The sequence below is a fragment of the Notothenia rossii genome, assembly GCF_949606895.1.
Source record: "Notothenia rossii genome assembly, contig: scaffold_37, whole genome shotgun sequence".
NCBI lineage: Eukaryota > Metazoa > Chordata > Actinopteri > Perciformes > Nototheniidae > Notothenia > Notothenia rossii.
Genome location: NW_027639749.1, coordinates 87,166 through 374,112, shown reverse-complemented (window position 1 = coordinate 374,112; position 286,947 = coordinate 87,166).

Genomic DNA, 286,947 nt, shown 5'->3' with positions numbered 1-286,947 from the left:
ACGGTGGTAAAGCCAGGGAAATGTCCCGGAGATATACTGAGAAATCTTTGTAACAGCATTTTCCTGCGATCACAGCTGTTCACAGCTACGAGGCTGGGACCGCTTCTATTCGCTTCGTCTTGATCTGTAGATGTTATTTCATGTCTCATTTGTTCATTTTGATGGAGAAAAAGTTGTACATTTAGTGAATTCAGAGTGTCTAAGCTGCACAAGCAGGCATGTTAGAGTACTCAGGTCCAGTGGCTCACTGCGTTAACGCTCGCCCCTGGATGCGGTTGGTCGCGTGTTCGAATCCATGCTGTGGCATACTTTTTTTCATTTTCACCCTTTTTCTATGGATCTCCAAAAAGTGAACTTTTACATTTTCTGAGTCTGGAGGAATTCAAGGGGAGTTTTCAGGGGAGTGCGTTCTCTCTGCCATCTCCTCCCTGTGTGTGCGTTGCTGCATGCAGCAGCTGCGTGTGTGTGTAAACTGCCCCTCCCCCTCGCAAGCAGGCGGGGGAGAGAGAGATCTGTCGTCTCGATTTACACATGCTATGACTCCGGGGGTACTTCCATTCGCTTCGTCTTGATCTGTTGATGTTATTTCATGTCTCGTTTGTCCATTGTGACGGTGGTAAAGCCAGGGAAACGTCCCGGAGATATACTGAGAAATCTTTGTAACAGCATTTTCCTGCAATCACAGCTGTTCACAGCTACGAGGCTGGGACCGCTTCCATTCGCTTCGTCTTGATCTGTAGATTTTATTTCATGTCTCATTTGTTCATTTTGATTGAGAAAAAGTTGTACATTTAGTGAATTCAGAGTGTCTAAGATGCACAAGCAGGCATGTTTGAGTACTCAGGTCCAGTGGCTCACTGCGTTAACGCTCGCCCCTGGATGCGGTTGGTTGCGTGTTCAAATCCATGCTGTGGCATACTTTTTTTCATTTTCACCCTTTTTCTATGGATCTCCAAAAAGTGAACTTTTACATTTTCTGAGTCTGGAGGAATTCAAGGGGAGTTTTCAGGGGAGTGCGTTCTCTCTGCCATCTCCTCCCTGTGTGTGCGTTGCTGCATGCAGCAGCTGCGTGTGTGTGTAAACTGCCCCTCCCCCTCGCAAGCAGGCGGGGAGAGAGAGATCTTTCGTCTCGATTTACACATGCTATGACTCCGGGGGTACTTCCATTCGCTTCGTCTTGATCTGTTGATGTTATTTCATGTCTCGTTTGTCCATTGTGACGGTGGTAAAGCCAGGGAAATGTCCCGGAGATATACTGAGAAATCTTTGTAACAGCATTTTCCTGCGATCACAGCTGTTCACAGCTACGAGGCTGGGACCGCTTCTATTCGCTTCGTCTTGATCTGTAGATGTTATTTCATGTCTCATTTGTTCATTTTGATGGAGAAAAAGTTGTACATTTAGTGAATTCAGAGTGTCTAAGCTGCACAAGCAGGCATGTTAGAGTACTCAGGTCCAGTGGCTCACTGCGTTAACGCTCGCCCCTGGATGCGGTTGGTCGCGTGTTCGAATCCATGCTGTGGCAAAAAAAAAATCATTTTCACCCTTTTTCTATGGATCTCCAAAAAGTGAACTTTTACATTTTCTGAGTCTGGAGGAATTCAAGGGGAGTTTTCAGGGGAGTGCGTTCTCTCTGCCATCTCCTCCCTGTGTGTGCGTTGCTGCATGCAGCAGCTGCGTGTGTGTGTAAACTGCCCCTCCCCCTCGCAAGCAGGCGGGGGAGAGAGAGATCTTTCGTCTCGATTTACACATGCTATGACTCCGGGGGTACTTCCATTCGCTTCGTCTTGATCTGTTGATGTTATTTCATGTCTCGTTTGTCCATTGTGACGGTGGTAAAGTCAGGGAAATGTCCCGGAGATATAGGCTACTGAGAAATCTTTGAAACAGAATTTTCCTGCGATCACAGCTGTTCACAGCTACGAGGCTGTGACCACTTCCATTCGCTTCGTCTTGATCTGTAGATGTTATTTCATGTCTCATTTGTTCATTTTGATGGAGAAAAAGTTGTACATTTAGTGAATTCAGAGTGTCTAAGCTACACAAGTAGGCATGTTTGAGTACTCAGGTCCAGTGTCTCACTGCGTTAACGCTCTCCCCTGGATGCGGTTGGTCGCGTGTTCGAATCCATGCTGTGGCAAAACAAAATTCATTTTCACCCTTTTTCTATGGATCTCCAAAAAGTGAACTTTTACATTTTCTGAGTCTGGAGGAATTCAAGGGGAGTTTTCAGGGGAGTGCGTTCTCTCTGCCATCTCCTCCCTGTGTGTGCGTTGCTGCATGCAGCAGCTGCGTGTGTGTGTAAACTGCCCCCCCCCTCGCAAGCAGGCGGGGGAGAGAGAGATCTGTCGTCTCGATTTACACATGCTATGACTCCGGGGGTACTTCCATTCGCTTCGTCTTGATCTGTTGATGTTATTTCATGTCTCGTTTGTCCATTGTGACGGTGGTAAAGCCAGGGAAAAGTCCCGGAGATATACTGAGAAATCTTTGTAACAGCATTTTCCTGCAATCACAGCTGTTCACAGCTACGAGGCTGGGACCGCTTCCATTCGCTTCGTCTTGATCTGTAGATGTTATTTCATGTCTCATTTGTTCATTTTGATTGAGAAAAAGTTGTACATTTAGTGAATTCAGAGTGTCTAAGATGCACAAGCAGGCATGTTTGAGTACTCAGGTCCAGTGGCTCACTGCGTTAACGCTCGCCCCTGGATGCGGTTGGTCGCGTGTTCGAATCCATGCTGTGGCATACTTTTTTTCATTTTCACCCTTTTTCTATGGATCTCCAAAAAGTGAACTTTTACATTTTCTGAGTCTGGAGGAATTCAAGGGGAGTTTTCAGGGGAGTGCGTTCTCTCTGCCATCTCCTCCCTGTGTGTGCGTTGCTGCATGCAGCAGCTGCGTGTGTGTGTAAACTGCCCCTCCCCCTCGCAAGCAGGCGGGGGAGAGAGAGATCTGTCGTCTCGATTTACACATGCTATGACTCCGGGGGTACTTCCATTCGCTTCGTCTTGATCTGTTGATGTTATTTCATGTCTCGTTTGTCCATTGTGACGGTGGTAAAGCCAGGGAAACGTCCCGGAGATATACTGAGAAATCTTTGTAACAGCATTTTCCTGCAATCACAGCTGTTCACAGCTACGAGGCTGGGACCGCTTCCATTCGCTTCGTCTTGATCTGTAGATTTTATTTCATGTCTCATTTGTTCATTTTGATTGAGAAAAAGTTGTACATTTAGTGAATTCAGAGTGTCTAAGATGCACAAGCAGGCATGTTTGAGTACTCAGGTCCAGTGGCTCACTGCGTTAACGCTCGCCCCTGGATGCGGTTGGTTGCGTGTTCAAATCCATGCTGTGGCATACTTTTTTTCATTTTCACCCTTTTTCTATGGATCTCCAAAAAGTGAACTTTTACATTTTCTGAGTCTGGAGGAATTCAAGGGGAGTTTTCAGGGGAGTGCGTTCTCTCTGCCATCTCCTCCCTGTGTGTGCGTTGCTGCATGCAGCAGCTGCGTGTGTGTGTAAACTGCCCCTCCCCCTCGCAAGCAGGCGGGGAGAGAGAGATCTTTCGTCTCGATTTACACATGCTATGACTCCGGGGGTACTTCCATTCGCTTCGTCTTGATCTGTTGATGTTATTTCATGTCTCGTTTGTCCATTGTGACGGTGGTAAAGCCAGGGAAATGTCCCGGAGATATACTGAGAAATCTTTGTAACAGCATTTTCCTGCGATCACAGCTGTTCACAGCTACGAGGCTGGGACCGCTTCTATTCGCTTCGTCTTGATCTGTAGATGTTATTTCATGTCTCATTTGTTCATTTTGATGGAGAAAAAGTTGTACATTTAGTGAATTCAGAGTGTCTAAGCTGCACAAGCAGGCATGTTAGAGTACTCAGGTCCAGTGGCTCACTGCGTTAACGCTCGCCCCTGGATGCGGTTGGTCGCGTGTTCGAATCCATGCTGTGGCATACTTTTTTTCATTTTCACCCTTTTTCTATGGATCTCCAAAAAGTGAACTTTTACATTTTCTGAGTCTGGAGGAATTCAAGGGGAGTTTTCAGGGGAGTGCGTTCTCTCTGCCATCTCCTCCCTGTGTGTGCGTTGCTGCATGCAGCAGCTGCGTGTGTGTGTAAACTGCCCCTCCCCCTCGCAAGCAGGCGGGGGAGAGAGAGATCTGTCGTCTCGATTTACACATGCTATGACTCCGGGGGTACTTCCATTCGCTTCGTCTTGATCTGTTGATGTTATTTCATGTCTCGTTTGTCCATTGTGACGGTGGTAAAGCCAGGGAAACGTCCCGGAGATATACTGAGAAATCTTTGTAACAGCATTTTCCTGCAATCACAGCTGTTCACAGCTACGAGGCTGGGACCGCTTCCATTCGCTTCGTCTTGATCTGTAGATTTTATTTCATGTCTCATTTGTTCATTTTGATTGAGAAAAAGTTGTACATTTAGTGAATTCAGAGTGTCTAAGATGCACAAGCAGGCATGTTTGAGTACTCAGGTCCAGTGGCTCACTGCGTTAACGCTCGCCCCTGGATGCGGTTGGTTGCGTGTTCAAATCCATGCTGTGGCATACTTTTTTTCATTTTCACCCTTTTTCTATGGATCTCCAAAAAGTGAACTTTTACATTTTCTGAGTCTGGAGGAATTCAAGGGGAGTTTTCAGGGGAGTGCGTTCTCTCTGCCATCTCCTCCCTGTGTGTGCGTTGCTGCATGCAGCAGCTGCGTGTGTGTGTAAACTGCCCCTCCCCCTCGCAAGCAGGCGGGGAGAGAGAGATCTTTCGTCTCGATTTACACATGCTATGACTCCGGGGGTACTTCCATTCGCTTCGTCTTGATCTGTTGATGTTATTTCATGTCTCGTTTGTCCATTGTGACGGTGGTAAAGCCAGGGAAATGTCCCGGAGATATACTGAGAAATCTTTGTAACAGCATTTTCCTGCGATCACAGCTGTTCACAGCTACGAGGCTGGGACCGCTTCTATTCGCTTCGTCTTGATCTGTAGATGTTATTTCATGTCTCATTTGTTCATTTTGATGGAGAAAAAGTTGTACATTTAGTGAATTCAGAGTGTCTAAGCTGCACAAGCAGGCATGTTAGAGTACTCAGGTCCAGTGGCTCACTGCGTTAACGCTCGCCCCTGGATGCGGTTGGTCGCGTGTTCGAATCCATGCTGTGGCATACTTTTTTTCATTTTCACCCTTTTTCTATGGATCTCCAAAAAGTGAACTTTTACATTTTCTGAGTCTGGAGGAATTCAAGGGGAGTTTTCAGGGGAGTGCGTTCTCTCTGCCATCTCCTCCCTGTGTGTGCGTTGCTGCATGCAGCAGCTGCGTGTGTGTGTAAACTGCCCCTCCCCCTCGCAAGCAGGCGGGGGAGAGAGAGATCTTTCGTCTCGATTTACACATGCTATGACTCCGGGGGTACTTCCATTCGCTTCGTCTTGATCTGTTGATGTTATTTCATGTCTCGTTTGTCCATTTGGATGGTGGTAAAGCCAGGGAAATATCCCGGAGATATACTGATAAATCTTTATAACAGCATTTTCCTGCGATCACAGCTGTTCACAGCTACGAGGCTGGGACCGCTTCCATTCGCTTCGTCTTGATCTGTAGATGTTATTTCATGTCTCATTTGTTCATTTTGATGGAGAAAAAGTTGTACATTTAGTGAATTCAGAGTGTCTAAGCTGCACAAGCAGGCATGTTTGAGTACTCAGGTCCAGTGGCTCACTGCGTTAACGCTCGCCCCTGGATGCGGTTGGTCTCGTGTTCGAATCCATGCTGTGGCAAAAAAAAAATCATTTTCACCCTTTTTCTATGGATCTCCAAAAAGTGAACTTTTACATTTTCTGAGTCTGGAGGAATTCAAGGGGAGTTTTCAGGGGAGTGCGTTCTCTCTGCCATCTCCTCCCTGTGTGTGCGTTGCTGCATGCAGCAGCTGCGTGTGTGTGTAAACTGCCCCTCCCCCTCGCAAGCAGGCGGGGAGAGAGAGATCTTTCGTCTCGATTTACACATGCTATGACTCCGGGGGTACTTCCATTCGCTTCGTCTTGATCTGTTGATGTTATTTCATGTCTCGTTTGTCCATTGTGACGGTGGTAAAGCCAGGGAAATGTCCCGGAGATATACTGAGAAATCTTTGTAACAGCATTTTCCTGCGATCACAGCTGTTCACAGCTACGAGGCTGGGACCGCTTCTATTCGCTTCGTCTTGATCTGTAGATGTTATTTCATGTCTCATTTGTTCATTTTGATGGAGAAAAAGTTGTACATTTAGTGAATTCAGAGTGTCTAAGCTGCACAAGCAGGCATGTTAGAGTACTCAGGTCCAGTGGCTCACTGCGTTAACGCTCGCCCCTGGATGCGGTTGGTCGCGTGTTCGAATCCATGCTGTGGCATACTTTTTTTCATTTTCACCCTTTTTCTATGGATCTCCAAAAAGTGAACTTTTACATTTTCTGAGTCTGGAGGAATTCAAGGGGAGTTTTCAGGGGAGTGCGTTCTCTCTGCCATCTCCTCCCTGTGTGTGCGTTGCTGCATGCAGCAGCTGCGTGTGTGTGTAAACTGCCCCTCCCCCTCGCAAGCAGGCGGGGGAGAGAGAGATCTGTCGTCTCGATTTACACATGCTATGACTCCGGGGGTACTTCCATTCGCTTCGTCTTGATCTGTTGATGTTATTTCATGTCTCGTTTGTCCATTGTGACGGTGGTAAAGCCAGGGAAACGTCCCGGAGATATACTGAGAAATCTTTGTAACAGCATTTTCCTGCAATCACAGCTGTTCACAGCTACGAGGCTGGGACCGCTTCCATTCGCTTCGTCTTGATCTGTAGATTTTATTTCATGTCTCATTTGTTCATTTTGATTGAGAAAAAGTTGTACATTTAGTGAATTCAGAGTGTCTAAGATGCACAAGCAGGCATGTTTGAGTACTCAGGTCCAGTGGCTCACTGCGTTAACGCTCGCCCCTGGATGCGGTTGGTTGCGTGTTCAAATCCATGCTGTGGCATACTTTTTTTCATTTTCACCCTTTTTCTATGGATCTCCAAAAAGTGAACTTTTACATTTTCTGAGTCTGGAGGAATTCAAGGGGAGTTTTCAGGGGAGTGCGTTCTCTCTGCCATCTCCTCCCTGTGTGTGCGTTGCTGCATGCAGCAGCTGCGTGTGTGTGTAAACTGCCCCTCCCCCTCGCAAGCAGGCGGGGAGAGAGAGATCTTTCGTCTCGATTTACACATGCTATGACTCCGGGGGTACTTCCATTCGCTTCGTCTTGATCTGTTGATGTTATTTCATGTCTCGTTTGTCCATTGTGACGGTGGTAAAGCCAGGGAAATGTCCCGGAGATATACTGAGAAATCTTTGTAACAGCATTTTCCTGCGATCACAGCTGTTCACAGCTACGAGGCTGGGACCGCTTCTATTCGCTTCGTCTTGATCTGTAGATGTTATTTCATGTCTCATTTGTTCATTTTGATGGAGAAAAAGTTGTACATTTAGTGAATTCAGAGTGTCTAAGCTGCACAAGCAGGCATGTTAGAGTACTCAGGTCCAGTGGCTCACTGCGTTAACGCTCGCCCCTGGATGCGGTTGGTCGCGTGTTCGAATCCATGCTGTGGCATACTTTTTTTCATTTTCACCCTTTTTCTATGGATCTCCAAAAAGTGAACTTTTACATTTTCTGAGTCTGGAGGAATTCAAGGGGAGTTTTCAGGGGAGTGCGTTCTCTCTGCCATCTCCTCCCTGTGTGTGCGTTGCTGCATGCAGCAGCTGCGTGTGTGTGTAAACTGCCCCTCCCCCTCGCAAGCAGGCGGGGGAGAGAGAGATCTTTCGTCTCGATTTACACATGCTATGACTCCGGGGGTACTTCCATTCGCTTCGTCTTGATCTGTTGATGTTATTTCATGTCTCGTTTGTCCATTTGGATGGTGGTAAAGCCAGGGAAATATCCCGGAGATATACTGATAAATCTTTATAACAGCATTTTCCTGCGATCACAGCTGTTCACAGCTACGAGGCTGGGACCGCTTCCATTCGCTTCGTCTTGATCTGTAGATGTTATTTCATGTCTCATTTGTTCATTTTGATGGAGAAAAAGTTGTACATTTAGTGAATTCAGAGTGTCTAAGCTGCACAAGCAGGCATGTTTGAGTACTCAGGTCCAGTGGCTCACTGCGTTAACGCTCGCCCCTGGATGCGGTTGGTCTCGTGTTCGAATCCATGCTGTGGCAAAAAAAAAATCATTTTCACCCTTTTTCTATGGATCTCCAAAAAGTGAACTTTTACATTTTCTGAGTCTGGAGGAATTCAAGGGGAGTTTTCAGGGGAGTGCGTTCTCTCTGCCATCTCCTCCCTGTGTGTGCGTTGCTGCATGCAGCAGCTGCGTGTGTGTGTAAACTGCCCCTCCCCCTCTCAAGCAGGCGGGGGAGAGAGAGATCTGTCGTCTCGATTTACACATGCTATGACTCCGGGGGTACTTCCATTCGCTTCGTCTTGATCTGTTGATGTTATTTCATGTCTCGTTTGTCCATTGTGACGGTGGTAAAGCCAGTGAAAAGTCCCGGAGATATACTGAGAAATCTTTGTAACAGCATTTTCCCGCAATCACAGCTGTTCACAGCTACGAGGCTGGGACCGCTTCCATTCGCTTCGTCTTGATCTGTAGATGTTATTTCATGTCTCATTTGTTCATTTTGATTGAGAAAAAGTTGTACATTTAGTGAATTCAGAGTGTCTAAGCTGCACAAGCAGGCATGTTTGAGTACTCAGGTCCAGTGGCTCACTGCTTTAACGCTCGCCCCTGGATGCGGTTGGTCGCGTGTTTGAATCCATGCTGTGGCATACTTTTTTTCATTTTCACCCTTTTTCTATGGATCTCCAAAAAGTGAACTTTTACATTTTCTGAGTCTTGAGGAATTCAAGGGGAGTTTTCAGGGGAGTGCGTTCTCTCTGCCATCTCCTCCCTGTGTGTGCGTTGCTGCATGCAGCAGCTGCGTGTGTGTGTAAACTGCCCCTCCCCCTCGCAAGCAGGCGGGGGAGAGAGAGATCTTTCGTCTCGATTTACACATGCTATGACTCCGGGGGTACTTCCATTCGCTTCGTCTTGATCTGTTGATGTTATTTCATGTCTCGTTTGTCCATTGTGACGGTGGTAAAGTCAGGGAAAAGTCCCGGAGATAAACTGAGAAATCTTTGGAACAGCATTTTCCTGCGATCACAGCTGTTCACAGCTACGAGGCTGGGACCGCTTCCATTCGCTTTGTCTTGATCTGTAGATGTTATTTCATGTCTCATTTGTTCATTTTGATGGAGAAAAAGTTGTACATTTAGTGAATTCAGAGTGTCTAAGCTGCACAAGCAGGCATGTTTGAGTACTCAGGTCCAGTGGCTCACTGCGTTAACGCTCGCCCCTGGATGCGGTTGGTCGCGTGTTCGAATCCATGCTGTGGCAAAACAAAATTCATGTTCACCCTTTTTCTATGGATCTCCAAAAAGTGAACTTTTACATTTTCTGAGTCTGGAGGAATTCAAGGGGAGTTTTCAGGGGAGTGCGTTCTCTCTGCCATCTCCTCCCTGTGTGTGCGTTGCTGCATGCAGCAGCTGCTTGTGTGTGTAAACTGCCCCTCCCCCTCGCAAGCAGGCGGGGGAGAGAGAGATCTGTCGTCTCGATTTATACATGCTATGACTCCGGGGGTACTTCCATTCGCTTCGTCTTGATCTGTTGATGTTATTTCATGTCTCGTTTGTCCATTGTGACGGTGGTAAAGCCATGGAAAAGTCCCGGAGATATACTGAGAAATCTTTGGAACAGCATTTTCCTGCGATCACAGCTGTTCACAGCTACTAGACTGGGACCGCTTCCATTCGCTTCGTCTTGATCTGTAGATGTTATTTCATGTCTCATTTGTTCATTTTGATGGAGAAAAAGTTGTACATTTAGTGAATTCAGAGTGTCTAAGGAGCACAAGCAGGCATGTTTGAGTACTCAGGTCCAGTGGCTCACTGCGTTAACGCTCGCCCCTGGATGCGGTTGGTCGCGTGTTCGAATCCATGCTGTGGCATACTTTTTTTCATTTTCACCCTTTTTCTATGGATCTCCAAAAAGTGAACTTTTACATTTTCTGAGTCTGGAGGAATTCAAGGGGAGTTTTCAGGGGAGTGCGTTCTCTCTGCCATCTCCTCCCTGTGTGTGCGTTGCTGCATGCAACAGCTGCGTGTGTGTGTAAACTGCCCCTCCCCCTCGCAAGCAGGCGGGGGAGAGAGAGATCTTTCGTCTCGATTTACACATGCTATGACTCCGGGGGTACTTCCATTCGCTTCGTCTTGATCTGTTGATGTTATTTCATGTCTCGTTTGTCCATTGTGACGGTGGTAAAGCCAGGGAAAAGTCCCGGAGATATACTGAGAAATCTTTGGAACAGCATTTTCCTGCGATCACAGCTATTCAAAGCTACGAGGCTGGGACTGCTTCTATTCGCTTCGTCTTGATCTGTAGATGTTATTTCATGTCTCATTTGTTCATTTTGATGGAGAAAAAGTTGTACATTTAGTGAATTCAGAGTGTCTAAGCTGCACAAGCAGGCATGTTTGACTACTCAGGTCCAGTGGCTCACTGCGTTAACGCTCGCCCCTGGATGCGGTTGGTCGTGTGTTCGAATCCATGCTGTGGCAAAACAAAATTCATGTTCTCCCTTTTTCTATGGATCTCCAAAAAGTGAACTTTTACATTTTCTGAGTCTGGAGGAATTCAAGGGGAGTTTTCAGGGGAGTGCGTTCTCTCTGCCATCTCCTCCCTGTGTGTGCGTTGCTGCATGCAGCAGCTGCATGTGTGTGTAAACTGCCCCTCCCCCTCGCAAGCAGGCGGGGGAGAGAGAGATCTTTCGTCTCGATTTACACATGCTATGACTCCGGGGGTACTTCCATTCGCTTCGTCTTGATCTGTTGATGTTGTTTCATGTCTCGTTTGTCCATTGTGACGGTGGTAAAGCCAGGGAAAAGTCCCGGAGATATACTGAGAAATCTTTGTAACAGCATTTTCCTGCGATCACAGCTGTTCACAGCTACGAGGCTGGGACCGCTTCTATTCGCTTCGTCTTGATCTGTAGATGTTATTTCATGTCTCATTTGTTCATTTTGATGGAGAAAAAGTTGTACGTTTAGTGAATTCAGAGTGTCTAAGCTGCACAAGTAGGCATGTTCGAGGACTCAGGTCCAGTGGCTCACTGCGTTAACGCTCGCCCCTGGATGCCGTTGGTCGCGTGTTCGAATCCATGCTGTGGCATACTTTTTTTCATTTTCACCCTTTTTCTATGGATCTCCAAAAAGTGAACTTTTACATTTTCTGAGTCTGGAGGAATTCAAGGGGAGTTTTCAGGGGAGTGCGTTCTCTCTGCCATCTCCTCCCTGTGTGTGCGTTGCTGCATGCAGCAGCTGCGTGTGTGTGTAAACTGCCCCTCCCCCTCGCAAGCAGGCGGGGGAGAGAGAGATCTGTCGTCTCGATTTACACATGCTATGACTCCGGGGGTACTTCCATTCGCTTCGTCTTGATCTGTTGATGTTATTTCATGTCTCGTGTGTCCATTGTGACGGTGGTAAAGCCAGTGAAAAGTCCCGGAGATATACTGAGAAATCTTTGTAACAGCATTTTCCCGCAATCACAGCTGTTCACAGCTACGAGGCTGGGACTGCTTCCATTCGCTTCGTCTTGATCTGTAGATGTTATTTCATGTCTCATTTGTTCATTTTGATGGAGAAAAAGTTGTACGTTTAGTGAATTCAGAGTGTCTAAGCTGCACAAGTAGGCATGTTCGAGGACTCAGGTCCAGTGGCTCACTGCGTTAACGCTCGCCCCTGGATGCCGTTGGTCGCGTGTTCGAATCCATGCTGTGGCATACTTTTTTTCATTTTCACCCTTTTTCTATGGATCTCCAAAAAGTGAACTTTTACATTTTCTGAGTCTGGAGGAATTCAAGGGGAGTTTTCAGGGGAGTGCGTTCTCTCTGCCATCTCCTCCCTGTGTGTGCGTTGCTGCATGCAGCAGCTGCGTGTGTGTGTAAACTGCCCCTCCCCCTCGCAAGCAGGCGGGGGAGAGAGAGATCTGTCGTCTCGATTTACACATGCTATGACTCCGGGGGTACTTCCATTCGCTTCGTCTTGATCTGTTGATGTTATTTCATGTCTCGTGTGTCCATTGTGACGGTGGTAAAGCCAGTGAAAAGTCCCGGAGATATACTGAGAAATCTTTGTAACAGCATTTTCCCGCAATCACAGCTGTTCACAGCTACGAGGCTGGGACTGCTTCCATTCGCTTCGTCTTGATCTGTAGATGTTATTTCATGTCTCATTTGTTCATTTTGATTGAGAAAAAGTTGTACATTTAGTGAATTCAGAGTGTCTAAGCTGCACAAGCAGGCATGTTTGAGTACTCAGGTCCAGTGGCTCACTGCTTTAACGCTCGCCCCTGGATGCGGTTGGTCGCGTGTTTGAATCCATGCTGTGGCATACTTTTTTTCATTTTCACCCTTTTTCTATGGATCTCCAAAAAGTGAACTTTTACATTTTCTGAGTCTTGAGGAATTCAAGGGGAGTTTTCAGGGGAGTGCGTTCTCTCTGCCATCTCCTCCCTGTGTGTGCGTTGCTGCATGCAGCAGCTGCGTGTGTGTGTAAACTACCCCTCCCCCTCGCAAGCAGACGGGGGAGAGAGAGATCTTTCGTCTCGATTTACACATGCTATGACTCCGGGGGTACTTCCATTCGCTTCGTCTTGATCTGTTGATGTTATTTCATGTCTCGTTTGTCCATTGTGACGGTGGTAAAGCCATGGAAAAGTCCCGGAGATATACTGAGAAATCTTTGGAACAGCATTTTCCTGCGATCACAGCTGTTCACAGCTACGAGGCTGGGACCGCTTCCATTCGCTTTGTCTTGATCTGTGGATGTTATTTCATGTCTCATTTGTTCATTTTGATGGAGAAAAAGTTGTACATTTAGTGAATTCAGAGTGTCTAAGCTGCACAAGCAGGCATGTTTGAGTACTCAGGTCCAGTGGCTCACTGCGTTAACGCTCGCCCCTGGATGCGGTTGGTCGCGTGTTCGAATCCATGCTGTGGCATACTTTTTTTCATTTTCACCCTTTTTCTATGGATCTCCAAAAAGTGAACTTTTACATTTTCTGAGTCTTGAGGAATTCAAGGGGAGTTTTCAGGGGAGTGCGTTCTCTCTGCCATCTCCTCCCTGTGTGTGCGTTGCTGCATGCAGCAGCTGCGTGTGTGTGTAAACTGCCCCTCCCCCTCGCAAGCAGGCGGGGGAGAGAGAGATCTTTCGTCTCGATTTACACATGCTATGACTCCGGGGGTACTTCCATTCGCTTCGTCTTGATCTGTTGATGTTATTTCATGTCTCGTTTGTCCATTTGGACGGTGGTAAAGCCAGGGAAATATCCCGGAGATATACTGATAAATCTTTATAACAGCATTTTCCTGCGATCACAGCTGTTCACAGCTACGAGGCTGGGACCGCTTCTATTCGCTTCGTCTTGATCTGTAGATGTTATTTCATGTCTCATTTGTTCATTTTGATGGAGAAAAAGTTGTACATTTAGTGAATTCAGAGTGTCTAAGCTGCACAAGCAGGCATGTTAGAGTACTCAGGTCCAGTGGCTCACTGCGTTAACGCTCGCCCCTGGATGCGGTTGGTCGCGTGTTCGAATCCATGCTGTGGCAAAAAAAAAAAAAAATTCACCCTTTTTCTATGGATCTCCAAAAAGTGAACTTTTACATTTTCTGAGTCTGGAGGAATTCAAGGGGAGTTTTCAGGGGAGTGCGTTCTCTCTGCCATCTTCTCCCTGTGTGTGCGTTGCTGCATGCAGCAGCTGCGTGTGTGTGTAAACTGCCCCTCCCCCTCGCAAGCAGGCGGGGGAGAGAGAGATCTGTCGTCTCGATTTACACATGCTATGACTCCGGGGGTACTTCCATTCGCTTCGTCTTGATCTGTTGATGTTATTTCATGTCTCGTTTGTCCATTGTGACGGTGGTAAAGCCAGGGAAAAGTCCCGGAGATATACTGAGAAATCTTTGTAACAGCATTTTCCTGCAATCACAGCTGTTCACAGCTACGAGGCTGGGACCGCTTCCATTCGCTTCGTCTTGATCTGTAGATGTTATTTCATGTATAATTTGTTCATTTTGATGGAGAAAAAGTTGTACATTTAGTGAATTCAGAGTGTCTAAGATGCACAAGCAGGCATGTTTGAGTACTCAGGTCCAGTGGCTCACTGCGTTAACGCTCGCCCCTGGATGCGGTTGGTCTCGTGTTCGAATCCATGCTGTAGCATACTTTTTTTTATTTTCACCCTTTTTCTATGGATCTCCAAAAAGTGAACTTTTACATTTTCTGAGTCTGGAGGAATTCAAGGGGAGTTTTCAGGGGAGTGCGTTCTCTCTGCCATCTCCTCCCTGTGTGTGCGTTGCTGCATGCAGCAGCTGCGTGTGTGTGTAAACTGCCCCTCCCCCTCGCAAGCAGGCGGGGGAGAGAGAGATCTTTCGTCTCGATTTACACATGCTATGACTCCGGGGGTACTTCCATTCGCTTCGTCGTGATCTGTTGATGTTATTTCATGTCTCGTTTGTCCATTGTGACGGTAGTAAAGCCAGGGAAATGTCCCGGAGATATACTGAGAAATCTTTGGAACAGCATTTTCCTGCGATCACAGCTGTTCACAGCTACGAGGCTGGGACCACTTCTATTCGCTTCGTCTTGATCTGTAGATGTTATTTCATGTCTCATTTGTTCATTTTGATGGAGAAAATGTTGTACATTTAGTGAATTCAGAGTGTCTAAGCTGCACAAGTAGGCATGTTTGAGTACTCAGGTCCAGTGGCTCACTGCGTTAACGCTCGCCCCTGGATGCGGTTGGTCGCGTGTTCGAATCCATGCTGTGCCATGCTTTTTTTCATTTTTACCCTTTTTCTATGGATCTCCAAAAAGTGAACTTTTACATTTTCTGAGTCTGGAGAAATTCAAGGGGAGTTTTCAGGGGAGTGCGTTCTCTCTGCCATCTCCTCCCTGTGTGTGCGTTGCTGCATGCAGCAGCTGCGTGTGTGTGTAAACTGCCCCTCCCCCTCACAAGCAGGCGGGGGAGAGAGAGATCTTTTGTCTCGATTTACACATGCTATGACTCCGGGGGTACTTCCATTCGCTTCGTCTTGATCTGTTTATGTTATTTCATGTCTCGTTTGTCCATTGTGACGGTGGTAAAGCCAAGGAAATATCCCGGAGATATACTGATACATCTTTGTAACAGCATTTTCCTGCGATCACAGCTGTTCACAGCTACGAGGCTGGGACCGCTTCCATTCGCTTCGTCTTGATCTGTAGATGTTATTTCATGTCTCATTTGTTCATTTTGATGGAGAAAAAGTTGTACATTTAGTGAATTCAGAGTGTCTAAGCTGCACAAGCAGGCATGTTTGAGTACTCAGGTCCAGTGGCTCACTGCGTTAACGCTCGCCCCTGGATGCGGTTGGTCTCGTGTTCGAATCCATGCTGTGGCATACTTTTTTTCATTTTCACCCTTTTTCTATGGATCTCCAAAAAGTGAACTTTTACATTTTCTGAGTCTGGAGGAATTCAAGGGGAGTTTTCAGGGGAGTGCGTTCTCTCTGCCATCTCCTCCCTGTGTGTGCGTTGCTGCATGCAGCAGCTGCGTGTGTGTGTAAACTGCCCCTCCCCCTCGCAAGCAGGCGGGGGAGAGAGAGATCTTTCGTCTCGATTTACACATGCTATGACTCCGGGGGTATTTCCATTCGCTTCGTCTTGATCTGTTGATGTTATTTCATGTCTCGTTTGTCCATTTGGACGGTGGTAAAGCCAGGGAAATATCCCGGAGATATACTGATAAATCTTTATAACAGCATTTTCCTGCGTTCACAGCTGTTCACAGCTACGAGGCTGGGACCGCTTCCATTCGCTTCGTCTTGATCTGTAGATGTTATTTCATGTCTCATTTGTTCATTTTGATGGATAAAAAGTTGTACATTTAGTGAATTCAGAGTGTCTAAGCTGCACAAGCAGGCATGTTTGAGTACTCAGGTCCAGTGGCTCACTGCGTTAACGCTCGCCCCTGGATGCGGTTGGTCGCGTGTTCGAATCCATGCTGTGCCATGCTTTTTTTCATTTTTACCCTTTTTCTATGGATCTCCAAAAAGTGAACTTTTACATTTTCTGAGTCTGGAGAAATTCAAGGGGAGTTTTCAGGGGAGTGCGTTCTCTCTGCCATCTCCTCCCTGTGTGTGCGTTGCTGCATGCAGCAGCTGCGTGTGTGTGTAAACTGCCCCTCCCCTTCACAAGCAGGCGGGGGAGAGAGAGATCTTTCGTCTCGATTTACACATGCTATGACTCCGGGGGTACTTCCATTCGCTTGGTCTTGATCTGTTTATGTTATTTCATGTCTCGTTTGTCCATTGTGACGGTGGTAAAGCCAGGGAAATATCCCGGAGATATACTGATAAATCTTTGTAACAGCATTTTCCTGCGATCACAGCTGTTCACACCTACGAGGCTGGGACCGCTTCCATTCGCTTCGTCTTGATCTGTAGATGTTATTTCATGTCTCATTTGTTCATTTTGATGGAGAAAAAGTTGTACATTTAGTGAATTCAGAGTGTCTAAGCTGCACAAGCAGGCACGTTTGAGTACTCAGGTCCAGTGGCTCACTGCGTTAACGCTCGCCCCTGGATGCGGTTGGTCGCGTGTTCGAATCCATGCTGTGGCAAAAAAAAAATCATTTTCACCCTTTTTCTATGGATCTCCAAAAAGTGAACTTTTACATTTTCTGAGTCTGGAGGAATTCAAGGGGAGTTTTCAGGGGAGTGCGTTCTCTCTGCCATCTCCTCCCTGTGTGTGCGTTGCTGCATGCAGCAGCTGCGTGTGTGTGTAAACTGCCCCTCCCCCTCGCAAGCAGGCGGGGGAGAGAGAGATCTTTCGTCTCGATTTACACATGCTATGACTCCGGGGGTACTTCCATTCGCTTCGTCGTGATCTGTTGATGTTATTTCATGTCTCGTTTGTCCATTGTGACGGTAGTAAAGCCAGGGAAATGTCCCGGAGATATACTGAGAAATCTTTGGAACAGCATTTTCCTGCGATCACAGCTGTTCACAGCTACGAGGCTGGGACCACTTCTATTCGCTTCGTCTTGATCTGTAGATGTTATTTCATGTCTCATTTGTTCATTTTGATGGAGAAAATGTTGTACATTTAGTGAATTCAGAGTGTCTAAGCTGCACAAGTAGGCATGTTTGAGTACTCAGGTCCAGTGGCTCACTGCGTTAACGCTCGCCCCTGGATGCGGTTGGTCGCGTGTTCGAATCCATGCTGTGCCATGCTTTTTTTCATTTTTACCCTTTTTCTATGGATCTCCAAAAAGTGAACTTTTACATTTTCTGAGTCTGGAGAAATTCAAGGGGAGTTTTCAGGGGAGTGCGTTCTCTCTGCCATCTCCTCCCTGTGTGTGCGTTGCTGCATGCAGCAGCTGCGTGTGTGTGTAAACTGCCCCTCCCCCTCACAAGCAGGCGGGGGAGAGAGAGATCTTTTGTCTCGATTTACACATGCTATGACTCCGGGGGTACTTCCATTCGCTTCGTCTTGATCTGTTTATGTTATTTCATGTCTCGTTTGTCCATTGTGACGGTGGTAAAGCCAAGGAAATATCCCGGAGATATACTGATACATCTTTGTAACAGCATTTTCCTGCGATCACAGCTGTTCACAGCTACGAGGCTGGGACCGCTTCCATTCGCTTCGTCTTGATCTGTAGATGTTATTTCATGTCTCATTTGTTCATTTTGATGGAGAAAAAGTTGTACATTTAGTGAATTCAGAGTGTCTAAGCTGCACAAGCAGGCATGTTTGAGTACTCAGGTCCAGTGGCTCACTGCGTTAACGCTCGCCCCTGGATGCGGTTGGTCTCGTGTTCGAATCCATGCTGTGGCATACTTTTTTTCATTTTCACCCTTTTTCTATGGATCTCCAAAAAGTGAACTTTTACATTTTCTGAGTCTGGAGGAATTCAAGGGGAGTTTTCAGGGGAGTGCGTTCTCTCTGCCATCTCCTCCCTGTGTGTGCGTTGCTGCATGCAGCAGCTGCGTGTGTGTGTAAACTGCCCCTCCCCCTCGCAAGCAGGCGGGGGAGAGAGAGATCTTTCGTCTCGATTTACACATGCTATGACTCCGGGGGTATTTCCATTCGCTTCGTCTTGATCTGTTGATGTTATTTCATGTCTCGTTTGTCCATTTGGACGGTGGTAAAGCCAGGGAAATATCCCGGAGATATACTGATAAATCTTTATAACAGCATTTTCCTGCGTTCACAGCTGTTCACAGCTACGAGGCTGGGACCGCTTCCATTCGCTTCGTCTTGATCTGTAGATGTTATTTCATGTCTCATTTGTTCATTTTGATGGATAAAAAGTTGTACATTTAGTGAATTCAGAGTGTCTAAGCTGCACAAGCAGGCATGTTTGAGTACTCAGGTCCAGTGGCTCACTGCGTTAACGCTCGCCCCTGGATGCGGTTGGTCGCGTGTTCGAATCCATGCTGTGCCATGCTTTTTTTCATTTTTACCCTTTTTCTATGGATCTCCAAAAAGTGAACTTTTACATTTTCTGAGTCTGGAGAAATTCAAGGGGAGTTTTCAGGGGAGTGCGTTCTCTCTGCCATCTCCTCCCTGTGTGTGCGTTGCTGCATGCAGCAGCTGCGTGTGTGTGTAAACTGCCCCTCCCCTTCACAAGCAGGCGGGGGAGAGAGAGATCTTTCGTCTCGATTTACACATGCTATGACTCCGGGGGTACTTCCATTCGCTTCGTCTTGATCTGTTTATGTTATTTCATGTCTCGTTTGTCCATTGTGACGGTGGTAAAGCCAGGGAAATATCCCGGAGATATACTGATAAATCTTTGTAACAGCATTTTCCTGCGATCACAGCTGTTCACACCTACGAGGCTGGGACCGCTTCCATTCGCTTCGTCTTGATCTGTAGATGTTATTTCATGTCTCATTTGTTCATTTTGATGGAGAAAAAGTTGTACATTTAGTGAATTCAGAGTGTCTAAGCTGCACAAGCAGGCACGTTTGAGTACTCAGGTCCAGTGGCTCACTGCGTTAACGCTCGCCCCTGGATGCGGTTGGTCGCGTGTTCGAATCCATGCTGTGGCAAAAAAAAAATCATTTTCACCCTTTTTCTATGGATCTCCAAAAAGTGAACTTTTACATTTTCTGAGTCTGGAGGAATTCAAGGGGAGTTTTCAGGGGAGTGCGTTCTCTCTGCCATCTCCTCCCTGTGTGTGCGTTGCTGCATGCAGCAGCTGCGTGTGTGTGTAAACTGCCCCTCCCCCTCGCAAGCAGGCAGGGGAGAGAGAGATCTTTCGTCTCGATTTACATATGCTATGACTCCGGGGGTATTTCCATTCGCTTCGTCTTGATCTGTTGATGTTATTTCATGTCTCGTTTGTCCATTTGGACGGTGGTAAAGCCAGGGAAATATCCCGGAGATATACTGATAAATCTTTATAACAGCATTTTCCTGCGATCACAGCTGTTCACAGCTACGAGGCTGGGACCGCTTCCATTCGCTTCGTCTTGATCTGTAGATGTTATTTCATGTCTCATTTGTTCATTTTGATGGAGAAAAAGTTGTACATTTAGTGAATTCAGAGTGTCTAAGCTGCACAAGCAGGCATGTTTGAGTACTCAAGTCCAGTGGCTCACTGCGTTAACGCTCGCCCCTGGATGCGGTTGGTCGCGTGTTCGAATCCATGCTGTGGCATACTTTTTTTCATTTTTACCCTTTTTCTATGGATCTCCAAAAAGTGAACTTTTACATTTTCTGAGTCTGGAGGAATTCAAGGGGAGTTTTCAGGGGAGTGCGTTCTCTCTGCCATCTCCTCCCTGTGTGTGCGTTGCTGCATGCAGCAGCTGCGTGTGTGTGTAAACTGCCCCTCCCCCTCGCAAGCAGGCGGGGGAGAGAGAGATCTTTCGTCTCGATTTACACATGCTATGACTCCGGGGGTACTTCCATTCGCTTCGTCTTGATCTGTTTATGTTATTTCATGTCTCGTTTGTCCATTGTGACGGTGGTAAAGCCAGGGAAATATCCCGGAGATATACTGATAAATCTTTGTAACAGCATTTTCCTGCGATCACAGCTGTTCACAGCTACGAGGCTGGGACCACTTCCATTCGCTTCGTCTTGATCTGTAGATGTTATTTCATGTCTCATTTGTTCATTTTGATGGAGAAAAAGTTGTACATTTAGTGAATTCAGAGTGTCTAAGCTACACAAGTAGGCATGTTTGAGTACTCAGGTCCAGTGGCTCACTGCGTTAACGCTCTCCCCTGGATGCGGTTGGTCGCGTGTTCGAATCCATGCTGTGGCAAAACAAAATTCATTTTCACCCTTTTTCTATGGATCTCCAAAAAGTGAACTTTTACATTTTCTGAGTCTGGAGGAATTCAAGGGGAGTTTTCAGGGGAGTGCGTTCTCTCTGCCATCTCCTCCCTGTGTGTGCGTTGCTGCATGCAGCAGCTGCGTGTGTGTGTAAACCGCCCCTCCCCCTCGCAAGCAGGCGTGGGAGAGAGAGATCTGTCGTCTCGATGTACACATGCTATGACTCCGGGGGTACTTCCATTCGCTTCGTCTTGATCTGTTGATGTTATTTCATGTCTCGTTTGTCCATTGTGACGGTGGTAAAGCCAGGGAAATGTCCCGGAGATATACTGAGAAATCTTTGGAACAGCATTTTCCTGCGATCACAGCTGTTCACAGCTACGAGGCTGGGACCGCTTCTATTCGCTTCGTCTTGATCTGTAGATGTTATTTCATGTCTCATTTGTTCATTTTGAAGGAGAAAAAGTTGTACATTTAGTGAATTCAGAGTGTCTAAGCTGCACAAGCAGGCATGTTTGAGTACTCAGGTCCAGTGGCTCACTGCGTTAACGCTCGCCCCTGGATGCGGTTGGTCGCGTGTTCGAATCCATGCTGTGGCATACTTTTTTTCATTTTCACCCTTTTTCTATGGATCTCCAAAAAGTGAACTTTTACATTTTCTGAGTCTGGAGGAATTCAAGGGGAGTTTTCAGGGGAGTGCGTTCTCTCTGCCATCTCCTCCCTGTGTGTGCGTTGCTGCATGCAGCAGCTGCGTGTGTGTGTAAACTGCCCCTCCCCCTCGCAAGCAGGCGGGGGAGAGAGAGATATTTCGTCTCGATTTACACATGCTATGACTCCGGGGGTATTTCCATTCGCTTCGTCTTGATCTGTTGATGTTATTTCATGTCTCGTTTGTCCATTTGGACGGTGGTAAAGCCAGGGAAATATCCCGGAGATATACTGATAAATCTTTATAACAGCATTTTCCTGCGATCACAGCTGTTCACAGCTACGAGGCTGGGACCGCTTCCATTCGCTTCGTCTTGATCTGTAGATGTTATTTCATGTCTCATTTGTTCATTTTGATGGAGAAAAAGTTGTACATTTAGTGAATTCAGAGTGTCTAAGCTGCACAAGCAGGCATGTTTGAGTACTCAGGTCCAGTGGCTCACTGCGTTAACGCTCGCCCCTGGATGCGGTTGGTCTCGTGTTCGAATCCATGCTGTGGCATACTTTTTTTCATTTTCACCCTTTTTCTATGGATCTCCAAAAAGTGAACTTTTACATTTTCTGAGTCTGGAGGAATTCAAGGGGAGTTTTCAGGGGAGTGCATTCTCTCTGCCATCTCCTCCCTGTGTGTGCGTTGCTGCATGCAGCAGCTGTGTGTGTGTGTAAACTGCCCCTCCCCCTCGCAAGCAGGCGGGGGAGAGAGAGATCTTTCGTCTCGATTTACACATGCTATGACTCCGGGGGTATTTCCATTCGCTTCGTCTTGATCTGTTGATGTTATTTCATGTCTCGTTTGTCCATTTGGACGGTGGTAAAGCCAGGGAAATATCCCGGAGATATACTGATAAATCTTTATAACAGCATTTTCCTGCGATCACAGCTGTTCACAGCTACGAGGCTGGGACCGCTTCCATTCGCTTCGTCTTGATCTGTAGATGTTATTTCATGTCTCATTTGTTCATTTTGATGGAGAAAAAGTTGTACATTTAGTGAATTCAGAGTGTCTAAGCTGCACAAGCAGGCATGTTTGAGTACTCAGGTCCAGTGGCTCACTGCGTTAACGCTCGCCCCTGGATGCGGTTGGTCGCGTGTTCGAATCCATGCTGTGGCAAAAAAAAAATCATTTTCACCCTTTTTCTATGGATCTCCAAAAAGTGAACTTTTACATTTTCTGAGTCTGGAGGAATTCAAGGGGAGTTTTCAGGGGAGTGCGTTCTCTCTGCCATCTCCTCCCTGTGTGTGCGTTGCTGCATGCAGCAGCTGCGTGTGTGTGTAAACTGCCCCTCCCCCTCGCAAGCAGGCGGGGGAGAGAGAGATCTTTCGTCTCGATGTACACATGCTATGACTCCGGGGGTACTTCCATTCGCTTCGTCTTGATCTGTTGATGTTATTTCATGTCTCGTTTGTCCATTGTGACGGTGGTAAAGTCAGGGAAATGTCCCGGAGATATAGGCTACTGAGAAATCTTTGAAACAGAATTTTCCTGCGATCACAGCTGTTCACAGCTACGAGGCTGGGACCACTTCCATTCGCTTCGTCTTGATCTGTAGATGTTATTTCATGTCTCATTTGTTCATTTTGATGGAGAAAAAGTTGTACATTTAGTGAATTCAGAGTGTCTAAGCTACACAAGTAGGCATGTTTGAGTACTCAGGTCCAGTGGCTCACTGCGTTAACGCTCTCCCCTGGATGCTGTTGGTCGCGTGTTCGAATCCATGCTGTGGCAAAACAAAATTCATTTTCACCCTTTTTCTATGGATCTCCAAAAAGTGAACTTTTACATTTTCTGAGTCTGGAGGAATTCAAGGGGAGTTTTCAGGGGAGTGCGTTCTCTCTGCCATCTCCTCCCTGTGTGTGCGTTGCTGCATGCAGCAGCTGCGTGTGTGTGTAAACTGCCCCTCCCCCTCGCAAGCAGGCGGGGGAGAGAGAGATCTTTCGTCTCGATTTACACATGCTATGACTCCGGGGGTACTTCCATTCGCTTCGTCTTGATCTGTTGATGTTATTTCATGTCTCGTTTGTCCATTTGGACGGTGGTAAAGCCAGGGAAATATCCCGGAGATATACTGATAAATCTTTATAACAGCATTTTCCTGCGATCACAGCTGTTCACAGCTACGAGGCTGGGACCGCTTCCATTCGCTTCGTCTTGATCTGTAGATGTTATTTCATGTCTCATTTGTTCATTTTGATTGAGAAAAAGTTGTACATTTAGTGAATTCAGAGTGTCTAAGCTGCACAAGCAGGCATGTTTGAGTACTCAGGTCCAGTGGCTCACTGCGTTAACGCTCGCCCCTGGATGCGGTTGGTCGTGTGTTCGAATCCATGCTGTGGCAAAAAAAAAATCATTTTCACCCTTTTTCTATGGATCTCCAAAAAGTGAACTTTTACATTTTCTGAGTCTGGAGGAATTCAAGGGGAGTTTTCAGGGGAGTGGGTTCTCTCTGCCATCTCCTCCCTGTGTGTGCGTTGCTGCATGCAGCAGCTGCGTGTGTGTGTAAACTGCCCCTCCCCCTCGCAAGCAGGCGGGGGAGAGAGAGATATTTCGTCTCGATTTACACATGCTATGACTCCGGGGGTACTTCCATTCGCTTCGTCTTGATCTGTTGATGTTATTTCATGTCTCGTTTGTCCATTGTGACGGTGGTAAAGCCAGGGAAATGTCCCGGAGATATACTGAGAAATCTTTGTAACAGCATTTTCCTGCGATCACAGCTGTTCTTAGCTACGAGGCTGGGACCGCTTCCATTCGCTTCGTCTTGATCTGTAGATGTTATTTCATGTCTCATTTGTTCATTTTGATGGAGAAAAAGTTGTACATTTAGTGAATTCAGAGTGTCTAAGCTGCACAAGTAGGAATGTTTGAGTACTCAGGTCCAGTGGCTCACTGCGTTAACGCTCGCCCCTGGATGCGGTTGGTCGCGTGTTCGAATCCATGCTGTGGCAAAAAAATCATTTTCACCCTTTTTCTATGGATCTCCAAAAAGTGAACTTTTACATTTTCTGAGTCTGGAGGAATTCAAGGGGAGTTTTCAGGGGAGTGCGTTCTCTCTGCCATCTCCTCCCTGTGTGTGCGTTGCTGCATGCAGCAGCTGCGTGTGTGTGTAAACTGCCCCTCCCCCTCGCAAGCAGGCGGGGGAGAGAGAGATCTGTCGTCTCGATTTACACATGATATGACTCCGGGGGTACTTCCATTCGCTTCGTCTTGATCTGTTGATGTTATTTCATGTCTCGTTTGTCCATTGTGACGGTGGTAAAGCCAGGGAAAAGTCCCGGAGATATACTGAGAAATCTTTGTAACAGCATTTTCCTGCAATCACAGCTGTTCACAGCTACGAGGCTGGGACCGCTTCCATTCGCTTCGTCTTGATCGGTAGATGTTATTTCATGTCTCATTTGTTCATTTTGATTGAGAAAAAGTTGTACATTTAGTGAATTCAGAGTGTCTAAGATGCACAAGCAGGCATGTTTGAGTACTCAGGTCCAGTGGCTCACTGCGTTAACGCTCGCCCCTGGATGCGGTTGGTCGCGTGTTCGAATCCATGCTGTGGCATACTTTTTTTCATTTTCACCCTTTTTCTATGGATCTCCAAAAAGTGAACTTTTACATTTTCTGAGTCTGGAGGAATTCAAGGGGAGTTTTCAGGGGAGTGCGTTCTCTCTGCCATCTCCTCCCTGTGTGTGCGTTGCTGCATGCAGCAGCTGCGTGTGTGTGTAAACTGCCCCTCCCCCTCGCAAGCAGGCGGGGGAGAGAGAGATCTGTCGTCTCGATTTACACATGCTATGACTCCGGGGGTACTTCCATTCGCTTCGTCTTGATCTGTTGATGTTATTTCATGTCTCGTTTGTCCATTGTGACGGTGGTAAAGCCAGGGAAACGTCCCGGAGATATACTGAGAAATCTTTGTAACAGCATTTTCCTGCAATCACAGCTGTTCACAGCTACGAGGCTGGGACCGCTTCCATTCGCTTCGTCTTGATCTGTAGATTTTATTTCATGTCTCATTTGTTCATTTTGATTGAGAAAAAGTTGTACATTTAGTGAATTCAGAGTGTCTAAGATGCACAAGCAGGCATGTTTGAGTACTCAGGTCCAGTGGCTCACTGCGTTAACGCTCGCCCCTGGATGCGGTTGGTTGCGTGTTCAAATCCATGCTGTGGCATACTTTTTTTCATTTTCACCCTTTTTCTATGGATCTCCAAAAAGTGAACTTTTACATTTTCTGAGTCTGGAGGAATTCAAGGGGAGTTTTCAGGGGAGTGCGTTCTCTCTGCCATCTCCTCCCTGTGTGTGCGTTGCTGCATGCAGCAGCTGCGTGTGTGTGTAAACTGCCCCTCCCCCTCGCAAGCAGGCGGGGAGAGAGAGATCTTTCGTCTCGATTTACACATGCTATGACTCCGGGGGTACTTCCATTCGCTTCGTCTTGATCTGTTGATGTTATTTCATGTCTCGTTTGTCCATTGTGACGGTGGTAAAGCCAGGGAAATGTCCCGGAGATATACTGAGAAATCTTTGTAACAGCATTTTCCTGCGATCACAGCTGTTCACAGCTACGAGGCTGGGACCGCTTCTATTCGCTTCGTCTTGATCTGTAGATGTTATTTCATGTCTCATTTGTTCATTTTGATGGAGAAAAAGTTGTACATTTAGTGAATTCAGAGTGTCTAAGCTGCACAAGCAGGCATGTTAGAGTACTCAGGTCCAGTGGCTCACTGCGTTAACGCTCGCCCCTGGATGCGGTTGGTCGCGTGTTCGAATCCATGCTGTGGCATACTTTTTTTCATTTTCACCCTTTTTCTATGGATCTCCAAAAAGTGAACTTTTACATTTTCTGAGTCTGGAGGAATTCAAGGGGAGTTTTCAGGGGAGTGCGTTCTCTCTGCCATCTCCTCCCTGTGTGTGCGTTGCTGCATGCAGCAGCTGCGTGTGTGTGTAAACTGCCCCTCCCCCTCGCAAGCAGGCGGGGGAGAGAGAGATCTGTCGTCTCGATTTACACATGCTATGACTCCGGGGGTACTTCCATTCGCTTCGTCTTGATCTGTTGATGTTATTTCATGTCTCGTTTGTCCATTGTGACGGTGGTAAAGCCAGGGAAACGTCCCGGAGATATACTGAGAAATCTTTGTAACAGCATTTTCCTGCAATCACAGCTGTTCACAGCTACGAGGCTGGGACCGCTTCCATTCGCTTCGTCTTGATCTGTAGATTTTATTTCATGTCTCATTTGTTCATTTTGATTGAGAAAAAGTTGTACATTTAGTGAATTCAGAGTGTCTAAGATGCACAAGCAGGCATGTTTGAGTACTCAGGTCCAGTGGCTCACTGCGTTAACGCTCGCCCCTGGATGCGGTTGGTTGCGTGTTCAAATCCATGCTGTGGCATACTTTTTTTCATTTTCACCCTTTTTCTATGGATCTCCAAAAAGTGAACTTTTACATTTTCTGAGTCTGGAGGAATTCAAGGGGAGTTTTCAGGGGAGTGCGTTCTCTCTGCCATCTCCTCCCTGTGTGTGCGTTGCTGCATGCAGCAGCTGCGTGTGTGTGTAAACTGCCCCTCCCCCTCGCAAGCAGGCGGGGAGAGAGAGATCTTTCGTCTCGATTTACACATGCTATGACTCCGGGGGTACTTCCATTCGCTTCGTCTTGATCTGTTGATGTTATTTCATGTCTCGTTTGTCCATTGTGACGGTGGTAAAGCCAGGGAAATGTCCCGGAGATATACTGAGAAATCTTTGTAACAGCATTTTCCTGCGATCACAGCTGTTCACAGCTACGAGGCTGGGACCGCTTCTATTCGCTTCGTCTTGATCTGTAGATGTTATTTCATGTCTCATTTGTTCATTTTGATGGAGAAAAAGTTGTACATTTAGTGAATTCAGAGTGTCTAAGCTGCACAAGCAGGCATGTTAGAGTACTCAGGTCCAGTGGCTCACTGCGTTAACGCTCGCCCCTGGATGCGGTTGGTCGCGTGTTCGAATCCATGCTGTGGCATACTTTTTTTCATTTTCACCCTTTTTCTATGGATCTCCAAAAAGTGAACTTTTACATTTTCTGAGTCTGGAGGAATTCAAGGGGAGTTTTCAGGGGAGTGCGTTCTCTCTGCCATCTCCTCCCTGTGTGTGCGTTGCTGCATGCAGCAGCTGCGTGTGTGTGTAAACTGCCCCTCCCCCTCGCAAGCAGGCGGGGGAGAGAGAGATCTTTCGTCTCGATTTACACATGCTATGACTCCGGGGGTACTTCCATTCGCTTCGTCTTGATCTGTTGATGTTATTTCATGTCTCGTTTGTCCATTTGGATGGTGGTAAAGCCAGGGAAATATCCCGGAGATATACTGATAAATCTTTATAACAGCATTTTCCTGCGATCACAGCTGTTCACAGCTACGAGGCTGGGACCGCTTCTATTCGCTTCGTCTTGATCTGTAGATGTTATTTCATGTCTCATTTGTTCATTTTGATGGAGAAAAAGTTGTACATTTAGTGAATTCAGAGTGTCTAAGCTGCACAAGCAGGCATGTTAGAGTACTCAGGTCCAGTGGCTCACTGCGTTAACGCTCGCCCCTGGATGCGGTTGGTCGCGTGTTCGAATCCATGCTGTGGCATACTTTTTTTCATTTTCACCCTTTTTCTATGGATCTCCAAAAAGTGAACTTTTACATTTTCTGAGTCTGGAGGAATTCAAGGGGAGTTTTCAGGGGAGTGCGTTCTCTCTGCCATCTCCTCCCTGTGTGTGCGTTGCTGCATGCAGCAGCTGCGTGTGTGTGTAAACTGCCCCTCCCCCTCGCAAGCAGGCGGGGGAGAGAGAGATCTTTCGTCTCGATTTACACATGCTATGACTCCGGGGGTACTTCCATTCGCTTCGTCTTGATCTGTTGATGTTATTTCATGTCTCGTTTGTCCATTGTGACGGTGGTAAAGCCAGGGAAAAGTCCCGGAGATATACTGAGAAATCTTTGTAACAGCATTTTCCTGCAATCACAGCTGTTCACAGCTACGAGGCTGGGACTGCTTCTATTCGCTTCGTCTTGATCTGTAGATGTTATTTCATGTCTCATTTGTTCATTTTGATTGAGAAAAAGTTGTACATTTAGTGAATTCAGAGTGTCTAAGATGCACAAGCAGGCATGTTTGAGTACTCAGGTCCAGTGGCTCACTGCGTTAACGCTCGCCCCTGGATGCGGTTGGTCGCGTGTTCGAATCCATGCTGTGGCATACTTTTTTTCATTTTCACCCTTTTTCTATGGATCTCCAAAAAGTGAACTTTTACATTTTCTGAGTCTGGAGGAATTCAAGGGGAGTTTTCAGGGGAGTGCGTTCTCTCTGCCATCTCCTCCCTGTGTGTGCGTTGCTGCATGCAGCAGCTGCGTGTGTGTGTAAACTGCCCCTCCCCCTCGCAAGCAGGCGGGGGAGAGAGAGATCTGTCGTCTCGATTTACACATGCTATGACTCCGGGGGTACTTCCATTCGCTTCGTCTTGATCTGTTGATGTTATTTCATGTCTCGTTTGTCCATTGTGACGGTGGTAAAGCCAGGGAAAAGTCCCGGAGATATACTGAGAAATCTTTGGAACAGCATTTTCCTGCGATCACAGCTATTCAAAGCTACGAGGCTGGGACTGCTTCTATTCGCTTCGTCTTGATCTGTAGATGTTATTTCATGTCTCATTTGTTCATTTTGATGGAGAAAAAGTTGTACATTTAGTGAATTCAGAGTGTCTAAGCTGCACAAGCAGGCATGTTTGACTACTCAGGTCCAGTGGCTCACTGCGTTAACGCTCGCCCCTGGATGCGGTTGGTCGTGTGTTCGAATCCATGCTGTGGCAAAACAAAATTCATGTTCTCCCTTTTTCTATGGATCTCCAAAAAGTGAACTTTTACATTTTCTGAGTCTGGAGGAATTCAAGGGGAGTTTTCAGGGGAGTGCGTTCTCTCTGCCATCTCCTCCCTGTGTGTGCGTTGCTGCATGCAGCAGCTGCATGTGTGTGTAAACTGCCCCTCCCCCTCGCAAGCAGGCGGGGGAGAGAGAGATCTTTCGTCTCGATTTACACATGCTATGACTCCGGGGGTACTTCCATTCGCTTCGTCTTGATCTGTTGATGTTGTTTCATGTCTCGTTTGTCCATTGTGACGGTGGTAAAGCCAGGGAAAAGTCCCGGAGATATACTGAGAAATCTTTGTAACAGCATTTTCCTGCGATCACAGCTGTTCACAGCTACGAGGCTGGGACCGCTTCTATTCGCTTCGTCTTGATCTGTAGATGTTATTTCATGTCTCATTTGTTCATTTTGATGGAGAAAAAGTTGTACGTTTAGTGAATTCAGAGTGTCTAAGCTGCACAAGTAGGCATGTTCGAGGACTCAGGTCCAGTGGCTCACTGCGTTAACGCTCGCCCCTGGATGCCGTTGGTCGCGTGTTCGAATCCATGCTGTGGCATACTTTTTTTCATTTTCACCCTTTTTCTATGGATCTCCAAAAAGTGAACTTTTACATTTTCTGAGTCTGGAGGAATTCAAGGGGAGTTTTCAGGGGAGTGCGTTCTCTCTGCCATCTCCTCCCTGTGTGTGCGTTGCTGCATGCAGCAGCTGCGTGTGTGTGTAAACTGCCCCTCCCCCTCGCAAGCAGGCGGGGGAGAGAGAGATCTGTCGTCTCGATTTACACATGCTATGACTCCGGGGGTACTTCCATTCGCTTCGTCTTGATCTGTTGATGTTATTTCATGTCTCGTGTGTCCATTGTGACGGTGGTAAAGCCAGTGAAAAGTCCCGGAGATATACTGAGAAATCTTTGTAACAGCATTTTCCCGCAATCACAGCTGTTCACAGCTACGAGGCTGGGACTGCTTCCATTCGCTTCGTCTTGATCTGTAGATGTTATTTCATGTCTCATTTGTTCATTTTGATTGAGAAAAAGTTGTACATTTAGTGAATTCAGAGTGTCTAAGCTGCACAAGCAGGCATGTTTGAGTACTCAGGTCCAGTGGCTCACTGCTTTAACGCTCGCCCCTGGATGCGGTTGGTCGCGTGTTTGAATCCATGCTGTGGCATACTTTTTTTCATTTTCACCCTTTTTCTATGGATCTCCAAAAAGTGAACTTTTACATTTTCTGAGTCTTGAGGAATTCAAGGGGAGTTTTCAGGGGAGTGCGTTCTCTCTGCCATCTCCTCCCTGTGTGTGCGTTGCTGCATGCAGCAGCTGCGTGTGTGTGTAAACTGCCCCTCCCCCTCGCAAGCAGACGGGGGAGAGAGAGATCTTTCGTCTCGATTTACACATGCTATGACTCCGGGGGTACTTCCATTCGCTTCGTCTTGATCTGTTGATGTTATTTCATGTCTCGTTTGTCCATTGTGACGGTGGTAAAGCCATGGAAAAGTCCCGGAGATATACTGAGAAATCTTTGGAACAGCATTTTCCTGCGATCACAGCTGTTCACAGCTACGAGGCTGGGACCGCTTCCATTCGCTTTGTCTTGATCTGTGGATGTTATTTCATGTCTCATGTGTTCATTTTGATGGAGAAAAAGTTGTACATTTAGTGAATTCAGAGTGTCTAAGCTGCACAAGCAGGCATGTTTGAGTACTCAGGTCCAGTGGCTCACTGCGTTAACGCTCGCCCCTGGATGCGGTTGGTCGCGTGTTCGAATCCATGCTGTGGCATACTTTTTTTCATTTTCACCCTTTTTCTATGGATCTCCAAAAAGTGAACTTTTACATTTTCTGAGTCTGGAGGAATTCAAGGGGAGTTTTCAGGGGAGTGCGTTCTCTCTGCCATCTCCTCCCTGTGTGTGCGTTGCTGCATGCAGCAGCTGCGTGTGTGTGTAAACTGCCCCTCCCCCTCGCAAGCAGGCGGGGGAGAGAGAGATCTTTCGTCTCGATTTACACATGCTATGACTCCGGGGGTACTTCCATTCGCTTCGTCTTGATCTGTTGATGTTATTTCATGTCTCGTTTGTCCATTTGGATGGTGGTAAAGCCAGGGAAATATCCCGGAGATATACTGATAAATCTTTATAACAGCATTTTCCTGCGATCACAGCTGTTCACAGCTACGAGGCTGGGACCGCTTCTATTCGCTTCGTCTTGATCTGTAGATGTTATTTCATGTCTCATTTGTTCATTTTGATGGAGAAAAAGTTGTACATTTAGTGAATTCAGAGTGTCTAAGCTGCACAAGCAGGCATGTTAGAGTACTCAGGTCCAGTGGCTCACTGCGTTAACGCTCGCCCCTGGATGCGGTTGGTCGCGTGTTCGAATCCATGCTGTGGCATACTTTTTTTCATTTTCACCCTTTTTCTATGGATCTCCAAAAAGTGAACTTTTACATTTTCTGAGTCTGGAGGAATTCAAGGGGAGTTTTCAGGGGAGTGCGTTCTCTCTGCCATCTCCTCCCTGTGTGTGCGTTGCTGCATGCAGCAGCTGCGTGTGTGTGTAAACTGCCCCTCCCCCTCGCAAGCAGGCGGGGGAGAGAGAGATCTTTCGTCTCGATTTACACATGCTATGACTCCGGGGGTACTTCCATTCGCTTCGTCTTGATCTGTTGATGTTATTTCATGTCTCGTTTGTCCATTGTGACGGTGGTAAAGCCAGGGAAAAGTCCCGGAGATATACTGAGAAATCTTTGTAACAGCATTTTCCTGCAATCACAGCTGTTCACAGCTACGAGGCTGGGACTGCTTCTATTCGCTTCGTCTTGATCTGTAGATGTTATTTCATGTCTCATTTGTTCATTTTGATTGAGAAAAAGTTGTACATTTAGTGAATTCAGAGTGTCTAAGATGCACAAGCAGGCATGTTTGAGTACTCAGGTCCAGTGGCTCACTGCGTTAACGCTCGCCCCTGGATGCGGTTGGTCGCGTGTTCGAATCCATGCTGTGGCATACTTTTTTTCATTTTCACCCTTTTTCTATGGATCTCCAAAAAGTGAACTTTTACATTTTCTGAGTCTGGAGGAATTCAAGGGGAGTTTTCAGGGGAGTGCGTTCTCTCTGCCATCTCCTCCCTGTGTGTGCGTTGCTGCATGCAGCAGCTGCGTGTGTGTGTAAACTGCCCCTCCCCCTCGCAAGCAGGCGGGGGAGAGAGAGATCTGTCGTCTCGATTTACACATGCTATGACTCCGGGGGTACTTCCATTCGCTTCGTCTTGATCTGTTGATGTTATTTCATGTCTCGTTTGTCCATTGTGACGGTGGTAAAGCCAGGGAAAAGTCCCGGAGATATACTGAGAAATCTTTGGAACAGCATTTTCCTGCGATCACAGCTATTCAAAGCTACGAGGCTGGGACTGCTTCTATTCGCTTCGTCTTGATCTGTAGATGTTATTTCATGTCTCATTTGTTCATTTTGATGGAGAAAAAGTTGTACATTTAGTGAATTCAGAGTGTCTAAGCTGCACAAGCAGGCATGTTTGACTACTCAGGTCCAGTGGCTCACTGCGTTAACGCTCGCCCCTGGATGCGGTTGGTCGTGTGTTCGAATCCATGCTGTGGCAAAACAAAATTCATGTTCTCCCTTTTTCTATGGATCTCCAAAAAGTGAACTTTTACATTTTCTGAGTCTGGAGGAATTCAAGGGGAGTTTTCAGGGGAGTGCGTTCTCTCTGCCATCTCCTCCCTGTGTGTGCGTTGCTGCATGCAGCAGCTGCATGTGTGTGTAAACTGCCCCTCCCCCTCGCAAGCAGGCGGGGGAGAGAGAGATCTTTCGTCTCGATTTACACATGCTATGACTCCGGGGGTACTTCCATTCGCTTCGTCTTGATCTGTTGATGTTGTTTCATGTCTCGTTTGTCCATTGTGACGGTGGTAAAGCCAGGGAAAAGTCCCGGAGATATACTGAGAAATCTTTGTAACAGCATTTTCCTGCGATCACAGCTGTTCACAGCTACGAGGCTGGGACCGCTTCTATTCGCTTCGTCTTGATCTGTAGATGTTATTTCATGTCTCATTTGTTCATTTTGATGGAGAAAAAGTTGTACGTTTAGTGAATTCAGAGTGTCTAAGCTGCACAAGTAGGCATGTTCGAGGACTCAGGTCCAGTGGCTCACTGCGTTAACGCTCGCCCCTGGATGCCGTTGGTCGCGTGTTCGAATCCATGCTGTGGCATACTTTTTTTCATTTTCACCCTTTTTCTATGGATCTCCAAAAAGTGAACTTTTACATTTTCTGAGTCTGGAGGAATTCAAGGGGAGTTTTCAGGGGAGTGCGTTCTCTCTGCCATCTCCTCCCTGTGTGTGCGTTGCTGCATGCAGCAGCTGCGTGTGTGTGTAAACTGCCCCTCCCCCTCGCAAGCAGGCGGGGGAGAGAGAGATCTGTCGTCTCGATTTACACATGCTATGACTCCGGGGGTACTTCCATTCGCTTCGTCTTGATCTGTTGATGTTATTTCATGTCTCGTGTGTCCATTGTGACGGTGGTAAAGCCAGTGAAAAGTCCCGGAGATATACTGAGAAATCTTTGTAACAGCATTTTCCCGCAATCACAGCTGTTCACAGCTACGAGGCTGGGACTGCTTCCATTCGCTTCGTCTTGATCTGTAGATGTTATTTCATGTCTCATTTGTTCATTTTGATTGAGAAAAAGTTGTACATTTAGTGAATTCAGAGTGTCTAAGCTGCACAAGCAGGCATGTTTGAGTACTCAGGTCCAGTGGCTCACTGCTTTAACGCTCGCCCCTGGATGCGGTTGGTCGCGTGTTTGAATCCATGCTGTGGCATACTTTTTTTCATTTTCACCCTTTTTCTATGGATCTCCAAAAAGTGAACTTTTACATTTTCTGAGTCTTGAGGAATTCAAGGGGAGTTTTCAGGGGAGTGCGTTCTCTCTGCCATCTCCTCCCTGTGTGTGCGTTGCTGCATGCAGCAGCTGCGTGTGTGTGTAAACTGCCCCTCCCCCTCGCAAGCAGACGGGGGAGAGAGAGATCTTTCGTCTCGATTTACACATGCTATGACTCCGGGGGTACTTCCATTCGCTTCGTCTTGATCTGTTGATGTTATTTCATGTCTCGTTTGTCCATTGTGACGGTGGTAAAGCCATGGAAAAGTCCCGGAGATATACTGAGAAATCTTTGGAACAGCATTTTCCTGCGATCACAGCTGTTCACAGCTACGAGGCTGGGACCGCTTCCATTCGCTTTGTCTTGATCTGTGGATGTTATTTCATGTCTCATTTGTTCATTTTGATGGAGAAAAAGTTGTACATTTAGTGAATTCAGAGTGTCTAAGCTGCACAAGCAGGCATGTTTGAGTACTCAGGTCCAGTGGCTCACTGCGTTAACGCTCGCCCCTGGATGCGGTTGGTCGCGTGTTCGAATCCATGCTGTGGCATACTTTTTTTCATTTTCACCCTTTTTCTATGGATCTCCAAAAAGTGAACTTTTACATTTTCTGAGTCTTGAGGAATTCAAGGGGAGTTTTCAGGGGAGTGCGTTCTCTCTGCCATCTCCTCCCTGTGTGTGCGTTGCTGCATGCAGCAGCTGCGTGTGTGTGTAAACTGCCCCTCCCCCTCGCAAGCAGGCGGGGGAGAGAGAGATCTTTCGTCTCGATTTACACATGCTATGACTCCGGGGGTACTTCCATTCGCTTCGTCTTGATCTGTTGATGTTATTTCATGTCTCGTTTGTCCATTTGGACGGTGGTAAAGCCAGGGAAATATCCCGGAGATATACTGATAAATCTTTATAACAGCATTTTCCTGCGATCACAGCTGTTCACAGCTACGAGGCTGGGACCGCTTCTATTCGCTTCGTCTTGATCTGTAGATGTTATTTCATGTCTCATTTGTTCATTTTGATGGAGAAAAAGTTGTACATTTAGTGAATTCAGAGTGTCTAAGCTGCACAAGCAGGCATGTTAGAGTACTCAGGTCCAGTGGCTCACTGCGTTAACGCTCGCCCCTGGATGCGGTTGGTCGCGTGTTCGAATCCATGCTGTGGCATACTTTTTTTCATTTTCACCCTTTTTCTATGGATCTCCAAAAAGTGAACTTTTACATTTTCTGAGTCTGGAGGAATTCAAGGGGAGTTTTCAGGGGAGTGCGTTCTCTCTGCCATCTCCTCCCTGTGTGTGCGTTGCTGCATGCAGCAGCTGCGTGTGTGTGTAAACTGCCCCTCCCCCTCGCAAGCAGGCGGGGGAGAGAGAGATCTTTCGTCTCGATTTACACATGCTATGACTCCGGGGGTACTTCCATTCGCTTCGTCTTGATCTGTTGATGTTATTTCATGTCTCGTTTGTCCATTTGGATGGTGGTAAAGCCAGGGAAATATCCCGGGAGATATACTGATAAATCTTTATAACAGCATTTTCCTGCGATCACAGCTGTTCACAGCTACGAGGCTGGGACCGCTTCCATTCGCTTCGTCTTGATCTGTAGATGTTATTTCATGTCTCATTTGTTCATTTTGATGGAGAAAAAGTTGTACATTTAGTGAATTCAGAGTGTCTAAGCTGCACAAGCAGGCATGTTTGAGTACTCAGGTCCAGTGGCTCACTGCGTTAACGCTCGCCCCTGGATGCGGTTGGTCTCGTGTTCGAATCCATGCTGTGGCAAAAAAAAAATCATTTTCACCCTTTTTCTATGGATCTCCAAAAAGTGAACTTTTACATTTTCTGAGTCTGGAGGAATTCAAGGGGAGTTTTCAGGGGAGTGCGTTCTCTCTGCCATCTCCTCCCTGTGTGTGCGTTGCTGCATGCAGCAGCTGCGTGTGTGTGTAAACTGCCCCTCCCCCTCGCAAGCAGGCGGGGGAGAGAGAGATCTGTCGTCTCGATTTACACATGCTATGACTCCGGGGGTACTTCCATTCGCTTCGTCTTGATCTGTTGATGTTATTTCATGTCTCGTTTGTCCATTGTGACGGTGGTAAAGCCAGTGAAAAGTCCCGGAGATATACTGAGAAATCTTTGTAACAGCATTTTCCCGCAATCACAGCTGTTCACAGCTACGAGGCTGGGACCGCTTCCATTCGCTTCGTCTTGATCTGTAGATGTTATTTCATGTCTCATTTGTTCATTTTGATTGAGAAAAAGTTGTACATTTAGTGAATTCAGAGTGTCTAAGCTGCACAAGCAGGCATGTTTGAGTACTCAGGTCCAGTGGCACACTGCTTTAACGCTCGCCCCTGGATGCGGTTGGTCGCGTGTTTGAATCCATGCTGTGGCATACTTTTTTTCATTTTCACCCTTTTTCTATGGATCTCCAAAAAGTGAACTTTTACATTTTCTGAGTCTTGAGGAATTCAAGGGGAGTTTTCAGGGGAGTGCGTTCTCTCTGCCATCTCCTCCCTGTGTGTGCGTTGCTGCATGCAGCAGCTGCGTGTGTGTGTAAACTGCCCCTCCCCCTCGCAAGCAGGCGGGGGAGAGAGAGATCTTTCGTCTCGATTTACACATGCTATGACTCCGGGGGTACTTCCATTCGCTTCGTCTTGATCTGTTGATGTTATTTCATGTCTCGTTTGTCCATTGTGACGGTGGTAAAGTCAGGGAAAAGTCCCGGAGATAAACTGAGAAATCTTTGGAACAGCATTTTCCTGCGATCACAGCTGTTCACAGCTACGAGGCTGGGACCGCTTCCATTCGCTTTGTCTGGATCTGTAGATGTTATTTCATGTCTCATTTGTTCATTTTGATGGAGAAAAAGTTGTACATTTAGTGAATTCAGAGTGTCTAAGCTGCACAAGCAGGCATGTTTGAGTACTCAGGTCCAGTGGCTCACTGCGTTAACGCTCGCCCCTGGATGCGGTTGGTCGCGTGTTCGAATCCATGCTGTGGCAAAACAAAATTCATGTTCACCCTTTTTCTATGGATCTCCAAAAAGTGAACTTTTACATTTTCTGAGTCTGGAGGAATTCAAGGGGAGTTTTCAGGGGAGTGCGTTCTCTCTGCCATCTCCTCCCTGTGTGTGCGTTGCTGCATGCAGCAGCTGCGTGTGTGTGTAAACTGCCCCTCCCCCTCGCAAGCAGACGGGGGAGAGAGAGATCTTTCGTCTCGATTTACACATGCTATGACTCCGGGGGTACTTCCATTCGCTTCGTCTTGATCTGTTGATGTTATTTCATGTCTCGTTTGTCCATTGTGACGGTGGTAAAGCCAGGGAAATGTCCCGGAGATATACTGAGAAATCTTTGTAACAGCATTTTCCTGCGATCACAGCTGTTCACAGCTACGAGGCTGGGACTGCTTCTATTCGCTTCGTCTTGATCTGTAGATGTTATTTCATGTCTCATTTGTTCATTTTGATGGAGAAAAAGTTGTACATTTAGTGAATTCAGAGTGTCTAAGCTGCACAAGCAGGCATGTTTGAGTACTCAGGTCCAGTGGCTCACTGCGTTAACGCTCGCCCCTGGATGCGGTTGGTCGCGTGTTTGAATCCATGCTGTGGCATACTTTTTTTCATTTTCACCCTTTTTCTATGGATCTCCAACAAGTGAACTTTTACATTTTCTGAGTCTTGTGGAATTCAAGGGGAGTTTTCAGGGGAGTGCGTTCTCTCTGCCATCTCCTCCCTGTGTGTGCGTTGCTGCATGCAGCAGCTGCTTGTGTGTGTAAACTGCCCCTCCCCCTCGCAAGCAGGCGGGGGAGAGAGAGATCTGTCGTCTCGATTTATACATGCTATGACTCCGGGGGTACTTCCATTCGCTTCGTCTTGATCTGTTGATGTTATTTCATGTCTCGTTTGTCCATTGTGACGGTGGTAAAGCCATGGAAAAGTCCCGTAGATATACTGAGAAATCTTTGGAACAGCATTTTCCTGCGATCACAGCTGTTCACAGCTACTAGACTGGGACCGCTTCCATTCGCTTCGTCTTGATCTGTAGATGTTATTTCATGTCTCATTTGTTCATTTTGATGGAGAAAAAGTTGTACATTTAGTGAATTCAGAGTGTCTAAGCTGCACAAGCAGGCATGTTTGAGTACTCAGGTCCAGTGGCTCACTGCGTTAACGCTCGCCCCTGGATGCGGTTGGTCGCGTGTTCGAATCCATGCTGTGGCATACTTTTTTTCATTTTCACCCTTTTTCTATGGATCTCCAAAAAGTGAACTTTTACATTTTCTGAGTCTGGAGGAATTCAAGGGGAGTTTTCAGGGGAGTGCGTTCTCTCTGCCATCTCCTCCCTGTGTGTGCGTTGCTGCATGCAACAGCTGCGTGTGTGTGTAAACTGCCCCTCCCCCTCGCAAGCAGGCGGGGGAGAGAGAGATCTTTCGTCTCGATTTACACATGCTATGACTCCGGGGGTACTTCCATTCGCTTCGTCTTGATCTGTTGATGTTATTTCATGTCTCGTTTGTCCATTGTGACGGTGGTAAAGTCAGGGAAAAGTCCCGGAGATATACTGAGAAATCTTTGTAACAGCATTTTCCTGCAATCACAGCTGTTCACAGCTACGAGGCTGGGACTGCTTCTATTCGCTTCGTCTTGATCTGTAGATGTTATTTCATGTCTCATTTGTTCATTTTGATTGAGAAAAAGTTGTACATTTAGTGAATTCAGAGTGTCTAAGATGCACAAGCAGGCATGTTTGAGTACTCAGGTCCAGTGGCTCACTGCGTTAACGCTCGCCCCTGGATGCGGTTGGTCGCGTGTTCGAATCCATGCTGTGGCATACTTTTTTTCATTTTCACCCTTTTTCTATGGATCTCCAAAAAGTGAACTTTTACATTTTCTGAGTCTGGAGGAATTCAAGGGGAGTTTTCAGGGGAGTGCGTTCTCTCTGCCATCTCCTCCCTGTGTGTGCGTTGCTGCATGCAGCAGCTGCGTGTGTGTGTAAACTGCCCCTCCCCCTCGCAAGCAGGCGGGGGAGAGAGAGATCTGTCGTCTCGATTTACACATGCTATGACTCCGGGGGTACTTCCATTCGCTTCGTCTTGATCTGTTGATGTTATTTCATGTCTCGTTTGTCCATTGTGACGGTGGTAAAGCCAGGGAAAAGTCCCGGAGATATACTGAGAAATCTTTGGAACAGCATTTTCCTGCGATCACAGCTATTCAAAGCTACGAGGCTGGGACTGCTTCTATTCGCTTCGTCTTGATCTGTAGATGTTATTTCATGTCTCATTTGTTCATTTTGATGGAGAAAAAGTTGTACATTTAGTGAATTCAGAGTGTCTAAGCTGCACAAGCAGGCATGTTTGACTACTCAGGTCCAGTGGCTCACTGCGTTAACGCTCGCCCCTGGATGCGGTTGGTCGTGTGTTCGAATCTATGCTGTGGCAAAACAAAATTCATGTTCTCCCTTTTTCTATGGATCTCCAAAAAGTGAACTTTTACATTTTCTGAGTCTGGAGGAATTCAAGGGGAGTTTTCAGGGGAGTGCGTTCTCTCTGCCATCTCCTCCCTGTGTGTGCGTTGCTGCATGCAGCAGCTGCATGTGTGTGTAAACTGCCCCTCCCCCTCGCAAGCAGGCGGGAGAGAGAGAGATCTTTCGTCTCGATTTACACATGCTATGACTCCGGGGGTACTTCCATTCGCTTCGTCTTGATCTGTTGATGTTGTTTCATGTCTCGTTTGTCCATTGTGACGGTGGTAAAGCCAGGGAAAAGTCCCGGAGATATACTGAGAAATCTTTGTAACAGCATTTTCCTGCGATCACAGCTGTTCACAGCTACGAGGCTGGGACCGCTTCTATTCGCTTCGTCTTGATCTGTAGATGTTATTTCATGTCTCATTTGTTCATTTTGATGGAGAAAAAGTTGTACGTTTAGTGAATTCAGAGTGTCTAAGCTGCACAAGTAGGCATGTTCGAGGACTCAGGTCCAGTGGCTCACTGCGTTAACGCTCGCCCCTGGATGCCGTTGGTCGCGTGTTCGAATCCATGCTGTGGCATACTTTTTTTCATTTTCACCCTTTTTCTATGGATCTCCAAAAAGTGAACTTTTACATTTTCTGAGTCTGGAGGAATTCAAGGGGAGTTTTCAGGGGAGTGCGTTCTCTCTGCCATCTCCTCCCTGTGTGTGCGTTGCTGCATGCAGCAGCTGCGTGTGTGTGTAAACTGCCCCTCCCCCTCGCAAGCAGGCGGGGGAGAGAGAGATCTTTCGTCTCGATTTAAACATGCTATGACTCCGGGGGTACTTCCATTCGCTTCGTCTTGATCTGTTGATGTTATTTCATGTCTCGTTTGTCCATTGTGACGGTGGTAAAGCCAGGGAAAAGTCCCGGAGATATACTGAGAAATCTTTGTAACAGCATTTTCCTGCAATCACAGCTGTTCACAGCTACGAGGCTGGGACCGCTTCCATTCGCTTCGTCTTGATCTGTAAATGTTATTTCATGTCTCATTTGTTCATTTTGATGGAGAAAAAGTTGTACATTTAGTGAATTCAGAGTTTCTAAGCTGCACAAGTAGGCATGTTTGAGTACTCAGGTCCAGTGGCTCACTGCGTTAACGCTCTCCCCTGGATGCGGTTGGTCGCGTGTTCGAATCCATACTGTGGGGGAAAAAAAATCATTTTCACCCTTTTTCTATGGATCTCCAAAAAGTGAACTTTTACATTTTCTGAGTCTGGAGGAATTCAAGGGGAGTTTTCAGGGGAGTGCGTTCTCTCTGCCATCTCCTCCCTGTGTGTGCGTTGCTGCATGCAGCAGCTGCGTGTGTGTGTAAACTGCCCCTCCCCCTCGCAAGCAGGCGGGGGAGAGAGAGATCTGTCGTCTCGATTTACACATGCTATGACTCCGGGGGTACTTCCATTCGCTTCGTCTTGATCTGTTTATGTTATTTCATGTCTCGTTTGTCCATTGTGACGGTGGTAAAGCCAGGGAAAAGTCCCGGAGATATACTGAGAAATCTTTGGAACAGCATTTTCCTGCGATCACAGCTGTTCACAGCTACGAGGCTGGGACCGCTTCCATTCGCTTCGTCTTGATCTGTAGATGTTATTTCATGTCTCATTTGTTCATTTTGATGGAAAAAAAGTTGTACATTTAGTGAATTCAGAGTTTCTAAGCTGCACAAGTAGGCATGTTTGAGTACTCAGGTCCAGTGGCTCACTGCGTTAACGCTCGCCCCTTGATGCGGATGGTCGCGTGTTCGAATCCATGCTGTGGCAAAAAAAAAATCATTTTCACCCTTTTTCTATTGATCTCCAAAAAGTGAACTTTTACATTTTCTGAGTCTGGAGGAATTCAAGGGGAGTTTTCAGGGGAGTGCGTTCTCTCTGCCATCTCCTCCCTGTGTGTGCGTTGCTGCATGCAGCAGCTGCGTGTGTGTGTAAACTGCCCCTCCCCCTCGCAAGCAGGCGGGGGAGAGAGAGATCTTTCGTCTCGATTTACACATGCTATGACTCCGGGGGTACTTCCATTCGCTTCGTCTTGATCTGTTGATGTTATTTCATGTCTCGTTTGTCCATTGTGACGGTGGTAAAGCCAGGGAAAAGTCCCGGAGATATACTGAGAAATCTTTGTAACAGCATTTTCCTGCAATCACAGCTGTTCACAGCTACGCGGCTGGGACCGCTTCCATTCGCTTCGTCTGGATCTGTAGATGTTATTTCATGTCTCATTTGTTCATTTTGATTGAGAAAAAGTTGTACATTTAGTGAATTCAGAGTGTCTAAGATGCACAAGCAGGCATGTTTGAGTACTCAGGTCCAGTGGCTCACTGCGTTAACGCTCTCCCCTTGATGCGGATGGTCGCGTGTTCGAATCCATGCTGTGGCAAAAAAAAAATCATTTTCACCCTTTTTGTATTGATCTCCAAAAAGTGAACTTTTACATTTTCTGAGTCTGGAGGAATTCAAGGGGAGTTTTCAGGGGAGTAAGTTCTCTCTGCCATCTCCTCCCTGTGTGTGCGTTGCTGCATGCAGCAGCTGCGTGTGTGTGTAAACTGCCCCTCCCCGTCGCAAGCAGGCGGGGGAGAGAGAGATCTTTCGTCTCGATTTACACATGCTATGACTCCGGGGGTACTTCCATTCGCTTCGTCTTGATCTGTTTATGTTATTTCATGTCTCGTTTGTCCATTTGGACGGTGGTAAAGCCAGGGAAATATCCCGGAGATATACTGATAAATCTTTATAACAGCATTTTCCTGCGATCACAGCTGTTCACAGCTACGAGGCTGGGACCGCTTCCATTCGCTTCGTCTTGATCTGTAGATGTTATTTCATGTCTCATTTGTTCATTTTGATGGAGAAAAAGTTGTACATTTAGTGAATTCAGAGTGTCTAAGCTGTACAAGTAGGCATGTTTGAGTACTCAGGTCCAGTGGCTCACTGCGTTAACGCTCGCCCCTGGATGCGGTTGGTCGCGTGTTCAAATCCATGCTGTGGCATACTTTTTTTCATTTTCACCCTTTTTCTATGGATCTCCAAAAAGTGAACTTTTACATTTTCTGAGTCTGGAGGAATTCAAGGGGAGTTTTCAGGGGAGTGCGTTCTCTCTGCCATCTCCTCCCTGTGTGTGCGTTGCTGCATGCAGCAGCTGCGTGTGTGTGTAAACTGCCCCTCCCCCTCGCAAGCAGGCGGGGGAGAGAGAGATCTGTCGTCTCGATTTACACATGCTATGACTCCGGGGGTACTTCCATTCGCTTCGTCTTGATCTGTTGATGTTATTTCATGTCTCGTTTGTCCATTGTGACGGTGGTAAAGCCAGTGAAAAGTCCCGGAGATATACTGAGAAATCTTTGTAACAGCATTTTCCCGCAATCACAGCTGTTCACAGCTACGAGGCTGGGACCGCTTCCATTCGCTTCGTCTTGATCTGTAGATGTTATTTCATGTCTCATTTGTTCATTTTGATTGAGAAAAAGTTGTACATTTAGTGAATTCAGAGTGTCTAAGCTGCACAAGCAGGCATGTTTGAGTACTCAGGTCCAGTGGCACACTGCTTTAACGCTCGCCCCTGGATGCGGTTGGTCGCGTGTTTGAATCCATGCTGTGGCATACTTTTTTTCATTTTCACCCTTTTTCTATGGATCTCCAAAAAGTGAACTTTTACATTTTCTGAGTCTTGAGGAATTCAAGGGGAGTTTTCAGGGGAGTGCGTTCTCTCTGCCATCTCCTCCCTGTGTGTGCGTTGCTGCATGCAGCAGCTGCGTGTGTGTGTAAACTGCCCCTCCCCCTCGCAAGCAGGCGGGGGAGAGAGAGATCTTTCGTCTCGATTTACACATGCTATGACTCCGGGGGTACTTCCATTCGCTTCGTCTTGATCTGTTGATGTTATTTCATGTCTCGTTTGTCCATTGTGACGGTGGTAAAGTCAGGGAAAAGTCCCGGAGATAAACTGAGAAATCTTTGGAACAGCATTTTCCTGCGATCACAGCTGTTCACAGCTACGAGGCTGGGACCGCTTCCATTCGCTTTGTCTTGATCTGTAGATGTTATTTCATGTCTCATTTGTTCATTTTGATGGAGAAAAAGTTGTACATTTAGTGAATTCAGAGTGTCTAAGCTGCACAAGCAGGCATGTTTGAGTACTCAGGTCCAGTGGCTCACTGCGTTAACGCTCGCCCCTGGATGCGGTTGGTCGCGTGTTCGAATCCATGCTGTGGCAAAACAAAATTCATGTTCACCCTTTTTCTATGGATCTCCAAAAAGTGAACTTTTACATTTTCTGAGTCTGGAGGAATTCAAGGGGAGTTTTCAGGGGAGTGCGTTCTCTCTGCCATCTCCTCCCTGTGTGTGCGTTGCTGCATGCAGCAGCTGCGTGTGTGTGTAAACTGCCCCTCCCCCTCGCAAGCAGACGGGGGAGAGAGAGATCTTTCGTCTCGATTTACACATGCTATGACTCCGGGGGTACTTCCATTCGCTTCGTCTTGATCTGTTGATGTTATTTCATGTCTCGTTTGTCCATTGTGACGGTGGTAAAGCCAGGGAAATGTCCCGGAGATATACTGAGAAATCTTTGTAACAGCATTTTCCTGCGATCACAGCTGTTCACAGCTACGAGGCTGGGACTGCTTCTATTCGCTTCGTCTTGATCTGTAGATGTTATTTCATGTCTCATTTGTTCATTTTGATGGAGAAAAAGTTGTACATTTAGTGAATTCAGAGTGTCTAAGCTGCACAAGCAGGCATGTTTGAGTACTCAGGTCCAGTGGCTCACTGCGTTAACGCTCGCCCCTGGATGCGGTTGGTCTCGTGTTCGAATCCATGCTGTGGCATACTTTTTTTCATTTTCACCCTTTTTCTATGGATCTCCAAAAAGTGAACTTTTACATTTTCTGAGTCTGGAGGAATTCAAGGGGAGTTTTCAGGGGAGTGCGTTCTCTCCGCCATCTCCTCCCTGTGTGTGCGTTGCTGCATGCAGCAGCTGCGTGTGTGTGTAAACTGCCCCTCCCCCTCGCAAGCAGGCGGGGGAGAGAGAGATCTTTCGTCTCGATTTACACATGCTATGACTCCGGGGGTATTTCCATTCGCTTCGTCTTGATCTGTTGATGTTATTTCATGTCTCGTTTGTCCATTTGGACGGTGGTAAAGCCAGGGAAATATCCCGGAGATATACTGATAAATCTTTATAACAGCATTTTCCTGCGATCACAGCTGTTCACAGCTACGAGGCTGGGACCGCTTCCATTCGCTTCGTCTTGATCTGTAGATGTTATTTCATGTCTCATTTGTTCATTTTGATGGAGAAAAAGTTGTACATTTAGTGAATTCAGAGTGTCTAAGCTGCACAAGCAGGCATGTTTGAGTACTCAGGTCCAGTGGCTCACTGCGTTAATGCTCGCCCCTGGATGCGGTTGGTCGCGTGTTCGAATCCATGCTGTTGCATACTTTTTTTCATTTTTACCCTTTTTCTATGGATCTCCAAAAAGTGAACTTTTACATTTTCTGAGTCTGGAGGAATTCAAGGGGAGTTTTCAGGGGAGTGCGTTCTCTCTGCCATCTCCTCCCTGTGTGTGCGTTGCTGCATGCAGCAGCTGCGTGTGTGTGTAAACTGCCCCTACCCCTCGCAAGCAGGCGGGGGAGAGAGAGATCTTTCGTCTCGATTTACACATGCTATGACTCCGGGGGTACTTCCATTCGCTTCGTCTTGATCTGTTTATGTTATTTCATGTCTCGTTTGTCCATTGTGATGGTGGTAAAGCCAGGGAAATATCCCGGAGATATACTGATAAATCTTTGTAACAGCATTTTCCTGCGATCACAGCTGTTCACAGCTACGAGGCTGGGACCGCTTCCATTCGCTTCGTCTTGATCTGTAGATGTTATTTCATGTCTCATTTGTTCATTTTGATGGAGAAAAAGTTGTACATTTAGTGAATTCAGAGTGTCTAAGCTGCACAAGCAGGCATGTTTGAGTACTCAGGTCCAGTGGCTCACTGCGTTAACGCTCGCCCCTGGATGCGGTTGGTCGCGTGTTCGAATCCATGCTGTGGCAAAAAAAAAATCATTTTCACCCTTTTTCTATGGATCTCCAAAAAGTGAACTTTTACATTTTCTGAGTCTGGAGGAATTCAAGGGGAGTTTTCAGGGGAGTGCGTTCTCTCTGCCATCTCCTCCCTGTGTGTGCGTTGCTGCATGCAGCAGCTGCGTGTGTGTGTAAACTGCCCCTACCCCTCGCAAGCAGGCGGGGGAGAGAGAGATCTTTCGTCTCGATTTACACATGCTATGACTCCGGGGGTACTTCCATTCGCTTCGTCTTGATCTGTTGATGTTATTTCATGTCTCGTTTGTCCATTGTGACGGTGGTAAAGTCAGGGAAATGTCCCGGAGATATAGGCTACTGAGAAATCTTTGAAACAGAATTTTCCTGCGATCACAGCTGTTCACAGCTACGAGGCTGGGACCACTTCCATTCGCTTCGTCTTGATCTGTAGATGTTATTTCATGTCTCATTTGTTCATTTTGATGGAGAAAAAGTTGTACATTTAGTGAATTCAGAGTGTCTAAGCTACACAAGTAGGCATGTTTGAGTACTCAGGTCCAGTGGCTCACTGCGTTAACGCTCTCCCCTGGATGCAGTTGGTCGCGTGTTCGAATCCATGCTGTGGCAAAACAAAATTTATTTTCACCCTTTTTCTATGGATCTCCAAAAAGTGAACTTTTACATTTTCTGAGTCTGGAGGAATTCAAGGGGAGTTTTCAGGGGAGTGCGTTCTCTCTGCCATCTCCTCCCTGTGTGTGCGTTGCTGCATGCAGCAGCTGCGTGTGTGTGTAAACTGCCCCTCCCCCTCGCAAGCAGGCGGGGGAGAGAGAGATCTTTCGTCTCGATTTACACATGCTATGACTCCGGGGGTACTTCCATTCGCTTCGTCTTGATCTGTTGATGTTATTTCATGTCTCGTTTGTCCATTTGGACGGTGGTAAAGCCAGGGAAATATCCCGGAGATATACTGATAAATCTTTATAACAGCATTTTCCTGCGATCACAGCTGTTCACAGCTACGAGGCTGGGACCGCTTCCATTCGCTTCGTCTTGATCTGTAGATGTTATTTCATGTCTCATTTGTTCATTTTGATGGAGAAAAAGTTGTACATTTAGTGAATTCAGAGTGTCTAAGCTGCACAAGCAGGCATGTTTGAGTACTCAGGTCCAGTGGCTCACTGCGTTAACGCTCGCCCCTGGATGCGGTTGGTCGCGTGTTCGAATCCATGCTGTGGCAAAAAAAAAATCATTTTCACCCTTTTTCTATGGATCTCCAAAAAGTGAACTTTTACATTTTCTGAGTCTGGAGGAATTCAAGGGGAGTTTTCAGGGGAGTGCGTTCTCTCTGCCATCTCCTCCCTGTGTGTGCGTTGCTGCATGCAGCAGCTGCGTGTGTGTGTAAACTGCCCCTCCCCCTCGCAAGCAGGCGGGGGAGAGAGAGATCTTTCGTCTCGATTTACACATGCTATGACTCCGGGGGTACTTCCATTCGCCTTGCCTTGATCTGTTGATGTTATTTCATGTCTCGTTTGTCCATTGTGACGGTGGTAAAGTCAGGGAAATGTCCCGGAGATATAGGCTACTGAGAAATCTTTGAAACAGAATTTTCCTGCGATCACAGCTGTTCACAGCTACGAGGCTGGGACCACTTCCATTCGCTTCGTCTTGATCTGTAGATGTTATTTCATGTCTCATTTGTTCATTTTGATGGAGAAAAAGTTGTACATTTAGTGAATTCAGAGTGTCTAAGCTACACAAGTAGGCATGTTTGAGTACTCAGGTCCAGTGGCTCACTGCGTTAACGCTCTCCCCTGGATGCGGTTGGTCGCGTGTTCGAATCCATGCTGTGGCAAAAAAAAAATCATTTTCACCCTTTTTCTATGGATCTCCAAAAAGTGAACTTTTACATTTTCTGAGTCTGGAGGAATTCAAGGGGAGTTTTCAGGGGAGTGCGTTCTCTCTGCCATCTCCTCCCTGTGTGTGCGTTGCTGCATGCAGCAGCTGCGTGTGTGTGTAAACTGCCCCTCCCCCTCGCAAGCAGGCGGGGGAGAGAGAGATCTTTCGTCTCGATTTACACATGCTATGACTCCGGGGGTACTTCCATTCGCTTCGTCTTGATCTGTTGATGTTATTTCATGTCTCGTTTGTCCATTTGGACGGTGGTAAAGCCAGGGAAATATCCCGGAGATATACTGATAAATCTTTATAACAGCATTTTCCTGCGATCACAGCTGTTCACAGCTACGAGGCTGGGACCGCTTCCATTCGCTTCGTCTTGATCTGTAGATGTTATTTCATGTCTCATTTGTTCATTTTGATGGAGAAAAAGTTGTACATTTAGTGAATTCAGAGTGTCTAAGCTGCACAAGCAGACATGTTTGAGTACTCAGGTCCAGTGGCTCACTGCGTTAACGCTCGCCCCTGGATGCGGTTGGTCGCGTGTTCGAATCCATGCTGTGGCATACTTTTTTTCATTTTTACCCTTTTTCTATGGATCTCCAAAAAGTGAACTTTTACATTTTCTGAGTCTGGAGGAATTCAAGGGGAGTTTTCAGGGGAGTGCGTTCTCTCTGCCATCTCCTCCCTGTGTGTGCGTTGCTGCATGCAGCAGCTGCGTGTGTGTGTAAACTGCCGCTACCCCTCGCAAGCAGGCGGGGGAGAGAGAGATCTTTCGTCTCGATTTACACATGCTATGACTCCGGGGGTACTTCCATTCGCTTCGTCTTGATCTGTTTATGTTATTTCATGTCTCGTTTGTCCATTGTGACGGTGGTAAAGCCAGGGAAATATCCCGGAAATATACTGATAAATCTTTGTAACAGCATTTTCCTGCGATCACAGCTGTTCACAGCTACGAGGCTGGGACCGCTTCCATTCGCTTCGTCTTGATCTGTAGATGTTATTTCATGTCTCATTTGTTCATTTTGATGGAGAAAAAGTTGTACATTTAGTGAATTCAGAGTGTCTAAGCTGCACAAGCAGGCATGTTTGAGTACTCAGGTCCAGTGGCTCACTGCGTTAACGCTCGCCCCTGGATGCGGTTGGTCGCGTGTTCGAATCCATGCTGTGGCAAAAAAAAAAACATTTTCACCCTTTTTCTATGGATCTCCAAAAAGTGAACTTTTACATTTTCTGAGTCTGGAGGAATTCAAGGGGAGTTTTCAGGGGAGTGCGTTCTCTCTGCCATCTCCTCCCTGTGTGTGCGTTGCTGCATGCAGCAGCTGCGTGTGTGTGTAAACTGCCCCTCCCCCTCGCAAGCAGGCGGGGGAGAGAGAGATCTTTCGTCTCGATTTACACATGCTATGACTCCGGGGGTACTTCCATTCGCTTCGTCTTGATCTGTTTATGTTATTTCATGTCTCGTTTGTCCATTGTGACGGTGGTAAAGCCAGGGAAATATCCCGGAGATATACTGATAAATATTTGTCACAGCATTTTCCTGCGATCACAGCTGTTCACAGCTACGAGGCTGGGACCGCTTCCATTCGCTTCGTCTTGATCTGTAGATGTTATTTCATGTCTCATTTGTTCATTTTGATGGAGAAAAAGTTGTACATTTAGTGAATTCAGAGTGTCTAAGCTGCACAAGCAGGCATGTTTGAGTACTCAGGTCCAGTGGCTCACTGCGTTAACGCTCGCCCCTGGATGCGGTTGGTCGCGTGTTCGAATCCATGCTGTGGCAAAAAAAAAATCATTTTCACCCTTTTTCTATGGATCTCCAAAAAGTGAACTTTTACATTTTCTGAGTCTGGAGGAATTCAAGGGGAGTTTTCAGGGGAGTGCGTTCTCTCTGCCATCTCCTCCCTGTGTGTGCGTTGCTGCATGCAGCAGCTGCGTGTGTGTGTAAACTGCCCCTCCCCCTCGCAAGCAGGCGGGGGAGAGAGAGATCTTTCGTCTCGATTTACACATGCTATGACTCCGGGGGTACTTCCATTCGCTTCGTCTTGATCTGTTGATGTTATTTCATGTCTCGTTTGTCCATTGTGACGGTGGTAAAGTCAGGGAAATGTCCCGGAGATATAGGCTACTGAGAAATCTTTGAAACAGAATTTTCCTGCGATCACAGCTGTTCACAGCTACGAGGCTGGGACCACTTCCATTCGCTTCGTCTTGATCTGTAGATGTTATTTCATGTCTCATTTGTTCATTTTGATGGAGAAAAAGTTGTACATTTAGTGAATTCAGAGTGTCTAAGCTACACAAGTAGGCATGTTTGAGTACTCAGGTCCAGTGGCTCACTGCGTTAACGCTCTCCCCTGGATGCGGTTGGTCGCGTGTTCGAATCCATGCTGTGGCAAAACAAAATTCATTTTCACCCTTTTTCTATGGATCTCCAAAAAGTGAACTTTTACATTTTCTGAGTCTGGAGGAATTCAAGGGGAGTTTTCAGGGGAGTGCGTTCTCTCTGCCATCTCCTCCCTGTGTGTGCGTTGCTGCATGCAGCAGCTGCGTGTGTGTGTAAACGGCCCCTCCCCCTCGCAAGCAGGCGGGGGAGAGAGAGATCTGTCGTCTCGATTTACACATGCTATGACTCCGGGGGTACTTCCATTCGCTTTGTCTTGATCTGTTGATGTTATTTCATGTCTCGTTTGTCCATTGCGACGGTGGTAAAGCCAGGGAAAAGTCCCGGAGATATACTGAGAAATCTTTGAAACAGCATTTTCCTGCAATCACAGCTGTTCACAGCTACGAGGCTGGGACCGCTTCGTCTTGATCTGTAGATGTTATTTCATGTCTCATTTGTTCATTTTGATTGAGAAAAAGTTGTACATTTAGTGAATTCAGAGTGTCTAAGATGCACAAGCAGGCATGTTTGAGTACTCAGGTCCAGTGGCTCACTGCGTTAACGCTCGCCCCTGGATGCGGTTGGTCGCGTGTTCGAATCCATGCTGTGGCATACTTTTTTTCATTTTCACCCTTTTTCTATGGATCTCCAAAAAGTGAACTTTTACATTTTCTGAGTCTGGAGGAATTCAAGGGGAGTTTTCAGGGGAGTGCGTTCTCTCTGCCATCTCCTCCCTGTGTGTGCGTTGCTGCATGCAGCAGCTGCGTGTGTGTGTAAACTGCCCCTCCCCCTCGCAAGCAGGCGGGGGAGAGAGAGATCTTTCGTCTCGATTTACACATGCTATGACTCCGGGGGTACTTCCATTCGCTTCGTCTTGATCTGTTGATGTTATTTCATGTCTCGTTTGTCCATTGTGACGGTGGTAAAGCCAGGGAAATGTCCCGGAGATATACTGAGAAATCTTTGTAACAGCATTTTCCTGCGATCACAGCTGTTCTTAGCTACGAGGCTGGGACCAATTCCATTCGCTTCGTCTTGATCTGTAGATGTTATTTCATGTCTCATTTGTTCATTTTGATGGAGAAAAAGTTGTACATTTAGTGAATTCAGAGTGTCTAAGCTGCACAAGTAGGAATGTTTGAGTACTCAGGTCCAGTGGCTCACTGCGTTAACGCTCGCCCCTGGATGCGGTTGGTCCCGTGTTCGAATCCATGCTGTGGCAAAACAAAATTCATGTTCACCCTTTTTCTATGGATCTCCAAAAAGTGAACTTTTACATTTTCTGAGTCTGGAGGAATTCAAGGGGAGTTTTCAGGGGAGTGCGTTCTCTCTGCCATCTCCTCCCTGTGTGTGCGTTGCTGCATGCAGCAGCTGCGTGTGTGTGTAAACTGCCCCTCCCCTCGCAAACAGGCGGGGGAGAGAGAGATCTTTCGTCTCGATTTACACATGCTATGACTCCGGGGGTACTTCCATTCGCTTCGTCTTGATCTGTTGATGTTATTTCATGTCTCGTTTGTCCATTGTGACGGTGGTAAAGCCAGGGAAACGTCCCGGAGATATACTGAGAAATCTTTGTAACAGCATTTTCCTGCAATCACAGCTGTTCACAGCTACGAGGCTGGGACCGCTTCCATTCGCTTCGTCTTGATCTGTAGATGTTATTTCATGTCTCATTTGTTCATTTTGATTGAGAAAAAGTTGTACATTTAGTGAATTCAGAGTGTCTAAGATGCACAAGCAGGCATGTTTGAGTACTCAGGTCCAGTGGCTCACTGCGTTAACGCTCGCCCCTGGATGCGGTTGGTCGCGTGTTCAAATCCATGCTGTGGCATACTTTTTTTCATTTTCACCCTTTTTCTATGGATCTCCAAAAAGTGAACTTTTACATTTTCTGAGTCTGGAGGAATTCAAGGGGAGTTTTCAGGGGAGTGCGTTCTCTCTGCCATCTCCTCCCTGTGTGTGCGTTGCTGCATGCAGCAGCTGCGTGTGTGTGTAAACTGCCCCTCCCTCTCGCAAGCAGGCGGGGAGAGAGAGATCTTTCGTCTCGATTTACACATGCTATGACTCCGGGGGTACTTCCATTCGCTTCGTCTTGATCTGTTGATGTTATTTCATGTCTCGTTTGTCCATTGTGACGGTGGTAAAGCCCGGGAAATGTCCCGGAGATATACTGAGAAATCTTTGTAACAGCATTTTCCTGCGATCACAGCTGTTCACAGCTACGAGGCTGGGACCGCTTCTATTCGCTTCGTCTTGATCTGTAGATGTTATTTCATGTCTCATTTGTTCATTTTGATGGAGAAAAAGTTGTACATTTAGTGAATTCAGAGTGTCTAAGCTGCACAAGCAGGCATGTTAGAGTACTCAGGTCCAGTGGCTCACTGCGTTAACGCTCGCCCCTGGATGCGGTTGGTCTCGTGTTCGAATCCATGCTGTGGCAAAAAAAAAAATCATTTTCACCCTTTTTCTATGGATCTCCAAAAAGTGAACTTTTACATTTTCTGAGTCTGGAGGAATTCAAGGGGAGTTTTCAGGGGAGTGCGTTCTCTCTGCCATCTCCTCCCTGTGTGTGCGTTGCTGCATGCAGCAGCTGCGTGTGTGTGTAAACTGCCCCTCCCCCTCGCAAGCAGGCGGGGGAGAGAGAGATCTGTCGTCTCGATTTACACATGCTATGACTCCGGGGGTACTTCCATTCGCTTCGTCTTGATCTGTAGATGTTATTTCATGTCTCATTTGTTCATTTTGATTGAGAAAAAGTTGTACATTTAGTGAATTCAGAGTGTCTAAGATGCACAAGCAGGCATGTTTGAGTACTCAGGTCCAGTGGCTCACTGCGTTAACGCTCGCCCCTGTATGCGGTTCGTCGCGTGTTCAAATCCATGCTGTGGCATACTTTTTTTCATTTTCACCCTTTTTCTATGGATCTCCAAAAAGTGAACTTTTACATTTTCTGAGTCTGGAGGAATTCAAGGGGAGTTTTCAGGGGAGTGCGTTCTCTCTGCCATCTCCTCCCTGTGTGTGCGTTGCTGCATGCAGCAGCTGCGTGTGTGTGTAAACTGCCCCTCCCCCTCGCAAGCAGGCAGGGGAGAGAGAGATCTTTCGTCTCGATTTACACATGCTATGACTCCGGGGGTACTTCCATTCGCTTCGTCTTGATCTGTTGATGTTATTTCATGTCTCGTTTGTCCATTTGGACGGTGGTAAAGCCAGGGAAATATCCCGGAGATATACTGATAAATCTTTATAACAGCATTTTCCTGCGATCACAGCTGTTCACAGCTACGAGGCTGGGACCGCTTCTATTCGCTTCGTCTTGATCTGTAGATGTTATTTCATGTCTCATTTGTTCATTTTGATTGAGAAAAAGTTGTACATTTAGTGAATTCAGAGTGTCTAAGCTGCACAAGCAGGCATGTTAGAGTACTCAGGTCCAGTGGCTCACTGCGTTAACGCTCGCCCCTGGATGCGGTTGGTCGCGTGTTCGAATCCATGCTGTGGCATACTTTTTTTCATTTTCACCCTTTTTCTATGGATCTCCAAAAAGTGAACTTTTACATTTTCTGAGTCTGGAGGAATTCAAGGGGAGTTTTCAGGGGAGTGCGTTCTCCCTGCCATCTCCTCCCTGTGTGTGCGTTGCTGCATGCAGCAGCTGCGTGTGTGTGTAAACTGCCCCTCCCCCTCGCAAGCAGGCGGGGGAGAGAGAGATCTTTCGTCTCGATTTACACATGCTATGACTCCGGGGGTACTTCCATTCGCTTCGTCTTGATCTGTTGATGTTATTTCATGTCTCGTTTGTCCATTGTGACGGTGGTAAAGCCAGGGAAATATCCCGGAGATATACTGATAAATCTTTATAACAGCATTCTCCTGCGATCACAGCTGTTCACAGCTACGAGGCTGGGACCGCTTCCATTCGCTTCGTCTTGATCTGTAGATGTTATTTCATGTCTCATTTGTTCATTTTGATTGAGAAAAAGTTGTACATTTAGTGAATTCAGAGTGTCTAAGCTGCACAAGCAGGCATGTTTGAGTACTCAGGTCCAGTGGCTCACTGCGTTAACGCTCGCCCCTGGATGCGGTTGGTCGTGTGTTCGAATCCATGCTGTGGCAAAAAAAAAATCATTTTCACCCTTTTTCTATGGATCTCCAAAAAGTGAACTTTTACATTTTCTGAGTCTGGAGGAATTCAAGGGGAGTTTTCAGGGGAGTGGGTTCTCTCTGCCATCTCCTCCCTGTGTGTGCGTTGCTGCATGCAGCAGCTGCGTGTGTGTGTAAACTGCCCCTCCCCCTCGCAAGCAGGCGGGGGAGAGAGAGATATTTCGTCTCGATTTACACATGCTATGACTCCGGGGGTACTTCCATTCGCTTCGTCTTGATCTGTTGATGTTATTTCATGTCTCGTTTGTCCATTGTGACGGTGGTAAAGCCAGGGAAATGTCCCGGAGATATACTGAGAAATCTTTGTAACAGCATTTTCCTGCGATCACAGCTGTTCTTAGCTACGAGGCTGGGACCGCTTCCATTCGCTTCGTCTTGATCTGTAGATGTTATTTCATGTCTCATTTGTTCATTTTGATGGAGAAAAAGTTGTACATTTAGTGAATTCAGAGTGTCTAAGCTGCACAAGCAGGCATGTTTGAGTACTCAGGTCCAGTGGCTCACTGCGTTAACGCTCGCCCCTGGATGCGGTTGGTCTCGTGTTCGAATCCATGCTGTGGCAAAAAAAAAAATCATTTTCACCCTTTTTCTATGGATCTCCAAAAAGTGAACTTTTACATTTTCTGAGTCTGGAGGAATTCAAGGGGAGTTTTCAGGGGAGTGCGTTCTCTCTGCCATCTCCTCCCTGTGTGTGCGTTGCTGCATGCAGCAGCTGCGTGTGTGTGTAAACTGCCCCTCCCCCTCGCAAGCAGGCGGGGGAGAGAGAGATCTGTCGTCTCGATTTACACATGCTATGACTCCGGGGTTACTTCCATTCGCTTCGTCTTGATCTGTTGATGTTATTTCATGTCTCGTTTGTCCATTGTGACGGTGGTAAAGCCAGTGAAAAGTCCCGCAGATATACTGAGAAATCTTTGTAACAGCATTTTCCCGCAATCACAGCTGTTCACAGCTACGAGGCTGGGACCGCTTCCATTCACTTCGTCTTGATCTGTAGATGTTATTTCATGTCTCATTTGTTCATTTTGATTGAGAAAAAGTTGTACATTTAGTGAATTCAGAGTGTCTAAGATGCACAAGCAGGCATGTTTGAGTACTCAGGTCCAGTGGCTCACTGCGTTAACGCTCGCCCCTGGATGCGGTTGGTCTCGTGTTCGAATCCATGCTGAGGCATACTTTTTTTCATTTTCACCCTTTTTCTATGGATCTCCAAAAAGTGAACTTTTACATTTTCTGAGTCTGGAGGAATTCAAGGGGAGTTTTCAGGGGAGTGCGTTCTCTCTGCCATCTCCTCCCTGTGTGTGCGTTGCTGCATGCAGCAGCTGCGTGTGTGTGTAAACTGCCCCTCCCCCTCGCAAGCAGGCAGGGGAGAGAGAGATCTTTCGTCTCGATTTACACATGCTATGACTCCGGGGGTACTTCCATTCGCTTCGTCTTGATCTGTTGATGTTATTTCATGTCTCGTTTGTCCATTGTGACGGTGGTAAAGCCAGGGAAACGTCCCGGAGATATACTGAGAAATCTTTGTAACAGCATTTTCCTGCAATCACAGCTGTTCACAGCTACGAGGCTGGGACCGCTTCCATTCGCTTCGTCTTGATCTGTAGATGTTATTTCATGTCTCATTTGTTCATTTTGATTGAGAAAAAGTTGTACATTTAGTGAATTCAGAGTGTCTAAGATGCACAAGCAGGCATGTTTGAGTACTCAGGTCCAGTGGCTCACTGCGTTAACGCTCGCCCCTGGATGCGGTTGGTCTCGTGTTCGAATCCATGCTGTGGCAAAAAAAAAAATCATTTTCACCCTTTTTCTATGGATCTCCAAAAAGTGAACTTTTACATTTTCTGAGTCTGGAGGAATTCAAGGGGAGTTTTCAGGGGAGTGCGTTCTCTCTGCCATCTCCTCCCTGTGTGTGCGTTGCTGCATGCAGCAGCTGCGTGTGTGTGTAAACTGCCCCTCCCCCTCGCAAGCAGGCGGGGGAGAGAGAGATCTGTCGTCTCGATTTACACATGCTATGACTCCGGGGGTACTTCCATTCGCTTCGTCTTGATCTGTAGATGTTATTTCATGTCTCATTTGTTCATTTTGATTGAGAAAAAGTTGTACATTTAGTGAATTCAGAGTGTCTAAGATGCACAAGCAGGCATGTTTGAGTACTCAGGTCCAGTGGCTCACTGCGTTAACGCTCGCCCCTGTATGCGGTTCGTCGCGTGTTCAAATCCATGCTGTGGCATACTTTTTTTCATTTTCACCCTTTTTCTATGGATCTCCAAAAAGTGAACTTTTACATTTTCTGAGTCTGGAGGAATTCAAGGGGAGTTTTCAGGGGAGTGCGTTCTCTCTGCCATCTCCTCCCTGTGTGTGCGTTGCTGCATGCAGCAGCTGCGTGTGTGTGTAAACTGCCCCTCCCCCTCGCAAGCAGGCGGGGGAGAGAGAGATCTTTCGTCTCGATTTACACATGCTATGACTCCGGGGGTACTTCCATTCGCTTCGTCTTGATCTGTTGATGTTATTTCATGTCTCGTTTGTCCATTGTGACGGTGGTAAAGCCAGGGAAATGTCCCGGAGATATACTGAGAAATCTTTGTAACAGCATTTTCCTGCGATCACAGCTGTTCACAGCTACGAGGCTGGGACCGCTTCTATTCGCTTCGTCTTGATCTGTAGATGTTATTTCATGTCTCATTTGTTCATTTTGATGGAGAAAAAGTTGTACATTTAGTGAATTCAGAGTGTCTAAGCTGCACAAGCAGGCATGTTAGAGTACTCAGGTCCAGTGGCTCACTGCGTTAACGCTCACCCCTGGATGCGGTTGGTCGCGTGTTCGAATCCATGCTGTGGCATACTTTTTTTCATTTTCACCCTTTTTCTATGGATCTCCAAAAAGTGAACTTTTACATTTTCTGAGTCTGGAGGAATTCAAGGGGAGTTTTCAGGGGAGTGCGTTCTCTCTGCCATCTCCTCCCTGTGTGTGCGTTGCTGCATGCAGCAGCTGCGTGTGTGTGTAAACTGCCCCTCCCCCTCGCAAGCAGGCGGGGGAGAGAGAGATCTTTCGTCTCGATTTACACATGCTATGACTCCGGGGGTACTTCCATTCGCTTCGTCTTGATCTGTTGATGTTATTTCATGTCTCGTTTGTCCATTTGGACGGTGGTAAAGCCAGGGAAATATCCCGGAGATATACTGATAAATCTTTATAACAGCATTTTCCTGCGATCACAGCTGTTCACAGCTACGAGGCTGGGACCGCTTCCATTCGCTTCGTCTTGATCTGTAGATGTTATTTCATGTCTCATTTGTTCATTTTGATGGAGAAAAAGTTGTACATTTAGTGAATTCAGAGTGTCTAAGCTGCACAAGCAGGCATGTTTGAGTACTCAGGTCCAGTGGCTCACTGCGTTAACGCTCGCCCCTGGATGCGGTTGGTCGTGTGTTCGAATCCATGCTGTGGCAAAACAAAATTCATGTTCACCCTTTTTCTATGGATCTCCAAAAAGTGAACTTTTACATTTTCTGAGTCTGGAGGAATTCAAGGGGAGTCTTCAGGGGAGTGCGTTCTCTCTGCCATCTCCTCCCTGTGTGTGCGTTGCTGCATGCAGCAGCTGCGTGTGTGTGTAAACTGCCCCTCCCCCTCGCAAACAGGCGGGGGAGAGAGAGATCTGTCGTCTCGATTTACACATGCTATGACTCCGGGGGTACTTCCATTCGCTTCGTCTTGATCTGTTTATGTTATTTCATGTCTCGTTTGTCCATTGTGACGGTGGTAAAGCCAGGGAAATATCCCGGAGATATACTGAGAAATCTTTATAACAGCATTTTCCTGCGATCACAGCTGTTCACAGCTACGAGGCTGGGACCGCTTCCATTCGCTTCGTCTTGATCTGTAGATTTTATTTCATGTCTCATTTGTTCATTTTGATGGAGAAAAAGTTGTACATTTAGTGAATTCAGAGTGTCTAAGCTGCACAAGCAGGCATGTTTGAGTACTCAGGTCCAGTGGCTCACTGCGTTAACGCTCGCCCCTGGATGCGGTTGGTCTCGTGTTCGAATCCATGCTGAGGCATACTTTTTTTCATTTTCACCCTTTTTCTATGGATCTCCAAAAAGTGAACTTTTACATTTTCTGAGTCTGGAGGAATTCAAGGGGAGTTTTCAGGGGAGTGCGTTCTCTCTGCCATCTCCTCCCTGTGTGTGCGTTGCTGCATGCAGCAGCTGCGTGTGTGTGTAAACTGCCCCTCCCCCTCGCAAGCAGGCGGGGGAGAGAGAGATCTTTCGTCTCGATTTACACATGCTATGACTCCGGGGGTACTTCCATTCGCTTCGTCTTGATCTGTTGATGTTATTTCATGTCTCGTTTGTCCATTATGACGGTAGTAAAGCCAGGGAAATGTCCCGGAGATATACTGAGAAATCTTTGAAACAGCATTTTCCTGCGATCACAGCTGTTCACGGCTACGAGGCTGGGACCGCTTCCATTCGCTTCGTCTTGATCTGTAGATGTTATTTCATGTATAATTTGTTCATTTTGATGGAGAAAAAGTTGTACATTTAGTGAATTCAGAGTGTCTAAGCTGCACAAGCAGGCATGTTAGAGTACTCAGGTCCAGTGGCTCACTGCGTTAATGCTCGCCCCTGGATGCGGTTGGTCAAGTGTTCGAGTCCATGCTGTGGCATACTTCTTTTCATTTCCACCCTTTTTCTATGGATCTCCAAAAAGTGAACTTTTACATTTTCTGAGTCTGGAGGAATTCAAGGGGAGTTTTCAGGGGAGTGCGTTCTCTCTGCCATCTCCTCACTGTGTGTGCGTTGCTGCATGCAGCAGCTGCGTGTGTGTGTAAACTGCCCCTCCCCCTCGCAAGCAGGCGGGGGAGAGAGAGATCTGTCGTCTCGATTTACACATGCTATGACTCCGGGGGTACTTCCATTCGCTTCGTCTTGATCTGTTGATGTTATTTCATGTCTCGTTTGTCCATTGTGACGGTGGTAAAGCCAGGGAAAAGTCCCGGAGATATACTGAGAAATCTTTGGAACAGCATTTTCCTGCGATCACAGCTGTTCACAGCTACGAGGCTGGGACCGCTTCCATTCACTTCGTCTTGATCTGTAGATGTTATTTCATGTCTCATTTGTTCATTTTGATGGAGAGAAAGTTGTACATTTAGTGAATTCAGAGTGTCTAAGCTGCACAAGTAGGCATGTTTGAGTACTCAGGTCCAGTGGCTCACTGCGTTAACGCTCGCCCCTGGATGCCGTTGGTCGCGTGTTCGAATCCATGCTGTGGCATACTTTTTTTCATTTTCACCCTTTTTTCTATGGATCTCCAAAAAGTGAACTTTTACATTTTCTGAGTCTGGAGTAATTCAAGGGGAGTTTTCAGGGGAGTGCGTTCTCTCTGCCATCTCCTCCCTGTGTGTGCGTTGCTGCATGCAGCAGCTGTGTGTGTGTGTAAACTGCCCCTCCCCCTCGCAAGCAGGCGGGGGAGAGAGAGATCTTTCGTCTCGATTTACACATGCTATGACTCCGGGGGTACTTCCATTCGCTTCGTCTTGATCTGTTGATGTTATTTCATGTCTCGTTTGTCCATTGTGACGGTGGTAAAGCCAGGGAAAAGTCCCGGAGATATACTGAGAAATCTTTGTAACAGCATTTTCCTGCAATCACAGCTGTTCACAGCTACGAGGCTGGGACCGCTTCCATTCGCTTCGTCTTGATCTGTAGATGTTATTTCATGTCTCATTTGTTCATTTTGATTGAGAAAAAGTTGTACATTTAGTGAATTCAGAGTGTCTAAGATGCACAAGCAGGCATGTTTGAGTACTCAGGTCCAGTGGCTCACTGCGTTAACGCTCGCCCCTGGATGCGGTTGGTCGCGTGTTCGAATCCATGCTGTGGCATACTTTTTTTCATTTTCACCCTTTTTCTATGGATCTCCAAAAAGTGAACTTTTACATTTTCTGAGTCTGGAGGAATTCAAGGGGAGTTTTCAGGGGAGTGCGTTCTCTCTGCCATCTCCTCCCTGTGTGTGCGTTGCTGCATGCAGCAGCTGCGTGTGTGTGTAAACTGCCCCCCCCCTCGCAAGCAGGCGGGGGAGAGAGAGATCTGTCGTCTCGATTTACACATGCTATGACTCCGGGGGTACTTCCATTCGCTTCGTCTTGATCTGTTGATGTTATTTCATGTCTCGTTTGTCCATTATGACGGTAGTAAAGCCAGGGAAATGTCCCGGAGATATACTGAGAAATCTTTGAAACAGCATTTTCCTGCGATCACAGCTGTTCACGGCTACGAGGCTGGGACCGCTTCCATTCGCTTCGTCTTGATCTGTAGATGTTATTTCATGTATAATTTGTTCATTTTGATGGAGAAAAAGTTGTACATTTAGTGAATTCAGAGTGTCTAAGCTGCACAAGCAGGCATGTTAGAGTACTCAGGTCCAGTGGCTCACTGCGTTAATGCTCGCCCCTGGATGCGGTTGGTCAAGTGTTCGAGTCCATGCTGTGGCATACTTCTTTTCATTTCCACCCTTTTTCTATGGATCTCCAAAAAGTGAACTTTTACATTTTCTGAGTCTGGAGGAATTCAAGGGGAGTTTTCAGGGGAGTGCGTTCTCTCTGCCATCTCCTCACTGTGTGTGCGTTGCTGCATGCAGCAGCTGCGTGTGTGTGTAAACTGCCCCTCCCCCTCGCAAGCAGGCGGGGGAGAGAGAGATCTGTCGTCTCGATTTACACATGCTATGACTCCGGGGGTACTTCCATTCGCTTCGTCTTGATCTGTTGATGTTATTTCATGTCTCGTTTGTCCATTGTGACGGTGGTAAAGCCAGGGAAAAGTCCCGGAGATATACTGAGAAATCTTTGGAACAGCATTTTCCTGCGATCACAGCTGTTCACAGCTACGAGGCTGGGACCGCTTCCATTCACTTCGTCTTGATCTGTAGATGTTATTTCATGTCTCATTTGTTCATTTTGATGGAGAGAAAGTTGTACATTTAGTGAATTCAGAGTGTCTAAGCTGCACAAGTAGGCATGTTTGAGTACTCAGGTCCAGTGGCTCACTGCGTTAACGCTCGCCCCTGGATGCCGTTGGTCGCGTGTTCGAATCCATGCTGTGGCATACTTTTTTTCATTTTCACCCTTTTTTCTATGGATCTCCAAAAAGTGAACTTTTACATTTTCTGAGTCTGGAGTAATTCAAGGGGAGTTTTCAGGGGAGTGCGTTCTCTCTGCCATCTCCTCCCTGTGTGTGCGTTGCTGCATGCAGCAGCTGTGTGTGTGTGTAAACTGCCCCTCCCCCTCGCAAGCAGGCGGGGGAGAGAGAGATCTTTCGTCTCGATTTACACATGCTATGACTCCGGGGGTACTTCCATTCGCTTCGTCTTGATCTGTTGATGTTATTTCATGTCTCGTTTGTCCATTGTGACGGTGGTAAAGCCAGGGAAAAGTCCCGGAGATATACTGAGAAATCTTTGTAACAGCATTTTCCTGCAATCACAGCTGTTCACAGCTACGAGGCTGGGACCGCTTCCATTCGCTTCGTCTTGATCTGTAGATGTTATTTCATGTCTCATTTGTTCATTTTGATTGAGAAAAAGTTGTACATTTAGTGAATTCAGAGTGTCTAAGATGCACAAGCAGGCATGTTTGAGTACTCAGGTCCAGTGGCTCACTGCGTTAACGCTCGCCCCTGGATGCGGTTGGTCGCGTGTTCGAATCCATGCTGTGGCATACTTTTTTTCATTTTCACCCTTTTTCTATGGATCTCCAAAAAGTGAACTTTTACATTTTCTGAGTCTGGAGGAATTCAAGGGGAGTTTTCAGGGGAGTGCGTTCTCTCTGCCATCTCCTCCCTGTGTGTGCGTTGCTGCATGCAGCAGCTGCGTGTGTGTGTAAACTGCCCCCCCCCTCGCAAGCAGGCGGGGGAGAGAGAGATCTGTCGTCTCGATTTACACATGCTATGACTCCGGGGGTACTTCCATTCGCTTCGTCTTGATCTGTTGATGTTATTTCATGTCTCGTTTGTCCATTGTGACGGTGGTAAAGCCAGGGAAAAGTCCCGGAGATATACTGAGAAATCTTTGTAACAGCATTTTCCTGCAATCACAGCTGTTCACAGCTACGAGGCTGGGACCGCTTCCATTCGCTTCGTCTTGATCTGTAGATGTTATTTCATGTCTCATTTGTTCATTTTGATTGAGAAAAAGTTGTACATTTAGTGAATTCAGAGTGTCTAAGATGCACAAGCAGGCATGTTTGAGTACTCAGGTCCAGTGGCTCACTGCGTTAACGCTCGCCCCTGGATGCGGTTGGTCGCGTGTTCGAATCCATGCTGTGGCATACTTTTTTTCATTTTCACCCTTTTTCTATGGATCTCCAAAAAGTGAACTTTTACATTTTCTGAGTCTGGAGGAATTCAAGGGGAGTTTTCAGGGGAGTGCGTTCTCTCTGCCATCTCCTCCCTGTGTGTGCGTTGCTGCATGCAGCAGCTGCGTGTGTGTGTAAACTGCCCCTCCCCCTCGCAAGCAGGCGGGGGAGAGAGAGATCTTTCGTCTCGATTTACACATGCAATGACTCCGGGGGTACTTCCATTCGCTTCGTCTTGATCTGTTGATGTTATTTCATGTCTCGTTTGTCCATTTGGATGGTGGTAAAGCCAGGGAAATATCCCGGAGATATACTGATAAATCTTTATAACAGCATTTTCCTGCGATCACAGCTGTTCACAGCTACGAGGCTGGGACCGCTTCTATTCGCTTCGTCTTGATCTGTAGATGTTATTTCATGTCTCATTTGTTCATTTTGATGGAGAAAAAGTTGTACATTTAGTGAATTCAGAGTGTCTAAGCTGCACAAGCAGGCATGTTAGAGTACTCAGGTCCAGTGGCTCACTGCGTTAACGCTCGCCCCTGGATGCGGTTGGTCGCGTGTTCAAATCCATGCTGTGGCATACTTTTTTTCATTTTCACCCTTTTTCTATGGATCTCCAAAAAGTGAACTTTTACATTTTCTGAGTCTGGAGGAATTCAAGGGGAGTTTTCAGGGGAGTGCGTTCTCTCTGCCATCTCCTCCCTGTGTGTGCGTTGCTGCATGCAGCAGCTGCGTGTGTGTGTAAACTGCCCCTCCCCCTCGCAAGCAGGCGGGGGAGAGAGAGATCTTTCGTCTCGATTTACACATGCTATGACTCCGGGGGTACTTCCATTCGCTTCGTCTTGATCTGTTGATGTTATTTCATGTCTCGTTTGTCCATTTGGACGGTGGTAAAGCCAGGGAAATATCCCGGAGATATACTGATAAATCTTTATAACAGCATTTTCCTGCGATCACAGCTGTTCACAGCTACGAGGCTGGGACCGCTTCCATTCGCTTCGTCTTGATCTGTAGATGTTATTTCATGTCTCATTTGTTCATTTTGATTGAGAAAAAGTTGTACATTTAGTGAATTCAGAGTGTCTAAGATGCACAAGCAGGCATGTTTGAGTACTCAGGTCCAGTGGCTCACTGCGTTAACGCTCGCCCCTGGATGCGGTTGGTCGTGTGTTCGAATCCATGCTGTGGCAAAAAAAAAATCATTTTCACCCTTTTTCTATGGATCTCCAAAAAGTGAACTTTTACATTTTCTGAGTCTGGAGGAATTCAAGGGGAGTTTTCAGGGGAGTGGGTTCTCTCTGCCATCTCCTCCCTGTGTGTGCGTTGCTGCATGCAGCAGCTGCGTGTGTGTGTAAACTGCCCCTCCCCCTCGCAAGCAGGCGGGGGAGAGAGAGATATTTCGTCTCGATTTACACATGCTATGACTCCGGGGGTACTTCCATTCGCTTCGTCTTGATCTGTTGATGTTATTTCATGTCTCGTTTGTCCATTGTGACGGTGGTAAAGCCAGGGAAATGTCCCGGAGATATACTGAGAAATCTTTGTAACAGCATTTTCCTGCGATCACAGCTGTTCTTAGCTACGAGGCTGGGACCGCTTCCATTCGCTTCGTCTTGATCTGTAGATGTTATTTCATGTCTCATTTGTTCATTTTGATGGAGAAAAAGTTGTACATTTAGTGAATTCAGAGTGTCTAAGCTGCACAAGTAGGAATGTTTGAGTACTCAGGTCCAGTGGCTCACTGCGTTAACGCTCGCCCCTGGATGCGGTTGGTCGCGTGTTCGAATCCATGCTGTGGCAAAAAAATCATTTTCACCCTTTTTCTATGGATCTCCAAAAAGTGAACTTTTACATTTTCTGAGTCTGGAGGAATTCAAGGGGAGTTTTCAGGGGAGTGCGTTCTCTCTGCCATCTCCTCCCTGTGTGTGCGTTGCTGCATGCAGCAGCTGCGTGTGTGTGTAAACTGCCCCTCCCCCTCGCAAGCAGGCGGGGGAGAGAGAGATCTTTCGTCTCGATTTACACATGCAATGACTCCGGGGGTACTTCCAATCGCTTCGTCTTGATCTGTTGATGTTATTTCATGTCTCGTTTGTCCATTGTGACGGTGGTAAAGCCAGGGAAATGTCCCGGAGATATACTGAGAAATCTTTGAAACAGCATTTTCCTGCGATCACAGCTGTTCACAGCTACGAGGCTGGGACCGCTTCCATTCGCTTCGTCTTGATCTGTAGATGTTATTTCATGTATAATTTGTTCATTTTGATGGAGAAAAAGTTGTACATTTAGTGAATTCAGAGTGTCTAAGCTGCACAAGTAGGAATGTTTGAGTACTCAGGTCCAGTGGCCCACTGCGTTAACGCTCGCCCCTGGATGCGGTTGGTCTCGTGTTCGAATCCATGCTGTGGCATACTTTTTTTCATTTTCACCCTTTTTCTATGGATCTCCAAAAAGTGAACTTTTACATTTTCTGAGTCTGGAGGAATTCAAGGGGAGTTTTCAGGGGAGTGCGTTCTCTCTGCCATCTCCTCCCTGTGTGTGCGTTGCTGCATGCAGCAGCTGCGTGTGTGTGTAAACTGCCCCTCCCCCTCGCAAGCAGGCGGGGGAGAGAGAGATCTGTCGTCTCGATTTACACATGATATGACTCCGGGGGTACTTCCATTCGCTTCGTCTTGATCTGTTGATGTTATTTCATGTCTCGTTTGTCCATTGTGACGGTGGTAAAGCCAGGGAAAAGTCCCGGAGATATACTGAGAAATCTTTGTAACAGCATTTTCCTGCAATCACAGCTGTTCACAGCTACGAGGCTGGGACCGCTTCCATTCGCTTCGTCTTGATCTGTAGATGTTATTTCATGTCTCATTTGTTCATTTTGATTGAGAAAAAGTTGTACATTTAGTGAATTCAGAGTGTCTAAGATGCACAAGCAGGCATGTTTGAGTACTCAGGTCCAGTGGCTCACTGCGTTAACGCTCGCCCCTGGATGCGGTTGGTCGCGTGTTCGAATCCATGCTGTGGCATACTTTTTTTCATTTTCACCCTTTTTCTATGGATCTCCAAAAAGTGAACTTTTACATTTTCTGAGTCTGGAGGAATTCAAGGGGAGTTTTCAGGGGAGTGCGTTCTCTCTGCCATCTCCTCCCTGTGTGTGCGTTGCTGCATGCAGCAGCTGCGTGTGTGTGTAAACTGCCCCTCCCCCTCGCAAGCAGGCGGGGGAGAGAGAGATCTGTCGTCTCGATTTACACATGCTATGACTCCGGGGGTACTTCCATTCGCTTCGTCTTGATCTGTTGATGTTATTTCATGTCTCGTTTGTCCATTGTGACGGTGGTAAAGCCAGGGAAACGTCCCGGAGATATACTGAGAAATCTTTGTAACAGCATTTTCCTGCAATCACAGCTGTTCACAGCTACGAGGCTGGGACCGCTTCCATTCGCTTCGTCTTGATCTGTAGATTTTATTTCATGTCTCATTTGTTCATTTTGATTGAGAAAAAGTTGTACATTTAGTGAATTCAGAGTGTCTAAGATGCACAAGCAGGCATGTTTGAGTACTCAGGTCCAGTGGCTCACTGCGTTAACGCTCGCCCCTGGATGCGGTTGGTCGCGTGTTCGAATCCATGCTGTGGCATACTTTTTTTCATTTTCACCCTTTTTCTATGGATCTCCAAAAAGTGAACTTTTACATTTTCTGAGTCTTGAGGAATTCAAGGGGAGTTTTCAGGGGAGTGCGTTCTCTCTGCCATCTCCTCCCTGTGTGTGCGTTGCTGCATGCAGCAGCTGCGTGTGTGTGTAAACTGCCCCTCCCCCTCGCAAGCAGACGGGGGAGAGAGAGATCTTTCGTCTCGATTTACACATGCTATGACTCCGGGGGTACTTCCATTCGCTTCGTCTTGATCTGTTGATGTAATTTCATGTCTCGTTTGTCCGTTTGGATGGTGGTAAAGCCAGGGAAATATCCCGGAGATATACTGATAAATCTTTATAACAGCATTTTCCTGCGATCACAGCTGTTCACAGCTACGAGGCTGGGACCGCTTCTATTCGCTTCGTCTTGATCTGTAGATGTTATTTCATGTCTCATTTGTTCATTTTGATGGAGAAAAAGTTGTACATTTAGTGAATTCAGAGTGTCTAAGCTGCACAAGCAGGCATGTTAGAGTACTCAGGTCCAGTGGCTCACTGCGTTAACGCTCGCCCCTGGATGCGGTTGGTCGCGTGTTCGAATCCATGCTGTGGCATACTTTTTTTCATTTTCACCCTTTTTCTATGGATCTCCAAAAAGTGAACTTTTACATTTTCTGAGTCTGGAGGAATTCAAGGGGAGTTTTCAGGGGAGTGCGTTCTCTCTGCCATCTCCTCCCTGTGTGTGCGTTGCTGCATGCAGCAGCTGCGTGTGTGTGTAAACTGCCCCTCCCCCTCGCAAGCAGGCGGGGGAGAGAGAGATCTTTCGTCTCGATTTACACATGCTATGACTCCGGGGGTACTTCCATTCGCTTCGTCTTGATCTGTTGATGTTATTTCATGTCTCGTTTGTCCATTTGGATGGTGGTAAAGCCAGGGAAATATCCCGGAGATATACTGATAAATCTTTATAACAGCATTTTCCTGCGATCACAGCTGTTCACAGCTACGAGGCTGGGACCGCTTCTATTCGCTTCGTCTTGATCTGTAGATGTTATTTCATGTCTCATTTGTTCATTTTGATGGAGAAAAAGTTGTACATTTAGTGAATTCAGAGTGTCTAAGCTGCACAAGCAGGCATGTTAGAGTACTCAGGTCCAGTGGCTCACTGCGTTAACGCTCGCCCCTGGATGCGGTTGGTCGCGTGTTCGAATCCTTGCTGTGGCATACTTTTTTTCATTTTCACCCTTTTTCTATGGATCTCCAAAAAGTGAACTTTTACATTTTCTGAGTCTGGAGGAATTCAAGGGGAGTTTTCAGGGGAGTGCGTTCTCTCTGCCATCTCCTCCCTGTGTGTGCGTTGCTGCATGCAGCAGCTGCGTGTGTGTGTAAACTGCCCCTCCCCCTCGCAAGCAGGCGGGGGAGAGAGAGATCTGTCGTCTCGATTTACACATGCTATGACTCCGGGGGTACTTCCATTCGCTTCGTCTTGATCTGTTGATGTTATTTCATGTCTCGTTTGTCCATTGTGACGGTGGTAAAGCCAGGGAAACGTCCCGGAGATATACTGAGAAATCTTTGTAACAGCATTTTCCTGCAATCACAGCTGTTCACAGCTACGAGGCTGGGACCGCTTCCATTCGCTTCGTCTTGATCTGTAGATTTTATTTCATGTCTCATTTGTTCATTTTGATTGAGAAAAAGTTGTACATTTAGTGAATTCAGAGTGTCTAAGATGCACAAGCAGGCATGTTTGAGTACTCAGGTCCAGTGGCTCACTGCGTTAACGCTCGCCCCTGGATGCGGTTGGTCGCGTGTTCGAATCCATGCTGTGGCATACTTTTTTTCATTTTCACCCTTTTTCTATGGATCTCCAAAAAGTGAACTTTTACATTTTCTGAGTCTTGAGGAATTCAAGGGGAGTTTTCAGGGGAGTGCGTTCTCTCTGCCATCTCCTCCCTGTGTGTGCGTTGCTGCATGCAGCAGCTGCGTGTGTGTGTAAACTGCCCCTCCAACTCGCAAGCAGACGGGGGAGAGAGAGATCTTTCGTCTCGATTTACACATGCTATGACTCCGGGGGTACTTCCATTCGCTTCGTCTTGATCTGTTGATGTAATTTCATGTCTCGTTTGTCCGTTTGGATGGTGGTAAAGCCAGGGAAATATCCCGGAGATATACTGATAAATCTTTATAACAGCATTTTCCTGCGATCACAGCTGTTCACAGCTACGAGGCTGGGACCGCTTCTATTCGCTTCGTCTTGATCTGTAGATGTTATTTCATGTCTCATTTGTTCATTTTGATGGAGAAAAAGTTGTACATTTAGTGAATTCAGAGTGTCTAAGCTGCACAAGCAGGCATGTTAGAGTACTCAGGTCCAGTGGCTCACTGCGTTAACGCTCGCCCCTGGATGCGGTTGGTCGCGTGTTCGAATCCATGCTGTGGCATACTTTTTTTCATTTTCACCCTTTTTCTATGGATCTCCAAAAAGTGAACTTTTACATTTTCTGAGTCTGGAGGAATTCAAGGGGAGTTTTCAGGGGAGTGCGTTCTCTCTGCCATCTCCTCCCTGTGTGTGCGTTGCTGCATGCAGCAGCTGCGTGTGTGTGTAAACTGCCCCTCCCCCTCGCAAGCAGGCGGGGGAGAGAGAGATCTTTCGTCTCGATTTACACATGCTATGACTCCGGGGGTACTTCCATTCGCTTCGTCTTGATCTGTTGATGTTATTTCATGTCTCGTTTGTCCATTTGGATGGTGGTAAAGCCAGGGAAATATCCCGGAGATATACTGATAAATCTTTATAACAGCATTTTCCTGCGATCACAGCTGTTCACAGCTACGAGGCTGGGACCGCTTCTATTCGCTTCGTCTTGATCTGTAGATGTTATTTCATGTCTCATTTGTTCATTTTGATGGAGAAAAAGTTGTACATTTAGTGAATTCAGAGTGTCTAAGCTGCACAAGCAGGCATGTTAGAGTACTCAGGTCCAGTGGCTCACTGCGTTAACGCTCGCCCCTGGATGCGGTTGGTCGCGTGTTCGAATCCTTGCTGTGGCATACTTTTTTTCATTTTCACCCTTTTTCTATGGATCTCCAAAAAGTGAACTTTTACATTTTCTGAGTCTGGAGGAATTCAAGGGGAGTTTTCAGGGGAGTGCGTTCTCTCTGCCATCTCCTCCCTGTGTGTGCGTTGCTGCATGCAGCAGCTGCGTGTGTGTGTAAACTGCCCCTCCCCCTCGCAAGCAGGCGGGGGAGAGAGAGATCTTTCGTCTCGATTTACACATGCTATGACTCCGGGGGTACTTCCATTCGCTTCGTCTTGATCTGTTGATGTTATTTCATGTCTCGTTTGTCCATTTGGACGGTGGTAAAGCCAGGGAAATATCCCGGAGATATACTGATAAATCTTTATAACAGCATTTTCCTGCGATCACAGCTGTTCACAGCTACGAGGCTGGGACCGCTTCTATTCGCTTCGTCTTGATCTGTAGATGTTATTTCATGTCTCATTTGTTCATTTTGATGGAGAAAAAGTTGTACATTTAGTGAATTCAGAGTGTCTAAGCTGCACAAGCAGGCATGTTAGAGTACTCAGGTCCAGTGGCTCACTGCGTTAACGCTCGCCCCTGGATGCGGTTGGTCGCGTGTTCGAATCCATGCTGTGGCATACTTTTTTTCATTTTTACCCTTTTTCTATGGATCTCCAAAAAGTGAACTTTTACATTTTCTGAGTCTGGAGGAATTCAAGGGGAGTTTTCAGGGGAGTGCGTTCTCTCTGCCATCTCCTCCCTGTGTGTGCGTTGCTGCATGCAGCAGCTGCGTGTGTGTGTAAACTGCCCCTCCCCCTCGCAAGCAGGCGGGAGAGAGAGAGAGATCTTTCGTCTCGATTTACACATGCTATGACTCCGGGGGTACTTCCATTCGCTTCGTCTTGATCTGTTTATGTTATTTCATGTCTCGTTTGTCCATTGTGACGGTGGTAAAGCCAGGGAAATATCCCGGAGATATACTGATAAATCTTTGTAACAGCATTTTCCTGCGATCACAGCTGTTCACAGCTACGAGGCTGGGACCGCTTCCATTCGCTTCGTCTTGATCTGTAGATGTTATTTCATGTCTCATTTGTTCATTTTGATGGAGAAAAAGTTGTACATTTAGTGAATTCAGAGTGTCTAAGCTGCACAAGCAGGCATGTTTGAGTACTCAGGTCCAGTGGCTCACTGCGTTAACGCTCGCCCCTGGATGCGGTTGGTCGCGTGTTCGAATCCATGCTGTGGCAAAAAAAAAATCATTTTCACCCTTTTTCTATGGATCTCCAAAAAGTGAACTTTTACATTTTCTGAGTCTGGAGGAATTCAAGGGGAGTTTTCAGGGGAGTGCGTTCTCTCTGCCATCTCCTCCCTGTGTGTGCGTTGCTGCATGCAGCAGCTGCGTGTGTGTGTAAACTGCCCCTCCCCCTCGCAAGCAGGCGGGGGAGAGAGAGATCTTTCGTCTCGATTTACACATGCTATGACTCCGGGGGTACTTCCATTCGCTTCGTCTTGATCTGTTGATGTTATTTCATGTCTCGTTTGTCCATTGTGACGGTGGTAAAGTCAGGGAAATGTCCCGGAGATATAGGCTACTGAGAAATCTTTGAAACAGAATTTTCCTGCGATCACAGCTGTTCACAGCTACGAGGCTGGGACCACTTCCATTCGCTTCGTCTTGATCTGTAGATGTTATTTCGTGTCTCGTTTGTTCATTTTGATGGAGAAAAAGTTGTACATTTAGTGAATTCAGAGTGTCTAAGCTACACAAGTAGGCATGTTTGAGTACTCAGGTCCAGTGGCTCACTGCGTTAACGCTCTCCCCTGGATGCGGTTGGTCGCGTGTTCGAATCCATGCTGTGGCAAAACAAAATTCATTTTCACCCTTTTTCTATGGATCTCCAAAAAGTGAACTTTTACATTTTCTGAGTCTGGAGGAATTCAAGGGGAGTTTTCAGGGGAGTGCGTTCTCTCTGCCATCTCCTCCCTGTGTGTGCGTTGCTGCATGCAGCAGCTGCGTGTGTGTGTAAACTGCCCCTCCCCCTCGCAAGCAGGCGGGGGAGAGAGAGATCTTTCGTCTCGATTTACACATGCTATGACTCCGGGGGTACTTCCATTCGCTTCGTCTTGATCTGTTGATGTTATTTCATGTCTCGTTTGTCCATTGTGACGGTGGTTAAGCCAGGGAAATGTCCCGGAGATATACTGAGAAATCTTTGGAACAGCATTTTCCTGCGATCACAGCTGTTCACAGCTACGAGGCTGGGACCACTTCTATTCGCTTCGTCTTGATCTGTAGATGTTATTTCATGTCTCATTTGTTCATTTTGATGGAGAAAAAGTTGTACATTTAGTGAATTCAGAGTGTCTAAGCTGCACAAGTAGGCATGTTTGAGTACTCAGGTCCAGTGGCTCACTGCGTTAACGCTCTCCCCTTGGTGCGGATGGTCGCGTGTTCGAATCCATGCTGTGGCAAAAAAAAAAAAATGTTCACCCTTTTTCTATTGATCTCCAAAAAGTGAACTTTTACATTTTCTGAGTCTGGAGGAATTCAAGGGGAGTTTTCAGGGGAGTAAGTTCTCTCTGCCATCTCCTCCCTGTGTGTGCGTTGCTGCATGCAGCAGCTGCGTGTGTGTGTAAACTGCCCCTCCCCCTCGCAAGCAGGCGGGGGAGAGAGAGATCTTTCGGCTCAATTTACACATGCTATGACTCCGGGGGTACTTCCATTCGCTTCGTCTTGATCTGTTGATGTTATTTCATGTCTCGTTTGTCCATTGTAACGGTGGTAAATCCAGGGAAAAGTCCCGGAGATATACTGAGAAATCTTTGAAACAGCATTTTCCTGCAATCACAGCTGTTCACAGCTACGAGGCTGGGACCGCTTCCATTCGCTTCGTCTTGATCTGTAGATTTTATTTCATGTCTCATTTGTTCATTTTGATGGAGAAAAAGTTGTACATTTAGTGAATTCAGAGTGTCTAAGCTGCACAAGCAGGCATGTTTGAGTACTCAGGTCCAGTGGCTCACTGCGTTAACGCTCGCCCATGGATGCGGTTGGTCGCGTGTTCGAATCCATGCTGTGGCAAAAAAAAAATCATTTTCACACTTTTTCTATGGATCTCCAAAAAGTGAACTTTTACATTTGCTGAGTCTGGAGGAATTCAAGGGGAGTTTTCAGGGGAGTGCGTTCTCTCTGCCATCTCCTCCCTGTGTGTGCGTTGCTGCATGCAGCAGCTGCGTGTGTGTGTAAACTGCCCCTCCCCCTCGCAAGCAGGCGGGGAGAGAGAGATCTGTCGTCTCGATTTACACATGCTATGACTCCGGGGGTACTTCCATTCGCTTCGTCTTGATCTGTTGATGTTATGTCATGTCTCGTTTGTCCATTGTGAGGGTGGTAAAGCCAGGGAAAAGTCCCGGAGATATACTGAGAAATCTTTGTAACAGCATTTTCCTGCAATCACAGCTGTTCACAGCTACGAGGCTGGGACCGCTTCCATTCGCTTCGTCTTGATCTGTTGATGTTATTTCATGTCTCGTTTGTCCATTTGGACGGTGGTAAAGCCAGGGAAATATCCCGGAGATATACTGATAAATCTTTATAACAGCATTTTCCTGCAATCACAGCTGTTCACAGCTACGAGGCTGGGACCGCTTCCATTCGCTTCGTCTGGATCTGTAGATGTTATTTCATGTCTCATTTGTTCATTTTGATTGAGAAAAAGTTGTACATTTAGTGAATTCAGAGTGTCTAAGATGCACAAGCAGGCATGTTTGAGTACTCAGGTCCAGTGGCTCACTGCGTTAACGCTCGCCCCTGTATGCGGTTGGTCGTGTGTTCGAATCCATGCTGTGGCAAAACAAAATTAATGTTCACCCTTTTTCTATGGATCTCCAAAAAGTGAACTTTTACATTTTCTGAGTCTGGAGGAATTCAAGGGGAGTTTTCAGGGGAGTGCGTTCTCTCTGCCATCTCCTCCCTTAGTGTGCGTTGCTGCATGCAGCAGCTGCGTGTGTGTGTAAACTGCCCCTCCTCCTCGCAAGCAGGCGGGGGAGAGAGAGATCTTTCGTCTCGATTTACACATGCTATGACTCCGGGGGTACTTCCATTCGCTTCGTCTTGATCTGTTGATGTTATTTCATGTCTCGTTTGTCCATTGTAACGGTGGTAAAGCCAGGGAAAAGTCCCGGAGATATACTGAGAAATCTTTATAACAGCATTTTCCTGCGATCACAGCTGTTCACAGCTACGAGGCTGGGACCGCTTCCATTCGCTTCGTCTTGATCTGTAGATGTTATTTCATGTCTCATTTGTTCATTTTGATGGAGAAAAAGTTGTACATTTAGTGAATTCAGAGTGTCTAAGATGCACAAGCAGGCATGTTTGAGTACTCAGGTCCAGTGGCTCACTGCGCTAACGCTTGCCCCTGGATGCGGTTGGTCGCGTGTTCGAATCCATGCTGTGGCAAAAAAAAAATCATTTTCACCCTTTTTCTATGGATCTCCAAAATGTGAACTTTTACATTTTCTGAGTCTGGAGGAATTCAAGGGGAGTTTTCAGGGGAGTGCGTTCTCTCTGCCATCTCCTCCCTGTGTGTGCGTTGCTGCATGCAGCAGCTGCGTGTGTGTGTAAACTGCCCCCCCCCCCCCTCGCAAGCAGGCGGGGGAGAGAGAGATCTTTCGTCTCGATTTACACATGCTATGACTCCGGGGGTACTTCCATTCGCTTCGTCTTGATCTGTTGATGTTATTTCATGTCTCGTATGTCCATTGTGACGGTGGTAAAGCCAGGGAAAAGTCCCGGAGATATACTGAGAAATCTTTGTAACAGCATTTTCCTGCAATCACAGCTGTTCACAGCTACGAGGCTGGGACCGCTTCCATTCGCTTCGTCTGGATCTGTAGATGTTATTTCATGTCTCATTTTTTCATTTTGATTGAGAAAAAAAGTTGTACATTTAGTGAATTCAGAGTGTCTAAGATGCACAAGCAGGCATGTTTGAGTACTCAGGTCCAGTGGCTCACTGCGTTAACGCTCGCCCCTGTATGCGGTTGGTCGTGTGTTCGAATCCATGCTGTGGCAAAACAAAATTAATGTTCACCCTTTTTCTATGGATCTCCAAAAAGTGAACTTTTACATTTTCTGAGTCTGGAGGAATTCAAGGGGAGTTTTCAGGGGAGTGCGTTCTCTCTGCCATCTCCTCCCTGTGTGTGCGTTGCTGCATGGAGCAGCTGCGTGTGTGTGTAAACTGCCCCTCCCCCTCGCAAGCAGGCGGGGGAGAGAGAGATCTTTCGTCTCGATTTACACATGCTATGACTCCGGGGGTACTACCATTCGCTTCGTCTTGATCTGTTGATGTTATTTCATGTCTCGTTTGTCCATTGTGACGGTGGTAAAGCCAGGGAAAAGTCCCGGAGATATACTGAGAAATCTTTGTAACAGCATTTTCCTGCAATCACAGCTGTTCACAGCTACGAGGCTGGGACCGCTTCCATTCGCTTCGTCTGGATCTGTAGATGTTATTTCATGTCTCATTTGTTCATTTTGATGGAGAAAAAGTTGTACATTTAGTGAATTCAGAGTGTCTAAGCTGCACAAGCAGGCATGTTTGAGTACTCAGGTCCAGTGGCTCACTGCGTTAACGCTCGCCCCTGGATGCGGTTGGTCTCGTGTTCGAATCCATGCTGTGGCATACTTTTTTTCATTTTCACCCTTTTTCTATGGATCTCCAAAAAGTGAACTTTTACATTTTCTGAGTCTGGAGGAATTCAAGGGGAGTTTTCAGGGGAGTGCGTTCTCTCTGCCATCTCCTCCCTGTGTGTGCGTTGCTGCATGCAGCAGCTGCGTGTGTGTGTAAACTGCCCCTCCCCCTCGCAAGCAGGCGGGGGAGAGAGAGATCTTTCGTCTCGATTTACACATGCTATGACTCCGGGGGTACTTCCATTCGGTTCGTCTTGATCTGTTGATGTTATTTCATGTCTCGTTTGTCCATTTGGATGGTGGTAATGCCAGGGAAATATCCCGGAGATATACTGATAAATCTTTATAACAGCATTTTCCTGCGATCACAGCTGTTCACAGCTACGAGGCTGGGACCGCTTCCATTCGCTTCGTCTTGATCTGTAGATGTTATTTCATGTCTCATTTGTTCATTTTGATGGAGAAAAAGTTGTACATTTAGTGAATTCAGAGTGTCTAAGCTGTACAAGCAGGCATGTTTGAGTACTCAGGTCCAGTGGCTCACTGCGTTAACGCTCGCCCCTGGATGCGGTTGGTCGCGTGTTCGAATCCATGCTGTGGCATACTTTTTTTCATTTTCACCCTTTTTCTATGGATCTCCAAAAAGTGAACTTTTACATTTTCTGAGTCTGGAGGAATTCAAGGGGAGTTTTCAGGGGAGTGCGTTCTCTCTGCCATCTCCTCCCTGTGTGTGCGTTGCTGCATGCAACAGCTGCGTGTGTGTGTAAACTGCCCCTCCCCCTCGCAAGCAGGCGGGGGAGAGAGAGATCTTTCGTCTCGATTTACACATGCTATGACTCCGAGGGTACTTCCATTCGCTTCGTCTTGATCTGTTGATGTTATTTCGTGTCTCGTTTGTCCATTGTGACGGTGGTAAAGCCAGGGAAAAGTCCCGGAGATATACTGAGAAATCTTTGTAACAGCATTTTCCTGCAATCACAGCTGTTCACAGCTACGAGGCTGGGACTGCTTCTATTCGCTTCGTCTTGATCTGTAGATGTTATTTCATGTCTCATTTGTTCATTTTGATTGAGAAAAAGTTGTACATTTAGTGAATTCAGAGTGTCTAAGATGCAAAAGCAGGCATGTTTGAGTACTCAGGTCCAGTGGCTCACTGCGTTAACGCTCGCCCCTGGATGCGGTTGGTCGCGTGTTCGAATCCATGCTGTGGCATACTTTTTTTCATTTTCACCCTTTTTCTATGGATCTCCAAAAAGTGAACTTTTACATTTTCTGAGTCTGGAGGAATTCAAGGGGAGTTTTCAGGGGAGTGCGTTCTCTCTGCCATCTCCTCCCTGTGTGTGCGTTGCTGCATGCAGCAGCTGCGTGTGTGTGTAAACTGCCCCTCCCCCTCGCAAGCAGGCGGGGGAGAGAGAGATCTTTCGTCTCGATTTACACATGCTATGACTCCGGGGGTACTTCCATTTGCTTCGTCTTGATCTGTTGATGTTATTTCATGTCTCGTTTGTCCATTGTGACGGTGGTAAAGCCAGGGAAATGTCCCGGAGATATACTGAGAAATCTTTGTAACAGCATTTTCCTGCGATCACAGCTGTTCACAGCTACGAGGCTGGGACCGCTTCTATTCGCTTCGTCTTGATCTGTAGATGTTATTTCATGTCTCATTTGTTCATTTTGATGGAGAACAAGTTGTACATTTAGTGAATTCAGAGTGTCTAAACTGCACAAGCAGGCATTTTTGAGTACTCAGGTCCAGTGGCTCACTGCGTTAACGCTCGCCCCTGGATGCGGTTGGTCGCGTGTTCGAATCCATGCTGTGGCATACTTTTTTTCATTTTCACCCTTTTTCTATGGATCTCCAAAAAGTGAACTTTTACATTTTCTGAGTCTGGAGGAATTCAAGGGGAGTTTTCAGGGGAGTGCGTTCTCTCTGCCATCTCCTCCCTGTGTGTGCGTTGCTGCATGCAGCAGCTGCGTGTGTGTGTAAACTGCCCCTCCCCCTCGCAAGCAGGCGGGGGAGAGAGAGATCTTTCGTCTCGATTTACACATGCTATGACTCCGGGGGTACTTCCATTCGGTTCGTCTTGATCTGTTGATGTTATTTCATGTCTCGTTTGTCCATTTGGATGGTGGTAAAGCCAGGGAAATATCCCGGAGATATACTGATAAATCTTTATAACAGCATTTTCCTGCGATCACAGCTGTTCACAGCTACGAGGCTGGGACCGCTTCCATTCGCTTCGTCTTGATCTGTAGATGTTATTTCATGTCTCATTTGTTCATTTTGATGGAGAAAAAGTTGTACATTTAGTGAATTCAGAGTGTCTAAGCTGCACAATCAGGCATGTTTGAGTACTCAGGTCCAGTGGCTCACTGCGTTAACGCTCGCCCCTGGATGCGGTTTGTCGCGTGTTCGAATCCATGCTGTGGCATACTTTTTTTCATTTTTACCCTTTTTCTATGGATCTCCAAAAAGTGAACTTTTACATTTTCTGAGTCTGGAGGAATTCAAGGGGAGTTTTCAGGGGAGTGCGTTCTCTCTGCCATCTCCTCCCTGTGTGTGCGTTGCTGCATGCAGCAGCTGCGTGTGTGTGTAAACTGCCCCTCCCCCTCGCAAGCAGGCGGGGGAGAGAGAGATCTTTCGTCTCGATTTACACATGCTATGACTCCGGGGGTACTTCCATTCGCTTTGTCTTGATCTGTTGATGTTATTTCATGTCTCGTTTGTCCATTGTAACGGTGGTAAATCCAGGGAAAAGTCCCGGAGATATACTGAGAAATCTTTGTAACAGCATTTTCCTGCAATCACAGCTGTTCACAGCTACGAGGCTGGGACCGCTTCCATTCGCTTCGTCTTGATCTGTAGATTTTATTTCATGTCTCATTTGTTCATTTTGATTGAGAAAAAGTTGTACATTTAGTGAATTCAGAGTGTCTAAGATGCACAAGCAGGCATGTTTGAGTACTCAGGTCCAGTGGCTCACTGCGTTAACGCTCGCCCCTGGATGCGGTTGGTCGCGTGTTCGAATCCATGCTGTGGCATACTTTTTTTAATTTTTACCCTTTTTCTATGGATCTCCAAAAAGTGAACTTTTACATTTTCTGAGTCTGGAGGAATTCAAGGGGAGTTTTCAGGGGAGTGCGTTCTCTCTGCCATCTCCTCCCTTAGTGTGCGTTGCTGCATGCAGCAGCTGCGTGTGTGTGTAAACTGCCCCTCCTCCTCGCAAGCAGGCGGGGGAGAGAGAGATCTTTCGTCTCGATTTACACATGCTATGACTCCGGGGGTACTTCCATTCGCTTCGTCTTGATCTGTTGATGTTATTTCATGTCTCGTTTGTCCATTGTAACGGTGGTAAAGCCAGGGAAAAGTCCCGGAGATATACTGAGAAATCTTTATAACAGCATTTTCCTGCGATCACAGCTGTTCACAGCTACGAGGCTGGGACCGCTTCCATTCGCTTCGTCTTGATCTGTAGATGTTATTTCATGTCTCATTTGTTCATTTTGATGGAGAAAAAGTTGTACATTTAGTGAATTCAGAGTGTCTAAGATGCACAAGCAGGCATGTTTGAGTACTCAGGTCCAGTGGCTCACTGCGCTAACGCTCGCCCCTGGATGCGGTTGGTCGCGTGTTCGAATCCATGCTGTGGCAAAAAAAATATCATTTTCACCCTTTTTCTATGGATCTCCAAAATGTGAACTTTTACATTTTCTGAGTCTGGAGGAATTCAAGGGGAGTTTTCAGGGGAGTGCGTTCTCTCTGCCATCTCCTCCCTGTGTGTGCGTTGCTGCATGCAGCAGCTGCGTGTGTGTGTAAACTGCCCCCCCCCCCCCTCGCAAGCAGGCGGGGGAGAGAGAGATCTTTCGTCTCGATTTACACATGCTATGACTCCGGGGGTACTTCCATTCGCTTCGTCTTGATCTGTTGATGTTATTTCATGTCTCGTATGTCCATTGTGACGGTGGTAAAGCCAGGGAAAAGTCCCGGAGATATACTGAGAAATCTTTGTAACAGCATTTTCCTGCAATCACAGCTGTTCACAGCTACGAGGCTGGGACCGCTTCCATTCGCTTCGTCTGGATCTGTAGATGTTATTTCATGTCTCATTTGTTCATTTTGATTGAGAACAAAAGTTGTACATTTAGTGAATTCAGAGTGTCTAAGATGCACAAGCAGGCATGTTTGAGTACTCAGGTCCAGTGGCTCACTGCGTTAACGCTCGCCCCTGTATGCGGTTGGTCGTGTGTTCGAATCCATGCTGTGGCAAAACAAAATTAATGTTCACCCTTTTTCTATGGATCTCCAAAAAGTGAACTTTTACATTTTCTGAGTCTGGAGGAATTCAAGGGGAGTTTTCAGGGGAGTGCGTTCTCTCTGCCATCTCCTCCCTGTGTGTGCGTTGCTGCATGCAGCAGCTGCGTGTGTGTGTAAACTGCCCCTCCCCCTCGCAAGCAGGCGGGGGAGAGAGAGATCTGTCGTCTCGATTTACACATGCTATGACTCCGGGGGTACTTCTATTCGCTTCGTCTTGATCTGTTGATGTTATTTCATGTCTCGTTTGTCCATTTGGACGGTGGTAAAGCCAGGGAAATATCCCGGAGATATACTGATAAATCTTTAAAACAGCATTTTCCTGCGATCACAACTGTTCACAGCTACGAGGCTGGGACCGCTTCCATTCGCTTCGTCTTGATCTGTAGATGTTATTTCATGTCTCATTTGTTCATTTTGATGGAGAACAAGTTGTACATTTAGTGAATTCAGAGTGTCTAAGCTGCACAAGCAGGCATGTTTGAGTACTCAGGTCCAGTGGCTCACTGCGTTAACGCTCGCCCCTGGATGCGGTTGGTCGCGTGTTCGAATCCATGCTGTGGCATACTTTTTTTCATTTTCACCCTTTTTCTATGGATCTCCAAAAAGTGAACTTTTACATTTTCTGAGTCTGGAGGAATTCAATGGGAGTTTTCAGGGGAGTGCGTTCTCTCTGCCATCTCCTCCCTGTGTGTGCGTTGCTGCATGCAGCAGCTGCGTGTGTGTGTAAACTGCCCCTCCCACTCGCAAGCAGGCGGGGGAGAGAGAGATCTGTCGTCTCGATTTACACATGCTATGACTCCGGGGGTACTTCTATTCGCTTCGTCTTGATCTGTTGATGTTATTTCATGTCTCGTTTGTCCATTTGGACGGTGGTAAAGCCAGGGAAAAGTCCCGGAGATATACTGAGAAATCTTTGTAACAGCATTTTCCTGCAATCACAGCTGTTCACAGCTACGAGGCTGGGACCGCTTCCATTCGCTTCGTCTTGATCTGTAGATGTTATTTCATGTCTCATTTGTTCATTTTGATGGAGAAAAAGTTGTACATTTAGTGAATTCAGAGTGTCTAAGCTGCACAAGCAGGCATGTTTGAGTACTCAGGTCCAGTGGCTCACTGCGTTAACGCTCGCCCCTGGATGCGGTTGGTCGCGTGTTCGAATCCATGCTGTGGCATACTTTTTTTCATTTTCACCCTTTTTCTATGGATCTCCAAAAAGTGAACTTTTACATTTTCTGAGTCTGGAGGAATTCAAGGGGAGTTTTCAGGGGAGTGCGTTCTCTCTGCCATCTCCTCCCTGTGTGTGCGTTGCTGCATGCAGCAGCTGCGTGTGTGTGTAAACTGCCCCTCCCCCTCGCAAGCAGGCGGGGGAGAGAGAGATCTTTCGTCTCGATTTACACATGCTATGACTCCGGGGGTACTTCCATTCGCTTCGTCTTGATCTGTTGATGTTATTTCATGTCTCGTTTGTCCATTGTGACGGTGGTAAAGCCAGGGAAAAGTCCCGGAGATATACTGAGAAATCTTTGGAACAGCATTTTCCTGCGATCACAGCTGTTCACAGCTACGAGGCTGGGACCACTTCCATTCGCTTTGTCTTGATCTGTAGATGTTATTTCATGTCTCATTTGTTCATTTTGATGGAGAAAAAGTTGTACATTTAGTGAATTCAGAGTGTCTAAGCTGCACAAGTAGGCATGTTTGAGTACTCAGGTCCAGTGGCTCACTGCGTTAACGCTCTCCCCTGGATGCGGTTGGTCTCGTGTTCGAATCCATGCTGTGGCAAAAAAAAAATCATTTTCACCCTTTTTCTATGGATCTCCAAACAGTGAACTTTTACATTTTCTGAGTCTGGATGAATTCAAGGGGAGTTTTCAGGGGAGTGCGTTCTCTCTGCCATCTCCTCCCTGTGTGTGCGTTGCTGCATGCAGCAGCTGCGTGTGTGTGTAAACTGCCCCTCCCCCTCGCAAGCAGGCGGGGGAGAGAGAGATCTTTCGTCTCGATTTACACATGCTATGACTCCGGGGGTACTTCCATTCGCTTCGTCTTGATCTGTTGATGTTATTTCATGTCTCGTTTGTCCATTGTGACGGTGGTAAAGCCAGGGAAATGTCCCGGAGATATACTGAGAAATCTTTGAAACAGCATTTTCCTGCGATCACAGCTGTTCACAGCTACGAGGCTGGGACCGCTTCCATTCGCTTCGTCTTCATCTGTAGATGTTATTTCATGTATAATTTGTTCATTTTGATGGAGAAAAAGTTGTACATTTAGTGAATTCAGAGTGTCTAAGCTGCACAAGTAGGCATGTTTGAGTACTCAGGTCCAGTGGCTCACTGCGTTAACGCTCGCCCCTGGATGCGGTTGGTCGCGTGTTCAAATCCATGCTGTGGCATACTTTTTTTCATTTTCACCCTTTTTCTATGGATCTCCAAAAAGTGAACTTTTACATTTTCTGAGTCTGGAGGAATTCAAGGGGAGTTTTCAGGGGAGTGCGTTCTCTCTGCCATCTCCTCCCTGTGTGTGCGTTGCTGCATGCAGCAGCTGCGTGTGTGTGTAAACTGCCCCTCCCCCTCGCAAGCAGGCGGGGGAGAGAGAGATCTGTCGTCTCGATTTACACATGCTATGACTCCGGGGGTACTTCCATTCGCTTCGTCTTGATCTGTTGATGTTATTTCATGTCTCGTTTGTCCATTGTGACGGTGGTAAAGCCAGGGAAAAGTCCCGGAGATATACTGAGAAATCTTTGGAACAGCATTTTCCTGCGATCACAGCTGTTCACAGCTACGAGGCTGGGACCGCTTCCATTCGCTTTGTCTTGATCTGTAGATGTTATTTCATGTCTCATTTGTTCATTTTGATGGAGAAAAAGTTGTACATTTAGTGAATTCAGAGTGTCTAAGCTGCACAAGCAGGCATGTTTGAGTACTCAGGTCCAGTGGCTCACTGCGTTAACGCTCGCCCCTGGATGCGGTTGGTCGCGTGTTCGAATCCATGCTGTGGCAAAACAAAATTCATGTTCACCCTTTTTCTATGGATCTCCAAAAAGTGAACTTTTACATTTTCTGAGTCTGGAGGAATTCAAGGGGAGTTTTCAGGGGAGTGCGTTCTCTCTGCCATCTCCTCCCTGTGTGTGCGTTGCTGCATGCAGCAGCTGCGTGTGTGTGTAAACTGCCCCTCCCCCTCGCAAGCAGGCGGGGGAGAGAGAGATCTGTCGTCTCGATTTACACATGCTATGACTCCGGGGGTACTTCTATTCGCTTCGTCTTGATCTGTTGATGTTATTTCATGTCTCGTTTGTCCATTTGGACGGTGGTAAAGCCAGGGAAATATCCCGGAGATATACTGATAAATCTTTAAAACAGCATTTTCCTGCGATCACAGCTGTTCACAGCTACGAGGCTGGGACCGCTTCCATTCGCTTCGTCTTGATCTGTAGATGTTATTTCATGTCTCATTTGTTCATTTTGATGGAGAAAAAGTTGTACATTTAGTGAATTCAGAGTGTCTAAGCTGCACAAGTAGGCATGTTTGAGTACTCAGGTCCAGTGGCTCACTGCGTTAACGCTCGCCCCTGGATGCGGTTGGTCGCGTGTTCGAATCCATGCTGTGGCAAAAAAAAATTCATTTTCACCCTTTTTCTATGGATCTCCAAAAAGTGAACTTTTATATTTTCTGAGTCTGGAGGAATTCAAGGGGAGTTTTCAGGGGAGTGCGTTCTCTCTGCCATCTCCTCCCTGTGTGTGCGTTGCTGCATGCAGCAGCTGCGTGTGTGTGTAAACTGCCCCTCCCCCACGCAAGCAGGCGGGGGAGAGAGAGATCTTTCGTCTCGATTTACACATGCTATGACTCCGGGGGTACTTCCATTCGCTTCGTCTTGATCTGTTGATGTTATTTCATGTCTCATTTGTTCATTTTGATGGAGAAAAAGTTGTACATTTAGTGAATTCAGAGAGTCTAAGATGCACAAGCAGGCATGTTTGAGTACTCAGGTCCAGTGGCTCACTGCGTTAACGCTCGCCCCTGGATGCGGTTGGTCGCGTGTTCGAATCCATGCTGTGGCATACTTTTTTTCATTTTCACCCTTTTTCTATGGATCTCCAAAAAGTGAACTTTTACATTTTCTGAGTCTGGAGGAATTCAAGGGGAGTTTTCAGGGGAGTGCGTTCTCTCTGCCATCTCCTCCCTGTGTGTGCGTTGCTGCATGCAGCAGCTGCGTGTGTGTGTAAACTGCCCCTCCCCCTCGCAAGCAGGCGGGGGAGAGAGAGATCTTTCGTCTCGATTTACACATGCTATGACTCCGGGGGTACTTCCATTCGCTTCGTCTTGATCTGTTGATGTTATTTCATGTCTCGTTTGTCCATTGTGACGGTGGTAAAGCCAGGGAAAAGTCCCGGAGATATACTGAGAAATCTTTGTAACAGCATTTTCCTGCAATCACAGCTGTTCACAGCTACGAGGCTGGGACCGCTTCCATTCGCTTCGTCTGGATCTGTAGATGTTATTTCATGTCTCATTTGTTCATTTTGATGGAGAAAAAGTTGTACATTTAGTGAATTCAGAGTGTCTAAGCTGCACAAGCAGGCATGTTTGAGTACTCAGGTCCAGTGGCTCACTGCGTTAACGCTCGCCCCTGGATGCGGTTGGTCTCGTGTTCGAATCCATGCTGTGGCATACTTTTTTTCATTTTCACCCTTTTTCTATGGATCTCCAAAAAGTGAACTTTTACATTTTCTGAGTCTGGAGGAATTCAAGGGGAGTTTTCAGGGGAGTGCGTTCTCTCTGCCATCTCCTCCCTGTGTGTGCGTTGCTGCATGCAGCAGCTGCGTGTGTGTGTAAACTGCCCCTCCCCCTCGCAAGCAGGCGGGGGAGAGAGAGATCTTTCGTCTCGATTTACACATGCTATGACTCCGGGGGTATTTCCATTCGCTTCGTCTTGATCTGTTGATGTTATTTCATGTCTCGTTTGTCCATTTGGACGGTGGTAAAGCCAGGGAAATATCCCGGAGATATACTGATAAATCTTTATAACAGCATTTTCCTGCGATCACAGCTGTTCACAGCTACGAGGCTGGGACCGCTTCCATTCGCTTCGTCTTGATCTGTAGATGTTATTACATGTCTCATTTGTTCATTTTGATGGAGAAAAAGTTGTACATTTAGTGAATTCAGAGTGTCTAAGCTGCACAAGCAGGCATGTTTGAGTACTCAGGTCCAGTGGCTCACTGCGTTAACGCTCGCCCCTGGATGCGGTTGGTCTCGTGTTCGAATCCATGCTGTGGCATACTTTTTTTCATTTTCACCCTTTTTCTATGGATCTCCAAAAAGTGAACTTTTACATTTTCTGAGTCTGGAGGAATTCAAGGGGAGTTTTCAGGGGAGTGCGTTCTCTCTGCCATCTCCTCCCTGTGTGTGCGTTGCTGCATGCAGCAGCTGCGTGTGTGTGTAAACTGCCCCTCCCCCTCGCAAGCAGGTGGGGGAGAGAGAGATCTTTCGTCTCGATTTACACATGCTATGACTCCGGGGGTATTTCCATTCGCTTCGTCTTGATCTGTTGATGTTATTTCATGTCTCGTTTGTCCATTTGGACGGTGGTAAAGCCAGGGAAATATCCCGGAGATATACTGATAAATCTTTATAACAGCATTTTCCTGCAATCACAGCTGTTCACAGCTACGAGGCTGGGACCGCTTCGTCTTGATCTGTAGATGTTATTTCATGTCTCATTTGTTCATTTTGATGGAGAAAAAGTTGTACATTTAGTGAATTCAGAGTGTCTAAGCTGCACAAGCAGGCATGTTTGAGTACTCAGGTCCAGTGGCTCACTGCGTTAACGCTCGCCCCTGGATGCGGTTGGTCGCGTGTTCGAATCCATGCTGTGGCATACTTTTTTTCATTTTCACCCTTTTTCTATGGATCTCCAAAAAGTGAACTTTTACATTTTCTGAGTCTGGAGGAATTCAAGGGGAGTTTTCAGGGGAGTGCGTTCTCTCTGCCATCTCCTCCCTGTGTGTGCGTTGCTGCATGCAGCAGCTGCGTGTGTGTGTAAACTGCCCCTCCCCCTCGCAAGCAGGTGGGGGAGAGAGAGATCTTTCGTCTCGATTTACACATGCTATGACTCCGGGGGTATTTCCATTCGCTTCGTCTTGATCTGTTGATGTTATTTCATGTCTCGTTTGTCCATTTGGACGGTGGTAAAGCCAGGGAAATATCCCGGAGATATACTGATAAATCTTTATAACAGCATTTTCCTGCAATCACAGCTGTTCACAGCTACGAGGCTGGGACCGCTTCGTCTTGATCTGTAGATGTTATTTCATGTCTCATTTGTTCATTTTGATGGAGAAAAAGTTGTACATTTAGTGAATTCAGAGTGTCTAAGCTGTACAAGCAGGCATGTTTGAGTACTCAGGTCCAGTGGCTCACTGCGTTAACGCTCGCCCCTGGATGCGGTTGGTCGCGTGTTCGAATCCATGCTGTGGCAAAAAAAAATTCATTTTCACCCTTTTTCTATGGATCTCCAAAAAGTGAACTTTTACATTTTCTGAGTCTGGAGGAATTCAAGGGGAGTTTTGAGGGGAGTGCGTTCTCTCTGCCATCTCCTCCCTGTGTGTGCGTTGCTGCATGCAGCAGCTGCGTGTGTGTGTAAACGGCCCCTCCCCCTCTCAAGCAGGCGGGGGAGAGAGAGATCTGTCGTCTCGATTTACACATGCTATGACTCCGGGGGTACTTCCATTCGCTTTGTCTTGATCTGTTGATGTTATTTCATGTCTCGTTTGTCCATTGCGACGGTGGTAAAGCCAGGGAAAAGTCCCGGAGATATACTGAGAAATCTTTGTAAACGCATTTTCCTGCAATCACAGCTGTTCACAGCTACGAGGCTGGGACCGCTTCCATTCGCTTCGTCTTGATCTGTAGATGTTATTTCATGTCTCATTTGTTCATTTTGATTGAGAAAAAGTTGTACATTTAGTGAATTCAGAGTGTCTAAGATGCACAAGCAGGCATGTTTGAGTACTCAGGTCCAGTGGCTCACTGCGTTAACGCTCGCCCCTGGATGCGGTTGGTCGCGTGTTCGAATCCATGCTGTGGCATACTTTTTTTCATTTTCACCCTTTTTCTATGGATCTCCAAAAAGTGAACTTTTACATTTTCTGAGTCTGGAGGAATTCAAGGGGAGTTTTCAGGGGAGTGCGTTCTCTCTGCCATCTCCTCCCTGTGTGTGCGTTGCTGCATGCAGCAGCTGCGTGTGTGTGTAAACTGCCCCTCCCCCTCGCAAGCAGGCGGGGGAGAGAGAGATCTGTCGTCTCGATTTACACATGCTATGACTCCGGGGGTACTTCTATTCGCTTCGTCTTGATCTGTTGATGTTATTTCATGTCTCGTTTGTCCATTTGGACGGTGGTAAAGCCAGGGAAATATCCCGGAGATATACTGATAAATCTTTAAAACAGCATTTTCCTGCGATCACAGCTGTTCACAGCTACGAGGCTGGGACCGCTTCCATTCGCTTCGTCTTGATCTGTAGATGTTATTTCATGTCTCATTTGTTCATTTTGATGGAGAAAAAGTTGTACATTTAGTGAATTCAGAGTGTCTAAGCTGCACAAGTAGGCATGTTTGAGTACTCAGGTCCAGTGGCTCACTGCGTTAACGCTCGCCCCTGGATGCGGTTGGTCGCGTGTTCGAATCCATGCTGTGGCAAAAAAAAATTCATTTTCACCCTTTTTCTATGGATCTCCAAAAAGTGAACTTTTATATTTTCTGAGTCTGGAGGAATTCAAGGGGAGTTTTGAGGGGAATGCGTTCTCTCTGCCATCTCCTCCCTGTGTGTGCGTTGCTGCATGCAGCAGCTGCGTGTGTGTGTAAACGTCCCCTCCCCCTCGCAAGCAGGCGGGGGAGAGAGAGATCTGTCGTCTCGATTTACACATGCTATGACTCCGGGGGTACTTCCATTCGCTTTGTCTTGATCTGTTGATGTTATTTCATGTCTCGTTTGTCCATTGCGACGGTGGTAAAGCCAGGGAAAAGTCCCGGAGATATACTGAGAAATCTTTGTAACAGCATTTTCCTGCAATCACAGCTGTTCACAGCTACGAGGCTGGGACCGCTTCCATTCGCTTCGTCTTGATCTGTAGATGTTATTTCATGTCTCATTTGTTCATTTTGATGGAGAAAAAGTTGTACATTTAGTGAATTCAGAGTGTCTAAGCTGCACAAGCAGGCATGTTTGAGTACTCAGGTCCAGTGGCTCACTGCGTTAACGCTCGCCCCTGGATGCGGTTGGTCGCGTGTTCGAATCCATGCTGTGGCATACTTTTTTTCATTTTCACCCTTTTTCTATGGATCTCCAAAAAGTGAACTTTTACATTTTCTGAGTCTGGAGGAATTCAAGGGGAGTTTTCAGGGGAGTGCGTTCTCTCTGCCATCTCCTCCCTGTGTGTGCGTTGCTGCATGCAGCAGCTGCGTGTGTGTGTAAACTGCCCCTCCCCCTCGCAAGCAGGCGGGGGAGAGAGAGATCTTTCGTCTCGATTTACACATGCTATGACTCCGGGGGTACTTCCATTCGCTTCGTCTTGATCTGTTGATGTTATTTCATGTCTCGTTTGTCCATTGTGACGGTGGTAAAGCCAGGGAAAAGTCCCGGAGATATACTGAGAAATCTTTGGAACAGCATTTTCCTGCGATCACAGCTGTTCACAGCTACGAGGCTGGGACCGCTTCCATTCGCTTTGTCTTGATCTGTAGATGTTATTTCATGTCTCATTTGTTCATTTTGATGGAGAAAAAGTTGTACATTTAGTGAATTCAGAGTGTCTAAGCTGCACAAGCAGGCATGTTTGAGTACTCAGGTCCAGTGGCTCACTGCGTTAACGCTCGCCCCTGGATGCGGTTGGTCGCGTGTTCGAATCCATGCTGTGGCAAAACAAAATTCATGTTCACCCTTTTTCTATGGATCTCCAAAAAGTGAACTTTTACATTTTCTGAGTCTGGAGGAATTCAAGGGGAGTTTTCAGGGGAGTGCGTTCTCTCTGCCATCTCCTCCCTGTGTGTGCGTTGCTGCATGCAGCAGCTGCGTGTGTGTGTAAACTGCCCCTCCCCCTCGCAAGCAGGCGGGGGAGAGAGAGATCTTTCGTCTCGATTTACACATGCTATGACTCCGGGGGTACTTCCATTCGCTTCGTCTTGATCTGTTGATGTTATTTCATGTCTCGTTTGTCCATTGTGACGGTGGTAAAGCCAGGGAAATGTCCCGGAGATATACTGAGAAATCTTTGAAACAGCATTTTCCTGCGATCACAGCTGTTCACAGCTACGAGGCTGGGACCGCTTCCATTCGCTTCGTCTTCATCTGTAGATGTTATTTCATGTATAATTTGTTCATTTTGATGGAGAAAAAGTTGTACATTTAGTGAATTCAGAGTGTCTAAGCTGCACAAGTAGGCATCTTTGAGTACTCAGGTCCAGTGGCTCACTGCGTTAACGCTCGCCCCTGGATGCGGTTGCTCGCGTGTTCAAATCCATGCTGTGGCATACTTTTTTTCATTTTCACCCTTTTTCTATGGATCTCCAAAAAGTGAACTTTTACATTTTCTGAGTCTGGAGGAATTCAAGGGGAGTTTTCAGGGGAGTGCGTTCTCTCTGCCATCTCCTCCCTGTGTGTGCGTTGCTGCATGCAGCAGCTGCGTGTGTGTGTAAACTGCCCCTCCCCCTCGCAAGCAGGCGGGGGAGAGAGAGATCTGTCGTCTCGATTTACACATGCTATGACTCCGGGGGTACTTCCATTCGCTTCGTCTTGATCTGTTGATGTTATTTCATGTCTCGTTTGTCCATTGTGACGGTGGTAAAGCCAGGGAAAAGTCCCGGAGATATACTGAGAAATCTTTGGAACAGCATTTTCCTGCGATCACAGCTGTTCACAGCTACGAGGCTGGGACCGCTTCCATTCGCTTTGTCTTGATCTGTAGATGTTATTTCATGTCTCATTTGTTCATTTTGATGGAGAAAAAGTTGTACATTTAGTGAATTCAGAGTGTCTAAGCTGCACAAGCAGGCATGTTTGAGTACTCAGGTCCAGTGGCTCACTGCGTTAACGCTCGCCCCTGGATGCGGTTGGTCGCGTGTTCGAATCCATGCTGTGGCAAAACAAAATTCATGTTCACCCTTTTTCTATGGATCTCCAAAAAGTGAACTTTTACATTTTCTGAGTCTGGAGGAATTCAAGGGGAGTTTTCAGGGGAGTGCGTTATCTCTGCCATCTCCTCCCTGTGTGTGCGTTGCTGCATGCAGCAGCTGCGTGTGTGTGTAAACTGCCCCTCCCCCTCGCAAGCAGGCGGGGGAGAGAGAGATCTTTCGTCTCGATTTACACATGCTATGACTCCGGGGGTACTTCCATTCGCTTCGTCTTGATCTGTTGATGTTATTTCATGTCTCGTTTGTCCATTGTGACGGTGGTAAAGCCAGGGAAAAGTCCCGGAGATATACTGAGAAATCTTTGTAACAGCATTTTCCTGCGATCACAGCTGTTCACAGCTACGAGGCTGGGACCGCTTCTATTCGCTTCGTCTTGATCTGTAGATGTTATTTCATGTCTCATTTGTTCATTTTGATGGAGAAAAAGTTGTACATTTAGTGAATTCAGAGTGTCTAAGCTGCACAAGTAGGCATGTTTGAGTACTCAGGTCCAGTGGCTCACTGCGTTAACGCTCGCCCCTGGATGCCGTTGGTCGCGTGTTCGAATCCATGCTGTGGCATACTTTTTTTCATTTTCACCCTTTTTCTATGGATCTCCAAAAAGTGAACTTTTACATTTTCTGAGTCTGGAGGAATTCAAGGGGAGTTTTCAGGGGAGTGCGTTCTCTCTGCCATCTCCTCCCTGTGTGTGCGTTGCTGCATGCAGCAGCTGCGTGTGTGTGTAAACTGCCCCTCCCCCTCGCAAGCAGGCGGGGGAGAGAGAGATCTTTCGTCTCGATTTACACATGCTATGACTCCGGGGGTACTTCCATTCGCTTCGTCTTGATCTGTTGATGTTATTTCATGTCTCGTTTGTCCATTGTGACGGTGGTAAAGCCAGGGAAATATCCCGGAGATATACTGATAAATCTTTATAACAGCATTTTCCTGCGATCACAGCTGTTCACAGCTACGAGGCTGGGACCGCTTCCATTCGCTTCGTCTTGATCTGTAGATGTTATTTCATGTCTCATTTGTCCATTGTGACGGTGGCAAAGCCAGGGAAATGTCCCGGAGATATACTGAGAAATCTTTGAAACAGCATTTTCCTGCGATCACAGCTGTTCACAGCTACGGGGCTGGGACCGCTTCCATTCGCTTCGTCTTGATCTGTAGATGTTATTTCATGTATAATTTGTTCATTTTGATGGAGAAAAAGTTGTACATTTAGTGAATTCTGAGTGTCTAAGCTGCACAAGTAGGCATGTTTGAGTACTCAGGTCCAGTGGCTCACTGCGTTAACGCTCGCCCCTGGATTCCGTTGGTCGCGTGTTTGAATCCATGCTGTGGCATACTTTTTTTTCATTTTCACCCTTTTTCTATGGATCTCCAAAAAGTGAACTTTTACATTTTCTAAGTCTGGAGGAATTCAAGGGGAGTTTTCAGGGGAGTGCATTCTCTCTGCCATCTCCTCCCTGTGTGTGCGTTGCTGCATGCAGCAGCTGCGTGTGTGTGTAAACTGCCCCTCCCCCTCGCAAGCAGGCGGGGGAGAGAGAGATCTTTCGTCTCGATTTACACATGCTATGACTCCGGGGGTACTTCCATTCGCTTCGTCTTGATCTGTTGATGTTATTTCATGTCTCGTTTGTCCATTGTGACGGTGGTAAAGCCAGGGAAAAGTCCCGGAGATATACTGAGAAATCTTTGGAACAGCATTTTCCTGCGATCACAGCTGTTCACAGCTACGAGGCTGGGACCGCTTCCATTCGCTTCGTCTTGATCTGTAGATGTTATTTCATGTCTCATTTGTTCATTTTGATGGAGAAAAGTTGTACATTTAGTGAATTCAGAGTGTCTAAGCTGCACAAGTAGGCATGTTTGAGTACTCAGGTCCAGTGGCTCACTGCGTTAACGCTCGCCCCTGGATGCGGTTGGTCGCGTGTTCGAATCCATGCTGTGGCATACTTTTTTTCATTTTCACCCTTTTTCTATGGATCTCCAAAAAGTGAACTTTTACATTTTCTGAGTCTGGAGGAATTCAAGGGGAGTTTTCAGGGGAGTGCGTTCTCTCTGCCATCTCCTCCCTGTGTGTGCGTTGCTGCATGCAGCAGCTGCGTGTGTGTGTAAACTGCCCCTCCCCCTCGCAAGCAGGCGGGGGAGAGAGAGATCTTTCGTCTCGATTTACACATGCTATGACTCCGGGGGTACTTCCATTCGCTTCGTCTTGATCTGTTGATGTTATTTCATGTCTCGTTTGTCCATTGTGACGGTGGTAAAGCCAGGGAAAAGTCCCGGAGATATACTGAGAAATCTTTGTAACAGCATTTTCCTGCAATCACAGCTGTTCACAGCTACGAGGCTGGGACTGCTTCCATTCGCTTCGTCTTGATCTGTAGATGTTATTTCATGTCTCATTTGTTCATTTTGATTGAGAAAAAGTTGTACATTTAGTGAATTCAGAGTGTCTAAGATGCACAAGCAGGCATGTTTGAGTACTCAGGTCCAGTGGCTCACTGCGTTAACGCTCTCCCCTTGATGCGGATGGTCGTGTGTTCGAATCCATGCTGTGGCAAAAAAAAAATCATTTTCACCCTTTTTCTATTGATCTCCAAAAAGTGAAGTTTTACATTTTCTGAGTCTGGAGGAATTCAAGGGGAGTTTTCAGGGGAGTGCGTTCTCTCTGCCATCTCCTCCCTGTGTGTGCGTTGCTGCATGCAGCAGCTGCGTGTGTGTGTAAACTGCCCCTCCCCCTCGCAAGCAGGCGGGGGAGAGAGAGATCTTTCGTCTCGATTTACACATGCTATGACTCCGGGGGTACTTCCATTCGCTTCGTCTTGATCTGTTGATGTTATTTCATGTCTCGTTTGTCCATTGTGACGGTGGTAAAGCCAGGGAAATGTCCCGGAGATATACTGATAAATCTTTGTAATGCATTTTCCTGCGATCACAGCTGTTCACAGCTACGAGGCTGGGACCGCTTCTATTCGCTTCGTCTTGATCTGTAGATGTTATTTCATGTCTCATTTGTTCATTTTGATGGAGAAAAAGTTGTACATTTAGTGAATTCAGAGTGTCTAAGCTGCACAAGTAGGCATGTTTGAGTACTCAGGTCCAGTGGCTCACTGCGTTAACGCTCGCCCCTGGATGCCGTTGGTCTCGTGTTCGAATCCATGCTGTGGCATACTTTTTTTCATTTTCACCCTTTTTCTATGGATCTCCAAAAAGTGAACTTTTACATTTTCTGAGTCTGGAGGAATTCAAGGGGAGTTTTCAGGGGAGTGCGTTCTCTCTGCCATCTCCTCCCTGTGTGTGCGTTGCTGCATGCAGCAGCTGCGTGTGTGTGTAAACTGCCCCTCCCCCTCGCAAGCAGGCGGGGGAGTGAGAGATCTTTCGTCTCAATTTACACATGCTATGACTCCGGGGGTACTTCCATTCGCTTCGTCTTGATCTGTTTATGTTATTTCATGTCTCGTTTGTCCATTGTGACGGTGGTAAAGCCAGGGAAATGTCCCGGAGATATACTGAGAAATCTTTGAAACAGCATTTTCCTGCGATCACAGCTGTTCACAGCTACGAGGCTGGGACCGCTTCCATTCGCTTCGTCTTGATCTGTAGATGTTATTTCATGTCTCATTTGTTCAATTTGATGGAAAAAAAGTTGTACATTTAGTGAATTCAGAGTTTCTAAGCTGCACAAGTAGGCATGTTTGAGTACTCAGGTCCAGTGGCTCACTGCGTTAAAGCTCTCTCCATGATGTGGATGGTCGCGTGTTCGAATCCATGCTGTGGCAAAAAAAAAATCATTTTCACCCTTTTTCTATTTTTCTCCAAAAAGTGAACTTTTACATTTTCTGAGTCTGGAGGAATTCAAGGGGAGTTTTCAGGGGAGTGCGTTCTCTCTGCCATCTCCTCCCTGTGTGTGCGTTGCTGCATGCAGCAGCTGCGTGTGTGTGTAAACTGCCCCTCCCCCTCGCAAGCAGGCGGGGGAGAGAGAGATCTTTCGTCTCGATTTACACATGCTATGACTCCGGGGGTACTTCCATTCACTTCGTCTTGATCTGTTGATGTTATTTCATGTCTCGTTTGTCCATTTGGACGGTGGTAAAGCCAGGGAAATATCCCGGAGATATACTGAAAAATCTTTATAACAGCATTTTCCTGCGATCACAGCTGTTCACAGCTACGAGGCTGGGACCGCTTCCATTCGCTTCGTCTTGATCTGTAGATGTTATTTCATGTCTCATTTGTTCATTTTGATGGAGAAAAAGTTGTACATTTAGTGAATTCAGAGTGTCTAAGCTGCACAAGCAGGCATGTTTGAGTACTCAGGTCCAGTGGCTCACTGCGTTAACGCTCGCCCCTGGATGCGGTTGGTCGCGTGTTTGAATTCATGCTGTGGCAAAAAAAAATCATTTTCACCCTTTTTCTATGGATCTCCAAACAGTGAACTTTTACATTTTCTGAGTCTGGATGAATTCAAGGGGAGTTTTCAGGGGAGTGCGTTCTCTCTGCCATCTCCTCCCTGTGTGTGCGTTGCTGCATGCAGCAGCTGCGTGTGTGTGTAAACTGCCCCTCCCCCTCGCATGCAGGCGGGGGAGAGAGAGATCTTTCGTCTCGATTTACACATGCTATGACTCCGGGGGTACTTCCATTCGCTTCGTCTTGATCTGTTGATGTTATTTCATGTCTCGTTTGTCCATTGTGACGGTGGTAAAGCCAGGGAAATGTCCCGGAGATATACTGAGAAATCTTTGAAAAAGCATTTTCCTGCGATCACAGCTGTTCACAGCTACGAGGCTGGGACCGCTTCCATTCGCTTCGTCTTGATCTGTAGATGTTATTTCATGTCTCATTTGTTCATTTTGATGGAGAAAAAGTTGTACATTTAGTGAATTCAGAGTGTCTAAGCTGCACAAGCAGGCATGTTTGAGTACTCAGGTCCAGTGGCTCACTGCGTTAACGCTCGCCCCTGGATGCGGTTGGTCGCGTGTTCGAATCCATGCTGTGGCAAAACAAAATTCATGTTCACCCTTTTTCTATGGATCTCCAAAAAGTGAACTTTTACATTTTCTGAGTCTGGAGGAATTCAAGGGGAGTTTTCAGGGGAGTGCGTTCTCTCTGCCATCTCCTCCCTGTGTGTGCGTTGCTGCATGTAGCAGCTGCGTGTGTGTGTAAACTGCCCCTCCCCCTCGCATGCAGGCGGGGGAGAGAGAGATCTTTCGTCTCGATTTACACATGCTATGACTCCGGGGGTACTTCCATTCGCTTCGTCTTGATCTGTTGATGTTATTTCATGTCTCGTTTGTCCATTGTGACGGTGGTAAAGCCAGGGAAATGTCCCGGAGATATACTGAGAAATCTTTGAAAAAGCATTTTCCTGCGATCACAGCTGTTCACAGCTACGAGGCTGGGACCGCTTCCATTCGCTTCGTCTTGATCTGTAGATGTTATTTCATGTCTCATTTGTTCATTTTGATGGAGAAAAAGTTGTACATTTAGTGAATTCAGAGTGTCTAAGCTGCACAAGCAGGCATGTTTGAGTACTCAGGTCCAGTGGCTCACTGCGTTAACGCTCACCCCTGGATGCGGTTGGTCGCGTGTTCGAATCCATGCTGTGGCATACTTTTTTTCATTTTCACCCTTTTTCTATGGATCTCCAAAAAGTGAACTTTTACATTTTCTGAGTCTGGAGGAATTCAAGGGGAGTTTTCAGGGGAGTGCGTTCTCTCTGCCATCTCCTCCCTGTGTGTGCGTTGCTGCATGCAGCAGCTGCGTGTGTGTGTAAACTGCCCCTCCCCCTCGCAAGCAGGCGGGGGAGTGAGAGATCTTTCGTCTCGATTTACACATGCTATGACTCCGGGGGTACTTCCATTCGCTTCGTCTTGATCTGTTTATGTTATTTCATGTCTCGTTTGTCCATTGTGACGGTGGTAAAGCCAGGGAAATGTCCCGGAGATATACTGAGAAATCTTTGTAACAGCATTTTCCTGCGATCACAGCTGTTCACAGCTACGAGGCTGGGACCGCTTCCATTCGCTTCATCTTGATCTGTAGATGTTATTTCATGTCTCATTTGTTCAATTTGATGGAAAAAAAGTTGTACATTTAGTGAATTCAGAGTGTCTAAGCTGCACAAGTATGCATGTTTGAGTACTCAGGTCCAGTGGCTCACTGCGTTAAAGCTCTCCCCATGATGCGGATGGTCGCGTGTTCGAATCCATGCTGTGGCAAAAAAAAAATCATTTTCACCCTTTTTCTATTGATCTCCAAAAAGTGAACTTTTACATTTTCTGAGTCTGGAGGAATTCAAGGGGAGTTTTCAGGGGAGTGCGTTCTCTCTGCCATCTCCTCCCTGTGTGTGCGTTGCTGCATGCAGCAGCTGCGTGTGTGTGTAAACTGCCCCTCCCCCTCGCAAGCAGGCGGGGGAGAGAGAGATCTTTCGTCTCGATTTACACATGCTATGACTCCGGGGGTACTTCCATTCACTTCGTCTTGATCTGTTGATGTTATTTCATGTCTCGTTTGTCCATTTGGACGGTGGTAAAGCCAGGGAAATATCCCGGAGATATACTGAAAAATCTTTATAACAGCATTTTCCTGCGATCACAGCTGTTCACAGCTACGAGGCTGGGACCGCTTCCATTCGCTTCGTCTTGATCTGTAGATGTTATTTCATGTCTCATTTGTTCATTTTGATGGAGAAAAAGTTGTACATTTAGTGAATTCAGAGTGTCTAAGCTGCACAAGCAGGCATGTTTGAGTACTCAGGTCCAGTGGCTCACTGCACTAACGCTCGCCCCTGGATGCGGTTGGTCGCGTGTTTGAATCCATGCTGTGGCAAAAAAAAATCATTTTCACCCTTTTTCTATGGATCTCCAAACAGTGAACTTTTACATTTTCTGAGTCTGGATGAATTCAAGGGGAGTTTTCAGGGGAGTGCGTTCTCTCTGCCATCTCCTCCCTGTGTGTGCGTTGCTGCATGCAGCAGCTGCGTGTGTGTGTAAACTGCCCCTCCCCCTCGCAAGCAGGCGGGGGAGAGAGAGATCTTTCGTCTCGATTTACACATGCTATGACTCCGGGGGTACTTCCATTCGCTTCGTCTTGATCTGTTGATGTTATTTCATGTCTCGTTTGTCCATTGTGACGGTGGTAAAGCCAGGGAAATGTCCCGGAGATATAGGTACTGAGAAATCTTTGAAACAGCATTTTCCTGCGATCACAGCTGTTCACAGCTACGAGGCTGGGACCGCTTCCATTCGCTTCGTCTTGATCTGTAGATGTTATTTCATGTATAATTTGTTCATTTTGATGGAGAAAAAGTTGTACATTTAGTGAATTCAGAGTGTCTAAGCTGCACAAGTAGGCATGTTTGAGTACTCAGGTCCAGTGGCTCACTGCGTTAACCCACCCCCCCTGGATGCGGTTGGTCGCGTGTTCAAATCCATGCTGTGGCATACTTTTTTTCATTTTCACCATTTTTCTATGGATCTCCAAAAAGTGAACTTTTACATTTTCTGAGTCTGGAGGAATTCAAGGGGAGTTTTCAGGGGAGTGCGTTCTCTCTGCCATCTCCTCCCTGTGTGTGCGTTGCTGCATGCAGCAGCTGCGTGTGTGTGTAAACTGCCCCTCCCCCTCGCAAGCAGGCGGGGGAGAGAGAGATCTTTCGTCTCGATTTACACATGCTATGACTCCGGGGGTACTTCCATTCGCTTCGTCTTGATCTGTTGATGTTATTTCATGTCTCGTTTGTCCATTGTGACGGTGGTAAAGCCAGGGAAATGTCCCGGAGATATACTGAGAAATCTTTGAAACAGCATTTTCCTGCGATCACAGCTGTTCACAGCTACGAGGCTGGGACCGCTTCCATTCGCTTCGTCTTGATCTGTAGATGTTATTTCATGTCTCATTTGTTCAATTTGATGGAAAAAAAGTTGTACATTTAGTGAATTCAGAGTTTCTAAGCTGCACAAGTAGGCATGTTTGAGTACTCAGGTCCAGTGGCTCACTGCGTTAAAGCTCTCCCCATGATGCGGATGGTCGCGTGTTCGAATCCATGCTGTGGCAAAAAAAAAATCATTTTCACCCTTTTTCTATTTTTCTCCAAAAAGTGAACTTTTACATTTTCTGAGTCTGGAGGAATTCAAGGGGAGTTTTCAGGGGAGTGCGTTCTCTCTGCCATCTCCTCCCTGTGTGTGCGTTGCTGCATGCAGCAGCTGCGTGTGTGTGTAAACTGCCCCTCCCCCTCGCAAGCAGGCGGGGGAGAGAGAGATCTTTCGTCTCGATTTACACATGCTATGACTCCGGGGGTACTTCCATTCACTTCGTCTTGATCTGTTGATGTTATTTCATGTCTCGTTTGTCCATTTGGACGGTGGTAAAGCCAGGGAAATATCCCGGAGATATACTGAAAAATCTTTATAACAGCATTTTCCTGCGATCACAGCTGTTCACAGCTACGAGGCTGGGACCGCTTCCATTCGCTTCGTCTTGATCTGTAGATGTTATTTCATGTCTCATTTGTTCATTTTGATGGAGAAAAAGTTGTACATTTAGTGAATTCAGAGTGTCTAAGCTGCACAAGCAGGCATGTTTGAGTACTCAGGTCCAGTGGCTCACTGCGTTAACGCTCGCCCCTGGATGCGGTCGGTCGCGTGTTTGAATCCATGCTGTGGCAAAAAAAAATCATTTTCACCCTTTTTCTATGGATCTCCAAAAAGTGAACTTTTACATTTTCTGAGTCTGGAGGAATTCAAGGGGAGTTTTCAGGGGAGTGCGTTCTCTCTGCCATCTCCTCCCTGTGTGTGCGTTGCTGCATGCAGCAGCTGCGTGTGTGTGTAAACTGCCCCTCCCCCTCGCAAGCAGGCGGGGGAGTGAGAGATCTTTCGTCTCGATTTACACATGCTATGACTCCGGGGGTACTTCCATTCGCTTCGTCTTGATCTGTTGATGTTATTTCATGTCTCGTTTGTCCATTGTGACGGTGGTAAAGTTAGGGAAATGTCCCGGAGATATAGGGTACTGAGAAATCTTTGAAACAGAATTTTCCTGCGATCACAGCTGTTCACAGCTACGAGGCTGGGACCACTTCCATTCGCTTCGTCTTGATCTGTAGATGTTATTTCATGTCTCATTTGTTCATTTTGATGGAGAAAAAGTTGTACATTTAGTGAATTCAGAGTGTCTAAGCTACACAAGTAGGCATGTTTGAGTACTCAGGTCCAGTGGCTCACTGCGTTAACGCTCTCCCCTGGATGCGGTTGGTCGCGTGTTCGAATCCATGCTGTGGCAAAAAAAAAATCATTTTCACCCTTTTTCTATGGATCTCCAAAAAGTGAACTTTTACATTTTCTGAGTCTGGAGGAATTCAAGGGGAGTTTTCAGGGGAGTGCGTTCTCTCTGCCATCTCCTCCCTGTGTGTGCGTTGCTGCATGCAGCAGCTGCGTGTGTGTGTAAACTGCCCCTCCCCCTCGCAAGCAGGCGGGGGAGAGAGAGATCTTTCGTCTCGATTTACACATGCTATGACTCCGGGGGTACTTCCATTCGCCTTGTCTTGATCTGTTGATGTTATTTCATGTCTCGTTTGTCCATTGTGACGGTGGTAAAGTCAGGGAAATGTCCCGGAGATATAGGCTACTGAGAAATCTTTGAAACAGAATTTTCCTGCGATCACAGCTGTTCACAGCTACGAGGCTGGGACCACTTCCATTCGCTTCGTCTTGATCTGTAGATGTTATTTCATGTCTCATTTGTTCATTTTGATGGAGAAAAAGTTGTACATTTAGTGAATTCAGAGTGTCTAAGCTACACAAGTAGGCATGTTTGAGTACTCAGGTCCAGTGGCTCACTGCGTTAACGCTCTCCCCTGGATGCAGTTGGTCGCGTGTTCGAATCCATGCTGTGGCAAAACAAAATTTATTTTCACCCTTTTTCTATGGATCTCCAAAAAGTGAACTTTTACATTTTCTGAGTCTGGAGGAATTCAAGGGGAGTTTTCAGGGGAGTGCGTTCTCTCTGCCATCTCCTCCCTGTGTGTGCGTTGCTGCATGCAGCAGCTGCGTGTGTGTGTAAACTGCCCCTCCCCCTCGCAAGCAGGCGGGGGAGAGAGAGATCTTTCGTCTCGATTTACACATGCTATGACTCCGGGGGTACTTCCATTCGCTTCGTCTTGATCTGTTGATGTTATTTCATGTCTCGTTTGTCCATTTGGATGGTGGTAAAGCCAGGGAAATATCCCGGAGATATACTGATAAATCTTTATAACAGCATTTTCCTGCGATCACAGCTGTTCACAGCTACGAGGCTGGGACCGCTTCCATTCGCTTCGTCTTGATCTGTAGATGTTATTTCATGTCTCATTTGTTCATTTTGATGGAGAAAAAGTTGTACATTTAGTGAATTCAGAGTGTCTAAGCTGCACAAGCAGGCATGTTTGAGTACTCAGGTCCAGTGGCTCACTGCGTTAACGCTCGCCCCTGGATGCGGTTGGTCTCGTGTTCGAATCCATGCTGTGGCATACTTTTTTTCATTTTCACCCTTTTTCTATGGATCTCCAAAAAGTGAACTTTTACATTTTCTGAGTCTGGAGGAATTCAAGGGGAGTTTTCAGGGGAGTGCGTTCTCTCTGCCATCTCCTCCCTGTGTGTGCGTTGCTGCATGCAGCAGCTGCGTGTGTGTGTAAACTGCCCCTACCCCTCGCAAGCAGGCGGGGGAGAGAGAGATCTTTCGTCTCGATTTACACATGCTATGACTCCGGGGGTACTTCCATTCGCTTCGTCTTGATCTGTTTATGTTATTTCATGTCTCGTTTGTCCATTGTGATGGTGGTAAAGCCAGGGAAATATCCCGGAGATATACTGATAAATCTTTGTAACAGCATTTTCCTGCGATCACAGCTGTTCACAGCTACGAGGCTGGGACCGCTTCCATTCGCTTCGTCTTGATCTGTAGATGTTATTTCATGTCTCATTTGTTCATTTTGATGGAGAAAAAGTTGTACATTTAGTGAATTCAGAGTGTCTAAGCTGCACAAGCAGGCATGTTTGAGTACTCAGGTCCAGTGGCTCACTGCGTTAACGCTCGCCCCTGGATGCGGTTGGTCGCGTGTTCGAATCCATGCTGTGTCAAAAAAAAAATCATTTTCACCCTTTTTCTATGGATCTCCAAAAAGTGAACTTTTACATTTTCTGAGTCTGGAGGAATTCAAGGGGAGTTTTCAGGGGAGTGCGTTCTCTCTGCCATCTCCTCCCTGTGTGTGCGTTGCTGCATGCAGCAGCTGCGTGTGTGTGTAAACTGCCCCTCCCCCTCGCAAGCAGGCGGGGGAGAGAGAGATCTTTCGTCTCGATTTACACATGCTATGACTCCGGGGGTACTTCCATTCGCTTCGTCTTGATCTGTTGATGTTATTTCATGTCTCGTTTGTCCATTGTGACGGTGGTAAAGTCAGGGAAATGTCCCGGAGATATAGGCTACTGAGAAATCTTTGAAACAGAATTTTCCTGCGATCACAGCTGTTCACAGCTACGAGGCTGGGACCACTTCCATTCGCTTCGTCTTGATCTGTAGATGTTATTTCATGTCTCATTTGTTCATTTTGATGGAGAAAAAGTTGTACATTTAGTGAATTCAGAGTGTCTAAGCTACACAAGTAGGCATGTTTGAGTACTCAGGTCCAGTGGCTCACTGCGTTAACGCTCTCCCCTGGATGCGGTTGGTCGCGTGTTCGAATCCATGCTGTGGCAAAACAAAATTTATTTTCACCCTTTTTCTATGGATCTCCAAAAAGTGAACTTTTACATTTTCTGAGTCTGGAGGAATTCAAGGGGAGTTTTCAGGGGAGTGCGTTCTCTCTGCCATCTCCTCCCTGTGTGTGCGTTGCTGCATGCAGCAGCTGCGTGTGTGTGTAAACTGCCCCTCCCCCTCGCAAGCAGGCGGGGGAGAGAGAGATCTTTCGTCTCGATTTACACATGCTATGACTCCGGGGGTACTTCCATTCGCTTCGTCTTGATCTGTTGATGTTATTTCATGTCTCGTTTGTCCATTGTGACGGTGGTAAAGCCAGGGAAATATCCCGGAGATATACTGATAAATATTTGTCACAGCATTTTCCTGCGATCACAGCTGTTCACAGCTACGAGGCTGGGACCGCTTCCATTCGCTTCGTCTTGATCTGTAGATGTTATTTCATGTCTCATTTGTTCATTTTGATGGAGAAAAAGTTGTACATTTAGTGAATTCAGAGTGTCTAAGCTGCACAAGCAGGCATGTTTGAGTACTCAGGTCCAGTGGCTCACTGCGTTAACGCTCGCCCCTGGATGCGGTTGGTCGCGTGTTCGAATCCATGCTGTGGCAAAAAAAAAATCATTTTCACCCTTTTTCTATGGATCTCCAAAAAGTGAACTTTTACATTTTCTGAGTCTGGAGGAATTCAAGGGGAGTTTTCAGGGGAGTGCGTTCTCTCTGCCATCTCCTCCCTGTGTGTGCGTTGCTGCATGCAGCAGCTGCGTGTGTGTGTAAACTGCCCCTCCCCCTCGCAAGCAGGCGGGGGAGAGAGAGATCTTTCGTCTCGATTTACACATGCTATGACTCCGGGGGTACTTCCATTCGCTTCGTCTTGATCTGTTGATGTTATTTCATGTCTCGTTTGTCCATTGTGACGGTGGTAAAGTCAGGGAAATGTCCCGGAGATATAGGCTACTGAGAAATCTTTGAAACAGAATTTTCCTGCGATCACAGCTGTTCACAGCTACGAGGCTGGGACCGCTTCGTCTTGATCTGTAGATGTTATTTCATGTCTCATTTGTTCATTTTGATTGAGAAAAAGTTGTACATTTAGTGAATTCAGAGTGTCTAAGATGCACAAGCAGGCATGTTTGAGTACTCAGGTCCAGTGGCTCACTGCGTTAACGCTCGCCCCTGGATGCGGTTGGTCGCGTGTTCGAATCCATGCTGTGGCATACTTTTTTTCATTTTCACCCTTTTTCTATGGATCTCCAAAAAGTGAACTTTTACATTTTCTGAGTCTGGAGGAATTCAAGGGGAGTTTTCAGGGGAGTGCGTTCTCTCTGCCATCTCCTCCCTGTGTGTGCGTTGCTGCATGCAGCAGCTGCGTGTGTGTGTAAACTGCCCCTCCCCCTCGCAAGCAGGCGGGGGAGAGAGAGATCTTTCGTCTCGATTTACACATGCTATGACTCCGGGGGTACTTCCATTCGCTTCGTCTTGATCTGTTGATGTTATTTCATGTCTCGTTTGTCCATTGTGACGGTGGTAAAGCCAGGGAAATGTCCCGGAGATATACTGAGAAATCTTTGTAACAGCATTTTCCTGCGATCACAGCTGTTCTTAGCTACGAGGCTGGGACCAATTCCATTCGCTTCGTCTTGATCTGTAGATGTTATTTCATGTCTCATTTGTTCATTTTGATGGAGAAAAAGTTGTACATTTAGTGAATTCAGAGTGTCTAAGCTGCACAAGTAGGAATGTTTGAGTACTCAGGTCCAGTGGCTCACTGCGTTAACGCTCGCCCCTGGATGCGGTTGGTCCCGTGTTCGAATCCATGCTGTGGCAAAACAAAATTCATGTTCACCCTTTTTCTATGGATCTCCAAAAAGTGAACTTTTACATTTTCTGAGTCTGGAGGAATTCAAGGGGAGTTTTCAGGGGAGTGCGTTCTCTCTGCCATCTCCTCCCTGTGTGTGCGTTGCTGCATGCAGCAGCTGCGTGTGTGTGTAAACTGCCCCTCCCCTCGCAAACAGGCGGGGGAGAGAGAGATCTGTCGTCTCGATTTACACATGCTATGACTCCGGGGGTACTTCCATTCGCTTCGTCTTGATCTGTTTATGTTATTTCATGTCTCGTTTGTCCATTGTGACGTTGGTAAAGCCAGGGAAATATCCCGGAGATATACTGAGAAATCTTTATAACAGCATTTTCCTGCGATCACAGCTGTTCACAGCTACGAGGCTGGGACCACTTCCATTCGCTTCGTCTTGATCTGTAGATTTTATTTCATGTCTCATTTGTTCATTTTGATGGAGAAAAAGTTGTACATTTAGTGAATTCAGAGTGTCTAAGCTGCACAAGCAGGCATGTTTGAGTACTCAGGTCCAGTGGCTCACTGCGTTAACGCTCGCCCCTGGATGCGGTTGGTCGCGTGTTCGAATCCATGCTGTGGCAAAAAAATCATTTTCACCCTTTTTCTATGGATCTCCAAAAAGTGAACTTTTACATTTTCTGAGTCTGGAGGAATTCAAGGGGAGTTTTCAGGGGAGTGCGTTCTCTCTGCCATCTCCTCCCTGTGTGTGCGTTGCTGCATGCAGCAGCTGCATGTGTGTGTAAACTGCCCCTCCCCCTCGCAAGCAGGCGGGGGAGAGAGAGATCTTTCGTCTCGATTTACACATGCTATGACTCCGGGGGTACTTCCAATCGCTTCGTCTTGATCTGTTGATGTTATTTCATGTCTCGTTTGTCCATTGTGACGGTGGTAAAGCCACGGAAATGTCCCGGAGATATACTGAGAAATCTTTGAAACAGCATTTTCCTGCGATCACAGCTGTTCACAGCTACGAGGCTGGGACCGCTTCCATTCGCTTCGTCTTGATCTGTAGATGTTATTTCATGTATAATTTGTTCATTTTGATGGAGAAAAAGTTGTACATTTAGTGAATTCAGAGTGTCTAAGCTGCACAAGTAGGCATGTTTGAGTACTCAGGTCCAGTGGCTCACTGCGTTAACGCTCGCCCCTGGATGCGGTTGGTCTCGTGTTCGAATCCATGCTGTGGCATACTTTTTTTCATTTTCACCCTTTTTCTATGGATCTCCAAAAAGTGAACTTTTACATTTTCTGAGTCTGGAGGAATTCAAGGGGAGTTTTCAGGGGAGTGCGTTCTCTCTGCCATCTCCTCACTGTGTGTGCGTTGCTGCATGCAGCAGCTGCGTGTGTGTGTAAACTGCCCCTCCCCCTCGCAAGCAGGCGGGGGAGAGAGAGATCTGTCGTCTCGATTTACACATGCTATGACTCCGGGGGTACTTCCATTCGCTTCGTCTTGATCTGTTGATGTTATTTCATGTCTCGTTTGTCCATTTGGACGGTGGTAAAGCCAGGGAAATATCCCGGAGATACACTGATAAATCTTTATAACAGCATTTTCCTGCGATCACAGCTGTTCACAGCTACGAGGCTGGGACCGCTTCCATTCGCTTCGTCTTGATCTGTAGATGTTATTTCATGTCTCATTTGTTCATTTTGATGGAGAAAAAGTTGTACATTTAGTGAATTCAGAGTGTCTAAGATGCACAAGCAGGCATGTTTGAGTACTCAGGTCCAGTGGCTCACTGCGTTAACGCTCGCCCCTGGATGCGGTTGGTCTCGTGTTCGAATCCATGCTGAGGCATACTTTTTTTCATTTTCACCCTTTTTCTATGGATCTCCAAAAAGTGAACTTTTACATTTTCTGAGTCTGGAGGAATTCAAGGGGAGTTTTCAGGGGAGTGCGTTCTCTCTGCCATCTCCTCCCTGTGTGTGCGTTGCTGCATGCAGCAGCTGCGTGTGTGTGTAAACTGCCCCTCCCCCTCGCAAGCAGGCAGGGGAGAGAGAGATCTTTCGTCTCGATTTACACATGCTATGACTCCGGGGGTACTTCCATTCGCTTCGTCTTGATCTGTTGATGTTATTTCATGTCTCGTTTGTCCATTGTGACGGTGGTAAAGCCAGGGAAACGTCCCGGAGATATACTGATAAATCTTTGTAACAGCATTTTCCTGCAATCACAGCTGTTCACAGCTACGAGGCTGGGACCGCTTCCATTCGCTTCGTCTTGATCTGTAGATGTTATTTCATGTCTCATTTGTTCATTTTGATTGAGAAAAAGTTGTACATTTAGTGAATTCAGAGTGTCTAAGCTGCACAAGCAGGCATGTTTGAGTACTCAGGTCCAGTGGCTCACTGCGTTAACGCTCGCCCCTGGATGCGGTTGGTCGCGTGTTCAAATCCATGCTGTGGCATACTTTTTTTCATTTTCACCCTTTTTCTATGGATCTCCAAAAAGTGAACTTTTACATTTTCTGAGTCTGGAGGAATTCAAGGGGAGTTTTCAGGGGAGTGCGTTCTCTCTGCCATCTCCTCCCTGTGTGTGCGTTGCTGCATGCAGCAGCTGCGTGTGTGTGTAAACTGCCCCTCCCCCTCGCAAGCAGGCGGGGGAGAGAGAGATCTTTCGTCTCGATTTACACATGCTATGACTCCGGGGGTACTTCCATTCGCTTCGTCTTGATCTGTTGATGTTATTTCATGTCTCGTTTGTCCATTGTGACGGTGGTAAAGCCAGGGAAATGTCCCGGAGATATACTGAGAAATCTTTGTAACAGCATTTTCCTGCGATCACAGCTGTTCACAGCTACGAGGCTGGGACCGCTTCTATTCGCTTCGTCTTGATCTGTAGATGTTATTTCATGTCTCATTTGTTCATTTTGATGGAGAAAAAGTTGTACATTTAGTGAATTCAGAGTGTCTAAGCTGCACAAGCAGGCATGTTAGAGTACTCAGGTCCAGTGGCTCACTGCGTTAACGCTCGCCCCTGGATGCTGTTGGTCGCGTGTTCGAATCCATGCTGTGGCATACTTTTTTTCATTTTCACCCTTTTTCTATGGATCTCCAAAAAGTGAACTTTTACATTTTCTGAGTCTGGAGGAATTCAAGGGGAGTTTTCAGGGGAGTGCGTTCTCTCTGCCATCTCCTCCCTGTGTGTGCGTTGCTGCATGCAGCAGCTGCGTGTGTGTGTAAACTGCCCCTCCCCCTCGCAAGCAGGCGGGGGAGAGAGAGATCTTTCGTCTCGATTTACACATGCTATGACTCCGGGGGTACTTCCATTCGCTTCGTCTTGATCTGTTGATGTTATTTCATGTCTCGTTTGTCCATTTGGACGGTGGTAAAGCCAGGGAAATATCCCGGAGATATACTGATAAATCTTTATAACAGCATTTTCCTGCGATCACAGCTGTTCACAGCTACGAGGCTGGGACCGCTTCCATTTGCTTCGTCTTGATCTGTAGATGTTATTTCATGTCTCATTTGTTCATTTTGATGGAGAAAAAGTTGTACATTTAGTGAATTCAGAGTGTCTAAGCTGCACAAGCAGGCATGTTAGAGTACTCAGGTCCAGTGGCTCACTGCGTTAACGCTCGCCCCTGGATGCGGTTGGTCAAGTGTTCGAGTCCATGCTGTGGCATACTTCTTTTCATTTCCACCCTTTTTCTATGGATCTCCAAAAAGTGAACTTTTACATTTTCTGAGTCTGGAGGAATTCAAGGGGAGTTTTCAGGGGAGTGCGTTCTCTCTGCCATCTCCTCACTGTGTGTGCGTTGCTGCATGCAGCAGCTGCGTGTGTGTGTAAACTGCCCCTCCCCCTCGCAAGCAGGCGGGGGAGAGAGAGATCTGTCGTCTCGATTTACACATGCTATGACTCCGGGGGTACTTCCATTCGCTTCGTCTTGATCTGTTGATGTTATTTCATGTCTCGTTTGTCCATTTGGACGGTGGTAAAGCCAGGGAAATATCCCGGAGATATACTGATAAATCTTTATAACAGCATTTTCCTGCGATCACAGCTGTTCACAGCTACGAGGCTGGGACCGCTTCTATTCGCTTCGTCTTGATCTGTAGATGTTATTTCATGTCTCATTTGTTCATTTTGATGGAGAAAAAGTTGTACATTTAGTGAATTCAGAGTGTCTAAGCTGCACAAGCAGGCATGTTAGAGTACTCAGGTCCAGTGGCTCACTGCGTTAACGCTCGCCCCTGGATGCGGTTGGTCGCGTGTTCGAATCCATGCTGTGGCATACTTTTTTTCATTTTCACCCTTTTTCTATGGATCTCCAAAAAGTGAACTTTTACATTTTCTGAGTCTGGAGGAATTCAAGGGGAGTTTTCAGGGGAGTGCGTTCTCCCTGCCATCTCCTCCCTGTGTGTGCGTTGCTGCATGCAGCAGCTGCGTGTGTGTGTAAACTGCCCCTCCCCCTCGCAAGCAGGCGGGGGAGAGAGAGATCTTTCGTCTCGATTTACACATGCTATGACTCCGGGGGTACTTCCATTCGCTTCGTCTTGATCTGTTGATGTTATTTCATGTCTCGTTTGTCCATTTGGACGGTGGTAAAGCCAGGGAAATATCCCGGAGATATACTGATAAATCTTTATAACAGCATTCTCCTGCGATCACAGCTGTTCACAGCTACGAGGCTGGGACCGCTTCCATTCGCTTCGTCTTGATCTGTAGATGTTATTTCATGTCTCATTTGTTCATTTTGATTGAGAAAAAGTTGTACATTTAGTGAATTCAGAGTGTCTAAGCTGCACAAGCAGGCATGTTTGAGTACTCAGGTCCAGTGGCTCACTGCGTTAACGCTCGCCCCTGGATGCGGTTGGTCGTGTGTTCGAATCCATGCTGTGGCAAAAAAAAAAACATTTTCACCCTTTTTCTATGGATCTCCAAAAAGTGAACTTTTACATTTTCTGAGTCTGGAGGAATTCAAGGGGAGTTTTCAGGGGAGTGGGTTCTCTCTGCCATCTCCTCCCTGTGTGTAAGTTGCTGCATGCAGCAGCTGCGTGTGTGTGTAAACTGCCCCTCCCCCTCGCAAGCAGGCGGGGGAGAGAGAGATATTTCGTCTCGATTTACACATGCTATGACTCCGGGGGTACTTCCATTCGCTTCGTCTTGATCTGTTGATGTTATTTCATGTCTCGTTTGTCCATTGTGACGGTGGTAAAGCCAGGGAAATGTCCCGGAGATATACTGAGAAATCTTTGTAACAGCATTTTCCTGCGATCACAGCTGTTCTTAGCTACGAGGCTGGGACCGCTTCCATTCGCTTCGTCTTGATCTGTAGATGTTATTTCATGTCTCATTTGTTCATTTTGATGGAGAAAAAGTTGTACATTTAGTGAATTCAGAGTGTCTAAGCTGCACAAGCAGGCATGTTTGAGTACTCAGGTCCAGTGGCTCACTGCGTTAACGCTCGCCCCTGGATGCGGTTGGTCTCGTGTTCGAATCCATGCTGTGGCAAAAAAAAAATCATGTTCACCCTTTTTCTATGGATCTCCAAAAAGTGAACTTTTACATTTTCTGAGTCTGGAGGAATTCAAGGGGAGTTTTCAGGGGAGTGCGTTCTCTCTGCCATCTCCTCCCTGTGTGTGCGTTGCTGCATGCAGCAGCTGCGTGTGTGTGTAAACTGCCCCTCCCCTCGCAAACAGGCGGGGGAGAGAGAGATCTGTCGTCTCGATTTACACATGCTATGACTCCGGGGGTACTTCCATTCGCTTCGTCTTGATCTGTTTATGTTATTTCATGTCTCGTTTGTCCATTGTGACGTTGGTAAAGCCAGGGAAATATCCCGGAGATATACTGAGAAATCTTTATAACAGCATTTTCCTGCGATCACAGCTGTTCACAGCTACGAGGCTGGGACCACTTCCATTCGCTTCGTCTTGATCTGTAGATTTTATTTCATGTCTCATTTGTTCATTTTGATGGAGAAAAAGTTGTACATTTAGTGAATTCAGAGTGTCTAAGCTGCACAAGCAGGCATGTTTGAGTACTCAGGTCCAGTGGCTCACTGCGTTAACGCTCGCCCCTGGATGCGGTTGGTCGCGTGTTCGAATCCATGCTGTGGCAAAAAAATCATTTTCACCCTTTTTCTATGGATCTCCAAAAAGTGAACTTTTACATTTTCTGAGTCTGGAGGAATTCAAGGGGAGTTTTCAGGGGAGTGCGTTCTCTCTGCCATCTTCTCCCTGTGTGTGCGTTGCTGCATGCAGCAGCTGCATGTGTGTGTAAACTGCCCCTCCCCCTCGCAAGCAGGCGGGGGAGAGAGAGATCTTTCGTCTCGATTTACACATGCTATGACTCCGGGGGTACTTCCAATCGCTTCGTCTTGATCTGTTGATGTTATTTCATGTCTCGTTTGTCCATTGTGACGGTGGTAAAGCCACGGAAATGTCCCGGAGATATACTGAGAAATCTTTGAAACAGCATTTTCCTGCGATCACAGCTGTTCACAGCTACGAGGCTGGGACCGCTTCCATTCGCTTCGTCTTGATCTGTAGATGTTATTTCATGTATAATTTGTCCATTTTGATGGAGAAAAAGTTGTACATTTAGTGAATTCAGAGTGTCTAAGCTGCACAAGTAGGCATGTTTGAGTACTCAGGTCCAGTGGCTCACTGCGTTAACGCTCGCCCCTGGATGCGGTTGGTCTCGTGTTCGAATCCATGCTGTGGCATACTTTTTTTCATTTTCACCCTTTTTCTATGGATCTCCAAAAAGTGAACTTTTACATTTTCTGAGTCTGGAGGAATTCAAGGGGAGTTTTCAGGGGAGTGCGTTCTCTCTGCCATCTCCTCACTGTGTGTGCGTTGCTGCATGCAGCAGCTGCGTGTGTGTGTAAACTGCCCCTCCCCCTCGCAAGCAGGCGGGGGAGAGAGAGATCTGTCGTCTCGATTTACACATGCTATGACTCCGGGGGTACTTCCATTCGCTTCGTCTTGATCTGTTGATGTTATTTCATGTCTCGTTTGTCCATTTGGACGGTGGTAAAGCCAGGGAAATATCCCGGAGATACACTGATAAATCTTTATAACAGCATTTTCCTGCGATCACAGCTGTTCACAGCTACGAGGCTGGGACCGCTTCCATTCGCTTCGTCTTGATCTGTAGATGTTATTTCATGTCTCATTTGTTCATTTTGATGGAGAAAAAGTTGTACATTTAGTGAATTCAGAGTGTCTAAGATGCACAAGCAGGCATGTTTGAGTACTCAGGTCCAGTGGCTCACTGCGTTAACGCTCGCCCCTGGATGCGGTTGGTCTCGTGTTCGAATCCATGCTGAGGCATACTTTTTTTCATTTTCACCCTTTTTCTATGGATCTCCAAAAAGTGAACTTTTACATTTTCTGAGTCTGGAGGAATTCAAGGGGAGTTTTCAGGGGAGTGCGTTCTCTCTGCCATCTCCTCCCTGTGTGTGCGTTGCTGCATGCAGCAGCTGCGTGTGTGTGTAAACTGCCCCTCCCCCTCGCAAGCAGGCAGGGGAGAGAGAGATCTTTCGTCTCGATTTACACATGCTATGACTCCGGGGGTACTTCCATTCGCTTCGTCTTGATCTGTTGATGTTATTTCATGTCTCGTTTGTCCATTGTGACGGTGGTAAAGCCAGGGAAACGTCCCGGAGATATACTGATAAATCTTTGTAACAGCATTTTCCTGCAATCACAGCTGTTCACAGCTACGAGGCTGGGACCGCTTCCATTCGCTTCGTCTTGATCTGTAGATGTTATTTCATGTCTCATTTGTTCATTTTGATTGAGAAAAAGTTGTACATTTAGTGAATTCAGAGTGTCTAAGCTGCACAAGCAGGCATGTTTGAGTACTCAGGTCCAGTGGCTCACTGCGTTAACGCTCGCCCCTGGATGCGGTTGGTCGCGTGTTCAAATCCATGCTGTGGCATACTTTTTTTCATTTTCACCCTTTTTCTATGGATCTCCAAAAAGTGAACTTTTACATTTTCTGAGTCTGGAGGAATTCAAGGGGAGTTTTCAGGGGAGTGCGTTCTCTCTGCCATCTCCTCCCTGTGTGTGCGTTGCTGCATGCAGCAGCTGCGTGTGTGTGTAAACTGCCCCTCCCCCTCGCAAGCAGGCGGGGGAGAGAGAGATCTTTCGTCTCGATTTACACATGCTATGACTCCGGGGGTACTTCCATTCGCTTCGTCTTGATCTGTTGATGTTATTTCATGTCTCGTTTGTCCATTTGGACGGTGGTAAAGCCAGGGAAATATCCCGGAGATATACTGATAAATCTTTATAACAGCATTCTCCTGCGATCACGGCTGTTCACAGCTACGAGGCTGGGACCGCTTCCATTCGCTTCGTCTTGATCTGTAGATGTTATTTCATGTCTCATTTGTTCATTTTGATTGAGAAAAAGTTGTACATTTAGTGAATTCAGAGTGTCTAAGCTGCACAAGCAGGCATGTTTGAGTACTCAGGTCCAGTGGCTCACTGCGTTAACGCTCGCCCCTGGATGCGGTTGGTCGTGTGTTCGAATCCATGCTGTGGCAAAAAAAAAAACATTTTCACCCTTTTTCTATGGATCTCCAAAAAGTGAACTTTTACATTTTCTGAGTCTGGAGGAATTCAAGGGGAGTTTTCAGGGGAGTGGGTTCTCTCTGCCATCTCCTCCCTGTGTGTAAGTTGCTGCATGCAGCAGCTGCGTGTGTGTGTAAACTGCCCCTCCCCCTCGCAAGCAGGCGGGGGAGAGAGAGATATTTCGTCTCGATTTACACATGCTATGACTCCGGGGGTACTTCCATTCGCTTCGTCTTGATCTGTTGATGTTATTTCATGTCTCGTTTGTCCATTGTGACGGTGGTAAAGCCAGGGAAATGTCCCGGAGATATACTGAGAAATCTTTGTAACAGCATTTTCCTGCGATCACAGCTGTTCTTAGCTACGAGGCTGGGACCGCTTCCATTCGCTTCGTCTTGATCTGTAGATGTTATTTCATGTCTCATTTGTTCATTTTGATGGAGAAAAAGTTGTACATTTAGTGAATTCAGAGTGTCTAAGCTGCACAAGCAGGCATGTTTGAGTACTCAGGTCCAGTGGCTCACTGCGTTAACGCTCGCCCCTGGATGCGGTTGGTCTCGTGTTCGAATCCATGCTGTGGCAAAAAAAAAATCATTTTCACCCTTTTTCTATGGATCTCCAAAAAGTGAACTTTTACATTTTCTGAGTCTGGAGGAATTCAAGGGGAGTTTTCAGGGGAGTGCGTTCTCTCTGCCATCTCCTCCCTGTGTGTGCGTTGCTGCATGCAGCAGCTGCGTGTGTGTGTAAACTGCCCCTCCCCCTCGCAAGCAGGCAGGGGAGAGAGAGATCTTTCGTCTCGATTTACACATGCTATGACTCCGGGGGTACTTCCATTCGCTTCGTCTTGATCTGTTGATGTTATTTCATGTCTCGTTTGTCCATTGTGACGGTGGTAAAGCCAGTGAAAAGTCCCGCAGATATACTGAGAAATCTTTGTAACAGCATTTTCCCGCAATCACAGCTGTTCACAGCTACGAGGCTGGAACCGCTTCCATTCACTTCGTCTTGATCTGTAGATGTTATTTCATGTCTCATTTGTTCATTTTGATTGAGAAAAAGTTGTACATTTAGTGAATTCAGAGTGTCTAAGATGCACAAGCAGGCATGTTTGAGTACTCAGGTCCAGTGGCTCACTGCGTTAACGCTCGCCCCTGGATGCGGTTGGTCTCGTGTTCGAATCCATGCTGAGGCATACTTTTTTTCATTTTCACCCTTTTTCTATGGATCTCCAAAAAGTGAACTTTTACATTTTCTGAGTCTGGAGGAATTCAAGGGGAGTTTTCAGGGGAGTGCGTTCTCTCTGCCATCTCCTCCCTGTGTGTGCGTTGCTGCATGCAGCAGCTGCGTGTGTGTGTAAACTGCCCCTCCCCCTCGCAAGCAGGCAGGGGAGAGAGAGATCTTTCGTCTCGATTTACACATGCTATGACTCCGGGGGTACTTCCATTCGCTTCGTCTTGATCTGTTGATGTTATTTCATGTCTCGTTTGTCCATTTGGACGGTGGTAAAGCCAGGGAAATATCCCGGAGATATACTGATAAATCTTTATAACAGCATTTTCCTGCGATCACAGCTGTTCACAGCTACGAGGCTGGGACCGCTTCTATTCGCTTCGTCTTGATCTGTAGATGTTATTTCATGTCTCATTTGTTCATTTTGATTGAGAAAAAGTTGTACATTTAGTGAATTCAGAGTGTCTAAGATGCACAAGCAGGCATGTTTGAGTACTCAGGTCCAGTGGCTCACTGCGTTAACGCTCGCCCCTGGATGCGGTTGGTCTCGTGTTCGAATCCATGCTGAGGCATACTTTTTTTCATTTTCACCCTTTTTCTATGGATCTCCAAAAAGTGAACTTTTACATTTTCTGAGTCTGGAGGAATTCAAGGGGAGTTTTCAGGGGAGTGCGTTCTCTCTGCCATCTCCTCCCTGTGTGTGCGTTGCTGCATGCAGCAGCTGCGTGTGTGTGTAAACTGCCCCTCCCCCTCGCAAGCAGGCAGGGGAGAGAGAGATCTTTCGTCTCGATTTACACATGCTATGACTCCGGGGGTACTTCCATTCGCTTCGTCTTGATCTGTTGATGTTATTTCATGTCTCGTTTGTCCATTGTGACGGTGGTAAAGCCAGGGAAATGTCCCGGAGATATACTGAGAAATCTTTGTAACAGCATTTTCCTGCGATCACAGCTGTTCACAGCTACGAGGCTGGGACCGCTTCTATTCGCTTCGTCTTGATCTGTAGATGTTATTTCATGTCTCATTTGTTCATTTTGATGGAGAAAAAGTTGTACATTTAGTGAATTCAGAGTGTCTAAGCTGCACAAGCAGGCATGTTAGAGTACTCAGGTCCAGTGGCTCACTGCGTTAACGCTCGCCCCTGGATGCGGTTGGTCTCGTGTTCGAATCCATGCTGTGGCAAACAAAAAAATCATTTTCACCCTTTTTCTATGGATCTCCAAAAAGTGAACTTTTACATTTTCTGAGTCTGGAGGAATTCAAGGGGAGTTTTCAGGGGAGTGCGTTCTCTCTGCCATCTCCTCCCTGTGTGTGCGTTGCTGCATGCAGCAGCTGCGTGTGTGTGTAAACTGCCCCTCCCCCTCGCAAGCAGGCGGGGGAGAGAGAGATCTGTCGTCTCGATTTACACATGCTATGACTCCGGGGGTACTTCCATTCGCTTCGTCTTGATCTGTAGATGTTATTTCATGTCTCATTTGTTCATTTTGATTGAGAAAAAGTTGTACATTTAGTGAATTCAGAGTGTCTAAGATGCACAAGCAGGCATGTTTGAGTACTCAGGTCCAGTGGCTCACTGCGTTAACGCTCGCCCCTGTATGCGGTTCGTCGCGTGTTCAAATCCATGCTGTGGCATACTTTTTTTCATTTTCACCCTTTTTCTATGGATCTCCAAAAAGTGAACTTTTACATTTTCTGAGTCTGGAGGAATTCAAGGGGAGTTTTCAGGGGAGTGCGTTCTCTCTGCCATCTCCTCCCTGTGTGTGCGTTGCTGCATGCAGCAGCTGCGTGTGTGTGTAAACTGCCCCTCCCCCTCGCAAGCAGGCGGGGGAGAGAGAGATCTTTCGTCTCGATTTACACATGCTATGACTCCGGGGGTACTTCCATTCGCTTCGTCTTGATCTGTTGATGTTATTTCATGTCTCGTTTGTCCATTGTGACGGTGGTAAAGCCAGTGAAAAGTCCCGCAGATATACTGAGAAATCTTTGTAACAGCATTTTCCCGCAATCACAGCTGTTCACAGCTACGAGGCTGGGACCGCTTCCATTCACTTCGTCTTGATCTGTAGATGTTATTTCATGTCTCATTTGTTCATTTTGATTGAGAAAAAGTTGTACATTTAGTGAATTCAGAGTGTCTAAGATGCACAAGCAGGCATGTTTGAGTACTCAGGTCCAGTGGCTCACTGCGTTAACGCTCGCCCCTGGATGCGGTTGGTCTCGTGTTCGAATCCATGCTGAGGCATACTTTTTTTCATTTTCACCCTTTTTCTATGGATCTCCAAAAAGTGAACTTTTACATTTTCTGAGTCTGGAGGAATTCAAGGGGAGTTTTCAGGGGAGTGCGTTCTCTCTGCCATCTCCTCCCTGTGTGTGCGTTGCTGCATGCAGCAGCTGCGTGTGTGTGTAAACTGCCCCTCCCCCTCGCAAGCAGGCAGGGGAGAGAGAGATCTTTCGTCTCGATTTACACATGCTATGACTCCGGGGGTACTTCCATTCGCTTCGTCTTGATCTGTTGATGTTATTTCATGTCTCGTTTGTCCATTGTGACGGTGGTAAAGCCAGGGAAATGTCCCGGAGATATACTGAGAAATCTTTGTAACAGCATTTTCCTGCGATCACAGCTGTTCACAGCTACGAGGCTGGGACCGCTTCTATTCGCTTCGTCTTGATCTGTAGATGTTATTTCATGTCTCATTTGTTCATTTTGATGGAGAAAAAGTTGTACATTTAGTGAATTCAGAGTGTCTAAGCTGCACAAGCAGGCATGTTAGAGTACTCAGGTCCAGTGGCTCACTGCGTTAACGCTCGCCCCTGGATGCGGTTGGTCTCGTGTTCGAATCCATGCTGTGGCAAACAAAAAAATCATTTTCACCCTTTTTCTATGGATCTCCAAAAAGTGAACTTTTACATTTTCTGAGTCTGGAGGAATTCAAGGGGAGTTTTCAGGGGAGTGCGTTCTCTCTGCCATCTCCTCCCTGTGTGTGCGTTGCTGCATGCAGCAGCTGCGTGTGTGTGTAAACTGCCCCTCCCCCTCGCAAGCAGGCGGGGGAGAGAGAGATCTGTCGTCTCGATTTACACATGCTATGACTCCGGGGGTACTTCCATTCGCTTCGTCTTGATCTGTAGATGTTATTTCATGTCTCATTTGTTCATTTTGATTGAGAAAAAGTTGTACATTTAGTGAATTCAGAGTGTCTAAGATGCACAAGCAGGCATGTTTGAGTACTCAGGTCCAGTGGCTCACTGCGTTAACGCTCGCCCCTGTATGCGGTTCGTCGCGTGTTCAAATCCATGCTGTGGCATACTTTTTTTCATTTTCACCCTTTTTCTATGGATCTCCAAAAAGTGAACTTTTACATTTTCTGAGTCTGGAGGAATTCAAGGGGAGTTTTCAGGGGAGTGCGTTCTCTCTGCCATCTCCTCCCTGTGTGTGCGTTGCTGCATGCAGCAGCTGCGTGTGTGTGTAAACTGCCCCTCCCCCTCGCAAGCAGGCGGGGGAGAGAGAGATCTTTCGTCTCGATTTACACATGCTATGACTCCGGGGGTACTTCCATTCGCTTCGTCTTGATCTGTTGATGTTATTTCATGTCTCGTTTGTCCATTGTGACGGTGGTAAAGCCAGTGAAAAGTCCCGCAGATATACTGAGAAATCTTTGTAACAGCATTTTCCCGCAATCACAGCTGTTCACAGCTACGAGGCTGGGACCGCTTCCATTCACTTCGTCTTGATCTGTAGATGTTATTTCATGTCTCATTTGTTCATTTTGATTGAGAAAAAGTTGTACATTTAGTGAATTCAGAGTGTCTAAGATGCACAAGCAGGCATGTTTGAGTACTCAGGTCCAGTGGCTCACTGCGTTAACGCTCGCCCCTGGATGCGGTTGGTCTCGTGTTCGAATCCATGCTGAGGCATACTTTTTTTCATTTTCACCCTTTTTCCATGGATCTCCAAAAAGTGAACTTTTACATTTTCTGAGTCTGGAGGAATTCAAGGGGAGTTTTCAGGGGAGTGCGTTCTCTCTGCCATCTCCTCCCTGTGTGTGCGTTGCTGCATGCAGCAGCTGCGTGTGTGTGTAAACTGCCCCTCCCCCTCGCAAGCAGGCAGGGGAGAGAGAGATCTTTCGTCTCGATGTACACATGCTATGACTCCGGGGGTACTTCCATTCGCTTCGTCTTGATCTGTTGATGTTATTTCATGTCTCGTTTGTCCATTTGGACGGTGGTAAAGCCAGGGAAATATCCCGGAGATATACTGATAAATCTTTATAACAGCATTTTCCTGCGATCACAGCTGTTCACAGCTACGAGGCTGGGACCGCTTCTATTCGCTTCGTCTTGATCTGTAGATGTTATTTCATGTCTCATTTGTTCATTTTGATTGAGAAAAAGTTGTACATTTAGTGAATTCAGAGTGTCTAAGCTGCACAAGCAGGCATGTTAGAGTACTCAGGTCCAGTGGCTCACTGCGTTAACGCTCGCCCCTGGATGCGGTTGGTCTCGTGTTCGAATCCATGCTGAGGCATACTTTTTTTCATTTTCACCCTTTTTCTATGGATCTCCAAAAAGTGAACTTTTACATTTTCTGAGTCTGGAGGAATTCAAGGGGAGTTTTCAGGGGAGTGCGTTCTCTCTGCCATCTCCTCCCTGTGTGTGCGTTGCTGCATGCAGCAGCTGCGTGTGTGTGTAAACTGCCCCTCCCCCTCGCAAGCAGGCAGGGGAGAGAGAGATCTTTCGTCTCGATTTACACATGCTATGACTCCGGGGGTACTTCCATTCGCTTCGTCTTGATCTGTTGATGTTATTTCATGTCTCGTTTGTCCATTGTGACGGTGGTAAAGCCAGGGAAACGTCCCGGAGATATACTGAGAAATCTTTGTAACAGCATTTTCCTGCAATCACAGCTGTTCACAGCTACGAGGCTGGGACCGCTTCCATTCGCTTCGTCTTGATCTGTAGATGTTATTTCATGTCTCATTTGTTCATTTTGATTGAGAAAAAGTTGTACATTTAGTGAATTCAGAGTGTCTAAGATGCACAAGCAGGCATGTTTGAGTACTCAGGTCCAGTGGCTCACTGCGTTAACGCTCGCCCCTGGATGCGGTTGGTCGCGTGTTCAAATCCATGCTGTGGCATACTTTTTTTCATTTTCACCCTTTTTCTATGGATCTCCAAAAAGTGAACTTTTACATTTTCTGAGTCTGGAGGAATTCAAGGGGAGTTTTCAGGGGAGTGCGTTCTCTCTGCCATCTCCTCCCTGTGTGTGCGTTGCTGCATGCAGCAGCTGCGTGTGTGTGTAAACTGCCCCTCCCTCTCGCAAGCAGGCGGGGAGAGAGAGATCTTTCGTCTCGATTTACACATGCTATGACTCCGGGGGTACTTCCATTCGCTTCGTCTTGATCTGTTGATGTTATTTCATGTCTCGTTTGTCCATTGTGACGGTGGTAAAGCCAGGGAAAAGTCCCGGAGATATACTGAGAAATCTTTGTAACAGCATTTTCCTGCGATCACAGCTGTTCACAGCTACGAGGCTGGGACCGCTTCTATTCGCTTCGTCTTGATCTGTAGATGTTATTTCATGTCTCATTTGTTCATTTTGATGGAGAAAAAGTTGTACATTTAGTGAATTCAGAGTGTCTAAGCTGCACAAGCAGGCATGTTAGAGTACTCAGGTCCAGTGGCTCACTGCGTTAACGCTCGCCCCTGGATGCGGTTGGTCTCGTGTTCGAATCCATGCTGTGGCAAAAAAAAAAATCATTTTCACCCTTTTTCTATGGATCTCCAAAAAGTGAACTTTTACATTTTCTGAGTCTGGAGGAATTCAAGGGGAGTTTTCAGGGGAGTGCGTTCTCTCTGCCATCTCCTCCCTGTGTGTGCGTTGCTGCATGCAGCAGCTGCGTGTGTGTGTAAACTGCCCCTCCCCCTCGCAAGCAGGCGGGGGAGAGATAGATCTTTCGTCTCGATTTACACATGCTATGACTCCGGGGGTACTTCCATTCGCTTCGTCTTGATCTGTTGATGTTATTTCATGTCTCGTTTGTCCATTTGGACGGTGGTAAAGCCAGGGAAATATCCCGGAGATATACTGATAAATCTTTATAACAGCATTTTCCTGCGATCACAGCTGTTCACAGCTACGAGGCTGGGACCGCTTCCATTTGCTTCGTCTTGATCTGTAGATGTTATTTCATGTCTCATTTGTTCATTTTGATGGAGAAAAAGTTGTACATTTAGTGAATTCAGAGTGTCTAAGCTGCACAAGCAGGCATGTTAGAGTACTCAGGTCCAGTGGCTCACTGCGTTAACGCTCGCCCCTGGATGCGGTTGGTCAAGTGTTCGAGTCCATGCTGTGGCATACTTCTTTTCATTTCCACCCTTTTTCTATGGATCTCCAAAAAGTGAACTTTTACATTTTCTGAGTCTGGAGGAATTCAAGGGGAGTTTTCAGGGGAGTGCGTTCTCCCTGCCATCTCCTCCCTGTGTGTGCGTTGCTGCATGCAGCAGCTGCGTGTGTGTGTAAACTGCCCCTCCCCCTCGCAAACAGGCGGGGGAGAGAGAGATCTTTCGTCTCGATTTACACATGCTATGACTCCGGGGGTACTTCCATTCGCTTCGTCTTGATCTGTTGATGTTATTTCATGTCTCGTTTGTCCATTTGGACGGTGGTAAAGCCAGGGAAATATCCCGGAGATATACTGATAAATCTTTATAACAGCATTCTCCTGCGATCACAGCTGTTCACAGCTACGAGGCTGGGACCGCTTCCATTCGCTTCGTCTTGATCTGTAGATGTTATTTCATGTCTCATTTGTTCATTTTGATTGAGAAAAAGTTGTACATTTAGTGAATTCAGAGTGTCTAAGCTGCACAAGCAGGCATGTTTGAGTACTCAGGTCCAGTGGCTCACTGCGTTAACGCTCGCCCCTGGATGCGGTTGGTCGTGTGTTCGAATCCATGCTGTGGCAAAAAAAAAAACATTTTCACCCTTTTTCTATGGATCTCCAAAAAGTGAACTTTTACATTTTCTGAGTCTGGAGGAATTCAAGGGGAGTTTTCAGGGGAGTGGGTTCTCTCTGCCATCTCCTCCCTGTGTGTAAGTTGCTGCATGCAGCAGCTGCGTGTGTGTGTAAACTGCCCCTCCCCCTCGCAAGCAGGCGGGGGAGAGAGAGATATTTCGTCTCGATTTACACATGCTATGACTCCGGGGGTACTTCCATTCGCTTCGTCTTGATCTGTTGATGTTATTTCATGTCTCGTTTGTCCATTGTGACGGTGGTAAAGCCAGGGAAATGTCCCGGAGATATACTGAGAAATCTTTGTAACATCATTTTCCTGCGATCACAGCTGTTCTTAGCTACGAGGCTGGGACCGCTTCCATTCGCTTCGTCTTGATCTGTAGATGTTATTTCATGTCTCATTTGTTCATTTTGATGGAGAAAAAGTTGTACATTTAGTGAATTCAGAGTGTCTAAGCTGCACAAGCAGGCATGTTTGAGTACTCAGGTCCAGTGGCTCACTGCGTTAACGCTCGCCCCTGGATGCGGTTGGTCTCGTGTTCGAATCCATGCTGTGGCAAAAAAAAAATCATTTTCACCCTTTTTCTATGGATCTCCAAAAAGTGAACTTTTACATTTTCTGAGTCTGGAGGAATTCAAGGGGAGTTTTCAGGGGAGTGCGTTCTCTCTGCCATCTCCTCCCTGTGTGTGCGTTGCTGCATGCAGCAGCTGCGTGTGTGTGTAAACTGCCCCTCCCCCTCGCAAGCAGGCAGGGGAGAGAGAGATCTGTCGTCTCGATTTACACATGCTATGACTCCGGGGTTACTTCCATTCGCTTCGTCTTGATCTGTTGATGTTATTTCATGTCTCGTTTGTCCATTGTGACGGTGGTAAAGCCAGTGAAAAGTCCCGCAGATATACTGAGAAATCTTTGTAACAGCATTTTCCCGCAATCACAGCTGTTCACAGCTACGAGGCTGGAACTGCTTCCATTCACTTCGTCTTGATCTGTAGATGTTATTTCATGTCTCATTTGTTCATTTTGATTGAGAAAAAGTTGTACATTTAGTGAATTCAGAGTGTCTAAGATGCACAAGCAGGCATGTTTGAGTACTCAGGTCCAGTGGCTCACTGCGTTAACGCTCGCCCCTGGATGCGGTTGGTCTCGTGTTCGAATCCATGCTGAGGCATACTTTTTTTCATTTTCACCCTTTTTCTATGGATCTCCAAAAAGTGAACTTTTACATTTTCTGAGTCTGGAGGAATTCAAGGGGAGTTTTCAGGGGAGTGCGTTCTCTCTGCCATCTCCTCCCTGTGTGTGCGTTGCTGCATGCAGCAGCTGCGTGTGTGTGTAAACTGCCCCTCCCCCTCGCAAGCAGGCAGGGGAGAGAGAGATCTTTCGTCTCGATTTACACATGCTATGACTCCGGGGGTACTTCCATTCGCTTCGTCTTGATCTGTTGATGTTATTTCATGTCTCGTTTGTCCATTTGGACGGTGGTAAAGCCAGGGAAATATCCCGGAGATATACTGATAAATCTTTATAACAGCATTTTCCTGCGATCACAGCTGTTCACAGCTACGAGGCTGGGACCGCTTCTATTCGCTTCGTCTTGATCTGTAGATGTTATTTCATGTCTCATTTGTTCATTTTGATTGAGAAAAAGTTGTACATTTAGTGAATTCAGAGTGTCTAAGCTGCACAAGCAGGCATGTTAGAGTACTCAGGTCCAGTGGCTCACTGCGTTAACGCTCGCCCCTGGATGCGGTTGGTCGCGTGTTCGAATCCATGCTGTGGCATACTTTTTTTCATTTTCACCCTTTTTCTATGGATCTCCAAAAAGTGAACTTTTACATTTTCTGAGTCTGGAGGAATTCAAGGGGAGTTTTCAGGGGAGTGCGTTCTCCCTGCCATCTCCTCCCTGTGTGTGCGTTGCTGCATGCAGCAGCTGCGTGTGTGTGTAAACTGCCCCTCCCCCTCGCAAGCAGGCGGGGGAGAGAGAGATCTTTCGTCTCGATTTACACATGCTATGACTCCGGGGGTACTTCCATTCGCTTCGTCTTGATCTGTTGATGTTATTTCATGTCTCGTTTGTCCATTTGGACGGTGGTAAAGCCAGGGAAATATCCCGGAGATATACTGATAAATCTTTATAACAGCATTCTCCTGCGATCACAGCTGTTCACAGCTACGAGGCTGGGACCGCTTCTATTCGCTTCGTCTTGATCTGTAGATGTTATTTCATGTCTCATTTGTTCATTTTGATTGAGAAAAAGTTGTACATTTAGTGAATTCAGAGTGTCTAAGCTGCACAAGCAGGCATGTTAGAGTACTCAGGTCCAGTGGCTCACTGCGTTAACGCTCGCCCCTGGATGCGGTTGGTCTCGTGTTCGAATCCATGCTGAGGCATACTTTTTTTCATTTTCACCCTTTTTCTATGGATCTCCAAAAAGTGAACTTTTACATTTTCTGAGTCTGGAGGAATTCAAGGGGAGTTTTCAGGGGAGTGCGTTCTCTCTGCCATCTCCTCCCTGTGTGTGCGTTGCTGCATGCAGCAGCTGCGTGTGTGTGTAAACTGCCCCTCCCCCTCGCAAGCAGGCAGGGGAGAGAGAGATCTTTCGTCTCGATTTACACATGCTATGACTCCGGGGGTACTTCCATTCGCTTCGTCTTGATCTGTTGATGTTATTTCATGTCTCGTTTGTCCATTGTGACGGTGGTAAAGCCAGGGAAACGTCCCGGAGATATACTGAGAAATCTTTGTAACAGCATTTTCCTGCAATCACAGCTGTTCACAGCTACGAGGCTGGGACCGCTTCCATTCGCTTCGTCTTGATCTGTAGATGTTATTTCATGTCTCATTTGTTCATTTTGATTGAGAAAAAGTTGTACATTTAGTGAATTCAGAGTGTCTAAGATGCACAAGCAGGCATGTTTGAGTACTCAGGTCCAGTGGCTCACTGCGTTAACGCTCGCCCCTGGATGCGGTTGGTCGCGTGTTCAAATCCATGCTGTGGCATACTTTTTTTCATTTTCACCCTTTTTCTATGGATCTCCAAAAAGTGAACTTTTACATTTTCTGAGTCTGGAGGAATTCAAGGGGAGTTTTCAGGGGAGTGCGTTCTCTCTGCCATCTCCTCCCTGTGTGTGCGTTGCTGCATGCAGCAGCTGCGTGTGTGTGTAAACTGCCCCTCCCTCTCGCAAGCAGGCGGGGAGAGAGAGATCTTTCGTCTCGATTTACACATGCTATGACTCCGGGGGTACTTCCATTCGCTTCGTCTTGATCTGTTGATGTTATTTCATGTCTCGTTTGTCCATTGTGACGGTGGTAAAGCCAGGGAAAAGTCCCGGAGATATACTGAGAAATCTTTGTAACAGCATTTTCCTGCGATCACAGCTGTTCACAGCTACGAGGCTGGGACCGCTTCTATTCGCTTCGTCTTGATCTGTAGATGTTATTTCATGTCTCATTTGTTCATTTTGATGGAGAAAAAGTTGTACATTTAGTGAATTCAGAGTGTCTAAGCTGCACAAGCAGGCATGTTAGAGTACTCAGGTCCAGTGGCTCACTGCGTTAACGCTCGCCCCTGGATGCGGTTGGTCTCGTGTTCGAATCCATGCTGTGGCAAAAAAAAAAATCATTTTCACCCTTTTTCTATGGATCTCCAAAAAGTGAACTTTTACATTTTCTGAGTCTGGAGGAATTCAAGGGGAGTTTTCAGGGGAGTGCGTTCTCTCTGCCATCTCCTCCCTGTGTGTGCGTTGCTGCATGCAGCAGCTGCGTGTGTGTGTAAACTGCCCCTCCCCCTCGCAAGCAGGCGGGGGAGAGAGAGATCTGTCGTCTCGATTTACACATGCTATGACTCCGGGGGTACTTCCATTCGCTTCGTCTTGATCTGTAGATGTTATTTCATGTCTCATTTGTTCATTTTGATTGAGAAAAAGTTGTACATTTAGTGAATTCAGAGTGTCTAAGATGCACAAGCAGGCATGTTTGAGTACTCAGGTCCAGTGGCTCACTGCGTTAACGCTCGCCCCTGTATGCGGTTCGTCGCGTGTTCAAATCCATGCTGTGGCATACTTTTTTTCATTTTCACCCTTTTTCTATGGATCTCCAAAAAGTGAACTTTTACATTTTCTGAGTCTGGAGGAATTCAAGGGGAGTTTTCAGGGGAGTGCGTTCTCTCTGCCATCTCCTCCCTGTGTGTGCGTTGCTGCATGCAGCAGCTGCGTGTGTGTGTAAACTGCCCCTCCCCCTCGCAAGCAGGCGGGGGAGAGAGAGATCTTTCGTCTCGATTTACACATGCTATGACTCCGGGGGTACTTCCATTCGCTTCGTCTTGATCTGTTGATGTTATTTCATGTCTCGTTTGTCCATTGTGACGGTGGTAAAGCCAGGGAAATGTCCCGGAGATATACTGATAAATCTTTGTAACAGCATTTTCCTGCGATCACAGCTGTTCACAGCTACGAGGCTGGGACCGCTTCTATTCGCTTCGTCTTGATCTGTAGATGTTATTTCATGTCTCATTTGTTCATTTTGATGGAGAAAAAGTTGTACATTTAGTGAATTCAGAGTGTCTAAGCTGCACAAGCAGGCATGTTAGAGTACTCAGGTCCAGTGGCTCACTGCGTTAACGCTCACCCCTGGATGCGGTTGGTCGCGTGTTCGAATCCATGCTGTGGCATACTTTTTTTCATTTTCACCCTTTTTCTATGGATCTCCAAAAAGTGAACTTTTACATTTTCTGAGTCTGGAGGAATTCAAGGGGAGTTTTCAGGGGAGTGCGTTCTCTCTGCCATCTCCTCCCTGTGTGTGCGTTGCTGCATGCAGCAGCTGCGTGTGTGTGTAAACTGCCCCTCCCCCTCGCAAGCAGGCGGGGGAGAGAGAGATCTTTCGTCTCGATTTACACATGCTATGACTCCGGGGGTACTTCCATTCGCTTCGTCTTGATCTGTTGATGTTATTTCATGTCTCGTTTGTCCATTTGGACGGTGGTAAAGCCAGGGAAATATCCCGGAGATATACTGATAAATCTTTATAACAGCATTTTCCTGCGATCACAGCTGTTCACAGCTACGAGGCTGGGACCGCTTCCATTCGCTTCGTCTTGATCTGTAGATGTTATTTCATGTCTCATTTGTTCATTTTGATGGAGAAAAAGTTGTACATTTAGTGAATTCAGAGTGTCTAAGCTGCACAAGCAGGCATGTTTGAGTACTCAGGTCCAGTGGCTCACTGCGTTAACGCTCGCCCCTGGATGCGGTTGGTCGTGTGTTCGAATCCATGCTGTGGCAAAACAAAATTCATGTTCACCCTTTTTCTATGGATCTCCAAAAAGTGAACTTTTACATTTTCTGAGTCTGGAGGAATTCAAGGGGAGTCTTCAGGGGAGTGCGTTCTCTCTGCCATCTCCTCCCTGTGTGTGCGTTGCTGCATGCAGCAGCTGCGTGTGTGTGTAAACTGCCCCTCCCCCTCGCAAACAGGCGGGGGAGAGAGAGATCTGTCGTCTCGATTTACACATGCTATGACTCCGGGGGTACTTCCATTCGCTTCGTCTTGATCTGTTTATGTTATTTCATGTCTCGTTTGTCCATTGTGACGGTGGTAAAGCCAGGGAAATATCCCGGAGATATACTGAGAAATCTTTATAACAGCATTTTCCTGCGATCACAGCTGTTCACAGCTACGAGGCTGGGACCGCTTCCATTCGCTTCGTCTTGATCTGTAGATTTTATTTCATGTCTCATTTGTTCATTTTGATGGAGAAAAAGTTGTACATTTAGTGAATTCAGAGTGTCTAAGCTGCACAAGCAGGCATGTTTGAGTACTCAGGTCCAGTGGCTCACTGCGTTAACGCTCGCCCCTGGATGCGGTTGGTCGCGTGTTCGAATCCATGCTGTGGCATACTTTTTTTCATTTTCACCCTTTTTCTATGGATCTCCAAAAAGTGAACTTTTACATTTTCTGAGTCTGGAGGAATTCAAGGGGAGTTTTCAGGGGAGTGCGTTCTCTCTGCCATCTCCTCCCTGTGTGTGCGTTGCTGCATGCAGCAGCTGCGTGTGTGTGTAAACTGCCCCTCCCCCTCGCAAGCAGGCGGGGGAGAGAGAGATCTTTCGTCTCGATTTACACATGCTATGACTCCGGGGGTACTTCCATTCGCTTCGTCTTGATCTGTTGATGTTATTTCATGTCTCGTTTGTCCATTTGGACGGTGGTAAAGCCAGGGAAATATCCCGGAGATATACTGATAAATCTTTATAACAGCATTTTCCTGCGATCACAGCTGTTCACAGCTACGAGGCTGGGACCGCTTCCATTCGCTTCGTCTTGATCTGTAGATGTTATTTCATGTCTCATTTGTTCATTTTGATGGAGAAAAAGTTGTACATTTAGTGAATTCAGAGTGTCTAAGCTGCACAAGCAGGCATGTTTTGAGTACTCAGGTCCAGTGGCTCACTGCGTTAACGCTCGCCCCTGGATGCGGTTGGTCGTGTGTTCGAATCCATGCTGTGGCAAAAAAAAAATCATTTTCACCCTTTTTCTATGGATCTCCAAAAAGTGAACTTTTACATTTTCTGAGTCTGGAGGAATTCAAGGGGAGTTTTCAGGGGAGTGCGTTCTCTCTGCCATCTCCTCCCTGTGTGTGCGTTGCTGCATGCAGCAGCTGCGTGTGTGTGTAAACTGCCCCTCCCCCTCGCAAGCAGGCGGGGGAGAGAGAGATCTTTCGTCTCGATTTACACATGCTATGACTCCGGGGGTACTTCCATTCGCTTCGTCTTGATCTGTTGATGTTATTTCATGTCTCGTTTGTCCATTTGGACGGTGGTAAAGCCAGGGAAATATCCCGGAGATATACTGATAAATCTTTATAACAGCATTTTCCTGCGATCACAGCTGTTCACAGCTACGAGGCTGGCACCGCTTCCATTCGCTTCGTCTTGATCTGTAGATGTTATTTCATGTCTCATTTGTTCATTTTGATGGAGAAAAAGTTGTACATTTAGTGAATTCAGAGTGTCTAAGCTGCACAAGCAGGCATGTTTGAGTACTCAGGTCCAGTGGCTCACTGCGTTAACGCTCGCCCCTGGATGCGGTTGGTCGCGTGTTCGAATCCATGCTGTGGCAAAAAAAAAATCATTTTCACCCTTTTTCTATGGATCTCCAAAAAGTGAACTTTTACATTTTCTGAGTCTGGAGGAATTCAAGGGGAGTTTTCAGGGGAGTGCGTTCTCTCTGCCATCTCCTCCCTGTGTGTGCGTTGCTGCATGCAGCAGCTGCGTGTGTGTGTAAACTGCCCCTCCCCCTCGCAAGCAGGCGGGGGAGAGAGAGATCTTTCGTCTCGATTTACACATGCTATGACTCCGGGGGTACTTCCATTCGCTTCGTCTTGATCTGTTGATGTTATTTCATGTCGCGTTTGTCCATTGTGACGGTGGTAAAGTCAGGGAAATGTCCCGGAGATATAGGCTACTGAGAAATCTTTGAAACAGAATTTTCCTGCGATCACAGCTGTTCACAGCTACGAGGCTGGGACCACTTCCATTCGCTTCGTCTTGATCTGTAGATGTTATTTCATGTCTCATTTGTTCATTTTGATGGAGAAAAAGTTGTACATTTAGTGAATTCAGAGTGTCTAAGCTACACAAGTAGGCATGTTTGAGTACTCAGGTCCAGTGGCTCACTGCGTTAACGCTCTCCCCTGGATGCGGTTGGTCGCGTGTTCGAATCCATGCTGTGGCAAAACAAAATTCATTTTCACCCTTTTTCTATGGATCTCCAAAAAGTGAACTTTTACATTTTCTGAGTCTGGAGGAATTCAAGGGGAGTTTTCAGGGGAGTGCGTTCTCTCTGCCATCTCCTCCCTGTGTGTGCGTTGCTGCATGCAGCAGCTGCGTGTGTGTGTAAACTGCCCCTCCCCCTCGCAAGCAGGCGGGGGAGAGAGAGATCTTTCGTCTCGATTTACACATGCTATGACTCCGGGGGTACTTCCATTCGCTTCGTCTTGATCTGTTGATGTTATTTCATGTCTCGTTTGTCCATTTGGACGGTGGTAAAGCCAGGGAAATATCCCGGAGATATACTGATAAATCTTTATAACAGCATTTTCCTGCGATCACAGCTGTTCACAGCTACGAGGCTGGGACCGCTTCCATTCGCTTCGTCTTGATCTGTAGATGTTATTTCATGTCTCATTTGTTCATTTTGATGGAGAAAAAGTTGTACATTTAGTGAATTCAGAGTGTCTAAGCTGCACAAGCAGGCATGTTTGAGTACTCAGGTCCAGTGGCTCACTGCGTTAACGCTCGCCCCTGGATGCGGTTGGTCGCGTGTTCGAATCCATGCTGTGGCAAAAAAAAAATCATTTTCACCCTTTTTCTATGGATCTCCAAAAAGTGAACTTTTACATTTTCTGAGTCTGGAGGAATTCAAGGGGAGTTTTCAGGGGAGTGCGTTCTCTCTGCCATCTCCTCCCTGTGTGTGCGTTGCTGCATGCAGCAGCTGCGTGTGTGTAAACTGCCCCTCCCCCTCGCAAGCAGGCGGGGGAGAGAGAGATCTTTCGTCTCGATTTACACATGCTATGACTCCGGGGGTACTTCCATTCGCTTCGTCTTGATCTGTTGATGTTATTTCATGTCTCGTTTGTCCATTGTGACGGTGGTAAAGTCAGGGAAATGTCCCGGAGATATAGGCTACTGAGAAATCTTTGAAACAGAATTTTCCTGCGATCACAGCTGTTCACAGCTACGAGGCTGTGACCACTTCCATTCGCTTCGTCTTGATCTGTAGATGTTATTTCATGTCTCATTTGTTCATTTTGATGGAGAAAAAGTTGTACATTTAGTGAATTCAGAGTGTCTAAGCTACACAAGTAGGCATGTTTGAGTACTCAGGTCCAGTGTCTCACTGCGTTAACGCTCTCCCCTGGATGCGGTTGGTCGCGTGTTCGAATCCATGCTGTGGCAAAACAAAATTCATTTTCACCCTTTTTCTATGGATCTCCAAAAAGTGAACTTTTACATTTTCTGAGTCTGGAGGAATTCAAGGGGAGTTTTCAGGGGAGTGCGTTCTCTCTGCCATCTCCTCCCTGTGTGTGCGTTGCTGCATGCAGCAGCTGCGTGTGTGTGTAAACGGCCCCTCCCCCTCGCAAGCAGGCGGGGGAGAGAGAGATCTGTCGTCTCGATTTACACATGCTATGACTCCGGGGGTACTTCCATTCGCTTTGTCTTGATCTGTTGATGTTATTTCATGTCTCGTTTGTCCATTGCGACGGTGGTAAAGCCAGGGAAAAGTCCCGGAGATATACTGAGAAATCTTTGTAACAGCATTTTCCTGCAATCACAGCTGTTCACAGCTACGAGGCTGGGACCGCTTCGTCTTGATCTGTAGATGTTATTTCATGTCTCATTTGTTCATTTTGATGGAGAAAAAGTTGTACATTTAGTGAATTCAGAGTGTCTAAGCTGCACAAGTAGGCATGTTTGAGTACTCAGGTCCAGTGGCTCACTGCGTTAACGCTCGCCCCTGGATGCGGTTGGTCGCGTGTTCAAATCCATGCTGTGGCATACTTTTTTTCATTTTCACCCTTTTTCTATGGATCTCCAAAAAGTGAACTTTTACATTTTCTGAGTCTGGAGGAATTCAAGGGGAGTTTTCAGGGGAGTGCGTTCTCTCTGCCATCTCCTCCCTGTGTGTGCGTTGCTGCATGCAGCAGCTGCGTGTGTGTGTAAACTGCCCCTCCCCCTCGCAAGCAGGCGGGGGAGAGAGAGATCTTTCGTCTCGATTTACACATGCTATGACTCCGGGGGTACTTCCATTCGCTTCGTCTTGATCTGTTGATGTTATTTCATGTCTCGTTTGTCCATTGTGACGGTGGTAAAGCCAGGGAAATATCCCGGAGATATACTGATACATCTTTATAACAGCATTTTCCTGCGATCACAGCTGTTCACAGCTACGAGGCTGGGACCGCTTCCATTTGCTTCGTCTTGATCTGTAGATGTTATTTCATGTCTCATTTGTTCATTTTGATGGAGAAAAAGTTGTACATTTAGTGAATTCAGAGTGTCTAAGCTGCACAAGCAGGCATGTTTGAGTACTCAGGTCCAGTGGCTCACTGCGTTAACGCTCGCCCCTGGATGCGGTTGGTCGTGTGTTCGAATCCATGCTGTGGCAAACAAAAAATCATTTTCACCCTTTTTCTATGGATCTCCAAAAAGTGAACTTTTACATTTTCTGAGTCTGGAGGAATTCAAGGGGAGTTTTCAGGGGAGTGCGTTCTCTCTGCCATCTCCTCCCTGTGTGTGCGTTGCTGCATGCAGCAGCTGCGTGTGTGTGTAAACTGCCCCTCCCCCTCGCAAGCAGGCGGGGGAGAGAGAGATCTTTCGTCTCGATTTACACATGCTATGACTCCGGGGGTACTTCCATTCGCTTCGTCTTGATCTGTTGATGTTATTTCATGTCTCGTTTGTCCATTGTGACGGTGGTAAAGCCAGGGAAATGTCCCGGAGATATACTGAGAAATCTTTGAAACAGCATTTTCCTGCGATCACAGCTGTTCACAGCTACGAGGCTGGGACCGCTTCCATTCGCTTCGTCTTGATCTGTAGATGTTATTTCATGTATAATTTGTTCATTTTGATGGAGAAAAAGTTGTACATTTAGTGAATTCAGAGTGTCTAAGCTGCACAAGCAGGCATGTTAGAGTACTCAGGTCCAGTGGCTCACTGCGTTAATGCTCGCCCCTGGATGCGGTTGGTCAAGTGTTCGAGTCCATGCTGTGGCATACTTTTTTTCATTTTCACCCTTTTTTCTATGGATCTCCAAAAAGTGAACTTTTACATTTTCTGAGTCTGGAGGAATTCAAGGGGAGTTTTCAGGGGAGTGCGTTCTCTCTGCCATCTCCTCCCTGTGTGTGCGTTGCTGCATGCAGCAGCTGTGTGTGTGTGTAAACTGCCCCTCCCCCTCGCAAGCAGGCGGGGGAGAGAGAGATCTTTCGTCTCGATTTACACATGCTATGACTCCGGGGGTACTTCCATTCGCTTCGTCTTGATCTGTTGATGTTATTTCATGTCTCGTTTGTCCATTGTGACGGTGGTAAAGCCAGGGAAAAGTCCCGGAGATATACTGAGAAATCTTTGTAACAGCATTTTCCTGCAATCACAGCTGTTCACAGCTACGAGGCTGGGACCGCTTCCATTCGCTTCGTCTTGATCTGTAGATGTTATTTCATGTCTCATTTGTTCATTTTGATTGAGAAAAAGTTGTACATTTAGTGAATTCAGAGTGTCTAAGATGCACAAGCAGGCATGTTTGAGTACTCAGGTCCAGTGGCTCACTGCGTTAACGCTCGCCCCTGGATGCGGTTGGTCGCGTGTTCGAATCCATGCTGTGGCATACTTTTTTTCATTTTCACCCTTTTTCTATGGATCTCCAAAAAGTGAACTTTTACATTTTCTGAGTCTGGAGGAATTCAAGGGGAGTTTTCAGGGGAGTGCGTTCTCTCTGCCATCTCCTCCCTGTGTGTGCGTTGCTGCATGCAGCAGCTGCGTGTGTGTGTAAACTGCCCCCCCCCTCGCAAGCAGGCGGGGGAGAGAGAGATCTGTCGTCTCGATTTACACATGCTATGACTCCGGGGGTACTTCCATTCGCTTCGTCTTGATCTGTTGATGTTATTTCATGTCTCGTTTGTCCATTGTGACGGTGGTAAAGCCAGGGAAATGTCCCGGAGATATACTGAGAAATCTTTGTAACAGCATTTTCCTGCGATCACAGCTGTTCACAGCTACGAGGCTGGGACCGCTTCTATTCGCTTCGTCTTGATCTGTAGATGTTATTTCATGTCTCATTTGTTCATTTTGATGGAGAAAAAGTTGTACATTTAGTGAATTCAGAGTGTCTAAGCTGCACAAGCAGGCATGTTAGAGTACTCAGGTCCAGTGGCTCACTGCGTTAACGCTCGCCCCTGGATGCGGTTGGTCGCGTGTTCGAATCCATGCTGTGGCATACTTTTTTTCATTTTCACCCTTTTTGTATGGATCTCCAAAAAGTGAACTTTTACATTTTCTGAGTCTGGAGGAATTCAAGGGGAGTTTTCAGGGGAGTGCGTTCTCTCTGCCATCTCCTCCCTGTGTGTGCGTTGCTGCATGCAGCAGCTGCGTGTGTGTGTAAACTGCCCCTCCCCCTCGCAAGCAGGCGGGGGAGAGAGAGATCTTTCGTCTCGATTTACACATGCTATGACTCCGGGGGTACTTCCATTCGCTTCGTCTTGATCTGTTGATGTTATTTCATGTCTCGTTTGTCCATTTGGACGGCGGTAAAGCCAGGGAAATATCCCGGAGATATACTGATAAATCTTTATAACAGCATTTTCCTGCGATCACAGCTGTTCACAGCTACGAGGCTGGGACCGCTTCTATTCGCTTCGTCTTGATCTGTAGATGTTATTTCATGTATCATTTGTTCATTTTGATGGAGAAAAAGTTGTACATTTAGTGAATTCAGAGTGTCTAAGCTGCACAAGCAGGCATGTTAGAGTACTCAGGTCCAGTGGCTCACTGCGTTAACGCTCGCCCCTGGATGCGGTTGGTCGTGTGTTCGAATCCATGCTGTGGCAAAAAAAAAATCATTTTCACCCTTTTTCTATGGATCTCCAAAAAGTGAACTTTTACATTTTCTGAGTCTGGAGGAATTCAAGGGGAGTTTTCAGGGGAGTGGGTTCTCTCTGCCATCTCCTCCCTGTGTGTGCGTTGCTGCATGCAGCAGCTGCGTGTGTGTGTAAACTGCCCCTCCCCCTCGCAAGCAGGCGGGGGAGAGAGAGATATTTCGTCTCGATTTACACATGCTATGACTCCGGGGGTACTTCCATTCGCTTCGTCTTGATCTGTTGATGTTATTTCATGTCTCGTTTGTCCATTGTGACGGTGGTAAAGCCAGGGAAATGTCCCGGAGATATACTGAGAAATCTTTGTAACAGCATTTTCCTGCGATCACAGCTGTTCTTAGCTACGAGGCTGGGACCGCTTCCATTCGCTTCGTCTTGATCTGTAGATGTTATTTCATGTCTCATTTGTTCATTTTGATGGAGAAAAAGTTGTACATTTAGTGAATTCAGAGTGTCTAAGCTGCACAAGTAGGAATGTTTGAGTACTCAGGTCCAGTGGCTCACTGCGTTAACGCTCGCCCCTGGATGCGGTTGGTCGCGTGTTCGAATCCATGCTGTGGCAAAAAAATCATTTTCACCCTTTTTCTATGGATCTCCAAAAAGTGAACTTTTACATTTTCTGAGTCTGGAGGAATTCAAGGGGAGTTTTCAGGGGAGTGCGTTCTCTCTGCCATCTCCTCCCTGTGTGTGCGTTGCTGCATGCAGCAGCTGCGTGTGTGTGTAAACTGCCCCTCCCCCTCGCAAGCAGGCGGGGGAGAGAGAGATCTTTCGTCTCGATTTACACATGCAATGACTCCGGGGGTACTTCCAATCGCTTCGTCTTGATCTGTTGATGTTATTTCATGTCTCGTTTGTCCATTGTGACGGTGGTAAAGCCAGGGACATGTCCCGGAGATATACTGAGAAATCTTTGAAACAGCATTTTCCTGCGATCACAGCTGTTCACAGCTACGAGCCTGGGACCGCTTCCATTCGCTTCGTCTTGATCTGTAGATGTTATTTCATGTATAATTTGTTCATTTTGATGGAGAAAAAGTTGTACATTTAGTGAATTCAGAGTGTCTAAGCTGCACAAGTAGGAATGTTTGAGTACTCAGGTCCAGTGGCTCACTGCGTTAACGCTCGCCCCTGGATGCGGTTGGTCTCGTGTTCGAATCCCTGCTGTGGCATACTTTTTTTCATTTCCACCCTTTTTCTATGGATCTCCAAAAAGTGAACTTTTACATTTTCTGAGTCTGGAGGAATTCAAGGGGAGTTTTCAGGGGAGTGCGTTCTCTCTGCCATCTCCTCCCTGTGTGTGCGTTGCTGCATGCAGCAGCTGCGTGTGTGTGTAAACTGCCCCTCCCCCTCGCAAGCAGGCGGGGAGAGAGAGATCTTTCGTCTCGATTTACACATGCTATGACTCCGGGGGTACTTCCATTCGCTTCGTCTTGATCTGTTGATGTTATTTCATGTCTCGTTTGTCCATTGTGACGGTGGTAAAGCCAGGGAAATGTCCCGGAGATATACTGAGAAATCTTTGTAACAGCATTTTCCTGCGATCACAGCTGTTCACAGCTACGAGGCTGGGACCGCTTCTATTCGCTTCGTCTTGATCTGTAGATGTTATTTCATGTCTCATTTGTTCATTTTGATGGAGAAAAAGTTGTACATTTAGTGAATTCAGAGTGTCTAAGCTGCACAAGCAGGCATGTTAGAGTACTCAGGTCCAGTGGCTCACTGCGTTAACGCTCGCCCCTGGATGCGGTTGGTCGCGTGTTCGAATCCATGCTGTGGCATACTTTTTTTCATTTTCACCCTTTTTCTATGGATCTCCAAAAAGTGAACTTTTACATTTTCTGAGTCTGGAGGAATTCAAGGGGAGTTTTCAGGGGAGTGCGTTCTCTCTGCCATCTCCTCCCTGTGTGTGCGTTGCTGCATGCAGCAGCTGCGTGTGTGTGTAAACTGCCCCTCCCCCTCGCAAGCAGGCGGGGGAGAGAGAGATCTGTCGTCTCGATTTACACATGCTATGACTCCGGGGGTACTTCCATTCGCTTCGTCTTGATCTGTTGATGTTATTTCATGTCTCGTTTGTCCATTTGGATGGTGGTAAAGCCAGGGAAATATCCCGGAGATATACTGATAAATCTTTATAACAGCATTTTCCTGCGATCACAGCTGTTCACAGCTACGAGGCTGGGACCGCTTCTATTCGCTTCGTCTTGATCTGTAGATGTTATTTCATGTCTCATTTGTTCATTTTGATGGAGAAAAAGTTGTACATTTAGTGAATTCAGAGTGTCTAAGCTGCACAAGCAGGCATGTTAGAGTACTCAGGTCCAGTGGCTCACTGCGTTAACGCTCGCCCCTGGATGCGGTTGGTCGCGTGTTCGAATCCATGCTGTGGCATACTTTTTTTCATTTTCACCCTTTTTCTATGGATCTCCAAAAAGTGAACTTTTACATTTTCTGAGTCTGGAGGAATTCAAGGGGAGTTTTCAGGGGAGTGCGTTCTCTCTGCCATCTCCTCCCTGTGTGTGCGTTGCTGCATGCAGCAGCTGCGTGTGTGTGTAAACTGCCCCTCCCCCTCGCAAGCAGGCGGGGGAGAGAGAGATCTTTCGTCTCGATTTACACATGCTATGACTCCGGGGGTACTTCCATTCGCTTCGTCTTGATCTGTTGATGTTATTTCATGTCTCGTTTGTCCATTTGGACGGTGGTAAAGCCAGGGAAATATCCCGGAGATATACTGATAAATCTTTATAACAGCATTTTCCTGCGATCACAGCTGTTCACAGCTACGAGGCTGGGACCGCTTCTATTCGCTTCGTCTTGATCTGTAGATGTTATTTCATGTCTCATTTGTTCATTTTGATGGAGAAAAAGTTGTACATTTAGTGAATTCAGAGTGTCTAAGCTGCACAAGCAGGCATGTTAGAGTACTCAGGTCCAGTGGCTCACTGCGTTAACGCTCGCCCCTGGATGCGGTTGGTCGCGTGTTCGAATCCATGCTGTGGCATACTTTTTTTCATTTTCACCCTTTTTCTATGGATCTCCAAAAAGTGAACTTTTACATTTTCTGAGTCTGGAGGAATTCAAGGGGAGTTTTCAGGGGAGTGCGTTCTCTCTGCCATCTCCTCCCTGTGTGTGCGTTGCTGCATGCAGCAGCTGCGTGTGTGTGTAAACTGCCCCTCCCCCTCGCAAGCAGGCGGGGGAGAGAGAGATCTTTCGTCTCGATTTACACATGCTATGACTCCGGGGGTACTTCCATTCGCTTCGTCTTGATCTGTTGATGTTATTTCATGTCTCGTTTGTCCATTTGGATGGTGGTAAAGCCAGGGAAATATCCCGGAGATATACTGATAAATCTTTATAACAGCATTTTCCTGCGATCACAGCTGTTCACAGCTACGAGGCTGGGACCGCTTCCATTCGCTTCGTCTTGATCTGTAGATGTTATTTCATGTCTCATTTGTTCATTTTGATGGAGAAAAAGTTGTACATTTAGTGAATTCAGAGTGTCTAAGCTGCACAAGCAGGCATGTTTGAGTACTCAGGTCCAGTGGCTCACTGCGTTAACGCTCGCCCCTGGATGCGGTTGGTCTCGTGTTCGAATCCATGCTGTGGCAAAAAAAAAATCATTTTCACCCTTTTTCTATGGATCTCCAAAAAGTGAACTTTTACATTTTCTGAGTCTGGAGGAATTCAAGGGGAGTTTTCAGGGGAGTGCGTTCTCTCTGCCATCTCCTCCCTGTGTGTGCGTTGCTGCATGCAGCAGCTGCGTGTGTGTGTAAACTGCCCCTCCCCCTCTCAAGCAGGCGGGGGAGAGAGAGATCTGTCGTCTCGATTTACACATGCTATGACTCCGGGGGTACTTCCATTCGCTTCGTCTTGATCTGTTGATGTTATTTCATGTCTCGTTTGTCCATTGTGACGGTGGTAAAGCCAGTGAAAAGTCCCGGAGATATACTGAGAAATCTTTGTAACAGCATTTTCCCGCAATCACAGCTGTTCACAGCTACGAGGCTGGGACCGCTTCCATTCGCTTCGTCTTGATCTGTAGATGTTATTTCATGTCTCATTTGTTCATTTTGATGGAGAAAAAGTTGTACATTTAGTGAATTCAGAGTGTCTAAGCTGCACAAGCAGGCATGTTTGAGTACTCAGGTCCAGTGGCTCACTGCGTTAACGCTCGCCCCTGGATGCGGTTGGTCGCGTGTTTGAATCCATGCTGTGGCATACTTTTTTTCATTTTCACCCTTTTTCTATGGATCTCCAACAAGTGAACTTTTACATTTTCTGAGTCTTGTGGAATTCAAGGGGAGTTTTCAGGGGAGTGCGTTCTCTCTGCCATCTCCTCCCTGTGTGTGTGTTGCTGCATGCAGCAGCTGCTTGTGTGTGTAAACTGCCCCTCCCCCTCGCAAGCAGGCGGGGGAGAGAGAGATCTGTCGTCTCGATTTATACATGCTATGACTCCGGGGGTACTTCCATTCGCTTCGTCTTGATCTGTTGATGTTATTTCATGTCTCGTTTGTCCATTGTGACGGTGGTAAAGCCAGGGAAATGTCCCGGAGATATACTGAGAAATCTTTGTAACAGCATTTTCCTGCGATCACAGCTGTTCACAGCTACGAGGCTGGGACTGCTTCTATTCGCTTCGTCTTGATCTGTAGATGTTATTTCATGTCTCATTTGTTCATTTTGATGGAGAAAAAGTTGTACATTTAGTGAATTCAGAGTGTCTAAGCTGCACAAGCAGGCATGTTTGAGTACTCAGGTCCAGTGGCTCACTGCGTTAACGCTCGCCCCTGGATGCGGTTGGTCGCGTGTTTGAATCCATGCTGTGGCATACTTTTTTTCATTTTCACCCTTTTTCTATGGATCTCCAACAAGTGAACTTTTACATTTTCTGAGTCTTGTGGAATTCAAGGGGAGTTTTCAGGGGAGTGCGTTCTCTCTGCCATCTCCTCCCTGTGTGTGCGTTGCTGCATGCAGCAGCTGCTTGTGTGTGTAAACTGCCCCTCCCCCTCGCAAGCAGGCGGGGGAGAGAGAGATCTGTCGTCTCGATTTATACATGCTATGACTCCGGGGGTACTTCCATTCGCTTCGTCTTGATCTGTTGATGTTATTTCATGTCTCGTTTGTCCATTGTGACGGTGGTAAAGCCATGGAAAAGTCCCGGAGATATACTGAGAAATCTTTGGAACAGCATTTTCCTGCGATCACAGCTGTTCACAGCTACTAGACTGGGACCGCTTCCATTCGCTTCGTCTTGATCTGTAGATGTTATTTCATGTCTCATTTGTTCATTTTGATGGAGAAAAAGTTGTACATTTAGTGAATTCAGAGTGTCTAAGGAGCACAAGCAGGCATGTTTGAGTACTCAGGTCCAGTGGCTCACTGCGTTAACGCTCGCCCCTGGATGCGGTTGGTCGCGTGTTCGAATCCATGCTGTGGCATACTTTTTTTCATTTTCACCCTTTTTCTATGGATCTCCAAAAAGTGAACTTTTACATTTTCTGAGTCTGGAGGAATTCAAGGGGAGTTTTCAGGGGAGTGCGTTCTCTCTGCCATCTCCTCCCTGTGTGTGCGTTGCTGCATGCAACAGCTGCGTGTGTGTGTAAACTGCCCCTCCCCCTCGCAAGCAGGCGGGGGAGAGAGAGATCTTTCGTCTCGATTTACACATGCTATGACTCCGGGGGTACTTCCATTCGCTTCGTCTTGATCTGTTGATGTTATTTCATGTCTCGTTTGTCCATTGTGACGGTGGTAAAGCCAGGGAAAAGTCCCGGAGATATACTGAGAAATCTTTGTAACAGCATTTTCCTGCAATCACAGCTGTTCACAGCTACGAGGCTGGGACTGCTTCTATTCGCTTCGTCTTGATCTGTAGATGTTATTTCATGTCTCATTTGTTCATTTTGATTGAGAAAAAGTTGTACATTTAGTGAATTCAGAGTGTCTAAGATGCACAAGCAGGCATGTTTGAGTACTCAGGTCCAGTGGCTCACTGCGTTAACGCTCGCCCCTGGATGCGGTTGGTCGCGTGTTCGAATCCATGCTGTGGCATACTTTTTTTCATTTTCACCCTTTTTCTATGGATCTCCAAAAAGTGAACTTTTACATTTTCTGAGTCTGGAGGAATTCAAGGGGAGTTTTCAGGGGAGTGCGTTCTCTCTGCCATCTCCTCCCTGTGTGTGCGTTGCTGCATGCAGCAGCTGCGTGTGTGTGTAAACTGCCCCTCCCCCTCGCAAGCAGGCGGGGGAGAGAGAGATCTGTCGTCTCGATTTACACATGCTATGACTCCGGGGGTACTTCCATTCGCTTCGTCTTGATCTGTTGATGTTATTTCATGTCTCGTTTGTCCATTGTGACGGTGGTAAAGCCAGGGAAAAGTCCCGGAGATATACTGAGAAATCTTTGGAACAGCATTTTCCTGCGATCACAGCTATTCAAAGCTACGAGGCTGGGACTGCTTCTATTCGCTTCGTCTTGATCTGTAGATGTTATTTCATGTCTCATTTGTTCATTTTGATGGAGAAAAAGTTGTACATTTAGTGAATTCAGAGTGTCTAAGCTGCACAAGCAGGCATGTTTGACTACTCAGGTCCAGTGGCTCACTGCGTTAACGCTCGCCCCTGGATGCGGTTGGTCGTGTGTTCGAATCCATGCTGTGGCAAAACAAAATTCATGTTCTCCCTTTTTCTATGGATCTCCAAAAAGTGAACTTTTACATTTTCTGAGTCTGGAGGAATTCAAGGGGAGTTTTCAGGGGAGTGCGTTCTCTCTGCCATCTCCTCCCTGTGTGTGCGTTGCTGCATGCAGCAGCTGCATGTGTGTGTAAACTGCCCCTCCCCCTCGCAAGCAGGCGGGGGAGAGAGAGATCTTTCGTCTCGATTTACACATGCTATGACTCCGGGGGTACTTCCATTCGCTTCGTCTTGATCTGTTGATGTTGTTTCATATCTCGTTTGTCCATTGTGACGGTGGTAAAGCCAGGGAAAAGTCCCGGAGATATACTGAGAAATCTTTGTAACAGCATTTTCCTGCGATCACAGCTGTTCACAGCTACGAGGCTGGGACCGCTTCTATTCGCTTCGTCTTGATCTGTAGATGTTATTTCATGTCTCATTTGTTCATTTTGATTGAGAAAAAGTTGTACATTTAGTGAATTCAGAGTGTCTAAGCTGCACAAGCAGGCATGTTTGAGTACTCAGGTCCAGTGGCTCACTGCTTTAACGCTCGCCCCTGGATGCGGTTGGTCGCGTGTTTGAATCCATGCTGTGGCATACTTTTTTTCATTTTCACCCTTTTTCTATGGATCTCCAAAAAGTGAACTTTTACATTTTCTGAGTCTTGAGGAATTCAAGGGGAGTTTTCAGGGGAGTGCGTTCTCTCTGCCATCTCCTCCCTGTGTGTGCGTTGCTGCATGCAGCAGCTGCGTGTGTGTGTAAACTGCCCCTCCCCCTCGCAAGCAGACGGGGGAGAGAGAGATCTTTCGTCTCGATTTACACATGCTATGACTCCGGGGGTACTTCCATTCGCTTCGTCTTGATCTGTTGATGTAATTTCATGTCTCGTTTGTCCGTTTGGATGGTGGTAAAGCCAGGGAAATATCCCGGAGATATACTGATAAATCTTTATAACAGCATTTTCCTGCGATCACAGCTGTTCACAGCTACGAGGCTGGGACCGCTTCTATTCGCTTCGTCTTGATCTGTAGATGTTATTTCATGTCTCATTTGTTCATTTTGATGGAGAAAAAGTTGTACATTTAGTGAATTCAGAGTGTCTAAGCTGCACAAGCAGGCATGTTAGAGTACTCAGGTCCAGTGGCTCACTGCGTTAACGCTCGCCCCTGGATGCGGTTGGTCGCGTGTTCGAATCCATGCTGTGGCATACTTTTTTTCATTTTCACCCTTTTTCTATGGATCTCCAAAAAGTGAACTTTTACATTTTCTGAGTCTGGAGGAATTCAAGGGGAGTTTTCAGGGGAGTGCGTTCTCTCTGCCATCTCCTCCCTGTGTGTGCGTTGCTGCATGCAGCAGCTGCGTGTGTGTGTAAACTGCCCCTCCCCCTCGCAAGCAGGCGGGGGAGAGAGAGATCTTTCGTCTCGATTTACACATGCTATGACTCCGGGGGTACTTCCATTCGCTTCGTCTTGATCTGTTGATGTTATTTCATGTCTCGTTTGTCCATTTGGATGGTGGTAAAGCCAGGGAAATATCCCGGAGATATACTGATAAATCTTTATAACAGCATTTTCCTGCGATCACAGCTGTTCACAGCTACGAGGCTGGGACCGCTTCCATTCGCTTCGTCTTGATCTGTAGATGTTATTTCATGTCTCATTTGTTCATTTTGATGGAGAAAAAGTTGTACATTTAGTGAATTCAGAGTGTCTAAGCTGCACAAGCAGGCATGTTTGAGTACTCAGGTCCAGTGGCTCACTGCGTTAACGCTCGCCCCTGGATGCGGTTGGTCTCGTGTTCGAATCCATGCTGTGGCAAAAAAAAAATCATTTTCACCCTTTTTCTATGGATCTCCAAAAAGTGAACTTTTACATTTTCTGAGTCTGGAGGAATTCAAGGGGAGTTTTCAGGGGAGTGCGTTCTCTCTGCCATCTCCTCCCTGTGTGTGCGTTGCTGCATGCAGCAGCTGCGTGTGTGTGTAAACTGCCCCTCCCCCTCGCAAGCAGGCGGGGGAGAGAGAGATCTGTCGTCTCGATTTACACATGCTATGACTCCGGGGGTACTTCCATTCGCTTCGTCTTGATCTGTTGATGTTATTTCATGTCTCGTTTGTCCATTGTGACGGTGGTAAAGCCAGTGAAAAGTCCCGGAGATATACTGAGAAATCTTTGTAACAGCATTTTCCCGCAATCACAGCTGTTCACAGCTACGAGGCTGGGACCGCTTCCATTCGCTTCGTCTTGATCTGTAGATGTTATTTCATGTCTCATTTGTTCATTTTGATTGAGAAAAAGTTGTACATTTAGTGAATTCAGAGTGTCTAAGCTGCACAAGCAGGCATGTTTGAGTACTCAGGTCCAGTGGCACACTGCTTTAACGCTCGCCCCTGGATGCGGTTGGTCGCGTGTTTGAATCCATGCTGTGGCATACTTTTTTTCATTTTCACCCTTTTTCTATGGATCTCCAAAAAGTGAACTTTTACATTTTCTGAGTCTTGAGGAATTCAAGGGGAGTTTTCAGGGGAGTGCGTTCTCTCTGCCATCTCCTCCCTGTGTGTGCGTTGCTGCATGCAGCAGCTGCGTGTGTGTGTAAACTGCCCCTCCCCCTCGCAAGCAGGCGGGGGAGAGAGAGATCTTTCGTCTCGATTTACACATGCTATGACTCCGGGGGTACTTCCATTCGCTTCGTCTTGATCTGTTGATGTTATTTCATGTCTCGTTTGTCCATTGTGACGGTGGTAAAGTCAGGGAAAAGTCCCGGAGATAAACTGAGAAATCTTTGGAACAGCATTTTCCTGCGATCACAGCTGTTCACAGCTACGAGGCTGGGACCGCTTCCATTCGCTTTGTCTTGATCTGTAGATGTTATTTCATGTCTCATTTGTTCATTTTGATGGAGAAAAAGTTGTACATTTAGTGAATTCAGAGTGTCTAAGCTGCACAAGCAGGCATGTTTGAGTACTCAGGTCCAGTGGCTCACTGCGTTAACGCTCGCCCCTGGATGCGGTTGGTCGCGTGTTCGAATCCATGCTGTGGCAAAACAAAATTCATGTTCACCCTTTTTCTATGGATCTCCAAAAAGTGAACTTTTACATTTTCTGAGTCTGGAGGAATTCAAGGGGAGTTTTCAGGGGAGTGCGTTCTCTCTGCCATCTCCTCCCTGTGTGTGCGTTGCTGCATGCAGCAGCTGCGTGTGTGTGTAAACTGCCCCTCCCCCTCGCAAGCAGACGGGGGAGAGAGAGATCTTTCGTCTCGATTTACACATGCTATGACTCCGGGGGTACTTCCATTCGCTTCGTCTTGATCTGTTGATGTTATTTCATGTCTCGTTTGTCCATTGTGACGGTGGTAAAGCCAGGGAAATGTCCCGGAGATATACTGAGAAATCTTTGTAACAGCATTTTCCTGCGATCACAGCTGTTCACAGCTACGAGGCTGGGACTGCTTCTATTCGCTTCGTCTTGATCTGTAGATGTTATTTCATGTCTCATTTGTTCATTTTGATGGAGAAAAAGTTGTACATTTAGTGAATTCAGAGTGTCTAAGCTGCACAAGCAGGCATGTTTGAGTACTCAGGTCCAGTGGCTCACTGCGTTAACGCTCGCCCCTGGATGCGGTTGGTCGCGTGTTTGAATCCATGCTGTGGCATACTTTTTTTCATTTTCACCCTTTTTCTATGGATCTCCAACAAGTGAACTTTTACATTTTCTGAGTCTTGTGGAATTCAAGGGGAGTTTTCAGGGGAGTGCGTTCTCTCTGCCATCTCCTCCCTGTGTGTGCGTTGCTGCATGCAGCAGCTGCTTGTGTGTGTAAACTGCCCCTCCCCCTCGCAAGCAGGCGGGGGAGAGAGAGATCTGTCGTCTCGATTTATACATGCTATGACTCCGGGGGTACTTCCATTCGCTTCGTCTTGATCTGTTGATGTTATTTCATGTCTCGTTTGTCCATTGTGACGGTGGTAAAGCCATGGAAAAGTCCCGTAGATATACTGAGAAATCTTTGGAACAGCATTTTCCTGCGATCACAGCTGTTCACAGCTACTAGACTGGGACCGCTTCCATTCGCTTCGTCTTGATCTGTAGATGTTATTTCATGTCTCATTTGTTCATTTTGATGGAGAAAAAGTTGTACATTTAGTGAATTCAGAGTGTCTAAGCTGCACAAGCAGGCATGTTTGAGTACTCAGGTCCAGTGGCTCACTGCGTTAACGCTCGCCCCTGGATGCGGTTGGTCGCGTGTTCGAATCCATGCTGTGGCATACTTTTTTTCATTTTCACCCTTTTTCTATGGATCTCCAAAAAGTGAACTTTTACATTTTCTGAGTCTGGAGGAATTCAAGGGGAGTTTTCAGGGGAGTGCGTTCTCTCTGCCATCTCCTCCCTGTGTGTGCGTTGCTGCATGCAACAGCTGCGTGTGTGTGTAAACTGCCCCTCCCCCTCGCAAGCAGGCGGGGGAGAGAGAGATCTTTCGTCTCGATTTACACATGCTATGACTCCGGGGGTACTTCCATTCGCTTCGTCTTGATCTGTTGATGTTATTTCATGTCTCGTTTGTCCATTGTGACGGTGGTAAAGCCAGGGAAAAGTCCCGGAGATATACTGAGAAATCTTTGTAACAGCATTTTCCTGCAATCACAGCTGTTCACAGCTACGAGGCTGGGACTGCTTCTATTCGCTTCGTCTTGATCTGTAGATGTTATTTCATGTCTCATTTGTTCATTTTGATTGAGAAAAAGTTGTACATTTAGTGAATTCAGAGTGTCTAAGATGCACAAGCAGGCATGTTTGAGTACTCAGGTCCAGTGGCTCACTGCGTTAACGCTCGCCCCTGGATGCGGTTGGTCGCGTGTTCGAATCCATGCTGTGGCATACTTTTTTTCATTTTCACCCTTTTTCTATGGATCTCCAAAAAGTGAACTTTTACATTTTCTGAGTCTGGAGGAATTCAAGGGGAGTTTTCAGGGGAGTGCGTTCTCTCTGCCATCTCCTCCCTGTGTGTGCGTTGCTGCATGCAGCAGCTGCGTGTGTGTGTAAACTGCCCCTCCCCCTCGCAAGCAGGCGGGGGAGAGAGAGATCTGTCGTCTCGATTTACACATGCTATGACTCCGGGGGTACTTCCATTCGCTTCGTCTTGATCTGTTGATGTTATTTCATGTCTCGTTTGTCCATTGTGACGGTGGTAAAGCCAGGGAAAAGTCCCGGAGATATACTGAGAAATCTTTGGAACAGCATTTTCCTGCGATCACAGCTATTCAAAGCTACGAGGCTGGGACTGCTTCTATTCGCTTCGTCTTGATCTGTAGATGTTATTTCATGTCTCATTTGTTCATTTTGATGGAGAAAAAGTTGTACATTTAGTGAATTCAGAGTGTCTAAGCTGCACAAGCAGGCATGTTTGACTACTCAGGTCCAGTGGCTCACTGCGTTAACGCTCGCCCCTGGATGCGGTTGGTCGTGTGTTCGAATCCATGCTGTGGCAAAACAAAATTCATGTTCTCCCTTTTTCTATGGATCTCCAAAAAGTGAACTTTTACATTTTCTGAGTCTGGAGGAATTCAAGGGGAGTTTTCAGGGGAGTGCGTTCTCTCTGCCATCTCCTCCCTGTGTGTGCGTTGCTGCATGCAGCAGCTGCATGTGTGTGTAACCTGCCCCTCCCCCTCGCAAGCAGGCGGGGGAGAGAGAGATCTTTCGTCTCGATTTACACATGCTATGACTCCGGGGGTACTTCCATTCGCTTCGTCTTGATCTGTTGATGTTGTTTCATGTCTCGTTTGTCCATTGTGACGGTGGTAAAGCCAGGGAAAAGTCCCGGAGATATACTGAGAAATCTTTGTAACAGCATTTTCCTGCGATCACAGCTGTTCACAGCTACGAGGCTGGGACCGCTTCTATTCGCTTCGTCTTGATCTGTAGATGTTATTTCATGTCTCATTTGTTCATTTTGATGGAGAAAAAGTTGTACGTTTAGTGAATTCAGAGTGTCTAAGCTGCACAAGTAGGCATGTTCGAGGACTCAGGTCCAGTGGCTCACTGCGTTAACGCTCGCCCCTGGATGCCGTTGGTCGCGTGTTCGAATCCATGCTGTGGCATACTTTTTTTCATTTTCACCCTTTTTCTATGGATCTCCAAAAAGTGAACTTTTACATTTTCTGAGTCTGGAGGAATTCAAGGGGAGTTTTCAGGGGAGTGCGTTCTCTCTGCCATCTCCTCCCTGTGTGTGCGTTGCTGCATGCAGCAGCTGCGTGTGTGTGTAAACTGCCCCTCCCCCTCGCAAGCAGGCGGGGGAGAGAGAGATCTTTCGTCTCGATTTAAACATGCTATGACTCCGGGGGTACTTCCATTCGCTTCGTCTTGATCTGTTGATGTTATTTCATGTCTCGTTTGTCCATTGTGACGGTGGTAAAGCCAGGGAAAAGTCCCGGAGATATACTGAGAAATCTTTGTAACAGCATTTTCCTGCAATCACAGCTGTTCACAGCTACGAGGCTGGGACCGCTTCCATTCGCTTCGTCTTGATCTGTAAATGTTATTTCATGTCTCATTTGTTCATTTTGATGGAGAAAAAGTTGTACATTTAGTGAATTCAGAGTTTCTAAGCTGCACAAGTAGGCATGTTTGAGTACTCAGGTCCAGTGGCTCACTGCGTTAACGCTCTCCCCTGGATGCGGTTGGTCGCGTGTTCGAATCCATACTGTGGGGGAAAAAAAATCATTTTCACCCTTTTTCTATGGATCTCCAAAAAGTGAACTTTTACATTTTCTGAGTCTGGAGGAATTCAAGGGGAGTTTTTAGGGGAGTGCGTTCTCTCTGCCATCTCCTCCCTGTGTGTGCGTTGCTGCATGCAGCAGCTGCGTGTGTGTGTAAACTGCCCCTCCCCCTCGCAAGCAGGCGGGGGAGAGAGAGATCTGTCGTCTCGATTTACACATGCTATGACTCCGGGGGTACTTCCATTCGCTTCGTCTTGATCTGTTTATGTTATTTCATGTCTCGTTTGTCCATTGTGACGGTGGTAAAGCCAGGGAAAAGTCCCGGAGATATACTGAGAAATCTTTGGAACAGCATTTTCCTGCGATCACAGCTGTTCACAGCTACGAGGCTGGGACCGCTTCCATTCGCTTCGTCTTGATCTGTAGATGTTATTTCATGTCTCATTTGTTCATTTTGATGGAAAAAAAGTTGTACATTTAGTGAATTCAGAGTTTCTAAGCTGCACAAGTAGGCATGTTTGAGTACTCAGGTCCAGTGGCTCACTGCGTTAACGCTCGCCCCTGGATGCGGTTGGTCGCGTGTTCAAATCCATGCTGTGGCATACTTTTTTTCATTTTCACCCTTTTTCTATGGATCTCCAAAAAGTGAACTTTTACATTTTCTGAGTCTGGAGGAATTCAAGGGGAGTTTTCAGGGGAGTGCGTTCTCTGCCATCTCCTCCCTGTGTGTGCGTTGCTGCATGCAGCAGCTGCGTGTGTGTGTAAACTGCCCCTCCCCCTCGCAAGCAGGCGGGGGAGAGAGAGATCTTTCGTCTCGATTTACACATGCTATGACTCCGGGGGTACTTCCATTCGCTTCGTCTTGATCTGTTGATGTTATTTCATGTCTCGTTTGTCCATTGTGATGGTGGTAAAGCCAGGGAAAGGTCCCGGAGATATACTGAGAAATCTTTGAAACAGCATTTTTCTGCGATCACAGCTGTTCACAGCTACGAGGCTGGGACCGCTTCCATTCGCTTCGTCTTGATCTGTAGATGTTATTTCATGTATAATTTGTTCATTTTGATGGAGAAAAAGTTGTACATTTAGTGAATTCAGAGTGTCTAAGATGCACAAGCAGGCATGTTTGAGTACTCAGGTCCAGTGGCTCACTGCGTTAACGCTCGCCCCTGGATGCGGTTGGTCTCGTGTTCGAATCCATGCTGTGGCATACTTTTTTTCATTTTCACCCTTTTTCTATGGATCTCCAAAAAGTGAACTTTTACATTTTCTGAGTCTGGAGGAATTCAAGGGGAGTTTTCAGGGGAGTGCGTTCTCTCTGCCATCTCCTCCCTGTGTGTGCGTTGCTGCATGCAGCAGCTGCGTGTGTGTGTAAACTGCCCCTCCCCCTCGCAAGCAGGCGGGGGAGAGAGATATCTTTCGTCTCGATTTACACATGCTATGACTCCGGGGGTACTTCCATTCGCTTCGTCTTGATCTGTTGATGTTATTTCATGTCTCGTTTGTCCATTGTGACGGTGGTAAAGCCAGGGAAATGTCCCGGAGATATACTGAGAAATCTTTGAAACAGCATTTTTCTGCGATCACAGCTGTTCACAGCTACGAGGCTGGGACCGCTTCCATTCGCTTCGTCTTGATCTGTAGATGTTATTTCATGTATAATTTGTTCATTTTGATGGAGAAAAAGTTGTACATTTAGTGAATTCAGAGTGTCTAAGCTGCACAAGCAGGCATGTTTGAGTACTCAGGTCCAGTGGCTCACTGCGTTAATGCTCGCCCCTGGATGCGGTTGGTCGCGTGTTCGAATCCATGCTGTGGCAAAAAAAAAAAAAATTTCACCCTTTTTCTATGGATCTCCAAAAAGTGAACTTTTACATTTTCTGAGTCTGGAGGAATTCAAGGGGAGTTTTCAGGGGAGTGCGTTCTCTCTGCCATCTTCTCCCTGTGTGTGCGTTGCTGCATGCAGCAGCTGCGTGTGTGTGTAAACTGCCCCTCCCCCTCGCAAGCAGGCGGGGGAGAGAGAGATCTGTCGTCTCGATTTACACATGCTATGACTCCGGGGGTACTTCCATTCGCTTCGTCTTGATCTGTTGATGTTATTTCATGTCTCGTTTGTCCATTGTGACGGTGGTAAAGCCAGGGAAAAGTCCCGGAGATATACTGAGAAATCTTTGTAACAGCATTTTCCTGCAATCACAGCTGTTCACAGCTACGAGGCTGGGACCGCTTCCATTCGCTTCGTCTTGATCTGTAGATGTTATTTCATGTATAATTTGTTCATTTTGATGGAGAAAAAGTTGTACATTTAGTGAATTCAGAGTGTCTAAGATGCACAAGCAGGCATGTTTGAGTACTCAGGTCCAGTGGCTCACTGCGTTAACGCTCGCCCCTGGATGCGGTTGGTCTCGTGTTCGAATCCATGCTGTAGCATACTTTTTTTTATTTTCACCCTTTTTCTATGGATCTCCAAAAAGTGAACTTTTACATTTTCTGAGTCTGGAGGAATTCAAGGGGAGTTTTCAGGGGAGTGCGTTCTCTCTGCCATCTCCTCCCTGTGTGTGCGTTGCTGCATGCAGCAGCTGCGTGTGTGTGTAAACTGCCCCTCCCCCTCGCAAGCAGGCGGGGGAGAGAGAGATCTTTCGTCTCGATTTACACATGCTATGACTCCGGGGGTACTTCCATTCGCTTCGTCGTGATCTGTTGATGTTATTTCATGTCTCGTTTGTCCATTGTGACGGTAGTAAAGCCAGGGAAATGTCCCGGAGATATACTGAGAAATCTTTGGAACAGCATTTTCCTGCGATCACAGCTGTTCACAGCTACGAGGCTGGGACCACTTCTATTCGCTTCGTCTTGATCTGTAGATGTTATTTCATGTCTCATTTGTTCATTTTGATGGAGAAAATGTTGTACATTTAGTGAATTCAGAGTGTCTAAGCTGCACAAGTAGGCATGTTTGAGTACTCAGGTCCAGTGGCTCACTGCGTTAACGCTCGCCCCTGGATGCGGTTGGTCGCGTGTTCGAATCCATGCTGTGCCATGCTTTTTTTCATTTTTACCCTTTTTCTATGGATCTCCAAAAAGTGAACTTTTACATTTTCTGAGTCTGGAGAAATTCAAGGGGAGTTTTCAGGGGAGTGCGTTCTCTCTGCCATCTCCTCCCTGTGTGTGCGTTGCTGCATGCAGCAGCTGCGTGTGTGTGTAAACTGCCCCTCCCCCTCACAAGCAGGCGGGGGAGAGAGAGATCTTTTGTCTCGATTTACACATGCTATGACTCCGGGGGTACTTCCATTCGCTTCGTCTTGATCTGTTTATGTTATTTCATGTCTCGTTTGTCCATTGTGACGGTGGTAAAGCCAAGGAAATATCCCGGAGATATACTGATACATCTTTGTAACAGCATTTTCCTGCGATCACAGCTGTTCACAGCTACGAGGCTGGGACCGCTTCCATTCGCTTCGTCTTGATCTGTAGATGTTATTTCATGTCTCATTTGTTCATTTTGATGGAGAAAAAGTTGTACATTTAGTGAATTCAGAGTGTCTAAGCTGCACAAGCAGGCATGTTTGAGTACTCAGGTCCAGTGGCTCACTGCGTTAACGCTCGCCCCTGGATGCGGTTGGTCTCGTGTTCGAATCCATGCTGTGGCATACTTTTTTTCATTTTCACCCTTTTTCTATGGATCTCCAAAAAGTGAACTTTTACATTTTCTGAGTCTGGAGGAATTCAAGGGGAGTTTTCAGGGGAGTGCGTTCTCTCTGCCATCTCCTCCCTGTGTGTGCGTTGCTGCATGCAGCAGCTGCGTGTGTGTGTAAACTGCCCCTCCCCCTCGCAAGCAGGCGGGGGAGAGAGAGATCTTTCGTCTCGATTTACACATGCTATGACTCCGGGGGTATTTCCATTCGCTTCGTCTTGATCTGTTGATGTTATTTCATGTCTCGTTTGTCCATTTGGACGGTGGTAAAGCCAGGGAAATATCCCGGAGATATACTGATAAATCTTTATAACAGCATTTTCCTGCGATCACAGCTGTTCACAGCTACGAGGCTGGGACCGCTTCCATTCGCTTCGCCTTGATCTGTAGATGTTATTTCATGTCTCATTTGTTCATTTTGATGGAGAAAAAGTTGTACATTTAGTGAATTCAGAGTGTCTAAGCTGCACAAGCAGGCATGTTTGAGTACTCAGGTCCAGTGGCTCACTGCGTTAACGCTCGCCCCTGGATGCGGTTGGTCGCGTGTTCGAATCCATGCTGTGGCATACTTTTTTTCATTTTTACCCTTTTTCTATGGATCTCCAAAAAGTGAACTTTTACATTTTCTGAGTCTGGAGGAATTCAAGGGGAGTTTTCAGGGGAGTGCGTTCTCTCTGCCATCTCCTCCCTGTGTGTGCGTTGCTGCATGCAGCAGCTGCGTGTGTGTGTAAACTGCCCCTCCCCCTCGCAAGCAGGCGGGGGAGAGAGAGATATTTCGTCTCGATTTACACATGCTATGACTCCGGGGGTACTTCCATTCGCTTCGTCTTGATCTGTTGATGTTATTTCATGTCTCGTTTGTCCATTGTGACGGTGGTAAAGCCAGGGAAAAGTCCCGGAGATATACTGAGAAATCTTTGTAACAGCATTTTCCTGCAATCACAGCTGTTCACAGCTACGAGGCTGGGACCGCTTCCATTCGCTTCGTCTTGATCTGTAGATGTTATTTCATGTCTCATTTGTTCATTTTGATTGAGAAAAAGTTGTACATTTAGTGAATTCAGAGTGTCTAAGATGCACAAGCAGGCATGTTTGAGTACTCAGGTCCAGTGGCTCACTGCGTTAACGCTCGCCCCTGGATGCGGTTGGTCGCGTGTTCGAATCCATGCTGTGGCAAAAAAAAAATCATTTTCACCCTTTTTCTATGGATCTCCAAAAAGTGAACTTTTACATTTTCTGAGTCTGGAGGAATTCAAGGGGAGTCTTCAGGGGAGTGCGTTCTCTCTGCCATCTCCTCCCTGTGTGTGCGTTGCTGCATGCAGCAGCTGCGTGTGTGTGTAAACTGCCCCTCCCCCTCGCAAGCAGGCGGGGGAGAGAGAGATCTTTCGTCTCGATTTACACATGCTATGACTCCGGGGGGACTTCCATTCGCTTCGTCTTGATCTGTTGATGTTATTTCATGTCTCGTTTGTCCATTTGGACGGTGGTAAAGCCAGGGAAATATCCCGGAGATATACTGATAAATCTTTATAACAGCATTTTCCTGCGATCACAGCTGTTCACAGCTACGAGGCTGGGACCGCTTCCATTCGCTTCGTCTTGATCTGTAGATGTTATTTCATGTCTCATTTGTTCATTTTGATGGAGAAAAAGTTGTACATTTAGTGAATTCAGAGTGTCTAAGCTGCACAAGCAGGCATGTTTGAGTACTCAGGTCCAGTGGCTCACTGCGTTAACGCTCGCCCCTGGATGCGGTTGGTCTCGTGTTCGAATCCATGCTGTGGCATACTTTTTTTCATTTTCACCCTTTTTCTATGGATCTCCAAAAAGTGAACTTTTACATTTTCTGAGTCTGGAGAAATTCAAGGGGAGTTTTCAGGGGAGTGCGTTCTCTCTGCCATCTCCTCCCTGTGTGTGCGTTGCTGCATGCAGCAGCTGCGTGTGTGTGTAAACTGCCCCTCCCCTTCACAAGCAGGCGGGGGAGAGAGAGATCTTTCGTCTCGATTTACACATGCTATGACTCCGGGGGTACTTCCATTCGCTTCGTCTTGATCTGTTGATGTTATTTCATGTCTCGTTTGTCCATTGTGACGGTGATAAAGCCAGGGAAAAGTCCCGGAGATATACTGAGAAATCTTTGGAACAGCATTTTCCTGCGATCACAGCTGTTCACAGCTACGAGGCTGGGACCGCTTCCATTCGCTTCGTCTTGATCTGTAGATGTTATTTCATGTCTCATTTGTTCATTTTGATGGAGAAAAAGTTGTACATTTAGTGAATTCAGAGTGTCTAAGCTGCACAAGCAGGCATGTTTGAGTACTCAGGTCCAGTGGCTCACTGCGCTAACGCTCGCCCCTGGATGCGGTTGGTCGCGTGTTCGAATCCATGCTGTGGCAAAAAAAAAATCATTTTCACCCTTTTTCTATGGATCTCCAAAAAGTGAACTTTTACATTTTCTGAGTCTGGAGGAATTCAAGGGGAGTTTTCAGGGGAGTGCGTTCTCTCTGCCATCTCCTCCCTGTGTGTGCGTTGCTGCATGCAGCAGCTGCGTGTGTGTGTAAACTGCCCCTCCCCCTCGCAAGCAGGCAGGGGAGAGAGAGATCTTTCGTCTCGATTTACATATGCTATGACTCCGGGGGTATTTCCATTCGCTTCGTCTTGATCTGTTGATGTTATTTCATGTCTCGTTTGTCCATTTGGACGGTGGTAAAGCCAGGGAAATATCCCGGAGATATACTGATAAATCTTTATAACAGCATTTTCCTGCGATCACAGCTGTTCACAGCTACGAGGCTGGGACCGCTTCCATTCGCTTCGTCTTGATCTGTAGATGTTATTTCATGTCTCATTTGTTCATTTTGATGGAGAAAAAGTTGTACATTTAGTGAATTCAGAGTGTCTAAGCTGCACAAGCAGGCATGTTTGAGTACTCAAGTCCAGTGGCTCACTGCGTTAACGCTCGCCCCTGGATGCGGTTGGTCGCGTGTTCGAATCCATGCTGTGGCAAAAAAAAAATCATTTTCACCCTTTTTCTATGGATCTCCAAAAAGTGAACTTTTACATTTTCTGAGTCTGGAGGAATTCAAGGGGAGTTTTCAGGGGAGTGCGTTCTCTCTGCCATCTCCTCCCTGTGTGTGCGTTGCTGCATGCAGCAGCTGCGTGTGTGTGTAAACTGCCCCTCCCCCTCGCAAGCAGGCGGGGGAGAGAGAGATCTTTCGTCTCGATTTACACATGCTATGACTCCGGGGGTACTTCCATTCGCTTCGTCTTGATCTGTTGATGTTATTTCATGTCTCGTTTGTCCATTGTGACGGTGGTAAAGTTAGGGAAATGTCCCGGAGATATAGGGTACTGAGAAATCTTTGAAACAGAATTTTCCTGCGATCACAGCTGTTCACAGCTACGAGGCTGGGACCACTTCCATTCGCTTCGTCTTGATCTGTAGATGTTATTTCATGTCTCATTTGTTCATTTTGATGGAGAAAAAGTTGTACATTTAGTGAATTCAGAGTGTCTAAGCTACACAAGTAGGCATGTTTGAGTACTCAGGTCCAGTGGCTCACTGCGTTAACGCTCTCCCCTGGATGCGGTTGGTCGCGTGTTCGAATCCATGCTGTGGCAAAACAAAATTCATTTTCACCCTTTTTCTATGGATCTCCAAAAAGTGAACTTTTACATTTTCTGAGTCTGGAGGAATTCAAGGGGAGTTTTCAGGGGAGTGCGTTCTCTCTGCCATCTCCTCCCTGTGTGTGCGTTGCTGCATGCAGCAGCTGCGTGTGTGTGTAAACCGCCCCTCCCCCTCGCAAGCAGGCGTGGGAGAGAGAGATCTGTCTTCTCGATGTACACATGCTATGACTCCGGGGGTACTTCCATTCGCTTCGTCTTGATCTGTTGATGTTATTTCATGTCTCGTTTGTCCATTGTGACGGTGGTAAAGCCAGGGAAATGTCCCGGAGATATACTGAGAAATCTTTGGAACAGCATTTTCCTGCGATCACAGCTGTTCACAGCTACGAGGCTGGGACCGCTTCTATTCGCTTCGTCTTGATCTGTAGATGTTATTTCATGTCTCATTTGTTCATTTTGAAGGAGAAAAAGTTGTACATTTAGTGAATTCAGAGTGTCTAAGCTGCACAAGCAGGCATGTTTGAGTACTCAGGTCCAGTGGCTCACTGCGTTAACGCTCGCCCCTGGATGCGGTTGGTCGCGTGTTCGAATCCATGCTGTGGCATACTTTTTTTCATTTTCACCCTTTTTCTATGGATCTCCAAAAAGTGAACTTTTACATTTTCTGAGTCTGGAGGAATTCAAGGGGAGTTTTCAGGGGAGTGCGTTCTCTCTGCCATCTCCTCCCTGTGTGTGCGTTGCTGCATGCAGCAGCTGCGTGTGTGTGTAAACTGCCCCTCCCCCTCGCAAGCAGGCGGGGGAGAGAGAGATCTTTCGTCTCGATTTACACATGCTATGACTCCGGGGGTACTTCCATTCGCTTCGTCTTGATCTGTTTATGTTATTTCATGTCTCGTTTGTCCATTGTGACGGTGGTAAAGCCAGGGAAATATCCCGGAGATATACTGATAAATCTTTGTAACAGCATTTTCCTGCGATCACAGCTGTTCACAGCTACGAGGCTGGGACCGCTTCCATTCGCTTCGTCTTGATCTGTAGATGTTATTTCATGTCTCATTTGTTCATTTTGATGCAGAAAAAGTTGTACATTTAGTGAATTCAGAGTGTCTAAGCTGCACAAGCAGGCATGTTTGAGTACTCAGGTCCAGTGGCTCACTGCGTTAACGCTCGCCCCTGGATGCGGTTGGTCGCGTGTTCGAATCCATGCTGTGGCAAAACAAAATTTATTTTCACCCTTTTTCTATGGATCTCCAAAAAGTGAACTTTTACATTTTCTGAGTCTGGAGGAATTCAAGGGGAGTTTTCAGTGGAGTGCGTTCTCTCTGCCATCTCCTCCCTGTGTGTGCGTTGCTGCATGCAGCAGCTGCGTGTGTGTGTAAACTGCCCCTCCCCCTCGCAAGCAGGCGGGGGAGAGAGAGATCTTTCGTCTCGATTTACACATGCTATGACTCCGGGGGTACTTCCATTCGCTTCGTCTTGATCTGTTGATGTTATTTAATGTCTCGTTTGTCCATTTGGACGGTGGTAAAGCCAGGGAAATATCCCGGAGATATACTGATAAATCTTTATAACAGCATTTTCCTGCGATCACAGCTGTTCACAGCTACGAGGCTGGGACCGCTTCCATTCGCTTCGTCTTGATCTGTAGATGTTATTTCATGTCTCATTTGTTCATTTTGATGGAGAAAAAGTTGTACATTTAGTGAATTCAGAGTGTCTAAGCTGCACAAGCAGGCATGTTTGAGTACTCAGGTCCAGTGGCTCACTGCGTTAACGCTCGCCCCTGGATGCGGTTGGTCTCGTGTTCGAATCCATGCTGTGGCATACTTTTTTTCATTTTCACCCTTTTTCTATGGATCTCCAAAAAGTGAACTTTTACATTTTCTGAGTCTGGAGGAATTCAAGGGGAGTTTTCAGGGGAGTGCGTTCTCTCTGCCATCTCCTCCCTGTGTGTGCGTTGCTGCATGCAGCAGCTGTGTGTGTGTGTAAACTGCCCCTCCCCCTCGCAAGCAGGCGGGGGAGAGAGAGATCTTTCGTCTCGATTTACACATGCTATGACTCCGGGGGTATTTCCATTCGCTTCGTCTTGATCTGTTGATGTTATTTCATGTCTCGTTTGTCCATTTGGACGGTGGTAAAGCCAGGGAAATATCCCGGAGATATACTGATAAATCTTTATAACAGCATTTTCCTGCGATCACAGCTGTTCACAGCTACGAGGCTGGGACCGCTTCCATTCGCTTCGTCTTGATCTGTAGATGTTATTTCATGTCTCATTTGTTCATTTTGATGGAGAAAAAGTTGTACATTTAGTGAATTCAGAGTGTCTAAGCTGCACAAGCAGGCATGTTTGAGTACTCAGGTCCAGTGGCTCACTGCGTTAACGCTCGCCCCTGGATGCGGTTGGTCGCGTGTTCGAATCCATGCTGTGGCAAAAAAAAAATCATTTTCACCCTTTTTCTATGGATCTCCAAAAAGTGAACTTTTACATTTTCTGAGTCTGGAGGAATTCAAGGGGAGTTTTCAGGGGAGTGCGTTCTCTCTGCCATCTCCTCCCTGTGTGTGCGTTGCTGCATGCAGCAGCTGCGTGTGTGTGTAAACTGCCCCTCCCCCTCGCAAGCAGGCGGGGGAGAGAGAGATCTTTCGTCTCGATGTACACATGCTATGACTCCGGGGGTACTTCCATTCGCTTCGTCTTGATCTGTTGATGTTATTTCATGTCTCGTTTGTCCATTGTGACGGTGGTAAAGTCAGGGAAATGTCCCGGAGATATAGGCTACTGAGAAATCTTTGAAACAGAATTTTCCTGCGATCACAGCTGTTCACAGCTACGAGGCTGGGACCACTTCCATTCGCTTCGTCTTGATCTGTAGATGTTATTTCATGTCTCATTTGTTCATTTTGATGGAGAAAAAGTTGTACATTTAGTGAATTCAGAGTGTCTAAGCTGCACAAGCAGGCATGTTTGAGTACTCAGGTCCAGTGGCTCACTGCGTTAACGCTCGCCCCTGGATGCGGTTGGTCGCGTGTTCGAATCCATGCTGTGGCAAAAAAAAAATCATTTTCACCCTTTTTCTATGGATCTCCAAAAAGTGAACTTTTACATTTTCTGAGTCTGGAGGAATTCAAGGGGAGTTTTCAGGGGAGTGCGTTCTCTCTGCCATCTCCTCCCTGTGTGTGCGTTGCTGCATGCAGCAGCTGCGTGTGTGTGTAAACTGCCCCTCCCCCTCGCAAGCAGGCGGGGGAGAGAGAGATCTTTCGTCTCGATTTACACATGCTATGACTCCGGGGGTACTTCCATTCGCTTCGTCTTGATCTGTTGATGTTATTTCATGTCTCGTTTGTCCATTGTGACGGTGGTAAAGTCAGGGAAATGTCCCGGAGATATAGGCTACTGAGAAATCTTTGAAACAGAATTTTCCTGCGATCACAGCTGTTCACAGCTACGAGGCTGGGACCACTTCCATTCGCTTCGTCTTGATCTGTAGATGTTATTTCATGTCTCATTTGTTCATTTTGATGGAGAAAAAGTTGTACATTTAGTGAATTCAGAGTGTCTAAGCTACACAAGTAGGCATGTTTGAGTACTCAGGTCCAGTGGCTCACTGCGTTAACGCTCTCCCCTGGATGCGGTTGGTCGCGTGTTCGAATCCATGCTGTGGCAAAACAAAATTTATTTTCACCCTTTTTCTATGGATCTCCAAAAAGTGAACTTTTACATTTTCTGAGTCTGGAGGAATTCAAGGGGAGTTTTCAGGGGAGTGCGTTCTCTCTGCCATCTCCTCCCTGTGTGTGCGTTGCTGCATGCAGCAGCTGCGTGTGTGTGTAAACTGCCCCTCCCCCTCACAAGCAGGCGGGGGAGAGAGAGATCTTTTGTCTCGATTTACACATGCTATGACTCCGGGGGTACTTCCATTCGCTTCGTCTTGATCTGTTTATGTTATTTCATGTCTCGTTTGTCCATTGTGACGGTGGTAAAGCCAAGGAAATATCCCGGAGATATACTGATACATCTTTGTAACAGCATTTTCCTGCGATCACAGCTGTTCACAGCTACGAGGCTGGGACCGCTTCCATTCGCTTCGTCTTGATCTGTAGATGTTATTTCATGTCTCATTTGTTCATTTTGATGGAGAAAAAGTTGTACATTTAGTGAATTCAGAGTGTCTAAGCTGCACAAGCAGGCATGTTTGAGTACTCAGGTCCAGTGGCTCACTGCGTTAACGCTCGCCCCTGGATGCGGTTGGTCTCGTGTTCGAATCCATGCTGTGGCATACTTTTTTTCATTTTCACCCTTTTTCTATGGATCTCCAAAAAGTGAACTTTTACATTTTCTGAGTCTGGAGGAATTCAAGGGGAGTTTTCAGGGGAGTGCGTTCTCTCTGCCATCTCCTCCCTGTGTGTGCGTTGCTGCATGCAGCAGCTGCGTGTGTGTGTAAACTGCCCCTCCCCCTCGCAAGCAGGCGGGGGAGAGAGAGATATTTCGTCTCGATTTACACATGCTATGACTCCGGGGGTATTTCCATTCGCTTCGTCTTGATCTGTTGATGTTATTTCATGTCTCGTTTGTCCATTTGGACGGTGGTAAAGCCAGGGAAATATCCCGGAGATATACTGATAAATCTTTATAACAGCATTTTCCTGCGATCACAGCTGTTCACAGCTACGAGGCTGGGACCGCTTCCATTCGCTTCGTCTTGATCTGTAGATGTTATTTCATGTCTCATTTGTTCATTTTGATGGAGAAAAAGTTGTACATTTAGTGAATTCAGAGTGTCTAAGCTGCACAAGCAGGCATGTTTGAGTACTCAGGTCCAGTGGCTCACTGCGTTAACGCTCGCCCCTGGATGCGGTTGGTCGCGTGTTCGAATCCATGCTGTGGCATACTTTTTTTCATTTTTACCCTTTTTCTATGGATCTCCAAAAAGTGAACTTTTACATTTTCTGAGTCTGGAGGAATTCAAGGGGAGTTTTCAGGGGAGTGCGTTCTCTCTGCCATCTCCTCCCTGTGTGTGCGTTGCTGCATGCAGCAGCTGCGTGTGTGTGTAAACTGCCCCTCCCCCTCGCAAGCAGGCGGGGGAGAGAGAGATCTTTCGTCTCGATTTACACATGCTATGACTCCGGGGGTACTTCCATTCGCTTCGTCTTGATCTGTTTATGTTATTTCATGTCTCGTTTGTCCATTGTGACGGTGGTAAAGCCAGGGAAATATCCCGGAGATATACTGATAAATCTTTGTAACAGCATTTTCCTGCGATCACAGCTGTTCACAGCTACGAGGCTGGGACCGCTTCCATTCGCTTCGTCTTGATCTGTAGATGTTATTTCATGTCTCATTTGTTCATTTTGATGGAGAAAAAGTTGTACATTTAGTGAATTCAGAGTGTCTAAGCTGCACAAGCAGGCATGTTTGAGTACTCAGGTCCAGTGGCTCACTGCGTTAACGCTCGCCCCTGGATGCGGTTGGTCGCGTGTTCGAATCCATGCTGTGGCAAAACAAAATTTATTTTCACCCTTTTTCTATGGATCTCCAAAAAGTGAACTTTTACATTTTCTGAGTCTGGAGGAATTCAAGGGGAGTTTTCAGTGGAGTGCGTTCTCTCTGCCATCTCCTCCCTGTGTGTGCGTTGCTGCATGCAGCAGCTGCGTGTGTGTGTAAACTGCCCCTCCCCCTCGCAAGCAGGCGGGGGAGAGAGAGATCTTTCGTCTCGATTTACACATGCTATGACTCCGGGGGTACTTCCATTCGCTTCGTCTTGATCTGTTGATGTTATTTAATGTCTCGTTTGTCCATTTGGACGGTGGTAAAGCCAGGGAAATATCCCGGAGATATACTGATAAATCTTTATAACAGCATTTTCCTGCGATCACAGCTGTTCACAGCTACGAGGCTGGGACCGCTTCCATTCGCTTCGTCTTGATCTGTAGATGTTATTTCATGTCTCATTTGTTCATTTTGATGGAGAAAAAGTTGTACATTTAGTGAATTCAGAGTGTCTAAGCTGCACAAGCAGGCATGTTTGAGTACTCAGGTCCAGTGGCTCACTGCGTTAACGCTCGCCCCTGGATGCGGTTGGTCTCGTGTTCGAATCCATGCTGTGGCATACTTTTTTTCATTTTCACCCTTTTTCTATGGATCTCCAAAAAGTGAACTTTTACATTTTCTGAGTCTGGAGGAATTCAAGGGGAGTTTTCAGGGGAGTGCGTTCTCTCTGCCATCTCCTCCCTGTGTGTGCGTTGCTGCATGCAGCAGCTGTGTGTGTGTGTAAACTGCCCCTCCCCCTCGCAAGCAGGCGGGGGAGAGAGAGATCTTTCGTCTCGATTTACACATGCTATGACTCCGGGGGTATTTCCATTCGCTTCGTCTTGATCTGTTGATGTTATTTCATGTCTCGTTTGTCCATTTGGACGGTGGTAAAGCCAGGGAAATATCCCGGAGATATACTGATAAATCTTTATAACAGCATTTTCCTGCGATCACAGCTGTTCACAGCTACGAGGCTGGGACCGCTTCCATTCGCTTCGTCTTGATCTGTAGATGTTATTTCATGTCTCATTTGTTCATTTTGATGGAGAAAAAGTTGTACATTTAGTGAATTCAGAGTGTCTAAGCTGCACAAGCAGGCATGTTTGAGTACTCAGGTCCAGTGGCTCACTGCGTTAACGCTCGCCCCTGGATGCGGTTGGTCGCGTGTTCGAATCCATGCTGTGGCAAAAAAAAAATCATTTTCACCCTTTTTCTATGGATCTCCAAAAAGTGAACTTTTACATTTTCTGAGTCTGGAGGAATTCAAGGGGAGTTTTCAGGGGAGTGCGTTCTCTCTGCCATCTCCTCCCTGTGTGTGCGTTGCTGCATGCAGCAGCTGCGTGTGTGTGTAAACTGCCCCTCCCCCTCGCAAGCAGGCGGGGGAGAGAGAGATCTTTCGTCTCGATGTACACATGCTATGACTCCGGGGGTACTTCCATTCGCTTCGTCTTGATCTGTTGATGTTATTTCATGTCTCGTTTGTCCATTGTGACGGTGGTAAAGTCAGGGAAATGTCCCGGAGATATAGGCTACTGAGAAATCTTTGAAACAGAATTTTCCTGCGATCACAGCTGTTCACAGCTACGAGGCTGTGACCACTTCCATTCGCTTCGTCTTGATCTGTAGATGTTATTTCATGTCTCATTTGTTCATTTTGATGGAGAAAAAGTTGTACATTTAGTGAATTCAGAGTGTCTAAGCTACACAAGTAGGCATGTTTGAGTACTCAGGTCCAGTGGCTCACTGCGTTAACGCTCTCCCCTGGATGCTGTTGGTCGCGTGTTCGAATCCATGCTGTGGCAAAACAAAATTCATTTTCACCCTTTTTCTATGGATCTCCAAAAAGTGAACTTTTACATTTTCTGAGTCTGGAGGAATTCAAGGGGAGTTTTCAGGGGAGTGCGTTCTCTCTGCCATCTCCTCCCTGTGTGTGCGTTGCTGCATGCAGCAGCTGCGTGTGTGTGTAAACTGCCCCTCCCCCTCGCAAGCAGGCGGGGGAGAGAGAGATCTTTCGTCTCGATTTACACATGCTATGACTCCGGGGGTACTTCCATTCGCTTCGTATTGATCTGTTGATGTTATTTCATGTCTCGTTTGTCCATTGTGACGGTGGTAAAGTCAGGGAAATGTCCCGGAGATATAGGCTACTGAGAAATCTTTGAAACAGAATTTTCCTGCGATCACAGCTGTTCACAGCTACGAGGCTGGGACCACTTCCATTCGCTTCGTCTTGATCTGTAGATGTTATTTCATGTCTCATTTGTTCATTTTGATGGAGAAAAAGTTGTACATTTAGTGAATTCAGAGTGTCTAAGCTGCACAAGCAGGCATGTTTGAGTACTCAGGTCCAGTGGCTCACTGCGTTAACGCTCGCCCCTGGATGCGGTTGGTCGCGTGTTCGAATCCATGCTGTGGCAAAAAAAAAATCATTTTCACCCTTTTTCTATGGATCTCCAAAAAGTGAACTTTTACATTTTCTGAGTCTGGAGGAATTCAAGGGGAGTTTTCAGGGGAGTGCGTTCTCTCTGCCATCTCCTCCCTGTGTGTGCGTTGCTGCATGCAGCAGCTGCGTGTGTGTGTAAACTGCCCCTCCCCCTCGCAAGCAGGCGGGGGAGAGAGAGATCTTTCGTCTCGATTTACACATGCTATGACTCCGGGGGTACTTCCATTCGCTTCGTCTTGATCTGTTGATGTTATTTCATGTCTCGTTTGTCCATTGTGACGGTGGTAAAGTCAGGGAAATGTCCCGGAGATATAGGCTACTGAGAAATCTTTGAAACAGAATTTTCCTGCGATCACAGCTGTTCACAGCTACGAGGCTGGGACCACTTCCATTCGCTTCGTCTTGATCTGTAGATGTTATTTCATGTCTCATTTGTTCATTTTGATGGAGAAAAAGTTGTACATTTAGTGAATTCAGAGTGTCTAAGCTACACAAGTAGGCATGTTTGAGTACTCAGGTCCAGTGGCTCACTGCGTTAACGCTCTCCCCTGGATGCGGTTGGTCGCGTGTTCGAATCCATGCTGTGGCAAAACAAAATTTATTTTCACCCTTTTTCTATGGATCTCCAAAAAGTGAACTTTTACATTTTCTGAGTCTGGAGGAATTCAAGGGGAGTTTTCAGGGGAGTGCGTTCTCTCTGCCATCTCCTCCCTGTGTGTGCGTTGCTGCATGCAGCAGCTGCGTGTGTGTGTAAACTGCCCCTCCCCCTCACAAGCAGGCGGGGGAGAGAGAGATCTTTTGTCTCGATTTACACATGCTATGACTCCGGGGGTACTTCCATTCGCTTCGTCTTGATCTGTTTATGTTATTTCATGTCTCGTTTGTCCATTGTGACGGTGGTAAAGCCAAGGAAATATCCCGGAGATATACTGATACATCTTTGTAACAGCATTTTCCTGCGATCACAGCTGTTCACAGCTACGAGGCTGGGACCGCTTCCATTCGCTTCGTCTTGATCTGTAGATGTTATTTCATGTCTCATTTGTTCATTTTGATGGAGAAAAAGTTGTACATTTAGTGAATTCAGAGTGTCTAAGCTGCACAAGCAGGCATGTTTGAGTACTCAGGTCCAGTGGCTCACTGCGTTAACGCTCGCCCCTGGATGCGGTTGGTCTCGTGTTCGAATCCATGCTGTGGCATACTTTTTTTCATTTTCACCCTTTTTCTATGGATCTCCAAAAAGTGAACTTTTACATTTTCTGAGTCTGGAGGAATTCAAGGGGAGTTTTCAGGGGAGTGCGTTCTCTCTGCCATCTCCTCCCTGTGTGTGCGTTGCTGCATGCAGCAGCTGCGTGTGTGTGTAAACTGCCCCTCCCCCTCGCAAGCAGGCGGGGGAGAGAGAGATATTTCGTCTCGATTTACACATGCTATGACTCCGGGGGTATTTCCATTCGCTTCGTCTTGATCTGTTGATGTTATTTCATGTCTCGTTTGTCCATTTGGACGGTGGTAAAGCCAGGGAAATATCCCGGAGATATACTGATAAATCTTTATAACAGCATTTTCCTGCGATCACAGCTGTTCACAGCTACGAGGCTGGGACCGCTTCCATTCGCTTCGTCTTGATCTGTAGATTTTATTTCATGTCTCATTTGTTCATTTTGATGGAGAAAAAGTTGTACATTTAGTGAATTCAGAGTGTCTAAGCTGCACAAGCAGGCATGTTTGAGTACTCAGGTCCAGTGGCTCACTGCGTTAACGCTCGCCCCTGGATGCGGTTGGTCGCGTGTTCGAATCCATGCTGTGGCATACTTTTTTTCATTTTTACCCTTTTTCTATGGATCTCCAAAAAGTGAACTTTTACATTTTCTGAGTCTGGAGGAATTCAAGGGGAGTTTTCAGGGGAGTGCGTTCTCTCTGCCATCTCCTCCCTGTGTGTGCGTTGCTGCATGCAGCAGCTGCGTGTGTGTGTAAACTGCCCCTCCCCCTCGCAAGCAGGCGGGGGAGAGAGAGATCTTTCGTCTCGATGTACACATGCTATGACTCCGGGGGTACTTCCATTCGCTTCGTCTTGATCTGTTTATGTTATTTCATGTCTCATTTGTCCATTGTGACGGTGGTAAAGCCAGGGAAATATCCCGGAGATATACTGATAAATCTTTGTAACAGCATTTTCCTGCGATCACAGCTGTTCACAGCTACGAGGCTGGGACCGCTTCCATTCGCTTCGTCTTGATCTGTAGATGTTATTTCATGTCTCATTTGTTCATTTTGATGGAGAAAAAGTTGTACATTTAGTGAATTCAGAGTGTCTAAGCTGCACAAGCAGGCATGTTTGAGTACTCAGGTCCAGTGGCTCACTGCGTTAACGCTCGCCCCTGGATGCGGTTGGTCGCGTGTTCGAATCCATGTTGTGGCAAAACAAAATTTATTTTCACCCTTTTTCTATGGATCTCCAAAAAGTGAACTTTTACATTTTCTGAGTCTGGAGGAATTCAAGGGGAGTTTTCAGTGGAGTGCGTTCTCTCTGCCATCTCCTCCCTGTGTGTGCGTTGCTGCATGCAGCAGCTGCGTGTGTGTGTAAACTGCCCCTCCCCCTCGCAAGCAGGCGGGGGAGAGAGAGATCTTTCGTCTCGATTTACACATGCTATGACTCCGGGGGTACTTCCATTCGCTTCGTCTTGATCTGTTGATGTTATTTAATGTCTCGTTTGTCCATTTGGACGGTGGTAAAGCCAGGGAAATATCCCGGAGATATACTGATAAATCTTTATAACAGCATTTTCCTGCGATCACAGCTGTTCACAGCTACGAGGCTGGGACCGCTTCCATTCGCTTCGTCTTGATCTGTAGATGTTATTTCATGTCTCATTTGTTCATTTTGATGGAGAAAAAGTTGTACATTTAGTGAATTCAGAGTGTCTAAGCTGCACAAGCAGGCATGTTTGAGTACTCAGGTCCAGTGGCTCACTGCGTTAACGCTCGCCCCTGGATGCGGTTGGTCTCGTGTTCGAATCCATGCTGTGGCATACTTTTTTTCATTTTCACCCTTTTTCTATGGATCTCCAAAAAGTGAACTTTTACATTTTCTGAGTCTGGAGGAATTCAAGGGGAGTTTTCAGGGGAGTGCGTTCTCTCTGCCATCTCCTCCCTGTGTGTGCGTTGCTGCATGCAGCAGCTGTGTGTGTGTGTAAACTGCCCCTCCCCCTCGCAAGCAGGCGGGGGAGAGAGAGATCTTTCGTCTCGATTTACACATGCTATGACTCCGGGGGTATTTCCATTCGCTTCGTCTTGATCTGTTGATGTTATTTCATGTCTCGTTTGTCCATTTGGACGGTGGTAAAGCCAGGGAAATATCCCGGAGATATACTGATAAATCTTTATAACAGCATTTTCCTGCGATCACAGCTGTTCACAGCTACGAGGCTGGGACCGCTTCCATTCGCTTCGTCTTGATCTGTAGATGTTATTTCATGTCTCATTTGTTCATTTTGATGGAGAAAAAGTTGTACATTTAGTGAATTCAGAGTGTCTAAGCTGCACAAGCAGGCATGTTTGAGTACTCAGGTCCAGTGGCTCACTGCGTTAACGCTCGCCCCTGGATGCGGTTGGTCGCGTGTTCGAATCCATGCTGTGGCAAAAAAAAAATCATTTTCCCCCTTTTTCTATGGATCTCCAAAAAGTGAACTTTTACATTTTCTGAGTCTGGAGGAATTCAAGGGGAGTTTTCAGGGGAGTGCGTTCTCTCTGCCATCTCCTCCCTGTGTGTGCGTTGCTGCATGCAGCAGCTGCGTGTGTGTGTAAACTGCCCCTCCCCCTCGCAAGCAGGCGGGGGAGAGAGAGATCTTTCGTCTCGATGTACACATGCTATGACTCCGGGGGTACTTCCATTCGCTTCGTCTTGATCTGTTGATGTTATTTCATGTCTCGTTTGTCCATTGTGACGGTGGTAAAGTCAGGGAAATGTCCCGGAGATATAGGCTACTGAGAAATCTTTGAAACAGAATTTTCCTGCGATCACAGCTGTTCACAGCTACGAGGCTGGGACCACTTCTATTCGCTTCGTCTTGATCTGTAGATGTTATTTCATGTCTCATTTGTTCATTTTGATGGAGAAAAAGTTGTACATTTAGTGAATTCAGAGTGTCTAAGCTACACAAGTAGGCATGTTTGAGTACTCAGGTCCAGTGGCTCACTGCGTTAACGCTCTCCCCTGGATGCTGTTGGTCGCGTGTTCGAATCCATGCTGTGGCAAAACAAAATTCATTTTCACCCTTTTTCTATGGATCTCCAAAAAGTGAACTTTTACATTTTCTGAGTCTGGAGGAATTCAAGGGGAGTTTTCAGGGGAGTGCGTTCTCTCTGCCATCTCCTCCCTGTGTGTGCGTTGCTGCATGCAGCAGCTGCGTGTGTGTGTAAACTGCCCCTCCCCCTCGCAAGCAGGCGGGGGAGAGAGAGATCTTTCGTCTCGATTTACACATGCTATGACTCCGGGGGTACTTCCATTCGCTTCGTATTGATCTGTTGATGTTATTTCATGTCTCGTTTGTCCATTGTGACGGTGGTAAAGTCAGGGAAATGTCCCGGAGATATAGGCTACTGAGAAATCTTTGAAACAGAATTTTCCTGCGATCACAGCTGTTCACAGCTACGAGGCTGGGACCACTTCCATTCGCTTCGTCTTGATCTGTAGATGTTATTTCATGTCTCATTTGTTCATTTTGATGGAGAAAAAGTTGTACATTTAGTGAATTCAGAGTGTCTAAGCTACACAAGTAGGCATGTTTGAGTACTCAGGTCCAGTGGCTCACTGCGTTAACGCTCTCCCCTGGATGCGGTTGGTCGCGTGTTCGAATCCATGCTGTGGCAAAACAAAATTTATTTTCACCCTTTTTCTATGGATCTCCAAAAAGTGAACTTTTACATTTTCTGAGTCTGGAGGAATTCAAGGGGAGTTTTCAGGGGAGTGCGTTCTCTCTGCCATCTCCTCCCTGTGTGTGCGTTGCTGCATGCAGCAGCTGCGTGTGTGTGTAAACTGCCCCTCCCCCTCGCAAGCAGGCGGGGGAGAGAGAGATCTTTCGTCTCGATTTACACATGCTATGACTCCGGGGGTACTTCCATTCGCTTCGTCTTGATCTGTTGATGTTATTTCATGTCTCGTTTGTCCATTGTGACGGTGGTAAAGTCAGGGAAATGTCCCGGAGATATAGGCTACTGAGAAATCTTTGAAACAGAATTTTCCTGCGATCACAGCTGTTCACAGCTACGAGGCTGGGACCACTTCCATTCGCTTCGTCTTGATCTGTAGATGTTATTTCATGTCTCATTTGTTCATTTTGATGGAGAAAAAGTTGTACATTTAGTGAATTCAGAGTGTCTAAGCTACACAAGTAGGCATGTTTGAGTACTCAGGTCCAGTGGCTCACTGCGTTAACGCTCTCCCCTGGATGCGGTTGGTCGCGTGTTCGAATCCATGCTGTGGCAAAACAAAATTTATTTTCACCCTTTTTCTATGGATCTCCAAAAAGTGAACTTTTACATTTTCTGAGTCTGGAGGAATTCAAGGGGAGTTTTCAGGGGAGTGCGTTCTCTCTGCCATCTCCTCCCTGTGTGTGCGTTGCTGCATGCAGCAGCTGCGTGTGTGTGTAAACTGCCCCTCCCCCTCGCAAGCAGGCGGGGGAGAGAGAGATCTTTCGTCTCGATTTACACATGCTATGACTCCGGGGGTACTTCCATTTGCTTCGTCTTGATCTGTTGATGTTATTTCATGTCTCGTTTGTCCATTTGGACGGTGGTAAAGCCAGGGAAATATCCCGGAGATATACTGATAAATCTTTATAACAGCATTTTCCTGCGATCACAGCTGTTCACAGCTACGAGGCTGGGACCGCTTCCATTCGCTTCGTCTTGATCTGTAGATGTTATTTCATGTCTCATTTGTTCATTTTGATGGAGAAAAAGTTGTACATTTAGTGAATTCAGAGTGTCTAAGCTGCACAAGCAGGCATGTTTGAGTACTCAGGTCCAGTGGCTCACTGCGTTAACGCTCGCCCCTGGATGCGGTTGGTCGCGTGTTCGAATCCATGCTGTGGCAAAAAAAAAATCATTTTCACCCTTTTTCTATGGATCTCCAAAAAGTGAACTTTTACATTTTCTGAGTCTGGAGGAATTCAAGGGGAGTTTTCAGGGGAGTGCGTTCTCTCTGCCATCTCCTCCCTGTGTGTGCGTTGCTGCATGCAGCAGCTGCGTGTGTGTGTAAACTGCCCCTCCCCCTCGCAAGCAGGCGGGGGAGAGTGAGATCTTTCGTCTCGATTTACATATGCTATGACTCCGGGGGTATTTCCATTCGCTTCGTCTTGATCTGTTGATGTTATTTCATGTCTCGTTTGTCCATTTGGACGGTGGTAAAGCCAGGGAAATATCCCGGAGATATACTGATAAATCTTTATAACAGCATTTTCATGCGATCACAGCTGTTCACAGCTACGAGGCTGGGACCGCTTCCATTCGCTTCGTCTTGATCTGTAGATGTTATTTCATGTCTCATTTGTTCATTTTGATGGAGAAAAAGTTGTACATTTAGTGAATTCAGAGTGTCTAAGCTGCACAAGCAGGCATGTTTGAGTACTCAGGTCCAGTGGCTCACTGCGTTAACGCTCGCCCCTGGATGCGGTTGGTCTCGTGTTCGAATCCATGCTGTGGCATACTTTTTTTCATTTTCACCCTTTTTCTATGGATCTCCAAAAAGTGAACTTTTACATTTTCTGAGTCTGGAGGAATTCAAGGGGAGTTTTCAGGGGAGTGCGTTCTCTCTGCCATCTCCTCCCTGTGTGTGCGTTGCTGCATGCAGCAGCTGCGTGTGTGTGTAAACTGCCCCTCCCCCTCGCAAGCAGGCGGGGGAGAGAGAGATCTTTCGTCTCGATTTACACATGCTATGACTCCGGGGGTATTTCCATTCGCTTCGTCTTGATCTGTTGATGTTATTTCATGTCTCGTTTGTCCATTTGGACGGTGGTAAAGCCAGGGAAATATCCCGGATATATACTGATAAATCTTTATAACAGCATTTTCCTGCGATCACAGCTGTTCACAGCTACGAGGCTGGGACCGCTTCCATTCGCTTCGTCTTGATCTGTAGATGTTATTTCATGTCTCATTTGTTCATTTTGATGGAGAAAAAGTTGTACATTTAGTGAATTCAGAGTGTCTAAGCTGCACAAGCAGGCATGTTTGAGTACTCAGGTCCAGTGGCTCACTGCGTTAACGCTCGCCCCTGGATGCGGTTGGTCTCGTGTTCGAATCCATGCTGTGGCATACTTTTTTTCATTTTCACCCTTTTTCTATGGATCTCCAAAAAGTGAACTTTTACATTTTCTGAGTCTGGAGGAATTCAAGGGGAGTTTTCAGGGGAGTGCGTTCTCTCCGCCATCTCCTCCCTGTGTGTGCGTTGCTGCATGCAGCAGCTGCGTGTGTGTGTAAACTGCCCCTCCCCCTCGCAAGCAGGCGGGGGAGAGAGAGATCTTTCGTCTCGATTTACACATGCTATGACTCCGGGGGTATTTCCATTCGCTTCGTCTTGATCTGTTGATGTTATTTCATGTCTCGTTTGTCCATTTGGACGGTGGTAAAGCCAGGGAAATATCCCGGAGATATACTGATAAATCTTTATAACAGCATTTTCCTGCGATCACAGCTGTTCACAGCTACGAGGCTGGGACCGCTTCCATTCGCTTCGTCTTGATCTGTAGATGTTATTTCATGTCTCATTTGTTCATTTTGATGGAGAAAAAGTTGTACATTTAGTGAATTCAGAGTGTCTAAGCTGCACAAGCAGGCATGTTTGAGTACTCAGGTCCAGTGGCTCACTGCGTTAACGCTCGCCCCTGGATGCGGTTGGTCGCGTGTTCGAATCCATGCTGTGGCATACTTTTTTTCATTTTTACCCTTTTTCTATGGATCTCCAAAAAGTGAACTTTTACATTTTCTGAGTCTGGAGGAATTCAAGGGGAGTTTTCAGGGGAGTGCGTTCTCTCTGCCATCTCCTCCCTGTGTGTGCGTTGCTGCATGCAGCAGCTGCGTGTGTGTGTAAACTGCCCCTACCCCTCGCAAGCAGGCGGGGGAGAGAGAGATCTTTCGTCTCGATTTACACATGCTATGACTCCGGGGGTACTTCCATTCGCTTCGTCTTGATCTGTTTATGTTATTTCATGTCTCGTTTGTCCATTGTGATGGTGGTAAAGCCAGGGAAATATCCCGGAGATATACTGATAAATCTTTGTAACAGCATTTTCCTGCGATCACAGCTGTTCACAGCTACGAGGCTGGGACCGCTTCCATTCGCTTCGTCTTGATCTGTAGATGTTATTTCATGTCTCATTTGTTCATTTTGATGGAGAAAAAGTTGTACATTTAGTGAATTCAGAGTGTCTAAGCTGCACAAGCAGGCATGTTTGAGTACTCAGGTCCAGTGGCTCACTGCGTTAACGCTCGCCCCTGGATGCGGTTGGTCGCGTGTTCGAATCCATGCTGTGGCAAAAAAAAAATCATTTTCACCCTTTTTCTATGGATCTCCAAAAAGTGAACTTTTACATTTTCTGAGTCTGGAGGAATTCAAGGGGAGTTTTCAGGGGAGTGCGTTCTCTCTGCCATCTCCTCCCTGTGTGTGCGTTGCTGCATGCAGCAGCTGCGTGTGTGTGTAAACTGCCCCTCCCCCTCGCAAGCAGGCGGGGGAGAGAGAGATCTTTCGTCTCGATTTACACATGCTATGACTCCGGGGGTACTTCCATTCGCTTCGTCTTGATCTGTTGATGTTATTTCATGTCTCGTTTGTCCATTGTGACGGTGGTAAAGTCAGGGAAATGTCCCGGAGATATAGGCTACTGAGAAATCTTTGAAACAGAATTTTCCTGCGATCACAGCTGTTCACAGCTACGAGGCTGGGACCACTTCCATTCGCTTCGTCTTGATCTGTAGATGTTATTTCATGTCTCATTTGTTCATTTTGATGGAGAAAAAGTTGTACATTTAGTGAATTCAGAGTGTCTAAGCTACACAAGTAGGCATGTTTGAGTACTCAGGTCCAGTGGCTCACTGCGTTAACGCTCTCCCCTGGATGCTGTTGGTCGCGTGTTCGAATCCATGCTGTGGCAAAACAAAATTCATTTTCACCCTTTTTCTATGGATCTCCAAAAAGTGAACTTTTACATTTTCTGAGTCTGGAGGAATTCAAGGGGAGTTTTCAGGGGAGTGCGTTCTCTCTGCCATCTCCTCCCTGTGTGTGCGTTGCTGCATGCAGCAGCTGCGTGTGTGTGTAAACTGCCCCTACCCCTCGCAAGCAGGCGGGGGAGAGAGAGATCTTTCGTCTCGATTTACACATGCTATGACTCCGGGGGTACTTCCATTCGCTTCGTCTTGATCTGTTTATGTTATTTCATGTCTCGTTTGTCCATTTGGACGGTGGTAAAGCCAGGGAAATATCCTGGAGATATACTGATAAATCTTTATAACAGCATTTTCCTGCGATCACAGCTGTTCACAGCTACGAGGCTGGGACCGCTTCCATTCGCTTCGTCTTGATCTGTAGATGTTATTTCATGTCTCATTTGTTCATTTTGATGGAGAAAAAGTTGTACATTTAGTGAATTCAGAGTGTCTAAGCTGCACAAGCAGGCATGTTTGAGTACTCAGGTCCAGTGGCTCACTGCGTTAACGCTCGCCCCTGGATGCGGTTGGTCTCGTGTTCGAATCCATGCTGTGGCATACTTTTTTTCATTTTCACCCTTTTTCTATGGATCTCCAAAAAGTGAACTTTTACATTTTCTGAGTCTGGAGGAATTCAAGGGGAGTTTTCAGGGGAGTGCGTTCTCTCCGCCATCTCCTCCCTGTGTGTGCGTTGCTGCATGCAGCAGCTGCGTGTGTGTGTAAACTGCCCCTCCCCCTCGCAAGCAGGCGGGGGAGAGAGAGATCTTTCGTCTCGATTTACACATGCTATGACTCCGGGGGTATTTCCATTCGCTTCGTCTTGATCTGTTGATGTTATTTCATGTCTCGTTTGTCCATTTGGACGGTGGTAAAGCCAGGGAAATATCCCGGAGATATACTGATAAATCTTTATAACAGCATTTTCCTGCGATCACAGCTGTTCACAGCTACGAGGCTGGGACCGCTTCCATTCGCTTCGTCTTGATCTGTAGATGTTATTTCATGTCTCATTTGTTCATTTTGATGGAGAAAAAGTTGTACATTTAGTGAATTCAGAGTGTCTAAGCTGCACAAGCAGGCATGTTTGAGTACTCAGGTCCAGTGGCTCACTGCGTTAACGCTCGCCCCTGGATGCGGTTGGTCTCGTGTTCGAATCCATGCTGTGGCATACTTTTTTTCATTTTCACCCTTTTTCTATGGATCTCCAAAAAGTGAACTTTTACATTTTCTGAGTCTGGAGGAATTCAAGGGGAGTTTTCAGGGGAGTGCGTTCTCTCCGCCATCTCCTCCCTGTGTGTGCGTTGCTGCATGCAGCAGCTGCGTGTGTGTGTAAACTGCCCCTCCCCCTCGCAAGCAGGCGGGGGAGAGAGAGATCTTTCGTCTCGATTTACACATGCTATGACTCCGGGGGTATTTCCATTCGCTTCGTCTTGATCTGTTGATGTTATTTCATGTCTCGTTTGTCCATTTGGACGGTGGTAAAGCCAGGGAAATATCCCGGAGATATACTGATAAATCTTTATAACAGCATTTTCCTGCGATCACAGCTGTTCACAGCTACGAGGCTGGGACCGCTTCCATTCGCTTCGTCTTGATCTGTAGATGTTATTTCATGTCTCATTTGTTCATTTTGATGGAGAAAAAGTTGTACATTTAGTGAATTCAGAGTGTCTAAGCTGCACAAGCAGGCATGTTTGAGTACTCAGGTCCAGTGGCTCACTGCGTTAACGCTCGCCCCTGGATGCGGTTGGTCGCGTGTTCGAATCCATGCTGTGGCATACTTTTTTTCATTTTTACCCTTTTTCTATGGATCTCCAAAAAGTGAACTTTTACATTTTCTGAGTCTGGAGGAATTCAAGGGGAGTTTTCAGGGGAGTGCGTTCTCTCTGCCATCTCCTCCCTGTGTGTGCGTTGCTGCATGCAGCAGCTGCGTGTGTGTGTAAACTGCCCCTACCCCTCGCAAGCAGGCGGGGGAGAGAGAGATCTTTCGTCTCGATTTACACATGCTATGACTCCGGGGGTACTTCCATTCGCTTCGTCTTGATCTGTTTATGTTATTTCATGTCTCGTTTGTCCATTGTGATGGTGGTAAAGCCAGGGAAATATCCCGGAGATATACTGATAAATCTTTGTAACAGCATTTTCCTGCGATCACAGCTGTTCACAGCTACGAGGCTGGGACCGCTTCCATTCGCTTCGTCTTGATCTGTAGATGTTATTTCATGTCTCATTTGTTCATTTTGATGGAGAAAAAGTTGTACATTTAGTGAATTCAGAGTGTCTAAGCTGCACAAGCAGGCATGTTTGAGTACTCAGGTCCAGTGGCTCACTGCGTTAACGCTCGCCCCTGGATGCGGTTGGTCGCGTGTTCGAATCCATGCTGTGGCAAAAAAAAAATCATTTTCACCCTTTTTCTATGGATCTCCAAAAAGTGAACTTTTACATTTTCTGAGTCTGGAGGAATTCAAGGGGAGTTTTCAGGGGAGTGCGTTCTCTCTGCCATCTCCTCCCTGTGTGTGCGTTGCTGCATGCAGCAGCTGCGTGTGTGTGTAAACTGCCCCTCCCCCTCGCAAGCAGGCGGGGGAGAGAGAGATCTTTCGTCTCGATTTACACATGCTATGACTCCGGGGGTACTTCCATTCGCTTCGTCTTGATCTGTTGATGTTATTTCATGTCTCGTTTGTCCATTGTGACGGTGGTAAAGTCAGGGAAATGTCCCGGAGATATAGGCTACTGAGAAATCTTTGAAACAGAATTTTCCTGCGATCACAGCTGTTCACAGCTACGAGGCTGGGACCACTTCCATTCGCTTCGTCTTGATCTGTAGATGTTATTTCATGTCTCATTTGTTCATTTTGATGGAGAAAAAGTTGTACATTTAGTGAATTCAGAGTGTCTAAGCTACACAAGTAGGCATGTTTGAGTACTCAGGTCCAGTGGCTCACTGCGTTAACGCTCTCCCCTGGATGCTGTTGGTCGCGTGTTCGAATCCATGCTGTGGCAAAACAAAATTCATTTTCACCCTTTTTCTATGGATCTCCAAAAAGTGAACTTTTACATTTTCTGAGTCTGGAGGAATTCAAGGGGAGTTTTCAGGGGAGTGCGTTCTCTCTGCCATCTCCTCCCTGTGTGTGCGTTGCTGCATGCAGCAGCTGCGTGTGTGTGTAAACTGCCCCTACCCCTCGCAAGCAGGCGGGGGAGAGAGAGATCTTTCGTCTCGATTTACACATGCTATGACTCCGGGGGTACTTCCATTCGCTTCGTCTTGATCTGTTTATGTTATTTCATGTCTCGTTTGTCCATTGTGATGGTGGTAAAGCCAGGGAAATATCCCGGAGATATACTGATAAATCTTTGTAACAGCATTTTCCTGCGATCACAGCTGTTCACAGCTACGAGGCTGGGACCGCTTCCATTCGCTTCGTCTTGATCTGTAGATGTTATTTCATGTCTCATTTGTTCATTTTGATGGAGAAAAAGTTGTACATTTAGTGAATTCAGAGTGTCTAAGCTGCACAAGCAGGCATGTTTGAGTACTCAGGTCCAGTGGCTCACTGCGTTAACGCTCGCCCCTGGATGCGGTTGGTCGCGTGTTCGAATCCATGCTGTGGCAAAAAAAAAATCATTTTCACCCTTTTTCTATGGATCTCCAAAAAGTGAACTTTTACATTTTCTGAGTCTGGAGGAATTCAAGGGGAGTTTTCAGGGGAGTGCGTTCTCTCTGCCATCTCCTCCCTGTGTGTGCGTTGCTGCATGCAGCAGCTGCGTGTGTGTGTAAACTGCCCCTACCCCTCGCAAGCAGGCGGGGGAGAGAGAGATCTTTCGTCTCGATTTACACATGCTATGACTCCGGGGGTACTTCCATTCGCTTCGTCTTGATCTGTTGATGTTATTTCATGTCTCGTTTGTCCATTGTGACGGTGGTAAAGTCAGGGAAATGTCCCGGAGATATAGGCTACTGAGAAATCTTTGAAACAGAATTTTCCTGCGATCACAGCTGTTCACAGCTACGAGGCTGGGACCACTTCCATTCGCTTCGTCTTGATCTGTAGATGTTATTTCATGTCTCATTTGTTCATTTTGATGGAGAAAAAGTTGTACATTTAGTGAATTCAGAGTGTCTAAGCTACACAAGTAGGCATGTTTGAGTACTCAGGTCCAGTGGCTCACTGCGTTAACGCTCTCCCCTGGATGCAGTTGGTCGCGTGTTCGAATCCATGCTGTGGCAAAACAAAATTTATTTTCACCCTTTTTCTATGGATCTCCAAAAAGTGAACTTTTACATTTTCTGAGTCTGGAGGAATTCAAGGGGAGTTTTCAGGGGAGTGCGTTCTCTCTGCCATCTCCTCCCTGTGTGTGCGTTGCTGCATGCAGCAGCTGCGTGTGTGTGTAAACTGCCCCTCCCCCTCGCAAGCAGGCGGGGGAGAGAGAGATCTTTCGTCTCGATTTACACATGCTATGACTCCGGGGGTACTTCCATTCGCTTCGTCTTGATCTGTTGATGTTATTTCATGTCTCGTTTGTCCATTTGGACGGTGGTAAAGCCAGGGAAATATCCCGGAGATATACTGATAAATCTTTATAACAGCATTTTCCTGCGATCACAGCTGTTCACAGCTACGAGGCTGGGACCGCTTCCATTCGCTTCGTCTTGATCTGTAGATGTTATTTCATGTCTCATTTGTTCATTTTGATGGAGAAAAAGTTGTACATTTAGTGAATTCAGAGTGTCTAAGCTGCACAAGCAGGCATGTTTGAGTACTCAGGTCCAGTGGCTCACTGCGTTAACGCTCGCCCCTGGATGCGGTTGGTCGCGTGTTCGAATCCATGCTGTGGCAAAAAAAAAATCATTTTCACCCTTTTTCTATGGATCTCCAAAAAGTGAACTTTTACATTTTCTGAGTCTGGAGGAATTCAAGGGGAGTTTTCAGGGGAGTGCGTTCTCTCTGCCATCTCCTCCCTGTGTGTGCGTTGCTGCATGCAGCAGCTGCGTGTGTGTGTAAACTGCCCCTCCCCCTCGCAAGCAGGCGGGGGAGAGAGAGATCTTTCGTCTCGATTTACACATGCTATGACTCCGGGGGTACTTCCATTCGCCTTGCCTTGATCTGTTGATGTTATTTCATGTCTCGTTTGTCCATTGTGACGGTGGTAAAGTCAGGGAAATGTCCCGGAGATATAGGCTACTGAGAAATCTTTGAAACAGAATTTTCCTGCGATCACAGCTGTTCACAGCTACGAGGCTGGGACCACTTCCATTCGCTTCGTCTTGATCTGTAGATGTTATTTCATGTCTCATTTGTTCATTTTGATGGAGAAAAAGTTGTACATTTAGTGAATTCAGAGTGTCTAAGCTACACAAGTAGGCATGTTTGAGTACTCAGGTCCAGTGGCTCACTGCGTTAACGCTCTCCCCTGGATGCGGTTGGTCGCGTGTTCGAATCCATGCTGTGGCAAAACAAAATTTATTTTCACCCTTTTTCTATGGATCTCCAAAAAGTGAACTTTTACATTTTCTGAGTCTGGAGGAATTCAAGGGGAGTTTTCAGGGGAGTGCGTTCTCTCTGCCATCTCCTCCCTGTGTGTGCGTTGCTGCATGCAGCAGCTGCGTGTGTGTGTAAACTGCCCCTCCCCCTCGCAAGCAGGCGGGGGAGAGAGAGATCTTTCGTCTCGATTTACACATGCTATGACTCCGGTGGTACTTCCATTCGCTTCGTCTTGATCTGTTGATGTTATTTCATGTCTCGTTTGTCCATTGTGACGGTGGTAAAGCCAGGGAAATGTCCCGGAGATATACTGAGAAATCTTTGGAACAGCATTTTCCTGCGATCACAGCTGTTCACAGCTACGAGGCTGGGACCGCTTCTATTCGCTTCGTCTTGATCTGTAGATGTTATTTCATGTCTCATTTGTTCATTTTGATGGAGAAAAAGTTGTACATTTAGTGAATTCAGAGTGTCTAAGCTGCACAAGCAGGCATGTTTGAGTACTCAGGTCCAGTGGCTCACTGCGTTAACGCTCGCCCCTGGATGCGGTTGGTCGCGTGTTCGAATCCATGCTGTGGCATACTTTTTTTCATTTTCACCCTTTTTCTATGGATCTCCAAAAAGTGAACTTTTACATTTTCTGAGTCTGGAGGAATTCAAGGGGAGTTTTCAGGGGAGTGCGTTCTCTCTGCCATCTCCTCCCTGTGTGTGCGTTGCTGCATGCAGCAGCTGCGTGTGTGTGTAAACTGCCCCTCCCCCTCGCAAGCAGGCGGGGGAGAGAGAGATCTTTCGTCTCGATTTACACATGCTATGACTCCGGGGGTACTTCCATTCGCTTCGTCTTGATCTGTTGATGTTATTTCATGTCTCGTTTGTCCATTGTGACGGTGGTAAAGCCAGGGAAATGTCCCGGAGATATACTGAGAAATCTTTGGAACAGCATTTTCCTGCGATCACAGCTGTTCACAGCTACGAGGCTGGGACCACTTCTATTCGCTTCGTCTTGATCTGTAGATGTTATTTCATGTCTCATTTGTTCATTTTGATGGAGAAAAAGTTGTACATTTAGTGAATTCAGAGTGTCTAAGCTGCACAAGCAGGCATGTTTGAGTACTCAGGTCCAGTGGCTCACTGCGTTAACGCTCGCCCCTGGATGCGGTTGGTCTCGTGTTCGAATCCATGCTGTGGCATACTTTTTTTCATTTTCACCCTTTTTCTATGGATCTCCAAAAAGTGAACTTTTACATTTTCTGAGTCTGGAGGAATTCAAGGGGAGTTTTCAGGGGAGTGCGTTCTCTCTGCCATCTCCTCCCTGTGTGTGCGTTGCTGCATGCAGCAGCTGCGTGTGTGTGTAAACTGCCCCTCCCCCTCGCAAGCAGGCGGGGGAGAGAGAGATCTTTCGTCTCGATTTACACATGCTATGACTCCGGGGGTATTTCCATTCGCTTCGTCTTGATCTGTTGATGTTATTTCATGTCTCGTTTGTCCATTTGGACGGTGGTAAAGCCAGGGAAATATCCCGGATATATACTGATAAATCTTTATAACAGCATTTTCCTGCGATCACAGCTGTTCACAGCTACGAGGCTGGGACCGCTTCCATTCGCTTCGTCTTGATCTGTAGATGTTATTTCATGTCTCATTTGTTCATTTTGATGGAGAAAAAGTTGTACATTTAGTGAATTCAGAGTGTCTAAGATGCACAAGCAGGCATGTTTGAGTACTCAGGTCCAGTGGCTCACTGCGTTAACGCTCGCCCCTGGATGCGGTTGGTCGCGTGTTCGAATCCATGCTGTGGCATACTTTTTTTCATTTTTACCCTTTTTCTATGGATCTCCAAAAAGTGAACTTTTACATTTTCTGAGTCCGGAGGAATTCAAGGGGAGTTTTCAGGGGAGTGCGTTCTCTCTGCCATCTCCTCCCTGTGTGTGCGTTGCTGCATGCAGCAGCTGCGTGTGTGTGTAAACTGCCCCTCCCCCTCGCAAGCAGGCGGGGGAGAGAGAGATCTTTCGTCTCGATTTACACATGCTATGACTCCGGGGGTACTTCCATTCGCTTCGTCTTGATCTGTTGATGTTATTTCATGTCTCGTTTGTCCATTGTGACGGTGGTAAAGCCAGGGAAATGTCCCGGAGATATACTGAGAAATCTTTGGAACAGCATTTTCCTGCGATCACAGCTGTTCACAGCTACGAGGCTGGGACCGCTTCTATTCGCTTCGTCTTGATCTGTAGATGTTATTTCATGTCTCATTTGTTCATTTTGATGGAGAAAAAGTTGTACATTTAGTGAATTCAGAGTGTCTAAGCTGCACAAGCAGGCATGTTTGAGTACTCAGGTCCAGTGGCTCACTGCGTTAACGCTCGCCCCTGGATGCGGTTGGTCGCGTGTTCGAATCCATGCTGTGGCATACTTTTTTTCATTTTCACCCTTTTTCTATGGATCTCCAAAAAGTGAACTTTTACATTTTCTGAGTCTGGAGGAATTCAAGGGGAGTTTTCAGGGGAGTGCGTTCTCTCTGCCATGTCCTCCCTGTGTGTGCGTTGCTGCATGCAGCAGCTGCGTGTGTGTGTAAACTGCCCCTCCCCCTCGCAAGCAGGCGGGGGAGAGAGAGATCTTTCGTCTCGATTTACACATGCTATGACTCCGGGGGTACTTCCATTCGCTTCGTCTTGATCTGTTGATGTTATTTCATGTCTCGTTTGTCCATTGTGACGGTGGTAAAGCCAGGGAAATGTCCCGGAGATATACTGAGAAATCTTTGGAACAGCATTTTCCTGCGATCACAGCTGTTCACAGCTACGAGGCTGGGACCACTTCTATTCGCTTCGTCTTGATCTGTAGATGTTATTTCATGTCTCATTTGTTCATTTTGATGGAGAAAAAGTTGTACATTTAGTGAATTCAGAGTGTCTAAGCTGCACAAGCAGGCATGTTTGAGTACTCAGGTCCAGTGGCTCACTGCGTTAACGCTCGCCCCTGGATGCGGTTGGTCTCGTGTTCGAATCCATGCTGTGGCATACTTTTTTTCATTTTCACCCTTTTTCTATGGATCTCCAAAAAGTGAACTTTTACATTTTCTGAGTCTGGAGGAATTCAAGGGGAGTTTTCAGGGGAGTGCGTTCTCTCTGCCATCTCCTCCCTGTGTGTGCGTTGCTGCATGCAGCAGCTGCGTGTGTGTGTAAACTGCCCCTCCCCCTCGCAAGCAGGCGGGGGAGAGAGAGATCTTTCGTCTCGATTTACACATGCTATGACTCCGGGGGTATTTCCATTCGCTTCGTCTTGATCTGTTGATGTTATTTCATGTCTCGTTTGTCCATTTGGACGGTGGTAAAGCCAGGGAAATATCCCGGATATATACTGATAAATCTTTATAACAGCATTTTCCTGCGATCACAGCTGTTCACAGCTACGAGGCTGGGACCGCTTCCATTCGCTTCGTCTTGATCTGTAGATGTTATTTCATGTCTCATTTGTTCATTTTGATGGAGAAAAAGTTGTACATTTAGTGAATTCAGAGTGTCTAAGATGCACAAGCAGGCATGTTTGAGTACTCAGGTCCAGTGGCTCACTGCGTTAACGCTCGCCCCTGGATGCGGTTGGTCGCGTGTTCGAATCCATGCTGTGGCATACTTTTTTTCATTTTTACCCTTTTTCTATGGATCTCCAAAAAGTGAACTTTTACATTTTCTGAGTCCGGAGGAATTCAAGGGGAGTTTTCAGGGGAGTGCGTTCTCTCTGCCATCTCCTCCCTGTGTGTGCGTTGCTGCATGCAGCAGCTGCGTGTGTGTGTAAACTGCCCCTCCCCCTCGCAAGCAGGCGGGGGAGAGAGAGATCTTTCGTCTCGATTTACACATGCTATGACTCCGGGGGTACTTCCATTCGCTTCGTCTTGATCTGTTGATGTTATTTCATGTCTCGTTTGTCCATTGTGACGGTGGTAAAGTCAGGGAAATGTCCCGGAGATATAGGCTACTGAGAAATCTTTGAAACAGAATTTTCCTGCGATCACAGCTGTTCACAGCTACGAGGCTGGGACCACTTCCATTCGCTTCGTCTTGATCTGTAGATGTTATTTCATGTCTCATTTGTTCATTTTGATGGAGAAAAAGTTGTACATTTAGTGAATTCAGAGTGTCTAAGCTACACAAGTAGGCATGTTTGAGTACTCAGGTCCAGTGGCTCACTGCGTTAACGCTCTCCCCTGGATGCAGTTGGTCGCGTGTTCGAATCCATGCTGTGGCAAAACAAAATTTATTTTCACCCTTTTTCTATGGATCTCCAAAAAGTGAACTTTTACATTTTCTGAGTCTGGAGGAATTCAAGGGGAGTTTTCAGGGGAGTGCGTTCTCTCTGCCATCTCCTCCCTGTGTGTGCGTTGCTGCATGCAGCAGCTGCGTGTGTGTGTAAACTGCCCCTCCCCCTCGCAAGCAGGCGGGGGAGAGAGAGATCTTTCGTCTCGATTTACACATGCTATGACTCCGGGGGTACTTCCATTCGCTTCGTCTTGATCTGTTGATGTTATTTCATGTCTCGTTTGTCCATTTGGATGGTGGTAAAGCCAGGGAAATATCCCGGAGATATACTGATAAATCTTTATAACAGCATTTTCCTGCGATCACAGCTGTTCACAGCTACGAGGCTGGGACCGCTTCCATTCGCTTCGTCTTGATCTGTAGATGTTATTTCATGTCTCATTTGTTCATTTTGATGGAGAAAAAGTTGTACATTTAGTGAATTCAGAGTGTCTAAGCTGCACAAGCAGGCATGTTTGAGTACTCAGGTCCAGTGGCTCACTGCGTTAACGCTCGCCCCTGGATGCGGTTGGTCGCGTGTTCGAATCCATGCTGTGGCATACTTTTTTTCATTTTTACCCTTTTTCTATGGATCTCCAAAAAGTGAACTTTTAAATTTTCTGAGTCTGGAGGAATTCAAGGGGAGTTTTCAGGGGAGTGCGTTCTCTCTGCCATCTCCTCCCTGTGTGTGCGTTGCTGCATGCAGCAGCTGCGTGTGTGTGTAAACTGCCCCTACCCCTCGCAAGCAGGCGGGGGAGAGAGAGATCTTTCGTCTCGATTTACACATGCTATGACTCCGGGGGTACTTCCATTCGCTTCGTCTTGATCTGTTTATGTTATTTCATGTCTCGTTTGTCCATTGTGATGGTGGTAAAGCCAGGGAAATATCCCGGAGATATACTGATAAATCTTTGTAACAGCATTTTCCTGCGATCACAGCTGTTCACAGCTACGAGGCTGGGACCGCTTCCATTCGCTTCGTCTTGATCTGTAGATGTTATTTCATGTCTCATTTGTTCATTTTGATGGAGAAAAAGTTGTACATTTAGTGAATTTAGAGTGTCTAAGCTGCACAAGCAGGCATGTTTGAGTACTCAGGTCCAGTGGCTCACTGCGTTAACGCTCGCCCCTGGATGCGGTTGGTCGCGTGTTCGAATCCATGCTGTGGCAAAAAAAAAATCATTTTCACCCTTTTTCTATGGATCTCCAAAAAGTGAACTTTTACATTTTCTGAGTCTGGAGGAATTCAAGGGGAGTTTTCAGGGGAGTGCGTTCTCTCTGCCATCTCCTCCCTGTGTGTGCGTTGCTGCATGCAGCAGCTGCGTTTGTGTGTAAACTGCCCCTCCCCCTCGCAAGCAGGCGGGGGAGAGAGAGATCTTTCGTCTCGATTTACACATGCTATGACTCCGGGGGTACTTCCATTCGCTTCGTCTTGATCTGTTGATGTTATTTCATGTCTCGTTTGTCCATTGTGACGGTGGTAAAGTCAGGGAAATGTCCCGGAGATATAGGCTACTGAGAAATCTTTGAAACAGAATTTTCCTGCGATCACAGCTGTTCACAGCTACGAGGCTGGGACCACTTCCATTCGCTTCGTCTTGATCTGTAGATGTTATTTCATGTCTCATTTGTTCATTTTGATGGAGAAAAAGTTGTACATTTAGTGAATTCAGAGTGTCTAAGCTACACAAGTAGGCATGTTTGAGTACTCAGGTCCAGTGGCTCACTGCGTTAACGCTCTCCCCTGGATGCGGTTGGTCGCGTGTTCGAATCCATGCTGTGGCAAAACAAAATTTATTTTCACCCTTTTTCTATGGATCTCCAAAAAGTGAACTTTTACATTTTCTGAGTCTGGAGGAATTCAAGGGGAGTTTTCAGGGGAGTGCGTTCTCTCTGCCATCTCCTCCCTGTGTGTGCGTTGCTGCATGCAGCAGCTGCGTGTGTGTGTAAACTGCCCCTCCCCCTCGCAAGCAGGCGGGGGAGAGAGAGATCTTTCGTCTCGATTTACACATGCTATGACTCCGGGGGTACTTCCATTCGCTTCGTCTTGATCTGTTGATGTTATTTCATGTCTCGTTTGTCCATTTGGACGGTGGTAAAGCCAGGGAAATATCCCGGAGATATACTGATAAATCTTTATAACAGCATTTTCCTGCGATCACAGCTGTTCACAGCTACGAGGCTGGGACCGCTTCCATTCGCTTCGTCTTGATCTGTAGATGTTATTTCATGTCTCATTTGTTCATTTTGATGGAGAAAAAGTTGTACATTTAGTGAATTCAGAGTGTCTAAGCTGCACAAGCAGGCATGTTTGAGTACTCAGGTCCAGTGGCTCACTGCGTTAACGCTCGCCCCTGGATGCGGTTGGTCGCGTGTTCGAATCCATGCTGTGGCATACTTTTTTTCATTTTTACCCTTTTTCTATGGATCTCCAAAAAGTGAACTTTTACATTTTCTGAGTCTGGAGGAATTCAAGGGGAGTTTTCAGGGGAGTGCGTTCTCTCTGCCATCTCCTCCCTGTGTGTGCGTTGCTGCATGCAGCAGCTGCGTGTGTGTGTAAACTGCCGCTACCCCTCGCAAGCAGGCGGGGGAGAGAGAGATCTTTCGTCTCGATTTACACATGCTATGACTCCGGGGGTACTTCCATTCGCTTCGTCTTGATCTGTTTATGTTATTTCATGTCTCGTTTGTCCATTGTGACGGTGGTAAAGCCAGGGAAATATCCCGGAAATATACTGATAAATCTTTGTAACAGCATTTTCCTGCGATCACAGCTGTTCACAGCTACGAGGCTGGGACCGCTTCCATTCGCTTCGTCTTGATCTGTAGATGTTATTTCATGTCTCATTTGTTCATTTTGATGGAGAAAAAGTTGTACATTTAGTGAATTCAGAGTGTCTAAGCTGCACAAGCAGGCATGTTTGAGTACTCAGGTCCAGTGGCTCACTGCGTTAACGCTCGCCCCTGGATGCGGTTGGTCGCGTGTTCGAATCCATGCTGTGGCAAAAAAAAAAACATTTTCACCCTTTTTCTATGGATCTCCAAAAAGTGAACTTTTACATTTTCTGAGTCTGGAGGAATTCAAGGGGAGTTTTCAGGGGAGTGCGTTCTCTCTGCCATCTCCTCCCTGTGTGTGCGTTGCTGCATGCAGCAGCTGCGTGTGTGTGTAAACTGCCCCTCCCCCTCGCAAGCAGGCGGGGGAGAGAGAGATCTTTCGTCTCGATTTACACATGCTATGACTCCGGGGGTACTTCCATTCGCTTCGTCTTGATCTGTTTATGTTATTTCATGTCTCGTTTGTCCATTGTGACGGTGGTAAAGCCAGGGAAATATCCCGGAGATATACTGATAAATATTTGTCACAGCATTTTCCTGCGATCACAGCTGTTCACAGCTACGAGGCTGGGACCGCTTCCATTCGCTTCGTCTTGATCTGTAGATGTTATTTCATGTCTCATTTGTTCATTTTGATGGAGAAAAAGTTGTACATTTAGTGAATTCAGAGTGTCTAAGCTGCACAAGCAGGCATGTTTGAGTACTCAGGTCCAGTGGCTCACTGCGTTAACGCTCGCCCCTGGATGCGGTTGGTCGCGTGTTCGAATCCATGCTGTGGCAAAAAAAAAATCATTTTCACCCTTTTTCTATGGATCTCCAAAAAGTGAACTTTTACATTTTCTGAGTCTGGAGGAATTCAAGGGGAGTTTTCAGGGGAGTGCGTTCTCTCTGCCATCTCCTCCCTGTGTGTGCGTTGCTGCATGCAGCAGCTGCGTGTGTGTGTAAACTGCCCCTCCCCCTCGCAAGCAGGCGGGGGAGAGAGAGATCTTTCGTCTCGATTTACACATGCTATGACTCCGGGGGTACTTCCATTCGCTTCGTCTTGATCTGTTGATGTTATTTCATGTCTCGTTTGTCCATTGTGACGGTGGTAAAGTCAGGGAAATGTCCCGGAGATATAGGCTACTGAGAAATCTTTGAAACAGAATTTTCCTGCGATCACAGCTGTTCACAGCTACGAGGCTGGGACCACTTCCATTCGCTTCGTCTTGATCTGTAGATGTTATTTCATGTCTCATTTGTTCATTTTGATGGAGAAAAAGTTGTACATTTAGTGAATTCAGAGTGTCTAAGCTACACAAGTAGGCATGTTTGAGTACTCAGGTCCAGTGGCTCACTGCGTTAACGCTCTCCCCTGGATGCGGTTGGTCGCGTGTTCGAATCCATGCTGTGGCAAAACAAAATTCATTTTCACCCTTTTTCTATGGATCTCCAAAAAGTGAACTTTTACATTTTCTGAGTCTGGAGGAATTCAAGGGGAGTTTTCAGGGGAGTGCGTTCTCTCTGCCATCTCCTCCCTGTGTGTGCGTTGCTGCATGCAGCAGCTGCGTGTGTGTGTAAACGGCCCCTCCCCCTCGCAAGCAGGCGGGGGAGAGAGAGATCTGTCGTCTCGATTTACACATGCTATGACTCCGGGGGTACTTCCATTCGCTTTGTCTTGATCTGTTGATGTTATTTCATGTCTCGTTTGTCCATTGCGACGGTGGTAAAGCCAGGGAAAAGTCCCGGAGATATACTGAGAAATCTTTGAAACAGCATTTTCCTGCAATCACAGCTGTTCACAGCTACGAGGCTGGGACCGCTTCGTCTTGATCTGTAGATGTTATTTCATGTCTCATTTGTTCATTTTGATTGAGAAAAAGTTGTACATTTAGTGAATTCAGAGTGTCTAAGATGCACAAGCAGGCATGTTTGAGTACTCAGGTCCAGTGGCTCACTGCGTTAACGCTCGCCCCTGGATGCGGTTGGTCGCGTGTTCGAATCCATGCTGTGGCATACTTTTTTTCATTTTCACCCTTTTTCTATGGATCTCCAAAAAGTGAACTTTTACATTTTCTGAGTCTGGAGGAATTCAAGGGGAGTTTTCAGGGGAGTGCGTTCTCTCTGCCATCTCCTCCCTGTGTGTGCGTTGCTGCATGCAGCAGCTGCGTGTGTGTGTAAACTGCCCCTCCCCCTCGCAAGCAGGCGGGGGAGAGAGAGATCTTTCGTCTCGATTTACACATGCTATGACTCCGGGGGTACTTCCATTCGCTTCGTCTTGATCTGTTGATGTTATTTCATGTCTCGTTTGTCCATTGTGACGGTGGTAAAGCCAGGGAAATGTCCCGGAGATATACTGAGAAATCTTTGTAACAGCATTTTCCTGCGATCACAGCTGTTCTTAGCTACGAGGCTGGGACCAATTCCATTCGCTTCGTCTTGATCTGTAGATGTTATTTCATGTCTCATTTGTTCATTTTGATGGAGAAAAAGTTGTACATTTAGTGAATTCAGAGTGTCTAAGCTGCACAAGTAGGAATGTTTGAGTACTCAGGTCCAGTGGCTCACTGCGTTAACGCTCGCCCCTGGATGCGGTTGGTCCCGTGTTCGAATCCATGCTGTGGCAAAACAAAATTCATGTTCACCCTTTTTCTATGGATCTCCAAAAAGTGAACTTTTACATTTTCTGAGTCTGGAGGAATTCAAGGGGAGTTTTCAGGGGAGTGCGTTCTCTCTGCCATCTCCTCCCTGTGTGTGCGTTGCTGCATGCAGCAGCTGCGTGTGTGTGTAAACTGCCCCTCCCCTCGCAAACAGGCGGGGGAGAGAGAGATCTGTCGTCTCGATTTACACATGCTATGACTCCGGGGGTACTTCCATTCGCTTCGTCTTGATCTGTTTATGTTATTTCATGTCTCGTTTGTCCATTGTGACGGTGGTAAAGCCAGGGAAATATCCCGGAGATATACTGAGAAATCTTTATAACAGCATTTTCCTGCGATCACAGCTGTTCACAGCTACGAGGCTGGGACCACTTCCATTCGCTTCGTCTTGATCTGTAGATTTTATTTCATGTCTCATTTGTTCATTTTGATGGAGAAAAAGTTGTACATTTAGTGAATTCAGAGTGTCTAAGCTGCACAAGCAGGCATGTTTGAGTACTCAGGTCCAGTGGCTCACTGCGTTAACGCTCGCCCCTGGATGCGGTTGGTCGCGTGTTCGAATCCATGCTGTGGCAAAAAAATCATTTTCACCCTTTTTCTATGGATCTCCAAAAAGTGAACTTTTACATTTTCTGAGTCTGGAGGAATTCAAGGGGAGTTTTCAGGGGAGTGCGTTCTCTCTGCCATCTCCTCCCTGTGTGTGCGTTGCTGCATGCAGCAGCTGCGTGTGTGTGTAAACTGCCCCTCCCCCTCGCAAGCAGGCAGGGGAGAGAGAGATCTTTCGTCTCGATTTACACATGCTATGACTCCGGGGGTACTTCCATTCGCTTCGTCTTGATCTGTTGATGTTATTTCATGTCTCGTTTGTCCATTGTGACGGTGGTAAAGCCAGGGAAACGTCCCGGAGATATACTGAGAAATCTTTGTAACAGCATTTTCCTGCAATCACAGCTGTTCACAGCTACGAGGCTGGGACCGCTTCCATTCGCTTCGTCTTGATCTGTAGATGTTATTTCATGTCTCATTTGTTCATTTTGATGGAGAAAAAGTTGTACATTTAGTGAATTCAGAGTGTCTAAGCTACACAAGTAGGCATGTTTGAGTACTCAGGTCCAGTGGCTCACTGCGTTAACGCTCTCCCCTGGATGCGGTTGGTCGCGTGTTCGAATCCATGCTGTGGCAAAACAAAATTTATTTTCACCCTTTTTCTATGGATCTCCAAAAAGTGAACTTTTACATTTTCTGAGTCTGGAGGAATTCAAGGGGAGTTTTCAGGGGAGTGCGTTCTCTCTGCCATCTCCTCCCTGTGTGTGCGTTGCTGCATGCAGCAGCTGCGTGTGTGTGTAAACTGCCCCTCCCCCTCGCAAGCAGGCGGGGGAGAGAGAGATCTTTCGTCTCGATTTACACATGCTATGACTCCGGGGGTACTTCCATTCGCTTCGTCTTGATCTGTTGATGTTATTTCATGTCTCGTTTGTCCATTTGGACGGTGGTAAAGCCAGGGAAATATCCCGGAGATATACTGATAAATCTTTATAACAGCATTTTCCTGCGATCACAGCTGTTCACAGCTACGAGGCTGGGACCGCTTCCATTCGCTTCGTCTTGATCTGTAGATGTTATTTCATGTCTCATTTGTTCATTTTGATGGAGAAAAAGTTGTACATTTAGTGAATTCAGAGTGTCTAAGCTGCACAAGCAGGCATGTTTGAGTACTCAGGTCCAGTGGCTCACTGCGTTAACGCTCGCCCCTGGATGCGGTTGGTCGCGTGTTCGAATCCATGCTGTGGCATACTTTTTTTCATTTTTACCCTTTTTCTATGGATCTCCAAAAAGTGAACTTTTACATTTTCTGAGTCTGGAGGAATTCAAGGGGAGTTTTCAGGGGAGTGCGTTCTCTCTGCCATCTCCTCCCTGTGTGTGCGTTGCTGCATGCAGCAGCTGCGTGTGTGTGTAAACTGCCGCTACCCCTCGCAAGCAGGCGGGGGAGAGAGAGATCTTTCGTCTCGATTTACACATGCTATGACTCCGGGGGTACTTCCATTCGCTTCGTCTTGATCTGTTTATGTTATTTCATGTCTCGTTTGTCCATTGTGACGGTGGTAAAGCCAGGGAAATATCCCGGAAATATACTGATAAATCTTTGTAACAGCATTTTCCTGCGATCACAGCTGTTCACAGCTACGAGGCTGGGACCGCTTCCATTCGCTTCGTCTTGATCTGTAGATGTTATTTCATGTCTCATTTGTTCATTTTGATGGAGAAAAAGTTGTACATTTAGTGAATTCAGAGTGTCTAAGCTGCACAAGCAGGCATGTTTGAGTACTCAGGTCCAGTGGCTCACTGCGTTAACGCTCGCCCCTGGATGCGGTTGGTCGCGTGTTCGAATCCATGCTGTGGCAAAAAAAAAAACATTTTCACCCTTTTTCTATGGATCTCCAAAAAGTGAACTTTTACATTTTCTGAGTCTGGAGGAATTCAAGGGGAGTTTTCAGGGGAGTGCGTTCTCTCTGCCATCTCCTCCCTGTGTGTGCGTTGCTGCATGCAGCAGCTGCGTGTGTGTGTAAACTGCCCCTCCCCCTCGCAAGCAGGCGGGGGAGAGAGAGATCTTTCGTCTCGATTTACACATGCTATGACTCCGGGGGTACTTCCATTCGCTTCGTCTTGATCTGTTTATGTTATTTCATGTCTCGTTTGTCCATTGTGACGGTGGTAAAGCCAGGGAAATATCCCGGAGATATACTGATAAATATTTGTCACAGCATTTTCCTGCGATCACAGCTGTTCACAGCTACGAGGCTGGGACCGCTTCCATTCGCTTCGTCTTGATCTGTAGATGTTATTTCATGTCTCATTTGTTCATTTTGATGGAGAAAAAGTTGTACATTTAGTGAATTCAGAGTGTCTAAGCTGCACAAGCAGGCATGTTTGAGTACTCAGGTCCAGTGGCTCACTGCGTTAACGCTCGCCCCTGGATGCGGTTGGTCGCGTGTTCGAATCCATGCTGTGGCAAAAAAAAAATCATTTTCACCCTTTTTCTATGGATCTCCAAAAAGTGAACTTTTACATTTTCTGAGTCTGGAGGAATTCAAGGGGAGTTTTCAGGGGAGTGCGTTCTCTCTGCCATCTCCTCCCTGTGTGTGCGTTGCTGCATGCAGCAGCTGCGTGTGTGTGTAAACTGCCCCTCCCCCTCGCAAGCAGGCGGGGGAGAGAGAGATCTTTCGTCTCGATTTACACATGCTATGACTCCGGGGGTACTTCCATTCGCTTCGTCTTGATCTGTTGATGTTATTTCATGTCTCGTTTGTCCATTGTGACGGTGGTAAAGTCAGGGAAATGTCCCGGAGATATAGGCTACTGAGAAATCTTTGAAACAGAATTTTCCTGCGATCACAGCTGTTCACAGCTACGAGGCTGGGACCACTTCCATTCGCTTCGTCTTGATCTGTAGATGTTATTTCATGTCTCATTTGTTCATTTTGATGGAGAAAAAGTTGTACATTTAGTGAATTCAGAGTGTCTAAGCTACACAAGTAGGCATGTTTGAGTACTCAGGTCCAGTGGCTCACTGCGTTAACGCTCTCCCCTGGATGCGGTTGGTCGCGTGTTCGAATCCATGCTGTGGCAAAACAAAATTCATTTTCACCCTTTTTCTATGGATCTCCAAAAAGTGAACTTTTACATTTTCTGAGTCTGGAGGAATTCAAGGGGAGTTTTCAGGGGAGTGCGTTCTCTCTGCCATCTCCTCCCTGTGTGTGCGTTGCTGCATGCAGCAGCTGCGTGTGTGTGTAAACGGCCCCTCCCCCTCGCAAGCAGGCGGGGGAGAGAGAGATCTGTCGTCTCGATTTACACATGCTATGACTCCGGGGGTACTTCCATTCGCTTTGTCTTGATCTGTTGATGTTATTTCATGTCTCGTTTGTCCATTGCGACGGTGGTAAAGCCAGGGAAAAGTCCCGGAGATATACTGAGAAATCTTTGAAACAGCATTTTCCTGCAATCACAGCTGTTCACAGCTACGAGGCTGGGACCGCTTCGTCTTGATCTGTAGATGTTATTTCATGTCTCATTTGTTCATTTTGATTGAGAAAAAGTTGTACATTTAGTGAATTCAGAGTGTCTAAGATGCACAAGCAGGCATGTTTGAGTACTCAGGTCCAGTGGCTCACTGCGTTAACGCTCGCCCCTGGATGCGGTTGGTCGCGTGTTCGAATCCATGCTGTGGCATACTTTTTTTCATTTTCACCCTTTTTCTATGGATCTCCAAAAAGTGAACTTTTACATTTTCTGAGTCTGGAGGAATTCAAGGGGAGTTTTCAGGGGAGTGCGTTCTCTCTGCCATCTCCTCCCTGTGTGTGCGTTGCTGCATGCAGCAGCTGCGTGTGTGTGTAAACTGCCCCTCCCCCTCGCAAGCAGGCGGGGGAGAGAGAGATCTTTCGTCTCGATTTACACATGCTATGACTCCGGGGGTACTTCCATTCGCTTCGTCTTGATCTGTTGATGTTATTTCATGTCTCGTTTGTCCATTGTGACGGTGGTAAAGCCAGGGAAATGTCCCGGAGATATACTGAGAAATCTTTGTAACAGCATTTTCCTGCGATCACAGCTGTTCTTAGCTACGAGGCTGGGACCAATTCCATTCGCTTCGTCTTGATCTGTAGATGTTATTTCATGTCTCATTTGTTCATTTTGATGGAGAAAAAGTTGTACATTTAGTGAATTCAGAGTGTCTAAGCTGCACAAGTAGGAATGTTTGAGTACTCAGGTCCAGTGGCTCACTGCGTTAACGCTCGCCCCTGGATGCGGTTGGTCCCGTGTTCGAATCCATGCTGTGGCAAAACAAAATTCATGTTCACCCTTTTTCTATGGATCTCCAAAAAGTGAACTTTTACATTTTCTGAGTCTGGAGGAATTCAAGGGGAGTTTTCAGGGGAGTGCGTTCTCTCTGCCATCTCCTCCCTGTGTGTGCGTTGCTGCATGCAGCAGCTGCGTGTGTGTGTAAACTGCCCCTCCCCTCGCAAACAGGCGGGGGGGAGAGAGATCTGTCGTCTCGATTTACACATGCTATGACTCCGGGGGTACTTCCATTCGCTTCGTCTTGATCTGTTTATGTTATTTCATGTCTCGTTTGTCCATTGTGACGGTGGTAAAGCCAGGGAAATATCCCGGAGATATACTGAGAAATCTTTATAACAGCATTTTCCTGCGATCACAGCTGTTCACAGCTACGAGGCTGGGACCACTTCCATTCGCTTCGTCTTGATCTGTAGATTTTATTTCATGTCTCATTTGTTCATTTTGATGGAGAAAAAGTTGTACATTTAGTGAATTCAGAGTGTCTAAGCTGCACAAGCAGGCATGTTTGAGTACTCAGGTCCAGTGGCTCACTGCGTTAACGCTCGCCCCTGGATGCGGTTGGTCGCGTGTTCGAATCCATGCTGTGGCAAAAAAATCATTTTCACCCTTTTTCTATGGATCTCCAAAAAGTGAACTTTTACATTTTCTGAGTCTGGAGGAATTCAAGGGGAGTTTTCAGGGGAGTGCGTTCTCTCTGCCATCTCCTCCCTGTGTGTGCGTTGCTGCATGCAGCAGCTGCGTGTGTGTGTAAACTGCCCCTCCCCCTCGCAAGCAGGCAGGGGAGAGAGAGATCTTTCGTCTCGATTTACACATGCTATGACTCCGGGGGTACTTCCATTCGCTTCGTCTTGATCTGTTGATGTTATTTCATGTCTCGTTTGTCCATTGTGACGGTGGTAAAGCCAGGGAAACGTCCCGGAGATATACTGAGAAATCTTTGTAACAGCATTTTCCTGCAATCACAGCTGTTCACAGCTACGAGGCTGGGACCGCTTCCATTCGCTTCGTCTTGATCTGTAGATGTTATTTCATGTCTCATTTGTTCATTTTGATTGAGAAAAAGTTGTACATTTAGTGAATTCAGAGTGTCTAAGATGCACAAGCAGGCATGTTTGAGTACTCAGGTCCAGTGGCTCACTGCGTTAACGCTCGCCCCTGGATGCGGTTGGTCGCGTGTTCAAATCCATGCTGTGGCATACTTTTTTTCATTTTCACCCTTTTTCTATGGATCTCCAAAAAGTGAACTTTTACATTTTCTGAGTCTGGAGGAATTCAAGGGGAGTTTTCAGGGGAGTGCGTTCTCTCTGCCATCTCCTCCCTGTGTGTGCGTTGCTGCATGCAGCAGCTGCGTGTGTGTGTAAACTGCCCCTCCCTCTCGCAAGCAGGCGGGGAGAGAGAGATCTTTCGTCTCGATTTACACATGCTATGACTCCGGGGGTACTTCCATTCGCTTCGTCTTGATCTGTTGATGTTATTTCATGTCTCGTTTGTCCATTGTGACGGTGGTAAAGCCAGGGAAATGTCCCGGAGATATACTGAGAAATCTTTGTAACAGCATTTTCCTGCGATCACAGCTGTTCACAGCTACGAGGCTGGGACCGCTTCTATTCGCTTCGTCTTGATCTGTAGATGTTATTTCATGTCTCATTTGTTCATTTTGATTGAGAAAAAGTTGTACATTTAGTGAATTCAGAGTGTCTAAGCTGCACAAGCAGGCATGTTAGAGTACTCAGGTCCAGTGGCTCACTGCGTTAACGCTCGCCCCTGGATGCGGTTGGTCGCGTGTTCGAATCCATGCTGTGGCATACTTTTTTTCATTTTCACCCTTTTTCTATGGATCTCCAAAAAGTGAACTTTTACATTTTCTGAGTCTGGAGGAATTCAAGGGGAGTTTTCAGGGGAGTGCGTTCTCCCTGCCATCTCCTCCCTGTGTGTGCGTTGCTGCATGCAGCAGCTGCGTGTGTGTGTAAACTGCCCCTCCCCCTCGCAAGCAGGCGGGGGAGAGAGAGATCTTTCGTCTCGATTTACACATGCTATGACTCCGGGGGTACTTCCATTCGCTTCGTCTTGATCTGTTGATGTTATTTCATGTCTCGTTTGTCCATTGTGACGGTGGTAAAGCCAGGGAAATATCCCGGAGATATACTGATAAATCTTTATAACAGCATTCTCCTGCGATCACAGCTGTTCACAGCTACGAGGCTGGGACCGCTTCCATTCGCTTCGTCTTGATCTGTAGATGTTATTTCATGTCTCATTTGTTCATTTTGATTGAGAAAAAGTTGTACATTTAGTGAATTCAGAGTGTCTAAGCTGCACAAGCAGGCATGTTTGAGTACTCAGGTCCAGTGGCTCACTGCGTTAACGCTCGCCCCTGGATGCGGTTGGTCGTGTGTTCGAATCCATGCTGTGGCAAAAAAAAAATCATTTTCACCCTTTTTCTATGGATCTCCAAAAAGTGAACTTTTACATTTTCTGAGTCTGGAGGAATTCAAGGGGAGTTTTCAGGGGAGTGGGTTCTCTCTGCCATCTCCTCCCTGTGTGTGCGTTGCTGCATGCAGCAGCTGCGTGTGTGTGTAAACTGCCCCTCCCCCTCGCAAGCAGGCGGGGGAGAGAGAGATATTTCGTCTCGATTTACACATGCTATGACTCCGGGGGTACTTCCATTCGCTTCGTCTTGATCTGTTGATGTTATTTCATGTCTCGTTTGTCCATTGTGACGGTGGTAAAGCCAGGGAAATGTCCCGGAGATATACTGAGAAATCTTTGTAACAGCATTTTCCTGCGATCACAGCTGTTCTTAGCTACGAGGCTGGGACCGCTTCCATTCGCTTCGTCTTGATCTGTAGATGTTATTTCATGTCTCATTTGTTCATTTTGATGGAGAAAAAGTTGTACATTTAGTGAATTCAGAGTGTCTAAGCTGCACAAGCAGGCATGTTTGAGTACTCAGGTCCAGTGGCTCACTGCGTTAACGCTCGCCCCTGGATGCGGTTGGTCTCGTGTTCGAATCCATGCTGTGGCAAAAAAAAAATAATTTTCACCCTTTTTCTATGGATCTCCAAAAAGTGAACTTTTACATTTTCTGAGTCTGGAGGAATTCAAGGGGAGTTTTCAGGGGAGTGCGTTCTCTCTGCCATCTCCTCCCTGTGTGTGCGTTGCTGCATGCAGCAGCTGCGTGTGTGTGTAAACTGCCCCTCCCCCTCGCAAGCAGGCGGGGGAGAGAGAGATCTGTCGTCTCGATTTACACATGCTATGACTCCGGGGGTACTTCCATTCGCTTCGTCTTGATCTGTTGATGTTATTTCATGTCTCGTTTGTCCATTGTGACGGTGGTAAAGCCAGGGAAACGTCCCGGAGATATACTGAGAAATCTTTGTAACAGCATTTTCCTGCAATCACAGCTGTTCACAGCTACGAGGCTGGGACCGCTTCCATTCGCTTCGTCTTGATCTGTAGATTTTATTTCATGTCTCATTTGTTCATTTTGATTGAGAAAAAGTTGTACATTTAGTGAATTCAGAGTGTCTAAGATGCACAAGCAGGCATGTTTGAGTACTCAGGTCCAGTGGCTCACTGCGTTAACGCTCGCCCCTGGATGCGGTTGGTCGCGTGTTCGAATCCATGCTGTGGCATACTTTTTTTCATTTTCACCCTTTTTCTATGGATCTCCAAAAAGTGAACTTTTACATTTTCTGCGTCTTGAGGAATTCAAGGGGAGTTTTCAGGGGAGTGCGTTCTCTCTGCCATCTCCTCCCTGTGTGTGCGTTGCTGCATGCAGCAGCTGCGTGTGTGTGTAAACTGCCCCTCCCCCTCGCAAGCAGACGGGGGAGAGAGAGATCTTTCGTCTCGATTTACACATGCTATGACTCCGGGGGTACTTCCATTCGCTTCGTCTTGATCTGTTGATGTAATTTCATGTCTCGTTTGTCCGTTTGGATGGTGGTAAAGCCAGGGAAATATCCCGGAGATATACTGATAAATCTTTATAACAGCATTTTCCTGCGATCACAGCTGTTCACAGCTACGAGGCTGGGACCGCTTCTATTCGCTTCGTCTTGATCTGTAGATGTTATTTCATGTCTCATTTGTTCATTTTGATGGAGAAAAAGTTGTACATTTAGTGAATTCAGAGTGTCTAAGCTGCACAAGCAGGCATGTTAGAGTACTCAGGTCCAGTGGCTCACTGCGTTAACGCTCGCCCCTGGATGCGGTTGGTCGCGTGTTCGAATCCATGCTGTGGCATACTTTTTTTCATTTTCACCCTTTTTCTATGGATCTCCAAAAAGTGAACTTTTACATTTTCTGAGTCTGGAGGAATTCAAGGGGAGTTTTCAGGGGAGTGCGTTCTCTCTGCCATCTCCTCCCTGTGTGTGCGTTGCTGCATGCAGCAGCTGCGTGTGTGTGTAAACTGCCCCTCCCCCTCGCAAGCAGGCGGGGGAGAGAGAGATCTTTCGTCTCGATTTACACATGCTATGACTCCGGGGGTACTTCCATTCGCTTCGTCTTGATCTGTTGATGTTATTTCATGTCTCGTTTGTCCATTTGGATGGTGGTAAAGCCAGGGAAATATCCCGGAGATATACTGATAAATCTTTATAACAGCATTTTCCTGCGATCACAGCTGTTCACAGCTACGAGGCTGGGACCGCTTCTATTCGCTTCGTCTTGATCTGTAGATGTTATTTCATGTCTCATTTGTTCATTTTGATGGAGAAAAAGTTGTACATTTAGTGAATTCAGAGTGTCTAAGCTGCACAAGCAGGCATGTTAGAGTACTCAGGTCAAGTGGCTCACTGCGTTAACGCTCGCCCCTGGATGCGGTTGGTCGCGTGTTCGAATCCTTGCTGTGGCATACTTTTTTTCATTTTCACCCTTTTTCTATGGATCTCCAAAAAGTGAACTTTTACATTTTCTGAGTCTGGAGGAATTCAAGGGGAGTTTTCAGGGGAGTGCGTTCTCTCTGCCATCTCCTCCCTGTGTGTGCGTTGCTGCATGCAGCAGCTGCGTGTGTGTGTAAACTGCCCCTCCCCCTCGCAAGCAGGCGGGGGAGAGAGAGATCTTTCGTCTCGATTTACACATGCTATGACTCCGGGGGTACTTCCATTCGCTTCGTCTTGATCTGTTGATGTTATTTCATGTCTCGTTTGTCCATTTGGACGGTGGTAAAGCCAGGGAAATATCCCGGAGATATACTGATAAATCTTTATAACAGCATTTTCCTGCGATCACAGCTGTTCACAGCTACGAGGCTGGGACCGCTTCTATTCGCTTCGTCTTGATCTGTAGATGTTATTTCATGTCTCATTTGTTCATTTTGATGGAGAAAAAGTTGTACATTTAGTGAATTCAGAGTGTCTAAGCTGCACAAGCAGGCATGTTAGAGTACTCAGGTCCAGTGGCTCACTGCGTTAACGCTCGCCCCTGGATGCGGTTGGTCGCGTGTTCGAATCCATGCTGTGGCATACTTTTTTTCATTTTCACCCTTTTTCTATGGATCTCCAAAAAGTGAACTTTTACATTTTCTGAGTCTGGAGGAATTCAAGGGGAGTTTTCAGGGGAGTGCGTTCTCTCTGCCATCTCCTCCCTGTGTGTGCGTTGCTGCATGCAGCAGCTGCGTGTGTGTGTAAACTGCCCCTCCCCCTCGCAAGCAGGCGGGGGAGAGAGAGATCTTTCGTCTCGATTTACACATGCTATGACTCCGGGGGTACTTCCATTCGCTTCGTCTTGATCTGTTGATGTTATTTCATGTCTCGTTTGTCCATTTGGATGGTGGTAAAGCCAGGGAAATATCCCGGAGATATACTGATAAATCTTTATAACAGCATTTTCCTGCGATCACAGCTGTTCACAGCTACGAGGCTGGGACCGCTTCCATTCGCTTCGTCTTGATCTGTAGATGTTATTTCATGTCTCATTTGTTCATTTTGATGGAGAAAAAGTTGTACATTTAGTGAATTCAGAGTGTCTAAGCTGCACAAGCAGGCATGTTTGAGTACTCAGGTCCAGTGGCTCACTGCGTTAACGCTCGCCCCTGGATACGGTTGGTCTCGTGTTCGAATCCATGCTGTGGCAAAAAAAAAATCATTTTCACCCTTTTTCTATGGATCTCCAAAAAGTGAACTTTTACATTTTCTGAGTCTGGAGGAATTCAAGGGGAGTTTTCAGGGGAGTGCGTTCTCTCTGCCATCTCCTCCCTGTGTGTGCGTTGCTGCATGCAGCAGCTGCGTGTGTGTGTAAACTGCCCCTCCCCCTCGCAAGCAGGCGGGGGAGAGAGAGATCTGTCGTCTCGATTTACACATGCTATGACTCCGGGGGTACTTCCATTCGCTTCGTCTTGATCTGTTGATGTTATTTCATGTCTCGTTTGTCCATTGTGACGGTGGTAAAGCCAGTGAAAAGTCCCGGAGATATACTGAGAAATCTTTGTAACAGCATTTTCCCGCAATCACAGCTGTTCACAGCTACGAGGCTGGGACCGCTTCCATTCGCTTCGTCTTGATCTGTAGATGTTATTTCATGTCTCATTTGTTCATTTTGATTGAGAAAAAGTTGTACATTTAGTGAATTCAGAGTGTCTAAGCTGCACAAGCAGGCATGTTTGAGTACTCAGGTCCAGTGGCTCACTGCGTTAACGCTCGCCCCTGGATGCGGTTGGTCGCGTGTTCGAATCCATGCTGTGGCAAAACAAAATTCATGTTCACCCTTTTTCTATGGATCTCCAAAAAGTGAACTTTTACATTTTCTGAGTCTGGAGGAATTCAAGGGGAGTTTTCAGGGGAGTGCGTTCTCTCTGCCATCTCCTCCCTGTGTGTGCGTTGCTGCATGCAGCAGCTGCGTGTGTGTGTAAACTGCCCCTCCCCCTCGCAAGCAGGCGGGGGAGAGAGAGATCTTTCGTCTCGATTTACACATGCTATGACTCCGGGGGTACTTCCATTCGCTTCGTCTTGATCTGTTGATGTTATTTCATGTCTCGTTTGTCCATTTGGACGGTGGTAAAGCCAGGGAAATATCCCGGAGATATACTGATAAATCTTTATAACAGCATTTTCCTGCGATCACAGCTGTTCACAGCTACGAGGCTGGGACCGCTTCTATTCGCTTCGTCTTGATCTGTAGATGTTATTTCATGTCTCATTTGTTCATTTTGATGGAGAAAAAGTTGTACATTTAGTGAATTCAGAGTGTCTAAGCTGCACAAGCAGGCATGTTAGAGTACTCAGGTCCAGTGGCTCACTGCGTTAACGCTCGCCCCTGGATGCGGTTGGTCGCGTGTTCGAATCCATGCTGTGGCATACTTTTTTTCATTTTCACCCTTTTTCTATGGATCTCCAAAAAGTGAACTTTTACATTTTCTGAGTCTGGAGGAATTCAAGGGGAGTTTTCAGGGGAGTGCGTTCTCTCTGCCATCTCCTCCCTGTGTGTGCGTTGCTGCATGCAGCAGCTGCGTGTGTGTGTAAACTGCCCCTCCCCCTCGCAAGCAGGCGGGGGAGAGAGAGATCTTTCGTCTCGATTTACACATGCTATGACTCCGGGGGTACTTCCATTCGCTTCGTCTTGATCTGTTGATGTTATTTCATGTCTCGTTTGTCCATTTGGATGGTGGTAAAGCCAGGGAAATATCCCGGAGATATACTGATAAATCTTTATAACAGCATTTTCCTGCGATCACAGCTGTTCACAGCTACGAGGCTGGGACCGCTTCCATTCGCTTCGTCTTGATCTGTAGATGTTATTTCATGTCTCATTTGTTCATTTTGATGGAGAAAAAGTTGTACATTTAGTGAATTCAGAGTGTCTAAGCTGCACAAGCAGGCATGTTTGAGTACTCAGGTCCAGTGGCTCACTGCGTTAACGCTCGCCCCTGGATGCGGTTGGTCTCGTGTTCGAATCCATGCTGTGGCAAAAAAAAAATCATTTTCACCCTTTTTCTATGGATCTCCAAAAAGTGAACTTTTACATTTTCTGAGTCTGGAGGAATTCAAGGGGAGTTTTCAGGGGAGTGCGTTCTCTCTGCCATCTCCTCCCTGTGTGTGCGTTGCTGCATGCAGCAGCTGCGTGTGTGTGTAAACTGCCCCTCCCCCTCGCAAGCAGGCGGGGGAGAGAGAGATCTGTCGTCTCGATTTACACATGCTATGACTCCGGGGGTACTTCCATTCGCTTCGTCTTGATCTGTTGATGTTATTTCATGTCTCGTTTGTCCATTGTGACGGTGGTAAAGCCAGTGAAAAGTCCCGGAGATATACTGAGAAATCTTTGTAACAGCATTTTCCCGCAATCACAGCTGTTCACAGCTACGAGGCTGGGACCGCTTCCATTCGCTTCGTCTTGATCTGTAGATGTTATTTCATGTCTCATTTGTTCATTTTGATTGAGAAAAAGTTGTACATTTAGTGAATTCAGAGTGTCTAAGCTGCACAAGCAGGCATGTTTGAGTACTCAGGTCCAGTGGCTCACTGCGTTAACGCTCGCCCCTGGATGCGGTTGGTCGCGTGTTCGAATCCATGCTGTGGCAAAACAAAATTCATGTTCACCCTTTTTCTATGGATCTCCAAAAAGTGAACTTTTACATTTTCTGAGTCTGGAGGAATTCAAGGGGAGTTTTCAGGGGAGTGCGTTCTCTCTGCCATCTCCTCCCTGTGTGTGCGTTGCTGCATGCAGCAGCTGCGTGTGTGTGTAAACTGCCCCTCCCCCTCGCAAGCAGGCGGGGGAGAGAGAGATCTTTCGTCTCGATTTACACATGCTATGACTCCGGGGGTACTTCCATTCGCTTCGTCTTGATCTGTTGATGTTATTTCATGTCTCGTTTGTCCATTTGGACGGTGGTAAAGCCAGGGAAATATCCCGGAGATATACTGATAAATCTTTATAACAGCATTTTCCTGCGATCACAGCTGTTCACAGCTACGAGGCTGGGACCGCTTCTATTCGCTTCGTCTTGATCTGTAGATGTTATTTCATGTCTCATTTGTTCATTTTGATGGAGAAAAAGTTGTACATTTAGTGAATTCAGAGTGTCTAAGCTGCACAAGCAGGCATGTTAGAGTACTCAGGTCCAGTGGCTCACTGCGTTAACGCTCGCCCCTGGATGCGGTTGGTCGCGTGTTCGAATCCATGCTGTGGCATACTTTTTTTCATTTTCACCCTTTTTCTATGGATCTCCAAAAAGTGAACTTTTACATTTTCTGAGTCTGGAGGAATTCAAGGGGAGTTTTCAGGGGAGTGCGTTCTCTCTGCCATCTCCTCCCTGTGTGTGCGTTGCTGCATGCAGCAGCTGCGTGTGTGTGTAAACTGCCCCTCCCCCTCGCAAGCAGGCGGGGGAGAGAGAGATCTTTCGTCTCGATTTACACATGCTATGACTCCGGGGGTACTTCCATTCGCTTCGTCTTGATCTGTTGATGTTATTTCATGTCTCGTTTGTCCATTTGGATGGTGGTAAAGCCAGGGAAATATCCCGGAGATATACTGATAAATCTTTATAACAGCATTTTCCTGCGATCACAGCTGTTCACAGCTACGAGGCTGGGACCGCTTCCATTCGCTTCGTCTTGATCTGTAGATGTTATTTCATGTCTCATTTGTTCATTTTGATGGAGAAAAAGTTGTACATTTAGTGAATTCAGAGTGTCTAAGCTGCACAAGCAGGCATGTTTGAGTACTCAGGTCCAGTGGCTCACTGCGTTAACGCTCGCCCCTGGATGCGGTTGGTCTCGTGTTCGAATCCATGCTGTGGCAAAAAAAAAATCATTTTCACCCTTTTTCTATGGATCTCCAAAAAGTGAACTTTTACATTTTCTGAGTCTGGAGGAATTCAAGGGGAGTTTTCAGGGGAGTGCGTTCTCTCTGCCATCTCCTCCCTGTGTGTGCGTTGCTGCATGCAGCAGCTGCGTGTGTGTGTAAACTGCCCCTCCCCCTCGCAAGCAGGCGGGGGAGAGAGAGATCTGTCGTCTCGATTTACACATGCTATGACTCCGGGGGTACTTCCATTCGCTTCGTCTTGATCTGTTGATGTTATTTCATGTCTCGTTTGTCCATTGTGACGGTGGTAAAGCCAGTGAAAAGTCCCGGAGATATACTGAGAAATCTTTGTAACAGCATTTTCCCGCAATCACAGCTGTTCACAGCTACGAGGCTGGGACCGCTTCCATTCGCTTCGTCTTGATCTGTAGATGTTATTTCATGTCTCATTTGTTCATTTTGATTGAGAAAAAGTTGTACATTTAGTGAATTCAGAGTGTCTAAGCTGCACAAGCAGGCATGTTTGAGTACTCAGGTCCAGTGGCTCACTGCGTTAACGCTCGCCCCTGGATGCGGTTGGTCGCGTGTTCGAATCCATGCTGTGGCAAAACAAAATTCATGTTCACCCTTTTTCTATGGATCTCCAAAAAGTGAACTTTTACATTTTCTGAGTCTGGAGGAATTCAAGGGGAGTTTTCAGGGGAGTGCGTTCTCTCTGCCATCTCCTCCCTGTGTGTGCGTTGCTGCATGCAGCAGCTGCGTGTGTGTGTAAACTGCCCCTCCCCCTCGCAAGCAGACGGGGGAGAGAGAGATCTTTCGTCTCGATTTACACATGCTATGACTCCGGGGGTACTTCCATTCGCTTCGTCTTGATCTGTTGATGTTATTTCATGTCTCGTTTGTCCATTGTGACGGTGGTAAAGCCAGGGAAATGTCCCGGAGATATACTGAGAAATCTTTGTAACAGCATTTTCCTGCGATCACAGCTGTTCACAGCTACGAGGCTGGGACTGCTTCTATTCGCTTCGTCTTGATCTGTAGATGTTATTTCATGTCTCATTTGTTCATTTTGATGGAGAAAAAGTTGTACATTTAGTGAATTCAGAGTGTCTAAGCTGCACAAGCAGGCATGTTTGAGTACTCAGGTCCAGTGGCTCACTGCGTTAACGCTCGCCCCTGGATGCGGTTGGTCGCGTGTTCGAATCCATGCTGTGGCAAAACAAAATTCATGTTCACCCTTTTTCTATGGATCTCCAAAAAGTGAACTTTTACATTTTCTGAGTCTGGAGGAATTCAAGGGGAGTTTTCAGGGGAGTGCGTTCTCTCTGCCATCTCCTCCCTGTGTGTGCGTTGCTGCATGCAGCAGCTGCTTGTGTGTGTAAACTGCCCCTCCCCCTCGCAAGCAGGCGGGGGAGAGAGAGATCTGTCGTCTCGATTTATACATGCTATGACTCCGGGGGTACTTCCATTCGCTTCGTCTTGATCTGTTGATGTTATTTCATGTCTCGTTTGTCCATTGTGACGGTGGTAAAGCCATGGAAAAGTCCCGGAGATATACTGAGAAATCTTTGGAACAGCATTTTCCTGCGATCACAGCTGTTCACAGCTACTAGACTGGGACCGCTTCCATTCGCTTCGTCTTGATCTGTAGATGTTATTTCATGTCTCATTTGTTCATTTTGATGGAGAAAAAGTTGTACATTTAGTGAATTCAGAGTGTCTAAGCTGCACAAGCAGGCATGTTTGAGTACTCAGGTCCAGTGGCTCACTGCGTTAACGCTCGCCCCTGGATGCGGTTGGTCGCGTGTTCGAATCCATGCTGTGGCATACTTTTTTTCATTTTCACCCTTTTTCTATGGATCTCCAAAAAGTGAACTTTTACATTTTCTGAGTCTGGAGGAATTCAAGGGGAGTTTTCAGGGGAGTGCGTTCTCTCTGCCATCTCCTCCCTGTGTGTGCGTTGCTGCATGCAGCAGCTGCGTGTGTGTGTAAACTGCCCCTCCCCCTCGCAAGCAGGCGGGGGAGAGAGAGATCTGTCGTCTCGATTTACACATGCTATGACTCCGGGGGTACTTCCATTCGCTTCGTCTTGATCTGTTGATGTTATTTCATGTCTCGTTTGTCCATTGTGACGGTGGTAAAGCCAGGGAAAAGTCCCGGAGATATACTGAGAAATCTTTGGAACAGCATTTTCCTGCGATCACAGCTATTCAAAGCTACGAGGCTGGGACTGCTTCTATTCGCTTCGTCTTGATCTGTAGATGTTATTTCATGTCTCATTTGTTCATTTTGATGGAGAAAAAGTTGTACATTTAGTGAATTCAGAGTGTCTAAGCTGCACAAGCAGGCATGTTTGACTACTCAGGTCCAGTGGCTCACTGCGTTAACGCTCGCCCCTGGATGCGGTTGGTCGTGTGTTCGAATCCATGCTGTGGCAAAACAAAATTCATGTTCTCCCTTTTTCTATGGATCTCCAAAAAGTGAACTTTTACATTTTCTGAGTCTGGAGGAATTCAAGGGGAGTTTTCAGGGGAGTGCGTTCTCTCTGCCATCTCCTCCCTGTGTGTGCGTTGCTGCATGCAGCAGCTGCATGTGTGTGTAAACTGCCCCTCCCCCTCGCAAGCAGGCGGGGGAGAGAGAGATCTTTCGTCTCGATTTACACATGCTATGACTCCGGGGGTACTTCCATTCGCTTCGTCTTGATCTGTTGATGTTGTTTCATGTCTCGTTTGTCCATTGTGACGGTGGTAAAGCCAGGGAAAAGTCCCGGAGATATACTGAGAAATCTTTGTAACAGCATTTTCCTGCGATCACAGCTGTTCACAGCTACGAGGCTGGGACCGCTTCTATTCGCTTCGTCTTGATCTGTAGATGTTATTTCATGTCTCATTTGTTCATTTTGATGGAGAAAAAGTTGTACGTTTAGTGAATTCAGAGTGTCTAAGCTGCACAAGTAGGCATGTTCGAGGACTCAGGTCCAGTGGCTCACTGCGTTAACGCTCGCCCCTGGATGCCGTTGGTCGCGTGTTCGAATCCATGCTGTGGCATACTTTTTTTCATTTTCACCCTTTTTCTATGGATCTCCAAAAAGTGAACTTTTACATTTTCTGAGTCTGGAGGAATTCAAGGGGAGTTTTCAGGGGAGTGCGTTCTCTCTGCCATCTCCTCCCTGTGTGTGCGTTGCTGCATGCAGCAGCTGCGTGTGTGTGTAAACTGCCCCTCCCCCTCGCAAGCAGGCGGGGGAGAGAGAGATCTTTCGTCTCGATTTAAACATGCTATGACTCCGGGGGTACTTCCATTCGCTTCGTCTTGATCTGTTGATGTTATTTCATGTCTCGTTTGTCCATTGTGACGGTGGTAAAGCCAGGGAAAAGTCCCGGAGATATACTGAGAAATCTTTGTAACAGCATTTTCCTGCAATCACAGCTGTTCACAGCTACGAGGCTGGGACCGCTTCCATTCGCTTCGTCTTGATCTGTAAATGTTATTTCATGTCTCATTTGTTCATTTTGATGGAGAAAAAGTTGTACATTTAGTGAATTCAGAGTTTCTAAGCTGCACAAGTAGGCATGTTTGAGTACTCAGGTCCAGTGGCTCACTGCGTTAACGCTCTCCCCTGGATGCGGTTGGTCGCGTGTTCGAATCCATACTGTGGGGGAAAAAAAATCATTTTCACCCTTTTTCTATGGATCTCCAAAAAGTGAACTTTTACATTTTCTGAGTCTGGAGGAATTCAAGGGGAGTTTTCAGGGGAGTGCGTTCTCTCTGCCATCTCCTCCCTGTGTGTGCGTTGCTGCATGCAGCAGCTGCGTGTGTGTGTAAACTGCCCCTCCCCCTCGCAAGCAGGCGGGGGAGAGAGAGATCTGTCGTCTCGATTTACACATGCTATGACTCCGGGGGTACTTCCATTCGCTTCGTCTTGATCTGTTTATGTTATTTCATGTCTCGTTTGTCCATTGTGACGGTGGTAAAGCCAGGGAAAAGTCCCGGAGATATACTGAGAAATCTTTGGAACAGCATTTTCCTGCGATCACAGCTGTTCACAGCTACGAGGCTGGGACCGCTTCCATTCGCTTCGTCTTGATCTGTAGATGTTATTTCATGTCTCATTTGTTCATTTTGATGGAAAAAAAGTTGTACATTTAGTGAATTCAGAGTTTCTAAGCTGCACAAGTAGGCATGTTTGAGTACTCAGGTCCAGTGGCTCACTGCGTTAACGCTCGCCCCTTGATGCGGATGGTCGCGTGTTCGAATCCATGCTGTGGCAAAAAAAAAATCATTTTCACCCTTTTTCTATTGATCTCCAAAAAGTGAACTTTTACATTTTCTGAGTCTGGAGGAATTCAAGGGGAGTTTTCAGGGGAGTAAGTTCTCTCTGCCATCTCCTCCCTGTGTGTGCGTTGCTGCATGCAGCAGCTGCGTGTGTGTGTAAACTGCCCCTCCCCGTCGCAAGCAGGCGGGGGAGAGAGAGATCTTTCGTCTCGATTTACACATGCTATGACTCCGGGGGTACTTCCATTCGCTTCGTCTTGATCTGTTTATGTTATTTCATGTCTCGTTTGTCCATTTGGACGGTGGTAAAGCCAGGGAAATATCCCGGAGATATACTGATAAATCTTTATAACAGCATTTTCCTGCGATCACAGCTGTTCACAGCTACGAGGCTGGGACCGCTTCCATTCGCTTCGTCTTGATCTGTAGATGTTATTTCATGTCTCATTTGTTCATTTTGATGGAGAAAAAGTTGTACATTTAGTGAATTCAGAGTGTCTAAGCTGTACAAGTAGGCATGTTTGAGTACTCAGGTCCAGTGGCTCACTGCGTTAACGCTCGCCCCTGGATGCGGTTGGTCTCGTGTTCGAATCCATGCTGTGGCATACTTTTTTTCATTTTCACCCTTTTTCTATGGATCTCCAAAAAGTGAACTTTTACATTTTCTGAGTCTGGAGGAATTCAAGGGGAGTTTTCAGGGGAGTGCGTTCTCTCTGCCATCTCCTCCCTGTGTGTGCGTTGCTGCATGCAGCAGCTGCGTGTGTGTGTAAACTGCCCCTCCCCCTCGCAAGCAGGCGGGGGAGAGAGAGATCTTTCGTCTCGATTTACACATGCTATGACTCCGGGGGTACTTCCATTCGCTTCGTCTTGATCTGTTGATGTTATTTCATGTCTCGTTTGTCCATTGTGATGGTGGTAAAGCCAGGGAAAGGTCCCGGAGATATACTGAGAAATCTTTGAAACAGCATTTTTCTGCGATCACAGCTGTTCACAGCTACGAGGCTGGGACCGCTTCCATTCGCTTCGTCTTGATCTGTAGATGTTATTTCATGTATAATTTGTTCATTTTGATGGAGAAAAAGTTGTACATTTAGTGAATTCAGAGTGTCTAAGATGCACAAGCAGGCATGTTTGAGTACTCAGGTCCAGTGGCTCACTGCGTTAACGCTCGCCCCTGGATGCGGTTGGTCTCGTGTTCGAATCCATGCTGTGGCATACTTTTTTTCATTTTCACCCTTTTTCTATGGATCTCCAAAAAGTGAACTTTTACATTTTCTGAGTCTGGAGGAATTCAAGGGGAGTTTTCAGGGGAGTAAGTTCTCTCTGCCATCTCCTCCCTGTGTGTGCGTTGCTGCATGCAGCAGCTGCGTGTGTGTGTAAACTGCCCCTCCCCCTCGCAAGCAGGCGGGGGAGAGAGAGATCTTTCGTCTCGATTTACACATGCTATGACTCCGGGGGTACTTCCATTCGCTTCGTCTTGATCTGTTGATGTTATTTCATGTCTCGTTTGTCCATTGTGATGGTGGTAAAGCCAGGGAAAGGTCCCGGAGATATACTGAGAAATCTTTGAAACAGCATTTTTCTGCGATCACAGCTGTTCACAGCTACGAGGCTGGGACCGCTTCCATTCGCTTCGTCTTGATCTGTAGATGTTATTTCATGTCTCATTTGTTCATTTTGATTGAGAAAAAGTTGTACATTTAGTGAATTCAGAGTGTCTAAGATGCACAAGCAGGCATGTTTGAGTACTCAGGTCCAGTGGCTCACTGCGTTAACGCTCGCCCCTGGATGCGGTTGGTCTCGTGTTCGAATCCATGCTGTGGCATACTTTTTTTCATTTTCACCCTTTTTCTATGGATCTCCAAAAAGTGAACTTTTACATTTTCTGAGTCTGGAGGAATTCAAGGGGAGTTTTCAGGGGAGTGCGTTCTCTCTGCCATCTCCTCCCTGTGTGTGCGTTGCTGCATGCAGCAGCTGCGTGTGTGTGTAAACTGCCCCTCCCCCTCGCAAGCAGGCGGGGGAGAGAGATATCTTTCGTCTCGATTTACACATGCTATGACTCCGGGGGTACTTCCATTCGCTTCGTCTTGATCTGTTGATGTTATTTCATGTCTCGTTTGTCCATTGTGACGGTGGTAAAGCCAGGGAAATGTCCCGGAGATATACTGAGAAATCTTTGAAACAGCATTTTTCTGCGATCACAGCTGTTCACAGCTACGAGGCTGGGACCGCTTCCATTCGCTTCGTCTTGATCTGTAGATGTTATTTCATGTATAATTTGTTCATTTTGATGGAGAAAAAGTTGTACATTTAGTGAATTCAGAGTGTCTAAGATGCACAAGCAGGCATGTTTGAGTACTCAGGTCCAGTGGCTCACTGCGTTAACGCTCGCCCCTGGATGCGGTTGGTCTCGTGTTCGAATCCATGCTGTAGCATACTTTTTTTTATTTTCACCCTTTTTCTATGGATCTCCAAAAAGTGAACTTTTACATTTTCTGAGTCTGGAGGAATTCAAGGGGAGTTTTCAGGGGAGTGCGTTCTCTCTGCCATCTCCTCCCTGTGTGTGCGTTGCTGCATGCAGCAGCTGCGTGTGTGTGTAAACTGCCCCTCCCCCTCGCAAGCAGGCGGGGGAGAGAGAGATCTTTCGTCTCGATTTACACATGCTATGACTCCGGGGGTACTTCCATTCGCTTCGTCGTGATCTGTTGATGTTATTTAATGTCTCGTTTGTCCATTGTGACAGTGGTAAAGCCAGGGAAATGTCCCGGAGATATACTGAGAAATCTTTGGAACAGCATTTTCCTGCGATCACAGCTGTTCACAGCTACGAGGCTGGGACCGCTTCCATTCGCTTCGTCTTGATCTGTAGATGTTATTTCATGTCTCATTTGTTCATTTTGATGGAGAAAAAGTTGTACATTTAGTGAATTCAGAGTGTCTAAGCTGCACAAGTAGGCATGTTTGAGTACTCAGGTCCAGTGGCTCACTGCGTTAACGCTCGCCCCTGGATGCGGTTGGTCGCGTGTTCAAATCCATGCTGTGGCATACTTTTTTTCATTTTCACCCTTTTTCTATGGATCTCCAAAAAGTGAACTTTTACATTTTCTGAGTCTGGAGGAATTCAAGGGGAGTTTTCAGGGGAGTGCGTTCTCTGCCATCTCCTCCCTGTGTGTGCGTTGCTGCATGCAGCAGCTGCGTGTGTGTGTAAACTGCCCCTCCCCCTCGCAAGCAGGCGGGTGAGAGAGAGATCTGTCGTCTCGATTTACACATGCTATGACTCCGGGGGTACTTCCATTCGCTTCGTCTTGATCTGTTGATGTTATTTCATGTCTCGTTTGTCCATTGTGACGGTGGTAAAGCCAGGGAAAAGTCCCGGAGATATACTGAGAAATCTTTGTAACAGCATTTTCCTGCAATCACAGCTGTTCACTGCTACGAGGCTGGGACCGCTTCCATTCGCTTCGTCTTGATCTGTAGATGTTATTTCATGTATAATTTGTTCATTTTGATGGAGAAAAAGTTGTACATTTAGTGAATTCAGAGTGTCTAAGATGCACAAGCAGGCATGTTTGAGTACTCAGGTCCAGTGGCTCACTGCGTTAACGCTCGCCCCTGGATGCGGTTGGTCTCGTGTTCGAATCCATGCTGTGGCATACTTTTTTTCATTTTCACCCTTTTTCTATGGATCTCCAAAAAGTGAACTTTTACATTTTCTGAGTCTGGAGGAATTCAAGGGGAGTTTTCAGGGGAGTGCGTTCTCTCTGCCATCTCCTCCCTGTGTGTGCGTTGCTGCATGCAGCAGCTGCGTGTGTGTGTAAACTGCCCCTCCCCCTCGCAAGCAGGCGGGGGAGAGAGAGATATTTCGTCTCGATTTACACATGCTATGACTCCGGGGGTACTTCCATTCGCTTCGTCTTGATCTGTTGATGTTATTTCATGTCTCGTTTGTCCATTGTGATGGTGGTAAAGCCAGGGAAAGGTCCCGGAGATATACTGAGAAATCTTTGAAACAGCATTTTTCTGCGATCACAGCTGTTCACAGCTACGAGGCTGGGACCGCTTCCATTCGCTTCGTCTTGATCTGTAGATGTTATTTCATGTCTCATTTGTTCATTTTGATGGAGAAAAAGTTGTACATTTAGTGAATTCAGAGTGTCTAAGCTGCACAAGCAGGCATGTTTGAGTACTCAGGTCCAGTGGCTCACTGCGTTAATGCTCGCCCCTGGATGCGGTTGGTCGCGTGTTCCAATCCATGCTGTGGCAAAAAAAAAAAAAATTTCACCCTTTTTCTATGGATCTCCAAAAAGTGAACTTTTACATTTTCTGAGTCTGGAGGAATTCAAGGGGAGTTTTCAGGGGAGTGCGTTCTCTCTGCCATCTTCTCCCTGTGTGTGCGTTGCTGCATGCAGCAGCTGCGTGTGTGTGTAAACTGCCCCTCCCCCTCGCAAGCAGGCGGGGGAGAGAGAGATCTGTCGTCTCGATTTACACATGCTATGACTCCGGGGGTACTTCCATTCGCTTCGTCTTGATCTGTTGATGTTATTTCATGTCTCGTTTGTCCATTGTGACGGTGGTAAAGCCAGGGAAAAGTCCCGGAGATATACTGAGAAATCTTTGTAACAGCATTTTCCTGCAATCACAGCTGTTCACAGCTACGAGGCTGGGACCGCTTCCATTCGCTTCGTCTTGATCTGTAGATGTTATTTCATGTCTCATTTGTTCATTTTGATTGAGAAAAAGTTGTACATTTAGTGAATTCAGAGTGTCTAAGATGCACAAGCAGGCATGTTTGAGTACTCAGGTCCAGTGGCTCACTGCGTTAACGCTCGCCCCTGGATGCGGTTGGTCTCGTGTTCGAATCCATGCTGTGGCATACTTTTTTTCATTTTCACCCTTTTTCTATGGATCTCCAAAAAGTGAACTTTTACATTTTCTGAGTCTGGAGGAATTCAAGGGGAGTTTTCAGGGGAGTGCGTTCTCTCTGCCATCTCCTCCCTGTGTGTGCGTTGCTGCATGCAGCAGCTGCGTGTGTGTGTAAACTGCCCCTCCCCCTCGCAAGCAGGCGGGGGAGAGAGATATCTTTCGTCTCGATTTACACATGCTATGACTCCGGGGGTACTTCCATTCGCTTCGTCTTGATCTGTTGATGTTATTTCATGTCTCGTTTGTCCATTGTGACGGTGGTAAAGCCAGGGAAATGTCCCGGAGATATACTGAGAAATCTTTGAAACAGCATTTTTCTGCGATCACAGCTGTTCACAGCTACGAGGCTGGGACCGCTTCCATTCGCTTCGTCTTGATCTGTAGATGTTATTTCATGTATAATTTGTTCATTTTGATGGAGAAAAAGTTGTACATTTAGTGAATTCAGAGTGTCTAAGATGCACAAGCAGGCATGTTTGAGTACTCAGGTCCAGTGGCTCACTGCGTTAACGCTCGCCCCTGGATGCGGTTGGTCTCGTGTTCGAATCCATGCTGTAGCATACTTTTTTTTATTTTCACCCTTTTTCTATGGATCTCCAAAAAGTGAACTTTTACATTTTCTGAGTCTGGAGGAATTCAAGGGGAGTTTTCAGGGGAGTGCGTTCTCTCTGCCATCTCCTCCCTGTGTGTGCGTTGCTGCATGCAGCAGCTGCGTGTGTGTGTAAACTGCCCCTCCCCCTCGCAAGCAGGCGGGGGAGAGAGAGATCTTTCGTCTCGATTTACACATGCTATGACTCCGGGGGTACTTCCATTCGCTTCGTCGTGATCTGTTGATGTTATTTAATGTCTCGTTTGTCCATTGTGACAGTGGTAAAGCCAGGGAAATGTCCCGGAGATATACTGAGAAATCTTTGGAACAGCATTTTCCTGCGATCACAGCTGTTCACAGCTACGAGGCTGGGACCGCTTCCATTCGCTTCGTCTTGATCTGTAGATGTTATTTCATGTCTCATTTGTTCATTTTGATTGAGAAAAAGTTGTACATTTAGTGAATTCAGAGTGTCTAAGCTGCACAAGTAGGCATTTTGATTACTCAGGTCCAGTGGCTCACTGCGTTAACGCTCTCCCCTTGATGCGGATGGTCGCGTGTTCGAATCCATGCTGTGGCAAAAAAAAAATCATTTTCACCCTTTTTCTATTGATCTCCAAAAAGTGAACTTTTACATTTTCTGAGTCTGGAGGAATTCAAGGGGAGTTTTCAGGGGAGTAAGTTCTCTCTGCCATCTCCTCCCTGTGTGTGCGTTGCTGCATGCAGCAGCTGCGTGTGTGTGTAAACTGCCCCTCCCCCTCGCAAGCAGGCGGGGGAGAGAGAGATCTTTCGTCTCAATTTACACATGCTATGACTCCGGGGGTACTTCCATTCGCTTCGTCTTGATCTGTTGATGTTATTTCATGTCTCGTTTGTCCATTTGGACGGTGGTAAAGCCAGGGAAATATCCCGGAGATATACTGATAAATCTTTATAACAGCATTTTCCTGCGATCACAGCTGTTCACAGCTACGAGGCTGGGACCACTTCCATTCGCTTCGTCTTGATCTGTAGATGTTATTTCATGTCTCATTTGTTCATTTTGATGGAGAAAAAGTTGTACATTTAGTGAATTCAGAGTGTCTAAGCTGCACAAGCAGGCATGTTTGAGTACTCAGGTCCAGTGGCTCACTGCGTTAACGCTCGCCCCTGGATGCGGTTGGTCGCGTGTTCGAATCCATGCTGTGGCAAAAAAAAAATCATTTTCACCCTTTTTCTATGGATCTCCAAAAAGTGAACTTTTACATTTGCTGAGTCTGGAGGAATTCAAGGGGAGTTTTCAGGGGAGTGCGTTCTCTCTGCCATCTCCTCCCTGTGTGTGCGTTGCTGCATGCAGCAGCTGCGTGTGTGTGTAAACTGCCCCTCCCCCTCGCAAGCAGGCGGGGGAGAGAGAGATCTGTCGTCTCGATTTACACATGCTATGACTCCGGGGGTACTTCCATTCGCTTCGTCTTGATCTGTTGATGTTATTTCATGTCTCGTTTGTCCATTGTGACGGTGGTAAAGCCAGGGAAAAGTCCCGGAGATATACTGAGAAATCTTTGTAACAGCATTTTCCTGCAATCACAGCTGTTCACAGCTACGAGGCTGGGACCGCTTCCATTCGCTTCGTCTTGATCTGTTGATGTTATTTCATGTCTCGTTTGTCCATTTGGACGGTGGTAAAGCCAGGGAAATATCCCGGAGATATACTGATACATCTTTATAACAGCATTTTCCTGCAATCACAGCTGTTCACAGCTACGAGGCTGGGACCGCTTCCATTCGCTTCGTCTGGATCTGTAGATGTTATTTCATGTCTCATTTGTTCATTTTGATTGAGAAAAAGTTGTACATTTAGTGAATTCAGAGTGTCTAAGATGCACAAGCAGGCATGTTTGAGTACTCAGGTCCAGTGGCTCACTGCGTTAACGCTCGCCCCTGTATGCGGTTGGTCGTGTGTTCGAATCCATGCTGTGGCAAAACAAAATTAATGTTCACCCTTTTTCTATCGATCTCCAAAAAGTGAACTTTTACATTTTCTGAGTCTGGAGGAATTCAAGGGGAGTTTTCAGGGGAGTGCGTTCTCTCTGCCATCTCCTCCCTGTGTGTGCGTTGCTGCATGCAGCAGCTGCGTGTGTGTGTAAACTGCCCCCCCCCCCTCGCAAGCAGGCGGGGGAGAGAGAGATCTTTCGTCTCGATTTACACATGCTATGACTCCGGGGGTACTTCCATTCGCTTCGTCTTGATCTGTTGATGTTATTTCATGTCTCGTATGTCCATTGTGACGGTGGTAAAGCCAGGGAAAAGTCCCGGAGATACACTGAGAAATCTTTGTAACAGCATTTTCCTGCAATCACAGCTGTTCACAGCTACGAGGCTGGGACCGCTTCCATTCGCTTCGTCTGGATCTGTAGATGTTATTTCATGTCTCATTTGTTCATTTTGATTGAGAAAAAGTTGTACATTTAGTGAATTCAGAGTGTCTAAGATGCACAAGCAGGCATGTTTGAGTACTCAGGTCCAGTGGCTCACTGCGTTAACGCTCGCCCCTGTATGCGGTTGGTCGTGTGTTCGAATCCATGCTGTGGCAAAACAAAATTAATGTTCACCCTTTTTCTATGGATCTCCAAAAAGTGAACTTTTACATTTTCTGAGTCTGGAGGAATTCAAGGGGAGTTTTCAGGGGAGTGCGTTCTCTCTGCCATCTCCTCCCTGTGTGTGCGTTGCTGCATGGAGCAGCTGCATGTGTGTGTAAACTGCCCCTCCCCCTCGCAAGCAGGCGGGGGAGAGAGAGATCTTTCGTCTCGATTTACACATGCTATGACTCCGGGGGTACTACCATTCGCTTCGTCTTGATCTGTTGATGTTATTTCATGTCTCGTTTGTCCATTGTGACGGTGGTAAAGCCAGGGAAAAGTCCCGGAGATATACTGAGAAATCTTTGTAACAGCATTTTCCTGCAATCATAGCTGTTCACAGCTACGAGGCTGGGACCGCTTCCATTCGCTTCGTCTGGATCTGTAGATGTTATTTCATGTCTCATTTGTTCATTTTGATGGAGAAAAAGTTGTACATTTAGTGAATTCAGAGTGTCTAAGCTGCACAAGCAGGCATGTTTGAGTACTCAGGTCCAGTGGCTCACTGCGTTAACGCTCGCCCCTGGATGCGGTTGGTCTCGTGTTCGAATCCATGCTGTGGCATACTTTTTTTCATTTTCACCCTTTTTCTATGGATCTCCAAAAAGTGAACTTTTACATTTTCTGAGTCTGGAGGAATTCAAGGGGAGTTTTCAGGGGAGTTCGTTCTCTCTGCCATCTCCTCCCTGTGTGTGCGTTGCTGCATGCAGCAGCTGCGTGTGTGTGTAAACTGCCCCTCCCCCTCGCAAGCAGGCGGGGGAGAGAGATATCTTTCGTCTCGATTTACATATGCTATGACTCCGGGGGTATTTCCATTCGCTTCGTCTTGATCTGTTGATGTTATTTTATGTCTCGTTTGTCCATTTGGACGGTGGTAAAGCCAGGGAAATATCCCGGAGATATACTGATAAATCTTTATAACAGCATTTTCCTGCGATCACAGCTGTTCACAGCTACGAGGCTGGGACCGCTTCCATTCGCTTCGTCTTGATCTGTAGATGTTATTTCATGTCTCATTTGTTCATTTTGATGGAGAAAAAGTTGTACATTTAGTGAATTCAGAGTGTCTAAGCTGCACAAGCAGGCATGTTTGAGTACTCAGGTCCAGTGGCTCACTGCGTTAACGCTCGCCCCTGGATGCGGTTGGTCGCGTGTTCGAATCCATGCTGTGGCAAAAAAAAAATCATTTTCACCCTTTTTCTATGGATCTCCAAAAAGTGAACTTTTACATTTTCTGAGTCTGGAGGAATTCAAGGGGAGTTTTCAGGGGAGTGCGTTCTCTCTGCCATCTCCTCCCTGTGTGTGCGTTGCTGCATGCAGCAGCTGCGTGTGTGTGTAAACTGCCCCTCCCCCTCGCAAGCAGGCGGGGGAGAGAGAGATCTTTCGTCTCGATTTACACATGCTATGACTCCGGGGGTACTTCCATTCGCTTCGTCTTGATCTGTTGATGTTATTTCATGTCTCGTTTGTCCATTGTGACGGTGGTAAAGTCAGGGAAATGTCCCGGAGATATAGGCTACTGAGAAATCTTTGAAACAGAATTTTCCTGCGATCACAGCTGTTCACAGCTACGAGGCTGGGACCACTTCCATTCGCTTCGTCTTGATCTGTAGATGTTATTTCATGTCTCATTTGTTCATTTTGATGGAGAAAAAGTTGTACATTTAGTGAATTCAGAGTGTCTAAGCTGCACAAGCAGGCATGTTTGAGTACTCAGGTCCAGTGGCTCACTGCGTTAACGCTCGCCCCTGGATGCGGTTGGTCGCGTGTTCGAATCCATGCTGTGGCATACTTTTTTTCATTTTTACCCTTTTTCTATGGATCTCCAAAAAGTGAACTTTTACATTTTCTGAGTCTGGAGGAATTCAAGGGGAGTTTTCAGGGGAGTGCGTTCTCTCTGCCATCTCCTCCCTGTGTGTGCGTTGCTGCATGCAGCAGCTGCGTGTGTGTGTAAACTGCCCCTCCCCCTCGCAAGCAGGCGGGAGAGAGAGAGAGATCTTTCGTCTCGATTTACACATGCTATGACTCCGGGGGTACTTCCATTCGCTTCGTCTTGATCTGTTTATGTTATTTCATGTCTCGTTTGTCCATTGTGACGGTGGTAAAGCCAGGGAAATATCCCGGAGATATACTGATAAATCTTTGTAACAGCATTTTCCTGCGATCACAGCTGTTCACAGCTACGAGGCTGGGACCGCTTCCATTCGCTTCGTCTTGATCTGTAGATGTTATTTCATGTCTCATTTGTTCATTTTGATGGAGAAAAAGTTGTACATTTAGTGAATTCAGAGTGTCTAAGCTGCACAAGCAGGCATGTTTGAGTACTCAGGTCCAGTGGCTCACTGCGTTAACGCTCGCCCCTGGATGCGGTTGGTCGCGTGTTCGAATCCATGCTGTGGCAAAAAAAAAATCATTTTCACCCTTTTTCTATGGATCTCCAAAAAGTGAACTTTTACATTTTCTGAGTCTGGAGGAATTCAAGGGGAGTTTTCAGGGGAGTGCGTTCTCTCTGCCATCTCCTCCCTGTGTGTGCGTTGCTGCATGCAGCAGCTGCGTGTGTGTGTAAACTGCCCCTCCCCCTCGCAAGCAGGCGGGGGAGAGAGAGATCTTTCGTCTCGATTTACACATGCTATGACTCCGGGGGTACTTCCATTCGCTTCGTCTTGATCTGTTGATGTTATTTCATGTCTCGTTTGTCCATTGTGACGGTGGTAAAGTCAGGGAAATGTCCCGGAGATATAGGCTACTGAGAAATCTTTGAAACAGAATTTTCCTGCGATCACAGCTGTTCACAGCTACGAGGCTGGGACCACTTCCATTCGCTTCGTCTTGATCTGTAGATGTTATTTCGTGTCTCGTTTGTTCATTTTGATGGAGAAAAAGTTGTACATTTAGTGAATTCAGAGTGTCTAAGCTACACAAGTAGGCATGTTTGAGTACTCAGGTCCAGTGGCTCACTGCGTTAACGCTCTCCCCTGGATGCGGTTGGTCGCGTGTTCGAATCCATGCTGTGGCAAAACAAAATTCATTTTCACCCTTTTTCTATGGATCTCCAAAAAGTGAACTTTTACATTTTCTGAGTCTGGAGGAATTCAAGGGGAGTTTTCAGGGGAGTGCGTTCTCTCTGCCATCTCCTCCCTGTGTGTGCGTTGCTGCATGCAGCAGCTGCGTGTGTGTGTAAACTGCCCCTCCCCCTCGCAAGCAGGCGGGGGAGAGAGAGATCTTTCGTCTCGATTTACACATGCTATGACTCCGGGGGTACTTCCATTCGCTTCGTCTTGATCTGTTGATGTTATTTCATGTCTCGTTTGTCCATTGTGACGGTGGTTAAGCCAGGGAAATGTCCCGGAGATATACTGAGAAATCTTTGGAACAGCATTTTCCTGCGATCACAGCTGTTCACAGCTACGAGGCTGGGACCAAATCTATTCGCTTCGTCTTGATCTGTAGATGTTATTTCATGTCTCATTTGTTCATTTTGATGGAGAAAAAGTTGTACATTTAGTGAATTCAGAGTGTCTAAGCTGCACAAGTAGGCATGTTTGAGTACTCAGGTCCAGTGGCTCACTGCGTTAACGCTCTCCCCTTGGTGCGGATGGTCGCGTGTTCGAATCCATGCTGTGGCAAAAAAAAAAAAATGTTCACCCTTTTTCTATTGATCTCCAAAAAGTGAACTTTTACATTTTCTGAGTCTGGAGGAATTCAAGGGGAGTTTTCAGGGGAGTAAGTTCTCTCTGCCATCTCCTCCCTGTGTGTGCGTTGCTGCATGCAGCAGCTGCGTGTGTGTGTAAACTGCCCCTCCCCCTCGCAAGCAGGCGGGGGAGAGAGAGATCTTTCGTCTCAATTTACACATGCTATGACTCCGGGGGTACTTCCATTCGCTTCGTCTTGATCTGTTGATGTTATTTCATGTCTCGTTTGTCCATTTGGACGGTGGTAAAGCCAGGGAAATATCCCGGAGATATACTGATAAATCTTTATAACAGCATTTTCCTGCGATCACAGCTGTTCACAGCTACGAGGCTGGGACCGCTTCCATTCGCTTCGTCTTGATCTGTAGATGTTATTTCATGTCTCATTTGTTCATTTTGATGGAGAAAAAGTTGTACATTTAGTGAATTCAGAGTGTCTAAGCTGCACAAGCAGGCATGTTTGAGTACTCAGGTCCAGTGGCTCACTGCGTTAACGCTCGCCCATGGATGCGGTTGGTCGCGTGTTCGAATCCATGCTGTGGCAAAAAAAAAATCATTTTCACACTTTTTCTATGGATCTCCAAAAAGTGAACTTTTACATTTGCTGAGTCTGGAGGAATTCAAGGGGAGTTTTCAGGGGAGTGCGTTCTCTCTGCCATCTCCTCCCTGTGTGTGCGTTGCTGCATGCAGCAGCTGCGTGTGTGTGTAAACTGCCCCTCCCCCTCGCAAGCAGGCGGGGGAGAGAGAGATCTGTCGTCTCGATTTACACATGCTATGACTCCGGGGGTACTTCCATTCGCTTCGTCTTGATCTGTTGATGTTATGTCATGTCTCGTTTGTCCATTGTGAGGGTGGTAAAGCCAGGGAAAAGTCCCGGAGATATACTGAGAAATCTTTGTAACAGCATTTTCCTGCAATCACAGCTGTTCACAGCTACGAGGCTGGGACCGCTTCCATTCGCTTCGTCTTGATCTGTTGATGTTATTTCATGTCTCGTTTGTCCATTTGGACGGTGGTAAAGCCAGGGAAATATCCCGGAGATATACTGATAAATCTTTATAACAGCATTTTCCTGCAATCACAGCTGTTCACAGCTACGAGGCTGGGACCGCTTCCATTCGCTTCGTCTGGATCTGTAGATGTTATTTCATGTCTCATTTGTTCATTTTGATTGAGAAAAAGTTGTACATTTAGTGAATTCAGAGTGTCTAAGATGCACAAGCAGGCATGTTTGAGTACTCAGGTCCAGTGGCTCACTGCGTTAACGCTCGCCCCTGTATGCGGTTGGTCGTGTGTTCGAATCCATGCTGTGGCAAAACAAAATTAATGTTCACCCTTTTTCTATGGATCTCCAAAAAGTGAACTTTTACATTTTCTGAGTCTGGAGGAATTCAAGGGGAGTTTTCAGGGGAGTGCGTTCTCTCTGCCATCTCCTCCCTGTGTGTGCGTTGCTGCATGCAGCAGCTGCGTGTGTGTGTAAACTGCCCCTCCCCCTCGCAAGCAGGCGGGGGAGAGAGAGATCTTTCGTCTCGATTTACACATGCTATGACTCCGGGGGTACTTCCATTCGCTTTGTCTTGATCTGTTGATGTTATTTCATGTCTCGTTTGTCCATTGTAACGGTGGTAAATCCAGGGAAAAGTCCCGGAGATATACTGAGAAATCTTTGTAACAGCATTTTCCTGCAATCACAGCTGTTCACAGCTACGAGGCTGGGACCGCTTCCATTCGCTTCGTCTTGATCTGTAGATTTTATTTCATGTCTCATTTGTTCATTTTGATTGAGAAAAAGTTGTAAATTTAGTGAATTCAGAGTGTCTAAGATGCACAAGCAGGCATGTTTGAGTACTCAGGTCCAGTGGCTCACTGCGTTAACGCTCGCCCCTGGATGCGGTTGGTCGCGTGTTCGAATCCATGCTGTGGCATACTTTTTTTCATTTTTACCCTTTTTCTATGGATCTCCAAAAAGTGAACTTTTACATTTTCTGAGTCTGGAGGAATTCAAGGGGAGTTTTCAGGGGAGTGCGTTCTCTCTGCCATCTCCTCCCTTAGTGTGCGTTGCTGCATGCAGCAGCTGCGTGTGTGTGTAAACTGCCCCTCCTCCTCGCAAGCAGGCGGGGGAGAGAGAGATCTTTCGTCTCGATTTACACATGCTATGACTCCGGGGGTACTTCCATTCGCTTCGTCTTGATCTGTTGATGTTATTTCATGTCTCGTTTGTCCATTGTAACGGTGGTAAAGCCAGGGAAAAGTCCCGGAGATATACTGAGAAATCTTTATAACAGCATTTTCCTGCGATCACAGCTGTTCACAGCTACGAGGCTGGGACCGCTTCCATTCGCTTCGTCTTGATCTGTAGATGTTATTTCATGTCTCATTTGTTCATTTTGATGGAGAAAAAGTTGTACATTTAGTGAATTCAGAGTGTCTAAGATGCACAAGCAGGCATGTTTGAGTACTCAGGTCCAGTGGCTCACTGCGCTAACGCTTGCCCCTGGATGCGGTTGGTCGCGTGTTCGAATCCATGCTGTGGCAAAAAAAAAATCATTTTCACCCTTTTTCTATGGATCTCCAAAATGTGAACTTTTACATTTTCTGAGTCTGGAGGAATTCAAGGGGAGTTTTCAGGGGAGTGCGTTCTCTCTGCCATCTCCTCCCTGTGTGTGCGTTGCTGCATGCAGCAGCTGCGTGTGTGTGTAAACTGCCCCCCCCCCCCCCTCGCAAGCAGGCGGGGGAGAGAGAGATCTTTCGTCTCGATTTACACATGCTATGACTCCGGGGGTACTTCCATTCGCTTCGTCTTGATCTGTTGATGTTATTTCATGTCTCGTATGTCCATTGTGACGGTGGTAAAGCCAGGGAAAAGTCCCGGAGATATACTGAGAAATCTTTGTAACAGCATTTTCCTGCAATCACAGCTGTTCACAGCTACGAGGCTGGGACCGCTTCCATTCGCTTCGTCTGGATCTGTAGATGTTATTTCATGTCTCATTTGTTCATTTTGATTGAGAAAAAAAGTTGTACATTTAGTGAATTCAGAGTGTCTAAGATGCACAAGCAGGCATGTTTGAGTACTCAGGTCCAGTGGCTCACTGCGTTAACGCTCGCCCCTGTATGCGGTTGGTCGTGTGTTCGAATCCATGCTGTGGCAAAACAAAATTAATGTTCACCCTTTTTCTATGGATCTCCAAAAAGTGAACTTTTACATTTTCTGAGTCTGGAGGAATTCAAGGGGAGTTTTCAGGGGAGTGCGTTCTCTCTGCCATCTCCTCCCTGTGTGTGCGTTGCTGCATGGAGCAGCTGCGTGTGTGTGTAAACTGCCCCTCCCCCTCGCAAGCAGGCGGGGGAGAGAGAGATCTTTCGTCTCGATTTACACATGCTATGACTCCGGGGGTACTACCATTCGCTTCGTCTTGATCTGTTGATGTTATTTCATGTCTCGTTTGTCCATTGTGACGGTGGTAAAGCCAGGGAAAAGTCCCGGAGATATACTGAGAAATCTTTGTAACAGCATTTTCCTGCAATCACAGCTGTTCACAGCTACGAGGCTGGGACCGCTTCCATTCGCTTCGTCTGGATCTGTAGATGTTATTTCATGTCTCATTTGTTCATTTTGATGGAGAAAAAGTTGTACATTTAGTGAATTCAGAGTGTCTAAGCTGCACAAGCAGGCATGTTTGAGTACTCAGGTCCAGTGGCTCACTGCGTTAACGCTCGCCCCTGGATGCGGTTGGTCTCGTGTTCGAATCCATGCTGTGGCATACTTTTTTTCATTTTCACCCTTTTTCTATGGATCTCCAAAAAGTGAACTTTTACATTTTCTGAGTCTGGAGGAATTCAAGGGGAGTTTTCAGGGGAGTGCGTTCTCTCTGCCATCTCCTCCCTGTGTGTGCGTTGCTGCATGCAGCAGCTGCGTGTGTGTGTAAACTGCCCCTCCCCCTCGCAAGCAGGCGGGGGAGAGAGAGATCTTTCGTCTCGATTTACACATGCTATGACTCCGGGGGTACTTCCATTCGGTTCGTCTTGATCTGTTGATGTTATTTCATGTCTCGTTTGTCCATTTGGATGGTGGTAAAGCCAGGGAAATATCCCGGAGATATACTGATAAATCTTTATAACAGCATTTTCCTGCGATCACAGCTGTTCACAGCTACGAGGCTGGGACCGCTTCCATTCGCTTCGTCTTGATCTGTAGATGTTATTTCATGTCTCATTTGTTCATTTTGATGGAGAAAAAGTTGTACATTTAGTGAATTCAGAGTGTCTAAGCTGTACAAGCAGGCATGTTTGAGTACTCAGGTCCAGTGGCTCACTGCGTTAACGCTCGCCCCTGGATGCGGTTGGTCGCGTGTTCGAATCCATGCTGTGGTATACTTTTTTTCATTTTCACCCTTTTTCTATGGATCTCCAAAAAGTGAACTTTTACATTTTCTGAGTCTGGAGGAATTCAAGGGGAGTTTTCAGGGGAGTGCGTTCTCTCTGCCATCTCCTCCCTGTGTGTGCGTTGCTGCATGCAACAGCTGCGTGTGTGTGTAAACTGCCCCTCCCCCTCGCAAGCAGGCGGGGGAGAGAGAGATCTTTCGTCTCGATTTACACATGCTATGACTCCGAGGGTACTTCCATTCGCTTCGTCTTGATCTGTTGATGTTATTTCGTGTCTCGTTTGTCCATTGTGACGGTGGTAAAGCCAGGGAAAAGTCCCGGAGATATACTGAGAAATCTTTGTAACAGCATTTTCCTGCGATCACAGCTGTTCACAGCTACGAGGCTGGGACCGCTTCTATTCGCTTCGTCTTGATCTGTAGATGTTATTTCATGTCTCATTTGTTCATTTTGATGGAGAACAAGTTGTACATTTAGTGAATTCAGAGTGTCTAAACTGCACAAGCAGGCATGTTTGAGTACTCAGGTCCAGTGGCTCACTGCGTTAACGCTCGCCCCTGGATGCGGTTGGTCGCGTGTTCGAATCCATGCTGTGGCATACTTTTTTTCATTTTCACCCTTTTTCTATGGATCTCCAAAAAGTGAACTTTTACATTTTCTGAGTCTGGAGGAATTCAAGGGGAGTTTTCAGGGGAGTGCGTTCTCTCTGCCATCTCCTCCCTGTGTGTGCGTTGCTGCATGCAGCAGCTGCGTGTGTGTGTAAACTGCCCCTCCCCCTCGCAAGCAGGCGGGGGAGAGAGAGATCTTTCGTCTCGATTTACACATGCTATGACTCCGGGGGTACTTCCATTCGGTTCGTCTTGATCTGTTGATGTTATTTCATGTCTCGTTTGTCCATTTGGATGGTGGTAAAGCCAGGGAAATATCCCGGAGATATACTGATAAATCTTTATAACAGCATTTTCCTGCGATCACAGCTGTTCACAGCTACGAGGCTGGGACCGCTTCCATTCGCTTCGTCTTGATCTGTAGATGTTATTTCATGTCTCATTTGTTCATTTTGATGGAGAAAAAGTTGTACATTTAGTGAATTCAGAGTGTCTAAGCTGCACAATCAGGCATGTTTGAGTACTCAGGTCCAGTGGCTCACTGCGTTAACGCTCGCCCCTGGATGCGGTTTGTCGCGTGTTCGAATCCATGCTGTGGCATACTTTTTTTCATTTTTACCCTTTTTCTATGGATCTCCAAAAAGTGAACTTTTACATTTTCTGAGTCTGGAGGAATTCAAGGGGAGTTTTCAGGGGAGTGCGTTCTCTCTGCCATCTCCTCCCTGTGTGTGCGTTGCTGCATGCAGCAGCTGCGTGTGTGTGTAAACTGCCCCTCCCCCTCGCAAGCAGGCGGGGGAGAGAGAGATCTTTCGTCTCGATTTACACATGCTATGACTCCGGGGGTACTTCCATTCGCTTTGTCTTGATCTGTTGATGTTATTTCATGTCTCGTTTGTCCATTGTAACGGTGGTAAATCCAGGGAAAAGTCCCGGAGATATACTGAGAAATCTTTGTAACAGCATTTTCCTGCAATCACAGCTGTTCACAGCTACGAGGCTGGGACCGCTTCCATTCGCTTCGTCTTGATCTGTAGATTTTATTTCATGTCTCATTTGTTCATTTTGATTGAGAAAAAGTTGTACATTTAGTGAATTCAGAGTGTCTAAGATGCACAAGCAGGCATGTTTGAGTACTCAGGTCCAGTGGCTCACTGCGTTAACGCTCGCCCCTGGATGCGGTTGGTCGCGTGTTCGAATCCATGCTGTGGCATACTTTTTTTCATTTTTACCCTTTTTCTATGGATCTCCAAAAAGTGAACTTTTACATTTTCTGAGTCTGGAGGAATTCAAGGGGAGTTTTCAGGGGAGTGCGTTCTCTCTGCCATCTCCTCCCTTAGTGTGCGTTGCTGCATGCAGCAGCTGCGTGTGTGTGTAAACTGCCCCTCCCCCTCGCAAGCAGGCGGGGGAGAGAGAGATCTGTCGTCTCGATTTACACATGCTATGACTCCGGGGGTACTTCTATTCGCTTCGTCTTGATCTGTTGATGTTATTTCATGTCTCGTTTGTCCATTTGGACGGTGGTAAAGCCAGGGAAAAGTCCCGGAGATATACTGAGAAATCTTTGTAACAGCATTTTCCTGCAATCACAGCTGTTCACAGCTACGAGGCTGGGACCGCTTCCATTCGCTTCGTCTTGATCTGTAGATGTTATTTCATGTCTCATTTGTTCATTTTGATGGAGAAAAAGTTGTACATTTAGTGAATTCAGAGTGTCTAAGCTGCACAAGCAGGCATGTTTGAGTACTCAGGTCCAGTGGCTCACTGCGTTAACGCTCGCCCCTGGATGCGGTTGGTCGCGTGTTCGAATCCATGCTGTGGCATACTTTTTTTCATTTTCACCCTTTTTCTATGGATCTCCAAAAAGTGAACTTTTACATTTTCTGAGTCTGGAGGAATTCAAGGGGAGTTTTCAGGGGAGTGCGTTCTCTCTGCCATCTCCTCCCTGTGTGTGCGTTGCTGCATGCAGCAGCTGCGTGTGTGTGTAAACTGCCCCTCCCCCTCGCAAGCAGGCGGGGGAGAGAGAGATCTTTCGTCTCGATTTACACATGCTATGACTCCGGGGGTACTTCCATTCGCTTCGTCTTGATCTGTTGATGTTATTTCATGTCTCGTTTGTCCATTGTGACGGTGGTAAAGCCAGGGAAAAGTCCCGGAGATATACTGAGAAATCTTTGGAACAGCATTTTCCTGCGATCACAGCTGTTCACAGCTACGAGGCTGGGACCACTTCCATTCGCTTTGTCTTGATCTGTAGATGTTATTTCATGTCTCATTTGTTCATTTTGATGGAGAAAAAGTTGTACATTTAGTGAATTCAGAGTGTCTAAGCTGCACAAGTAGGCATGTTTGAGTACTCAGGTCCAGTGGCTCACTGCGTTAACGCTCTCCCCTGGATGCGGTTGGTCTCGTGTTCGAATCCATGCTGTGGCAAAAAAAAAATCATTTTCACCCTTTTTCTATGGATCTCCAAACAGTGAACTTTTACATTTTCTGAGTCTGGATGAATTCAAGGGGAGTTTTCAGGGGAGTGCGTTCTCTCTGCCATCTCCTCCCTGTGTGTGCGTTGCTGCATGCAGCAGCTGCGTGTGTGTGTAAACTGCCCCTCCCCCTCGCAAGCAGGCGGGGGAGAGAGAGATCTTTCGTCTCGATTTACACATGCTATGACTCCGGGGGTACTTCCATTCGCTTCGTCTTGATCTGTTGATGTTATTTCATGTCTCGTTTGTCCATTGTGACGGTGGTAAAGCCAGGGAAATGTCCCGGAGATATACTGAGAAATCTTTGAAACAGCATTTTCCTGCGATCACAGCTGTTCACAGCTACGAGGCTGGGACCGCTTCCATTCGCTTCGTCTTCATCTGTAGATGTTATTTCATGTATAATTTGTTCATTTTGATGGAGAAAAAGTTGTACATTTAGTGAATTCAGAGTGTCTAAGCTGCACAAGTAGGCATGTTTGAGTACTCAGGTCCAGTGGCTCACTGCGTTAACGCTCGCCCCTGGATGCGGTTGGTCGCGTGTTCAAATCCATGCTGTGGCATACTTTTTTTCATTTTCACCCTTTTTCTATGGATCTCCAAAAAGTGAACTTTTACATTTTCTGAGTCTGGAGGAATTCAAGGGGAGTTTTCAGGGGAGTGCGTTCTCTCTGCCATCTCCTCCCTGTGTGTGCGTTGCTGCATGCAGCAGCTGCGTGTGTGTGTAAACTGCCCCTCCCCCTCGCAAGCAGGCGGGGGAGAGAGAGATCTGTCGTCTCGATTTACACATGCTATGACTCCGGGGGTACTTCCATTCGCTTCGTCTTGATCTGTTGATGTTATTTCATGTCTCGTTTGTCCATTGTGACGGTGGTAAAGCCAGGGAAAAGTCCCGGAGATATACTGAGAAATCTTTGGAACAGCATTTTCCTGCGATCACAGCTGTTCACAGCTACGAGGCTGGGACCGCTTCCATTCGCTTTGTCTTGATCTGTAGATGTTATTTCATGTCTCATTTGTTCATTTTGATGGAGAAAAAGTTGTACATTTAGTGAATTCAGAGTGTCTAAGCTGCACAAGCAGGCATGTTTGAGTACTCAGGTCCAGTGGCTCACTGCGTTAACGCTCGCCCCTGGATGCGGTTGGTCGCGTGTTCGAATCCATGCTGTGGCAAAACAAAATTCATGTTCACCCTTTTTCTATGGATCTCCAAAAAGTGAACTTTTACATTTTCTGAGTCTGGAGGAATTCAAGGGGAGTTTTCAGGGGAGTGCGTTCTCTCTGCCATCTCCTCCCTGTGTGTGCGTTGCTGCATGCAGCAGCTGCGTGTGTGTGTAAACTGCCCCTCCCCCTCGCAAGCAGGCGGGGGAGAGAGAGATCTTTCGTCTCGATTTACACATGCTATGACTCCGGGGGTACTTCCATTCGCTTCGTCTTGATCTGTTGATGTTATTTCATGTCTCGTTTGTCCATTGTGACGGTGGTAAAGCCAGGGAAATGTCCCGGAGATATACTGAGAAATCTTTGAAACAGCATTTTCCTGCGATCACAGCTGTTCACAGCTACGAGGCTGGGACCGCTTCCATTCGCTTCGTCTTCATCTGTAGATGTTATTTCATGTATAATTTGTTCATTTTGATGGAGAAAAAGTTGTACATTTAGTGAATTCAGAGTGTCTAAGCTGCACAAGTAGGCATGTTTGGGTACTCAGGTCCAGTGGCTCACTGCGTTAACGCTCGCCCCTGGATGCGGTTGCTCGCGTGTTCAAATCCATGCTGTGGCATACTTTTTTTCATTTTCACCCTTTTTCTATGGATCTCCAAAAAGTGAACTTTTACATTTTCTGAGTCTGGAGGAATTCAAGGGGAGTTTTCAGGGGAGTGCGTTCTCTCTGCCATCTCCTCCCTGTGTGTGCGTTGCTGCATGCAGCAGCTGCGTGTGTGTGTAAACTGCCCCTCCCCCTCGCAAGCAGGCGGGGGAGAGAGAGATCTGTCGTCTCGATTTACACATGCTATGACTCCGGGGGTACTTCCATTCGCTTCGTCTTGATCTGTTGATGTTATTTCATGTCTCGTTTGTCCATTGTAACGGTGGTAAAGCCAGGGAAAAGTCCCGGAGATATACTGAGAAATCTTTGGAACAGCATTTTCCTGCGATCACAGCTGTTCACAGCTACGAGGCTGGGACCGCTTCCATTCGCTTTGTCTTGATCTGTAGATGTTATTTCATGTCTCATTTGTTCATTTTGATGGAGAAAAAGTTGTACATTTAGTGAATTCAGAGTGTCTAAGCTGCACAAGCAGGCATGTTTGAGTACTCAGGTCCAGTGGCTCACTGCGTTAACGCTCGCCCCTGGATGCGGTTGGTCGCGTGTTCAAATCCATGCTGTGGCAAAACAAAATTCATGTTCACCCTTTTTCTATGGATCTCCAAAAAGTGAACTTTTACATTTTCTGAGTCTGGAGGAATTCAAGGGGAGTTTTCAGGGGAGTGCGTTATCTCTGCCATCTCCTCCCTGTGTGTGCGTTGCTGCATGCAGCAGCTGCGTGTGTGTGTAAACTGCCCCTCCCCCTCGCAAGCAGGCGGGGGAGAGAGAGATCTTTCGTCTCGATTTACACATGCTATGACTCCGGGGGTACTTCCATTCGCTTCGTCTTGATCTGTTGATGTTATTTCATGTCTCGTTTGTCCATTGTGACGGTGGTAAAGCCAGGGAAAAGTCCCGGAGATATACTGAGAAATCTTTGTAACAGCATTTTCCTGCAATCACAGCTGTTCACAGCTACGAGGCTGGGACCGCTTCGTCTTGATCTGTAGATGTTATTTCATGTCTCATTTGTTCATTTTGATTGAGAAAAAGTTGTACATTTAGTGAATTCAGAGTGTCTAAGATGCACAAGCAGGCATGTTTGAGTACTCAGGTCCAGTGGCTCACTGCGTTAACGCTCGCCCCTGGATGCGGTTGGTCGCGTGTTCGAATCCATGCTGTGGCATACTTTTTTTCATTTTCACCCTTTTTCTATGGATCTCCAAAAAGTGAACTTTTACATTTTCTGAGTCTGGAGGAATTCAAGGGGAGTTTTCAGGGGAGTGCGTTCTCTCTGCCATCTCCTCCCTGTGTGTGCGTTGCTGCATGCAGCAGCTGCGTGTGTGTGTAAACTGCCCCTCCCCCTCGCAAGCAGGCGGGGGAGAGAGAGATCTGTCGTCTCGATTTACACATGCTATGACTCCGGGGGTACTTCTATTCGCTTCGTCTTGATCTGTTGATGTTATTTCATGTCTCGTTTGTCCATTTGGACGGTGGTAAAGCCAGGGAAATATCCCGGAGATATACTGATAAATCTTTAAAACAGCATTTTCCTGCGATCACAGCTGTTCACAGCTACGAGGCTGGGACCGCTTCCATTCGCTTCGTCTTGATCTGTAGATGTTATTTCATGTCTCATTTGTTCATTTTGATGGAGAAAAAGTTGTACATTTAGTGAATTCAGAGTGTCTAAGCTGCACAAGTAGGCATGTTTGAGTACTCAGGTCCAGTGGCTCACTGCGTTAACGCTCGCCCCTGGATGCGGTTGGTCGCGTGTTCGAATCCATGCTGTGGCAAAAAAAAATTCATTTTCACCCTTTTTCTATGGATCTCCAAAAAGTGAACTTTTATATTTTCTGAGTCTGGAGGAATTCAAGGGGAGTTTTCAGGGGAGTGCGTTCTCTCTGCCATCTCCTCCCTGTGTGTGCGTTGCTGCATGCAGCAGCTGCGTGTGTGTGTAAACTGCCCCTCCCCCACGCAAGCAGGCGGGGGAGAGAGAGATCTTTCGTCTCGATTTACACATGCTATGACTCCGGGGGTACTTCCATTCGCTTCGTCTTGATCTGTTGATGTTATTTCATGTCTCATTTGTTCATTTTGATGGAGAAAAAGTTGTACATTTAGTGAATTCAGAGTGTCTAAGATGCACAAGCAGGCATGTTTGAGTACTCAGGTCCAGTGGCTCACTGCGTTAACGCTCGCCCCTGGATGCGGTTGGTCGCGTGTTCGAATCCATGCTGTGGCATACTTTTTTTCATTTTCACCCTTTTTCTATGGATCTCCAAAAAGTGAACTTTTACATTTTCTGAGTCTGGAGGAATTCAAGGGGAGTTTTCAGGGGAGTGCGTTCTCTCTGCCATCTCCTCCCTGTGTGTGCGTTGCTGCATGCAGCAGCTGCGTGTGTGTGTAAACTGCCCCTCCCCCTCGCAAGCAGGCGGGGGAGAGAGAGATCTTTCGTCTCGATTTACACATGCTATGACTCCGGGGGTACTTCCATTCGCTTCGTCTTGATCTGTTGATGTTATTTCATGTCTCGTTTGTCCATTGTGACGGTGGTAAAGCCAGGGAAATGTCCCGGAGATATACTGAGAAATCTTTGTAACAGCATTTTCCTGCGATCACAGCTGTTCACAGCTACGAGGCTGGGACTGCTTCTATTCGCTTCGTCTTGATCTGTAGATGTTATTTCATGTCTCATTTGTTCATTTTGATGCAGAACAAGTTGTAGGCTACATTTAGTGAATTCAGAGTGTCTAAGCTGCACAAGCAGGCATGTTTGAGTACTCAGGTCCAGTGGCTCACTGCGTTAACGCTCGCCCCTGGATGCGGTTGGTCGCGTGTTCGAATCCATGCTGTGGCATACTTTTTTTCATTTTCACCCTTTTTCTATGGATCTCCAAAAAGTGAACTTTTACATTTTCTGAGTCTGGAGGAATTCAAGGGGAGTTTTCAGGGGAGTGCGTTCTCTCTGCCATCTCCTCCCTGTGTGTGCGTTGCTGCATGCAGCAGCTGCGTGTGTGTGTAAACTGCCCCTCCCCCTCGCAAGCAGGCGGGGGAGAGAGAGATCTGTCGTCTCGATTTACACATGCTATGACTCCGGGGGTACTTCCATTCGCTTCGTCTTGATCTGTTGATGTTATTTCATGTCTCGTTTGTCCATTGTGACGGTGGTAAAGCCAGGAAAAAGTCCCGGAGATATACTGAGAAATCTTTGTAACAGCATTTTCCTGCGATCACAGCTGTTCACAGCTACGAGGCTGGGACCACTTCCATTCGCTTCGTCTTGATCTGTAGATGTTATTTCATGTCTCATTTGTTCATTTTGATGGAGAAAAAGTTGTACATTTAGTGAATTCAGAGTGTCTAAGCTGCACAAGCAGGCATGTTTGAGTACTCAGGTCCAGTGGCTCACTGGATTAATGCTCGCCCCTGGATGCGGTTGGTCGTGTGTTCGAATCCATGCTGTGGCATACTTTTTTTCATTTTCACCCTTTTTCTATGGATCTCCAAAAAGTGAACTTTTACATTTTCTGAGTCTGGAGGAATTCAAGGGGAGTTTTCAGGGGAGTGCGTTCTCTCTGCCATCTCCTCCCTGTGTGTGCGTTGCTGCATGCAGCAGCTGCGTGTGTGTGTAAACTGCCCCTCCCCCTCGCAAGCAGGCGGGGGAGAGAGAGATCTTTCGTCTCGATTTACACATGCTATGACTCCGGGGGTACTTCCATTCGCTTCGTCTTGATCTGTTGATGTTATTTCATGTCTCGTTTGTCCATTGTGACGGTGGTAAAGCCATGGAAAAGTCCCGGAGATATACTGAGAAATCTTTGGAACAGCATTTTCCTGCGATCACAGCTGTTCACAGCTACGAGGCTGGGACCGCTTCCATTCACTTCGTCTTGATCTGTAGATGTTATTTCATGTCTCATTTGTTCTTTTTGATGGAGAAAAAGTTGTACATTTAGTGAATTCAGAGTGTCTAAGCTGCACAAGCAGGCATGTTTGAGTACTCAGGTCCAGTGGCTCACTGCGTTAACGCTCGCCCCTGGATGCGGTTGGTCGCGTGTTCGAATCCATGCTGTGGCATACTTTTTTTCATTTTCACCCTTTTTCTATGGATCTCCAAAAAGTGAACTTTTACATTTTCTGAGTCTGGAGGAATTCAAGGGGAGTTTTCAGGGGAGTGCGTTCTCTCTGCCATCTCCTCCCTGTGTGTGCGTTGCTGCATGCAGCAGCTGCGTGTGTGTGTAAACTGCCCCTCCCCCTCGCAAGCAGGCGGGGGAGAGAGAGATCTGTCGTCTCGATTTACACATGCTATGACTCCGGGGGTACTTCCATTCGCTTCGTCTTGATCTGTAGATGTTATTTCATGTCTCATTTGTTCATTTTGATTGAGAAAAAGTTGTACATTTAGTGAATTCAGAGTGTCTAAGATGCACAAGCAGGCATGTTTGAGTACTCAGGTCCAGTGGCTCACTGCGTTAACGCTCGCCCCTGGTCGCGTGTTCGAATCCATGCTGTGACAAAAAAATAATCATTTTCACCCTTTTTCTATGGATCTCCAAAAAGTGAACTTTTACATTTTCTGAGTCTGGAGGAATTCAAGGGGAGTTTTCAGGGGAGTGCGTTCTCTCTGCCATCTCCTCCCTGTGTGTGCGTTGCTGCATGCAGCAGCTGCGTGTGTGTGTAAACTGCCCCTCCCCCTCGCAAGCAGGCGGGGGAGAGAGAGATCTGTCGTCTCGATTTACACATGCTATGACTCCGGGGGTACTTCCATTCGCTTCGTCTTGATCTGTTGATGTTATTTCATGTCTCGTTTGTCCATTGTGACGGTGGTAAAGCCAGGGAAAAGTCCCGGAGATATTCTGAGAAATCTTTGTAACAGCATTTTCCTGCGATCACAGCTGTTCACAGCTACGAGGCTGGGACCGCTTCCATTCGCTTCGTCTTGATCTGTAGATGTTATTTCATGTCTCATTTGTTCATTTTGATGGAGAAAAAGTTGTACATTTAGTGAATTCAGAGTGTCTAAGCTGCACAAGCAGGCATGTTTGAGTACTCAGGTCCAGTGGCTCACTGTGTTAACGCTCGCCCCTGGATGCGGTTGGTCGCGTGTTCGAATCCATGCTCTGGCAAAAAAAAAATCATTTTCACCCTTTTTCTATGGATCTCCAAAAAGTGAACTTTTACATTTTCTGAGTCTGGAGGAATTCAAGGGGAGTTTTCAGGGGAGTGCGTTCTCTCTGCCATCTCCTCCCTGTGTGTGCGTTGCTGCATGCAGCAGCTGCGTGTGTGTGTAAACTGCCCCTCCCCCTCGCAAGCAGGCGGGGGAGAGAGAGATCTGTCGTCTCGATTTACACATGCTATGACTCCGGGGGTACTTCCATTCGCTTCGTCTTGATCTGTTGATGTTATTTCATGTCTCGTTTGTCCATTGTGACGGTGGTAAAGCCAGGGAAAAGTCCCGGAGATATACTGAGAAATCTTTGGAACAGCATTTTCCTGCGATCACAGCTGTTCACAGCTACGAGGCTGGGACCGCTTCCATTCGCTTTGTCTTGATCTGTAGATGTTATTTCATGTCTCATTTGTTCATTTTGATGGAGAAAAAGTTGTACATTTAGTGAATTCAGAGTGTCTAAGCTGCACAAGCAGGCATGTTTGAGTACTCAGGTCCAGTGGCTCACTGCGTTAACGCTCGCCCCTGGATGCGGTTGGTCGCGTGTTTGAATCCATGCTGTGGCATACTTTTTTTCATTTTCACCCTTTTTCTATGGATCTCCAAAAAGTGAACTTTTACATTTTCTGAGTCTGGAGGAATTCAAGGGGAGTTTTCAGGGGAGTGCGTTCTCTCTGCCATCTCCTCCCTGTGTGTGCGTTGCTGCATGCAGCAGCTGCGTGTGTGTGTAAACTGCCCCTCCCCCTCGCAAGCAGGCGGGGGAGAGAGAGATCTGTCGTCTCGATTTACACATGCTATGACTCCGGGGGTACTTCTATTCGCTTCGTCTTGATCTGTTGATGTTATTTCATGTCTCGTTTGTCCATTTGGACGGTGGTAAAGCCAGGGAAATATCCCGGAGATATACTGATAAATCTTTAAAACAGCATTTTCCTGCGATCACAGCTGTTCACAGCTACGAGGCTGGGACCGCTTCCATTCGCTTCGTCTTGATCTGTAGATGTTATTTCATGTCTCATTTGTTCATTTTGATGGAGAAAAAGTTGTACATTTAGTGAATTCAGAGTGTCTAAGCTGCACAAGTAGGCATGTTTGAGTACTCAGGTCCAGTGGCTCACTGCGTTAACGCTCGCCCCTGGATGCGGTTGGTCGCGTGTTCGAATCCATGCTGTGGCAAAAAAAAATTCATTTTCACCCTTTTTCTATGGATCTCCAAAAAGTGAACTTTTATATTTTCTGAGTCTGGAGGAATTCAAGGGGAGTTTTCAGGGGAGTGCGTTCTCTCTGCCATCTCCTCCCTGTGTGTGCGTTGCTGCATGCAGCAGCTGCGTGTGTGTGTAAACTGCCCCTCCCCCACGCAAGCAGGCGGGGGAGAGAGAGATCTTTCGTCTCGATTTACACATGCTATGACTCCGGGGGTACTTCCATTCGCTTCGTCTTGATCTGTTGATGTTATTTCATGTCTCATTTGTTCATTTTGATGGAGAAAAAGTTGTACATTTAGTGAATTCAGAGTGTCTAAGATGCACAAGCAGGCATGTTTGAGTACTCAGGTCCAGTGGCTCACTGCGTTAACGCTCGCCCCTGGATGCGGTTGGTCGCGTGTTCGAATCCATGCTGTGGCATACTTTTTTTCATTTTCACCCTTTTTCTATGGATCTCCAAAAAGTGAACTTTTACATTTTCTGAGTCTGGAGGAATTCAAGGGGAGTTTTCAGGGGAGTGCGTTCTCTCTGCCATCTCCTCCCTGTGTGTGCGTTGCTGCATGCAGCAGCTGCGTGTGTGTGTAAACTGCCCCTCCCCCTCGCAAGCAGGCGGGGGAGAGAGAGATCTTTCGTCTCGATTTACACATGCTATGACTCCGGGGGTACTTCCATTCGCTTCGTCTTGATCTGTTGATGTTATTTCATGTCTCGTTTGTCCATTGTGACGGTGGTAAAGCCAGGGAAATGTCCCGGAGATATACTGAGAAATCTTTGTAACAGCATTTTCCTGCGATCACAGCTGTTCACAGCTACGAGGCTGGGACTGCTTCTATTCGCTTCGTCTTGATCTGTAGATGTTATTTCATGTCTCATTTGTTCATTTTGATGCAGAACAAGTTGTAGGCTACATTTAGTGAATTCAGAGTGTCTAAGCTGCACAAGCAGGCATGTTTGAGTACTCAGGTCCAGTGGCTCACTGCGTTAACGCTCGCCCCTGGATGCGGTTGGTCGCGTGTTCGAATCCATGCTGTGGCATACTTTTTTTCATTTTCACCCTTTTTCTATGGATCTCTAAAAAGTGAACTTTTACATTTTCTGAGTCTGGAGGAATTCAAGGGGAGTTTTCAGGGGAGTGCGTTCTCTCTGCCATCTCCTCCCTGTGTGTGCGTTGCTGCATGCAGCAGCTGCGTGTGTGTGTAAACTGCCCCTCCCCCTCGCAAGCAGGCGGGGGAGAGAGAGATCTGTCGTCTCGATTTACACATGCTATGACTCCGGGGGTACTTCCATTCGCTTCGTCTTGATCTGTTGATGTTATTTCATGTCTCGTTTGTCCATTGTGACGGTGGTAAAGCCAGGAAAAAGTCCCGGAGATATACTGAGAAATCTTTGTAACAGCATTTTCCTGCGATCACAGCTGTTCACAGCTACGAGGCTGGGACCACTTCCATTCGCTTCGTCTTGATCTGTAGATGTTATTTCATGTCTCATTTGTTCATTTTGATGGAGAAAAAGTTGTACATTTAGTGAATTCAGAGTGTCTAAGCTGCACAAGCAGGCATGTTTGAGTACTCAGGTCCAGTGGCTCACTGGATTAATGCTCGCCCCTGGATGCGGTTGGTCGTGTGTTCGAATCCATGCTGTGGCATACTTTTTTTCATTTTCACCCTTTTTCTATGGATCTCCAAAAAGTGAACTTTTACATTTTCTGAGTCTGGAGGAATTCAAGGGGAGTTTTCAGGGGAGTGCGTTCTCTCTGCCATCTCCTCCCTGTGTGTGCGTTGCTGCATGCAGCAGCTGCGTGTGTGTGTAAACTGCCCCTCCCCCTCGCAAGCAGGCGGGGGAGAGAGAGATCTTTCGTCTCGATTTACACATGCTATGACTCCGGGGGTACTTCCATTCGCTTCGTCTTGATCTGTTGATGTTATTTCATGTCTCGTTTGTCCATTGTGACGGTGGTAAAGCCAGGGAAAAGTCCCGGAGATATACTGAGAAATCTTTGGAACAGCATTTTCCTGCGATCACAGCTGTTCACAGCTACGAGGCTGGGACCGCTTCCATTCACTTCGTCTTGATCTGTAGATGTTATTTCATGTCTCATTTGTTCTTTTTGATGGAGAAAAAGTTGTACATTTAGTGAATTCAGAGTGTCTAAGCTGCACAAGCAGGCATGTTTGAGTACTCAGGTCCAGTGGCTCACTGCGTTAACGCTCGCCCCTGGATGCGGTTGGTCGCGTGTTCGAATCCATGCTGTGGCATACTTTTTTTCATTTTCACCCTTTTTCTATGGATCTCCAAAAAGTGAACTTTTACATTTTCTGAGTCTGGAGGAATTCAAGGGGAGTTTTCAGGGGAGTGCGTTCTCTCTGCCATCTCCTCCCTGTGTGTGCGTTGCTGCATGCAGCAGCTGCGTGTGTGTGTAAACTGCCCCTCCCCCTCGCAAGCAGGCGGGGGAGAGAGAGATCTGTCGTCTCGATTTACACATGCTATGACTCCGGGGGTACTTCCATTCGCTTCGTCTTGATCTGTAGATGTTATTTCATGTCTCATTTGTTCATTTTGATTGAGAAAAAGTTGTACATTTAGTGAATTCAGAGTGTCTAAGCTGCACAAGCAGGCATGTTTGAGTACTCAGGTCCAGTGGCTCACTGTGTTAACGCTTGCCCCTGGATGCGGTTGGTCGCGTGTTCGAATCCATGCTCTGGCAAAAAAAAAATCATTTTCACCCTTTTTCTATGGATCTCCAAAAAGTGAACTTTTACATTTTCTGAGTCTGGAGGAATTCAAGGGGAGTTTTCAGGGGAGTGCGTTCTCTCTGCCATCTCCTCCCTGTGTGTGCGTTGCTGCATGCAGCAGCTGCGTGTGTGTGTAAACTGCCCCTCCCCCTCGCAAGCAGGCGGGGGAGAGAGAGATCTGTCGTCTCGATTTACACATGCTATGACTCCGGGGGTACTTCCATTCGCTTCGTCTTGATCTGTTGATGTTATTTCATGTCTCGTTTGTCCATTGTGACGGTGGTAAAGCCAGGGAAAAGTCCCGGAGATATACTGAGAAATCTTTGGAACAGCATTTTCCTGCGATCACAGCTGTTCACAGCTACGAGGCTGGGACCGCTTCCATTCGCTTTGTCTTGATCTGTAGATGTTATTTCATGTCTCATTTGTTCATTTTGATGGAGAAAAAGTTGTACATTTAGTGAATTCAGAGTGTCTAAGCTGCACAAGCAGGCATGTTTGAGTACTCAGGTCCAGTGGCTCACTGCGTTAACGCTCGCCCCTGGATGCGGTTGGTCGCGTGTTTGAATCCATGCTGTGGCAAAACAAAATTCATGTTCACCCTTTTTCTATGGATCTCCAAAAAGTGAACTTTTACATTTTCTGAGTCTGGAGGAATTCAAGGGGAGTTTTCAGGGGAGTGCGTTCTCTCTGCCATCTCCTCCCTGTGTGTGCGTTGCTGCATGCAGCAGCTGCGTGTGTGTGTAAACTGCCCCTCCCCCTCGCAAGCAGGCGGGGGAGAGAGAGATCTTTCGTCTCGATTTAAACATGCTATGACTCCGGGGGTACTTCCATTCGCTTCGTCTTGATCTGTTGATGTTATTTCATGTCTCGTTTGTCCATTGTGACGGTGGTAAAGCCAGGGAAAAGTCCCGGAGATATACTGAGAAATCTTTGTAACAGCATTTTCCTGCAATCACAGCTGTTCACAGCTACGAGGCTGGGACCGCTTCGTCTTGATCTGTAGATGTTATTTCATGTCTCATTTGTTCATTTTGATGGAGAAAAAGTTGTACATTTAGTGAATTCAGAGTGTCTAAGCTGTACAAGCAGGCATGTTTGAGTACTCAGGTCCAGTGGCTCACTGCGTTAACGCTCGCCCCTGGATGCGGTTGGTCGCGTGTTCGAATCCATGCTGTGGCATACTTTTTTTCATTTTCACCCTTTTTCTATGGATCTCCAAAAAGTGAACTTTTACATTTTCTGAGTCTGGAGGAATTCAAGGGGAGTTTTCAGGGGAGTGCGTTCTCTCTGCCATCTCCTCCCTGTGTGTGCGTTGCTGCATGCAACAGCTGCGTGTGTGTGTAAACTGCCCCTCCCCCTCGCAAGCAGGCGGGGGAGAGAGAGATCTGTCGTCTCGATTTACACATGCTATGACTCCGGGGGTACTTCCATTCGCTTCGTCTTGATCTGTTGATGTTATTTCATGTCTCGTTTGTCCATTGTGACGGTGGTAAAGCCAGGGAAAAGTCCCGGAGATATACTGAGAAATCTTTGGAACAGCATTTTCCTGCGATCACAGCTGTTCACAGCTACGAGGCTGGGACCGCTTCCATTCGCTTCGTCTTGATCTGTAGATGTTATTTCATGTCTCATTTGTTCATTTTGATGGAGAAAAAGTTGTACATTTAGTGAATTCAGAGTGTCTAAGCTGCACAAGCAGGCATGTTTGAGTACTCAGGTCCAGTGGCTCACTGCGTTAACGCTCGCCCCTGGATGCGGTTGGTCGTGTGTTCGAATCCATGCTGTGGCAAAACAAAATTCATGTTCACCCTTTTTGTATGGATCTCCAAAAAGTGAACTTTTACATTTTCTGAGTCTGGAGGAATTCAAGGGGACTTTTCAGGGGAATGCGTTCTCTCTGCCATCTCCTCCCTGTGTGTGCGTTGCTGCATGCAGCAGCTGCGTGTGTGTGTAAACTGCCCCTCCCCCTCGCAAGCAGGCGGGGGAGAGAGAGATCTTTCGTCTCGATTTACACATGCTATGACTCCGGGGGTACTTCCATTCGCTTCGTCTTGATCTGTTGATGTTATTTCATGTCTCGTTTGTCCATTTGGACGGTGGTAAAGCCAGGGAAATATCCCGGAGATATACTGATAAATCTTTATAACAGCATTTTCCTGCGATCACAGCTGTTCACAGCTACGAGGCTGGGACCGCTTCCATTCGCTTCGTCTTGATCTGTAGATGTTATTTCATGTCTCATTTGTTCATTTTGATGGAGAAAAAGTTGTACATTTAGTGAATTCAGAGTGTCTAAGCTGCACAAGCAGGCATGTTTGAGTACTCAGGTCCAGTGGCTCCCTGCGTTAAAGCTCTCCCCATGATGCGGATGGTCGCGTGTTCGAATCCATGCTGTGGCAAAAAAAAAATCATTTTCACCCTTTTTCTATTGATCTCCAAAAAGTGAACTTTTACATTTTCTGAGTCTGGAGGAATTCAAGGGGAGTTTTCAGGGGAGTGCGTTCTCTCTGCCATCTCCTCCCTGTGTGTGCGTTGCTGCATGCAGCAGCTGCGTGTGTGTGTAAACTGCCCCTCCCCCACGCAAGCAGGCGGGGGAGAGAGAGATCTTTCGTCTCGATTTACACATGCTATGACTCCGGGGGTACTTCCATTCGCTTCGTCTTGATCTGTTGATGTTATTTCATGTCTCATTTGTTCATTTTGATGGAGAAAAAGTTGTACATTTAGTGAATTCAGAGTGTCTAAGATGCACAAGCAGGCATGTTTGAGTACTCAGGTCCAGTGGCTCACTGCGTTAACGCTCGCCCCTGGATGCGGTTGGTCGCGTGTTCGAATCCATGCTGTGGCATACTTTTTTTCATTTTCACCCTTTTTCTATGGATCTCCAAAAAGTGAACTTTTACATTTTCTGAGTCTGGAGGAATTCAAGGGGAGTTTTCAGGGGAGTGCGTTCTCTCTGCCATCTCCTCCCTGTGTGTGCGTTGCTGCATGCAGCAGCTGCGTGTGTGTGTAAACTGCCCCTCCCCCACGCAAGCAGGCGGGGGAGAGAGAGATCTTTCGTCTCGATTTACACATGCTATGACTCCGGGGGTACTTCCATTCGCTTCGTCTTGATCTGTTGATGTTATTTCATGTCTCGTTTGTCCATTGTGACGGTGGTAAAGCCAGGGAAAAGTCCCGGAGATATACTGAGAAATCTTTGGAACAGCATTTTCCTGCGATCACAGCTGTTCACAGCTACGAGGCTGGGACCGCTTCCATTCACTTCGTCTTGATCTGTAGATGTTATTTCATGTCTCATTTGTTCTTTTTGATGGAGAAAAAGTTGTACATTTAGTGAATTCAGAGTGTCTAAGCTGCACAAGCAGGCATGTTTGAGTACTCAGGTCCAGTGGCTCACTGCGTTAACGCTCGCCCCTGGTCGCGTGTTCGAATCCATGCTGTGGCAAAAAAATAATCATTTTCACCCTTTTTCTATGGATCTCCAAAAAGTGAACTTTTACATTTTCTGAGTCTGGAGGAATTCAAGGGGAGTTTTCAGGGGAGTGCGTTCTCTCTGCCATCTCCTCCCTGTGTGTGCGTTGCTGCATGCAGCAGCTGCGTGTGTGTGTAAACTGCCCCTCCCCCTCGCAAGCAGGCGGGGGAGAGAGAGATCTGTCGTCTCGATTTACACATGCTATGACTCCGGGGGTACTTCCATTCGCTTCGTCTTGATCTGTTGATGTTATTTCATGTCTCGTTTGTCCATTGTGACGGTGGTAAAGCCAGGGAAAAGTCCCGGAGATATTCTGAGAAATCTTTGTAACAGCATTTTCCTGCAATCACAGCTGTTCACAGCTACGAGGCTGGGACCGCTTCCATTCGCTTCGTCTTGATCTGTTGATGTTATTTCATGTCTCGTTTGTCCATTTGGACGGTGGTAAAGCCAGGGAAATATCCCGGAGATATACTGATACATCTTTTTAACAGCATTTTCCTGCGATCACAGCTGTTCACAGCTACGAGGCTGGGACCGCTTCCATTCGCTTCGTCTTGATCTGTAGATGTTATTTCATGTCTCATTTGTTCATTTTGATGGAGAAAAAGTTGTACATTTAGTGAATTCAGAGTGTCTAAGCTGCACAAGCAGGCATGTTTGAGTACTCAGGTCCAGTGGCTCACTGCGTTAAAGCTCTCCCCATGATGCGGATGGTCGCGTGTTCGAATCCATGCTGTGGCAAAAAAAAAAAAAATTTCACCCTTTTTCTATTGATCTCCAAAAAGTGAACTTTTACATTTTCTGAGTCTGGAGGAATTCAAGGGGAGTTTTCAGGGGAGTGCGTTCTCTCTGCCATCTCCTCCCTGTGTGTGCGTTGCTGCATGCAGCAGCTGCGTGTATGTGTAAACTGCCCCTCCCCCTCGCAAGCAGGCGGGGGAGAGAGAGATCTGTCGTCTCGATTTACACATGCTATGACTCCGGGGGTACTTCCATTCGCTTCGTCTTGATCTGTTGATGTTATGTCATGTCTCGTTTGTCCATTGTGACGGTGGTAAAGCCAGGGAAAAGTCCCGGAGATATACTGAGAAATCTTTGTAACAGCATTTTCCTGCGATCACAGCTGTTCACAGCTACGAGGCTGGGACCGCTTCCATTCACTTCGTCTTGATCTGTAGATGTTATTTCATGTCTCATTTGTTCTTTTTGATGGAGAAAAAGTTGTACATTTAGTGAATTCAGAGTGTCTAAGATGCACAAGCAGGCATGTTTGAGTACTCAGGTCCAGTGGCTCACTGCGTTAATGCTCGCCCCTGGATGCGGTTGGTCGCGTGTTCGAATCCATGCTGTGGCAAAAAAAAAATCATTTTCACCCTTTTTCTATGGATCTCCAAAAAGTGAACTTTTACATTTTCTGAGTCTGGAGGAATTCAAGGGGAGTTTTCAGGGGAGTGCGTTCTCTCTGCCATCTCCTCCCTGTGTGTGCGTTGCTGCATGCAGCAGCTGCGTGTGTGTGTAAACTGCCCCTCCCCCTCGCAAGCAGGCGGGGGAGAGAGAGATCTTTCGTCTCGATTTACACATGCTATGACTCCGGGGGTACTTCCATTCGCTTCGTCTTGATCTGTTGATGTTATTTCATGTCTCGTTTGTCCATTGTAACGGTGGTAAAGCCAGGGAAAAGTCCCGGAGATATACTGAGAAATCTTTGTAACAGCATTTTCCTGCAATCACAGCTGTTCACAGCTACGAGGCTGGGACCGCTTCCATTCGCTTCGTCTTGATCTGTAGATGTTATTTCATGTCTCATTTGTTCATTTTGATGGAGAAAAAGTTGTACATTTAGTGAATTCAGAGTGTCTAAGCTGCACAAGCAGGCATGTTTGAGTACTCAGGTCCAGTGGCTCACTGCGTTAACGCTCGCCCCTGGATGCGGTTGGTCTCGTGTTCGAATCCATGCTGTGGCATACTTTTTTTCATTTTCACCCTTTTTCTATGGATCTCCAAGAAGTGAACTTTTACATTTTCTGAGTCTGGAGGAATTCAAGGGGAGTTTTCAGGGGAGTGCGTTCTCTCTGCCATCTCCTCCCTGTGTGTGCGTTGCTGCATGCAGCAGCTGCGTGTGTGTGTAAACTGCCCCTCCCCCTCGCAAGCAGGCGGGGGAGAGAGAGATCTTTCGTCTCGATTTACACATGCTATGACTCCGGGGGTACTTCCATTCGCTTCGTCTTGATCTGTTGATGTTATTTCATGTCTCGTTTGTCCATTGTGACTGTGGTAAAGCCAGGGAAAAGTCCCGGAGATATACTGAGAAATCTTTGTAACAGCATTTTCCTGCAATCACAGCTGTTCACAGCTACGAGGCTGGGACCGCTTCCATTCGCTTCGTCTGGATCTGTAGATGTTATTTCATGTCTCATTTGTTCATTGTGATTGAGAAAAAGTTGTACATTTAGTGAATTCAGAGTGTCTAAGATGCACAAGCAGGCATGTTTGAGTACTCAGGTCCAGTGGCTCACTGCGTTAATGCTCGCCCCTGTATGCGGTTGGTCGTGTGTTCGAATCCATGCTGTGGCAAAACAAAATTAATGTTCACCCTTTTTCTATGGATCTCCAAAAAGTGAACTTTTACATTTTCTGAGTCTGGAGGAATTCAAGGGGAGTTTTCAGGGGAGTGCGTTCTCTCTGCCATCTCCTCCCTGTGTGTGCGTTGCTGCATGCAGCAGCTGCGTGTGTGTGTAAACTGCCCCTCCCCCTCGCAAGCAGGTGGGGGAGAGAGAGATCTTTCGTCTCGATTTACACATGCTATGACTCCGGGGGTATTTCCATTCGCTTCGTCTTGATCTGTTGATGTTATTTCATGTCTCGTTTGTCCATTTGGACGGTGGTAAAGCCAGGGAAATATCCCGGAGATATACTGATAAATCTTTATAACAGCATTTTCCTGCAATCACAGCTGTTCACAGCTACGAGGCTGGGACCGCTTCGTCTTGATCTGTAGATGTTATTTCATGTCTCATTTGTTCATTTTGATGGAGAAAAAGTTGTACATTTAGTGAATTCAGAGTGTCTAAGCTGCACAAGCAGGCATGTTTGAGTACTCAGGTCCAGTGGCTCACTGCGTTAACGCTCGCCCCTGGATGCGGTTGGTCGCGTGTTCGAATCCATGCTGTGGCATACTTTTTTTCATTTTCACCCTTTTTCTATGGATCTCCAAAAAGTGAACTTTTACATTTTCTGAGTCTGGAGGAATTCAAGGGGAGTTTTCAGGGGAGTGCGTTCTCTCTGCCATCTCCTCCCTGTGTGTGCGTTGCTGCATGCAGCAGCTGCGTGTGTGTGTAAACTGCCCCTCCCCCTCGCAAGCAGGTGGGGGAGAGAGAGATCTTTCGTCTCGATTTACACATGCTATGACTCCGGGGGTATTTCCATTCGCTTCGTCTTGATCTGTTGATGTTATTTCATGTCTCGTTTGTCCATTTGGACGGTGGTAAAGCCAGGGAAATATCCCGGAGATATACTGATAAATCTTTATAACAGCATTTTCCTGCAATCACAGCTGTTCACAGCTACGAGGCTGGGACCGCTTCGTCTTGATCTGTAGATGTTATTTCATGTCTCATTTGTTCATTTTGATGGAGAAAAAGTTGTACATTTAGTGAATTCAGAGTGTCTAAGCTGTACAAGCAGGCATGTTTGAGTACTCAGGTCCAGTGGCTCACTGCGTTAACGCTCGCCCCTGGATGCGGTTGGTCGCGTGTTCGAATCCATGCTGTGGCAAAAAAAAATTCATTTTCACCCTTTTTCTATGGATCTCCAAAAAGTGAACTTTTACATTTTCTGAGTCTGGAGGAATTCAAGGGGAGTTTTGAGGGGAGTGCGTTCTCTCTGCCATCTCCTCCCTGTGTGTGCGTTGCTGCATGCAGCAGCTGCGTGTGTGTGTAAACGGCCCCTCCCCCTCTCAAGCAGGCGGGGGAGAGAGAGATCTGTCGTCTCGATTTACACATGCTATGACTCCGGGGGTACTTCCATTCGCTTTGTCTTGATCTGTTGATGTTATTTCATGTCTCGTTTGTCCATTGCGACGGTGGTAAAGCCAGGGAAAAGTCCCGGAGATATACTGAGAAATCTTTGTAACAGCATTTTCCTGCAATCACAGCTGTTCACAGCTACGAGGCTGGGACCGCTTCCATTCGCTTCGTCTTGATCTGTAGATGTTATTTCATGTCTCATTTGTTCATTTTGATTGAGAAAAAGTTGTACATTTAGTGAATTCAGAGTGTCTAAGATGCACAAGCAGGCATGTTTGAGTACTCAGGTCCAGTGGCTCACTGCGTTAACGCTCGCCCCTGGATGCGGTTGGTCGCGTGTTCGAATCCATGCTGTGGCATACTTTTTTTCATTTTCACCCTTTTTCTATGGATCTCCAAAAAGTGAACTTTTACATTTTCTGAGTCTGGAGGAATTCAAGGGGAGTTTTCAGGGGAGTGCGTTCTCTCTGCCATCTCCTCCCTGTGTGTGCGTTGCTGCATGCAGCAGCTGCGTGTGTGTGTAAACTGCCCCTCCCCCTCGCAAGCAGGCGGGGGAGAGAGAGATCTGTCGTCTCGATTTACACATGCTATGACTCCGGGGGTACTTCTATTCGCTTCGTCTTGATCTGTTGATGTTATTTCATGTCTCGTTTGTCCATTTGGACGGTGGTAAAGCCAGGGAAATATCCCGGAGATATACTGATAAATCTTTAAAACAGCATTTTCCTGCGATCACAGCTGTTCACAGCTACGAGGCTGGGACCGCTTCCATTCGCTTCGTCTTGATCTGTAGATGTTATTTCATGTCTCATTTGTTCATTTTGATGGAGAAAAAGTTGTACATTTAGTGAATTCAGAGTGTCTAAGCTGCACAAGTAGGCATGTTTGAGTACTCAGGTCCAGTGGCTCACTGCGTTAACGCTCGTCCCTGGATGCGGTTGGTCGCGTGTTCGAATCCATGCTGTGGCAAAAAAAAATTCATTTTCACCCTTTTTCTATGGATCTCCAAAAAGTGAACTTTTATATTTTCTGAGTCTGGAGGAATTCAAGGGGAGTTTTGAGGGGAGTGCGTTCTCTCTGCCATCTCCTCCCTGTGTGTGCGTTGCTGCATGCAGCAGCTGCGTGTGTGTGTAAACGTCCCCTCCCCCTCGCAAGCAGGCGGGGGAGAGAGAGATCTGTCGTCTCGATTTACACATGCTATGACTCCGGGGGTACTTCCATTCGCTTTGTCTTGATCTGTTGATGTTATTTCATGTCTCGTTTGTCCATTGCGACGGTGGTAAAGCCAGGGAAAAGTCCCGGAGATATACTGAGAAATCTTTGTAACAGCATTTTCCTGCAATCACAGCTGTTCACAGCTACGAGGCTGGGACCGCTTCCATTCGCTTCGTCTTGATCTGTAGATGTTATTTCATGTCTCATTTGTTCATTTTGATGGAGAAAAAGTTGTACATTTAGTGAATTCAGAGTGTCTAAGCTGCACAAGCAGGCATGTTTGAGTACTCAGGTCCAGTGGCTCACTGCGTTAACGCTCGCCCCTGGATGCGGTTGGTCGCGTGTTCGAATCCATGCTGTGGCATACTTTTTTTCATTTTCACCCTTTTTCTATGGATCTCCAAAAAGTGAACTTTTACATTTTCTGAGTCTGGAGGAATTCAAGGGGAGTTTTCAGGGGAGTGCGTTCTCTCTGCCATCTCCTCCCTGTGTGTGCGTTGCTGCATGCAGCAGCTGCGTGTGTGTGTAAACTGCCCCTCCCCCTCGCAAGCAGGCGGGGGAGAGAGAGATCTTTCGTCTCGATTTACACATGCTATGACTCCGGGGGTACTTCCATTCGCTTCGTCTTGATCTGTTGATGTTATTTCATGTCTCGTTTGTCCATTGTGACGGTGGTAAAGCCAGGGAAAAGTCCCGGAGATATACTGAGAAATCTTTGGAACAGCATTTTCCTGCGATCACAGCTGTTCACAGCTACGAGGCTGGGACCGCTTCCATTCGCTTTGTCTTGATCAGTAGATGTTATTTCATGTCTCATTTGTTCATTTTGATGGAGAAAAAGTTGTACATTTAGTGAATTCAGAGTGTCTAAGCTGCACAAGCAGGCATGTTTGAGTACTCAGGTCCAGTGGCTCACTGCGTTAACGCTCGCCCCTGGATGCGGTTGGTCGCGTGTTCGAATCCATGCTGTGGCAAAACAAAATTCATGTTCACCCTTTTTCTATGGATCTCCAAAAAGTGAACTTTTACATTTTCTGAGTCTGGAGGAATTCAAGGGGAGTTTTCAGGGGAGTGCGTTCTCTCTGCCATCTCCTCCCTGTGTGTGCGTTGCTGCATGCAGCAGCTGCGTGTGTGTGTAAACTGCCCCTCCCCCTCGCAAGCAGGCGGGGGAGAGAGAGATCTTTCGTCTCGATTTACACATGCTATGACTCCGGGGGTACTTCCATTCGCTTCGTCTTGATCTGTTGATGTTATTTCATGTCTCGTTTGTCCATTGTGACGGTGGTAAAGCCAGGGAAATGTCCCGGAGATATACTGAGAAATCTTTGAAACAGCATTTTCCTGCGATCACAGCTGTTCACAGCTACGAGGCTGGGACCGCTTCCATTCGCTTCGTCTTCATCTGTAGATGTTATTTCATGTATAATTTGTTCATTTTGATGGAGAAAAAGTTGTACATTTAGTGAATTCAGAGTGTCTAAGCTGCACAAGTAGGCATCTTTGAGTACTCAGGTCCAGTGGCTCACTGCGTTAACGCTCGCCCCTGGATGCGGTTGCTCGCGTGTTCAAATCCATGCTGTGGCATACTTTTTTTCATTTTCACCCTTTTTCTATGGATCTCCAAAAAGTGAACTTTTACATTTTCTGAGTCTGGAGGAATTCAAGGGGAGTTTTCAGGGGAGTGCGTTCTCTCTGCCATCTCCTCCCTGTGTGTGCGTTGCTGCATGCAGCAGCTGCGTGTGTGTGTAAACTGCCCCTCCCCCTCGCAAGCAGGCGGGGGAGAGAGAGATCTGTCGTCTCGATTTACACATGCTATGACTCCGGGGGTACTTCCATTCGCTTCGTCTTGATCTGTTGATGTTATTTCATGTCTCGTTTGTCCATTGTGACGGTGGTAAAGCCAGGGAAAAGTCCCGGAGATATACTGAGAAATCTTTGGAACAGCATTTTCCTGCGATCACAGCTGTTCACAGCTACGAGGCTGGGACCGCTTCCATTCGCTTTGTCTTGATCTGTAGATGTTATTTCATGTCTCATTTGTTCATTTTGATGGAGAAAAAGTTGTACATTTAGTGAATTCAGAGTGTCTAAGCTGCACAAGCAGGCATGTTTGAGTACTCAGGTCCAGTGGCTCACTGCGTTAACGCTCGCCCCTGGATGCGGTTGGTCGCGTGTTCGAATCCATGCTGTGGCAAAACAAAATTCATGTTCACCCTTTTTCTATGGATCTCCAAAAAGTGAACTTTTACATTTTCTGAGTCTGGAGGAATTCAAGGGGAGTTTTCAGGGGAGTGCGTTATCTCTGCCATCTCCTCCCTGTGTGTGCGTTGCTGCATGCAGCAGCTGCGTGTGTGTGTAAACTGCCCCTCCCCCTCGCAAGCAGGCGGGGGAGAGAGAGATCTTTCGTCTCGATTTACACATGCTATGACTCCGGGGGTACTTCCATTCGCTTCGTCTTGATCTGTTGATGTTATTTCATGTCTCGTTTGTCCATTGTGACGGTGGTAAAGCCAGGGAAAAGTCCCGGAGATATACTGAGAAATCTTTGTAACAGCATTTTCCTGCAATCACAGCTGTTCACAGCTGCGAGGCTGGGACCGCTTCGTCTTGATCTGTAGATGTTATTTCATGTCTCATTTGTTCATTTTGATGGAGAAAAAGTTGTACATTTAGTGAATTCAGAGTGTCTAAGCTGTACAAGCAGGCATGTTTGAGTACTCAGGTCCAGTGGCTCACTGCGTTAACGCTCGCCCCTGGATGCGGTTGGTCGCGTGTTCGAATCCATGCTGTGGCAAAAAAAAATTCATTTTCACCCTTTTTCTATGGATCTCCAAAAAGTGAACTTTTACATTTTCTGAGTCTGGAGGAATTCAAGGGGAGTTTTGAGGGGAGTGCGTTCTCTCTGCCATCTCCTCCCTGTGTGTGCGTTGCTGCATGCAGCAGCTGCGTGTGTGTGTAAACGGCCCCTCCCCCTCTCAAGCAGGCGGGGGAGAGAGAGATCTGTCGTCTCGATTTACACATGCTATGACTCCGGGGGTACTTCCATTCGCTTTGTCTTGATCTGTTGATGTTATTTCATGTCTCGTTTGTCCATTGCGACGGTGGTAAAGCCAGGGAAAAGTCCCGGAGATATACTGAGAAATCTTTGTAACAGCATTTTCCTGCAATCACAGCTGTTCACAGCTACGAGGCTGGGACCGCTTCCATTCGCTTCGTCTTGATCTGTAGATGTTATTTCATGTCTCATTTGTTCATTTTGATGGAGAAAAAGTTGTACATTTAGTGAATTCAGAGTGTCTAAGCTGCACAAGCAGGCATGTTTGAGTACTCAGGTCCAGTGGCTCACTGCGTTAACGCTCGCCCCTGGATGCGGTTGGTCGCGTGTTCGAATCCATGCTGTGGCATACTTTTTTTCATTTTCACCCTTTTTCTATGGATCTCCAAAAAGTGAACTTTTACATTTTCTGAGTCTGGAGGAATTCAAGGGGAGTTTTCAGGGGAGTGCGTTCTCTCTGCCATCTCCTCCCTGTGTGTGCGTTGCTGCATGCAGCAGCTGCGTGTGTGTGTAAACTGCCCCTCCCCCTCGCAAGCAGGCGGGGGAGAGAGAGATCTGTCGTCTCGATTTACACATGCTATGACTCCGGGGGTACTTCCATTCGCTTCGTCTTGATCTGTTGATGTTATTTCATGTCTCGTTTGTCCATTTGGACGGTGGTAAAGCCAGGGAAATATCCCGGAGATATACTGATAAATCTTTATAACAGCATTTTCCTGCGATCACAGCTGTTCACAGCTACGAGGCTGGGACCGCTTCCATTCGCTTCGTCTTGATCTGTAGATGTTATTTCATGTCTCATTTGTTCATTTTGATGGAGAAAAAGTTGTACATTTAGTGAATTGAGTGTGTAAGCTGCACAAGCAGGCATGTTTGAGTACTCAGGTCCAGTGGCTCACTGCGTTAACGCTCGCCCCTGGATGCGGTTGGTCGCGTGTTTGAATCCATGCTGTGGCAAAAAAAAATCATTTTCACCCTTTTTCTATGGATCTCCAAACAGTGAACTTTTACATTTTCTGAGTCTGGATGAATTCAAGGGGAGTTTTCAGGGGAGTGCGTTCTCTCTGCCATCTCCTCCCTGTGTGTGCGTTGCTGCATGCAGCAGCTGCGTGTGTGTGTAAACTGCCCCTCCCCCTCGCAAGCAGGCGGGGGAGAGAGAGATCTTTCGTCTCGATTTACACATGCTATGACTCCGGGGGTACTTCCATTCGCTTCGTCTTGATCTGTTGATGTTATTTCATGTCTCGTTTGTCCATTGTGACGGTGGTAAAGCCAGGGAAATGTCCCAGAGATATACTGAGAAATCTTTGAAACAGCATTTTCCTGCGATCACAGCTGTTCAAAGCTACGAGGCTGGGACCGCTTCCATTCGCTTCGTCTTGATCTGTAGATGTTATTTCATGTATAATTTGTTCATTTTGATGGAGAAAAAGTTGTACATTTAGTGAATTCAGAGTGTCTAAGCTGCACAAGCAGGCATGTTTGAGTACTCAGGTCCAGTGGCTCACTGCGTTAACGCTCGCCCCTGGATGCGGTTGATCGCGTGTTCGAATCCATGCTGTGGCATACTTTTTTTCATTTTCACCCTTTTTCTATGGATCTCCAAAAAGTGAACTTTTACATTTTCTGAGTCTGGAGGAATTCAAGGGGAGTTTTCAGGGGAGTGCGTTCTCTCTGCCATCTCCTCCCTGTGTGTGCGTTGCTGCATGCAGCAGCTGCGTGTGTGTGTAAACTGCCCCTCCCCCTCGCAAGCAGGCGGGGGAGAGAGAGATCTGTCGTCTCGATTTACACATGCTATGACTCCGGGGGTACTTCCATTCGCTTCGTCTTGATCTGTTGATGTTATTTCATGTCTCGTTTGTCCATTGTGACGGTGGTAAAGCCAGGGAAAAGTCCCGGAGATATACTGAGAAATCTTTGGAACAGCATTTTCCTGCGATCACAGCTGTTCACAGCTACGAGGCTGGGACCGCTTCCATTCGCTTTGTCTTGATCTGTAGATGTTATTTCATGTCTCATTTGTTCATTTTGATGGAGAAAAAGTTGTACATTTAGTGAATTCAGAGTGTCTAAGCTGCACAAGCAGGCATGTTTGAGTACTCAGGTCCAGTGGCTCACTGCGTTAACGCTCGCCCCTGGATGCGGTTGGTCGCGTGTTTGAATCCATGCTGTGGCAAAACAAAATTCATGTTCACCCTTTTTCTATGGATCTCCAAAAAGTGAACTTTTACATTTTCTGAGTCTGGAGGAATTCAAGGGGAGTTTTCAGGGGAGTGCGTTCTCTCTGCCATCTCCTCCCTGTGTGTGCGTTGCTGCATGCAGCAGCTGCGTGTGTGTGTAAACTGCCCCTCCCCCTCGCAAGCAGGCGGGGGAGAGAGAGATCTTTCGTCTCGATTTACACATGCTATGACTCCGGGGGTACTTCCATTCGCTTCGTCTTGATCTGTTGATGTTATTTCATGTCTCGTTTGTCCATTTGGACGGTGGTAAAGCCAGGGAAATATCCCGGAGATATACTGATAAATCTTTACAACAGCATTTTCCTGCGATCACAGCTGTTCACAGCTACGAGGCTGGGACCGCTTCCATTCGCTTCGTCTTGATCTGTAGATGTTATTTCATGTCTCATTTGTTCATTTTGATGGAGAAAAAGTTGTACATTTAGTGAATTCAGAGTGTCTAAGCTGCACAAGTAGGCATGTTTGAGTACTCAGGTCCAGTGGCTCCCTGCGTTAAAGCTCTCCCCATGATGCGGATGGTCGCGTGTTCGAATCCATGCTGTGGCAAAAAAAAAAAAATTTTCACCCTTTTTCTATTGATCTCCAAAAAGTGAACTTTTACATTTTCTGAGTCTGGAGGAATTCAAGGGGAGTTTTCAGGGGAGTGCGTTCTCTCTGCCATCTCCTCCCTGTGTGTGCGTTGCTGCATGCAGCAGCTGCGTGTGTGTGTAAACTGCCCCTCCCCCACGCAAGCAGGCGGGGGAGAGAGAGATCTTTCGTCTCGATTTACACATGCTATGACTCCGGGGGTACTTCCATTCGCTTCGTCTTGATCTGTTGATGTTATTTCATGTCTCATTTGTTCATTTTGATGGAGAAAAAGTTGTACATTTAGTGAATTCAGAGTGTCTAAGATGCACAAGCAGGCATGTTTGAGTACTCAGGTCCAGTGGCTCACTGCGTTAACGCTCGCCCCTGGATGCGGTTGGTCGCGTGTTCGAATCCATGCTGTGGCATACTTTTTTTCATTTTCACCCTTTTTCTATGGATCTCCAAAAAGTGAACTTTTACATTTTCTGAGTCTGGAGGAATTCAAGGGGAGTTTTCAGGGGAGTGCGTTCTCTCTGCCATCTCCTCCCTGTGTGTGCGTTGCTGCATGCAGCAGCTGCGTGTGTGTGTAAACTGCCCCTCCCCCTCGCAAGCAGGCGGGGGAGAGAGAGATCTTTCGTCTCGATTTACACATGCTATGACTCCGGGGGTACTTCCATTCGCTTCGTCTTGATCTGTTGATGTTATTTCATGTCTCGTTTGTCCATTGTGACGGTGGTAAAGCCAGGGAAATGTCCCGGAGATATACTGAGAAATCTTTGTAACAGCATTTTCCTGCGATCAAAGCTGTTCACAGCTACGAGGCTGGGACTGCTTCTATTCGCTTTGTCTTGATCTGTAGATGTTATTTCATGTCTCATTTGTTCATTTTGATGCAGAAAAAGTTGTACATTTAGTGAATTCAGAGTGTCTAAGCTGCACAAGCAGGCATGTTTGAGTACTCAGGTCCAGTGGCTCACTGCGTTAACGCTCGCCCCTGGATGCGGTTGGTCGCGTGTTCGAATCCATGCTGTGGCATACTTTTTTTCATTTTCACCCTTTTTCTATGGATCTCCAAAAAGTGAACTTTTACATTTTCTGAGTCTGGAGGAATTCAAGGGGAGTTTTCAGGGGAGTGCGTTCTCTCTGCCATCTCCTCCCTGTGTGTGCGTTGCTGCATGCAGCAGCTGCGTGTGTGTGTAAACTGCCCCTCCCCCTCGCAAGCAGGCGGGGGAGAGAGAGATCTGTCGTCTCGATTTACACATGCTATGACTCCGGGGGTACTTCCATTCGCTTCGTCTTGATCTGTTGATGTTATTTCATGTCTCGTTTGTCCATTGTGACGGTGGTAAAGCCAGGAAAAAGTCCCGGAGATATACTGAGAAATCTTTGTAACAGCATTTTCCTGCGATCACAGCTGTTCACAGCTACGAGGCTGGGACCGCTTCCATTCGCTTCGTCTTGATCTGTAGATGTTATTTCATGTCTCATTTGTTCATTTTGATGGAGAAAAAGTTGTACATTTAGTGAATTCAGAGTGTCTAAGCTGCACAAGCAGGCATGTTTGAGTACTCAGGTCCAGTGGCTCACTGGATTAACGCTCGCCCCTGGATGCGGTTGGTCGTGTGTTCGAATCCATGCTGTGGCATACTTTTTTTCATTTTCACCCTTTTTCTATGGATCTCCAAAAAGTGAACTTTTACATTTTCTGAGTCTGGAGGAATTCAAGGGGAGTTTTCAGGGGAGTGCGTTCTCTCTGCCATCTCCTCCCTGTGTGTGCGTTGCTGCATGCAGCAGCTGCGTGTGTGTGTAAACTGCCCCTCCCCCTCGCAAGCAGGCGGGGGAGAGAGAGATCTGTCGTCTCGATTTACACATGCTATGACTCCGGGGGTACTTCCATTCGCTTCGTCTTGATCTGTTGATGTTATTTCATGTCTCGTTTGTCCATTGTGACGGTGGTAAAGCCAGGGAAAAGTCCCGGAGATATACTGAGAAATCTTTGGAACAGCATTTTCCTGCGATCACAGCTGTTCACAGCTACGAGGCTGGGACCGCTTCCATTCGCTTTGTCTTGATCTGTAGATGTTATTTCATGTCTCATTTGTTCATTTTGATGGAGAAAAAGTTGTACATTTAGTGAATTCAGAGTGTCTAAGCTGCACAAGCAGGCATGTTTGAGTACTCAGGTCCAGTGGCTCACTGCGTTAACGCTCGCCCCTGGATGCGGTTGGTCGCGTGTTCGAATCCATGCTGTGGCAAAACAAAATTCATGTTCACCCTTTTTCTATGGATCTCCAAAAAGTGAACTTTTACATTTTCTGAGTCTGGAGGAATTCAAGGGGAGTTTTCAGGGGAGTGCGTTATCTCTGCCATCTCCTCCCTGTGTGTGCGTTGCTGCATGCAGCAGCTGCGTGTGTGTGTAAACTGCCCCTCCCCCTCGCAAGCAGGCGGGGGAGAGAGAGATCTTTCGTCTCGATTTACACATGCTATGACTCCGGGGGTACTTCCATTCGCTTCGTCTTGATCTGTTGATGTTATTTCATGTCTCGTTTGTCCATTGTGACGGTGGTAAAGCCAGGGAAAAGTCCCGGAGATATACTGAGAAATCTTTGTAACAGCATTTTCCTGCAATCACAGCTGTTCACAGCTGCGAGGCTGGGACCGCTTCGTCTTGATCTGTAGATGTTATTTCATGTCTCATTTGTTCATTTTGATGGAGAAAAAGTTGTACATTTAGTGAATTCAGAGTGTCTAAGCTGTACAAGCAGGCATGTTTGAGTACTCAGGTCCAGTGGCTCACTGCGTTAACGCTCGCCCCTGGATGCGGTTGGTCGCGTGTTCGAATCCATGCTGTGGCAAAAAAAAAATCATTTTCACCCTTTTTCTATGGATCTCCAAAAAGTGAACTTTTACATTTTCTGAGTCTGGAGGAATTCAAGGGGAGTTTTGAGGGGAGTGCGTTCTCTCTGCCATCTCCTCCCTGTGTGTGCGTTGCTGCATGCAGCAGCTGCGTGTGTGTGTAAACGGCCCCTCCCCCTCTCAAGCAGGCGGGGGAGAGAGAGATCTGTCGTCTCGATTTACACATGCTATGACTCCGGGGGTACTTCCATTCGCTTTGTCTTGATCTGTTGATGTTATTTCATGTCTCGTTTGTCCATTGCGACGGTGGTAAAGCCAGGGAAAAGTCCCGGAGATATACTGAGAAATCTTTGTAACAGCATTTTCCTGCAATCACAGCTGTTCACAGCTACGAGGCTGGGACCGCTTCCATTCGCTTCGTCTTGATCTGTAGATGTTATTTCATGTCTCATTTGTTCATTTTGATGGAGAAAAAGTTGTACATTTAGTGAATTCAGAGTGTCTAAGCTGCACAAGCAGGCATGTTTGAGTACTCAGGTCCAGTGGCTCACTGCGTTAACGCTCGCCCCTGGATGCGGTTGGTCGCGTGTTCGAATCCATGCTGTGGCATACTTTTTTTCATTTTCACCCTTTTTCTATGGATCTCCAAAAAGTGAACTTTTACATTTTCTGAGTCTGGAGGAATTCAAGGGGAGTTTTCAGGGGAGTGCGTTCTCTCTGCCATCTCCTCCCTGTGTGTGCGTTGCTGCATGCAGCAGCTGCGTGTGTGTGTAAACTGACCCTCCCCCTCGCAAGCAGGCGGGGGAGAGAGAGATCTGTCGTCTCGATTTACACATGCTATGACTCCGGGGGTACTTCCATTCGCTTCGTCTTGATCTGTTGATGTTATTTCATGTCTCGTTTGTCCATTTGGACGGTGGTAAAGCCAGGGAAATATCCCGGAGATATACTGATAAATCTTTATAACAGCATTTTCCTGCGATCACAGCTGTTCACAGCTACGAGGCTGGGACCGCTTCCATTCGCTTTGTCTTGATCTGTAGATGTTATTTCATGTCTCATTTGTTCATTTTGATGGAGAAAAAGTTGTACATTTAGTGAATTCAGAGTGTCTAAGCTGCACAAGCAGGCATGTTTGAGTACTCAGGTCCAGTGGCTCACTGCGTTAACGCTCGCCCCTGGATGCGGTTGGTCGCGTGTTTGAATCCATGCTGTGGCAAAACAAAATTCATGTTCACCCTTTTTCTATGGATCTCCAAAAAGTGAACTTTTACATTTTCTGAGTCTGGAGGAATTCAAGGGGAGTTTTCAGGGGAGTGCGTTCTCTCTGCCATCTCCTCCCTGTGTGTGCGTTGCTGCATGCAGCAGCTGCGTGTGTGTGTAAACTGCCCCTCCCCCTCGCAAGCAGGCGGGGGAGAGAGAGATCTTTCGTCTCGATTTAAACATGCTATGACTCCGGGGGTACTTCCATTCGCTTCGTCTTGATCTGTTGATGTTATTTCATGTCTCGTTTGTCCATTGTGACGGTGGTAAAGCCAGGGAAAAGTCCCGGAGATATACTGAGAAATCTTTGTAACAGCATTTTCCTGCAATCACAGCTGTTCACAGCTACGAGGCTGGGACCGCTTCGTCTTGATCTGTAGATGTTATTTCATGTCTCATTTGTTCATTTTGATGGAGAAAAAGTTGTACATTTAGTGAATTCAGAGTGTCTAAGCTGTACAAGCAGGCATGTTTGAGTACTCAGGTCCAGTGGCTCACTGCGTTAACGCTCGCCCCTGGATGCGGTTGGTCGCGTGTTCGAATCCATGCTGTGGCATACTTTTTTTCATTTTCACCCTTTTTCTATGGATCTCCAAAAAGTGAACTTTTACATTTTCTGAGTCTGGAGGAATTCAAGGGGAGTTTTCAGGGGAGTGCGTTCTCTCTGCCATCTCCTCCCTGTGTGTGCGTTGCTGCATGCAACAGCTGCGTGTGTGTGTAAACTGCCCCTCCCCCTCGCAAGCAGGCGGGGGAGAGAGAGATCTGTCGTCTCGATTTACACATGCTATGACTCCGGGGGTACTTCCATTCGCTTCGTCTTGATCTGTTGATGTTATTTCATGTCTCGTTTGTCCATTGTGACGGTGGTAAAGCCAGGGAAAAGTCCCGGAGATATACTGAGAAATCTTTGGAACAGCATTTTCCTGCGATCACAGCTGTTCACAGCTACGAGGCTGGGACCGCTTCCATTCGCTTCGTCTTGATCTGTAGATGTTATTTCATGTCTCATTTGTTCATTTTGATGGAGAAAAAGTTGTACATTTAGTGAATTCAGAGTGTCTAAGCTGCACAAGCAGGCATGTTTGAGTACTCAGGTCCAGTGGCTCCCTGCGTTAAAGCTCTCCCCATGATGCGGATGGTCGCGTGTTCGAATCCATGCTGTGGCAAAAAAAAAATCATTTTCACCCTTTTTCTATTGATCTCCAAAAAGTGAACTTTTACATTTTCTGAGTCTGGAGGAATTCAAGGGGAGTTTTCAGGGGAGTGCGTTCTCTCTGCCATCTCCTCCCTGTGTGTGCGTTGCTGCATGCAGCAGCTGCGTGTGTGTGTAAACTGCCCCTCCCCCACGCAAGCAGGCGGGGGAGAGAGAGATCTTTCGTCTCGATTTACACATGCTATGACTCCGGGGGTACTTCCATTCGCTTCGTCTTGATCTGTTGATGTTATTTCATGTCTCATTTGTTCATTTTGATGGAGAAAAAGTTGTACATTTAGTGAATTCAGAGTGTCTAAGATGCACAAGCAGGCATGTTTGAGTACTCAGGTCCAGTGGCTCACTGCGTTAACGCTCGCCCCTGGATGCGGTTGGTCGCGTGTTCGAATCCATGATGTGGCATACTTTTTTTCATTTTCACCCTTTTTCTATGGATCTCCAAAAAGTGAACTTTTACATTTTCTGAGTCTGGAGGAATTCAAGGGGAGTTTTCAGGGGAGTGCGTTCTCTCTGCCATCTCCTCCCTGTGTGTGCGTTGCTGCATGCAGCAGCTGCGTGTGTGTGTAAACTGCCCCTCCCCCTCGCAAGCAGGCGGGGGAGAGAGAGATCTTTCGTCTCGATTTACACATGCTATGACTCCGGGGGTACTTCCATTCGCTTCGTCTTGATCTGTTGATGTTATTTCATGTCTCGTTTGTCCATTGTGACGGTGGTAAAGCCAGGGAAATGTCCCGGAGATATACTGAGAAATCTTTGTAACAGCATTTTCCTGCGATCAAAGCTGTTCACAGCTACGAGGCTGGGACTGCTTCTATTCGCTTTGTCTTGATCTGTAGATGTTATTTCATGTCTCATTTGTTCATTTTGATGCAGAAAAAGTTGTACATTTAGTGAATTCAGAGTGTCTAAGCTGCACAAGCAGGCATGTTTGAGTACTCAGGTCCAGTGGCTCACTGCGTTAACGCTCGCCCCTGGATGCGGTTGGTCGCGTGTTCGAATCCATGCTGTGGCATACTTTTTTTCATTTTCACCCTTTTTCTATGGATCTCCAAAAAGTGAACTTTTACATTTTCTGAGTCTGGAGGAATTCAAGGGGAGTTTTCAGGGGAGTGCGTTCTCTCTGCCATCTCCTCCCTGTGTGTGCGTTGCTGCATGCAGCAGCTGCGTGTGTGTGTAAACTGCCCCTCCCCCTCGCAAGCAGGCGGGGGAGAGAGAGATCTGTCGTCTCGATTTACACATTCTATGACTCCGGGGGTACTTCCATTCGCTTCGTCTTGATCTGTTGATGTTATTTCATGTCTCGTTTGTCCATTGTGACGGTGGTAAAGCCAGGAAAAAGTCCCGGAGATATACTGAGAAATCTTTGTAACAGCATTTTCCTGCGATCACAGCTGTTCACAGCTACGAGGCTGGGACCGCTTCCATTCGCTTCGTCTTGATCTGTAGATGTTATTTCATGTCTCATTTGTTCATTTTGATGGAGAAAAAGTTGTACATTTAGTGAATTCAGAGTGTCTATGCTGCACAAGCAGGCATGTTTGAGTACTCAGGTCCAGTGGCTCACTGGATTAACGCTCGCCCCTGGATGCGGTTGGTCGTGTGTTCGAATCCATGCTGTGGCATACTTTTTTTCATTTTCACCCTTTTTCTATGGATCTCCAAAAAGTGAACTTTTACATTTTCTGAGTCTGGAGGAATTCAAGGGGAGTTTTCAGGGGAGTGCGTTCTCTCTGCCATCTCCTCCCTGTGTGTGCGTTGCTGCATGCAGCAGCTGCGTGTGTGTGTAAACTGCCCCTCCCCCTCGCAAGCAGGCGGGGGAGAGAGAGATCTTTCGTCTCGATTTACACATGCTATGACTCCGGGGGTACTTCCATTCGCTTCGTCTTGATCTGTTGATGTTATTTCATGTCTCGTTTGTCCATTGTGACGGTGGTAAAGCCAGGGAAAAGTCCCGGAGATATACTGAGAAATCTTTGGAACAGCATTTTCCTGCGATCACAGCTGTTCACAGCTACGAGGCTGGGACCGCTTCCATTCACTTCGTCTTGATCTGTAGATGTTATTTCATGTCTCATTTGTTCTTTTTGATGGAGAAAAAGTTGTACATTTAGTGAATTCAGAGTGTCTAAGCTGCACAAGCAGGCATGTTTGAGTACTCAGGTCCAGTGGCTCACTGCGTTAACGCTCGCCCCTGGATGCGGTTGGTCGCGTGTTCGAATCCATGCTGTGGCATACTTTTTTTCATTTTCACCCTTTTTCTATGGATCTCCAAAAAGTGAACTTTTACATTTTCTGAGTCTGGAGGAATTCAAGGGGAGTTTTCAGGGGAGTGCGTTCTCTCTGCCATCTCCTCCCTGTGTGTGCGTTGCTGCATGCAGCAGCTGCGTGTGTGTGTAAACTGCCCCTCCCCCTCGCAAGCAGGCGGGGGAGAGAGAGATCTGTCGTCTCGATTTACACATGCTATGACTCCGGGGGTACTTCCATTCGCTTCGTCTTGATCTGTTGATGTTATTTCATGTCTCGTTTGTCCATTGTGACGGTGGTAAAGCCAGGGAAAAGTCCCGGAGATATACTGAGAAATCTTTGTAACAGCATTTTCCTGCAATCACAGCTGTTCACAGCTACGAGGCTGGGACCGCTTCCATTCGCTTCGTCTTGATCTGTAGATGTTATTTCATGTCTCATTTGTTCATTTTGATTGAGAAAAAGTTGTACATTTAGTGAATTCAGAGTGTCTAAGATGCACAAGCAGGCATGTTTGAGTACTCAGGTCCAGTGGCTCACTGCGTTAACGCTCGCCCCTGGATGCGGTTGGTCGCGTGTTCGAATCCATGCTGTGGCAAAAAAAAAATCATTTTCACCCTTTTTCTATGGATCTCCAAAAAGTGAACTTTTACATTTTCTGAGTCTGGAGGAATTCAAGGGGAGTCTTCAGGGGAGTGCGTTCTCTCTGCCATCTCCTCCCTGTGTGTGCGTTGCTGCATGCAGCAGCTGCGTGTGTGTGTAAACTGCCCCTCCCCCTCGCAAGCAGGCGGGGGAGAGAGAGATCTTTCGTCTCGATTTACACATGCTATGACTCCGGGGGTACTTCCATTCGCTTCGTCTTGATCTGTTGATGTTATTTCATGTCTCGTTTGTTCATTGTAACGGTGGTAAAGCCAGGGAAAAGTCCCGGAGATATACTGAGAAATCTTTGTAACAGCATTTTCCTGCAATCACAGCTGTTCACAGCTACGAGGCTGGGACCGCTTCCATTCGCTTCGTCTTGATCTGTAGATGTTATTTCATGTCTCATTTGTTCATTTTGATTGAGAAAAAGTTGTACATTTAGTGAATTCAGAGTGTCTAAGCTGCACAAGCAGGCATGTTTGAGTACTCAGGTCCAGTGGCTCCCTGCGTTAAAGCTCTCCCCATGATGCGGATGGTCGCGTGTTCGAATCCATGCTGTGGCAAAAAAAAAATCATTTTCACCCTTTTTCTATTGATCTCCAAAAAGTGAACTTTTACATTTTCTGAGTCTGGAGGAATTCAAGGGGAGTTTTCAGGGGAGTGCGTTCTCTCTGCCATCTCCTCCCTGTGTGTGCGTTGCTGCATGCAGCAGCTGCGTGTGTGTGTAAACTGCCCCTCCCCCACGCAAGCAGGCGGGGGAGAGAGAGATCTTTCGTCTCGATTTACACATGCTATGACTCCGGGGGTACTTCCATTCGCTTCGTCTTGATCTGTTGATGTTATTTCATGTCTCATTTGTTCATTTTGATGGAGAAAAAGTTGTACATTTAGTGAATTCAGAGTGTCTAAGATGCACAAGCAGGCATGTTTGAGTACTCAGGTCCAGTGGCTCACTGCGTTAACGCTCGCCCCTGGATGCGGTTGGTCGCGTGTTCGAATCCATGCTGTGGCATACTTTTTTTCATTTTCACCCTTTTTCTATGGATCTCCAAAAAGTGAACTTTTACATTTTCTGAGTCTGGAGGAATTCAAGGGGAGTTTTCAGGGGAGTGCGTTCTCTCTGCCATCTCCTCCCTGTGTGTGCGTTGCTGCATGCAGCAGCTGCGTGTGTGTGTAAACTGCCCCTCCCCCTCGCAAGCAGGCGGGGGAGAGAGAGATCTGTCGTCTCGATTTACACATGCTATGACTCCGGGGGTACTTCCATTCGCTTCGTCTTGATCTGTTGATGTTATTTCATGTCTCGTTTGTCCATTGTGACGGTGGTAAAGCCAGGAAAAAGTCCCGGAGATATACTGAGAAATCTTTGTAACAGCATTTTCCTGCGATCACAGCTGTTCACAGCTACGAGGCTGGGACCGCTTCCATTCGCTTCGTCTTGATCTGTAGATGTTATTCCATGTCTCATTTGTTCATTTTGATGGAGAAAAAGTTGTACATTTAGTGAATTCAGAGTGTCTAAGCTGCACAAGCAGGCATGTTTGAGTACTCAGGTCCAGTGGCTCACTGGATTAACGCTCGCCCCTGGATGCGGTTGGTCGTGTGTTCGAATCCATTCTGTGGCATACTTTTTTTCATTTTCACCCTTTTTCTATGGATCTCCAAAAAGTGAACTTTTACATTTTCTGAGTCTGGAGGAATTCAAGGGGAGTTTTCAGGGGAGTGCGTTCTCTCTGCCATCTCCTCCCTGTGTGTGCGTTGCTGCATGCAGCAGCTGCGTGTGTGTGTAAACTGCCCCTCCCTCTCGCAAGCAGGCGGGGAGAGAGAGATCTTTCGTCTCGATTTACACATGCTATGACTCCGGGGGTACTTCCATTCGCTTCGTCTTGATCTGTTGATGTTATTTCATGTCTCGTTTGTCCATTGTAACGGTGGTAAAGCCAGGGAAAAGTCCCGGAGATATACTGAGAAATCTTTGTAACAGCATTTTCCTGCAATCACAGCTGTTCACAGCTACGAGGCTGGGACCGCTTCCATTCGCTTCGTCTTGATCTGTAGATGTTATTTCATGTCTCATTTGTTCATTTTGATGGAGAAAAAGTTGTACATTTAGTGAATTCAGAGTGTCTAAGCTGCACAAGCAGGCATGTTTGAGTACTCAGGTCCAGTGGCTCACTGCGTTAACGCTCGCCCCTGGATGCGGTTGGTCGCGTGTTCGAATCCATGCTGTGGCAAAAAAAAAATCATTTTCACCCTTTTTCTATGGATCTCCAAAAAGTGAACTTTTACATTTTCTGAGTCTGGAGGAATTCAAGGGGAGTTTTCAGGGGAGTGCGTTCTCTCTGCCATCTCCTCCCTGTGTGTGCGTTGCTGCATGCAGCAGCTGCGTGTGTGTGTAAACTGCCCCTCCCCCTCGCAAGCAGGCGGGGGAGAGAGAGATCTTTCGTCTCGATTTACACATGCTATGACTCCGGGGGTACTTCCATTCGCTTCGTCTTGATCTGTTTATGTTATTTCATGTCTCGTTTGTCCATTGTAACAGTGGTAAAGCCAGGGAAATATCCCGGAGATATACTGATAAATCTTTGTAACAGCATTTTCCTGCGATCACAGCTGTTCACAGCTACGAGGCTGGGACCGCTTCCATTCGCTTCGTCTTGATCTGTAGATGTTATTTCATGTCTCATTTGTTCATTTTGATTGAGAAAAAGTTGTACATTTAGTGAATTCAGAGTGTCTAAGATGCACAAGCAGGCATGTTTGAGTACTCAGGTCCAGTGGCTCACTGCGTTAACGCTCGCCCCTGGATGCGGTTGGTCTCGTGTTCGAATCCATGCTGTGGCATACTTTTTTTCATTTTCACCCTTTTTCTATGGATCTCCAAAAAGTGAACTTTTACATTTTCTGAGTCTGGAGGAATTCAAGGGGAGTTTTCAGGGGAGTGCGTTCTCTCTGCCATCTCCTCCCTGTGTGTGCGTTGCTGCATGCAGCAGCTGCATGTGTGTGTAAACTGCCCCTCCCCCTCGCAAGCAGGCGGGGGAGAGAGAGATCTTTCGTCTCAATTTACACATGCTATGATTCCGGGGGTACTTCCATTCGCTTCGTCTTGATCTGTTGATGTTATTTCATGTCTCGTTTGTCCATTGTGACGGTGGTAAAGCCAGGGAAATGTCCCGGAGATATACTGAGAAATCTTTGAAACAGCATTTTTCTGCGATCACAGCTGTTCACAGCTACGAGGCTGGGACCGCTTCCATTCGCTTCGTCTTGATCTGTAGATGTTATTTCATGTATAATTTGTTCATTTTGATGGAGAAAAAGTTGTACATTTAGTGAATTCAGAGTGTCTAAGATGCACAAGCAGGCATGTTTGAGTACTCAGGTCCAGTGGCTCACTGCGTTAACGCTCTCCCCTGGATGCGGTTGGTCTCGTGTTCGAATCCATGCTGTAGCATACTTTTTTTCATTTTCACCCTTTTTCTATGGATCTCCAAAAAGTGAACTTTTACATTTTCTGAGTCTGGAGGAATTCAAGGGGAGTTTTCAGGGGAGTGCGTTCTCTCTGCCATCTCCTCCCTGTGTGTGCGTTGCTGCATGCAGCAGCTGCGTGTGTGTGTAAACTGCCCCTCCCCCTCGCAAGCAGGCGGGGGAGAGAGAGATCTTTCGTCTCGATTTACACATGCTATGACTCCGGGGGTACTTCCATTCGCTTCGTCTTGATCTGTTGATGTTATTTCATGTCTCGTTTGTCCATTGTAACGGTGGTAAAGCCAGGGAAAAGTCCCGGAGATATACTGAGAAATCTTTGTAACAGCATTTTCCTGCAATCACAGCTGTTCACAGCTACGAGGCTGGGACCGCTTCCATTCGCTTCGTCTTGATCTGTAGATGTTATTTCATGTCTCATTTGTTCATTTTGATGGAGAAAAAGTTGTACATTTAGTGAATTCAGAGTGTCTAAGCTGCACAAGCAGGCATGTTTGAGTACTCAGGTCCAGTGGCTCACTGCGTTAACGCTCGCCCCTGGATGCGGTTGGTCGCGTGTTCGAATCCATGCTGTGGCAAAAAAAAAATCATTTTCACCCTTTTTGTATGGATCTCCAAAAAGTGAACTTTTACATTTTCTGAGTCTGGAGGAATTCAAGGGGAGTTTTCAGGGGAGTGCGTTCTCTCTGCCATCTCCTCCCTGTGTGTGCGTTGCTGCATGCAGCAGCTGCGTGTGTGTGTAAACTGCCCCTCCCCCTCGCAAGCAGGCGGGGGAGAGAGAGATCTTTCGTCTCGATTTACACATGCTATGACTCCGGGGGTACTTCCATTCGCTTCGTCTTGATCTGTTGATGTTATTTCATGTCTCGTTTGTCCATTTGGACGGTGGTAAAGCCAGGGAAATATCCCGGAGATATACTGATAAATCTTTATAACAGCATTTTCCTGCGATCACAGCTGTTCACAGCTACAAGGCTGGGACCGCTTCTATTCGCTTCGTCTTGATCTGTAGATGTTATTCCATGTCTCATTTGTTCATTTTGATGGAGAAAAAGTTGTACATTTAGTGAATTCAGAGTGTCTAAGCTGCACAAGCAGGCATGTTAGAGTACTCAGGTCCAGTGGCTCACTGCGTTAACGCTCGCCCCTGGATGCGGTTGGTCGCGTGTTCGAATCCATGCTGTGGCATACTTTTTTTCATTTTCACCCTTTTTCTATGGATCTCCAAAAAGTGAACTTTTACATTTTCTGAGTCTGGAGGAATTCAAGGGGAGTTTTCAGGGGAGTGCGTTCTCTCTGCCATCTCCTCCCTGTGTGTGCGTTGCTGCATGCAGCAGCTGCGTGTGTGTGTAAACTGCCCCTCCCCCTCGCAAGCAGGCGGGGGAGAGAGAGATCTTTCGTCTCGATTTACACATGCTATGACTCCGGGGGTACTTCCATTCGCTTCGTCTTGATCTGTTGATGTTATTTCATGTCTCGTTTGTCCATTTGGACGGTGGTAAAGCCAGGGAAATATCCCGGAGATATACTGATAAATCTTTATAACAGCATTTTCCTGCGATCACAGCTGTTCACAGCTACGAGGCTGGGACCGCTTCCATTCGCTTCGTCTTGATCTGTAGATGTTATTTCATGTCTCATTTGTTCATTTTGATTGAGAAAAAGTTGTACATTTAGTGAATTCAGAGTGTCTAAGCTGCACAAGCAGGCATGTTTGAGTACTCAGGTCCAGTGGCTCACTGCGTTAACGCTCGCCCCTGGATGCGGTTGGTCGTGTGTTCGAATCCATGCTGTGGCAAAAAAAAAATCATTTTCACCCTTTTTCTATGGATCTCCAAAAAGTGAACTTTTACATTTTCTGAGTCTGGAGGAATTCAAGGGGAGTTTTCAGGGGAGTGGGTTCTCTCTGCCATCTCCTCCCTGTGTGTGCGTTGCTGCATGCAGCAGCTGCGTGTGTGTGTAAACTGCCCCTCCCCCTCGCAAGCAGGCGGGGGAGAGAGAGATATTTCGTCTCGATTTACACAAGCTATGACTCCGGGGGTACTTCCATTCGCTTCGTCTTGATCTGTTGATGTTATTTCATGTCTCGTTTGTCCATTGTGACGGTGGTAAAGCCAGGGAAATGTCCCGGAGATATACTGAGAAATCTTTGTAACAGCATTTTCCTGCGATCACAGCTGTTCTTAGCTACGAGGCTGGGACCGCTTCCATTCGCTTCGTCTTGATCTGTAGATGTTATTTCATGTCTCATTTGTTCATTTTGATGGAGAAAAAGTTGTACATTTAGTGAATTCAGAGTGTCTAAGCTGCACAAGCAGGCATGTTTGAGTACTCAGGTCCAGTGGCTCACTGCGTTAACGCTCGCCCCTGGATGCGGTTGGTCTCGTGTTCGAATCCATGCTGTGGCAAAAAAAAAAATCATTTTCACCCTTTTTCTATGGATCTCCAAAAAGTGAACTTTTACATTTTCTGAGTCTGGAGGAATTCAAGGGGAGTTTTCAGGGGAGTGCGTTCTCTCTGCCATCTCCTCCCTGTGTGTGCGTTGCTGCATGCAGCAGCTGCGTGTGTGTGTAAACTGCCCCTCCCTCTCGCAAGCAGGCGGGGAGAGAGAGATCTTTCGTCTCGATTTACACATGCTATGACTCCGGGGGTACTTCCATTCGCTTCGTCTTGATCTGTTGATGTTATTTCATGTCTCGTTTGTCCATTGTGACGGTGGTAAAGCCAGGGAAATGTCCCGGAGATATACTGAGAAATCTTTGTAACAGCATTTTCCTGCGATCACAGCTGTTCACAGTTACGAGGCTGGGACCGCTTCTATTCGCTTCGTCTTGATCTGTAGATGTTATTTCATGTCTCATTTGTTCATTTTGATGGAGAAAAAGTTGTACATTTAGTGAATTCAGAGTGTCTAAGCTGCACAAGCAGGCATGTTAGAGTACTCAGGTCCAGTGGCTCACTGCGTTAACGCTCGCCCCTGGATGCGGTTGGTCGCGTGTTCGAATCCATGCTGTGGCATACTTTTTTTCATTTTCACCCTTTTTGTATGGATCTCCAAAAAGTGAACTTTTACATTTTCTGAGTCTGGAGGAATTCAAGGGGAGTTTTCAGGGGAGTGCGTTCTCTCTGCCATCTCCTCCCTGTGTGTGCGTTGCTGCATGCAGCAGCTGCGTGTGTGTGTAAACTGCCCCTCCCCCTCGCAAGCAGGCGGGGGAGAGAGAGATCTTTCGTCTCGATTTACACATGCTATGACTCCGGGGGTACTTCCATTCGCTTCGTCTTGATCTGTTGATGTTATTTCATGTCTCGTTTGTCCATTTGGACGGTGGTAAAGCCAGGGAAATGTCCCGGAGATATACTGAGAAATCTTTGAAACAGCATTTTCCTGCGATCACAGCTGTTCACAGCTACGAGGCTGGGACCGCTTTCATTCGCTTCGTCTTGATCTGTAGATGTTATTTCATGTATAATTTGTTCATTTTGATGGAGAAAAAGTTGTACATTTAGTGAATTCAGAGTGTCTAAGCTGCACAAGTAGGCATGTTTGAGTACTCAGGTCCAGTGGCTCACTGCGTTAACGCTCGCCCCTGGATGCGGTTGGTCGCGTGTTCAAATCCATGCTGTGGCATACTTTTTTTCATTTTCACCCTTTTTCTATGGATCTCCAAAAAGTGAACTTTTACATTTTCTGAGTCTGGAGGAATTCAAGGGGAGTTTTCAGGGGAGTGCGTTCTCTCTGCCATCTCCTCACTGTGTGTGCGTTGCTGCATGCAGCAGCTGCGTGTGTGTGTAAACTGCCCCTCCCCCTCGCAAGCAGGCGGGGGAGAGAGAGATCTTTCGTCTCGATTTACACATGCTATGACTCCGGGGGTACTTCCATTCGCTTCGTCTTGATCTGTTTATGTTATTTCATGTCTCGTTTGTCCATTGTGACGGTGGTAAAGCCAGGGAAATGTCCCGGAGATATACTGAGAAATCTTTGTAACAGCATTTTCCTGCGATCACAGCTGTTCACAGCTACGAGGCTGGGACCACTTCCATTCGCTTCGTCTTGATCTGTAGATGTTATTTCATGTCTCATTTGTTCATTTTGATGGAAAAAAGTTGTACATTTAGTGAATTCAGAGTTTCTAAGCTGCACAAGTAGGCATGTTTGAGTACTCAGGTCCAGTGGCTCACTGCGTTAACGCTCTCCCCTTGATGCGGATGGTCGTGTGTTCGAATCCATGCTGTGGCAAAAAAAAAATCATTTTCACCCTTTTTCTATTGATCTCCAAAAAGTGAAGTTTTACATTTTCTGAGTCTGGAGGAATTCAAGGGGAGTTTTCAGGGGAGTGCGTTCTCTCTGCCATCTCCTCCTTGTGTGTGCGTTGCTGCATGCAGCAGCTGCGTGTGTGTGTAAACTGCCCCTCCCCCTCGCAAGCAGGCGGGGGAGAGAGAGATCTTTCGTCTCGATTTACACATGCTATGACTCCGGGGGTACTTCCATTCGCTTCGTCTTGATCTGTTGATGTTATTTCATGTCTCGTTTGTCCATTGTGACGGTGGTAAAGCCAGGGAAATGTCCCGGAGATATACTGAGAAATCTTTGTAACAGCATTTTCCTGCGATCACAGTTGTTCACAGCTACGAGGCTGGGACCACTTCCATTCGCTTCGTCTTGATCTTTAGATGTTATTTCATGTCTCATTTGTTCATTTTGATGGAGAAAAAGTTGTACATTTAGTGAATTCAGAGTGTCTAAGCTGCACAAGCAGGCATGTTTGAGTACTCAGGTCCAGTGGCTCACTGCGTTAACGCTCGCCCCTGGATGCGGTTGGTCGCGTGTTCGAATCCATGCTGTGGCATACTTTTTTTCATTTTCACCCTTTTTCTATGGATCTCCAAAAAGTGAACTTTTACATTTTCTGAGTCTGGAAGAATTCAAGGGGAGTTTTCAGGGGAGTGCGTTCTCTCTGCCATCTCCTCCCTGTGTGTGCGTTGCTGCATGCAACAGCTGCGTGTGTGTGTAAACTGCCCCTCCCCCTCGCAAGCAGGCGGGGGAGAGAGAGATCTTTCGTCTCGATTTACACATGCTATGACTCCGGGGGTACTTCCATTCGCTTCGTCTTGATCTGTTGATGTTATTTCATGTCTCGTTTGTCCATTGTGACGGTGGTAAAGCCAGGGAAAAGTCCCGGAGATATACTGAGAAATCTTTGGAACAGCATTTTCCTGCGATCACAGCTGTTCAAAGCTACGAGGCTGGGACTGCTTCTATTCGCTTCGTCTTGATCTGTAGATGTTATTTCATGTCTCATTTGTTCATTTTGATGGAGAAAAAGTTGTACATTTAGTGAATTCAGAGTGTCTAAGCTGCACAAGCAGGCATGTTTGACTACTCAGGTCCAGTGGCTCACTGCGTTAACGCTCGCCCCTGGATGCGGTTGGTCGTGTGTTCGAATCCATGCTGTGGCAAAACAAAATTCATGTTCTCCCTTTTTCTATGGATCTCCAAAAAGTGAACTTTTACATTTTCTGAGTCTGGAGGAATTCAAGGGGAGTTTTCAGGGGAGTGCGTTCTCTCTGCCATCTCCTCCCTGTGTGTGCGTTGCTGCATGCAGCAGCTGCGTGTGTGTGTAAACTGCCCCTCCCCCTCGCAAGCAGGCGAGGGAGAGAGAGATCTTTCGTCTCGATTTACACATGCTATGACTCCGGGGGTACTTCCATTCGCTTCGTCTTGATCTGTTGATGTTATTTCATGTCTCGTTTGTCCATTGTAACGGTGGTAAAGCCAGGGAAAAGTCCCGGAGATATACTGAGAAATCTTTGTAACAGCATTTTCCTGCAATCACAGCTGTTCACAGCTACGAGGCTGGGACCGCTTCCATTCGCTTCGTCTTGGTCTGTAGATGTTATTTCATGTCTCATTTGTTCATTTTGATTGAGAAAAAGTTGTACATTTAGTGAATTCAGAGTGTCTAAGATGCACAAGCAGGCATGTTTGAGTACGCAGGTCCAGTGGCTCACTGCGTTAACGCTCGCCCCTGGATGCGGTTGGTCGCGTGTTTGAATCCATGCTGTGGCATACTTTTTTTCATTTTTACCCTTTTTCTATGGATCTCCAAAAAGTGAACTTTTACATTTTCTGAGTCTGGAGGAATTCAAGGGGAGTTTTCAGGGGAGTGCGTTCTCTCTGCCATCTCCTCCCTTAGTGTGCGTTGCTGCATGCAGCAGCTGCGTGTGTGTGTAAACTGCCCCTCCTCCTCGCAAGCAGGCGGGGGAGAGAGAGATCTGTCGTCTCGATTTACACATGCTATGACTCCGGAGGTACTTCCATTCGCTTCGTCTTGATCTGTTGATGTTATTTCATGTCTCGTTTGTCCATTGTGACGGTGGTAAAGCCAGGGAAAAGTCCCGGAGATATACTGAGAAATCTTTGTAACAGCATTTTCCTGCAATCACAGCTGTTCACAGCTACGAGGCTGGGACCGCTTCCATTCGCTTCGTCTTGATCTGTAGATGTTATTTCATGTCTCATTTGTTCATTTTGATGGAGAAAAAGTTGTACATTTAGTGAATTCAGAGTGTCTAAGCTGCACAAGCAGGCATGTTTGAGTACTCAGGTCCAGTGGCTCACTGCGTTAACGCTCGCCCCTGGATGCGGTTGGTCGCGTGTTCGAATCCATGCTGTGGCAAAAAAAAAATCATTTTCACCCTTTTTCTATGGATCTCCAAAAAGTGAACTTTTACATTTTCTGAGTCTGGAGGAATTCAAGGGGAGTTTTCAGGGGAGTGCGTTCTCTCTGCCATCTCCTCCCTGTGTGTGCGTTGCTGCATGCAGCAGCTGCGTGTGTGTGTAAACTGCCCCTCCCCCTCGCAAGCAGGCGGGGGAGAGAGAGATCTTTCGTCTCGATTTACACATGCTATGACTCCGGGTGTACTTCCATTCGCTTCGTCTTGATCTGTTTATGTTATTTCATGTCTCGTTTGTCCATTGTAACAGTGGTAAAGCCAGGGAAATATCCCGGAGATATACTGATAAATCTTTGTAACAGCATTTTCCTGCGATCACAGCTGTTCACAGCTACGAGGCTGGGACCGCTTCCATTCGCTTCGTCTTGATCTGTAGATGTTATTTCATGTCTCATTTGTTCATTTTGATTGAGAAAAAGTTGTACATTTAGTGAATTCAGAGTGTCTAAGATGCACAAGCAGGCATGTTTGAGTACTCAGGTCCAGTGGCTCACTGCGTTAACGCTCGCCCCTGGATGCGGTTGGTCTCGTGTTCGAATCCATGCTGTGGCATACTTTTTTTCATTTTCACCCTTTTTCTATGGATCTCCAAAAAGTGAACTTTTACATTTTCTGAGTCTGGAGGAATTCAAGGGGAGTTTTCAGGGGAGTGCGTTCTCTCTGCCATCTCCTCCCTGTGTGTGCGTTGCTGCATGCAGCAGCTGCATGTGTGTGTAAACTGCCCCTCCCCCTCGCAAGCAGGCGGGGGAGAGAGAGATCTTTCGTCTCAATTTACACATGCTATGATTCCGGGGGTACTTCCATTCGCTTCGTCTTGATCTGTTGATGTTATTTCATGTCTCGTTTGTCCATTGTGACGGTGGTAAAGCCAGGGAAATGTCCCGGAGATATACTGAGAAATCTTTGAAACAGCATTTTTCTGCGATCACAGCTGTTCACAGCTACGAGGCTGGGACCGCTTCCATTCGCTTCGTCTTGATCTGTAGATGTTATTTCATGTATAATTTGTTCATTTTGATGGAGAAAAAGTTGTACATTTAGTGAATTCAGAGTGTCTAAGATGCACAAGCAGGCATGTTTGAGTACTCAGGTCCAGTGGCTCACTGCGTTAACGCTCGCCCCTGGATGCGGTTGGTCTCGTGTTCGAATCCATGCTGTAGCATACTTTTTTTCATTTTCACCCTTTTTCTATGGATCTCCAAAAAGTGAACTTTTACATTTTCTGAGTCTGGAGGAATTCAAGGGGAGTTTTCAGGGGAGTGCGTTCTCTCTGCCATCTCCTCCCTGTGTGTGCGTTGCTGCATGCAGCAGCTGCGTGTGTGTGTAAACTGCCCCTCCCCCTCGCAAGCAGGCGGGGGAGAGAGAGATCTTTCGTCTCGATTTACACATGCTATGACTCCGGGGGTACTTCCATTCGCTTCGTCTTGATCTGTTGATGTTATTTCATGTCTCGTTTGTCCATTGTAACGGTGGTAAAGCCAGGGAAAAGTCCCGGAGATATACTGAGAAATCTTTGTAACAGCATTTTCCTGCAATCACAGCTGTTCACAGCTACGAGGCTGGGACCGCTTCCATTCGCTTCGTCTTGATCTGTAGATGTTATTTCATGTCTCATTTGTTCATTTTGATGGAGAAAAAGTTGTACATTTAGTGAATTCAGAGTGTCTAAGCTGCACAAGCAGGCATGTTTGAGTACTCAGGTCCAGTGGCTCACTGCGTTAACGCTCGCCCCTGGATGCGGTTGGTCGCGTGTTCGAATCCATGCTGTGGCAAAAAAAAAATCATTTTCACCCTTTTTCTATGGATCTCCAAAAAGTGAACTTTTACATTTTCTGAGTCTGGAGGAATTCAAGGGGAGTTTTCAGGGGAGTGCGTTCTCTCTGCCATCTCCTCCCTGTGTGTGCGTTGCTGCATGCAGCAGCTGCGTGTGTGTGTAAACTGCCCCTCCCCCTCGCAAGCAGGCGGGGGAGAGAGAGATCTTTCGTCTCAATTTACACATGCTATGACTCCGGGGGTACTTCCATTCGCTTCGTCTTGATCTGTTGATGTTATTTCATGTCTCGTTTGTCCATTTGGACGGTGGTAAAGCCAGGGAAATATCCCGGAGATATACTGATAAATCTTTATAACAGCATTTTCCTGCGATCACAGCTGTTCACAGCTACGAGGCTGGGACCGCTTCCATTCGCTTCGTCTTGATCTGTAGATGTTATTTCATGTCTCATTTGTTCATTTTGATGGAGAAAAAGTTGTACATTTAGTGAATTCAGAGTGTCTAAGCTGCACAAGCAGGCATGTTTGAGTACTCAGGTCCAGTGGCTCACTGCGTTAACGCTCGCCCCTGGATGCGGTTGGTCGCGTGTTCGAATCCATGCTGTGGCATACTTTTTTTCATTTTTACCCTTTTTCTATGGATCTCCAAAAAGTGAACTTTTACATTTTCTGAGTCTGGAGGAATTCAAGGGGAGTTTTCAGGGGAGTGCGTTCTCTCTGCCATCTCCTCCCTGTGTGTGCGTTGCTGCATGCAGCAGCTGCGTGTGTGTGTAAACTGCCCCTCCCCCTCGCAAGCAGGCGGGGGAGAGAGAGATCTTTCGTCTCAATTTACACATGCTATGACTCCGGGGGTACTTCCATTCGCTTCGTCTTGATCTGTTGATGTTATTTCATGTCTCGTTTGTCCATTGTGACGGTGGTAAAGCCAGGGAAATGTCCCGGAGATATACTGAGAAATCTTTGGAACAGCATTTTCCTGCGATCACAGCTGTTCACAGCTACGAGGCTGGGACCGCTTCTATTCGCTTCGTCTTGATCTGTAGATGTTATTTCATGTCTCATTTGTTCATTTTGATGGAGAAAAAGTTGTACATTTAGTGAATTCAGAGTGTCTAAGCTGCACAAGTAGGCATGTTTGAGTACTCAGGTCCAGTGGCTCACTGCGTTAACGCTCTCCCCTGGATGCGGTTGGTCTCGTGTTCGAATCCATGCTGTGGCAAAAAAAAAATCATTTTCACCCTTTTTCTATGGATCTCCAAAAAGTGAACTTTTACATTTTCTGAGTCTGGAGGAATTCAAGGGGAGTTTTCATGGGAGTGCGTTCTCTCTGCCATCTCCTCCCTGTGTGTGCGTTGCTGCATGCAGCAGCTGCGTGTGTGTGTAAACTGCCCCTCCCCCTCGCAAGCAGGCGGGGGAGAGAGAGATCTTTCGTCTCGATTTACACATGCTATGACTCCGGGGGTACTTCCATTCGCTTCGTCTTGATCTGTTGATGTTATTTCATGTCTCGTTTGTCCATTTGGACGGTGGTAAAGCCAGGGAAATATCCCGGAGATATACTGATAAATCTTTATAACAGCATTTTCCTGCGATCACAGCTGTTCACAGCTACGAGGCTGGGACCGCTTCCATTCGCTTCGTCTTGATCTGTAGATGTTATTTCTTGTCTCATTTGTTCATTTTGATGGAGAAAAAGTTGTACATTTAGAGAATTCAGAGTGTCTAAGCTGCACAAGCAGGCATGTTTGAGTACTCAGGTCCAGTGGCTCACTGTGTTAACGCTCGCCCCTGGATGCGGTTGGTCGCGTGTTCGAATCCATGCTCTGGCAAAAAAAAAATCATTTTCACCCTTTTTCTATGGATCTCCAAAAAGTGAACTTTTACATTTTCTGAGTCTGGAGGAATTCAAGGGGAGTTTTCAGGGGAGTGCGTTCTCTCTGCCATCTCCTCCCTGTGTGTGCGTTGCTGCATGCAGCAGCTGCGTGTGTGTGTAAACGGCCCCTCCCCCTCGCAAGCAGGCGGGGGAGAGAGAGATCTGTCGTCTCGATTTACACATGCTATGACTCCGGGGGTACTTCCATTCGCTTTGTCTTGATCTGTTGATGTTATTTCATGTCTCGTTTGTCCATTGCGACGGTGGTAAAGCCAGGGAAAAGTCCCGGAGATATACTGAGAAATCTTTGTAACAGCATTTTCCTGCAATCACAGCTGTTCACAGCTACGAGGCTGGGACCGCTTCCATTCGCTTCGTCTTGATCTGTAGATGTTATTTCATGTCTCATTTGTTCATTTTGATGGAGAAAAAGTTGTACATTTAGTGAATTCAGAGTGTCTAAGCTGCACAAGCAGGCAGGTTTGAGTACTCAGGTCCAGTGGCTCACTGCGTTAACGCTCGCCCCTGGATGCGGTTGGTCGCGTGTTCGAATCCATGCTGTGGCATACTTTTTTTCATTTTCACCCTTTTTCTATGGATCTCCAAAAAGTGAACTTTTACATTTTCTGAGTCTGGAGGAATTCAAGGGGAGTTTTCAGGGGAGTGCGTTCTCTCTGCCATCTCCTCCCTGTGTGTGCGTTGCTGCATGCAGCAGCTGCGTGTGTGTGTAAACTGCCCCTCCCCCTCGCAAGCAGGCGGGGGAGAGAGAGATCTTTCGTCTCGATTTACACATGCTATGACTCCGGGGGTACTTCCATTCGCTTTGTCTTGATCTGTTGATGTTATTTCATGTCTCGTTTGTCCATTGTGACGGTGGTAAAGCCAGGGAAATGTCCCGGAGATATACTGAGAAATCTTTGGAACAGCATTTTCCTGCGATCACAGCTGTTCACAGCGACGAGGCTGGGACCGCTTCTATTCGCTTCGTCTTGATCTGTAGATGTTATTTCATGTCTCATTTGTTCATTTTGATGGAGAAAAAGTTGTACATTTAGTGAATTCAGAGTGTCTAAGCTGCACAAGTAGGCATGTTTGAGTACTCAGGTCCAGTGGCTCACTGCGTTAACGCTCTCCCCTGGATGCGGTTGGTCTCGTGTTCGAATCCATGCTGTGGCAAAAAAAAAATCATTTTCACCCTTTTTCTATGGATCTCCAAAAAGTGAACTTTTACATTTTCTGAGTCTGGAGGAATTCAAGGGGAGTTTTCATGGGAGTGCGTTCTCTCTGCCATCTCCTCCCTGTGTGTGCGTTGCTGCATGCAGCAGCTGCGTGTGTGTGTAAACTGCCCCTCCCCCTCGCAAGCAGGCGGGGGAGAGAGAGATCTTTCGTCTCGATTTACACATGCTATGACTCCGGGGGTACTTCCATTCGCTTCGTCTTGATCTGTTGATGTTATTTCATGTCTCGTTTGTCCATTTGGACGGTGGTAAAGCCAGGGAAATATCCCGGAGATATACTGATAAATCTTTATAACAGCATTTTCCTGCGATCACAGCTGTTCACAGCTACGAGGCTGGGACCGCTTCCATTCGCTTCGTCTTGATCTGTAGATGTTATTTCTTGTCTCATTTGTTCATTTTGATGGAGAAAAAGTTGTACATTTAGTGAATTCAGAGTGTCTAAGCTGCACAAGCAGGCATGTTTGAGTACTCAGGTCCAGTGGCTCACTGTGTTAACGCTCGCCCCTGGATGCGGTTGGTCGCGTGTTCGAATCCATGCTCTGGCAAAAAAAAAATCATTTTCACCCTTTTTCTATGGATCTCCAAAAAGTGAACTTTTACATTTTCTGAGTCTGGAGGAATTCAAGGGGAGTTTTCAGGGGAGTGCGTTCTCTCTGCCATCTCCTCCCTGTGTGTGCGTTGCTGCATGCAGCAGCTGCGTGTGTGTGTAAACTGCCCCTCCCCCTCGCAAGCAGGCGGGGGAGAGAGAGATCTTTCGTCTCGATTTACACATGCTATGACTCCGGGGGTACTTCCATTCGCTTCGTCTTGATCTGTTGATGTTATTTCATGTCTCGTTTGTCCATTGTGACGGTGGTAAAGCCAGGGAAAAGTCCCGGAGATATACTGAGAAATCTTTGTAACAGCATTTTCCTGCAATCACAGCTGTTCACAGCTACGAGGCTGGGACCGCTTCGTCTTGATCTGTAGATGTTATTTCATGTCTCATTTGTTCATTTTGATTGAGAAAAAGTTGTACATTTAGTGAATTCAGAGTGTCTAAGATGCACAAGCAGGCATGTTTGAGTACTCAGGTCCAGTGGCTCACTGCGTTAACGCTCGCCCCTGGATGCGGTTGGTCGCGTGTTCGAATCCATGCTGTGGCATACTTTTTTTCATTTTCACCCTTTTTCTATGGATCTCCAAAAAGTGAACTTTTACATTTTCTGAGTCTGGAGGAATTCAAGGGGAGTTTTCAGGGGAGTGCATTCTCTCTGCCATCTCCTCCCTGTGTGTGCGTTGCTGCATGCAGCAGCTGCGTGTGTGTGTAAACTGCCCCTCCCCCTCGCAAGCAGGCGGGGGAGAGAGAGAGATCTTTCGTCTCGATTTACACATGCTATGACTCCGGGGGTACTTCCATTCGCTTCGTCTTGATCTGTTGATGTTATTTCATGTCTCGTTTGTCCATTGTGACGGTGGTAAAGCCAGGGAAATGTCCCGGAGATATACTGAGAAATCTTTGTAACAGCATTTTCCTGCGATCACAGCTGTTCACAGCTACGAGGCTGGGACTGCTTCTATTCGCTTCGTCTTGATCTGTAGATGTTATTTCATGTCTCATTTGTTCATTTTGATGGATAAAAAGTTGTACATTTAGTGAATTCAGAGTGTCTAAGCTGTACAAGCAGGCATGTTTGAGTACTCAGGTCCAGTGGCTCACTGCGTTAACGCTCGCCCCTGGATGCGGTTGGTCGCGTGTTCGAATCCATGCTGTGGCATACTTTTTTTCATTTTCACCCTTTTTCTATGGATCTCCAAAAAGTTAACTTTTACATTTTCTGAGTCTGGAGGAATTCAAGGGGAGTTTTCAGGGGAGTGCGTTCTCTCTGCCATCTCCTCCCTGTGTGTGCGTTGCTGCATGCAACAGCTGCGTGTGTGTGTAAACTGCCCCTCCCCCTCGCAAGCAGGCGGGGGAGAGAGAGATCTTTCGTCTCGATTTACACATGCTATGACTCCGAGGGTACTTCCATTCGCTTCGTCTTGATCTGTTGATGTTATTTCATGTCTCGTTTGTCCATTGTGACGGTGGTAAAGCCAGGGAAAAGTCCCGGAGATATACTGAGAAATCTTTGTAACAGCATTTTCCTGCAATCACAGCTGTTCACAGCTACGAGGCTGGGACTGCTTCTATTCGCTTCGTCTTGATCTGTAGATGTTATTTCATGTCTCATTTGTTCATTTTGATTGAGAAAAAGTTGTACATTTAGTGAATTCAGAGTGTCTAAGATGCACAAGCAGGCATGTTTGAGTACTCAGGTCCAGTGGCTCACTGCGTTAACGCTCGCCCCTGGATGCGGTTGGTCGCGTGTTCGAATCCATGCTGTGGCATACTTTTTTTCATTTTCACCCTTTTTCTATGGATCTCCAAAAAGTGAACTTTTACATTTTCTGAGTCTGGAGAAATTCAAGGGGAGTTTTCAGGGGAGTGCGTTCTCTCTGCCATCTCCTCCCTGTGTGTGCGTTGCTGCATGCAGCAGCTGCGTGTGTGTGTAAACTGCCCCTCCCCCTCGCAAGCAGGCGGGGGAGAGAGAGATCTGTCGTCTCGATTTACACATGCTATGACTCCGGGGGTACTTCCATTCGCTTCGTCTTGATCTGTTGATGTTATTTCATGTCTCGTTTGTCCATTTGGACGGTGGTAAAGCCAGGGAAATATCCCGGAGATATACTGATAAATCTTTAAAACAGCATTTTCCTGCGATCACAGCTGTTCACAGCTACGAGGCTGGGACCGCTTCCATTCGCTTCGTCTCGATCTGTAGATGTTATTTCATGTCTCATTTGTTCATTTTGATGGAGAAAAAGTTGTACATTTAGTGAATTCAGAGTGTCTAAGCTGCACAAGTAGGCATGTTTGAGTACTCAGGTCCAGTGGCTCACTGCGTTAACGCTCGCCCCTGGATGCGGTTGGTCGCGTGTTCGAATCCATGCTGTGGCAAAAAAAAATTCATTTTCACCCTTTTTCTATGGATCTCCAAAAAGTGAACTTTTATATTTTCTGAGTCTGGAGGAATTCAAGGGGAGTTTTGAGGGGAGTGCGTTCTCTCTGCCATCTCCTCCCTGTGTGTGCGTTGCTGCATGCAGCAGCTGCGTGTGTGTGTAAACGGCCCCTCCCCCTCGCAAGCAGGCGGGGGAGAGAGAGATCTGTCGTCTCGATTTACACATGCTATGACTCCGGGGGTACTTCCATTCGCTTTGTCTTGATCTGTTGATGTTATTTCATGTCTCGTTTGTCCATTGCGACGGTGGTAAAGCCAGGGAAAAGTCCCGGAGATATACTGAGAAATCTTTGTAATAGCATTTTCCTGCAATCACAGCTGTTCACAGCTACGAGGCTGGGACCGCTTCCATTCGCTTCGTCTTGATCTGTAGATGTTATTTCATGTCTCATTTGTTCATTTTGATGGAGAAAAAGTTGTACATTTAGTGAATTCAGAGTGTCTAAGCTGTACAAGCAGGCATGTTTGAGTACTCAGGTCCAGTGGCTCACTGCGTTAACGCTCGCCCCTGGATGCGGTTGGTCGCGTGTTCGAATCCATGCTGTGGCATACTTTTTTTCATTTTCACCCTTTTTCTATGGATCTCCAAAAAGTTAACTTTTACATTTTCTGAGTCTGGAGGAATTCAAGGGGAGTTTTCAGGGGAGTGCGTTCTCTCTGCCATCTCCTCCCTGTGTGTGCGTTGCTGCATGCAACAGCTGCGTGTGTGTGTAAACTGCCCCTCCCCCTCGCAAGCAGGCGGGGGAGAGAGAGATCTTTCGTCTCGATTTACACATGCTATGACTCCGAGGATACTTCCATTCGCTTCGTCTTGATCTGTTGATGTTATTTCATGTCTCGTTTGTCCATTGTGACGGTGGTAAAGCCAGGGAAAAGTCCCGGAGATATACTGAGAAATCTTTGTAACAGCATTTTCCTGCAATCACAGCTGTTCACAGCTACGAGGCTGGGACTGCTTCTATTCGCTTCGTCTTGATCTGTAGATGTTATTTCATGTCTCATTTGTTCATTTTGATTGAGAAAAAGTTGTACATTTAGTGAATTCAGAGTGTCTAAGATGCACAAGCAGGCATGTTTGAGTACTCAGGTCCAGTGGCTCACTGCGTTAACGCTCGCCCCTGGATGCGGTTGGTCGCGTGTTCGAATCCATGCTGTGGCATACTTTTTTTCATTTTCACCCTTTTTCTATGGATCTCCAAAAAGTGAACTTTTACATTTTCTGAGTCTGGAGGAATTCAAGGGGAGTTTTCAGGGGAGTGCGTTCTCTCTGCCATCTCCTCCCTGTGTGTGCGTTGCTGCATGCAGCAGCTGCGTGTGTGTGTAAACTGCCCCTCCCCCTCGCAAGCAGGCGGGGGAGAGAGAGATCTGTCGTCTCGATTTACACATGCTATGACTCCGGGGGTACTTCCATTTGCTTTGTCTTGATCTGTTGATGTTATTTCATGTCTCGTTTGTCCATTGCGACGGTGGTAAAGCCAGGGAAAAGTCCCGGAGATATACTGAGAAATCTTTGTAACAGCATTTTCCTGCAATCACAGCTGTTCACAGCTACGAGGCTGGGACCGCTTCCATTCGCTTCGTCTTGATCTGTAGATGTTATTTCATGTCTCATTTGTTCATTTTGATGGAGAAAAAGTTGTACATTTAGTGAATTCAGAGTGTCTAAGCTGCACAAGCAGGCATGTTTGAGTACTCAGGTCCAGTGGCTCACTGCGTTAACGCTCGCCCCTGGATGCGGTTGGTCGCGTGTTCGAATCCATGCTGTGGCATACTTTTTTTCATTTTCACCCTTTTTCTATGGATCTCCAAAAAGTGAACTTTTACATTTTCTGAGTCTGGAGGAATTCAAGGGGAGTTTTCAGGGGAGTGCGTTCTCTCTGCCATCTCCTCCCTGTGTGTGCGTTGCTGCATGCAGCAGCTGCGTGTGTGTGTAAACTGCCCCTCCCCCTCGCAAGCAGGCGGGGGAGAGAGAGATCTTTCGTCTCGATTTACACATGCTATGACTCCGGGGGTACTTCCATTCGCTTCGTCTTGATCTGTTGATGTTATTTCATGTCTCGTTTGTCCATTGTGACGGTGTTAAAGCCAGGGAAATGTCCCGGAGATATACTGAGAAATCTTTGTAACAGCATTTTCCTGCAATCACAGCTGTTCACAGCTACGAGGCTGGGACCGCTTCCATTCGCTTCGTCTTGATCTGTAGATGTTATTTCATGTCTCATTTGTTCATTTTGATGGAGAAAAAGTTGTACATTTAGTGAATTCAGAGTGTCTAAGCTGCACAAGCAGGCATGTTTGAGTACTCAGGTCCAGTGGCTCACTGCGTTAACGCTCGCCCCTGGATGCGGTTGGTCGCGTGTTCGAATCCATGCTGTGGCATACTTTTTTTCATTTTCACCCTTTTTCTATGGATCTCCAAAAAGTGAACTTTTACATTTTCTGAGTCTGGAGGAATTCAAGGGGAGTTTTCAGGGGAGTGCGTTCTCTCTGCCATCTCCTCCCTGTGTGTGCGTTGCTGCATGCAGCAGCTGCGTGTGTGTGTAAACGGCCCCTCCCCCTCGCAAGCAGGCGGGGGAGAGAGAGATCTTTCGTCTCGATTTAAACATGCTATGACTCCGGGGGTACTTCCATTCGCTTCGTCTTGATCTGTTGATGTTATTTCATGTCTCGTTTGTCCATTGTGACGGTGGTAAAGCCAGGGAAAAGTCCCGGAGATATACTGAGAAATCTTTGTAACAGCATTTTCCTGCAATCACAGCTGTTCACAGCTACGAGGCTGGGACCGCTTCGTCTTGATCTGTAGATGTTATTTCATGTCTCATTTGTTCATTTTGATTGAGAAAAAGTTGTACATTTAGTGAATTCAGAGTGTCTAAGATGCACAAGCAGGCATGTTTGAGTACTCAGGTCCAGTGGCTCACTGCGTTAACGCTCGCCCCTGGATGCGGTTGGTCGCGTGTTCGAATCCATGCTGTGGCATACTTTTTTTCATTTTCACCCTTTTTCTATGGATCTCCAAAAAGTGAACTTTTACATTTTCTGAGTCTGGAGGAATTCAAGGGGAGTTTTCAGGGGAGTGCGTTCTCTCTGCCATCTCCTCCCTGTGTGTGCGTTGCTGCATGCAGCAGCTGCGTGTGTGTGTAAACTGCCCCTCCCCCTCGCAAGCAGGCGGGGGAGAGAGAGATCTGTCGTCTCGATTTACACATGCTATGACTCCGGGGGTACTTCCATTCGCTTCGTCTTGATCTGTTGATGTTATTTCATGTCTCGTTTGTCCATTGTGACGGTGGTAAAGCCAGGGAAAAGTCCCGGAGATATACTGAGAAATCATTGGAACAGCATTTTCCTGCGATCACAGCTGTTCACAGCTACGAGGCTGGGACCGCTTCCATTCGCTTTGTCTTGATCTGTAGATGTTATTTCATGTCTCATTTGTTCATTTTGATGGAGAAAAAGTTGTACATTTAGTGAATTCAGAGTGTCTAAGCTGCACAAGCAGGCATGTTTGAGTACTCAGGTCCAGTGGCTCACAGCGTTAACGGTCGCCCCTGGATGCGGTTGGTTGCGTGTTCGAATCCATGATGTGGCAAAACAAAATTCATGTTCACCCTTTTTCTATGGATCTCCAAAAAGTGAACTTTTACATTTTCTGAGTCTGGAGGAATTCAAGGGGAGTTTTCAGGGGAGTGCGTTCTCTCTGCCATCTCCTCCCTGTGTGTGCGTTGCTGCATGCAGCAGCTGCGTGTGTGTCTAAACTGCCCCTCCCCCTCGCAAGCAGGCGGGGGAGAGAGAGATCTTTCGTCTCGATTTAAACATGCTATGACTCCGGGGGTACTTCCATTCGCTTCGTCTTGATCTGTTGATGTTATTTCATGTCTCGTTTGTCCATTGTGACGGTGGTAAAGCCAGGGAAAAGTCCCGGAGATATACTGAGAAATCTTTGTAACAGCATTTTCCTGCAATCACAGCTGTTCACAGCTACGAGGCTGGGACCGCTTCGTCTTGATCTGTAGATGTTATTTCATGTCTCATTTGTTCATTTTGATGGAGAAAAAGTTGTACATTTAGTGAATTCAGAGTGTCTAATCTGTACAAGCAGGCATGTTTGAGTACTCAGGTCCAGTGGCTCACTGCGTTAACGCTCGCCCCTGGATGCGGTTGGTCGCGTGTTCGAATCCATGCTGTGGCATACTTTTTTTCATTTTCACCCTTTTTCTATGGATCTCCAAAAAGTGAACTTTTACATTTTCTGAGTCTGGAGGAATTCAAGGGGAGTTTTGAGGGGAGTGCGTTCTCTCTGCCATCTCCTCCCTGTGTGTGCGTTGCTGCATGCAGCAGCTGCGTGTGTGTGTAAACGGCCCCTCCCCCTCTCAAGCAGGCGGGGGAGAGAGAGATCTGTCGTCTCGATTTACACATGCTATGACTCCGGGGGTACTTCCATTCGCTTTGTCTTGATCTGTTGATGTTATTTCATGTCTCGTTTGTCCATTGTGACGGTGGTAAAGCCAGGGAAAAGTCCCGGAGATATACTGAGAAATCTTTGTAACAGCATTTTCCTGCAATCACAGCTGTTCACAGCTACGAGGCTGGGACCGCTTCCATTCGCTTCGTCTTGATCTGTAGATGTTATTTCATGTCTCATTTGTTCATTTTGGTGGAGAAAAAGTTGTACATTTAGTGAATTCAGAGTGTCTAAGCTGCACAAGCAGGCATGTTTGAGTACTCAGGTCCAGTGGCTCACTGCGTTAACGCTCGCCCCTGGATGCGGTTGGTCGCGTGTTCGAATCCATGCTGTGGCATACTTTTTTTCATTTTCACCCTTTTTCTATGGATCTCCAAAAAGTGAACTTTTACATTTTCTGAGTCTGGAGGAATTCAAGGGGAGTTTTCAGGGGAGTGCGTTCTCTCTGCCATCTCCTCCCTGTGTGTGCGTTGCTGCATGCAGCAGCTGCGTGTCTGTGTAAACTGCCCCTCCCCCTCGCAAGCAGGCGGGGGAGAGAGAGATCTTTCGTCTCGATTTACACATGCTATGACTCCGGGGGTACTTCCATTCGCTTCGTCTTGATCTGTTGATGTTATTTCATGTCTCGTTTGTCCATTTGGACGGTGGTAAAGCCAGGGAAATATCCCGGAGATATACTGATAAATCTTTATAACAGCATTTTCCTGCGATCACAGCTGTTCACAGCTACGAGGCTGGGACCGCTTCCATTCGCTTCGTCTTGATCTGTAGATGTTATTTCATGTCTCATTTGTTCATTTTGATGGAGAAAAAGTTGTACATTTAGTGAATTGAGTGTGTAAGCTGCACAAGCAGGCATGTTTGAGTACTCAGGTCCAGTGGCTCACTGCGTTAACGCTCGCCCCTGGATGCGGTTGGTCGCGTGTTTGAATCCATGCTGTGGCAAAAAAAAATCATTTTCACCCTTTTTCTATGGATCTCCAAACAGTGAACTTTTACATTTTCTGAGTCTGGATGAATTCAAGGGGAGTTTTCAGGGGAGTGCGTTCTCTCTGCCATCTCCTCCCTGTGTGTGCGTTGCTGCATGCAGCAGCTGCGTGTGTGTGTAAACTGCCCCTCCCCCTCGCAAGCAGGCGGGGGAGAGAGAGATCTTTCGTCTCGATTTACACATGCTATGACTCCGGGGGTACTTCCATTCGCTTCGTCTTGATCTGTTGATGTTATTTCATGTCTCGTTTGTCCATTGTGACGGTGGTAAAGCCAGGGAAAAGTCCCGGAGATATACTGAGAAATCTTTGTAACAGCATTTTCCTGCAATCACAGCTGTTCACAGCTACGAGGCTGGGACTGCTTCTATTCGCTTCGTCTTGATCTGTAGATGTTATTTCATGTCTGATTTGTTCATTTTGATTGAGAAAAAGTTGTACATTTAGTGAATTCAGAGTGTCTAAGATGCACAAGCAGGCATGTTTGAGTACTCAGGTCCAGTGGCTCACTGCGTTAACGCTCGCCCCTGGATGCGGTTGGTCGCGTGTTCAAATCCATGCTGTGGCATACTTTTTTTCATTTTCACCCTTTTTCTATGGATCTCCAAAAAGTGAACTTTTACATTTTCTGAGTCTGGAGGAATTCAAGGGGAGTTTTCAGGGTAGTGCATTCTCTCTGCCATCTCCTCCCTGTGTGTGCGTTGCTGCATGCAGCAGCTGCGTGTGTGTGTAAACTGCCCCTCCCCCTCGCAAGCAGGCGGGGGAGAGAGAGAGATCTTTCGTCTCGATTTACACATGCTATGACTCCGGGGGTACTTCCATTCGCTTCGTCTTGATCTGTTGATGTTATTTCATGTCTCGTTTGTCCATTTGGACGGTGGTAAAGCCAGGGAAATATCCCGGAGATATACTGATAAATCTTTATAACAGCATTTTCCTGCGATCACAGCTGTTCACAGCTACGAGGCTGGGACCGCTTCCATTCGCTTCGTCTTGATCTGTAGATGTTATTTCATGTCTCATTTGTTCATTTTGATGGAGAAAAAGTTGTACATTTAGTGAATTCAGAGTGTCTAAGCTGCACAAGCAGGCATGTTTGAGTACTCAGGTCCAGTGGCTCACTGTGTTAACGCTCGCCCCTGGATGCGGTTGGTCGCGTGTTCGAATCCATGCTCTGGCAAAAAAAAAAAAATGTTCACCCTTTTTCTATGGATCTCCAAAAAGTGAACTTTTACATTTTCTGAGTCTGGAGGAATTCAAGGGGAGTTTTCAGGGGAGTGCGTTCTCTCTGCCATCTCCTCCCTGTGTGTGCGTTGCTGCATGCAGCAGCTGCGTGTGTGTGTAAACTGCCCCTCCCCCTCGCAAGCAGGCGGGGGAGAGAGAGATCTGTCGTCTCGATTTACACATGCTATGACTCCGGGGGTACTTCCATTCGCTTCGTCTTGATCTGTTGATGTTATTTCATGTCTCGTTTGTCCATTGTGACGGTGGTAAAGCCAGGGAAAAGTCCCGGAGATATACTGAGAAATCTTTGGAACAGCATTTTCCTGCGATCACAGCTGTTCACAGCTACGAGGCTGGGACCGCTTCCATTCGCTTTGTCTTGATCTGTAGATGTTATTTCATGTCTCATTTGTTCATTTTGATGGAGAAAAAGTTGTACATTTAGTGAATTCAGAGTGTCTAAGCTGCACAAGCAGGCATGTTTGAGTACTCAGGTCCAGTGGCTCACTGTGTTAACGCTCGCCCCTGGATGCGGTTGGTCGCGTGTTCGAATCCATGCTCTGGCAAAAAAAAAATCATGTTCACCCTTTTTCTATGGATCTCCAAAAAGTGAACTTTTACATTTTCTGAGTCTGGAGGAATTCAAGGGGAGTTTTCAGGGGAGTGCGTTCTCTCTGCCATCTCCTCCCTGTGTGTGCGTTGCTGCATGCAGCAGCTGCGTGTGTGTGTAAACTGCCCCTCCCCCTCGCAAGCAGGCGGGGGAGAGAGAGATCTGTCGTCTCGATTTACACATGCTATGACTCCGGGGGTACTTCCATTCGCTTCGTCTTGATCTGTTGATGTTATTTCATGTCTCGTTTGTCCATTGTGACGGTGGGAAAGCCAGGGAAAAGTCCCGGAGATATACTGAGAAATCTTTGTAACAGCATTTTCCTGCAATCACAGCTGTTCACAGCTACGAGGCTGGGACCGCTTCCATTCGCTTCGTCTTGATCTGTAGATGTTATTTCATGTCTCATTTGTTCATTTTGGTGGAGAAAAAGTTGTACATTTAGTGAATTCAGAGTGTCTAAGCTGCACAAGCAGGCATGTTTGAGTACTCAGGTCCAGTGGCTCACTGCGTTAACGCTCGCCCCTGGATGCGGTTGGTCGCGTGTTCGAATCCATGCTGTGGCATACTTTTTTTCATTTTCACCCTTTTTCTATGGATCTCCAAAAAGTGAACTTTTACATTTTCTGAGTCTGGAGGAATTCAAGGGGAGTTTTCAGGGGAGTGCGTTCTCTCTGCCATCTCCTCCCTGTGTGTGCGTTGCTGCATGCAGCAGCTGCGTGTGTGTGTAAACTGCCCCTCCCCCTCGCAAGCAGGCGGGGGAGAGAGAGATCTTTCGTCTCGATTTACACATGCTATGACTCCGGGGGTACTTCCATTCGCTTCGTCTTGATCTGTTGATGTTATTTCATGTCTCGTTTGTCCATTTGGACGGTGGTAAAGCCAGGGAAATATCCCGGAGATATACTGATAAATCTTTATAACAGCATTTTCCTGCGATCACAGCTGTTCACAGCTACGAGGCTGGGACCGCTTCCATTCGCTTCGTCTTGATCTGTAGATGTTATTTCATGTCTCATTTGTTCATTTTGATGGAGAAAAAGTTGTACATTTAGTGAATTGAGTGTGTAAGCTGCACAAGCAGGCATGTTTGAGTACTCAGGTCCAGTGGCTCACTGCGTTAACGCTCGCCCCTGGATGCGGTTGGTCGCGTGTTTGAATCCATGCTGTGGCAAAAAAAAATCATTTTCACCCTTTTTCTATGGATCTCCAAACAGTGAACTTTTACATTTTCTGAGTCTGGATGAATTCAAGGGGAGTTTTCAGGGGAGTGCGTTCTCTCTGCCATCTCCTCCCTGTGTGTGCGTTGCTGCATGCAGCAGCTGCGTGTGTGTGTAAACTGCCCCTCCCCCTCGCAAGCAGGCGGGGGAGAGAGAGATCTTTCGTCTCGATTTACACATGCTATGACTCCGGGGGTACTTCCATTCGCTTCGTCTTGATCTGTTGATGTTATTTCATGTCTCGTTTGTCCATTGTGACGGTGGTAAAGCCAGGGAAAAGTCCCGGAGATATACTGAGAAATCTTTGTAACAGCATTTTCCTGCAATCACAGCTGTTCACAGCTACGAGGCTGGGACTGCTTCTATTCGCTTCGTCTTGATCTGTAGATGTTATTTCATGTCTGATTTGTTCATTTTGATTGAGAAAAAGTTGTACATTTAGTGAATTCAGAGTGTCTAAGATGCACAAGCAGGCATGTTTGAGTACTCAGGTCCAGTGGCTCACTGCGTTAACGCTCGCCCCTGGATGCGGTTGGTCGCGTGTTCAAATCCATGCTGTGGCATACTTTTTTTCATTTTCACCCTTTTTCTATGGATCTCCAAAAAGTGAACTTTTACATTTTCTGAGTCTGGAGGAATTCAAGGGGAGTTTTCAGGGTAGTGCATTCTCTCTGCCATCTCCTCCCTGTGTGTGCGTTGCTGCATGCAGCAGCTGCGTGTGTGTGTAAACTGCCCCTCCCCCTCGCAAGCAGGCGGGGGAGAGAGAGAGATCTTTCGTCTCGATTTACACATGCTATGACTCCGGGGGTACTTCCATTCGCTTCGTCTTGATCTGTTGATGTTATTTCATGTCTCGTTTGTCCATTTGGACGGTGGTAAAGCCAGGGAAATATCCCGGAGATATACTGATAAATCTTTATAACAGCATTTTCCTGCGATCACAGCTGTTCACAGCTACGAGGCTGGGACCGCTTCCATTCGCTTCGTCTTGATCTGTAGATGTTATTTCATGTCTCATTTGTTCATTTTGATGGAGAAAAAGTTGTACATTTAGTGAATTCAGAGTGTCTAAGCTGCACAAGCAGGCATGTTTGAGTACTCAGGTCCAGTGGCTCACTGTGTTAACGCTCGCCCCTGGATGCGGTTGGTCGCGTGTTCGAATCCATGCTCTGGCAAAAAAAAAAAAATGTTCACCCTTTTTCTATGGATCTCCAAAAAGTGAACTTTTACATTTTCTGAGTCTGGAGGAATTCAAGGGGAGTTTTCAGGGGAGTGCGTTCTCTCTGCCATCTCCTCCCTGTGTGTGCGTTGCTGCATGCAGCAGCTGCGTGTGTGTGTAAACTGCCCCTCCCCCTCGCAAGCAGGCGGGGGAGAGAGAGATCTGTCGTCTCGATTTACACATGCTATGACTCCGGGGGTACTTCCATTCGCTTCGTCCTGATCTGTTGATGTTATTTCATGTCTCGTTTGTCCATTGTGACGGTGGTAAAGCCAGGGAAAAGTCCCGGAGATATACTGAGAAATCTTTGGAACAGCATTTTCCTGCGATCACAGCTGTTCACAGCTACGAGGCTGGGACCGCTTCCATTCGCTTTGTCTTGATCTGTAGATGTTATTTCATGTCTCATTTGTTCATTTTGATGGAGAAAAAGTTGTACATTTAGTGAATTCAGAGTGTCTAAGCTGCACAAGCAGGCATGTTTGAGTACTCAGGTCCAGTGGCTCACTGCGTTAACGCTCGCCCCTGGATGCGGTTGGTCGCGTGTTTGAATCCATGCTGTGGCAAAACAAAATTCATGTTCACCCTTTTTCTATGGATCTCCAAAAAGTGAACTTTTACATTTTCTGAGTCTGGAGGAATTCAAGGGGAGTTTTCAGGGGAGTGCGTTCTCTCTGCCATCTCCTCCCTGTGTGTGCGTTGCTGCATGCTGCAGCTGCGTGTGTGTGTAAACTGCCCCTCCCCCTCGCAAGCAGGCGGGGGAGTGAGAGATCTTTCGTCTCGATTTATGCTATGACTCCGGGGGTAATTCCATTCGCTTCGTCTTGATCTGTTTATGTTATTTCATGTCTCGTTTGTCCATTGTGACGGTGGTAAAGCCAGGGAAATGTCCCGGAGATATACTGAGAAATCTTTGTAACAGCATTTTCCTGCGATCACAGCTGTTCACAGCTACGAGGCTGGGACCGCTTCTATTCGCTTCGTCTTGATCTGTAGATGTTATTTCATGTCTCATTTGTTCATTTTGATGGAGAAAAAGTTGTACATTTAGTGAATTCAGAGTGTCTAAGCTGCACAAGCAGGCATGTTTGAGTACTCAGGTCCAGTGGCTCACTGCGTTAACGCTCGCCCCTTGATGCGGTTGGTCGCGTGTTCGAATCCATGCTGTGGCATACTTTTTTTCATTTTCACCCTTTTTCTATGGATCTCCAAAAAGTGAACTTTTACATTTTCTGAGTCTGGAGGAATTCAAGGGGAGTTTTCAGGGGAGTGCGTTCTCTCTGCCATCTCCTCCCTGTGTGTGCGTTGCTGCATGCAGCAGCTGCGTGTGTGTGTAAACTGCCCCTCCCCCTCGCAAGCAGGCGGGGGAGAGAGAGATCTGTCGTCTCGATTTACACATGCCATGACTCCGGGGGTACTTCCATTCGCTTCGTTTTGATCTGTTGATGTTATTTCATGTCTCGTTTGTCCATTTGGACGGTGGTAAAGCCAGGGAAATATCCCGGAGATATACTGAGAAATCTTTATAACAGCATTTTCCTGCGATCACAGCTGTTCACAGCTACGAGGCTGGGACCGCTTCCATTCGCTTCGTCTTGATCTGTAGATGTTATTTCATGTCTCATTTGTTCATTTTGATGGAGAAAAAGTTGTACATTTAGTGAATTCAGAGTGTCTAAGCTGCACAAGCAGGCATGTTTGAGTACTCAGGTCCAGTGGCTCACTGCGTTAACGCTCGCCCCTGGATGCGGTTGGTCGCGTGTTCGAATCCATGCTGTGGCATGCTTTTTTTCATTTTCACCCTTTTTCTATGGATCTCCAAAAAGTGAACTTTTACATTTTCTGAGTCTTGAGGAATTCAAGGGAAGTTTTCAGGGGAGTGCGTTCTCTCTGCCATCTCCTCCCTGTGTGTGCGTTGCTGCATGCAGCAGCTGCGTGTGTGTGTAAACTGCCCCTCCCCCTCGCAAGCAGGCGGGGGAGAGAGAGATCTGTCGTCTCGATT